Source organism: Microtus pennsylvanicus, chromosome 2 (assembly GCF_037038515.1).
Source record: "Microtus pennsylvanicus isolate mMicPen1 chromosome 2, mMicPen1.hap1, whole genome shotgun sequence".
NCBI classification, from domain to species: domain Eukaryota; kingdom Metazoa; phylum Chordata; class Mammalia; order Rodentia; family Cricetidae; genus Microtus; species Microtus pennsylvanicus.
In genome coordinates, this window is record NC_134580.1 from 153091286 (window position 1) to 153354540 (window position 263255).

Sequence of the window (263255 nt, forward strand, 5' to 3'; positions counted from 1 at the left end):
ATCTGAAGTTCAGAAATGTGCTCGAGACAGACATCAAATGCACACATCTACGGTACTCAAATCATATTTATTCTCTCTCTTTCTCATGTTTGTGTGTGTGAGTGTGTGTGTTATATACCACACACACACACTCTCTCTCTCTCTCTCTCTCTCTCTCTCTCTCTCTCTCTCTCTCTCTCTCTAACACACAAACCCCAGGAAGACAGAGGCACAAGTGCCCAGAGGCGACCAGTAGTGGAATGTAAGGACCAGATGCTGACGTAACGAGGTGCACAACTTGGCCCAGTTTGTCCTCCTTCACAAGTACCAGCCCATCAGGGATACTCCAGGATCCACGGCTTGGGACCACAGGCTTCCCAGGAATCTGAGTTGAGCTCCAAGGCATCCTCCAGCACCGTCGTGCTCGGTCCTCACAGAAAGGAAACTCAGGACTGGCTGGAAGGGCAAGGGTACTTAGAAGCTCTCCTTGTTCCCACCCTGTTCCCTCCTCCTGTCCCTCCCTCCCAGCCTTTGCTTCTTAGAGCAGCTGTCCCTGACCTAGGAAAAAACTGGAGTCTGATCTGCATGCCTAGGGGCTGGGATGGGGGCCTCATTTACTTCATCAGGTCCAGAGCAAAGAGGCAGCAGGAGAAACAGGGCCTCAGGATGCCATGACTCCAATTCCCTTCCACCCTCTCGCCCCATCTCCACTCTTGGGTGGCTCCTGGGAAGAATAAGGGTGGGGAAATGGGGGTGGACAGGACATCCTCTTGGCAGGACATAGGACGACAGGCCGGAGGTTCCCAGACCCTGCAGGGCCATAGGGGAAAAGGTCACTGGGGCCTAGGGCTCACTAGTACTAGTGCCTCAACAGCCAGACCAGGGCACTGAGAGTGAGAGAATAGAGTGCCAAAGAGATACCCCAGCTACTGAAGTGCCTCTGGACTCCAGTCAGTTAAGGTGTGGAATTTCCCACACACACCCAGAGAAAATACAATCACTGACATACCCAGGCACCACCTCTGAGAGTGGCATCACAAATGTGTGGGAGAAACCAGGGCCCAGCTGGCCATGTCTACCTAACTGGATTTACATCAAGTTCTTTCTGTTCCAAGCAAGCCCACTGCCCTTGGAGGGTCAGCCAAGTACAATCCAGGGGGGGGAGGGAATGAAAGCCCTAGGGACCTTTTTTATGCACTTGCCTCAGGGGCTAAAACTGGCTACTGTAGTTTGAAACCTAGGCTAGGAGAGAGTGGTCCTTGGAGGAGCTAGAGGATGTCAGACAGAAAGTTTGCTTCACTACACGGGGCCTGCCAGGACTTGTAAGAGCCCCTATTTCCCTACTAGGACCTGAGAGAACTAACTTCCCTACCACCACTCATGAAAGCCCCATTCCCATCCCTTAACAGGATCTGTGAGAGTTCCCCTCCCATATCAGAGTCCATGGAAGTTCCTCTAGGCTATTAGCCTCCTTCATGCTTGGCATAGTACCCACTGGCTGTCTGTGTGCCTGACTTAACTCTGAGAAGGAAATGGCACCTGTGAACACTTCGACACAGAGCTCAAGTCTGGATTTGCCTGTTCCCCTTCCTAAGAGGGTCACAATGAAACCCAGTGTCTCTGCTCCTAGGGGTCCATGTATGAGACATGCTCTATAAGTGGTAATGATGGTTCTGTGTTTAAGAGTACTGGTTGTTATTGGGTGGTGGTGGCGGCTCACGCCTTTAATCCCAGCACTCGGGAGGCATAGGCAGGTGGATCTCTGTGAGTTCGAGACCAGCCTGGTCTACAAGAGCTAGTTCCAAGACAGACTCCAAAGCTACAGAGAGAAACCTGTCTTGAAAAAAACCCAAAACACCAAAACCAAACAAACAAAGAGAAAGAGTACGAGTTGTGAGCTAGGCAAAAGTGATGCAGACCTTTAATCCCAGCACTCAGGAGGCAGAGAGGGGTGGATCTCTGTGAGTTTGAGGCTAGCCTGGTTTACAGAGTTAGTTCCAGGACAGCCAAGGATACACAATAAAACCCTGTCTCAAAAAAGCCAAAACCAAAACAAATAAACAGAAAACCAGAAGAAGAAGCACTGGTTTGCCCTTCCAGAGGACCAAGGTTCAATTTTCAGCACCTACATGGTAGCTCACAACTGTCTATAACTTCAGTCACAAAGGATCCAAAGCCCTCTTCTAGTCTCTAGAGCACTGTATGAATGTGATGCATAGAGATGCAGGCAGACAAAACACTCAGATACATAAAATAAATTTTTTATAAATTTTTATTATCTTATTTTAATTTATTTATTTATTTATTTTTTCCAAGACAGGGTTTCTCTGTGCAACAATCCTAACTGTCCTGGAACTAGCTCTTGTAGACCAGGCAGGCCTCGAACTCACAGAGGTCCATCTCCTTCTGCCTCCTGAGTGCTGGGATTAAAGGCTTGTGCCACCACTGCCTCATAAAATAATTTTTAAAAATTTAACAACAACAAAGACAGGTGGTAGTGGCACATACCTGTAATCCCAGTCCTTAGGGGGCAGAGGCTAATGGATCCCTGAGTTCAAGGCTAGCCTGGTCTACAGAGTGAGTTTCAGGACAGCTAGGGCTACACAGAGAGATCCTGTCTCTCATATATATATATATATATATCTTTTATTTATTTACTTATTTTATATGTATGTGTCTGAGTATATGTGAGGACATTATATGCGTACAGGAGTCCATGAAGCTTAGAAAAAGGCATTGGATCCTCTGGACAGTTTTGAGCCACCATGTAGGTGCTTGGAAGTGAACCTAGATCCTCTACAAAAGCAATAAGCACTCTTAACTACTGAGGCATTTCTCCAGCCCCACCTCCAATTTTAACATCTTTTCAAATTTAATCTCTATAAAAAAAATCTAATTTGTACTTATGATAGTCACCCATATTAAGCACAGTACAAATGAATTTTAACAAATTCATGACCATGTCCATTGTCATAGACTGCCACAATTCTAGCATTTTATGTGAACAGAATCATGCCTTTTGTATGGTGGTGGTATGTGGGGGGGTGGAGGTGGGGATGGTGGTAGTGGTGCGTGTACATGTGTGTGTTGCTTTGAGTAGTACTAGGAATTAAATCTAAGATCTTGTGCCCAGTAGGCAAGTGCTCTACCACCGAGCTACATCCTAAACCCTCTTATTATTTGTTTGACCTAGTTGACTAAACTGTACTTAAATTCACATGGTCGCCAAAGCAGATCTTGAACTTTAATCCTTTTGCCTTAGCCTCTAGAGGAGTTGGAACAACAGACCCATGACGTCGGCCTTGTCTCCATACGTGGCTCTATGCATGGCTGTTTTTTACTTAGCATAACATCTTTGAGATGCTTTCATTCCCATTGTACAGAAGCATCCAGCTTGTTTATTGGTCACCAGTGGATGGATACTTGGGTTTCCTAGTTTTGAGACATTATGATTCATACTATGAACATCTGAGGACAAGTCTGTATAAACATGTTTAATTTCTTTCCAATAGACTCTTTGGAACAGAAGCTGGGTGTGTTGCTCAGTGGTAGACTGCTTGCCTAGCCCGTTCTAGGTTCTGGCTTCAATACCCAGCTCTGCAAAACAACAAAAACAAAGTGAAAAAGAAAACAGTTGTTCTGTATTTTTTTCTAAATTTTTTACATATTTGTTTTTGGTGTCCAATATCAATTGCAGACCCCTAAAGGTGGAGATCTCACTTCTGTTGCTCGTTGTCTTAATCTGGTTTCTGTTTCTGTGATAAAATACTTACCAAAATCAACTTGGGAAGGAAAGTTTATTTCCCCATAGAGTTTATAGTCCATCATGAAGGGAACTCAGGGTAGGAACTCAAGGCAGGAACCTGGAGCAAAGGAACTAGAGCAGAGGTTGTGGAGGAACGCTGCTTCCTGGTTTGCTCACTCTTTTTTTTTTTTTTTTTGGACAGGGTTTCTCTTTGTAGCCCTGGCTGTCCTAGAACTTAGAACTCACTCTGTGGACCAAACTGACCTTGAACTCAGACTTCCCAAATCTTGGGATTAAAGATGTGCATGCTGCCACTGCCACCATAACCACGCCAACACCAAATTTTTTTTTTTTTAAAGAGTATCTCACTATGCAGTCCCTACTAGACTCAAACTTGCTAGGCTGACCAGGCTGACTTCAAACTAACAGAGATTCTCTTACCTCTGCCTCCCAAGCATTGGGGGAAAGATGTGCATTGCCATACCCAGTTCACTATGCTTTCTCATAGAACCCAAGACCACCTGCCCAAGAAGTGGCATTGCCTACAGTAGGTTGGCCTCTTTCAAATCAACCATTAATCAAGAAAATGCCCTACAGCTGGGCGGTGGTGGCACATGCCTTTAATCCCAGCACTCGGGAGGCAGAGGCAGGCGGATCTCTGTTAGTTTGAGACCGACCTGGTCTACAAGAAGCTAGTTCTAGGACAGGCTCCAAAGCCACAAACCCTGTCTCGAAAAACAAACAAACAAAAAAATAAATAAATAAAACAAAAAAAAGGAAAAGAAAATAATTTTATGGTTGGGGTCATCACAACAAGAGGAACTGTATTGAAGAGTCACAGAATTAGGAAGGTTGAGAACCACTGCCTCAGAGCCTGATGTCACCAAAATAAACACATTATAACCCAATATAAATAAATTGTATTCTCAGCTTTGGATGCATTCTTCCAAACGTTTTGAACCTGAGGTTTGTTAAATCAGACCACTTTGCACGTACAGAGAAGGAAGGTCAATTACCTTTGTGCATTACAGTGAAGTCTGGTATCTTCAGTGGTGGCTTCCTTTCAAACTCTGCCTTGAGTTTGCATGTCTGCAAATCTCACTTATCTTCCTACCTCCATCTCAGGTCTCCATAATCCACTGATCTTATTCTCGCACCTACAAAAAAACCCAGCTTCTATCAGCCTTGGGGCTCTCCAGGTTCAGTCCCTGAAGATTATTCCTACAGCCAGGCTCAGTTTCTGTTCTCTGTAGTCTTCTTTGGGGTCCAAACTTCACTTGGGCCTTTATTTGCAAACATCTGCTGGTGTCTAGTGCATGCCTGTAATTCTCATTAGGGAAGTAGAAGCAGAAAGATTCCTAGTTAAATGTCATCTTTGGCTGCATATTAAGTTTGAGGCAACCTGGACTACGTAAAACCTGTAATTAGCCAGGTGGTGGCGCCCGCCTTTTAATCCCAGCACTCGGGAGGCAGAGGCAGGTGGATCTCTGTGAGTTCGGGGCCAGCCTGGTCTACAAGAGCTAGTTCCAGGACAGACTCCAAAACTACAGAGAAACCCTGTCTCGAAAAACCAAAAAAAAAAAACAACAACAAACAAACAAACAAAAAACAAACAAACCTGTAACTAATCAATAATTAAAATATCGGCTGGATAAGCTGTTCTGAGGGTGGTGAAGGTGGAAGTGAAGAGGGCAGAGAATGAGGCCCCAGATCACTATCACCAGGGGCAAAGAAATGACCACAAAACGAGCTACCTTCATTTGCCCTGATGATGTCCAGGGCTGAAACCCAGCTAGGCAGAAAAGGAAGTCTACCCTGGCATCTGATGCTTGTACGAGAGACCCTTGCTGCCCTGCTGGCACTACCCCCACCCAGGTCCACAGGCCCTGCCTGGGACTTTCCAAGGGCAGAGCCAATGACCTAGTCTTTGCTAGGGCAGTTAGGGCACCCAGGCATTTCCTGCGAAGCCTCCCTTCCTTTGCTCCCTACCTCCCACGCTGGGGGGTTTCCATAAGGTCAAAGCCTGCTGTTTTCGCTTGAGAGAGGAATCAATTATTTGACCCACTGCTGCCCCTACAGGAACCCTGATGATGGGAATGGGACAGGGATGGCAGGCAGATCCTCCATTTCCCTGGTCCTCATACCTGGATACACGTGGCAACTGCCAGGAGCCTGGCACAGAGGGTAGCTCCAGAGCTGTACTCCAAGCCTGCGTGCAAAGTTACTTGCCTTGGGGAGGGTGGACTCAGGGCCTGGGTGGGATGCCACCTTCTTCCTGCGGCCTTATTCTAGTGCTTCAAAGGCTTCTTGAGGCTTTGTGGTCACTCTGGGCTCCTGGGCAGCTGGAGCGGCTGGGCAGGCACATGCAGCCTCAGAGTTTTTTGTTTGTTTTGTTTTTTTTTCAAGTCAAGGTTTTCTCTGTGTAGCTTTGGCTATCCTGGAATTCACTCTGTAGACCAGGCTGGCCTCGAACTCACAGAGCTCCACTTGCCTCTGCCTCCCAAATGCTGGGATTAAAGGTATGCACCAGCCACCATCACTTGTCTGCAGCCTCAGTTTTGACTCAGCTCAGGGCAGCTTCAAAGTGGTGAGGGTTAGACAGTTTTGTGGTTTGTGCTTATCCCCAGAGCTAGGGTGGTGGACATCAGAACGTCTCCTCTGCTCCTTTGCCCTCTCTGCCTCACTGCCTTCCCTGAAAGGGTCCAGACACTTTCCTGCCCCACAGATCCTGTCTTGAACCAGGTGCCTCTTGGGGCGTGTGATATGTACAGGTGTGGGTGGCCAGAACTTGGAAGTCCCAATTACAGGAGCCTCAGGAATCAAGGTGTGGGTACCTCTTTTCCTCTCTTTTGTCCCTTCTGTTCTGTTCCTTTTCTGTTCTCCTTCCCATAGTGGGTAGGTCCCAGAGGAGAGAGGAAGAAAGGGGACAGAGAGGGGCCAGTTTGTCTAGGTTTGCCCTGGGATTCTGGCCTTTACCATTCAGGCTGTAGTGGGTTGGACCCCACTACAGTTCCCTGGTCTGGATGGATGCAGTGGAGTGAGCTGTAGCCCTGGTGCAGCTGTCCTAGACTGGGGCCAATGCTGAGAACAGAGAGTGCCTGGGGGATGGGGCAATTTCCAGAATCCCCTGGGATCAGCTCTGGGACAGTTGCCATTTTTAATCTGTGCAAGTGACTTAGAAGGAGCCGCGAGGGCCATAACCTAGATCGGCTCAAAGTAAGCTGGGTAGGTGAACCCCTCCCCCAACCATGAGCCAGAGTGCAGTAGAGGCCCTGGTCACAGTCTTTTTTCTATCATGTAGGACATAGATGTGGGTCTGGGATGGTTCTGCCTGTCTAAGGCTTGTCCACAGTTCAAGGCTCTGGATTGGCTCTCTTCTCCCCGTTGGAACTCAGATGGCTATAAGGCCATACACTTCCCAGATTGGGGTTACCCTTGAACTCATAGTCCTGGATGCTTAGGCCTCAGTGAAGCCAACTTACAGAGTACCATCCAGGGAGATTGAGTTACAGGCCCAAGGGAGGAAGGCACAAGGCAGGCAACTTAGCCAGGAAGCCGTTTACTTCTGCCTGGCTCCAGCCCAGACGTCACTCTTAGGAATCACTCTGAAGCACTTTCATACTTTTCATACTTTTCAATGACTTCCCCGGGCAAGGGGGACTACACAGCTGCCTGACTTCAGTCTCCCTTTCAAGCCCCAGTCCCCCACTTCCTGTCCCTGGGCTCTCCGGTTGTGACAAGCTTAGTGAGTGGAAGGTGACAGGGTGCGGAGCAGGGTCCTTAGGTCAAGCCTTGGTTTCCATGAGCTTAACATGAACTATCCCTTCTGTAGCACCTTATAGAGCCCCACCACTCTTCAGTTTTCCTATGGTTCCTTTGAAGAAGCCAGGAAAGGAGCCAGAGAGATGGCTCATCGGTTAAGAGCACTACCTGCTCTTCCAAAGGTCCTGAGTTCAATTCCTGGCAACCACATGGTGGCTCACAACCATCTGTAATGAGATCTGGTGTACATGCAGGCAGAACACTGTATATATAATTAGTAAACAAATTAAAAAAAAAAGAAGTCAAGGGGGCTGGAGAGATGGCTCAGTGGTTAAGAGCATTGCCTGCTCTTCCAAAGGTTCTGAGTTCAATTCTCAGCAACCACATGGTGGCTCACAACCATCTGTAATGAGGTCTGGTGCCCTCTTCTGGCCTGCAGACATACACACAGACAGAATATTGTATACATAATAAATAAATATTTAAAAAAAAAGAAGTCAAGAAAAATGTGGATAACCTCTTCACTGTAGGGATCTTGGTACCCGCTCATGGATTTGAGCCTCTTTTTTTTTTTTTTTTTGTGGTTTTTCGAGACAGGGTTTCTCTGTGGCTTTGGAGCCTGTCCTGGAACTAGCTCTTGTAGACCAGGCTGGTCTCAAACTCACAGAGATCCTCCTGCCTCTGCCTCCCGAGTGCTGGGATTAAAGGCGTGCGCCACCACTGCCCGGTGGATTTGAGCCTCTTTTATGGGACCCTTTTGACTGGATTCTTTTCCAACATCTATTACTGGTTTTCAGGTCCCCACTGGTCAAATAACTAAGAGTCAGTGAAGTGCCCCAGGCTGGTGAGATGGCTCAGCTGGTAAAGGTGCTTGCTAATAATCCTGATGGCCTGAGTTTAATCCCTGGGTCCCACGTGGTGAAAGAGAACTGACTCTCATAAATTGTCTTTTAACCTATTCTCTCTCTCTCTCTCTCTCTCTCTCTCTCTCTCTCTCTCTCTCTCCCCAGCTTTATTGCCTCCCTTTCCCAAGACCCAGGGCTGATGATCTAAGTCCAGACCATAGTTTCTATCTGATCACCAGGAAGGTATCACAGGGTCTACAGGGGAAGGATCCCTATGGGCTTCTGACTGGCAGGGCTTCTGCTGCTGTTCTTGTCAAAGGTCATGACAGTGTCCATGAAATCTATACCCACAGGATAGACACCGTAAAAGTCTAGAGCTGCCCTAGGTGGTGTAGAGCTTTCATGTACAAATTCTTTTCCAGAGTGGGAAAGACTCACTAGTTCAGAAGGACTTCTACCTGGCGGTGGTGACGCACGCCTTTAATCCCAGCACTCGGGAGGCAGAGGCAGGTGGATCTCTGTGAATTTGAGGCCAGCCTGGTCTACAAGAGCTAGTTCCAGGACAGGCTCAAAAGCTACAAGGAAACCCTGTCTCAAAAACCAAAAAACAAAATAAAAACAAACAAACAAAAAAGAAGAAAGGGTCCTTGGAAAACAATGTCCCTGTACACATTGTAGCCACATTTGCAGAGGGGAAAGCTCTAGAAGACTCTTGGGGACAACGGGGTGAAAGACCCCCGGAGTTGGGAGACTCTCACTCAAGTCTTAGGATAACACGACCCCCCAAGAACTCACAAGAGACAGTCCTTGCTGTAATCACATGAGGTTTATTGACAGGAGCCAGCGCCCTGGGGCCGAGACTCATATCCCATGCAGGGGTAGAGGAGTTTGACCCCAAGTAGCTGGGAGAAGGAGTGTTTAAGGGAAGAAACCACAACCCAAAGGGGGTAGGGAGGGCGTCATAGGAAGATTCCAAAAATACCAGTGATACTCACAAGGGGGTAACTCCCCATTTCTCAAGATTGTTCTCAAGATTATAATCTAACTTTGTGGTCAGCCAGTTCCTGGAACAAAATCACTGAACAGGCTACCCAGGACAGTTTTACACAGCTTGCCCCAGCAGCAGTGAAGCTTATCATACGTTGCCAAGAAAAGCAAGCTACGGGCTGGAGAGATGGCTCAGTGGTTAAGAGCATTGCCTGCTCTTCCAAAGGTCCTGAGTTCGATTCCCAGCGACCACATGGTGGCTCACAACCATCTGTAATGAGATCTGGTGCCCTCTTCTGGCCTTCAGGCATACACGCAGACAGAACATTGTATACATAATAAATAAATAACTAAATAAATGAAAAGCAAGCTACTGTGTACACTAAACTTATTTCTGTAAACAGAAATAACAAAATAAGAGGCTGTAGTTATGGCTCAATGTTCTGCTTGCTTACTGTGCAGAAAACTCTTAGTTTGCTTCCCACTGCATAAGAAGAGTATGGTGGTACACAGCTGTAATCATAATCCCAGCACTTGGGAAGCAGAAGCGGAGCTATGAAAACTTCAGCTGGTCTGGACCAGTCTGTGAAACATGAAATTCTATCAAAAGAAAAAAGGGGTTGGGATAGGGTTAAATATTGGTTAACAATATTTTTTTTAATATTTATTTATTTATTTATTATGTATACAATATTCTGTGTGTATGTCTGCAGGCCAGAAGAGGGCACCAGACCTCATTACAGATGGTTGTGAGCCACCATGTGGTTGCCGGGAATTGAACTCAGGACCTTTGGAAGAGCAGGCAATGCTCTTAACCACTGAGCCATCTCTCCAGCCCCCTTGGTTAACAATATTAAAACTCACTTTATATAAAACCCTGGATATTTCCATAGTAGAATAGCTAAAGTCTTTGCTTTGAGATTTATAAGCCCGGAGTGAAACTGCCCCCTAACCACACAACGACCCTTCAAATTGTATCTGAGAACCCAGAGACCAACCATGGCTTGAATCCCATGGAGAGACTGCTCACTCTCACAGTTTGTAGAAAGGGTACAAATTGCCCAGGGTACCCTGACTACATCTGATCCCACCCTGAGATCTGTGGGAAGCAGCATGGTCATTCTCCTCACTACTGTCAAGGCTCTGACACTGGCCTGTTCCCACTGGCCCACTCCCTCAGGTCAGGTAATACAGGGGGTGTCAGCAGCAGTACTGAGCAAGAATTAGTATGTCTTCCCTTCAGTCTCTGGTGGGGTTTAGGCTCTCATTTCTTCCTCTTCATTGTAAGATATGTTGCTCAAAAGGTGTCCAATGTGGCTATAGGGTTTCACTGTGACTGAAGGTTCAGAAGGGATAATTTGTGGCTTTATCACCCCAAGATGGGTGTTAGAGCCCTCTGGGGAGGGACAACACACCAGATCCTTCATCCTGGGCCAGGCAGAGACAATGGAGCAGCTCTTCAAAGAGCCAGGAAGGAGAGGGTTCCCCACCCACCCCACTGTCCTTCAGGGTGCTGGATAATTGATTCTCTGTGACTCCAGATGTTCAGCAGCTGTCTTGACCATTTCCGCCCCTTCTCTTGACCCCTTATCCGCCAGGAAGAGTCCCCTCCTGTCCTTGGGCTCCAAACCACCCCCACCTTCCCTGCACCCCATTTCCTGAGCAGAGGCGTTTGTATAAAGTCAGCTTCTTTTCCTGAAGGCAGCTTCAACTTTCCCAAAGCCAGGGTGCTGCCATGGTCAGCTAGTGCTGAGCTAAATAACCTCTTCCAAGGGGCTCTGATCCTGGCTCCAGCCCTTCTGGCCTCTGGGACTGGTTTTCTCTCTTTCCTTTCCTTCTCCAAGGGTAGCTTTTCAGACTCAACAGCATAAATCAAGAGCCTCTAGGGAGGTGAACAGAACTGGCCAGAGAGGAAACAGTGCCTCAGTGGGGGAAGGGGGACATCCTGGACTAGCAAGACCCAGTGGTGGTGGGGGGTGGGGGCATGGTGCATACTCAGAGGTCTCCTTCGAAGGAATGAGTGACAAGGATTCTTCCACAAACTGATAAGCAGGGACACAGAGTCCGGTCCCCCATCCCCCACCCTGTTACACTGCTGTAAACAGAGGGAGCTGAAGGCAAAAGGATTCTGCTTGCTGCTGCTGCTGCTGTTGCTACTGCTGCAGTGGGTCCAGTGGGGGTGACGGTGGGGGTTCTTCAGCAGAGGACAACTTCAATTTTGTCACATGCTTCCTTCTCTGAACAGAGTTGGTAGTTCTGGGACAGTTGGGCTCCTGTGAACTGGTGGGATCAAGGACCAGGCCAGACACACACTACTGCCTGGAAACCCTTGGGATTAGTGGCTCCAGTCCACTGACCTCTGCCTCCCAAATCTGGTCTCTGGATCTCCCTATATCTTCCTTCTCTTTACAGGGGCAAGCTAAGGGCATTTGGTCTTTGAAAGTCTCAGAGCAGATCAAGCTGAGAGACTGCGTTCAGGATTAAACAAGAGGCAGCATTTCCATGTGCCATGCATACAGCCTTTCAGGATACTGCCAGTGCCCCTGAGGCTACTCTACCTGCAGAGTCTGCAGCTTCCAAGTTCTCCAAGAGCCTTCTTTGCCAGTCGCTTGTACCTGGGTTGAAGAGGAAGGGACATTTGTTCTCTCTTCTGCTATGGAAGTCGCTACTGTATCTCATACAAAATGAAACTGATGCCTTGCTCCTCAAGGCAGGTAACATCAGCTTATAAAAAATTTCTAGAGAGTGAATGCCCATCCTCCCTAAAGTTTCTACCTTCATCCCTAACCTTCTTTCTTTCCCTACAGGGCCAGAGGTGGACATTTCAGGACTGTAAGAACCATGAATATCTTCAGGATACTGTCAATCCCTTGACCAAAGGTGAGGTATACCCCAGGACCTAAGGAAAGGAGACTGAAGAACCTGAACCTGACCAGTGAGCAGAAAAACCCAACTGGAACAAAACCGGACAGTCAGGAGAATCTGGGACTTGGAGCTGGATGCATATGCATCTGGGGCAGAATTGCCAGATTTAGAAAAACAAACCTAAAAACAGGACATGTCATTAAAAAGAACTTCAGAACCTGTGATTGTGGCATGTGCCCTTAATCCTAGCACTCACAGGCAGGCGAATTTCTGAGTTTGAGGCCAGCCTGATCTATAGAATAAGTTTCAGGACAGTCAAGGCTACACAGAGAATCTTTTGTCTTGAAAACAAAACATGAAAAAAACTTTAGATAACTTTAAAACACAGGTATCTTGGGCTGGAGAGATGGCTCAGTGGTTAAGAGCATTGGTTGCTCTTCCAAAGAACCTGAGTTCAATTCCCAGCACCCACATGGCAGCTCACAACTGTCTGTAACTCCTGTTCCAGGGTATCTGATGCCTTCACAGATCTGCAGGCAAAACGCCAAAGTATACAAAATAAAAATGGATAAATAATAAAAAAGATAAAAGCGGGAACCCTGTGTTAGGATGGGGTGCTTAATTGTAAAAAAACAAAAACCACAGATATCTTTTGATTTTACATGCTGATAGATACACCATAAGTTGCAAGTATTCTTTTTTCTTTTCTTTTCTTTTTTTTTTTTTTTTTTTTTTTCGAGACAGGGCTTCTCTGTAGTTTTGGAGCCTGTCCTGGAACTCCCTTTGTAGACCAGGCTGGCCTCGAACTCACAGAGATCCGTCTGCCTCTGCCTCCCGAGTGCTGGGATTACAGGCGTGCCCCACCACCTCCCAGCTTTCTTTTTTCTTTTCTTTCTTTCTTTCTTTTTTTTTTTTTTAAGGGAAGTGGTGGCAAGGGTCTCCTTGTATGCTCCTGGCTGACCTGGAACTTTCAGCAATATTGTCTCACTCTCCTAAGTCCGAGGATATAGGTGAGCACCACTGTGTGAGTTAGAGGGTTTCTCTGTAGCTTTGGAGCCTGTCCTGGAACTAGCTCTTGTAGACCAGGCTGGCCTCGAACTCATAGAAATCTGCTTGCCTCTGCCTCTGCCTCTGAGGGCTGTGATTAAATATGAGCCCCAGTTTTGTTTTGTTTTTCAAGCCTGGGTTTCTCTGTGTAGCCCTGGCTGTTCTGGAATTCAGTATACTAGGGTGGCCTTGAATCTAGAGATTTATCTGCCTCTGTCTCCCTAGTTCTAGGATTAAAGATGTGTGCCACCATATCAAGCTTATAAAACAAAAAGTTTTATTAAAAAATAATTTACTTAAGGGCCGACATGAAGGCTCCTAAGGTACAGGTGCTTGCTGCTAAATTTGACACTCTGAGTTCAATCCCCAGGACATAGATGGTAGAAAAAGGGCACCAATGTCCATGAATTGTCTGATGATGGAGTAACATGTGCATGCCCCAAAACATACAAACACACAATAAATACATTTTTAAAAATGTGTTTAATGCATCTAATATACTGAGCACCATGGTGTTGTCCAGCCTATTTTAAGTATACTTGGAACACTTATATGAGCCAATATCTGGGCAAAATCATTGAACAGAAAGTCTACTTTTACAAAGAAGTGTTGACTACCTCATGTATTTTAGTAAATACTGTCCTGAAAGTAATGTCATGGGGACCACAGCTAGAACCCCAGCACTCACATCCGAGACAGGAGGACTATGACTTGAAGCTAGTTGGAATTACACATTGAGACCCTATCTCAAAAACACACACAAACACAGACACGCCCACACCCACAGAGAGAGAGACACATACAATTTTGTTGTTTAAATTGAACTTTGAGAGGATATTAGGCATTTTATCTGTGTTTGGCATAGGGATGGGAATTTTATTGATAGTCCTGCTCCTCTGTTTTATGAACAACGACATTCCTCAGCTGAATCCTGAAGCTATGGAGTTGCCTTGGGCGGTCAGTGCCTTAATTCAAAAGTAGAACAGGAGAGCAAAGAATGGTCGCTTAGGCCGAAAAACCACTGTTCTTAAAAGCCTGAGGTCTCTCAAGGAGTCCTGGCTTCTGGGCTCAGAGGATCTGACTGAATTTCTGTGCTTTTTGCATTTGTCCGCTAAGAGTTCCTGAGCACTGCGGTATGCTCTCCCCAGCTCAATCTGACCCTCAGGTGGGTTGGCCACCTTCAGTGCAGGAGAAAAAGGGGAACTCACCCACAAGAACCCTCTAGAAAAGAGGAAGGCACAGTTTGTGGGTTGGTTCAAGTGGGAGAGAGATGCTCAACCTGGGGTTGAAAAAGAGGAACCACAGCTAGGCAGGACCCACCTGGAGGTGATGGCTGCCGTTGGCCCAATGAAAGGAGGATTCAGAAAAGGTGTGTGTGGTGAGTGTGTGTATGTGTGTGTGTGTATGAGTGTGTGTGTGAGTGTGTGGATGAGTGTCTGAGTGTGTGTATGTGTGAGTGTGTATGTATGTGTGTATTTGTGTGAGTGTGTGTGTATGTATGTATGTGTGTGTTTATATGAGTGCGTGTATGTGTGTGTATGTATGTGTGTATGTGTGTGTGTGTATGAGTGTGTGTGTGTGAGTGTGTGGATGAGTGTCTGAGTGTGTGTATGTGTGAGTGTGTATGTATGTGTGTATTTGTGTGAGTGTGTGTGTATGAGTGTGTGTGTATGTATGTATGTGTGTGTTTATATGAGTGCGTGTATGTGTGTGTATGTATGTGTGTATGTGTGTGTGTGTATGAGTGTGTGTGTGAGTGTGTGTGTGTGTGTGAGTGAGTGTATGTGTGTTGTGGGAAGATGTTCCTAGTCCACCCTCAGCTCCTTCCAGGGAAGGTTAAGTGTGGAGCTGCAGGCGTAAGACTATGAGAAAACACACCTAACTCCAATGGCAGCTCTGTTCTAACCTAGATATTTGCAGGGAAATGTAAACCAACGAACCCCAAGGTCTAAGGAGGGGTTAAGAGTGTGTTACCCACGAGAAGTTTGGCCCAGGTGTGGGAAATCCCTTTTGCTTAATTCTCTCTTCCCCTCAAAAGGAAGAAGTCAAGGCTGTTCATTTCTAGCCTTTTTGGTTTCCTATCTTCAGTGGAGGAGGCGGGAGAAGCTAAAGGTGCTAGAAACATGGTAGGCAGCTCCTGTGAGGTCTTAAGGTTTTGTCCCAGGGTGTGGAACAGAACCTGAGATACACCAAGCCTTAAAACCCTTTATGAGCCCATTACCCGAGTGTCACTTTCCCCAGCAACAATGACTCACAAAACTGAGAGTGATACAGATTTCCCTTAGCCCTGGAAGGCACAGGTCACAATGGCCATTAGGGCTAACAAAGAGGAGTAATGCCAACAGAAAGCCGTGCTTGGCGCCTGCTCCCGCAGCCGCCGGCTGGCCCCGGCCTGCGTCTCCTGCTGCTATTTCACTACCTGGACTGGGCCTTCTGGCCTTGGGGCTAGCAGGAACAGGGCAGAGCTTCACTGCCCATGTGTGTCATCTGCTTTGTGAAGGCACTAGTGCACGTGTTCAAGATCTACTTGACAGCGAACTACACTTACAATTTCCGCGGCTGGCCGGTGGACTTCCGCTGGGATGACGTGCATGCCTCCGGCTCTGGCAGCAGCCATCGAGCCTTGACATGTGCTGCAGCTGCAGCAGGTGTGTGGCTGCTACATGATGCAGCACTGGGCGCGGACACACTCACAAGGTCTCCACGTGGGGCTCGGAGCCAAGCACAGTGCCTCCTTCAGCAGATCCGTGAGCTGCCCAGCCAACTCGCCAGCTATGCGCTGGCCCATTCCCTGGGCCGCTGGCTTGTATACCCTGGATCTATGTTTTTGATGACGCGCGCGCTATTGCCTCTACTGCAGCAGGGCCAAGAACGTCTAGTGGAGCGCTACGGTGGGCGGCGTGCCAAGCTGGTGGCTTGCGATGGCAATGAGATTGACACGATGTTCATGGATCGTCGCAAGCATCCAGGCAGCCATGGCCGTGGCCTGCGACTGGTTATATGTTGTGAAGGCAATGCTGGCTTCTATGAGATGGGCTGTCTGTCCGCACCTCTGGAGGCTGGATACTCAGTGTTAGGTTGGAACCACCCTGGTTTCGGGGGCAGCACAGGAGCACCTTTTCCTCAACATGATGCAAATGCAATGGATGTGGTCATCAAGTATGCATTGCACCGCCTGAACTTCCCGCCAGCATATGTCGTGGTTTATGGCTGGTCTATTGGAGGCTTCACAGCCACCTGGGCCACTATGACTTACCCAGAACTGGGTGCACTGGTGTTGGATGCCACCTTTGATGATCTGGTGCCACTAGCGCTGAAGGTCATGCCCCACAGTTGGAAGGGGTTGGTGGTACGCACTGTAAGGGAGCACTTCAATCTCAATGTTGCTGAGCAGTTATGCTGCTACCCAGGCCCAGTTCTGTTGCTCAGACGCACCCAAGATGATGTTGTCAGCACCTCGAACCATGTAGCTACTCTGCCATCCTGTCCAGGGGAGGGCGATGTGGAAGGTAACCGTGGCAATGAGCTGCTCTTGCGCCTGCTACAGCACCGATACCCGTCTGTGATGGCCCGCGAGGGCAGCACGGTGGTAACCCGTTGGCTGCGCACCAGCAACTTGGCTCAAGAAGCTGCATTCTACGCGCGCTACCGCGTTGATGAGGAGTGGTGCTTGGCAATGCTGCGTTCTTATCGTGAGCGCCGCCAGGAGGAGATGGATGATGCTGAGGCCTGGGGGCCACACGGACCTACTTTCCCCTGGCTTGTGGGTCAAGACCTGAGTGCCCGGCGGCGCCGGCAGCTTGCACTGTTCCTAGCACGCAAGCACCTCAAAAACTTGGAGGCAACACACTGCAGCCCACTGGAGCCTGAGGACTTTCAATTGCCCTGGGGACTGTAGCTATTGTTTATGGGACTCACGCATTTGGGCAGTTTACACCTTTCAGCTCCCATCAACTGTTCCTCTCCTTACACCCCTACAGAAAAGCTGGCCCGACTGGGGATTTTGGTGTCTGAGAGAGTGGGCAAGTATATATTGGACTGTACTTGTCTTCACTTTTTTTCTGTTCTCTGCCACTTCTCTCCTTTCTCTTCCTCCCACACATGAATGCCTGTGTCTGGTTCTTGAAGGAATGTAAAGGTGAAATCTGACCCAATTTTTGGTAATGTGATGTCTGATAGTGGGAGGCCAGGGAGGCTGTGGGGCTACAGGAGGTGCCTTTCACATGGCTTGGACTGCAGGGTAGCTCCTGAGAAGAGGACACCAACCAAATATTCAAGTAGTTCCTAGTGAAAGGAAAATACTAGCTGGGCGGTGGTGGCACACGCCTTTAATCCCAGCACTCAAGAGACAGAGGCAGGCAGATCCCTGTGAGTTTCAGGGCCAGTCCGCTCTACAGAATGAGTTCCAGGACAGCTGAAGATAAACAGAAAAACCCTATTTGTAAAAGCGAAAGAGAGAGAGAGAGAGGGAGAGAGAGAGAGAGAGAGAGAAAAGAAAAAAGAAAGGAGAGTACCAGCCACTACTGACACTTGTAGGACCTCCTTGCTAGCAGATCTCAGCAGTTACAGTGCCCCCTTCTCATTTCCCTTCTATGAAGAGAGATCCATAGAGGGGCCATAGACTCAGAGTAATAGCCCACAGGGTAGCCTGGATCCCAGAGATCCTGAATGATTGCTTGTTACTTGGGCCAGACCTGGGTTAGGTCTGGGCCTTGTTCATGGCTCAAGAATGAAAAGCAGCCAGGGCCGGGCGGTGGTGGCGCACGCCTTTAATCCCAGCACTCGGGAGGCAGAGGCAGGTGGATCTCTGTGAGTTCGAGACCAGCCTGGTCTACAGAGCTAGTTCCAGGACAGGCTCCAAAGCCACAGAGAAACCCTGTCTCGAAAAACCAAAAAAAAAAAAAAAAAAAAAAAAAAAAAAAAAAAAAAAAAAAGCAGCCAGGCGGTGGTGGCGCATGCCTTTAATCCCAGTATTTCAGTATTTGGGAAGTAGAGGCAGGCGGATCTCTGAGTTTGAGACCAGCCTGGTTTACAAGAGCTAGTTCCAGGATAGGCTCCAAAGCAACACAGAGAAACCCTGTCTCGAAAAACAAAACAAAACCAAAACAAACAAACAAAAAAGAATGAAAAGGAAAAGATGGGCATGGTGGTACATGCCTTTAATCCCAGCATTTGGGAGATGGGCAGATGGATCTCTGTGAGTTTGAGGACAGCCTGTTCTATGGAGGGAGTTCCAGGACAGCGTTATACAGAAAAACCTTGTCTCAACCTCCTCCGACCCCCACAAAACAAAACAAACAAACAAACAAACAAAACCCTGCAAAACAGAGCAAGTCTTCAGCTCACCACCATCTGTCCTGTACTCATTATATGGAGTAGAGACTGCTGACTGTTCATGCCATTTCCAGCCCTGTGGACAGGTGCCGACCAGGCTGGGTTAATCAAGACAGTAAATGGAGAAGATATATTAATGGATATCCCTGAACAGGATACTGTCATAATCAGTGAAGCACCCAGTCCTGTGCAAGAAGACACCTGTAGGGAGAAGAGCCAGAGAAGGGAGGGACAATGGGAAGCTTCCAGGAACTTCCAGAAAGCTGCTCACAGGGAAGTTCAACTTTGTAGGAGACTCAGTTCTGGAAGGGGGTGAGGATATCATTTAAGGACCTTTCTTCCAGGAAACTAAAGGCCAAAAGAAACCGTGAGAGTAGACAGCTGCCCAGTGGTCAAAGCTCCCTCATCTGAAGTTGGAGGAACTTTCTCCTGTTAGTGTTGACACACTAACACCACAAGAACGTCAAAACTCTGGAGGGATCTTTGGAAAATTACTTTAGCCTCAGTTTGCTCACCTGAAAACTGGGAGGAGGCGCCAGCGCTGTGAAAAGAGAGAAAACACTTGGGTACGTGCACAGGACTGGGCTTCAGTTACTGGGAGGGTCCACCGGCCCCTGCCTTGTTCGGGGCTCTGTGAACTCTTCCAGTACCAGACGCCTCCGTCTGGAGAGAGCGGCGCCTGCAGGGCAAGAGGATGAATCGCGTTTTCTCTATTTTTACTGCAACCCCCAGACAATAAAAATGTCTTCATAAAGAGGCTGCAAATACAACTTAATTCGTAGAGTGCTTGCTTAGCATGCATGCATTAAGTTCTGGATTCTCGATCCCCCAGTACGGTGTAAATCGGCTGTGATAGCTCACTCCTGTAATCCTAGCACTAGGGTCGTTAACTTCAAGGTCATCTTTGTCCACGTAGTCAGCTGTCTCAAAAATCAAAATCAAAACTAAAAGAAATTCTCGGAGGCAGGGAGAGGTTGACTGCGGGCTGGGGGGTGAACAGGCCTGAATTTGACCCGCCGAGGTGCTCGGTTGAGGGGCTCGTGGGTAGGCGAGGACATGATGGGGTGAAGCGCACTGTGGAAAAAAAAAACGAACCGTCCCTCGAGCTTCGGCTGCTCTGGCCTTTTTACCCAGGAATCTCACTGGCTAAACCAGCCTGGAAGAATTACTTCCCGCTTCGCCGTAGTTTGGAGCTCTAAAATTGAATGATTAGTCTCACGTAAGGCCAGAGAACGTTCTCATTGGACACCACTTGAGCGAGGGCCGGGAAGAAGGCGGGGCCCAAGCCCAAGCGGAAGTAAGGCGGCGCGGCGCTGATTACGTAATACTACTGCGGCCCGACAGTTCCACGGGCTCGCGTGTACGCGGCTGCCTGGTTCCAGTACTCAGACCTTGGCTCCTGCAGGGCTTACGATCCTCGCTCCGACGCCAGCTACGGTGCAGCTGTCACCCGAATATGGACTCCGCCAGCCAAGGTACCAGCAGAAGGGCATGGGCTGCGTCGCATTCCGGCAGTCGCGGCTCGGCCCCTCGGTCCTCTCAGCCTCTGCGGGTCCGATTCACGGCCTCTCTTAGGCCGACAGGCCCTTGACCTCAAGGCTCCTGGTGGTCGTGGTGTGGGTTCTGTCTTGCCACGGCGCCTGAGCCTCCCCTGGGATCGCCCTGTAGCGGCCTTTATCGGCGCCCTGCCGGTTCCTAGCGTTTGCTAACTCCAGACATTCTCCCTGTGCCTCCCGCTACTTGCGGCCCTCTATCTTTCGCCGGGCCCCTGGGAATACCCCATCTGGTGTTGGACTCTAGCCGAGGTGTTGTGGGCGGCTCTCTACAGGGAAGGGGCGGTGCAACCATCCTTGTGTTTAGAGCAGCGCCCCTTGGGTGGTAACGCCACTGTTACTTACTTAAGAGGTTGCCTCATGGGAGAAGGGTAGAGTGAGTCAGGACACACCCAGAACATATCTGTTGCCAAAACAGACACTGAGAAGTGTGGCTCAGGCTCAGACTAAAATCTTAAGATGATGGTATACAAGTGGGGGTGCTTACTCACGCTTACATTAGCCAAACTCAAAAAGCTTTTCTCCAGTTTAACCTGCACCGACACATTACCTAAGCATTAGAATATTTTTGTTGTTGTTGTTGTTTTGTTCTTTGAGACAGTTTCTTTGTGTTCCTTTGGTTGTCCTGGAAGTCGCTCTGTAGACCATGCTGGCCTCAAACTTAGAGATCCACCTGCCTCTGCATTCCAAATTGCTGGGATTAAAGGTGAATCTCCTTTCCCCGACTCCCAGGCAGAAATTCTGGGTTCTTATACAAGCTGGACACTCTGGATGTTTTCCTACTTTGATGGGTGTTTGCAAATTCATTGAGCTTTGGGCATTCTCATGGAGTTTTCTTTCCAAGGAGCCTCAGTTAGTCTAAATCTTTTCCAGCTTTGTCCTGATTTCTGCTTATTCCAGGCAGCTGCCCTTGTCTCAAGAGTTTTCTTTGCAACCTTTCTCCCCTGAGAATCTTCTTTGCAGCTAAGTTTCACTTGTCTCTGAGGGACTTTCAGCTTTTATTGTTGATTCTGGCAGGGAGGGCCTTAGTAAATCTAGTTAGTTTCAAGGATTTCCTGAAGCTTTTGAGTTGTTTGCCTTCCTGCTGAAGGAGCTTTCCCTGCAGGATGGAGTCTTTGCATTTCAGAGGAAATAATTTACACAACGGTGGTAAAAACCTTTCCCTAGTTGGTATGAGAGTGAGGTTCTAGCCTGGCACCAGGATGAAAAGGAAAACAAAGAGATGAGGGGGGAGAGGAAGAGAGCACAAATTTGAAACCACTGGCATCCTCAATAGATAGTAAACACAACCATTTCCCAGCCAGGTTCTCATGAAACTTGGTTCCTTTGTGTGCTGGCTAGTTTCCATGTCAACCTGACACAAGTTAAGAGTCATGTGAGAAGACATGTTTTTTTGTTTGTTTTTCCAGACAGGGTTTCTCTGTGTAGCCCTGACTGTCCTGGCTCTAGCTCTGTAACCAGGTTAGCCTCAATCTAAAATCAAAATATTTATTTTTATCTTAGGTTTGTATTTTGTCTGTGTATGTCTGTATACCTTGTGTGCCTGCTGCCTGTGGAGGTCAGAAGAGGACATTGGACCCTTGGGAACTGAAGTGACAGGTGGTTGTGAGCTACTGTGTGGGTGCTAGGAATTGAACTAAAGTCTTTGGAAGAGCAACAAGTGCTCTTAGCCACTGAGCAATCTCTCCTGTTCCACAAATAAATAAAATTTCATAAGCTACTTGCATGAAACAAAGTCAGTTACTTAAAAAAAAAAAAAGAGTTGGGCCATGGTGGCACACTCCTTTAATCCCAGTACTAGGAAGACAGAGGCAGGTGGATCTTTGAGGCCAGTCTGATCTCCAGAGTGAGATCCCAGACAGACAGCCAGAGCTACTTTAGAAAAACTTTGTCTCGAAAAAACAAACAAAACCTTTAAAAAAAGATGTTACCGCTGAGTAGAACATGTAGTTTTTTAATGTTTTCAATTTATACTTAGTAGATTTTAGAATTTGTGTAGTTGACAAACTTATGTGTGATTAAGGATATTTTTCTTTCTAGTCTGTGCTTTTGACCAGGCTGGCCTTTAACTCACAGAGGTTTGCCTGCCTCTGCCCTCTGGGTGCTAGGATTATAGATGTGAGGCCACCATGCTCGAAAAGAATGGCTTGCTTTATGTGGTCCCTTCCAAGATATTTGTGCAAATAGGAAGATGTGCTGATGTGAAGTAAAGATGGTGACTGCAAGAATTTGAAGAATTAGTATTAGAGGTGTGTGGAAGAATGTACTTTTTCCTATCTTTGTACATATGGCAGTCTCCTGTTTGTGAGAGGATCAAGGATGGAATTAAAGGTGATTTTTATTTTGCCGATTCCTTCCTGGGGCTGGATGACAAGCATGTATTCCATGCATGTAACCTTTAGGCTTCCCTGAGTTGAATGGAAAGTAATAATGCTATATTTACTTTCTTCACTCAAAAAAAAAAACCAAAATTCAAAGATTTATTAGATTGGACTGCTTTCTTTGAAGTAGGGTTTCCTGCTGTAGAAGGTAGTATTTCACAAGGGAAACGAGAACTATGGTTTGGCTGCCTTAGCTAGTGTTTCTTGTACTCCAACAGTGCAGGTGGTATTGGGTTTGCATCTCAAGTGCCCAAGAAGTAGCTGTTCTGCATCCAATCCTCAGATCATCTTATGCTTTTAGAGGTATTTCTAGTTTCCATTGTTCTCCTGCCTTTTTTGGCCACCTATTTCCTTCTATTCTTGCATTTTTCCTAGTAGAGTAACAACTTGACACTTCTTGACTTCAATTTTTGTCTCTGACAGATATCAACCTGAATTCTCCTAACAAAGGTGTGCTGTCTGATTTCATGACTGATGTCCCTGTCGACCCAGGTGTGGCCCCCCGGACCCCAGCTGTAGAGGGCCTGACAGAGGTGGAGGAAGAAGAGCTCCGGGCTGAGCTTGCTAAGGTGCCTTGGTTTTATTTCCTGTTCTGGGGTAATCATGAATCCTTTTGGGTTGTACTGAAAGTAGAACAATTTATTCTGTGACCTGTATTGCTGGGGTGTTACCTGTTCTCTGTCTTCTGGGTTATCTCTTTGTATGTGCCTAGTTCTAAAGTGTGGACTTGAATCACCTGTTAGAGGAGACAGGGCCTGATCTCATTTCACCACCTCTGTCTGTCTGGAAATACTAGGTGCTCTGTGAAGACGATGTCTACACAATAATGTCTCCAAGTATACTGTTTGCAGATACTCACACTTGAAAGTCATTTCTAAGACCTCATGAATCTGTATCCACTGGCTCTTTTTAGTTTTAGTTTGTTTGAGATTGGTCTCAATTCATAACCCTCTCTTCTAAGTGCTGGGATCATGGGCAAGTGGCACCATATTTACTTTTGTTTCTTTTTCTTTTTTTTTTTTCAAGACAGTTTTCTATTTAACAGCTCTGACTGTACTGTGACTCACTCTGTAGACCATGCTGGCCTCAAACTCACTCACAGAGTTCTGATAGCCTCTCCATCCGAGTACTGGGATTAAAGGTATGCGTCACCAACACCCAGCTCATTTTCCTTTTTATTATCTTTTTGATAAGGGGTCTCATCCCCTAAGCAGGGTCAAGGATGATTTGTTTCCTGGGACTATAGGACTGCACCATCATGCTTGACTGAAAAATTCGTTTTCAGTATAGCTGTTTATACTGGGACTAAAAATATTGGGAACACATTCTGTTGTGGGAAAGCTTCAAAGTTTTCTTTACAGAAGTTACTTTTCTTTTAAAAGTTCAGAGCTTGGCGGTGGTGGCGCACACCTTTAATCCCAGCACTTGGGAGGCAGAGGCAGGTGGATCTCTGTGAGTTCGAGACCAGCCTGGTCTACAGAGCTAGTGCCAGGACAGGCTCCAAAAGCCACAGAGAAACCCTGTCTTGAAAAACCAAAAAAAAAAAAAAAAAGTTCAGGTTCTTCTTATTAAGACTCTTTCTTGCTGGGAAGTGGTGGCACATGCCTATAATCCCCAGCACTTGAGAGGCAGAGACAGGTGGATCTCTACATTGAGTTCTGAAGGCCAGGGCTACACAGAGAAACCTTGTCTTCAAACAAAAGAGAGAGCGCAGAGAGAGCACACGCTCTGATAGGGCTCTTTTGGTTGTCTTGAGACTTAGGGAAAATGGGAAGAGTGGTTGGCAGTCCTGGAGAACAACTGACTAGCAGTTGGGTGCTGATGCCTGTTAAAGGCAGACGAGCTGCCATTGGGGATGCTTTTTTTTTTTTAAACTGTTTCTGTAAGTGAAAACTTCTAAGAAAGTCTCATTATAACATGGGTAAGGATGTTTAATGGTCACTTCCTGTAGTAGTCATAGCCTCTTATGTCAACTACTTTTTTTTTTTCTTGTGGTGCTGGGATTCTAATTCGGCCTCATATACACAAGGCAAGCACTCTACCAACTGAGCTATATCCCCAGCCCTGCTTCTTTTACAGGTGGAAGAAGAAATTGTCACTCTGCGCCAGGTCCTGGCAGCCAAAGAGAGGCACTGTGGAGAGCTGAAAAGGAGGCTGGGCCTTTCTCCTTTAGGGGAGCTGAAGCAGAACCTGTCTAGGAGCTGGCATGATGTGCAGGTCTCTACTGCGTAGGTACCACTCCCACTGTGGCACAGTGGGGATGTTCCTTTGGCTAAGGAAGTGCCTCTCTTTCTTGTGGATGGAGTGTATGAGTGCTGGGGAATGAGACGCTCTACAACAGTCAGTATTAAATGAGACTGCTGGGAATAGGTGACCAGAAGACTTGAGTTCTTAGGGACTGTGCCTGTGTTTACTCAGAGGGTGAAATCTGCATGTGTTTGAAAAGGAGCATGGAATTAGCTAGGTGTCCAAGTAGAAAATGTTTCCCCGGGTCCAAATTCTTCAGAGCACCAATGAAGTCCTTAGACATGGGTACCAGTCTCACATGTCACTGAGCTATCAGAATCTGGTGAGAGTTTACCATGTTTATGTCCATGTTTCTCCTGTTACAGCATTGCTTTGTGGACGTCTCCAGAAGCTTTTTACTAAAGAAGCAAACATTTACACTTTGTAAATTTCACCTCTAGAAATCCCGTTTCTGTAGTAGGGTATTGAGGACTTTGGGTCCGGTCTTGTACCTGTCAGGCAGGCAGGGACCATGGGCTGTGCCCTTCCCAGGAGCCTTTTGCTCTTAAACGACCAGGTGCTCCTGTGTTGTGATTGGAAGAGGGCATGCTCATCTCTGTCTTATAGAGTCCTAGCTAGCCCTGGGTCTACACACAGGTGTGGTAGTGGCTCTAGACTGTTTGGGTGGGCTGCACAGCAGGAGTCTTCTGTCTTCTTGGAGTCTTACATGCAGCCTGAAGCCTGGGTTGGAATCGTTCCAGATATTCATCACAGACTTTCTGTTTCTAGCTATGTGAAAACGTCTGAGAAACTTGGAGAGTGGAATGAGAAAGTGACCCAGTCTGACCTGTGAGTGCCCATGCTGTCAGTGTCCTTCCTCTCTCTTCTCTCGGTCTTGCTGGGACAGGGAAGCTGTGCACCCTTGGCACAAACTGTCTTTCAGTGCTTGCTGGCTATTGTTCTCTTCCCAACTTAATAATTAAAGGATGTTTTAAACACCTGAAGGATAGAGTACAGTAGTTAAGAAATCTACTCAGTCACCAGACCATGCTTAAAATTCTCTGCCTGCTTATATGAGGTTCCTGACGTGAGTGGGCACTGTCTTTGAATATCAAATAAACCCTGACTTGTGGCATTGACATGGTGATTGATGTCATTTGACCTGTTGGTGGTGGTAGATTTTTGTGCTTGTCTTCCTGCGCTCTACCCCAGAGTCACCTCCAGCTGTTGGTGTGTGAGAGACTCTTGGATGGGAGTAATGGCGTCACATGTTGGCAGGTTCAAGAAGTTCTGTGGTCTGGAGGAGCTGCACTGTCAGCCTCATAAAATATCAGGAGAGCATAAGTTATTTGAGGAGGGCCCTTGTATGTCTGTCAAAGTTCAGTTTAGTGACGTCTGTTGTTTGGGGATCCTTAATCTAGGTAATGATGTCATCTACCCGTGTACTAGTCTGATTATAATATCTTTGCTGGATCGATGCATAATTTAATCAGACTTCAAGAGATGGTTTCTGGCAGGATTTGACTGCCAGAGAATAGTTTCCTTTTAGAAGGAAATGATGACATGGTTACTTTAACACTTAGGGGAGAAATCTTTCCATGTTTGACCTGAAGGAAATTCTGATGAGCTTATCTTAAAGGTGTCTGGGGACCTCCTTAGTTTCCTGTGTATGAAGGGCCTTAAGGTCTGGTGTCATATGGGAAGCAATCAGGTATAGAAAGCTCTGGTTTTCTTTGGTTCAACATTAGCTTTCCTATGGGTACTGACAATTATCTTTAGGACTGAACCGGACAGTTTGCTGGAATCATATATTCCCTAGGTGGAGACACTGTCATCTGTTTTGCTAGAGACCTAGACAGGCAGACAGGCTCATAATGCAGATTCAATGTGAAGGTAGTCTTGTGAGAAATGTATGTTCGAAAAATTGCCTGACATAGAGTTGTCTGGTATGCCATCTCAAAGAACTCAAAACAAATACATGGGATTCTATATCTCCCAGAGAAATCTATGGTTTTGTGTGGAAGTGTAGTTTATGAAACATCCATTCCAACTTCCTCTGGCAGAGGCTTTCTGGGGTTTTGCCCCATCTTTTCGGGGGAGAGCTGTCAGCAGTGATTCCTAAGATGGAGGCATTCTGCGTTGAGAAATCAGGGTAATGGGAATAGGACTAAAGATGCCACTTCTTCTTATTCTCTGCTTGGTTAGTGCCTATCTTTTTTTTTTAAACAGACTTGATTCAATTTTTATTTTCTTGTATAAAAACCCTTATCTTATGACCACAGCTGGAGCCTGGGTCCTCTGAACAGAGACTCTGGTGTGGGTTTTCACAAGATGGTCAGTGAATTCCTGATAAGGAGACTTGGTGAACACAGTCTCTTTCCAGAGGTCACGGGTCATCAAAGGTGGCCTTGGCAAAGTTGCCCAGGGTGGCAGTGCAGCCCCTGGCTGATGTGTACCGGCCATCAGCAGTAGCATCTTGGGCACAGGAACAGAGACTGTGACAGTGCCTCTGGGGGCAGGGATGAGGTGCACAAACAGAGCCACAGCAGCCTGTCACTTTGCATGGAACAGTGTGGGACTTGCCAATCTTGTTCCCCCAGTAGCCTCTTCACACAGGGACAACGGAAAGCTTGGTCAAGATGGCCCCTCGGATGGCACTGGCTACCTCCTTGGAACACTTAACACTGAGACCAACATGACCGTTGTAATCCCCAGTAGCAACAAAAGCCTTGAACCTGGTCTGCTGGGCTGCCCTAGTCTGCTTCTGCCCTGGCATGATCTTCAGAACCTCATCCTTTAGGGATGCTCCCAGAAAAAAAAATCAATAATCTCCGATTCCTTAATGGGCAGGGAGAAGAGGTAGATCTCCTCTACGGACTTGATCTTCATGTCTTTTTTTTTTTTTTTTTAAAAAGGCTTTCTTTTTTTTTTAATATTTATTTATTATGTATACAATATTCTGTCTGTGTGTATGCCTGATGGCCAGAAGAGGGCACCAGACCCCATTACAGATGGTTGTGAGCCACCATGTGGTTGCTGGGAATTGAACTCAGGACCTTTGGAAGAGTGGGCCATGCTCTTAACCTCTGAGCCATCTCTCCAGCCCCCCGATCTTCATGTCTTTAACCAGGCCGCCCAGCTTGGTGACGGGGATCCACTCCTTGTCTTCGGCTGTTACCTCTGCAAGCCCTGCGCCTCGGCCTCAGCCTCAGCCTCAACCACAACCACTGTTGAATCCTCCTAATCCTGGGCCCCTGGGTCCTCCGGGTCCTCCCGGTCCTCCCAGTCCTCCCATTGCACCGGCGTCATCTGCCATTTGGTGTTTTCCAGAAGAAGAAGCTAGTGCCTACCTTGACCAGAATTTAGGAACTGGATTGCTGGCAGGCTTGACTCTGCCTAACATTTTCACAGAGGAAGGTCATATATACAAGCTTCCTGACCTTCTTGACCCATGTGTTTGTATTTTCCTTTTAGCCAGTAGCATGCTGGAGGACTGGAACAACATGGGGCTCATTAGGCATGAGTGTCTGCCCCTCTGTATATAGCCATGGGAAAGTTGTACTGCACTTACACAGCATAGTCATTTGTGTATAAGGACAGGCTCCAAAACCACAGAGAAACCCTGTCTCGAATAAACCAAAAAAAAAAAAAAAAGGAGCATCCATATTCTGAGGGCCATGAAACTTTATTGCTTTCTTTTTATAGGTATAGTGTACCACTTAACTGTGTAGTTACTAGTTGGTTCATGTTTTACTTTGAGTTCTTTGGGCTACAGTTAGTGTCAATCAGGGTAAGTTGACAGAGAAGCCCCTGCTTCTAATTTTGCAGTCTAACAAGGTTGCCCAGGTGCGAATATTATGAGAATTAGTTACTGTGGACAGGGAATGGTATCCTCTGGTAAGCCTAAGAAAATGAGGTTAGCCTCAAAAGGAAGACTCTGAAAGGGCAGGGAAAGTACATCCACAATTGCTGACAGACACATGCCTGTTCTAGGTTCTTCTTCGTCGTCGTCTTCCTCCTCCTCCTCCTCCACCTTCTTCATTTTAGTCTTTTTGTTTGTTCTGTTTTTTTTTTTTGGTTTTTCGAGACAGGGTTTCTCTGTAGCTTTGGAGCCTGTCCTGGAACTCCCTTGGTAGACCAGGCTGGCCTCGAACTCACAGAGATCCGCCTGTCTCTGCCTCCCAAGTGCTGGGATTACAGGCGTGCGCCACCACCGCCCGGCTCTGTTTGTTCTGTTTTTTGAGACAGGGTTTCTCTGTGTAGCTCTGGTTGTCCTGGAACTTACTCTGTAGACCAACCAAACTGGCTTCAAGCTCACAGAAATCCACCTGCCTCTGCTTCTTTGAGTGCTGGGATTAAAGGTTTGCCCTCCATCACCCAGCTTGTTCTGGGTTCTTTTTTTTTTTTTTTCAAAGGTTTATTTATTGTGTATAGGGTGCTCTGCCTATTGCATGTATGCTTGCATGCCACAAGAGGGCATCAGCTCTCATTATAGGTGGTTTTGAGCTATCATATGGTTGCTAGGAATTGAACTCAGGACCTCTGGAAGGGCAGTTAACCTCTTAACCTCAGCCATCTCTCCAACCCTCTATGTTGTTCTAAGACAGTGGTTTCTAACCTTCCTAATGTTGGTGACCCCCAACCATAAAATTATTTTTGTTGCTACTTCATACCTGTAATTTTGCTACTGTTCTGAATCATAATGTGTAGTAATATGAGCGGTGGGGCTGCGTCCCCAAACACCCCAGCCGCCTGCCCTGCCCGGCTAGCTTTACCCGAAATAATTACACACAAACTGGATTCTTTTAATCACTGCTTGGCCCTTAGCTCTAGCCCTTACTGGCTAATTCTGATATCCCAATCAACCCATCTCTAACAATCTGTGAGCACCGGTCTTACCGGGAAGATTCTAGTTCAGGGCTTCATCGCGTGTGTCTGCCCAGGAGCCTGGAGCATGGTGTCTCTCTGAGGCGTCTGCTCCGGAGAGCAGAGCTGTGGAGTCTCTGCCTAATTATCTGATATGCAGAATATCTGATATGCAGAATATCTGGTACAAGACTCCTATGAAAAGGCCCTCCAAAAGTAGTCTTGAACCAAAGGTTGAGAACCAGCGTTCTAAGAGGTCTAAGTCTCAAGCAGCACAGTACAGTGCTCTCTAGTTGTCTGTCTCTGCTTTCTAGCTATCACTTTCTGAGCTTAGCTTCCCCAATATGCATGACATGTAATGATTCCCAGATTGCCAAGGAGTAGGTTTGTCTGGGTAGTTTGCCTGCAGCGATGGATCTGGGTGATGACCTTATGACATGCCCTCCTTCCCTCCCTCTTCCTTCCTCTTTTGCCTCCTTTTTTGAAATAAGGTTTTGCTATGCAGTTTAGTCTGGCTTCAGACTTTTCATTGTTCTTTAGCCTCCCAAATGCCGGGATTATAGGCTGTGCTATCATGACTGACTGACTGGAGTATGTTTGTGTTTCTCTCTTTCTCTCTGCCTCTGCCTTTTTTCTGCTGCTCCCCCCCTTTCTAGGTTGTAGTTACTTTGAATTTTGTAGCGGTGTAAATGAATGTAGACAGACTGTAATAATATATACAGCTTTAATGGGGAAATAGACTTACAGAACCACAGGTCCCTGCGGAGAACAGGAAAGCAGAAGAGGCGGTTGGGAGCACGTCCACAATCTTTATAAGTAAAAAATATCCTCGGGGGACCCTGCTAGCAAGTTGATTGGCTGGGTCTCTCCTACAGAATTTATATTTCTGCAAATAAATGCTGCAGTCCTTAATCACCTTGAACTTGATGTTTTAAAGAAACACTTTGTTTTCAGTGAAGTATACTTACAGAAATCTTACTTCTCACTTCCCTGGCTTTGGTAGGAAAGTGCTATGGAACTTGGGTTTGTGTAGGCTCAGGAGGAGGCTGCAGGGCCTTTGTGGGTCATCAGTCCTGTCTTTAACCTATGGGTTGGCAGGTGCTCTTACCAGACCTTCTATAGGAGTTAGGGCCCGGAAGGGTTTGGAAAGCCAGTTACTGATACCCTAACTTCAAACTTTGCCAGGTATGTTGGAGAGAAGTTCTTTAGGTAGCTATGGTGATACTGAGCAGCCTCACGAGTCTTGATCTACTCCTGGCTCAGCTTCAAGTTCCCCAGCTCCATTCAATGGGGAGCTATGACCTAAAGGTTTTTGAATGAGGCATTTGGTTATTTGGTTATGGTCTTTGTTTCTGAGACTGCTGTGTCTTTTATGTGGTAGCAGAGCCAACAGGGAAGCAATATTCTTTTAGGGGGAGGCGTTGAGACAGGGTTTCTCTGTAGCTTTGGAGCCTGTTCTGGAACTTGCTCTGCAGGGGAAGCAAGATTCTTATGATGAACTCCTTAGTATCTCTGACCATAATGACATTCATCCCATTGGGTTAAGGCTGTAGAGCCGTGTCTCAGTGCGATGTGTGTATATGTGAATAAGCAACATAGGGAATGGGGGGAGATGGGACTGGTGGTCTTTGCTGCGGGCCACGGCTGCCCGTGCACAGTAGAGGGAGCATGAGCAAGGGATGTTCACATTCTGGAAGGATATTGTGTAGAAAGTGCTGGAAATCAGAGGGCTCTTCAGTGTATGAAGGCACTGCACAGGTGCTAACCCAAACTGGGGACATCCTTCATGAATGCTCTTCAGCTTGTGCCTTCTTTTCTCAGAAGACTATTTATGTGGGAATTGGAAGGGGAAACTTTGAGCTTGAATTGGCTTGATCAGAAGCTGAGAACTTTGTTTGCTGCTGCAGTATTGCCTGCCCGAAGTGCTGCCAGGGCCAGCATGTCTGTGCTCTGTTTTCTTTGTGGCCGGCAGTTTTTGGCTCCCTGAGCAGTCAGAAGTACCATAAGAAAACAAGAGAATGGCAAAGTCTCAGATCAGGTTTAGATAAACTGGAAGTTGAGGAACTGGAGTAGATCATCACTGTAGAGGCCCAGGGAGCATGGCCCCCACCACCCAGTGAGTGTTTACCCTGGTTTTCCCATGGGTGTTCTCTACACACTTGGTTTCTTTGGTGATGAACCATTGCTGCCCTTGCTTTGTATGTAGTTAATCTAAGTGGTGTGTCTTTTTCCCAGCTACAAGAAGACTCAAGAAACCCTTTCACAGGCAGGACAGAAGACATCTGCTGCCTTGTCTACCATGGGCTCTGCCATCAGTAGGAAGCTTGGAGACATGAGGTAAGCAGTTTCAAGTGGAAACCTGTTTCAAGTCAAGGGTTCAGACACATAACATAGGGACCCCCATGATAACCTGCCAATCTACCTATAGACTTTTGTTTGTGGGAATTCCTCTGACTTCCGTTGTTTGTCTTTGGCAGTTTATTTATTCCTTGGGGAAAGAAAGGTCACTAGTCTTTTTTTCCCTGTAGCTCTTTTGCAAAGTAGTGATGTGGCCTTGGAATCATGATGGAATGGGGTGTCTGTTAGGGCAGGTGACATGTTGTCCTTAGGATCAGTTTGGGACTTCTTGAACGATGAGGTGCTATGTCTAGTGGTGGGTAGTTGCTGGTTATACCACTGGTATCCTGGCCAACTCCCAGGAACTACCATCCTGTTCTTCCTGAAAAATAGGTTGCTTGCTCGTTTAAGGAGTTCTCACTCTGTGTGTGTGTGTGTCTGTTAGCATTTTTGTTGTCCTTTTGAGATAGTTCCTCACTCTGCAATCCAAGCTGGTCTTGAACTCATGGTAATTCTACTCCATCAGCTTTCCAAATGTGGGGATTATAGGTATGAGGTACTCTGAGCTCTTACTCCTTTTTTAGTGTGTTCAGAGCATTCTCGGTAGATACCTGATAGGGTGTTAGTGTTCATGGAAGTGGCTCTTGAGCCATCTTTTTTTCTTTCTTTGAGATAGAATCTCACAGTGTATACTTATCTGGCCTTGAACTCACTCTTGTGGATCAGACTGGTCTCAAACCCACAGAGATCCACCTGCCTCTATCTCCTAAGTATTGTACTGAAGTATTGGATACCATGTCTAACCTGTTTAGGCATCTTTTTGTTTTTTTTGTTTGTTTTTTGTTTTTTGGAGACAGGGTTTCTCTGTGTAGTCCTGGCTGTCCTGGAACTTGCTCTGTAGACCAGGCTGGTCTTAAAAGTTGTGGAGAGCCGCCTGCCTCTGCCTCTGAATTGCTGGAATTAAAAGCTATGTTTAGCTATCTTGATTGAGCTGTTTTTTTATATGGTCTGCCTTTCTTTGGGAGCATAAATCATGATCCTGTGTTATTTCTTCTCCTTGTTGGAAAAGAAATAAAGTTTCTATTTTCTTTTCAGAGAACTGGGATTTGCTATTGACCCCGTGGTATGTAGCCTTAGGACTATGGCAGGCAGTTAGCAGTGCTCCTGTGGCAGTAATACTGGCATAGCATTGTCTGGTCTCACTGTTCTGGCTTGTGTGGACCAACCACAGTGATCAGGAGGGTTTTCAGAACAAGGTCAGTGAAGCTGGTTCTCTCCAGTTGGGTGGTGGTGTTGTTTTCACAGTGCCCAAAGGGCTTCCTGTTTACTGTGTGTCTTCCCCTGTGGAAGAGAACATATTTGTTGGTGTTCGTATTAGTGTTATGAACTCTGATCTCTCTGGTCCATAGCACAGTTCCATCATCTCACAAATAATCACAGTGGTTTCTGAGGCCCGGGCTTATCATGCTAATAGTTTCTTGAGAATGCCCATTGGCCTCAGGAAACTAATATCATGAGTTTAGGAGGAGCAGATGGATGTCTCTGTCCATGGTGGACCAGTCCTAGAGCCATTGAAGCTCCAGGCACCTCTGATATACCCTCCACTTGAGATGGGAAACTGGAAGTAGGAAGTAGGCTTGATGATCCTACTTAAATCTACAGAGTGATGAGTGTGTTCTTCAGTGGCTCCTTCTGTGTTGGGAGTAGCCTCTGCTCAAGACCACTCATAGAGTCCAGCAGTGTAGAGGGGGAGGAGTTGCCAGCTATGTTCTACCTGGTAAGCAGCGGCCCTTGGACTTGCATGTTCTAGGTTGGCCTTTGTGATGCAGCCTAGAACCTTAGTGCTTAGCCTCTAGTATGTTCTAGGTCATCTTATGGTGCTTGGGTTCCTGTTTAGCTTTCAGAGAATGCAAGGTGCTCTGTGGACATGAAGTGTTGACCCAGCCTGGCTGGCTCACTGTGTCATATCTCAAGTCTTTACTCACTGGGCTACTTATGTCTCAGGTATTTTCTTTAGACCTCTCTTTGCTCTCTGTCCTTTAACCTGTAATTGTATTATTATACATGTAACAGTGCTCAGAAATACAGTGTCATGAACCACATGGTTGCCAGATTTCTTATTTGCTTTTTGTGGAGTCAGGATGGAGCTATGTATTCTGCTGTTCCTATCAGTTTAAGCACTAAAGAGGCATCCACAGAGTGTCTTCTCACATGCTAACCCTACTTAACCTTCCAGATTTTGAACAGAGGGACATAGGGCTTCTGTTGGGGGTCTTGTATGGTATTGGCCTCCCTTGCTTAATAATGCTGTCTTTCTTCTTTTCTCCTGCTGCTATCTTTCAGGGCTCATTCGTTCTCACACTCCTTTAGGTAAGGTGACGTTGGACATGACCTATGGACACACCTGTATTAGGGCAAGGTGGACTCCGGTAGGCCTATGGGAGGCTTTGCTGGGTGAAAGTAGGAAAGCCAGTACAGTGGAAGCCCCCTTTGCCTCAGGATGGTACCAGTAGGCAGCTACTTGCTCATAAGGCATGGTCTATATGACTATCCCCTATGAGCGCCTCATCTGGACCTGACTGGACTGCATATTTCTGGGTCAGTAAAAGTGACTGACCTAACGTTAGTGGTAAATGTCCATACCTAAGTTTATGCCTGAGAATAAGCATTTGCACATTGGAGGAAATACCAACCCTGCACCTTGTGTTCTCAATCCTGTTATGTGCAGGCTGGACTTGAATTCAGAGATTTGCCTGCCTCTGCCTTCCTAGTGGTAGGACTAAAGGTATGCCCTGCCAGTTTCAGTTTTCCTGTTTTAATGCTCTTCCTGATCAGTGCCACACTGCTCAGCAAAGCCAGCATTAGAAACCCTTGGAGCTGGAAGAGAGGGTCAGTAGCTCACTCTGGTGCTGGGAGAGTCTTGCCTCTTCTTATATATGATCTAAGCTGGCAAGTGTGGGCTGGTCTGGCGCCACAGGCTAATTCTTGCTTCCTTCTCTGCTTTCACCATGCTTCCAAGCAGCAGCTACTCCATCCGCCACTCGATAAGTATGCCGACCATGAGGTAATGTATTCCTGCTTCCATTTCTCCAGAAATGTCTCTGGGTGGGGGTGGGCAGCAATACCAGTCATACCTTGTACTTCTTTGTCCCCCGCAATCCATGTGTCTTCATTTTCCTGGCAGCTTCCTCTCAGCTAAAGACTGTCTGTTGGCTGGCAAGGAAGAGCTCATGGGAAGGAAACTTCTTTTGAGGCCTCCAGAGGAGAACCATTTTGTGAACCTTTGACCCAGACTTAGCTTTGCAGGCTCTAGCTCTGGGTGCCTGTGGTTTCAGCAGGGAGGGTTAGCAAGGCTGGCACATGGATCTCTGGAGATCTCATTCTCAGCCCAGCAGGACCATCTCTAGTATAATCTGTTGCTTCCCACCTGTTTGACCAAGCATAGTGCCTCAGCAAAGTCCATCCTTGTTAGGAAAATTGTTGTGTCTTAGTGTGTGAAGACCTTTCTCCTCTGTCTTCCTACCCTCTATTATTCCAAAAGTGTGATTTTTCCTTTTATGTGATTTGTCTGAAGATATACTTGAAGGACTCCATGACTTCTCATCCCAACACAAAAAAGAAAAGGAAGAAAAAAAAACAGATGATAATATGACCAAGAGGTGGTTTTCTTAGGTTGATGCTTACTTGCACTCTGGGTGTGTTGATTCCAGTGATTTCCTAAAATGTGGGAACTGACTGCATGATTTATGATAATGGGGACACCCAAGAATGTCTTTTATTTTTTCAGTGCTTGAGGACCCCACTGAGCTGCATCTGAGCTTAATCAGGACTGTCTGCTTAGATTAGAGCAGGGATCCTGCACACTGTAGTCAGGGGTTTACAGTACTCTTAAATGTAAATGTACGGTTGGGACATCTGGACCCAACCGTAAAACACTCAAAATTACCCGGTGTAGAGTCTGCAGGGTGACTGCTCCTTTCTGTTGTGTCCCATTTTCATGAGGAGAGTTTAGAAGTTGGGCATAGTCCTAGCCCTAGGTCCTTCAACTTGAGGAGGGTGAGGTAACAAAACACCTTTTCACGCCATTATCTCCCTTATCTCTTTAAAGGAACTCTGCAACCTTCAAGTCTTTTGAAGACCGAGTAGGGACCATAAAGGTAACTATTCCTGGGCTGTCTGTTTTCTTGAAGCATGGGTGTGATCTACTGAATCAACTTCTTTATTACTGAGGACTGTTATTACAGGAACTCCTGTAGAGGTCTTTTGTACCTTTCATGTTGTTCCTGCAATAATAACATACTACAGAACTTGGGTAAAGTCTCTGGATACAAAACAGTGTGTTTTTGTTTGTTTCTGATTTTTTAATTTTGAGACAGGGTCTCATTGTATAACAGTCCTGGCTGGCCTGGAATTTAGTATGTAGACTAGGCTGGTCTTGAACTCAGTTCACCTGCCACTGCCTCCTGAGTTCTAGGATTATAATTGTAGCCATCAAACCCAGCTAAAACTTATTCATCAGTGCCTCTGTGGTCATGCCCATCTTTTTCTTTGCCTTGCCATCTCCTAATCTGTTCTTCATCTCTATAATTTTATCCTTTCAAGAATGTCTCTTAGGTTGTAGAGATGACTCCTCAGTGGGTAAAACACTTGCAGCACAAGAGTGATAACTCAAATTCAGTTCTCTCTTGTAAAATGTATTTGGGGGAGGGTGTGTATGTATGCCTTGGCATACACGTGGAGGTCAGAAGCAAACCTGTCTCTCCTTTTACTCAGGTGGTCAGGCTCAGTGGCAAGAAACTTTACCTGCTGAGGCCATTCTTGATGGCCCAATAACTGGAAACCTAGATCCCTAACATGAAAATTCAGATAGGTGTGGTAACCCACCTATAATCCCACAAAATTCTGGAATTAGTGCCAGGGTGTCTTTAGAACAAGCTACCTAGCTAGATTAGCTAAGTCACTCAACTCAGGGTTCATTGAGATAATCTGCTTCAGTAAATAATATGAAGAAAAATATCTAATATCAACCTTTTGTGTCCATATGCACTCATATATACTATGTACACAAAAGCAGAATGTTTTATCCCAGCAGCTGGGAGGCAGGAGCAGGCAAATCTCTGTGAATTCTAGGCCAGACTGGTCTACATAGAAAATTCCAGGACATATTTTGATATAAAATATACCCTGTCTCAAAAAAAATGTGTTTTGCTTGTAAGTGTGTATATGTACTTTATACATGCCTGGTCTTGTGGAGGTCAGAGAAAGGCAGTTGTGGGCCGCTATGTGGGTGTTGGGAACTGAACCTGAATCAATCAGCCATCTCTCCAGCTCCTTCCCCCAGATACATGTTTCTTAGTATACAGAATGTAATCAATCTAGTGGAACCACACAGTATGAATGTTTTTTTCTAAACACCACAATGTATAATTCTTAGGAAACCCATACAGACTGTTGTATGTCATTGACTCATTTCTTTTCATTGCTGACTAGTGTTCATGTTGCATAAACCTGTGTAGAGAGTTGAACATGGTCCCTGGACCTATTCTGTTTTCTGTTGTGTCTTAGGTTTACTTTCTCTGTTTTTTCTATAGTCTAAGGTTGTGGGTAGCAGAGAGAATGGCAGCGATAACCTCCCTTCCTCACCTGGAAGTGGTGACCAGCCATTACCGGATCATGCCCCTTTCTAAGCTCGTCCTAGCTTATCATCCACAGAATACAGAAGCACACCCTCATCATCACAGCTGCAACTCTGCATGACAGAGCAACCGGCCAGGGCCAGTGAAGAGCTGGTTTTGAAGACAGTCATACCCATCTACGTGCAGATGTGGCTGCTGCCTTGGCATGAATTAGAGAACAGTCTTGTGTATAAATATTTTACACTGAAGTTCATAGATGAAGCAGATCACTGCGCTGTCCTTCCCAGGGCCACAGGAAGTGGACAGGGGCCCACGTTCTTTTTGGCAGTCTCACCAGGATGCTGAGGGAAGAGTTGTCAGGAGTATTGCCTGCCCTCCTCCCCATAGCTCAGAAGATCATACTGCATCATTTGAGAAATGAGAGAGTTCTCTTATTTTCTGAGGCCCCAGAAAGGAAACATAAGCAACCGCTTCATTCTTAGAGAACAACCTGGCTGTGACAGAAGCAGATCCACTATTTTTTAAATGTGATGGACTTTTCAAAAATTAAATAGAAAAAAGTGAGGCAAAACAACTTTAGCCTCATTATTGAATATTTCTTTGCATTCAAGCCTTACATTGCCTTATGCTTTATTTGTTTATAGTCTTTTATATCCCTATAAATGAGTTATGGGTACTATGGGTTATGGGTACTATGTAGAGTTTTATCTCTGTCCCATCTCATACTCTGCCAGTACCAGTTAGTACATTTTATTTCTCTAACACTTTCTCCTGGTATACAAAACTTGGTTCTTTTGAAGAATGATATTTCCCAGTAGCTTTCCAGTCTGGCCCACAAGGCTCTTGTGCTGTGGGTCAGGAGGGCAGAGAGAAGGAAAAAAGCCTCAGTCTCTGGCATTTTAATGGCATGTACCCTGCATAGTGTTGCTCTGCTGACAGCGAGCAGGGCTCTGGTCCGTAGTACCTGCCTGCCTGCCCGCCTATGACACAAAGAATAAATGAGAGGCAGAACCCACCCTGCAGGTCACCTAGGGGATGTGGTTTTCATTCAGCCAGAACTCTGCTGTCATCTTTTCTCAGGAGCTACAAAGATTTCTTTCTAAGTTTCCTTCTCCTGCCTCCAATTGCCACATTATACATCCTCTCAACGCCAGGGCCCTAGCTGTTGGGAGGCATGGTCTGGAGGGAGGGGCAGCACTATGCCTTAGTGGCTCTTAGCAGGGCAAAGACTTTGTTGTGTGTATATCTCTACACTCCTGAGGTGAGGTGGGGTCTTTCCATTTTCGTGTCTGGTTTGATATGGTGTGATGTATCCTTTGATTATGAAGTACCTTGGTTTCTTCGGATACCCTTAGAGTACTATACCATACAAAACAAGGAAAGGTGAGGAACTGGGGAGTTGAAGAAGAGACATTGTGATGTCTTTTCTTCCAGGGTTAAAACAGTTGTGTGAAGAGGCGACAGGAGTGCAGGTCAATGATGTATCTTCCTTCAGGAATAACAGGAAACTTGTCAATAAAGCATTCCTTTGGAGGAAAATCCACATCCATTAGTTTGGTGTATCTTTTAGGATAATGACAAAAGAGTTGGGGAGTAAATGCACATGATTCCTTGCTTTGAACGGGGGCAAGCAGGAGACACTCATGTACAAATTACAAGTCTTTGGTGTGCATATAAACGGAGCGAATTGTGTAGAAGCTGCATCTCTGAATGAGACCAGGGATGCATGCCAGGCATACAGTTAAGGGGGCTTGCAGTTCTTCATCAAGACTGGCTCCACTGAAGGGGCCTTTTTGTTCCTGTGATCGTCTAGCGTTTTTGCTGGCTTTTGCTGTGAGTCTCCGTCATCCTCAGGAGCTCACCTGGCACAAGTGGGCATTGGGAAGACCAGCATTCTTTAGCCCTACTAAGAGAAGACTGTCACTCCATGGCACAACCACTCTTAAGAGGTATGATCCTGTTTCTGCAGGTGCAGGGTCATGTGAAATGATGAGTGATTTCCTCCTAAGTGCTTAGTGAACAGGGTAAATTGGAATTGTTGGCCTGATCAGGAGAACTGAGTGGTATGGTCAGTGAGTGGCTCTCACACTGAGCAAGTTCAGACAGCAGGGTAGCAACTGGATCTGAACTAGAAATTCAGTATTTGCCCTGGGTTATATTGGAAGACAATTCAGTGCACTCCAATCATTAAGCAGATACCTTAAATTAATCAGTGGATAAGAGACTGCTTGCCAGGCAGGCTTTGTGGGTACATGATTGTGTTCATGGACCCAATTCTCAAGAATTGTACTTCTTGAGGAAGATGTGTTCCTGCGAGTAACTTTGGCTCTAATAAAATGAGGTGTGATGAAGGTCTTTTGAGAGTATGGTGTCCTGGAATGAGTGGGATAGGTAGAACCAGGGCACATTTGAGGGGCTCGTACTAGCAGAGAACAGCCATATTTGAAGACTCAGCTTGAGGGTAGGGTGCCTTAGTTAAATGAAGGGATAAGATAAAGCCCTTAGCATCAAAGGCAAATATGAAAACCCCCTCAAAAAGAATTTTTTTTCTTTTTTTGGAGACAGGGTTTTTCTGTGTTGTTTTGGTGCCTGTTCTTGGAACTTACTCTGTAGACTAGATTGACCTTGAACTCAGAGACCTACCTGCCTCTGCCTCCTGAGTGCTGGAGTTAAAGGCATGCACCACCACTGCATGCCTTTAACCCCAAATTCTTAACTACTGCCCATATTTGTCAGATAACTTCCTGTCAAATGCTCTCTTAAAGGTTGGCTAGCTAGCTTGGCATAGTGGTGCACACCTTCAGTCCCAACACTGAGGAGGCAGATAGTCGGATATCTATAGCAGGCTTTCTTGGACTCCCAGCCTTTAAATCATGACACAGAGGTTAATTATGAATGCTCTGCCTTATTTAAGCTTATTTCTAGTTACTTTTTTTAAAAAAAATTTAAATTAGCCCATTTCTATTAATGTATATGCTGCCCCAAGACTCATTTACCTCATATATATACTTACTGTCCATCCTGCTTTCCTGCTTCCTCCTGTCTGTCTACCCAACTGACTGGCTGGCTCCCCTTTTCTCTCTGCCCACCTGTCCCTCTTCTGCCTAGTTATGGCCATTCTGCTTTTTATTAGACCAACCGTGTGCCTTACGCCTGCAAGTTGAAACAGCAATACATCTTTACATAGTTAAATACTCTTTCACAACAGATGTCTGTGAGCTTAAGGCCAGTCTGGTCTATGAAAAGTTCCAAAATAGCCAGGGCCACACAGAGAAACCTTGTCTTCAAAAACAAACAAAACAGGGCCTGGAGAGATGGCTCAGAGGTTAAGAGCACTGACTGCTCTTCCAGAGGTCCTGAGTTCAATTCCCAGCAACCCACATGGTGGCTCACAACCATCTGTAATGAGATCTGGCGCCCTCTTCTGGCCTGCAGGCACACATGGAGGCTGAACACTGTACATAATAAATAAATAAATATAAAAACAAAACAAAACAGACAAGAATAAAAACAAAAAAGATTGGCTCATTTAATTGTGAAGTTGTAATTTTCTTAACATCATGCTTTTGCAGTCGACTGAAGAGCTGTCACAGTTATGTGTGTGTGTTTTGTAGCCATTTTTTTCCCTGTAAGTATTTTATATATGTTTTTTTTTCTTTTCTTTTCTCTTTTTTTGGTTTTCAAGACAAGGTTTCACTGTGTAGTCCTGGCTGTCCTGGAACTTATTATGTAGACCAGGCTAACTTCAAACTCGGAGATCCGCCTGCCTCTGAGTGCTGGGATTAAAGGTATACGGCACCACCACCCAGCTATTTTGTATGCACTTTAATGGCTATATTCCATTTGAATGTGCTTACTTGTACAGTTGGGTTGCAATTTTCCATTTTCACTATTACAATAATTTTTTTCTTTTCCATTTTTCTTTTTCGAGGCTGTTTGTGTTGCTCTGGCTGTCCTGGAACCCACTTTGTAGACCAGGTTGGCCTTCAACTCACAGAGATCTGCCTGCTGCTGTCTCCTAATTAAAGGTATGGGATTTTTTCCATTTTCACTATTAGTTATGACACTGTTACAAACATCTTAGCACATAAAACTTTTGTATTTGGAGATATTAGAAAATCCTAGCTCTGGAGGGACTCACCTAAGGATCCCAACGTGGACAGCTTTATAGCTTCAGTCTTCAGTCGGTTCCAGGTCCATTTTGCTATTTCTTCCAATTATGGAATCTTTTTTTAAAAAATTTATGTATATTGGTGCTTTGCCTGCATGCATGTCTATGTGAGGATGTCAGATCCACTGAAACTGGAGTTACAGACAGCTGTAAACTACCATGTGGGTGCAGGGAATTGAACCCAGGTCCTTTGGAAGAGTGGCCAGGGCCCTTAACCTCTAAGCCATCACTCCAGCCCCCAACTGTGGAATCTTTTCACTCATGTTCTCCCTCTCAAATGGTCTCATTACATAGCTTCAACCTCAAAATTCAAGAGCCTTCTCTGTCTGCTGGGATGGCAGGCTTGTGCTAGTACACCTGGCTTTCCTTCCCTTGTGTCAAATAGATTTCGTGAGCGTTTTTTTGTTACTTGCTTGATGTTGCACAACTTACTGAGTTTCTTGAGCTGTCTGCTCCTGACAGTCTGAGACTGGAAAATGTGCCAATTTGAGTTCAGCTGGAGTGAAGAAAGGTAGAAGATGAAGGGAGAAGTAAGTGCATTATGGGTGCCTTGAGTGACATTTGCTTTGATTTTGAAAGCTGACTTATGGTCACGTTAGTGGCACCTTGTTCATAACTGACAACTCTAATTGTACTTAAGGTCTGCTCAGCAAGAGGGAAATCATGCCTGATACTGGAAACCTAGCCAACTCCCGGGATCACTTTACTAAAACAGCATAATCCCTAATCATATCCTAAATATGTATCCTTATACCCACAGATATGTGTAGTTTTCACCCTTCATCAAAAAAAACCTCTTTCCACAGGTGGAGATCATTACAGAAAACTGCGACTAATCAAAATGCAGAGTTATAGTCCAGTCCCGACTGATAAATCTACAACACAACTCCTGCACTTAAGGCTTAGGGATTGTTGTGGAAGAGGGGAAGGAGAGATTGTAAGAACTAGGGGAACAGAAAGTTTGCTGTAAGATTGTGTTTCCTAGAAATGTCAGAGAAGCTACATCCATGAAGTCTAACCAACATGGCTGCCTAACTGGCTTGAACAAGGACAACAGGAATTCTCAGAGCTGGAGAAAGTCTTCCTGAGGAAAGAGCATAGCACTTGGTTATCCCATACCAAATAGCCTTGAAAACATACTATTAACAGGTTGTATTCATATATCTAGGAATTATGTATGTAACAACAAGAGGCCATGAATTTGAAAGAGAGAGGGGGAGAGGAAGAAGGGAGGGGAGGGTGTGTGGAAACACGAGAGGGTTGGGAAGGGGGAATTGATGTAATTATCTAAAAAAATTGTAATTAAAAATGGTAGGTAAGAATGAAAATGAAAGAGTAGTAGGTTTTTTGGGATAAGGTTTCTCTGTGTAACGGCCCTGTCTTGGAACTCGCTTTATAGACCAGGCTGGCCTCAAACTCTGAGATCCGTCTGCCTCTACTTCCCGTGTGCTGGAACTAAAGGAGTACCCCACTATGCCCAGCTAAACAATAGGAGTATTACAGGGGGTAATTGGCAGGAGTGACTAGGTTTCTCCGTAGTAAATCAACAGGTTGAAGAAGGGTTGTACGGGAGAGCAGGAAGGAAAGTCCTTATCTTGTTCAGCACATGACTGCAGGTGATTTCCTAGAGGATGGTTAAGTAATGGCGGTTGGTTTTTCAGTGACTGGGGAGACAAGCAGAAGCGTTCTTTCTGGGTGGTCTCCAGAGATGAACAAAATCGTTAGTCCCTTAGCAGTGGCTAGAGATGAAGATGGTCTCCCTCTCCCCACCATCTCCGTCTCTAAATTTTGGTAAGGATTAGTAAATTTTTTTGAGGCTTAAGTGAAGCACTGAGCAAACTCAACTGCAAGACGGGTGCATTAACTCGGTGGAGTGCAGCCTCTCGGCTTTCCAGGGCATTTTGAGTCACTTCTTGTGCCCTCACGCCTAGATCCTGTTCCTGCGCGGTGGCGGGGGCTGTGGCATCCGGCTTCCCTTAGTAGCTGCGGGCTCCGCCCACCACCGTGACCTTCCCCGCAGACCCTCCCGTAGGGCTCGGCACACCGACTCAGCTGAGCCCCCGCGCGGCACTGTCACGTTGGCCCCGCCCACTCTGCGTGGCGCGCCTGGCGCCTGCGCAGCCGCCTGTGACCGGCCGAGCACACGTCCTTCCGGGGGCGCAAGTACCAGTTCGTGAGCGTGCGCGTTCTCGCCGCCGCCGGTGCCGCTTCCGCCGTCCTCTGCCGCTGCTGCCGCTGTCGCCGCCCCGGATCCTCAGGCCGAGCAGTGGGACGGCCGGCTGCCCAGCAGCACCGCGGTAGGGAGTACGGAACCGCGGAACCGGTGGACAGGCGGGCGGGCCGACAGGTGAGCTCACTGCCGGGTGGCCCTCAAATTAGGTGGGGCGGCGGGAGCCGGGTGTAGGAGATAGGAGCGGGGTGACGGCGCCGCTGAACGAGGTGAAGGCTGCTTTCAGCCGGAAATGGCGGCCGGCCTTCGGTCGGGCTGGGTCCCGGGCGCCGCTAGGCCCCACTCGGCCCCACTCGACCTTGCACACGGCGGGGCTGCGCGGGGACGAGGCTTTCCAGGCTAACCCGGTCCACACGCGCCGCCGCCTCCGCGGCACCCGGGACGCGGAAACTCTGCTGTAGGGAGGCGGGCAGTGGAGGCTCCGAGGCTTGTTCACAGCCCTGGGGCTCGGAAGATTGGCTTATAGTTGTTAATTCCAAAAGCATTTACCTGTAAAAAACATATTTTATGTGCTTAACAACGGCATTTTAAGAGGCGCTTTTGTGTAATGCTGTTAAGCGAGACTTATTAAAGACTCATCCGTTTAGGCTCCAACTTGCGTTATGTGACTGGATTAAAAACTTGTTTTTCCTTGTGCCTAGATGATTTCTCCGAACTCTATTTTAAATGTATCTTCCGAAAAAGACTGCAAAGTAGCTTTGCTTTCAGATTGGACTTAAGGAAAATTGGGTCGCCGTTTGTTTGATTTGCAGCTGATCATACTTTTAGACACCATATCTGAATTGCTAGTGAGTTGTCTGTTTCAAAAAAACAAAACAAAACACTACTTAATATCAGAAAGAATTATATTGACCTATTTATTGTCATGGTTACCTAAAAGCAGAACTAACGGTTGTAGGATTTTTTTTTCATTTACTTGCTTTTTAAAAAAAAAAAGAAAGAAAAGAAACAGTGGTCTGTTTGGTGACATTAAAAGCCAGCACTTAGGTGCTTCTGGACAGTTTCTAACTTATTAGGACTCCGTTACCTGTCTCAGTGTTTTATTTGGGGGGGGGGCGGTGCTTTGAGGCTGGGTTTCTCTGTGTAGAGTTGGCTGTCCTGGAACTCGCTCTGTAGACTAAGCTGGCCTTGAACTCTGCCTGCCTCTGACTCCTGAGTGCTGGTACTAAAGGCCTGTGCCACCACTGCCTGGCCTTCATCCGCGTTTTTATGCTTGGGTTGGCCTTGTTTATGTGGGCTCTGAATACAGACCCTTTTGGGAAGAGGTGGCACATCACTCCTTGGAGAGTGAGTTCCCCACCTCACACTTTCCTTGCTCCAGCAGCCTCCTTGCTAGTCTGTGAAGAAATTTACATGCTCAGTCCTTGATTCTTTCTTGAACATTCACTTTCTGTTCTGTGAGACATTCTTAGATTCTACTACTTATAATTTCAGCTCTGCTACTTCCCATTTTCTCCCTTCCTTAATTTTCACACAGCACTTGCCTCTTGCTTAATGTAATAACGTATTTAACGTTTTTTTCTAGGTAAGGTTTTGTTTTTTAGAGAAGTCACATAGTAAGCCCAATAAGTATTTATTGAATGAATGCAAATAAACTCAGTAGGCTTCTCACCAGGAGGTCAGTCAGTAGAGACACTAGAGGCACTGGGTTCCTGGAAGAGTACTGGGGAATTTGTATTCTCAAGGACAGACCCACCAACTTTCCCCTGCCCATTGAAAACAGTACAGTCAGTTAATAGGGTATTAGAAAGGTGCTTAGGACTTTACTGTAAATTTGTTGCAAGTTTTGATCAGTGATTATTTGAAAGTTAAAAGCTTTTTTAAAGTCAAATATGCCCCACTGGTTAAAAAGTAAAAGAGCTCTTAGAAAATTTGTCTTTGGTTACTTGTCTGTTGGGACTTGAGGTTACAGTAAGATGAAGGATGAAGTCATCCGATTCTTATTTCTTTTGAAGGAATGTTTTGTTTTTGTGAACTGGATCTTACTACATAGCTCTAGCTAGCCTGCAGCTTGTGATCCTCCTGCTTCAGCCTGGCAGAGGACTTAAATCATAGGCATTTACTATCATACCCGTGCAAAAGAGTGAGCAGCTACTGGTACCCTCAGTTGGAAGCCCATTATCTGGGGTGTTATGACAACCCAGGAGAATTATTTGTGACTGACAGACCCTGGAGTCCTAAGGCCTTTGCTTCCTGTCCATCTAAGCGTAGAAGAATATCTAGATTTCTCTGTGTTCTTGAACAGTTCTGTTAGTGTGTGGTTCAGTGTTGGATACAGGTTGCACAGTTCTGGCCACTTTTATCCAAGGGCGCATTGGAGAGCATGATGCTTCTGGGCATAGTTGTTGGTCCACCCTGACAACCTGCTATGCTCAAGATGTAACTTAATAAACGTCAACGGAATTCAAGGCTTCTCAGCCAGATTCTTCCCTTCGTTGACCGATAGCTTAAAGTGTCCCATATCTGTCAGTGCTGTGTCTTTAGGGCCCAGGTGCACGATGCTCATGGGTGTTTGGTGAATAAATAACTAAAATGCAGCAAAGCTGGGGCCTTTTTTGTTTGTTTGTTTGTTTTTGGCTTTTTTTTGAGACAGGGATTCCCTGTAGCTTTGGAGCCTGTCCTAAAACTAGCTCTTGTAGACCAGGCTGATCTCAAACTCACAGAGATCTGCTTGCCTCTGCCTCCCAAGTGCTGAAATTGGGATTAAAGGCTTGCACCACCTCTGCCTGGCTGAAGCTGGGGCTTATTGCTTCTGAAAGCAGAGCGTGAGGTAAGCATGAAGTGTGGGATTTGAAGCTTGTAATACTATGGGCAAACTGTATCAGCAAATGAAAGCAGTTTTTCTCTTGTAAAGAAACAAACTCCTGAAATTTTCAGGAACTGATTAGGGAACTGTTTGTATGGAAATGGAGTACAGGCATCAGTCCACAAGTGAGGAGCCTGGTGTTCCTGGGTTATAAAACATTTAAAAATGTAGTCTTCAGGGCTGAGGATGCAGATCAGAGGAGAGTGGTTGTCAAGCATGTGCCAGGCCCTAGATTTGAGCTCTACACCTCAAAGAAAAAGTAAAAAGTTGCATTCTTAAAAATGAGGCTTATTATTCTTGTACTGTATAGAATCTGAGTGATGCATTCAAGGCCAGTGGCCTTTTGTCAGTCAAGCTTCCTACTCTTGCTGTCCTTCCTCCCTCTTCTCCGAATCAGCAGAATGTGCTGGGTTACCCTTCCTGAAAGAGGACAAGGCTAGAGCTTGCAGCACCAGGGTTGCTTCTGTCTCTGAGGCTCTGTACTCTATGAAAAGAGGGAGATGGTTTCCACCTCACCTGCCTTTTGAAGCAGAGGAAGGATAAGTAGGATATTTTCCTGATGACTTCCTAAATAGAAGTGCCAAAGATTCTAAAAATGGTAATAGCCTTATTTTGTGAAAATGTCTACCCCTAAAACATCCTTAATCGGGCTACTGTGCCAGGCCAACTCCGATGAAGGCAACCCTGACGAGGATTAGCAGTTAGTCTGTTAATTGGCAACTAAACAGGAAGATTTAAGGATTAGATTACTCAACAACCTTCGGTGTGGATTTTGCCTCCTGACACTTTGCATTAACTTTGAGTGTATTTATTAATGAAAAGTGTGTGTTCTTCATTCATGACATTTAATAGGTATTTTTGTTTTTTTAGTGTGTGTGTTGTGTAGGTATGTGGTTTAGTGTGTGTGTTGTGTAGGTATGTGGTTTTGGTGTGTGCACCCTCCTGTGCACACAGAGGTCAGAACAGAATATTGGGTGTCTTCCTCTGGGTATTACTTATTGCCTTGAGTCAGGGCCTCTCAGTGATCCAGAAGCTCCTTCAGTTGTCTGGCTAGTGAATTTATAGGATATGTTTGATTCTGCTCCCAGTGATCCAGAAGCTCCTTCAGTTGTCTGGCTAGTGAATTTATAGGATATGTTTGATTCTGCTCCCAGTACTGGGGTTACAGGTACACAAAACTGTGCGTTTTAAAGTGGGTCCTGGGATTCAAATATGACTTCATCTTTGCAGAGCAAATGCTCTTACCCACTGAGCCATCCCAGTCCTCAGTATAAGTTTTTACAAAATAATGGCTTCAAAATTTTGAGTTTCTCAAACATTGATATTTTATATCAAAATTATCGATTATAGAAATGAAATGATCTCATTCTTTAAAGAAGTAGAAAGAGGCCAGTTTTGGAAGAAAATTGAAAGTTCCATGACCAGTTTTCTCTCTACTGATTTGTATGCAGTTTTATTTCATTTCATAATTACACTGCATCTTTCTTTTTTGTTCTTTGAGACAAAGTTTCTCTGCAGCTTTGGAACCTGTCCTGGAACTCACTCTGTAGAATATGCTGGCCTCGAACTCACAGAGATCTGCCTGTCTCTGCCTTCCAAGTGCTGGAATTAAAGGCGTGTGCCACCACTGCCCTACTACCCTACATTTTTCCCAAGTAACATTTAGTTAGTGGCAGAGAACTTTGTTGTTTATTTCTAGACATTTTTTAAATTTGGGCGTGGGTTTGAGACAGGGTTTCTCTGTGTAGGCCGGCTGTCCTGGAACTCACTGAGATCCTCCTGCTTCTGCCTCCCCAAGTGTTGGAATTTCAGGCATGTGCCTCCTCCATCCCCCTCCACCAGCTATTTTTAGACAGTTTAAACCCAACTAATATTCTTAGGTTTTTGTGATGTATTATGTTATGTTACTCATTATCCTGAATTGTTGGTGATGTTGTCAGCTTAATTGCCAAACATTGAGATTGCACGCACGTGCACACACACACATATCATGGTATTCTACAGTATAAACTGTACTGAGGTTTTTTTTTTTTTATGTGTGTTCTAAGGAATGCTTGCCTATTAGCTATAAGGTTACAGTCCTGGTGAGTCAGAGGATTGGAATGAGGAATCAGGTGTGTCCCGTCAGGCTAACTCGGGAAAGAAGTGTGGCCATCTTAGAAATCTTCCTTAGATGGTTGCTCTTTTCATCAAGTTGAATGCGTTCAGTGAAGAGCAGAATCAGATACCTTATGGTATTGTTGATACGAGTCACCCTTAACAGGTGGTAGTCAAGTGCCTAGAAGACCCCTCATCTCATTCTGCTGAGTGAAAGTGAGGTGGAGGGTGTGGGCAGAAGTGGCCTGAGTTTTCTTAAGGAGAAAGTGCTGTTGCCTCCCTTTATTTTCTCTCTTTATAGGAAGGAAGTAGCAGGACTGTTGAGTTTCTTTGTTAAGTAGAAGTGCATTTTATTGTAGCTTTTCTTAGACAAATTCTGTGTTAGAATTTAAACGTTTTTTTTTTAACATATTACCAATTTTTATTTTCTTCTGGTATTTGTGTCTTCTCTGTGTTTGCAATGCCTTGGGTTGCCTTTTGTCCATCTCATTAAGCACCCTTGAGATTTGTTTAGATATGCCTCATAAGGGAAATGAATTTTCTTAAAACCTTTTAGCTACTCTTACAGCCCTCCCTGCATGGGAAATCTTTTATAGAACAAAACCAGAAGACATGAGCCGAGCCGAAGGTGGCTTAAATTCCTAGGAGGTATCAGAAATTTATCACCCATGGTCTTCATTGTATTAGAACTGTGAGTTTGACAAGCCAAGAAGCATTTTATACAAACTATCTTAGTAATTTTAATTATGTGTATGGGTGGTTTGCCTGTATGTACATCTATGCATTGCTTTGTGTGCCTGGCGGTGAGGCTACAAAGGATGTTGGATTAACTGGAGTTACATACATCTGCGAGCCACTGTGTGAGTGCTGGGAACCCAAAGCCACCTTTCCAGACAGTTCTAAGTTACCCACCAATAATTCTTCTTCCTTCCTTCCTTCCTTCCTTCCTTCCTTCCTTCCTTCCTTTCTTTCTTTCTTTCTTTCTTTCTTTCTTTCGTGTGTGAGAGAGAGACAGAGACAGGGTCTTGTGTTTCCCAAACTGGTTTTAAACTTGCTATGTAGCCTGAGGATGACTCGTCCTACCTCCTCCACTTCCAGTAGATGTATCTGACTGTGTGATGGAAATTCTTATCCTGTCTATTGGTATGTTTTTGTTTTAATTAATTTATTTTTTAATTAAATCACCCTGAGCATGGTGTGGTAGCGCATGAGCCTTCACTCCCCAGCACTTGGGAGGTAGAGGCAGGTGGATCTTCGTGAGTTCAAGGCTAGTATGGTTTGATTTACAAAGTGAGTTCCAGGGCAGCTAGAGCTACACAGAGAAACCCTGTCTTGGAAAAAAACAAACATAATCACCCTGAATGGGTATTTTTTGTCTGCAAATACAACAGTTCTTTTCCCCTTCCTAAAACCTCTAAATTAGATTATTAGGTTAAACAGCCAAACTAAACAGCAACACCTTCTGTAATAAGGATTTGGGAGTCTGAAGCACAAGGATTGTGAGTTCAAAACTGGGCTGGATAGTGAGCCTGACTTAAAAAAAATTATAAATTAGTTATATAGTGGAGTACTTTTATTGTGTAAATCACAGTTGCAAAAGTGAAGCTGGCTCCAAAAGTTGTGTATGAGGTTCTGTCTCACTTTCTCTTGATTCTTCTTGTTGGCTTTGCTTCTAAACTGGTTACAAGAGATTAATCACATTTTTGGCATCCCATCAAGACAGAGTAACCTCTTAGGTGAAAAGAATCACTATCTCTTTCTCAGAAACTCGGAGCTGATCTTCCTCCTCCCACAGAACATGAGGATCATGGATGACGTAAAGGCAGCTATGTCACTGGAAAGCCTGCCCTGCCGGGGTGATCACTAATGAGCTCCCTGCATGACTTGCAGACAGCTCTCCACTGGTATGTTTTCAAAGTAAAAAAACATGCAGTCCTTTCTGTGGATGTCATTAAAAGTGACATCAGATGGGCCTTAGTGACTCACACCTTTAGTCCCAGCACTTGGGGGCCAGCCTGGTCTACAGAGTGAGTTCCGGCATGGCCAGGGCGGTTAACCAGAGAGAAACCCTGTCTTGAACCCCACCTCACCCCTTCAAAAAAAAAAAAAGTGAAACATGTTATAGTCCAAGAACGTACTATGTTAAACAACTATCCATAGATGTCAAAGCTTAAAATAGCACATTTAAATATCTGATGTTGGTTCGTTACACTAAAGATACAATGAGCAAGAAAATGTGGTTATTTCCATATACTATCTCAAACATATTAATGGCACAGTCGTATGAATAATTCTGAAGTTTTAGTGTTAATTTGATAGTGCTTCTCATGATTTACTGCATAGATGAAACCCAGTTAGTGTAGTATCGCCTGCCTCCCTCTCTCTCTCTCTCTCTCTCTCTCTCTCTCTCTCTCTCTCTCTCTCTCTCTCTTTCTCTCTCTCTGTTGAGGCATGGTCTCTGTGTAATTCTGGATGTCTTTGAATTCATTATGTAGACAGGCTGTAATTTTATTCTTTTAATTAATAAGTAATTACATAGTTTTATCCCTTTTATTTCCTCCAGTCTCCCCCTCCTTGTCGTCTTGTTCCTTCTTGAATTTGCAGCATCTTTTTCTTTAATTGTTGTTACACATACATATAAAAATATAAATACAATCAACTCAGTCTGTTTCATGTTACTTGCACATATATGATTTCAGGACTTTGTATTGGATAACCAGTTAGGGGAATTCATCCCAGGGGAAGACTATTTCTCCCTGTCTCAGTGTTCCATAGATGTCTGCCCCATGAGATCTCCCTCTTCCAAGTTAGCATGTCTTTTAGTGCTGTGTTTGTTCAGGTCTTGTTAAGGCGACCATATTGTTGAGGTATCATTGGTAAAGAAGGTTGCCTGTCATTTCTAGGAGATAAACTCACATAGCAGATTTCTGGTCTTCTGTCTCTTGCAGTCTTTCTGCTCCCTTTCCCAAGATGTTCCTGGTGTCTTAGGCTCCAGGGTTGTGTTGTAGGTTATCAGCTGGACTGGATACCCCATGATCAGTTTTTTGTTCTTTGCATTTTGACCAGTTGTGGATTTTTGGTGTTTGGTTTTGTTTTTATTTTCAATTGGTTTTCTCTAATGGTCTTTGTCTGGTAAAAATGAATATTATTTTTTGAGACAGGGTATATTATAGCCCAGGCTTGCCTTGATTTCTTAGTCTTGCTGCCTCTGCTGTCCACTGTTGGGATTACAAAGTATATACCACCATGTATGTTTGTCCTATATATAATAGCTCTTTCTTTTTTGCATATATTATTTTTTACTGATATTTATTGAGCTCTATATTTTTCTCTGCTCCCCTCCCTGCCTCTCCCTTCCCCCTTTCAATCCTCCCTTAGGGTCCCCATGCTCCCAATTTATTCAGGAGATCTTGTCTTTTTCTACTTTCTACTTCCCATGTAGATTAGATCTATCTAAGTCTCTCTTAGTGTCCTCATTGTTGTCTAAGTTCTCTGGGATTGTGGTTTGTAGGCTGGCTTTCTTTGCTTTATGTTTAAAAACCACCTATGAGTGAGTACATGTGATAATTGTCTTTCTGTGTCTGGGTTACCTCACTCAAAATAATGTTTTCTAGCTTCATCCATTTTCCTGCAATATTCAAGCTGTCATTTTTTTTTTCTGCTGTGTAGTACTCCATTGTGTAAATGTACCATATTTTCCTTATCCATTCTTTGGTCAAGGGGCATTTAGGTTGTTTCCAGGTTCTGGCTATGACAAACAATGCTGCTATGAACATAGTTGAGCACATGTCCTTGTGGCATGATTCAGCATCCTTTGGGTATATACCCAGAAGTGGTATTACTGGGTCTTGAGGAAGGTTGTTTCCTAATTTCCTGAGAAATCGCCACACTGACATCCAAAGGGGTTGTACCAGCTTGCATTCCCACCAGCAATGCAGAAGTGTTCCCTTTTCCCCACAACCTCTCCAACATAAGTTGTCATCAGTGTTTTTGATCTTGGCCATTCTTACAGGTGTAAGAAGGAATCTCAGAGTTGTTTTGATTTGCATTTTTTGATGACTAAGGATATTGAACATTTTCTTAAGTGTCTTTCAGCCATTTTAGATTCCTCTGTTGAGAGTTCTCTCTTTAGGTCTGTACTCTTTTTTTTTTTTTTTTTTTGGATTATGTGATCTTTTGGTGTCCAATTTCTTGAGTTCTTTGTATATTTTGGAGATATGGGGTTAGTGAAGATCTTTTCCCATCCTGTAGGCTGACGTTTTGTCTTGTTGACCATGTCCTTTGCTTTACAGAAGCTTTTCAGTTTCAGGAGGTCCCATTTATTAATTGTTTCTCTCAGTGTCTGTGCTACTACTGGGGTTATATTTAGGAAGTGGTTCCCTGTGTCATTGTGTTCAAGTGTACTTCCCACTTTCTCTTCTATGAGGTTCAGTGTGGCTGGCTTTATGTTGAAGTCTTTGATCCATTTGGACTTGAGTTTTGTGCATGGTGATAGATACGGGTCTATTTTCATTCTTCTACATGTTGATACCCAGTTATGCCAGCACCACTTGTTAAATATGCTTTCTTTTTTCCATTTGATATTTTTTGCTTCTTTATCAAAGATCAGGTGTTCAAAGGTATGTGGATTAATATCTGGGTCTTCTATTTGGTTCCATTTGTCCTCCAGTCTGTTCTTATGCCAATACCAGGCTGTTTTCAATACTGTAGCTCTGTAGTAGAGTTTGAAGTCAGGGATTGTGATGCCTCCAGAAGTTCCTTTATTGTACAGGATTGTTTTGGCTATCCTGTTTTTTTTGTTTTTCCATATGAAGTTGAGTACCGTTCTTTTGAGGTCTTTGAAGAATTTTGCTGAGCATTGCATAGATTTGATAAGATTGCCTCTTTTATTGTTTGTTTTGTTTTGTTTTTGTTTTTCGAGACAGGGTTTCTCTGTGTGGCTTTGGAGCCTGTCCTGGAACTAGCTCTTGCAGACCAGGCTGGCCTCGAATTTACGGAGATCCACCTGCCTCTGCCTCCTGAGTGCCGGGATTAAAGGTGTGCACTACCACTGCCTGTCCTATAATAGCTCTTTTTAATAAGTAGTATCTTTTTTAGATGTTCTAAGGGTCCACCAGGGAAATTAGTTGGAGAGAAATAAAAAGACTTAATTTAAAATTTTTTGAGAAGATGGCTCAGCAGTTAAGAACACTTCTAAGACCCAGTTTTTTTTAAGAGTACATGCTTTTCATTAACAGAAATGTATTTTACCTTCCTTTTATATTTGAATGTGCAATTTCCCTCATCATTTCTCTAATTATTGTTGGATCTATTGGAAATCTTACCCTTTTACCCCTTTAAGGTACTTAGTTTCCAGTGAACACAAAGAAGGAAGCAGTTATAAATAGCCTGACATATTAGCAGTTTGTAGCTTGGAAAATCTATGAATCCCAACTGCTGGAAGCAGGTGTTTTCTTGTAGTAAAATCTGTCAGTATGGCACAAAACATAACATACTTGCTAGTTGTCTTAGCTACCTTTAGTCTCTGTGCACTAAAGAACTGGAAGCAAATATTTATCTTTGTTTTGCTGTGCCTGAGAACTTTTTGTTCGCGCAGGTTTCCCTTAGCTTCAACTTTAGATCTCCCATCCCATGCTGGGAAACCTAGACTCAGTCTTTGTATTGCAGGGAGGGGTGGGTTAGACAGGATCTCACTATATAGCTTAAAACTTTTGATCATCTGAGACCAGCCTGGTCCACAAGAGCTAGTTCCAGGACAGGCTCCAAATCCACAGAGAAACCCTGTCTCAAAAAAACAAAAAACAAAAACTTTTGATCATCATGCTTCAGCCTCCCAAGTATTAGGATTATAGGTATGGGTCCCCAAGCCCAGCAATGGAGGAATCTCTTTTCAAAAGCATATACCTGAGGCTTCTAGCTGTACTATTTAATCTACAATGTCATTCAGTTTAAAAAAATGATGAGGTCATCACAGATTTGTTTGGCCGGTATTGTATGTCTTAAGCTTCAGCATGTTTTGGAATCTGCCCCATTAAGTCCGTTATGCAGTGGGAACTAGACCATCATCAGGGTGAATGGATCATTCAGTTGACAATATTCTAGAATGAATGAGCATTTGCAGTGCTCTGAACATGTGTCAAAAATGTTTAAATAGATGTTGTAGTCTATATACTGTTCTAATAGAATTTTTGGAATTCTACAGCTTTAGCATCCCTTCAGGACATTACAGTATATACTGCCGTGTTTACCATCAGAAGTGTTTTTATAAGTCTATATGTTATTTGTAGTTACAGATTTGAATGTTGCATATCTTAGTTTTCTTTTCTGTTGCTGTGCTAAAACACCCTAGCAGAAGCAATTTAAGAGAGAAGGGGTTTAGTTAGCACACAATTTGAGGTTACAGTCCATCATTTTTTTTAAATCATGGTGGTAGGAACGTGAAGCAGCTAGTCACATTATATGCACAGTTAAGAGTAGAACACATGAATTAATGCATACTGGTGTTCAGTTCATTTTTTCTTTTACACAGCCCAGATCCATGCCTTAAGGAATGATTCTTGTTTTCCTGTAGACAGGTAGGTTCTTAATTTTGTGACCAATCACAACGCACATATTGCTTGAAAGATGCTGGGTTTTTTTTTGTTTGATATTCTTTGGGGGAAGGTAGAGACAGTATTGATGTTTGCTACAATTACATACTTGAAATATGCTGATCATACTGTGTTCTAAGTTATTGGCTCCCTTACACTCTCATTGCCAGCTGATACTCAAGTGTTAACAACGTGGATTTTAGTTTAAAAGTCCCTCCAGAAACATCATTGTATTTTAGTCTTACTGGTTGATTGGTTGATTGATTGATTGATTGATTATTGTTGTTGTTTTTTGTTTCCAGACAGGGTTTCTCTGTGTAGCTCTGGCTGTCCTGGATCTCACTCTGTAGACTAGGCTGGCCTTGAACTCATAGAGATCCACTTGCCTCTGCCTCCCGAGTGCTGGGATTAAAAGTATGCACCATTACCACCCAGCTAGTGATTTCATTTTTAGCAAAGCTTTTCTTCTACAATATGAGCCAAATGTTATAATATGAATAATAAAAACCCGGAGACAGATATTGGGGTTCAAACCGAAAGATCAGAGAAGCAAAGCAGCCAACCACTAGAGAGCTCTTACCTTTACAAAGTCTTCAGACTGAAAAAGAGAGCGATTTCCTATTTCATCCTGAGATTAAAGGTGTGCACCACCACTGCCTAGTCTGTGTGGCTGACTAGTGTGATACAAATGAGATATTTCCTCTTTTTTGTCTAAAATAACTAATATAAGAAAGACTATATATAATAAGTACTATAACTCTGTATAATATATACAGGCAATAAATATATTAACATCTAGTCCATATGCATTTGACAAATTCATTGAAAGTACTCTATTATCTGTCCTATCGTGGTGAGTCCAAAGTCTTGTACCTAATTTACTTTCTATCCTAATTTGCTTTCTGCATCTGGTAAACAAGAAAAACTATAACTGTCTAGTCTTCAACTCCCTCAGAGACCCAAGAAGGAAATAACATTAACTGAGTAAGCAGGATGTTTGAGCAAGCGACTTCCAAAAATTGTGAGAAATGACAGAAAGCTGCCTGCCTGGACAGTCACCCAAAGTTCCTCTGCAATGTTGGCCATCCATCTTTGGCCTACAGGCCTAGAATATCTGACAGACTTTTCTATGAAGCAGAGGTTTTGAAGCACTGTCCTACCTTGTCTGGGCAAGGTTTAGGAGTCACTCTGTTTTGTGTCCTGCTTGTCCAATTAGGACCTGCCATACTTTCCCTGGGGCTGAGCGGAAGGATGGTTAGTGTTGAACACACACACACACACCACCAACCAGGGAAAAACACATACATCATTTAATTGCATCCAGCCGGAATTTAAATAGGGCTGAGATAGGGGTGGGAATCTTGGGATGTGTTGAGGCAGAGTAAGGAATAAGGGCCAATGATATTTTGCCACATTAGCTGTGGCTGGGCAAAGGCAGGTTTAGGTCGTACTTTGCTGAGTCACTCATATGGAAGTCATGGCCAAAGACAGGTCTCCAAACTCTGGGATCAGGAAGTTATACTGAGCCTCACGCCCAGGCCTTATGAGGCCCAACACTGGTCTACAGAGTTTGTTCCAGGACCTAAATGGCTGCACAGAGAAACCCTGTCTTGAAAGACCAAATAAAATACCTGTTTGCTTGTCATTTTCTTTTTCTTTCTTTCTTTTTTTTTAATTTAAGTAGGGTTTCTCTACATAGCTGTGGTTGTCCTGGAACTCACTCTGTAGAACAGGCTGATCTTGAACTCACAGAGATCTGCCTGCTGAGTGTTAGGATTAAAGATATGTGCCACCACTTTTGGCTTAACTTTTATTTTGGTTTTTTTTTAAATTTTTTTTTTCATAGCGGACAATGAGGAAGAATAGGAACTCAAGAACAATCGCAGTGGGTTTTTGATCCTACTGCACGTACTGGCTTTGGGGGAGCCTAGGCAGTTTGGATGCTCACCTTAGGAGACCTAGATAGAGGTGGGCGGTCCTTGGGCTTCCCACAGGTCAGGGAACCCTGATTGCTCTTCGAGCAGATGAGGGAGGGTGACTTGATCGGGGGAGGGGGAGGGAAATGGGAGGCGGTAGCGGGGAGGAGGCAGAAATCCTTAATAAATAAATAAATTTTAAAAAATTAACTTTTATTTTGAAATGAGGTCTTGTGGCATTGTCCCTGTTGACCTCAAACCTGTGGTCTTCTCGCAGTAACTGTGGTGGGTGTGTAGTCGGTCTCTGTTTACTTTCCTTTGCTGTTATCCCTCTTCCTGCTTCTCAGCCTCAAGTCACAGTTGAAATTACTTGGCCTGAGTGAGAGGAAACGTGGGTAGCACAACAAACCTGCAGAGGAGTTTATTAAGGGGGAGGTTACAGGCCTGGTGAGGTTGGGGGGGAAGCTGAAAAATGGCACCTAGCACATGCCTACAGGGGATGCTGTGGCTACAGCTGCATCATACATAGATGACAACCATGCCGCCTGTGGGCCATGCCTGAGGGCTTGTCCACACACATGGCCCTGGAACCTGGAAGTGTCAGCCATATTGTGCCTGAAATAATAGTAGTTTAAAATTGGTCATATTGCATTAGTAGTCATTTTTTATAGATATAAACCCATTTTGTTTATCTGCTTACTGTTGATATATTTCCAAGGTTTAAATATTAAGTGTGCTTGGGGATCAGTGTTTGTAGCAGTAGAATTGCTGAATCATGGAAAGTACATGCTTAACTTTTGGGGGACATGGTTTGAGACACGGTTTCTCTGTATAGCTCCAACTGTCCTGGAACTTGCTCTACACACCAGGCTGGCTGCAAACTCACAGATCTACCTGCCTCTGCCTCCCAAGTGCTGTGATTAAGGGTGTGCACTACCATGTCTAGCACATGTTTAATTTTTTTTAAATATGTTACTTAACTTTATGTGTTGCCGTGAAGGTATCATCTCCTGGAACTGGAGATACAGACAGTTTGAGCTGCATGTGGGTGCTGGAAATTGAACTCGGATCCTTTGGAAGAACAACCAGTGTTCTTAACCACTGAGCCATCTTGCAAGCCCCCATGTTTAATTTTTTAAGATACCGCCAATCTATGTTCTAAAGTGGTTGCACATTTTACATTTCCAACAACATGTAAAGAAATTCATACTGCTTGCATTGGGCAAACGTCCTACCTGTTTAGCTGGTCCTGTAAAATATTATACTTAGAATTTGTGCCATTGAAGCATCACAGTGCAACACATTTCTTGACTGTGTGGTGATGCTGGTGTAAATAAACTTACTGCACATCTCTCACAAGAAAATGGAACACACGTAATTGTATACAGTACATAATACTTGATAATAGCAGTAATTGACTGTTACTGGCTCATATATTTTTAGACTATATTTTTATTGTTGTCTTATAGTATTCCTACATAGGTCCAGCAAGATGGCTTAGTAGGTAGAGAGTTATATGGCACAACAGGTCTAACGACTTGAGTTTGATGTGTCTGTGATGTTCTCATGGTGCTGACACAGTTCTCACTTCACAGTGAATAAACTGGCTAAGACTTTCTAGTGGGTGTGTATTGCTATTTTTCCTGGTTCTATTTTTAATTATCCCCACTAAGACTGGCTGCTTTGGCTTGGCTCAGAGCTAAACCAAAGCACTTTGTACATGCTAAGCATCCTTGATTCAGAAATTCAGAGCATCAAGGAAGAAAGGAGTGGAGGACAGTGGAACGTAAGAAGGAATATCGAAGAAGGATACCCAGTCTTGGACTATAACAGTCTTTATTATAGAAGTGATATTAATAATCCTATATCTACTAATGATTAATTTTTCTATGCTCCTATCCCTTTGTTTCTGCTTCTTTTGAGTCCTTTGTTATAAAACTATTATTATATAGGCAAGTTGGCATATGCCTGTAACCCCAATACTTTAAAGGCTAAAGCAGGAGTCTGAGCACAAAGCTAGCTTGGACTACACCATCTTTACAACTTTTAGTTTACAGTGTTGCTCAGTTTTAGAATTGAAGCAAAACACAGTCTCCCATTACAAAATGGGACCTCATGAAACTAAAAAGCTTCTTTATGGCAAAGGGCACTATCAAAAAGACAAAATGGCAGCCTACAGAATGAAAAAAGATTTTCACCAACCCTGCATTTGACGGAGGGCTGGTATCTAAAAGATATAAAGAACTCAAGAAATTAGACATCAAAATACCAGATAATCCTATTTAAAATATGGGGTATAGATCTAAACAGAGAATTCTCAATAGAAGAATCTCAAATGGCCGAAAGTCACTTAAGGAAATGTTAAACATCCTTAGCCATGGGGGAATTCAAATCAGTGGTTCTGAGACTCCATCTTACATCTGTCAGAATGGCCAAAATCAGAAACACAAATGACAGTTCATGCTGTTGGATATGGAGCAAGGGGAACATTTGTACAGCCATGATAGAAATCTGTATGGTTTCTCAGAAAATTGGGACTTGATCTACCTTGATCCAGCTATCTCACTACTGGACATACACCTAAAGGACACTCCTTCATACCTCAAGGACACTGGCTCAGCTATGTTCATAGCAGCTTTTTTCATAATAGACAAAGTGGAAACAACCTAGATGTCCCTCAAGTGAAGAATGGATAAAGAAAATGTGGTGCATTTACCTGATAGAGTTATTACTCAGCTGTTATGATAACATAATTTCATTCCTTTGACAAGGTTTTTATTACAAATTAAATTTTATTAACACATAAAGCTCTTTAGATATTTTTTTTCTCACCCTTTGCCAATTTCAGTCAATTTGGTTTTTCCATTTATTCGCCTTTCTGATTTCTTGGCAGGAAGTTAGTCAGGGTAGGAGTCAGAGGGGATGGAGAACACCAGGAGAGCATGGCCCCCTGAATCAACTAAACAGGGCTCAAATGGGTTCCCAGAGTCTGAAATGGCAAGGACAGGCCTGCATGGGTCCACACCAGGTTCTGTGTGTGTTATGGCTGCTAGCTTGGTATTTTTGGGCTATTCCTAACAGTGGAGCGGGTGTATCTATGACTCTTTTGTGATGTTCCTAACAGTGGAGCGGGTGTATCTATGACTCTTTCGCGTGCTCTTGAGATTCTTTTCCTCCTAATGCCTCCAAAAACATACTTTGAAAGATTCCCAGGATGGAGAAAAGGCTCATTTGTTGAAATTGAGTTCCCAGCAGCTATGCTGGGTGTTTAACAACCATCTGTAACTCCAGCTTTAAGGGATCCACTGCCTCTAGTGTCCACAGAACCTACCTGTTCTCGGGGCACTTATCTATACATAGATGCACACATACATAAGTAAAAATATTTTATTTTTATTTATTTTTTTCTTATTTATTTATTTATTTATTTATTTATTTATTTATTATGTATACAATGTTCTGTCTGTGTGTATGCCTGCTGGCCAGAAGAAGACACCAGACCTATTTACAGATGGTTGTGAGCCACCGTGTGGTTGCTGGGAATTGAACTCAGGACCTTTGGAAGAGCAGGCACTGCTCTTAACCTCTGAGCCATCTCTCCAGCCCCAATTAAAAATACTTTAATGCATAGGGTGAACTTCTGATTGGTTCCAAGCAAGATACTTGTGTCTCTTGAGTATTTCCTTATTCACCTTCCTGAGAGCCATCTCATATTCTATCTAGTGTGCAGTTTCTCTCTAATCTGAGTTTTTATGAAAGCTTCAGAACTTCATTGCATAAGCCTGAGAGTAAGTAAATCACAAGTTGGTCTTCTACGTGTTCAGACTGGCTTCAGGAACCGGGGATCAAGAATCCAGAGTCTCATGAATGTGGGCACCCACACACAAATATTAAAAAGTCAACTTTTGTTAATTTCTCGATTTTTTTCTTTCTTCTTTGTTATTTAGTTTAAACCCAAACACTGCAAAAGTAAGAAGGACTATTTTATTTGGGATCTCAAGAATGGCAGTTCAGGAAACATTGATGTAGATGATTGTTTGTTTGGTTTTTTTCGAGACAGGGTTTCTCTGTGTAGCTTTGGAGCCTGTCCTGGAACCATCACTACCTGGCTGATGTTGATGATTCTTAACCAGTGTTCTGGCGATAGGTGGAAGTGTTCATGTGAAACACTATTGATTTATTACATGGCAAAAACCACTGGGCTGTGATGTGCACCTTGTTTTGTTTTTTGAGACAGGGTTTCTCTGTGTGACAGTCCTGTCCTGTAGACCAGGCTGGCCTTGACCTCGCTGAGATCTGCCTGCCTCTGCCTCCCAAGTGTTGGGATTGAAGGTCTGCACCACCACTGCCTGTCTGCGTGGTACACGCCTTTCATCCCAGTACTTGGGAGGCAAAGGCAGGCGATCTCAGAGTTCCAGGACAGTCAGGGGTACACAGAGAAACCACATCTCAAAGCCAGGCGGTGTTGGCACACAGCTTTAATCCCGGGATTTGGGAGGCAGGTGGATTTCTGTGAGTTTGAGGCCTGCTTGGTCTACAGAGAGACTTCCAGGATAGACTCTAAAGCTAAACAGAGAAACTGTGTCTAGAAAAAAAACAAAACAAACCGTTCTCTGGGCACACTTCGGAAATTGAGAACAGGGCTGGAGAGATGGCTCAGTGGTTAAGAGCACTGTCTGCTCTTCCAGAGGTCCTGAGTTCAATTCCCAGCAACCACATGGTGGCTCCAAACCATCTGTAATGAGATCTGGCGCCCTCCTCTGGGTGTGGGTATACATGGAGGCAGAAAGTTGTATACATAATAAATAAATAAATCTTTATAAAAAAAATGAAATTGAGAACAGATACAGGGGTCGTTTTGTCAATAAAAGAAGTAATTAGTGAAAACAGAAATGGCCAAGTAGCTTCTAAAGGTGTATTTCAGGGCCCAGTTTCTTCACCACAGAGACCTGGGTTCCAGGGTTTGCTTTGAGTAGCTGCTGAAGGGCTTCTGAAAAGCTCATTAACTGTTTTTTTATCATGAGCAATCTTCCCCCGCTTTGACTTTTATTTTTATTTAATTTACATTTTTTCACTTATTTTACCTACTGACCAGTTTCCCCTTCCTCCTCTCTGTCTTGTTCCCTCCCCTACCTCCCATCTATCCCCCTCCCAGTCCACTCCTCCTCTGTCCGTCTTTTGTTCATATTATATTGGTTCCTTCCATTTCTTTAAGGTTTTGTTGTGGGTTTTTAAAGATGGGGGTCTTGGGCTGGAGAGATGGCTCAGTGGTTAAGAGCATTGCCTGCTCTTCCAAAGGTCCTGAGTTCAATTTTCAGCAACCACATGGTGGCTCACAATCATCTGTAATGGGGTCTGGTGCCCTCTTCTGGCCTGCAGGCATACATACAGATAGACTATTGTATACATAACAAATAAATAAATATTTAAAAAAAATAAAAAAATAACATAAGGATAGGCCTCAAATTAGATCCTTTTGCCTCAGCCTTCCCAATAGCTGGGGTCACAGGCATGTACTAGCACATCCAGCATAATTTTTTGCTTTTTTCTTTAATAACCTTTGTAGCTATATACCTCTTTGCTCTGTGTGTGTGGGTGTAGGTGTGCTTGCAATTTTGATTGGTGCCTAGTGTGCATGCATACTAGGAAAGTCATCTGCCACTAAGCTGCATCAGCCCAGCCCCCTTTTGCATTTTGCTATAGTGATTGGGATTATAATATTTAACACATACTCAGTTTTCAGAAACTCACCCCACATATTTATTTGTGAGGTAGAAGAGGGACACACCTTCCACAGCACACTTAGGAGATCAGAGGGTAACTTAGGAGTTATTTTCCTCTTCTACCATGTGAGTTTTGTCAGGATGACAGCGGTGCCTTTATCCACTGAGTATCTTGCTGACCGGTTTTCAATTTTTCTTCATATTTTCCTTTATCTTCTTTTGTAGATTAATCTAACATGGCTGACCAGAGGCAGCGCTCACTCTCTACCTCCGGGGAATCATTATATCATGTTCTTGGGCTAGACAAGAATGCAACCTCAGATGACATTAAAAAGTCCTACCGGTAAGCAGCTGTGTTTTAAGGAAAAATACAAATCCTCATCTGCTTTCTTGTATACTTTCCCCAAGAACCATAACATACATTTTTCTTGACAGACTTTTTTTTTCTTCATCTTTCCCCAGGACAGGTTTCTCTGTGTAGCCCTGGCTAGATCAGGCTAGCCTTGAACTCAGATATCTGCCTGCCTCTGCCTCCCGAGTGCTGGGATCAAAGTGTTTAATCCTAACACTTGGGAGGCAAAGGCAAAAAGGGTATCTGTGGGGTTTTTTTGTTTTGTTTTGTTTGTTTGGTTTGGTTTGGTTTTGGTTTTACGAGACAGAGTTCCTCTGTAGCTTTGGAGCCTGTCCTGTAGACAGGCTGGCCTGAACTCACAGAGGTCCGTCCGCCCGCGTCTGCCTCCCGAGTGCTGGGATTAAAGGCCACCATGCCCAGCAAGGTCTCTTTTTTCCTATCCTGTTGTGACTGACTAGATTTGAAGAATGTAGCTTTTAGGTACAATATTACACGGTAACCTAAAGGGGTCAGGGGGCTCTCCACCTCAGGTATTCCTGTGGTCGTCTACTTGTGTTGGACTAGAATGCCATCACTGTTTATCAGATATGCAGTTAGCTGATCAGGACACCAGGGGTTAACAGTAGGATTTCCCTTTGAAAGTTAGAAGTCTGTGCTATAAGCTGTGCCCCTACCCTAGTACCTCAGGACTCCCTTGTGCATGAATCCTAGTGGGGGGAGGCTTACCCCAAAGCAATTACAGAGACTTCTTTTCATTCTAATGAATTTTCAGCTCTGGAAAGCTGAAAATTGAAATGCTAAAGGGTAAGCATCTCTTCCCCTGGACTCTGATGGATGAATGTGAGACCAAGGTAGAGCCAGGAAATGGTTTTGGTTACAGGAAGCTGGCCCTGAAATACCACCCTGACAAGAACCCTGATAACCCAGAGGCTGCAGACAAGTTTAAGGAGATTAACAACGCCCACGCCATCCTGACAGATGCCACGAAAAGAAACATATATGACAAGTACGGCTCGCTGGGGCTCTATGTGGCCGAGCAATTTGGGGAAGAGAACGTCAACACCTACTTCGTACTCTCCAGCTGGTGGGCCAAGGTGAGGATGGGGCAGCAGTCAGTGTGAGCTGCTACCCTGAAGGCATTGAAAACTCTAGTGCTTAGTAGGACTGCAGGCACCGAAAGATCTGTGTCTCCTTTCTCTTGACACGGTTTCTGGTCGAGCTGTCCTGCGTGTGCTGTGCAACTGTCAGCCATGTACAAAGTCAGAGTGACCTATGCCGTAACCCTTAGGTTTAGGAAGCCTGATTTTGACTTTTAGTGGTTAGTCTTCAATATTTATAGTTTTAGAGAGAAATCCATTGTAGAGGGGAATTTAAGAGGGAGAGAGCTATGCCATTTGGGTAGGTATGGAAATCAGCTACATACCAGCAGACAAACTGCATTACAGAAAGTTGGGAGTAAGACTTCAGAGAAAGAGTAAGAAAGCCCAAAGTACCAGAGAAAGCATACTTGGGTTCTGGCCAACATCTGAATTAAAGAGAGAGGGGGGAGGGACACAAAAGGGAAAGTTAAACCTTTTTGAGTTCAGAAAGGCAGGCAGATTCAATAGAACTTCATGGCGGCCTGTGCTCAGTCCCCTCTTTACAAATTACTTATTATTCTATTTTTCCTGCCTTCTCCCTGCAAGTTCACTCTGTCTACACCTTCTCCTGAAAGCTAGATACCTTAGCATTAGCTGTCTATTCTGCAGTTCTTGTCCTGTTTTCTCTGTGGGGTTCTTGTGTTATGGCCTCTGGGCCTTTGAGGCTGTACAGTGCTGGTTTTCTCTTTCCCAGGCCCTGTTTGTTGTCTGTGGCCTCCTCACCTGCTGCTACTGCTGCTGCTGTTTGTGCTGTTGCTTTAACTGCTGCTGTGGGAAATGCAAGCCCAAGGCACCTGAGGGTGAAGAGACAGAGTTCTACGTATCGCCTGAAGACCTGGAGGCCCAGCTGCAGTCTGATGAGAGGGGTGAGTGCCCATCCCTGGACCTTGTGAGTGTGGGGTGGAGTCAGCACTGGCCCTGAACGGTATCAACTGTCTTGTCAAACAGGAGGGCACTGACACTGTGCCGAGAGTGTTTGTGGTGGCATCTGGGACTGTTGAGGTGTGAACGTGGACACTTGAGGTAAAGCAGGTGCAGGGAGCTGTTCCTGCCCGTGAACTCTGGTAGCCGTAGATCTGAGGGACCAAAGGTGGGGAGGGTGACAGGCAGGTGGGGAGGGCCGGGGGCTGGTGTGACCTGAGGAAAGTGTGTTGGGTGGAGGTCTGCAAGTAGCCTCTCCCGAGTGTCTGTCCAGGTGGTCGAATGATGTGATGTAAGGACCATGTCGGTGGGCACGCAATGCGGCTGCTGCCCTTGTGCGATGAGGCTGCCTGCTTACTTTTCAGAGGCTACAGACACACCGATTGTCATACAGCCAGCATCTGCCACAGAGACCACCCAGCTGACGGCTGACTCCCACCCCAGCTACCACACCGACGGGTTCAACTAAATTCAGGAGAGGCTGTGATTAGAGGACGAATCAGCACCTGGCCACTGCAACCTTAGAATCATGAACTGTAGTCACTGAGATGGGGAGGCAACCGTCAACCTGACCTGCTGTGGCTTGTCAGGGCTCCTCCCACCTCCTCTAAGCCCACCCATCTGTCAATCCTTGATACACGAAGTGCGTAGCATGCAGTATTTAAAGCAGTGTAGCTACGGTCTTCTTCTGTTTTATCCTTTTGTTTAATAGCATGTATGGGTTATGTTCAGTGTCTGTGTTGTGGATGCGCTGCAGCTGGGCTGAATTAACTGGATGGCAGTGCTGTCTTGGGTTTTCAGCCAAGTGGGTCCAGTGAGGTTCAGCTGTCTCCTTGTGCTTACAGGAGTCAGGTAGGCACCTGGAGCTACATCTTCATGTTGGCCTCTGTGTCCTGTGACATGGTCTAGTTCATGGCTCTGATCTCATTCTCAAGGCTGCAGACAGGGTTCTGATTTCACCTGTGAAGGAGGGAGCTGGGCCCCATCCTCCCGGCAGCTCCAGCACCTGTCGTTTGCCCAATGTTCCTGTTAGATCTGCTGTGGAGAGCGCAGGTATGCCCTTCTGAAAGGGAGAGCACACGCTGTAGTGTGTCTGTCTTGGGTCTCCTGGCCTTGTGGACTGAAATCCTGTCTTGGAGGCAGGTCCCTTGCTGGTGTGTGGGAAATCATTTGTCTCTGTTCTGCACCTTTCCAGGTCAAAAGCTGGATTGACGAGGCCACGGCCTCCTTTCCTCATTCCTGGGTCATCTTCCACATTCCTTCAAGCCAACCTTGTTAATTTTTATTTTTTATTTTTTGGGGGGACTTTAAGAACCACAAATGGTAGCACCTGCCACTTAGCCATAGTCAGAAAGTCTTTGAGTCCAGTTGTGGGTGGCATATAGCTGCTTATAAAGAGTGAGTGCCCAGGATCAGAACCTCTTCCCTGTGCTTGCCCGAGCTCCATCCATCCCACTTGCCTTCGCTTCCACCTGTCGTCATCAATGCCTCCGGCAGTGCTGGAGTGTTGGGTTCCTGGTGCCCCTGACTCGGAAGGGTTGACTTTTAGGGAAGCTTTGGTGACAGTTACTGGACCTGGGATGCCAGCTGCAAGCCACAGAATTACTTTGTGAACTTTTCTCCAGTCAGTATTTCAGTCTTGGTCACAGGTACCATGGTGGGCAGAGTTGGAAAATGTGGTTACCAGGGATTCCGAACAGTTAGCTGGATTAGCTGTGCCAGACTTCAGTGAGCCAGGTTCCTCCAGAACCTTCTGCTGGCTGCTACTGACCGTCTGCATTTCCAGTACAGAGGAAGGAGAAAGCTCATGTGGTGGCCCAGACAAACCACCATGTGTTTCCAAAGCCACCATCCACCTCCTGGCCCCTGCTCACCAGGGCCTTCAGGGATCAGATCAGGTTGACAGGAAGTTGCAAGAGGTAGCATTGTGAGGGCAAACTTGGCAGTGATTGAGGGTGCCTATCCAGGTCCTGGGAGAGAGACATTGATGCCAGGGTTCCCAGCTGACCCTACAGGGGAACTACATGAGCCAGAAGCTGGCTTCAAAGTCCTACTATGAGTTTGTAAGTTTGTTTTATTCTTTATAGGATTTTAGGGATATTCATTATCATACTGAGTTAGAAATAATTTGTAAACATCAGACCTATGGCTACATGTAGTGGGACTTGCCTGTAATCCCAGCACTAGGGAGGCTGAGGTAGAAAGACCTTGAGTTGCAGGCCAGTCTGGGCTTTATACAGTAAGACCCCTACTCAAATAAATTTAGTAGAAGGATGAGAAATTAGCGGGGTGGTGGTGGCGCACCTTTAATCCCAGCACTCCAGAAGCGGAGGCAGGCGGATCTCTGAGTTCCAGGCCAGCCTGGTCTACAGAATGAATTTCAGGACAGCTAGGACTGTTACACAGAGAAAGCCTGTCTCAAAAAACCAAACAAAAACTGAGGATTCATTGCTGGGTCTATTGTTGGAACAAAGGAAGAAGAGGCCACTGGGCAATCTGGGGTGCTGGTCCCATCATCACCCTAGTGTTGGTGCCCTTTTACCATGATGGCCAGGAACCAGGTTATGAGTAGAAAGCTGCAGTCTGGTAGCACGTCCTCCTGCCTCGGCTCTGTGGCCCTTTCTCTTACATCCCAGTGAGCCAGGTGCTGTTGGGTGAGAACACAGAGGTCGAACCTGGTATCTTTTTGGATTTGTAAAGCTAAGTAAATCATGTTGAACTTAAAACCATCAATACGTGCAACAGTTTCAAGGTGATAATAGTGATTCCAAGGCCACTGAACTCCCTGACCTATCCCTGAACGCAGACTCCCTTGCAGGGTTTTGCTGAGTTGATCTAAAGTCTCCTTGATTTCATTTGCCCCGACCTAAGCATAACTGGTGAGTCTTAGGATCAGCCTGACTATTCCTGACCAAATACTATTAAATGTAAAGAAGTTCATCCAGTGCAGTGGATTCCCCTTAAGAACCAGAAGCCGACCACTTCTGACACTGGGGACCCATCTCACAAGGCTAGAGTAGATTTCTGTTTGTGCCCAATGATGTGGTCTTTCCTAGTCTTCCTTTTGACTATGTTTTTAAATTACTTTAGATAATTCTGTGCAATGTTTATAACCTTTCCTAGTCTTCTGATGTTCAGTTAACACAGCCAGCACCCAATGGGGGACCTGTTAGGAAAAAAAATCAGTGCTTAATGTGGTTAGCAGGAAACTTTCCCAAAATTGTTGGTTACTGGGCTTGTTCCTGAATCATAAAGCCAAGTCTCTTCTCAGATGTTCAGGTGCCAGGTTTTACTAATCCCAGTGCCCCTTGTCCTGCTGACCCATGACTTTTATTCCAGGTAAATCTTGTGCAAAGAAGCTGCCGTTGTTGCAGCTGGTAGTCTCCATCATTCAAGCTGTCCCTGGAGAGTCTAGGTGCTGTGGTACAGAGAACTGGTGGGCCATGACCATCTTCCTTGGCTTTCCGTGCACCTTTTATTGAAGGGTAGCTGTGAACAGTGTAAAACATGTCTGATCTCATTCTTTTCCCAGGGTTTTGAGCTGTGAACCCATGTGTCCCAGCACTGGCCTGTTCCTTTTATTTTGGTTCAGTTTCCTCCTACGGAAATAGCAAAAGCTACATCTTTACTATCCTCACAAGCACAGTATGTGTTGTCACATGCTGTGAGTGTGGGCTGTGGTGTGTGTTGGTGTGTGTACATATGTGTATATGTATATATCATGCAGCAGGCCTGTCATGCTGCTGTTTGGTGGCAAAGCAACAAGTACAATAAAAGTCGGCTCCAAAACAGCCTGTGGTTTCTTAAAGTGTTGGGCAGGGGTAGGGTCTCTTGGCAAAACACCAAAGGAAACCCTAAACTTACTATGTACATACAGGTACATGTACTTGAATGCACTGCACTGCATAGGCCCTGGCCAGCATTTGGCTTCAGCTGTGTATGTTGGTCACAAGGGTGACCATACCAAATATATCCCTTGGGACCATGCCAAGCTCACCCGATCATCGAATATATGAGGTCTAGCACACAACTAGAAGCTTTCCTCTCTTGAAACACTAAAACCAATTTATGAGCACCTGTTGAAATCAGTAATCAAGGTGCACGCAGAGGACAGCCTGGGAAGGGGCTTTCTGTGTCCAGTGCCCCATAGGCTGTGCTGCTGGGAGATAGTTTTCTAGGGAAGTGTCTTATGCTAAGTTGGAGGAAGAAATTTTAATTTAAAGACAATTTTTAAGAGCTGAATGTAAGTGCATGGAAAGCCTGTACCAGTTTTACCCATTTACTGAAGTCCGGATAGAGCAGAGCACAAACTGCTGTCGGCCCAGGCTACCTGACTTTGGTGTGCCTCCAGGGGCCAAGCTGAAAGCTGTGGTGGTTCTGCATGGTGACCTGTCTAAATGTTGACCTAAAATAAATGTTTTCACTGAAGACCAGATGTGTGTCTTATTAGTGATTCCTGCCTAATTCTGTTCATGAATTTGGCATTGAAATGGCACCTGGTGTTAGCCCCTGCTGGGTCCCCTGTGGGCTGAGGCCTCATTTCCACTTTTCTGATCTAGCTGTGAATACCCCTCCTCAGTTCTGACACCTCATTTCTAAATGCTTTGTCCAGAATAAAGAAAAGAACTTGTTAGTCCCGCATGCCTTTAATCCCTGCTAAGGCAGCTGGATTTTGTACACATATGTATATTGGTTTGATTTGTTCTCCAGAACCAATCATCCTGGTTGGACTTGGGTAGAACCCTCCTAGGAAGGACCTGATTTCTACCCAGGTTCTCAGTATTCCTAAATTCTTCCTCTGGGAAAACCTGGCTGGAAAGAATAATCTATCTTCAGTTTTCTAGCATAAAGTGCAGGAGAGCCTGGAGACATGGGATAGGGTCTACTTACCATGTTACAGAGAAGGTGCTCCTGACCTCTGCTTTGGTCCTCTCACTAGTGCCTGGCTGCCCCTTGAACAAACCACTCACCTTATCTCCCCACCATTAAGATCACCTCTACTCAGCAACTTCCTGTCCCCAGCTTGTTACAAGTTGGAAAAAGGCACACACCAAACTTGAATAGGGTTTTTGGGGGAGCCTGTCTTAGGTTCCTAGCCTACCTGTCACAGCCCATATCAAGTAGCTGTCAGTATGCACTTGTCTGTCATCTCATTGGGATAGAGTCATCATGACAGCAAGATGCCTAGCAGTTTCCAGAGAAGCTTATCTTACCCTCTAGAGTCTAGTAGCAGCAAGGTGGGGCCAGACATGAGACTCTGGTTTTGAGAACCTGAGGCTCTTACCATCTTTAAGCTGGGTTTTCTTCCATGGCTCAGTCCTTGCCATAGCTGCCCACACCCACTAGTTTCTTCTGGTAATGTAAATGTTGGGAGGAAATGGTCACAGAGGCTGCCTCCTATATAGACACTCAGAATCTTAGGTCGCCCTGTCTCTGGGTCCAAGTCAGGTGGGTATCGAGCTGTGTGGTTCATTTAGAGACTCTACTTATCCCCATCAGGCAATGAATGAACTTCAATCGTAAGGAAAGCAGGATGCAGGGATAAGAATACCTTGTCTCTCGGACAGAAGCTGGACCCCATTCTCAACTTCTTACGGTTTCTATTGCTGTGCAGAGACCATGACCACAGCAACTCATAAAGGAAACCATTTAATTGAGGCTGGCTTACAGTTCAGAGGTTTAGTCCCTTATCATCATGGCGGGAAACATGGCAATGTGCAGGCAGACACGGTGTTGGAGAAGATGCTGAGAGTTCTACATCTTGTTCTGCAGGCAACAGAACTGTGTACTGGGCGTGGCTTGAGCATATATGAGACCTCAAAGTCCACCCCCACAATGACACTTTCCAAGGCCACACCTAATATTGCCACTCCCTGTGGGCTAAGCATTCAAACACATGAATCTATGGGGGTTAAACCTAATCTACTACAAACACCTTGGGGAGACTGCCTCAGCGGAGCCCACCCAGAATACATTCTGCTACACCTTCATTTTTCTAAAGCTTTATTTATTTTGCAAACTGAGTATCATTGGTAACATTTTTACATTCAAATAAGTTAATGTGTTATCTCTGCAATCTGGATAGAAATGAGAGTAGCTCCAACTGGGAACTAACCCACAGAGGCTGTCTCTTCCTCATCACTGCCATCAGGAACTGCATCTGTTCCAAAGTAGCGATCACCAAAATTCCCTGCAAAAAGAAATGGCCTTGTGTGACTGGGTCCTCCTAGATCATCAGCCGTGCCCCTGGACTATGACAGCCTCACCAATGCCTGGGATGATACGGAAAAGGTCATTGACACGCTTGTCCACAGCTGTGGTGATAATCCTCACACGTGGAAACGCATAGGCCACAGAGTGCACACCCATCTCTGCCATGAGCAGGGATAGCAAGAAGATCTTGTCTTCGGGCACATCATGGTCCTGTATAGCATGGGAACAGGGTAAGTTCCAACACCAAGGGAACCACCTGCAGCCCATCCAGGTCCACTTACCAGGAGCACACGTACAGCCATCATGGCTGCGGCTCCTGTGGATACTGTGCAGTCCATCAGGATCACGTGGTCATCACTAATATCCTTGGGAAGTCTTAGGTAGTGGAGCTGTAAATGTTCGTAAAGTCAGAGTAGGGCCCCACTCTCCCCATGGGCTGGGCATCACTGTAACACCCTTCCCAGCCCTCCCTGGCTGGACACCTCAGGCTCCCCTGTGAGCTGGTTGGTCTGGATGAGGATAGTGCCGATGCGCACATCCTTGCACACGGCACGCAGCGCAGGCTCCATGGTTTCCCCTGCTCGCAGAATGGACACGCCGGTGATCTAGCAGGGAATAGAGGCTGACTGGGCTGCAAGCAAGATGCTTCAGCCTACAGCCTCCTACCCCAGCAGCTACTGCCCTTACCTGCTTTCCAGCATAGCATTTCCCCACGTAGTCCTGCCCCTGTGGGGTTTGTACAGTGCAGTCCTACATAGGGAGGTGGGGTATCTATGAACAGTCAGAGCTGAGCAAACCCCCCCCCCATCGTAAGCCCACCAGGATGGCCGGACACCTTCCACCCATTCTCCCACAAACCCACACCTGGAAGGGTAGGAAGGACAGTGCATGTTCAATAAGCAGCCGCATCAATCTTTTGGAATAGAAAATGAATTCATCCCGGCTAGTCTCCTTGTCCCTGATGGTGGAATAAGGAAGCTTTAGAACAGGATGGACCAGAACCTGGGAGGGGGAGGAGGACGACGACAGAATTGGAGGTAGCACTCCATAGGTGGGCCTTTACCTGATGATGGTGTGCATGCCTCGTACCTGTGGTGTACTCTTGAGGACACTCAGTGTCTGGGGAAGGGGATGGCACTGGTGGGCTGAGGCCAACGCAGCCCTAGAGATACAAATTGATTGGAATATTTTATCCAAAAGTCCCTTTCTAACCCAGAGGACAGACATCTGAACATCACTGTGGGGATGGGCATGTGCAAGGTGGGAGCTGTCTGCTGGCTATGGCTGACCCAAGAAAAATGCCTTGTCTCCTAAAATGCCAGGCAAAAGTGAGAATGCTCAATTCTGAACATGGAACACACTCTCAGTGAGGCGAATGCTGGGGGGCTGAGGCATGAGGTGTCCCCTCCTAGACTCGGATAAAGTAGAGAGGTCAGACATAGGGAAGAAAGGAGCTTACTGTGGGAACAGATTTCAGCCTCCAAATGGACAGCTTGTCCCCCAACTTCTCCTGGGAGCAACATGTAAGCTGTAGGGCCAAGCTCCACTCAGATCCATCCCCCAAGTAGTGTGCAGTCCCTCGGGAGGGAGGGCAAAGCAAGGAGGGCTCAGTGCCAAAGGCTACCCCACCCAAAACCCAAGCCTGGAGAGGGAAGGGCCAAGGACTTGTCAGAGGCAGGAGGGCAGGCTGGTTAGGGGGAAAGGTACAAACAGTGATCTTGGAAGGGAGGGGTCACTGAAGTACAAAGTGCAGGAGCAGTGCAGGGCGTGGGCAGCACACAGCGCGGCACAATCAGAGCTTGCTCTGCTCACATATCCCAACGCAGCTTCCTCTGCTCGCCAGGTGAAGAGCGTGTTCAGGGAGGGAACAAGGCAGGAAACAGGTTTACAAAGAGGAAAAGAACAGAGAGAAGAACACTTAGTGGGAGATCAGCCAAGTCCCTGCAGAAGGTAGCCTGTGGGCCACCAGCTGGCTGAAGACTTGAGGCAGGAGGCTGGCAGCTGTCTTGGCACTGACATCCTTGGTGCCTGAGGGGAGAGCACCACCTACACCCAGACGTTTTTCCCTTCTGCTCACCAGTAACTTCCCGGAGTTGGAGGAGACCAAGGGGGTCAGCCACCACTTCCTTGGCTGACCAAAAAAACGGAAAGTGGAGCTGGCTGTGCCTGGAGATTTTTCTCAGAATTGAGGCTTTGTAAGGGCCCTGGCACAGGTCTGTGGCACCCTGGTCTTGGTGAGGCCAAGTGGAGACTCATGCAAGGACAGGAAGCAGGGCTGTTTAGAAGGTTCTGGAGGCATTTCCAACAGTGGCTTAGAACTTCTGGGGCATCCAGTGGGACACAGTGGCTCAACGGGCTCTTCCCAACTCTGAGGAAAGCCTGGAGGAAGGGTAGGTCCCTGGTGCTACCTATGACTCTTGCCTGGGCTTTGATCAGCAGTGGATGATAACGGCGTAACAGCCTATCCCAGCTTCATGCTGCAATTGCTCCTTCTGCCTGAGTTGTGCTACAGCTTGAAGACTAAGCTAGGATAGGGCAGGGCCTAGGTGGAGAAGGCAGAGCCAAACCCTCACTCCCCACTCCCCAGGGAGAGTCAAGGGAGCCTATGGCCCATTGTACGGTTCATTTTACAAGATACATCAGCCTAGATGCAGAGCCAGGCTTTACGGTCGCAGAGACATGTCAGGGTGGTCCCTGTCTTGGATCACGAATGGCAGTGCTGTTCCAGGAGAACAGCTTTGTTCTCTGTGGATGGACCCCAAGTTAGGCTGTATGGGGAAAGAGCCTCCATGACACATCTGGCCAGGACAGGTAAAACATAACCCTGAGAAAGGCCAGGCAGTGGTGGCATATGCCTTTAATTTCAGCATTCCAGAGGCAGAAGCAGGTGGATCTTGAGTTTGAGGCCAGCCTGGTCTAAAGTGAATTCCAGGACTACATAGAGAAACCCCATCTTGAGAAAACAAAACAATCCCCCACCACCACCACCAAAAAACCAAAACCAAACAAACAGAAAAAACCTGGGGAAAAGTCCTTAATTTCTTTGTACCTTAGTGTTCTTATCTGCCAGCAGGGGAGCAGCAGCAAGGCTGCTTACCACTCTACCCCTGTGATATGGACTGACTGACTGCTTGGCTAGGTGACAGCCGACCCGGAGTTCTATGAAGATGTTGGAAATGCCTCCAAATCTGCAGAGAGTTGTGGAGTCTTACCTGACGCTGAGTTCACGCTGTGGCAGCAACGCAGGGAGACACAAGGGAACGGGTGATGCATCAGTGACCAGGGCAAGCAGCCAGGCTACCCCTAACCCCAGTGACAGACATCCACAGCCCCACGTGGAAATAGCAAACTACAGGAGGAGGCAGGCTCCTAAGGACCTCTGAAGTGGGGACAGGCTGGGCTGCAGCAGTAGTGCCAAGGCAGAACTAGTGCCAGACACCGCAGCACAGCTATGAACCACCTAATGTCGGCCCCGTAGCGGGAAAATGGGACTCAGTGCTGAAGCCTATAATCCTAGACTAGTGGTCCACCCTTGTTACTCTCAGGGCTGGCAGGGACAGGAGTGCACCCTTTCATGCATGGCCAAATCCCCTTGCCTATCACAGAGGGCTGGGCCATTTAAATAAGCTTAGGAAGCAGGCTCAGAACCTGTAGGGGACAGTGGATGTGTGGGGTGGAGTGCGCAGGCTGCTGTGAGGGGGAGACAGTAGAGAGACAGGGACTTGGGTTTTATCAGGCTGACTCACCTCTTCCAGCTGGCTGTGAACGTGCTGCACAATCAGGTCAATGGCTACTGTGTTCCCGCTCCCTGGAGGGGGAGAAAGAGGATAACTTAGAAGCCTGCTGGCCCTTCTGCCCTGCTGGCAGGAAGACAAGGCAGGCAGGCTCACCTCTGGGCACTACAATATCTGCCAGGCGCATGGTGGGCTGGATATACTGATCGAAGGCAGGCTTGACAAACTTGTTGTACTGCTTAATGACGCCCTCAATATCCCGACCTCGTTCGCTGATGTCCCGGCGTAGCCGCCGTACCAGTCGGATATCAGAATCTGTGTCTACAAAGATCTTCATGTCTAGGAGCTGGGTGGGGACAACAGGCCAGTGCACAGGGCTGAGGCAAGCATCAAATAGAAGAGGAGCCACAGAGCCAGAGTGGCAACATGATCACCTCATGGTCTATGGGCTGTGATCACTGGGGTCAGCTGCTACAGGACACCCACTGGCCTAACCATTAGTATAAGTAAGAGGCACTCATAGGAAGTGTGCATTAGGACGCATGTGGGTGTGAGGTACAGATGGAGACAACTGACAAGTCAGGCAGAATTGGGACTTGGCAGGATGATGGACATATGACTCATTATACCTCCCATGAACACCGGAGAAGTGGGGCTTTGAGAGTTCAGGGTATGGCCTCCTCCGGTCAGCATGTGATAGGTAATCCCTGAAGGAGCCATGTGGAGATTGGGGCTGCCATGTGGAGATGGTAAGAGTCCTCTTGGCCTGGGCCAGGGTCTTGCAGCAAAGTCCCTCAAACTCACTGGCTTTAAGTCCTTGTTTGTTCCTCAACAAGGAAGAATCTCAAGAGCAGGGGAAATAGAAGCAGAGCTCTCAACATCCCATATTCAAGGGAACTATGGTCCCCAGAAGCCACGTCTTCCTACAGTGGTCAGTTAGCTAATGGTACAGAGCAGTTGTGAATGTCTAGGAGACACCAGGAGGGTTCATCTAGAAGCATCTGATTGGGAGCAATCTGTTCAGAGAGCACAGAGCATGGAAGCCGTGGGGATGGGGCAGGGTGTTTAAAAGAACTGTGTTTCTGGGGATGCCTGTGGGGTGGGTGCTCCCAGCAAGCTCTCACCTCCAGCAGTGTCTTGTCAGCAAAGGCCATGATGCCCTCAAAGATGATGACATTTGCACCATATAGTGTTTTCTGCAAAGGAACCCAGGGAGTTTCAATGTTCAGCTCAGGCCCCTGCAGCCTCTGGAAGAGCCCCAAGACCATGGGCCTACCCAGTCCTTTTTCCGGCTATGGGTGGTGAAGTCATAGATGGGTATTTGGACGCTCCTGCCCTGCTTTAGTTTCTTGAGGGTCGAAATGATGAGGTCAAAATCGAAGGCATCAGGGTGGTCAAAGTTGAAGTTGTTGCAGGCAGCCTGTTCCTGCTGCTGCTGTGTCAGAACCTAGGGGAGCATGATGAAGCCCTATGACCAAAGGCCTACGTTTGTAGGGGTGAAGGAGGTACTCTGGGGAGATGAGCAGGGCCTCACCTTATAGAAGGAGTCCATGGACAGCAGGACCACCCAGGGCACATCTAGTGCTTCAATGATCATCCTGGCTACGGTGGTCTTCCCAGATGCACTGCCACCTCCCAAGCCTGTAGGTGGAAGGTTACCTTGCCATTAGTTGCACTGGGCTGACCATGTAGACTGACCCCCAAGGTGCCTTACCACACTGCTATTACCAATGGCAAAGGCCTCCTTGGACTGTGTGCCATGTTCATTGTACCATGGTGGCCGCCCGGCTGTGTAGATGGTGCGTTTGCTCGTGCGAAGCAGGGGTGGCTCTGACTTGCACTGGCTGGTGGTACGCTTCCGGGGCGAGCGCCCGGTACCCACTGGTGGGAGGAGTCTGTCCAAGGACCCTGCGTTGCTGCTGTGAAGACGAATGTGCTCAGCCTCAGTCAACAGTCATCAATCTCCCTGGTCATGCCCAACAGGGACAGGTACAATATGGGCTCAACTGGGGAGAGTGTGCCCAAGAAACGTACCTGTAGCTGGTCCAAGGAGTTAATGGGGCCACAAAACCTTAGACTGTTCACACAGCAAGGACAAGGGACAACAATGAGTGACAAGAGGGCATAAGAAGGTATACACATCTCTGAGTCACAATCCTATCCCTCTGTGGACTACGGTGGGTAGGGCCTCATGCCCAGGAAATGAATACCCAAGGGAAGAGAAGATCCCATTAAGGACTGTGCCCCTTTCCCTAACATAGTCCAGTCACTGCTGCCCTGGAGGATGGTTGTTGCCCCAGGAGGTGAGAGTACAATGTACTGGCCACATACCAGTGACAAGTTATATGTTCTAGGGATTTCTCTGGTCTGGCACGCCCTGGTCTGGCACCCCGTCAAGGAAAGTAGGAAAGGAAGAAGGGAGGCTAGAAGACCTATGAAGAACCCACTTTTCAGTATGACTCCTTCTGTGCTCCAAACCAGACAACGTCCAGCAGCCTGTAAATGCCACCTGTGTGGCCGATGTGTGTATGTGCACACACGTATGCACGTTATGTGGTGGTGGTTTGAGATGGTGACCCAAGACAGAGAAGGAAAGACTAACCAAGAGTGCAAGAGGGAAATGCAACCCGAAGAAGGTTAGAGCAGATCTGTAGCTTTGTACATAGCCTACCACTCATGCTAGGTGAGCACTCAGAACCCTGCTGATACCGCAGTTAGTCTGCCTTTCTCGATGGTGCCATTTCCAGCCATGGCCTTCACATCTGAGAATGAGCAGTGGTGGGCTGAATAAAAAGGGCCCCCAGAGTCCCATAGGGAGTGAAACTATGTGGAGGTGTAGCCTTGTTGGAGAAAGTATGTCACTGGGTCCCTGGAGGTGGGCTTTGAGGTTTCAGAAGTTCAATCCAGGCCTACTGGCTCACTCTCTTCCCGCTGCCTGTGGATCCAGATGTAGAACTCTCAGCTACTTCTCCAGCACCATGTCTGCCCCCATGTTTCCTGCCGTGATGATAACGAACTAAATCTCTGAACTCCAAGCAAGCTCCGATTAAAAGTTTTCTTTTACGAGAGTTGCTGTGGTCATGGTGTCTCTTCACAGCAGAAGAAACCCTGAGACAAGGAGCGTCTGCAGAGGCTCAATGTGCTACATCACCTTTCTATTACTTGCCGCTTTCCCTGAGGTACAGCCTGATGCAGAAGTGCTAAGAGAAGGCTAGAAAGATGACTCAGCAGTTAAGAGCACTGACTACTCTTCAAGAGGACCCAGGTTCAATTCCCAGCACCCACATGGCAGCTCACAACTGTCTGTAACTCTAGTTCCAGGGGACCTGACGCCCTCACACAGATACACATGCAGGTAAAACACCAGTGCACATAAAATAAAAATAAATCTTAAAAAAAAAATTACTTAATTTGCCGGGCGGTGGTGGCGCACGCCTTTAATTCCAGCACTCGGGAGGCAGAGGCAGGCGGATCTCTGTGAGTTTGAGGCTAGCCTGGTCTACAAGAGCTAGTTCCAGGACAAGAACCAAAAGCTAAGGAGAAACCCTGTCTCAAAAATCAAAAAAAAAAATTAATTAATTTTAAAAAGTGCTAAGAGAACAAGACATATGCTTAACAGAGGCACTTTCTGGCCAACTGCCTGAAAGGAAATCTGGGTAGGTCACATGATCCCAGCCTCAGCTTTCAAACTTCTCAAGAGGCTCTCGGGTAAGTGGCTTTGCCTGGCATGCTGTGTCTTACCCATGTGGGGTCAAATTGAAATGGCCACTGATGATACACAGTAGTGTTTGGTGGGTAGGGGGGCTGCCTATAGAAATGGCAGGTGGACGTGCCTGTCTAGCTCCTTGTGCGATGCCTCCTACAGTGGCTGGTAAAGTCTGGAGTACCGCAAGAGAAAGAACACCGTATGGAATACCAGGTAAACCTGAGGTGAATGAGGTAGATTGGCAGGTCCAGAGGGGAACAAGTATCCTGGCTAATGTACCAGGGTGTGGCCCTAGACAGTTTCTTTCTACCTCTGGGATGGCCCAGTTTGGGGACAGTGAGCATCATAGAAAGAACCCATCTGTATCCAACCAGGAAAACACACTGCACACATCCTTGGGGGCAGAGACAGTAGGCCTGCTTGTTTCTATACCATCCATCCATACCAGATCTCAGAGAATGAGCACAGGGAATAATTAGTCAGTCTGTTAAGTTCAGCCTCACCTCCACTGCTCTGGAGACAAGTGCAGGAGCTGAGAGCATGGAGCCAGGCATAAACAACACATCTGAATACGGAGACCTGAGTCTGCCAGACAGGGGTCTTAGGGACAGATAGCATGTGAGGGACACAGGTCACGAAGGGGCATCACCTGCATCCTAACTCCGGCCTGCCTGAATGTCTCAGTCAGAAAGGGACACAACTGTAAACCCAAACAATGAGGTCCCCAGATCCCAGACAGAGGGTAACTGGTTGCTCACTTGAACATACTAATCCATCCACGTAAACAAACGGATCTGTGAAGCTTATCTACTGGGCTGTCCTTTCCAGTGGGCAAGAGCTGGGGGGCCCCGCTAGAGGAAAGAACAGAGATTCCCTAGGGTTCCAGACTGAGTCTTGCCTTGGTCCCTAGGGGCAACATGACCACAGCACGCAGAGTAGCTCTGGGAGGCCACAGTAAACAAAAATCAAATTCAGGTCCTCTGTCTCCCCACTGGGCCTCCTCCACCTACCCCAGGGAGCTGTCCTCAGCTTTTGGGAGGAAACTACTCCAAGGCAGAGCATCTGACTTGCAAGAGGGCCAAACAATCTGATAAAACTAGCACTGCCTGCCTGTAGGCTGTGCCCTGGGCATCACTGGTAAACACAAGGACACACAAAGTCAAGATATTCAGACAGAAATTGAGCAAAGGATGTAACAGGTGGGGGTTGCTTTCCTGGTCTCCCTGATTTTCAGAGTACCAGCTTCCTTGGGGAAATTTAAGTTCCCTCATGAAGATCCCTTCCAAGGCTTGTGCTGCTGATGGGCAGAGTGCCCAGGTGCAAGCAGATCATTGAGAACTTGGCCAGAAATCTGCCTCATGCTACATCTGTACCTAGCCCAGCCCCCTTGTCCTCCTCAAAGCTAATACCTGTCTCCTGGAGCCAGAGATAAGGCATCACCCCAGTTCTCACAAAAGGGAAAGTAGTACAACATACTTCATCTCTTATCCACAGACAGACAAAGGGGTTTCTGGCCTCAACAACAGTTCATTTGTACCAACAGAATTAAGAGACACAGCGAATGCAAGACGCTACCACAACCACAACCCCAAGCCAGCCACATCTGCAGCCCTGAGCTCTGTTCAGCTCCCAGGAGTACCTGCTGGCTGGTTTGTTTTCAGATATCCATGGGCATGCATCACACAAGTCAGGAGTGGTCAGTAGCAATGGGAAGCAGGGTTCTCATCAGCAGGGACTCTGCTGCAACTCACCTGCCTTCTGCTCCAAGAGTCCAGCACCCTGAGATCCTGAGGCCAGGGTAAACTGGGGGGCTGCTCATTGCCAAGGACGCAGGTAGGTACAGAGGGCTCAGAGGTGGGTGTCCCTGGACAGTGGGGTGGCCCAAGTATGTGTGGTCTAGGTGCTAGCAGTGAGAGTATCACTCCCTCTTAGAACTACTGTCGTCCCCAAGGACAGCTTGGGCTTTCTGGCCACCTGAACTAGTCCTCCATGGGTAGAATCACTCCTATGGACGGCACAGCAGAAGAGCTAGGTGGTATTGGACCCCTACCTAGGCTGGCAGCAGTAGCTTACTATATACAAGGGGTGGGGCACAGCAGCTAGGTAGGCCCAGGAGCCCTACTGCACTAAGGGAACACAATGTTAGTCTCAGAGGCCAAGGCCACATGTATAAGAGGATCATCCTGTTAGGGCTCATGTACCAGATATTAATAGTACTGAGTTTGGCCTGCACAATCCCCAGGCCAGTTGGTGTGAAGTGTATTTCAGTGTTAGCCAGTACACTCATTGGCTACTTGTGAAGGCCCACTGTATTCTAGTACCTTTCCCCCAAATTTTCTGGAAGAAATACGGTTGTGCCCCGAATGCACAAACAGGGAGACAAGGAAATCTGAGGCCCCTCCAGACCAGGATGAATGTCAGTGCTGAGTTGGTTGCCTCTCCCATGGCCTCAAGGTGCCTCCTACAATGATAAACAAATCTGAAACTCTACCCTAGCACACCCAAGAATAACTGTGCCATCCCCCACCTTACAGAGGCTCCAGCAAGTCCTATGGTCACCCAGGCCTCATCAGTCAGCAGGGAAACTGGCACCTTCATGCCCACAGCATAGAGAGAAAGGAAAGATTTGGTCCCAGCCTCAGCTGAAATCTTTACTGACTTAAGATCTAGTCAGAGAAGCTCTGCTGGTCTTGGAGTTCTCTTCCAGAGGTGGGTTGGCCTTACTGCAACCTCATCCTACCCAGCTGGTCTCTAGCACAAAGACGGTCTGGCAGGTATTCAGGAAAAAGGAAGTTTCCAAGTGGACTTCACACACCTGAAAAGGAGCCACTCTGGGAGCACCTTGGCAGAGCTCTTCCCACTATCTAGGTAATTCATGGCTAAGTCTACATCCCTACTAGACACCTGGAGCAGGACTGGAGCCTATGTATGTTTACATGTATGTGTACGTGTTTAGAGTTGGTCCCTCCGCCTCCACTCTCAGGTGGTTGGCTGGATATGGCCTAGGATTGCTCTGGGAGGCTGACGTTGTTCTGGGCAGGGATGCAGAGTGAAGGGGTCCTAGGGAATCCGTTCACAAGTTTGGCTGGCTGATCACAACAGAGAATCCTGTCATGTTCTTTGAGTACCCCATCAGGTGAGGATCACGGAATATAAAAACAGGCCACAGGTCTATGGGAAGCTAACACTGTGCTCAGAAAGGGAAGGACTAATTCCAGGTTTGTTACTGTTCTAACAGAATAGATCCTACTTATTGATTCACTAGCCTTGGCCCCAGAACATCAGACCCTGACCCCTGAACTTCATCTTAACCTAGGATATACCAGGCTATCTGGCTAATAACTCTGGCCCCTGAGGTTTCCTCCTTTTAGGCCTCTACTTTAGGTCTCAGGGTTGTCTGAGGTAGGAAGTAGTGTTGGAAGCTGCTACTCAGTCTTCACTTCCCCCTGCTACCCACGAGGTGACAGCTCTGTCAACTATGGCTCAGATGCCACCACTCACCAGGGAGTTGCTGTAGTCCTCTATCCTTATCAAGGAAATAGGGGTTACTGAGGACCTCATTGATAAGGAACCTGCATATGAAAACACCATGGAAATAGAGCTGCCTTATAATTTGCACTCCCAGGGGCTGGAGAGATGGCTCAGTGATTAAGAGCACTGGCTGTTCTTCCAGAGGTCCTGAGTTCAATTCCCAGCAACCACACGCTGGCCCACAACCATCTGTACTGAAAGCCCTCTTCAGGCAGAACACTGTATACATACTAAGTAAATTTTGGGGGAGGGGAGTAATTTGAAATCCGCCTTCCTTTAAAAAAAAAGTAATTTGCATTCTCCTATGTAAGAGAAACCAGAATCAAATGTCTACAGCGGGGTCTGCAGAGAGGAAGGCTCATCACTGACCACCAAAGGACTAAGAAAGGTCTCAAGGTTCCTCTGCCATCACTAGATCTATAATCAAGCTACCCCTTTTGGTGCTTCTATGGAAGGCCTGCAAGAGGCAGGGAATGGCTCAGAGATAGTCACCAAGGCCAGAATCACAAGATTGAGGCAGGACTGGGAGATTAGAGGCTTCCACGGCCCACTTGCCACACCGTAAGTAAGCCTTCACTCACACACCTCCACCTGCATCCCAAGACTCTGGGTGGACACCATTAGCTTCCCTCCACTCTATAATCTCAGCCCAATATCCATTTTTCCAAGGCAGTCTGTAGCTTCTCAGTGTTTCCTCAGGAACCCTCGGAGGATGTGGCCATGACCTCTTTGCTTCTGGTTATATCGAGACATTCTGAACTACAAAGTATCACAAACTCAGCCTTGTTAGACCAAACCAAGTCTTTCGGGCTACCAGTTAGAATGCCTTGGAGTGTGTGAACTAGCCGGGATTGGCCTTTTCCACCTTCAGCACCTGCCGACCCGAAGTCGTCCGGGATCACAATTCCCTAAGCGGTGCTCCTAGGTTCTAGAGCCGGAACAGACCGAAAGTGGTGCCACGCGCAGTTCCAAGCGCGGTCACCACCCCCTGGCGGCGGTGGCCTGGAGTTACTACTCGTGATGATCAGGCCGAGCCCTCTCCATGCTCCTGAAAGCCTCGAAAGGGCCCCCAAACATCACCACCCCATCCTACATTTCACAATTACGGCTGGCCGCCAGGTGGGTGTGGGCCGGTGAGATCAAATTCGAGGAACTCAGAAGGTCGAGCACGCCCACCAGCCACCTGAGAGCCTAGAGTCAAGTGCGCAAACGCTAGGGACAGAAATCCAGGCCACACCGGTCAAACAGGTTTCCACTCTCCGCGCCTCCAAAAGCTAAGGGCTCAGGCCAATTCCGTCTTCCGTCCTGCTGGGGCCCTCCAGGCCACCTGCCACCTCCCTCTTCCCAGGCAGAGGGTTGCCGACACATGGCCCAGGAGGCCCCAAGGCTCCGAGAACTGGCAAAACCTATCCAGGAACCGCGCGGCTGTGGACACCGAGCTGCCTATCTGCGGAGATACGGCGGAACCACCCGGGCTTTAAGAAGGGATGCAAGCCGGTGCGCTGACCCCTCCCAAGAGGCGAGCGCGGCCCCTGCCTTATCCAAGCCTGCGCCTACCGGTCCTCACACGCGGTTTCAGTTTGCTCGGCTGGGCGGCCAGGCACGTCTGGGGCCACAGCAGATTGTAGGGGCGAAGGGGCAGCGTCCGCGGAGGCCGGCGGCGCAGCCATGGCGTCCCGAACCTGGCGGAGGCCAGGGAAGCGCGCAGGAAGTCTGGCACGCTACGGACTACGAACCCCACAAGGCCATGCGGCAAGCCTAGGGAAGGGCCCGGGCTTCAACACAAACTCAGCCGCACAAAAGCCCTAGAAAAAAAAAAAATCAATAAACATTTATTTGATACAGTAATTTTAATACATACAGTTGACGGCCCACCACCGCACCACTCTGGGCCAGGGGATGAGGATGGGGACAGATGATCACAAGGCGGGCAGGACCTAAGCTCACCTCAAAACATCTTGCAAATAAAACACTTTGTAGATAGAATATATATGCATGTATATCTATGGTTACAAGTGATAGCCAGAAATGCACTTGTGTAATGAGAATTGCATTAAAACCAAACCAAGGAACCCAAAGTTTAGGAGGCGCTGCAGTCAGGTATGAGGGGTGACCTGGGAAACCAGGCCTCCAGGGCAAAGGGCCTGGGTTCCACCCAGCAGGGGAACACAGGAACAACTCTCCACTCAGAACCACCATAGGGACAGGAAGGCCCAAAGTCCCCAGGAGGCACCAACATCTGCCTGTATAGGAACATAAAGTGCACCCTGGTTCTGTATGAAATGTCTGCCCTTGGCACTTTTCTGTTTTTTGTTTTTTTTAGGGCAGGGCAAGCACTGAGCCAGAGGTAGATCTGTAGAGACCCTGACTTTTGCATTTTGCCAAGGACCGAGGGTTTGTTTGGGCCTCTAAGTCCAAGTCCATCATCTCCTGGAGATCTGCCACGATGGTCCCCTCTTACTGAGGGTCTGTGTAGGCTGGTGGTTATCTTTAGGCAAGAGTAGGGAGGTGGGCAAACTGATGAACCCTGCCCAGGGAGGGCCTTACCACCTTGGAAGAGAGCTTTATGGACTAGCTTGCCAAAACCCCTTACCAGCCACCACCAGCTGGTACCTATCCAACTGCCATGTGACAGCTGCCCCCAAATCCACCTCAAAGACAAAGGAGTTAAAGTGCTAAACATCAAGTTACCAGAACCCCGAGTCCCACATCAAAGCCTATATCTGGGCTTTGAGGCATGTCCTGGAAAACAGCCCCCAGCAAACCCAGGTACCTGAGAGGCTGGGGTGGATGGTCACACCCCACGGAAGTGTTGTGAAAGTGCACTTGGGCCCCGTTCCCTTCCACAATTGCACACCACCACCCGGAAGTCCCAGCCTACCTATTTACCCACCTCTGTGGCCACCCTCTCATCATGGCAAAGGTGTGTAGGAACTGAAGAGTCCATTAGACAACCCAGCACATAATGCCCCAGCTGCCCAGAGTCAGAGCCTTCCTAGACATGAGTGTACAAGGATTCCATCCCAAAGCTCCTTGGCACCCCTCCCCTGAGGTTAAGGGGCAGGTGCCAGTTAGTACTATAGCTCAGCTCTACCTTCGGCACCAGGAAACCCTTAGCACCAAAACATAAAAATTTTGAGTTTTGTATAAAAAAAAATTAAAAAAGGTTGCTACTTGTCACAGCAACAAGACTGGCATCAACAACATCCAGGAGACACACGCGGGCAAATATCAAAATTCACATCATCCAGGATCAGAAACACAGGCCTCAGCCCAACCCTATCCACACTGGAAAAAGCCTGTTCTCACCCCTCCAGCCTTCTTCTGGTGTGGCTCACAGAGTGGTGGGGCAGAGTCAGAAAGTAGAACCAAGGAGGCCAGATCTCTCTTCCAGGCCTTGCCCAACCTGCAGACCCTGTTATCCTCAGGGCCCCTAAAGGGGTGGGGTCCAGCCTAGAGCTGAGACCCCATCTTTCACTATCCTTCAGTTTCTGTATCAAATGACTGACACTAGATACTGAGGGCAGATAAAGCAGGGGAAAAAAAAAGAGGGCTTCCACAGAACTGGGCTTATGGGCCCACCCAACATGGCAGACATTAACAGTCTCTCATAGGCGCTCTTGGGCTAGAGGCTTCTTCTGGCCAGCCTCCGCTTCCCATTGCTGTGGCCCCAAGGAGGAATCCCTTAGAGTGCCAACAAGATCAGAACTAGAAGCTGGAGGTGGAGCATTCTAGTCCTTTGCTCTCAGGTTGGTAGCTACTGGTCTGGGCCTCCCTGAAGGTAGAACATACAAAGTTCTTTCCTTGCCTGGAAGGCTACATACTCCACCATGACAACGCCAGTCAGTGGGGTGAGGCCTGACACACAGCAGGGATGACAGAGCAGGGGAGCAGGCCCAGAGAGGTAGAAAACATAAGCAAGGGGTCATAAGTGGACGCGAGAGGACAGATGGGTACCCGGGTGGCTGTCAGGGCAGCATGGCAGTAGCTAGACAGGGTCTGTCCTGGGAGGTAGCTGGGAGTACTGGAGATCCAGTGTCGGGTGAATCTGAGGCCTAAGTGGTGGCAGCCAAGCTGCTCAGGTGCCTCATCAGCCCACAATTATGGGTCACCAGGAATGTCTGGGCCTTGAGGAAGTCAGAGTGGGGACCCTACTGGGCCAGAGGGAGGTGGAGATAGGGGCCATTTGGCCATTCAAGCACACTTCATGCCCCATGGCGTCAAGGTTCTAGATTCTGCCAGGTCCAAGAATGTCCTTGTAGGGACGGCTGGGGCATCCCAGCCTATTGCACTTTTGCTGCTGCCCCTGGCACTCCCGGAGAGCCCCACCTAGCCATGTGAAGTAGCCTAAACAGGGGGAAGGACCACTTTCAGGGAGATCAGAGTGGTTTGCCAACCCTCTGGACAGATGGGGGTGTGTGTGGAGGTGGAGGACAAGTCTGGAACTGGCTCCCCTAATTTGGACAAAGCTGGGCATGGTGGCTAGGCCCTGTGCACTGGGCTCACTTTTCAGGTGCCTTCCCAACTCCAGTCTTCTTCCCAGTGGAGCCTCGGGCCCCCCTGTCTCTGCCTCCTGGGGGCCAGTCATCCCTGTTAGGTGGCAGTTTAGATGCTGGCTCCTCAGAGGACCGTTCCTTGGGCTTGCGGCCCCGCTTCTTTCCTCCGGACAGACTTTTCTTCTTCTCTTTTCTAGGCATCAAGGAATCCTGGCTCCTGGGTTTAGGAGGTGGGTCAGCTGAGGTCCGAAACCAGTTCTAGGGAGAGAAAACTTGCAATCAAGACTAGGGACCTTGATCCAAAGCTACAGAACTCTTTTTTTCCATTAACTTTTTTCAAAGATTTATTTATTAAGTATACAGTGTTCTGTCTGCATATATTCCTGAATGCTAGAAAAGGGCACCACATCTCATTATATAGATGGTCGTGAATCACCATATGGTTTCTGGAAATTGAACTCAGAACCTCTGTAAGAACTGCCAGTGTTCTTAACCTCTGAGCTGTCTCTCCTGCCCTAAATTTTTTTCATTATTATTATTTTATTGTTGTGTGTATGTCTGCATGTGGGTATGGAGGCCAGGGAGCTGGAGCTACAGACAGTTATTAGCCTCTTGACATGTGTGCTGGGAAACACTCTGGTCCTCTGGAAGAGCCAGAAGTACTACTCTTAACTACTAACACATTTTTCCAATCCATTTAAATTATTTTTTGGTCAGGCATGCAACTACTAGAAGTGGCTCAAGACTGGGTTTCCCCTGCCTTGGGAGACTCCCCTCAGTGGCTAGGTACCAAGATAGGGCATTTTGCTTTTTCTTTTTTCTTCAAGATTTATCACTCCATGCTCTTGACACTTCAGGGGAAGTGAACTGTATTTTGAGAGGACACCAGATTTCTCAGGGTACACCATCTGAGAATGATGTGGGAGGGTCTTCTATTTTGAGTTGATTTCATTGTTTGATAGGACAGAAAATTAGGTAGGCGGAATAAACAGAACAGAATGCTGGGAAGAAGTGAGGCAATCGCCATGTCTCTCCTCTCTGGTCAGATGCGATGGAGCCAGCTGCCAGGTCAGACATGCTGAATCTTTCCCGGTAAGACACCACCTCGTGGTGCTACTCACATTATTAGAAATGGGTTAATCAAGATGTGAGAATTAGCCGATAAGAGGCTAGAACTAATGGGCCAGGCAGTGTTTAAAAGAATACAGTTTCCATGTTATTATTTCCGGGGCTAAGCTAGCTATGCGGGAGCCGGGCAGGACGAAAAGCAAGCCTGCCCACACCTCCTTTCTACTGAGCCACCTGTTCTCTACAGCCCACCCCCAAGGCCAGTCTCCAGGACTAAAAGCCCAGAGGATAACTTTCATACCTCTGCATGAGTCTTTAGGATGTGGTACTTGACACCGCTCTCAGAGCTGAACTCTTTGGGACATAGCAGGCAGCGGTACTTCCCCACCAGATGGTCCCCCTGCAATGCACAGTGGTCCAGTACCCAACCTTCCGAAGATTCAAAGCACCCACATCTGGTCCAAGCCCTTATCCTATTGCTAAAAGGTTAGGACTGGGGTCAGCTAGAGAGAAGCTCTACTGTCTTCTTGGATGTGTGTCAATGGTGGGTTTAGGGACTGAAACACTACCCTGTAATAGGATTATTAAACCACAAGAGTAGGAAATAAGAGGAGGATGGGATGAGTCCTTTGGTGAATGTCCTCATCTCAAGTCAAGTGTGCCTTCTGTTCAGGTCAGGATGAACACTTAAACCATATAAAGAGATTTCAGTGTTGGATTTGGAACCAAACAACTAAAGTAGGAAACAGAGAGGGATTCTGGGCCCTCTGTTGAGGACCTTCTCGTCTCAAGCACGAGAGCATTTGCAGCGGACAGGGTAAGGATCTGACACCTATAGAGGTAAACGCTCAGTGCCCCACCCACCTGTTGGGGTAACCCCAGGACTGACCTTGCTGCAGCTGGCAAGATGGGCCTTGAGGCCGGACACACTGGAGTAGATGGCTTCACAGCACTGCAGGCAGGAGACAGCTGTGGAAGGAGCCCTCCCACAACTCTACACAAGGGGCATCCCACCCTCAACTCCAGAGTACTATGGGGCTTCTCTGGGGGCAGGTCCCTGAAGTCCTGGATTTTGGGCAGGGTAAGTAGATGGGTCCTCAGGCTGAAGTCCCTTTTGTTGACATGGTATCTATCTATGTGAATACTCTACAGAAACCCAGGGTCAGAGATAGGCTGGTCACATTAAATATGGTTACTTCCCAATAGGACACTCACTGTCTTAACCTCTACTGTAGCCTGAAGGGTCAAACCTAAGTCCTCTATCCTGGAGCCCCAACGCCCACTCCCACTATATGCTGGTCCCAGCTTACATCATTGGGACAGTTCACATGGCCTTTCTCCTTGACTTCATTCTTCCATGCCTCCAGCAGCTGGGGGTTAAGTGTAGGGAGGCCTGGCCGAGTGTAGTTGAGCTGCAAAGCCAGGCACAGCACCAGGTAAGCTTCAGGCTGAGGCACATGTTGCTCTGACACAATGCATGTGCTTCTGCAGCAGGCTCATTGCCCCTTCACAGATGGGGTTAGATGGCCAAGGTCACAAGAACATGGCTGCCACAGGGGAATCAAATGAGGCCTGTTCTGGTCAGAGACCAAGAAGTTGGGGGAGCAATTAGGGAATGACCAAGGGCCAAGATCCTGCCCATCCCTTAGGTGGGCCACTCACCCGTGCAGTCTCAGGCACGAGGTCATCCTTCATGCGCCGTTTGGTCCAGTCACGGGCCAGCTCATCCTCTGCAATCTCCTGTAGATGGAACACGGCAACCTGGGCCGACGTGCGACGGATGCGACCACTTGGGGTCCGTTCTACTCCAAGCAGGTCCCCAGACTCAGGGATTTTGTCTGTGGGCTCCTCAGGGGGCTAGAGAGCAAGGACACACAGAGGCCGGTCTAAGTCATGGAGAAGGAAGACATCTAGAGACCAGGAATTAGAGTTGGCATGAGTTGTAGGCCATTCGTGGTCTCTGCAGGTACTGGGGGACCCAGGATACATGCCAGTGGTGGGAGATATAGACACACACACACAAAAAAAACAAGACCCTGGGGCACCAGGCTGCCATCCTTCCTCCCGGGAAACACAAGACCAAAGGCAAGGATTACATCTATCAGAGAGCACATGAACTCACAAACACACGCATGACACAACACAGGCCATTAGAGCAAAGGACACGGCAGATTATAGGCCACTCACCGGGGCTGTGTGCTCTGAACGTACATGATAGTCATGGCCAGCCTTGGATCGGTAAGTCTTGCCACAGTGGGAACAGGGGAAGGAGGGACTGTCTACCTCACATGGTGGCTTCCCACAGCGCCGCTGATGGTACTGATAACCCATGAGGCTGGAGAAGGCAGCTCCGCAGCCCTGGGAATCCAGGTCAGAAACCAGGTAAGTAATCATCCAGGTTCCCAAGTCCTGAACTCCCACACATGGGCCAACACAGACCTCTTGGGGGCAGCGTAGCCGTCCCATCTGCTTCAGCACCTTTCGAAGCCTCTCTCGTTCCTCCTGTTCTCCCCCTTCAGAGGCCTCAGCATCAGTGGGCTGGAGACAGAGCAAGCCTCAGACCTGATGCCAGCCAGGAGTTAGGGCCACAGATCCAAAATCAAGCATAGAGGAGCAGCAGTGGAATGAGAGGTCAGCAGTCAGGGCTGGACAGGGAGCGGGGGTCAGGCAGTGTACCTTGGCACTGTGTTCAGCCATGGTGTGGTAGTTGAGGCCAGCCTTGGACTTGAACTGTTTCCGGCAGTGCTGGCATTTGAGAGCTTCCTGCAACTGTGGACAGGGCCTAACTATGAGAAACCCATCAAGGTCAGGGCATCTTCCCTCCCAGTACCCTGGGGGGTGGCGGTGGGTGCAGGAAGCTTACCTTATGACATACTTCCATGTGCTTTTTGAGCCCCACGAGGGTCTTCCGGGTAACCACATTGCAGGTAGGGCAGACGGCCTCCCCCCGTTCATGGATGGCTCGCTGCCACTGCTCCTCAGGGCCACCTGTGAGGCAGGGCCAGGCCTCAGGCTTGTGGGGCTCCTGAGTGCCCTGGACTCCAGGGGCAGCCCCCATGCCTTTGCTACAGGATCCAGCCCACCATGGAGACCTGTCCTGGGTCCTGCCAGGCAGCCCCCACCTGGGGCTGGGTGGGCCACAGGAGCTGGTGCCTCCTTGCTGACAGTGACAGGGGTGGCCAGCACCTTCTTCCGCACTTCCTCGGAGCCTGATCCTTCTTGTTTCTTGGAGCGATGAACTCGGGCCTTGTCTTCAGCTTTGGCCAGGCCTGTGTGCACACACAATGTGGATAAGACATACAGGCTAAATACTGATAAACTCAGTACAGAGGTCTCCAGCTGGCTGGGGTCTCACCTTTGAGCCCAAAGGTCCCTGAGATAGATGGCTGCTCCCCTGTAAATTTCTTGGGTGTTTTCTGTTTCCTTCCTGACTCAGGGGAGAGAAAATGAGTGCCAAGATTCTGGTCACCGACCTACTGAAAGCCAGAGCCCACCACGGCAAGCCTCCCAGAGCTCTTATCTTACTGTGCTTTGTGCGCTCGGGGTCCTCCTCTGGGGGGGACGCTGGGTCTGCAGGCCGCAGCGCCTCTTTGCCCACCAAGGGCTTGCTTCCTGGCAGTAGGGAGCTGTTGTTGGGATCTGTACTCAGCTGGAAAGTCACATTCTGGCCCATGGTGGATGGGCCATACTGTCCATTCTCTGACCTTGCCTGCTTGGGCAGGATGGGGCAGGTGTCCAAACTGTCTGCAGCCCTGCAAGTGGCAGGTAAGGTGAGGTCCAGGCGAATCCAGGGGCCCTCTCACCCCCCAGGCACATCTGACAACTTACCACCCCAAATGACTTCCTGTACCTTTTCTTATTGCTGTTCTTGCCTGTAGCACGAGGTGTTTTGTTCTCAGATTTGGTCAGCAATACCATTTTGCAGGGTGGTGTGTGTCTGCTGATGGCAATAGGCCTGCTGACCGGCACTGGCTTGCTGACCACAATGGGCCTGCTGACTGGTACTGGCTTGGTGAGTGGTACAGGTTTTGTAACTGTCACAAGTTTGGTAACCGGCATGTGTTTGGTGAGTGGCACAGGTTTGGTGATTGGGATGGGCTTGGTGACTGGCACAGGCCTAGAGACTGGCATGGGCCTACTGACTGTGACAGGCTTGGTGACTGGCATAGGCCTGCTGACTGTGACTGGCTTACTGATGCCAATGGGTTTGCTGACTCCCACAGGTTTGCTCACTCCGATGGGCTTGCTGACCCCAACAGGCCGGTTGATGGTGACCGGCCGGCTGACTGGGCCAGGCTTGGGGGCAGGCAGGGGATGGTCCATGTGATTCCAAATCCGGTGCTTCTCCAGCTGGGTCTTGGAGGTGAATGCGGCCTCGCAGAAGGGGCAAGGGAAGGCCAGCCTATCTGAGATAGCACCCTGGGCAGGGAGGGCAGGTGTGGGATGGGGCCCCGGGGGCCTCTGCCCAGATGCACTCCCAGGCCTCCTCTTCCCCGACCCAGAGCCCCTTACCCCTTGGCACCGCTGATAGTGGTACTTGAGCCCGTAGATGCTGGGGAACTCTAGCCAGCACCCTGAGTTTGGACACTTCACCCTTGAGTGTGCCTTGAATTCATCTTTCCACTGGTTCATTAGGGAGAGCTGGAGAGAGGAAAAGGTCAAGCTGGTGACCTGTAGCTATCCAGGCTCAAAGCTCCCCCAAACCAAATGAGCTCTTTAACCTCAAGAGCAGACCAAGAGTCAGACCTATGCCATGGACTAGTTAACATAGCCCACTGGGATCTTGTAACAGTCAGATTCAAGGGCCCTTGGCCACATGCTGAGACAACCTGGCACAGGATGTGTAGGGGGCAGAGAAGGGCAGGGCAGTGGCCTTCACAGGCTGAATAGTATGCTCCCACCCCCATCCCCACCCTCACGGAGCTCACAGGAATATCTCGGAGAGCTTGGTTCTCAGCTTTCGGTCTCCCTTTTTTCTTCCCTTCAGTCCTGTCATTGGCTGGGTTTCCGGGATCAAAGCAGAGTGAGGCCTGGCTAGGCACTGTGTGTCCACTGTGTACCACCGGCATACCTACAGCACAAGAGACAGCAAAGTTTAGTGGCTGTGTAACACCAGCAACTCCCAAGGGGCAGCAAGCCCTGTCCGAGTCTTGACTTACTTACACCAAGGCCCAGGGGCTATAGTTAACCCAGGCCAAGAGCCTAAGCCTCCGGCTAACAATCTCCACTCCATAAAGGTCCTCAGGATACCCAAGGAGGTAGCCTACTTTACCACCTGCTATCTGTATCCTCTAGAATTGATTTCTGCCCTAGCTCCTCACCCAGCTTTGGTGGGTCCTGCAACATGGGAAGCTGGACCTCCTTCCGGCTGCCACCCTTTCCAGATCCACTTTTGCTGGACCCTTGAAGCTGGCGGCCTCCTCCAACACAGAAGGATTCAGTCATTTCTGTAAAGCAAGCGCACAGACCTATGAGCTGAATGGGCCCAACCCAGGACTTTACTGGGGCCATCCTAGATGCCCACACAGGGACTCTAGCCCTGGCCTTCTCTATATGTCACATCAAAAAGCAAGTACTGGGGGCGTCTAACTAAGGGAAGGGGTTTGCGCAGACAAGGTCTCTCCAGATAACTCAGAAGGCATGAGCGCTGTGCTGTGGAAAGAGTCGAGACTCTCACTATTTTGGATACACTCGCCGCACCCTCATCTAGACACAGTGCCATACTGTGTTCAGAAAGGGCCTATGCGATAGGAGGGAGGCTAATAATATCCCTCTCGGGGGACAATCAACACCAGTAATGGTTGCTGGCTCAAAAGCAGCCATGCCATGATGCCTTATGGACACCTTCTCCTCAGCGCCCTGGACCCTGCCCATTCAGACATCATGTGATACTAACGTACCCAGATGGGCACCCTAGAAGACCTCTATGGACACAGAAGCAGCCAACGTGAGTGTTGAAGGCCCGCTTCCCCACCATGTGCAACCCATCTCTCTGGTGGGCAAAGTTAAGACTCACTGGAGCTCCATTTTGGTCTCCATGCTTGCTGAGCCATCCCTACCTGCCTGTCTTCTCAGCCTTCTGTGTAGTCAGGGCTCCTCCACCCAGATGATGGCACTGGTTCTGATCCTAAGCCACCACAGGCCAGCAGGCCACCATTTCCTGCTGTTCTCAACATCTAAGTTCCTTGCCTAGGAACCCACTTCAGCTAAACGAGTTATGGCCAATACTGGCCCAAGCTCCAGAGCCTGCCAGGCTGAAGTCACAGAACATGCCTGCGGGGTGAGGGGGTGGGAGGCATCTCACACCCCCTACCCCCGCTCAGATGTCCCAACCCTGGAACATCTCAAACCCTGAAAACTGAGGTGGGGGAGCTCAGCATAGCCATGTGGAGGCCTCTGGGAGGCACCCAAAGCCACAGAAGGGGGCGGTACCAAAGAGCAAGGTTCAAGCAGGTGAGCCCTCTCCTGACAGTTTTTGATTAACTCAAATCAGAGGGGATGTATAGGGGCTGCTATATCTAGGAGCGCTCAGGTTAGAGGTCAGGACAGTCATTGTCCACTGCCAAGGACAACACCCCATCCTGGGCCTAGGTAGGAGGGAAGGGAGGGTCTTAAATCAACCAAAGTTCTCTGAGTGTCCTCGTTTTGTAGCTTCAGAAGGAAACGACTCATTCAGAATCCTAATAACATTTAAGGCCAAGGGTAAAGGGCGTGCTGCACCCTTCCAGTCCTTCAGTGCCTGAGCAGAGATCAGAGTTAGGGGTGAGGCACGGTGGCCAGAGAAGGAAAAAAAAAATCCCTCCACCACCTGGGGTCCCCAGGTTCTCGCTTGTAGCCTGCAGGGAATGGGGTGCCGCCGCGGACTCAGGCCACTCGCCTAGCCTGGCGAGCGCTGCCAAGAGGAGCACCTGAAGGCCCGTGGCCACCCACCTGTCACCTGAGGCCGGACACGGACGGCAGCCTGGCCCGGAAGCGCCAACCGCGGGGGGGCGAAGGCAGTGAACCAAAATGGCGACTTTTTCTGGAGAAGGAGGAGGCGGGAGGACGGCGCCGGCGCGGGGAGCGGGGCGCGGCGCGGGTCCGGGCGCGGCAGGGAGGCGGGCTGGGCACACAGCTGGTGCGGGGCGCAGGGTGGCGCCGGGGCCGCGGTGGGGCGAGCAGGGCCGGCGCTTACCTGCAGCGCCCAACGGGTGCGGCCGGGCCAGGCCGGAGCCGGAGCCGAAGCCGGGGCCGGGGCCGGGGCGCGGGGCGCGGGCGCGGGCGCGGGGTCCGGGCGGCGCACACTGCGCGCCGTGCTGCGCACATGCGCGCTCCCGCCCCTCCCACCTTTGACAGTTTTACTGCGGGGGGGGGGGAGGGAGGGGGCGAACTCTCGCGGTATTCACGAGGCAGCCGCTGCGGGGAAGGGGCCAGTGGGGCCTGCCTGATCCTGCACAGCTTAGGCTGTGAGCTCAGAAGCTTTGGTGGTACTTGTCTCCAGGACCAAGAGGCCTGCCACGCGTGCCTAGGGCAAGAGTCGCTTTGTTGACAATCCGGTAAACTGAGGCATGTCAGGAACTCTCTGGTTGCACTAGTTGAAGTCGGTCTATGAAGGAAGGTTGCTCTTATAAGACCTCCATAGACTGTCAGGCTGTGCCCCAGCCTCTATCTGTCTCTGTGGCCACCTTAGTAATCTACACACTGTAAAATCATTGGGCTTTATTGGGATTACTGGCTATTGAATCAACTCCCATCATTATAACGGTGGTCCTAGAACAATGGCCAATACCTAGCTTCTCTGGCCCAGAGTCTGGGCTGCGAGTGTGAGATCTGGGAGTAATGACGCTCCAACCCACAGGATATGTTTATAAATAAATAAATCAGAGAGAAATAAATTCTCCTTTGGCAGACTGGGGAAGGGAAGCTCTAATAAGAGATGAGCTATCACTTGTTCACAGCCTCCATCTCCTAGTGAGGAACTTAGCATTCAGGACGGAAGAGAGGAAAACTGGGCTTTTATTTGGTAACCACAATACCTTTGCTCTGGTTCCATCTGTTTTTTTTTTTTTTTTTTTTTTTTTTGAAACAGTGTCTCCCTGTGTAGCCCCTGGCTAGCCTGGAACTCACTTTGTAAACAAGGCTTGCATCAAATTCAAAGATCTGCCTGCTACTGCCTCCTGCATGCTGGGATTAAAGGCACTTGCCATCTCTTGCCATTTCACCAGGGTGCAGAGTGTTGATGGGGTCAGCGTGCAGACTGAGGTACATTCAAGGTCATCAGCTTTCCCTGTATAAATCTGAGTGTTCACAAGTGTGATATGCCAGTACTCACAGATTAGTATGTGTCTAAGTGACCATGTGTGTCAGGTGGCAGTCTTGTGTAGGCATCATAATGCCATGGTATATCTGCATGTCTCCTAGGTAAAGCTGATGCTCCCCTGTGTTTAGTATTCAGGGCACTAGATGTCAGGGTGTGTGGGGTGTGTATAATATATCCAGGCTATGAACATCCATGTGTAACTACGTGTCAGGATTTAAAGGGCTGATTTTTAAACATTTGTGTGTGTGTGTGTGCGCGCACACGCACAGAGGCCAGAAGAGGACATCAGATACCCTGAAGTTGGAGTTACAGGCAATTGTGAGCTGCCTGAAGCAGGTGCTGGGAACTCAACCACTGCAAGAGCAGCAAGTGCTTTTAACCACTGTGTTATCTCTCCAGTCCCAGCTCGCTGTAACTGACTTTTGTGTGTATCTAGGTGCCAAGTCATTCTGTAACATAGTGTGCTTATGTGCACCATGTGGTATACTATGTCTTGTGTGTTTGTGTTAGTGGGGGATTATGCATTAGTATCTGTGTCCTTGGGTAATTATATCTGTGCATATGGGAATGTTATAAATCTTTGTAGGTATCATTGTTTCTGACCAAATATGCAAATGTGAACCAGGCGGTGGTGGCATGTGCCTTTAATCCCAGCACTCGGGAGGCAGAGACCAGCCTGGACTACAGACCTAGTGCCAGAACAGGCTCCAAAGCTGCACAGAGAAACACTGTCTCGAAAAACAAACAAAAAAAGATGGAAGTGTGTTTGTATGTATTCAGGCATGTCTGCGAGCTGTGGTGTCACTGTGTTTGTGGCTCATGCCTCTGTGTTCCTATTGTCATGTCTGATGTGTGCTTCATGTGTTATGTATGTCAGGGCTGTCAGGCCTGGCTGAAAAGTGAGCCCCAACAGATGACAGTGTTAAATTCCTAAACCTGTAGTGATATTTTATATGGGGGGGGGGAGTCTTTTTAGATATGACTGAAGTTCTTGAGATCTGTCTGGATTACCCAAGTGGACCCTAAATTTAAAGGGGATATGTAAGAGTCTGAAGAGAGTGATCACAGAAATAGATTAGTGATGCAGCTTGAGCCCAGGAATACCAGACAAATACAATAGATAAGGATTCTTCTCTACTTTTAGAGGACCTCTGTTTCTGTGCTGGGAATCAAACCTAGGCCTGGGTCACAAACCATGTCCAAGCTTCACTCCCAGACCATGAACCAACATGAACCCACTGTTACATCAGCTCCAGAGAGCCTCATTCCATGTACCCAGGCTGTCCCCAACTGGGGTAACATCCACCTCTATGCTAAGAGGTGTCCTGGAGTTACCGGGTAGGTCTCCAGAATGTAACACTACTGCCCTCTAGTGGTTCTATCTGTAGGTATTGTCCTAGACACCCCTTTGCGCCTCAGAGATCCAACACCTGGTGGCATTTCAGAAACAGATTTATTTCTGATTTTTTTTTTTGGTCATAGTATAAAAAGGTGACCAAAAAACCAAAGAAGACAGGACAGGAGCATAGGGTAGAAAAGACAGAGGAGAGAGAAAGGGGGCCGAGAAGAGAGAGAGAGAGAGAGAGAGAGAGAGAGAGAGAGAGAGAGAGAGAGAGAGAGAGAGCGCTCTCTGGTTGCAGGAACAAGGACTGGGGAATTCTAAAAGCAGGCAGACACAACAAGGTGGCCCTCCTATGGGTGGAAGGCATACAGGATGGGAGATGCCAGGTCAGTGGCCTAAATTAACAATAATGAGCAACCTTGAATTGAGGCCAGCTTCTGGCACACAGAGGGGACTGGAGGCCAAGCGTCAACTGTCCCTGAGATTTTAGGGTCCCTGGGAGAGTTAGCAGATGGCAGATTGAGAGGGAGCTGCCAGGGACATCCTTGCTATCCCTCTTCCCTGGCAGCACTACCGCCCAAATACCCAAGGAAGAGTTGTTCAGGTGTCTAGTGACACCTGAGAGGAACAGCCCTCCATAATTTTCTTGGAAAAATTATACAGGTTTTCTTGGGAAAGCTGTAGAGAGGTGTGCGTGTATGTACACATGTTTCTTCAAGGTGGTCTCTAAGAGCCAGAGAATAGGGAAGATGCTTAAAAGCAAGACTTCTTCAAAGGTAAGGTTGAGAACATTGCTGAACTGGTGGGCTATGCATGGAGCCACCTGTACAGCACTGGAATCTATGCTGTACCACATACTGACTTTGGAGCTTGAGCATCTTGGACCCCTCTCAACTTCAGTTCTCATGAGTGGATAGGATATGCTGAAGTCTCATAGTCACTGAGTGACACACATGGCATCATACCTAGCTGGGCTGATGACCATCACTGTGGACAACAGGTTGGGCCTGCTGTACTCTGAGAGGGTTAGGGAAGGAATACACCTGAAAAGAGAGTCAAGAAAACTTGTCCTGCTGTGTGGCTGACCTGGACGTGCCTGGGGAAAACACAGAATTGAAACACTTAAGGGGAGGACTCAGGACTCAGAGGATGGGGGATGGTCACATGTTGGAGGGAGCATAAATAAAACAGACTCCCTGGGAGTCTGGGGACATTCAAACCCCACGCTTGCTCCAGGCAGCTGCCCTGTTTGCTGCCAGCAGCACCAGGGGGTGGACCTGGGCTTGGATCCCAGAAGAAGGGTCTTCAAGCAGGCAGCAAGCACCCACCCAGCCAGAGGACAGAACCTATAGCGCCTCTCCAGAAGAACCTGGAGCTGGCAATCCTGTCCCCTCCCTGTTCACTGGGCTAAGTTTAGCCACTAGGGTATCTTGCAGGATCCAATGGGGCTGTAGGGCCAGCTCTGCCTCATCCTTGGCTGTGGGCTCTGGTCACAGTGTTGGGGTCTGGGGTCCAAGACTAGGCAGCAGCTAGGACATGTTTCCAAAGGAAGCTGTGGGATGGATAGGAGGGAGAGTTGGATTTCTGGTAACACCCCAGGATGGTCCTTACCAGATGCCCCCAGCCACCCTTCTATGGTCAGAATAGTTATCCTACACCCTCAGCCTAGTTCCTTCCCCTCACCTTGGCTGAGCAGCTGCAGGCTCCGCCCCTCCTCGCGCACTTGCAGGTGGAGCACCTGCTGTAGCACCTCCTGCCTCTGGGCCTCTTGGGTCAACCCCATTCTCTGCAGTTTATCTGCATTCAGTCGAAGCAGAGCTCGGCCTAGGGAGAAAGAAGGAAGAAGGCAGTGAGGCAAACAGAAGCTAGGCAGATAGGCCACTTGATAGACTCTCCATCAAGATAAAACAAAACACCGAAGACTAAGAAAGCAGAGCAGATATTCAGGGGTTCTTAAGGGGAGAAAGGCAGAGAGAAAAACAAGACTGATCAAAAGATAGAGGCCAATCAAAGAAGCATTAAAAACAGAGCAGAGAGAGTGGGAGAGGCAGAGAGACACACACACAACAGAGACACAGAAAAGGGGCTGATTCAGAGGATACAGGTGGAGACAAAGCAGACCAAGTGAGGTGGAGGCTCTCTCTCTCTCAAGCACCCTGGTCCTCCCTAACCCATGACCCACCATACCAGTGATGGCATGCTGGGAGAATGCCTCGACATAGACGAGGTAGTTGTGAGGACAATGCTTCTTGAGCCACTTGCAAACATCCTGCTGGCTCCACAAGACCACTGGCCTCGTCAGGCCACCCAGGGAAGGGCTTGTATGGTACAAGCCATAGTGATCAGAGTATAGCCGGGCCTGCAGGTGGGGAGGAAAGGTCAGCAGAATGAAGATGATCAAAATTGAGAGCAAGGGCTAAGATTAGGTGAGGTAGGTAGGTACCTGGGGGATCTCTGAGCCCGGCTGTTGAAGGAGCTTGATTGGCCTGCTGCTGGATGCCCTCTGGCTACGGGAGTCATGCCAGGTGAGGCTGGTGCCTGGTGTCCGAGGCAGGTGGCAGGGTATGTTCTCAGCCGACACTGTGTGCTCTAGGAGGGTCTGGCAGAAGCTGAAATGGGCAGTGGCTGTATGCAGGGATTCCTAGTCAGAGTGGTCAGGGGTAGGCTCCTCTCCTGTGAGCCATCTTCCTGACAAGTAAATCTTTTCTCTACCAACGAGTGGGTAATTCCTCTGGGGGAATCTCAAGCCCCTGAGGTGGAAGAAAATGTGCAAGAGTTGTCTTCAAGACTTCTTTCAGAAGATGAAGTGGACACGCCTTTACCTTTATCAGCTGATAGCTCACTCTGCCTCTAAGGGTGCTTCGATTAGAGGATGCACTTCCCAAGCCAGGGGAGCCATCATCAGGGTTGCCCTGACTTGCTTCCTTGTCTTGCTTAGGCTGACACATAAGCCTCCCACACGTCATTCAGGACCAGGGTGTATACACACATTTTGTCTTCAACAGTCACTAACTATGACTCATGGGGAAAGTTCCTGACAACAGGAACTTGCCAGACACATACTTGATTTCTCTTCCGTGTGGCTCCTGCAGGGCCTACCCCAGAACAACGAGTGTGAATGCCAGCTGGGACTAGACTGGTCAGCACAGAGGTACTGAGGATCTTCTTCCCCACTAATTCATTGCACTTGTTAATGAGTTTTAGAGTCATTTATAGGAATTACTACTGACATGAGTCTGGGGACGACCAGTGTCTGGATCCCTGAGGCTTGCCCAGGTCTTGGTGCACAGAAAGCACCCATAAACACTTTATATGGACAGATGACTCTATGTGGTAACTGCAAGCCAATAGAAGAAAGAAGGCGGGCTTAAGAAGAGTGTGGCCACCACTCTGAGGTAGCCTGTAGTACTGTAAGACTTATTCTAAGGGAGCAAAGTCCAGGGAATAATAGGCTTTGTAGTCTGAGGGTTTTCAGGGCCTTCCCTGGACTAGGGCTAGAATGCATCTCATAAGGGAAACCAGTCTAACGTCTTAGCCACAGCCAGTCGCACCTGCCAGGGCTGCCCAGGCCCCGCCTCTTTCCTCTCTGCCCTGGGTCAGGGTCTGTTTTCCCCAATATCAACCTCTGAATTATATGCCTCTCCGCCCCAACGTTAGGGTTTGGGGAGGGTTTTCTCTGTGTGAAGTAAAGGGTGATCAGAGCGTGGTGTCAGCTTTGTGAAGAAGCTCCTGCCAGTCATCCCCACCCCAAGCCAAGGCCTGAGACTGACCGCCGCCCTTCTGCCCCCGTAATGCTGGACAAAGACTTTCCCGTGGTGGCCGCCCCCGTAAACCCTCTGAGTCCAGCCCCAGTGTTCTTCTTGGGCCCCGTACCCCTCCCGCTCCCACCCAACCGCCCACTATATTCCTGCTCCTGGGTGCATCCCAGCTCACCGTCCACATCCGGGCGCTCCCCGAAGCCTGTACGCACAGCCCCGGCGCGAGCTCGCGGGGGGCTCAGCTTTGACCTCAGCTCGGTGAACATGGAGCCCGCCAGTACGCGGCTCGGGTACACGCCCCTCGCAGAGTACTAGGCGGCCAGTGCGGCCGATGGGCAACGCGCACCGCGTCCCCACCCGCCGGAGCCGGCCGAGCCCGAGCCGGTCTCTGCGGCCCGGGAGTCTGCGCGGCAAAGCACCTGCCGCCCAGCCCTGGGCGCAAGGCGCGCTCCGGGAGCTCGGAGGTGTATCGGCGGCGCGCGGGGCTGCGAATGCTGAGGGTGTCCGCCAGGGCAAAAGGCGTCCTTGCGCACCTGGGTACGACTCCGCGGACAAGCCTCTTCTGCAGTGTACTGGAGGGTCTTTGTAGTTGGCAAGCGAGGAACTGTCGGTCCCCTCGGTGTGGTAACGGTGGGGGCCCTCACCACACCTGTGGCCTCGTACTTACCGTGTTCAGCCAAGGACCGGATCAATCTCTCCCCAACACCCGTGTGTCCTTATTCATCCCTTTCAAAAATTTTATGAACGTTTTGCCCGAATGTATACGTCTGTGCACCATGCACAAACCTGGTGCCCAGAAGCATACATAGGTTCCCTGACACTGGGGTTATGGTCAGCTGTGAGCTGCCATGTGGGTGAACCCTCTGCCAAAAAAATTAAAATAAAATAAAAAAGAGAAGTGCTCTTAATCACTGAGCTGTATCTCCAGCCCCATTTGCTCATTCTTTACTGGAGCATTCTCTTTTCTTAGACCCACTTCCCAGAGACACTAGCTGACTCGCCTGCGGGCCACTTTGCTTTGAACCCCAAGCGGTACTACGCCTCTCTGTTGAGCCCCTGAATCAGGCTCAGTTCCCAGGGGTTCAGTGTTCGGAGTCAATCCTGTTCCTAAGAACTTGAGGCAAGAATGGTTGAGTTAGCACTTCACTAAAAGGCATTTGACGCAGAAGTCTGGTTGCCTGGTCCAGCATAGAGTGTAGGCCATAGCAACTTGCAGTTTTTTCTGTCTGCCCCTAGAGCCTGATGCTCTCCCCAGGTGTGGGTGGTGTAAGAAAAGTAGGGCAAAGAGGCAGATTCTATCTCAACAGGTTGAGACTGCTTTCTTTATTCAAACACTGAGGGGCCCCAACCAGGAAGTTACAGCTATTTTTGGGATTTAACTGGGGGCAGGGTTGTTTTCCAAACCCCTGGCAAATTGCTTCTGCAGGTAGAGCCCACTGTCCCTGGATCTAGGCAATTCTTTATAGCTTGGGGTTATTGCCCAGAACAGTCTGACCTGAGGCTATTATTACCCAACAGGAGAGACTGACATTGTCTTGCAGGTAGAGTTGCACAGAGGCAGAAAATATCTGTGTAGAGTACAGTGGTGCGCGTCCACTCAGGTCACTGGGCACACAATCACTCCCAAGCTTGTGACGCCGGCCCGCAGTCTCTCGACGGTTGGTGGCCCCACAGTACAGCCAGACAAGTCGGAGTCCTGGTTATGTTCGCTCAATCAGTCTTCTAAGGCCAGGCGGGTTCGTGGTTAAGCCTGCACTGGGACGTTCCTGAGCACTTGTGTTAAATGTTGGGCTCAGGCCGCGTTCCATTCCTGGCACTGCAACAGAACGCATGACCCTCCCGCTTGCCTACGCGGCCCTCAGCGCTGATAGTTAGTGCCTTGCGCGCTCGCGCGCACGCGTGCTCGTCTTCCCACAGCAAACCCACCCGACCGCCACGACCGGAAATGCCTTGCAAACCCACATCTTTGACTTCCGCTGAGGCTCTGAGTGGGCGGGGCTTGTCGCGCTCTCACTCTCTACTTCCGGGGCGCGGGAGACGTAGTGCTTGCATCTCTTCCAGCTGCGACACCGGGAGGATTCTGTGCCTTTTGCCGCGTACCTGCTCCTTGGCTCAACAACACCACCATGAACAAGAAGAAAAAGCCTTTCCTGGGCATGCCCGCGCCCCTCGGCTACGTACCTGGGCTGGGCCGGGGGTAAGGCAATGGGCGGAACTTGTACCAGGACGGGTGGCAGCTCGCTTTAGGCCTATTGAGAACTATACTAGTGACCACTAGGGCTACGGAGAGAGACCGCATCTCAAAACAAAACAAACAACAACAACAACAAAAAGGTGTCTGGGAGCCGGGCGGTGGTGGCGCACGCCTTTAATCCCAGCACTCGGGAGGCAGAGGCAGGCGGATCTTTGTGAGTTTGAGACCAGCCTGGTCTACAGAGCTAGTTCCAGGACAGGCTCCAAAGCTACAGAGAAACCCTGTCTCGAAAAAACCAAAAAAAAAAAAAAAAAAAAAAAAAAAAAAAAAAGTGCCTGGGAGGCAGGGCGCAGTGGGGGAGGTGGGGGTATTTAGTATCTTTGAGTTAGAGACCAGTCTGATCTACTTAGCAATTCCCAAGATAGCTAGGTCTACCTTGCGAGTTCCCAGACAGCCAGGGTTACTTAAAGAAACCTTGTCTCAAAACAAAAACAAGATTAACGTTCATCGCCACATAGTCCGGTATAATGCCTGCCAGACACAGTGGCCTTTTTTGTCAGAATAAGCGGGTCCATGAGGTCTAACTGCCACCCTGAGATGTGACTCATATTTCAGGGATTACGCAGGGGTTTGAGCCTCAGTGTTTTGGTGTTTGAAGTAATATGCATGAAGCAAGTTGGCTGTAAGGAGCACTTAGTCTGCTGTGTATAGTAGGAGAGTGCTACCCCTTTATTCCTAAGCATCTTTTTCCTTTAGGACGTGTGGCCATAGGTCACCTGTTAAAATTCTCATCTCTTGGGACCGGGATGGCCTATGCCTACCAACCAAAGGGCATTGGGTGAATGAATAGCCTACTCCTTTATGCATTTGATTAGACGCAAGTCTCTCTTGGTTATAGTATTTAGATCACACCCATCGTCAGGTGACCTGAATTCACTAGAAGTGGTTTGTTGTTTGTATAAATAAGCACACAAAGAGGAACAGAAATCAAGAGATACTCAGCAGTGTAGCATTTTAGTCAGGTTTACAAAGAGGATTTTGAAGTGTCAGATTTGGGAGAAGTAAAGAAAAGTGGAATTTGTGCCATGGGGGTGGTGGTGCATGTCTTTAATCCCAGCACTTGGGAGCCAGAGGCCAGCCTGGTCTACAGAGCAAGTTCGAGGATAGTCAAGGATATACAGAGAAACCCTGTCTCAAAAAACAAACAGAAAGTCGAATAAAAAGTCAAGTATGTAGCTGGTGAGATTGCTCAGTGGGTAAAGGCTCTGTCAAGCCTGAGTTTGATCCCCAGAATCCACATGGTAAAAGGGGCGAACTGATTCTCTGATGTTGTCTTCTGACCTCTACACACGTGCCAGGTCACACACACTAAATAAATAAATAACAAAAAGTTTTAAAAGGCAGCTGGAGGTGTAGCCAGGTGTACCATGCCACAGCCTTGGGTTGATTCCAGCGCCTTGCTCAACATCTTTAATAAAGATAGAAGGGAGTAGACTGAGGTGGCTCAGCAGTTAGAGCACTTGCTACTTTTGTAGAGGACTTGAGTTCCATTGCCAGCACCCGCATTACGTGACTCACAGCTTGTAACTCCAGTTCCAAAGGCTCTGGTAACTTCTGACTTCCACAGGCACCTGCATGCATGTGGTGTATATAAACACACAGTTCACACACATACACATAAGTAAAAATAAATTCAAGAGGAAAAGATCAGTTTCAGTGAGGCCAGAAAAGAAAGGAATCCAGAATAGCGGGGTTGACCGCAAGAAGAACGGAGCTGGAGGCTACGGGAACCTTAGCGTTAGGATAGAGCTCCCATAGTTTATCAGCTACTTTTTATTTTTAATCTTTGTTTGGTTTTGGTTTTTCAAGAAAGGGCTTCTTTATGTACCCTTGGCTGTCCTGGAACTTGCTCTATAGATCAAGCTGTCCTCGAACTCACAGAGATCTGCCTGCCTCTGCCTCCCAAGTGCTGATATTAAAGGTGTGCACCACTACCTGGCTGCGCTATATTGAGGGTTGAAGCGGAGTAGATTGGGGGCAGGGATGTTAAACGGATTTCTGGCTGTGGCAGGAGTTGTGGTCTTGAGCAATTTGGGTATGCACAGGATGGAGAGAACTCAAAAGGGAGAAAGATGATTGTGTAGTGTCTCTTACGGAATGGCTGTTAATGGCTGATCATCCTGGAACAGCTGCAGAGTGCATAAAAGGAAACTCAGTTTGGGCCTGGATGAAAGTGGAGAGGTCGTGCTCAACAGGCAATTGGAAATGCGAGGTCAGAACTGGAGAGGAGGGACTTCTGAAGGCCTGGGCAGTGATGTGGAGGAGAAATGGAGACACCTTGGGGTGAAGGAAGCTTTCTCTCACCTACTCATTGTCGGTTAAAAGCAAACAAAGAAGACCAGTATTGGATAAGCACTTCCTTAGTACTAGAATCTTTGGAGGCTCCCAGAAGCGTGAGAAGTGACGTCACTAAACAGTGATCAGAAGGAAGCATAGGATCAGGTCACTCAAATAATGATGTCTTTGGGCTCCCTTCAGTGCCACTGGCTTCACCACTCGGTCAGATATTGGGCCTGCCCGGGATGCAAACGATCCTGTGGATGATCGCCATGCCCCACCAGGGAAGAGAACTGTGGGGGACCAGATGAAGAAAAACCAGGCAGCTGACGATGATGATGAGGATCTGAATGATACCAACTATGATGAGGTGATTTTTTTTTTGAATGGCTTTTAAAGCTTCCTTCCTTCCTTCCTTCCTTCCTTCCTTCCTTCCTTCCTTCCTTCGTTTTCTGAGATGATTTATTTGTGTAGCCTCGGCTGACCTAGAACTATCTCTGTAGCCCAGTCTGGTCTTGAACTCACAGAGGTCTATCTGCTTCTACTTCCTGAGTGCTAGCATCACCACCTGTCTGTTTCTGTTATCTTTAAGTTATATGTATGACATTGTGTCTGTGTACATGATTGCATGTGCCTGAACCTTCTGACCTGGGTGCCAGGAACTGAATTAGGATCCTCTGATAGAATAGCGTGTTTGTTTTCCCCCTCCCCGCGTTTCTCGAGATGAGTTTCTCTGTGTAACAGCAAAGGGAGTAGGTAAACCAAATTCAAGGTGTATGAAAAACTCTTATGGAGACCCAATACCTTGTAAGCGAATTAAAGACTATAACTTTTGTTTATTGTTTCCAGACAGGGTTTCTCTGTGTAACTGTCCTGGCTGTCCTGGAACTCGCTTTGTAGACCAGGTTGGCTTCAAACTCAGAGATCCGCCAGCCGCTGCCTCTCAAGTGCTGAGATTAAAGCCATGTGCCACTGTGCCCAGCAGCAGTATATATTCTTAACTGCTGATCTGTTGCTCTAATTCCCAAAGAAATAGTTTAAATTTTTTTAGAATATCTTTTATTTATTATTTGACAACTGCACATGTGTATACAATCTATTTCAATAACTGCTCCGGAGCCACCCCAGCCTAGTGCTTCTCAACAGGTCTCCCTCCCATTTTTGTGTTCTCTCTTTTTTTTGGTAACACGTGACGTCCAGTTAGTGCTTCCTGTTGGAAGACTGGCTGATCTTGCTAGCTTTATCTTGTGCAGGTAGCAACAGGTGCAGTGTCTGTGCTACACCTAGAGGACAGCATTTCACAGCATCCTCCCCATCCCCTGCTCCTAAATTCTTCCTAATTAATGTCCTTCCGTGCTCTCAGGGGAATGATGTAGACGTCCTGTTTTAGGTATGAGCACTTACTGCTTACTGCAGTTTTTTCTTTGCACGTTGACCATTTGTTAGTTTCTTCATTAACTGTTATCCACTGCCGGAAGATTTTATGGTAAAGGTTGAGAGCAGCACTGATGTATGGTGTGAACATAAGTAGAAGGCAGTTTATATATCCATTAGAAAAGCAGTAGAGGTAGGCTCCTCCCTGGGGCCTGTGACCTCCCAAGCCGTAGGCTTTTCTGCAGGTTTACAGACCCAGGCATGAATTTATTCCAGTAGAGCAGGCCTCAAGCATTTGACTCTATTGCAACCATGGGTACATCTTGCTTGGAGGGCCAATATTATAGCTTTCAAAGTTAACTTCTGGGTAATGCTATTAATGACATTTCTCCCTCAGTGGCCTGCATAGCCCCTTCAGGCACTATGAAATCTAGTCAGCGGAAGGAAGTTTCAGGTTCCAATTTGACTGGAATTTTCTTTTTTTTTTTTTTTTTTTTGGTTTTTTGAGACAGGGTTTCTCTGTGGTTTTGGAGCCTGTCCTGGAACTAGCTCTTGTAGACCAGGCTGGTCTCGAACTCACAGAGATCCGCCTGCCTCTGCCTCCCGAGTGCTGGGATTAAAGGCGTGCGCCACCACCGCCCGGCTTTGACTGGAATTTTCTATGTGTTGCATAGAACCACATGGTGGCTTAGAACCATCTGTAATGAGGTCTGGTGCCCTCTTCTGGCCTGCAGGCATATACACAGACAGAATATTGTATACATAATAAATAAATATTAAAAAAATAAAAATGCTTTTAAAAAAATTTATGGTCTTCATTTGAGAGGCAGAGGCAGGTGGATCTCTGAGTTCGAGGCCAGCCTGGTCTACTGAGCAAGTTCCAGGACAGCCAGGGTTACCCAGAGAAACCCTGTCTTGAAAAAATAAACAAAAATTACAGTCCTTTAATTAGCTTACTAAGTAGTGGGTTTCTACTAGACTTTTTCACACACCTTTACTTTTTGGTTAACCAACCCCCTACACCTCCTCTCCCTTTTCCCCACACCCACATTCCCAATTAAATCTTTAAATTCTAATATTCTCTGTGTTCATATTGTATTTAAATACTTTACACATATAAATACAACTTTAAAAGTTCCACAATCAGCCAGGTGGTAGTGGTGCATGCCTTTAATCCCAGCACTCGGGAGGCAGAGGCAAAATCTCTGTGAGTTTGAGGCTAGCCTGGTCTCAAGAGCTAGTTCGAGGACAGGCTCCAAAGCTACAGAGAAACCCTGTCTCACTCTCCTCCCCCCAAAAGTTCTACAACTTTTAAAAACTCCCAACGCTCTTAATTGTGAGTTCTGTAAAATCAAAAACAAGTTATGTATTTTTTTTTAAATTCCAAGAAAGACACAGATTACAGTAAAACAAAAGCCCAGCAGCGTATACCCATTTTCTGTAGTTCAGTATCCAGCATCTGGGATCACTCTTGATCTTCTGGGCTCTACAAGGCTTGGGCAGTTCCACCTCTCCAGTTTACCAGGTGTGGCACACATAGCTTGTCTAGTTGGCTCAGGCTGGCTCTACGTCACACCTGCCACTATGCTTGGTGGTCGTCTCTCCTGGCATTTTCTTCTTCAGGGTTCCTGACCCTATCACATAGTGCATTTCGTGCCAACAAAACCAATACCATCTTACACATTACCAGGTTTGGCTGTCAGCCTGAGATGCAGCCTTAGCTCCCTCTGGATCACAGTTTCTGAGTGTTGACAATACTTCCCAGAAGATCTCGCCTTGGTGATGCTGGTAACAACTGATTTTCTTCAGGCCCAGCTGATGAGCATCTATTGACCCAGTGAAAATAGAAAGACCTTCACAGAATAATACATTATATACTGTGAACATTCTTTATAGGGTCCTTGTTTTCCTCTGGGCTCCAATGTCTGCATTTCTCTCAGCACTGTTCGTCTCCCACATTAAGCTTTGAGCGTTAATGACTTTTCCAGCCCGAAGTCCCACACATTTCTATAATCTTTCACCTAAACAACATGATCAGGTCCATTGCAGCAACAGCTCTGCTTTTTTTAAAAGATTTTTTTTTTTATGCATTTAATGTATATGAGTGCTCTATTTGTATGTATGCCTGCATGACAGGAAATCCCATTATAGATGGTTGTGAGCCACCATGTGGTTGTTGTGAATTGAATCAGGACCTCTAGAAGAGCAGCCAGTGCTCTTAACTGCTGAGCCATCTCTTCAGGCTACACCCCCTACTTTTCTAAAATGTCTGTCTGTCTGTCTGTCTGTCTGTCTGTCTATCTATCTATCTATCTATCTATCTATCTATCTATCGTGTGCACAGTGTTCTGCTTGCATGTATGCCTGCAGGCCAGAAGAGGGCACCAGATCTCATTATAGTTGGTTGTGAGCTGCCATGTGTTTGCTGGGAGTTGAACTTAGGATCTCTGAGCCATCTCTCCAGTCCCCCATACCTATTTCTCATCTAGTTTGCTTTCTGTTGCTGTGATGAACACCATGACCAAAAGTAACATGAGGAAAGGTTTTATTTTATTTTTGTTTTGTGGGACAGGGTTTCTCTGTGTAGCCCTGGCTATCCTAGAATTCACTCTGTAGACCAGGCTGGCCTAGAACTCAGAGATATACCTGCTTCTGCCTCCCAAGTGCTGGGATCAAAGGCATGGGCCTCCAGGCTGAGCAGGAAAGGTTTTATTTGGCTTATACTTCCATGTAACAATCCGTTATTGGGGGAAATCAAGGCAGTACTCACTGACTTTTTCACCTAGCATTTTGTATAGCCCATGCCCATCTGCTTAGGAATGACGAGGTCCACAGCAGTGGGGCTCTCCTTATCAATTAGTAACTAAGAAAACGCCTTAGCTGGGCTTGGTGCGCACCTTTGTGAGTTCAAGGCCAGCTGATCTACACAGCAAGTTCTAGGCCAGCAAGGTAATGATTCCCTGGCTCACAAAGAAAAAAGAAAATGCCTTACAGACCAGTCTGATTCTTCAGTTAGGTTTCGTCTATGGTGACTCTAGGTTTGTGTTGACAACTGACTCTAACCATGACAGCCATGCCTGGGGTAAATTGAATATTCAAAGTGGTTTTTTTTTTTTTTTTGGTTTTTTTGAGACAGGGTTTCTCTGTGGTTTTGGAGGCTGTCCTGGAACTAGCTCTTGTAGACCAGGCTGGTTTCGAACTCACAGAGATCCACCTGCCTGTGCTGGGATTAAAGGCGTGCGCCACCACCGCCCGGCCTTCAAAGTGTTATTTTTAATTTGCATTTTCCTGATGGCTAACGATCCTGAACACTTTTTTTTTTTTTTTTAAAGAGGATGCAGGATCTGTCTCACAATAACCACATTCACACAGGGTAGCCTGAAACCCAGGAGGCTAACTCCATACTCAAAGCACCAATCCTGCCTCAGCCTCTGGGGCCGCTAGGATTATATTACAGGTGTGTGCCACTGCACACAACCTAGTGTTTATTAGCTATATGTATGTCTTTATTTTGAGAATCTTTGTTCTGTTCCATAGGCCTCTTTTCTTTCCTTTCCTTTTCTTTTCTTTTCCTTTCTTTCTTTCTTTCTTTTTTATTTTTCAAGACAGGGTTTCTCTGTGTAGCTTTGGAGCCTGTCCCAGAACTTGCTCTGTAGACCAGGCTAACCTCAAACTCAGAGAACTCTGCCTCCCTCTGCGTCCCGAGTGCTGGAATTAAAGGCCTGCACCACTACCACCTGGCCATAGACCTTCTTTAGACCTTTTGACAGGGGTTTTCCTGCCTTTCTGTCTGTCTCTCTTTCTTTGTTTTTATTTTATTTTATTTATTTATTTATTTATTTATTTATTTATTTATTTATTTATTTATTTATTTTTGGGGACAAGGTTTTTCTGTGTAGCTTTGGAGCCTGTCTTGGAACTCAACTTTGTAGACCATGCTGGCATCAAACTCACAGAGATCCATCTGCTTCTGCCTCCCAGGTGCTGAGATTAAAGGTGTATTCCACTACAGCCTGGCTGGGTTGTTTTCTTGATGTTTAGTTTCTTGGATTCTTTGTATATTCTTCCTCTCTGTAGGCCCTCTCTCTCTTTTTTTTTTAGTATTTATTTATTTATTATGTATGCAATATTCTGTCTGTATGTATGCCTGCAGGCCAGAAGAGGGCACCAGACCCCATTACAGATGGTTGTGAGCCACCATGTGGTTGCTGGGAATTGAACTCAGGACCTTTGGAAGAGCAGGCAATGCTCTTAACCTCTGAGCCATCTCTCCAGCCCTGTAGGCCATCTTTTGTAGAAGGAGTTTTTTGTCCCTCCAGCCGTTCCTTATTAATTATAAATAATTAAAAAGAGACTTATTAATTATAAATGTTCGGTCAATAGCTTAGGCTTGTTACTAACCAGCAGCACTTACATCTTAAATTAATCCATATTTTTGTCTATGTTCTACCATGTGGCTCAGTACCTTATCTTAGTATGGCATGTTCATGTCCTGTTTCCTCTGCATCTCCTGGCGACTCTGTCTTCTTCTGTGCTCTCTTTTTGTCTTAAGCCCCACCTAACTTTTTTTTGCCTAGCTGTTGACCAGTCAGCTCTTTATTAGCCAGTGAGAGTCTACCAAAAAATTGTTCCACAACACTCTCTTCATTTTATTGACATTATTTTTTGCTGTGTAATAGCTTTCTAATTTCATGAGGTTCCATTTGTTGATTATTGGCCTTAATTCGTGAACAAATGGAGTCCTAGTCAGAAAATCCTTACTCCTATCTAGTCAAATATACTTTTTCCTTTAGTAACATTTCAGGCCATATGTTAAGGTTCTTGATCCATTTAGAATTGATTTTTTTTTTTTTTTGCAGGCTGAAAGATAAGGATTTAGTTTTGTTCTTCTACATGAAGTCCAGTTCTACTATAACATTTGTTTAAGATCTCCTTTTCACAGTGTGATTTTGGCATCTTTGTAAAAAATCAGGTATCTGTGTGTACTGATAGGAAATTGAGACCACTCATATTCAGAATTCTTGCTGAATTAAAGGTGGAGCACACCTTTAATTCTAGCTCTCAGGAGGCAGAAACAGGTAGATCTCTGTGAGTTCAAGGCTAGCCTATTCTGCAGCGTGAGTTCTAGGACAGTCAAGGCTACACAGAGAGACCCCGTCTCAAAAAAGCAAAAATAAATAAATACAAAATAAAAATGTTCAAAGTCGCCGGGCGGTGGTGGCGCACGCCTTTAATCCCAGCACTCGGGAGGCAGAGGCAGGCGGATCTCTGTGAGTTCGAGACCATCCTGGTCTACAGAGCTAGTTCCAGGACAGGCTCCAAAGCCACAGAGAAACCCTGTCTCGAAAAACCAAAAGAAAAAACCAAAAAAAAAAAAAAAAAAAAAGAAAAACCAAAAAAAAAAATATTCAAAGTCCTTATAAGTGGTGTGTATGGATTCCTGTCATTTTGTTGATTTTTGTAGTATGTTTGTTTTTTCTTCCTGCTTTCTTGCTTAACTATAAATAACAAAAAGTTTATTCTTTCTTGTGGCCTCATGGGCAATCTAACTGGGCAATGTACAAACAAAAACAAAACCACCATGAGACAGAAATGCAGATTAAATCAGAAAATAAGAAGTAAAAAGAATACTTATAATACTTGTAGAAGGCATTGTTGGCATAGCCGTGCTTTTAATTGAAAGGTTAAGTTCTGGACGAAATTAGCTTTAACTTCCACAGGAAGGAGCTAACCAGCTTCCACAAGAAGGAGGGCTCATGTTCATTTTCCATCTTTAGCAATATGAGAGAGAGAGAGCAGAAAAAACACAAAACTCTGCACTACTTTTGTCTCTTTTGTAAGGTTCAGAACACTACATGTTGGTGTTTTTCCTGGATGTTCCTCTGTAACAGGAGGAGGAGAGGGCCCCTTGTTCTATTCCAGCTGCCCAGCTGGCTTACACCCGAAATAACCACACAGAAACTGTATTAATTAAATCACTGCCTGGCCTATTATCTCTAGCCTCTTATTGGCTAACTCACATCTTGATTTAACCCATTTCTAATAATCTGTGTTCACCACAAGGTCGTGGCCTACTGGGAAAGATTCAGCATGTCTGACCTGGCAGCTCCATAGTCTTCTCCGCCTACCTAAGTTCTGCCCTAACCAATGAAAGCAACACACAAACAGAAGGACTTCCTCAGTGTAGATGCTGATGCTCACTTTATTGTTGAATTTTGTTGCTTGGTACAGGCAACTGAGATTTTTTTTTTATTATGTATACAACATAATAAAAGATTTTCTTTATTATGTATACAACATTCTGCCTCCATGTATGCCTGCAGGCCAGAAGAGGGTGCCAGATCTCATTACAGATGGTTGTGAGCCCATGTGGTTGCTGGGAATTGAACTCGGTCCTCTGGAAGAACAGTCAATGCTTTTAACCACTGAGCCATCTCTCCAGCCCGGCAACTGAGATCTTTCAAAGGACTTTTTTCTTCAAGACAGGGTTTTGCTGTAGTTGTCAAGCCTGTTCCGCCTGGCTGGGTGGTGGTGGCGCACGCCTTTAATCCCAGCACTCGGGAGGCAGAGGCAGGCGGATCTCTGAGTTCGAGACCAGCCTGGTCTACAAGAGCTAGTTCCAGGACAGGCTCCAAAAACCACAGAGAAACCCTGTCTCGAAAAACCAAAAAAAAAAGAAAAAAAAGAAAGAGATCCGCCTGCCTCTGCTGGGATTAAAGGTATGAGCCACCACCACCCAGGTTCAAGAGTTTTTTTTCTAAGTGTCTAAGGAACATCTTTCCTTTGAGAAAAAAAAATGTTTTGTAGAATGTTAATTTTGAAATAATTTTAAACTTGCAGGAACTTGGAAAAATAGTATCGTAAAATTTAGGAAAGGAGCTAAAGAGATGGCCCAGGAGTTTAGAGGACTTGCTGTTCTCCAGAGGACATCAGTTTTCTCACACTGCTTGTAATTCCATTTCCAGGGGATCCAGTGTTTTCTTCTGCCCTCTGTGGTTGTCTGCACACATAGTCCTGCAAACGTGTGTGCAGACATTATACACACACACACAGACACGTAAATAAAAATAAAATAAGGCAGTTGTTGTGATGTATGCCTTTAATCCCTGTATTTAGGAGGCAGGGGCAGGTGGGTGTCTGTGAATTTGAGGCCAGCCTGGTCTACATAATGTATCCCAGGCCTGTCAGGGATGCGTAGTGAGATCCTGTCTCAAGATAAATAAAATAAAATATCGAGAATAAATTAAAAAATTACTAGGCATTCTGGCCTGTGCCTTTAATTCCTGCACTTAGAAGGCAAAGGCAGGTGAACCTTTTATGGTTTCAAGACTAGTCTGTTCTACAAGTTTCAGGCCAGCCAGAGCTACATAGTGAGACCCTGTCTTCAGAAAAAAAAAATTCTTCTATGCTCACTCAGTTTTGTTGCATCTTACACAATTTTAGTAAATTATAGAAACCTTTTAATTAATATTGGCACTATATTAACTACAGATTTTATTTCAGTTTTACAATATTTCTATAAATATATTTTCTGTCATAGAACCTGGTCTAGGATTTCCCAATGTATTTTGTCTTTTTTGTGCTGGTTAATTTTAACTGTCAGTTGACATAATCTGGAATCACCCGGAAGAGAGTCTCAATAAGGAAATGCTCAGGAACAGGCTGGCCTGTGGGCATGCCTGTTGGGGTTTGTCTTGATTATTGTTTGAGGTGGGCAAACACACCCTGAATGTAGGTGGTACCATTCCATGGGCTGAGCCCTGAATTGTATAAGGGTGAAGAAAGCTACCTGAGCGGAAGCAAGTGAGGGTGTGTTTATTTTTTGCCCTTGACTGTGGATGTATGTGGTCAGCTCTCTCAAAGCCTCTCCTGCCATGATTTTCCTGCAGTGATGGACTGTAACCTGGGGTCCAAAGTCAGATAAACCCTTTCTTCCTTAACTTGTTTTTTTGTTTTTGTTTGTTTGTTTTGGTTTTTGTTTCACCACAGTGTTATGTGTTGTGTAGCCTTGGCTGTCCTAGAACTTATTCTATAGACCATGCTGTCTTTGAACTGGAGATCTACCTGTGTCTGCCTCTGCCTCTGCCTCTCAAGTGCTGGGATTAAAGGTGTGTGCTTCCACTGCCCAGCTCCTAAATTATTATTATTTTTTTAATATTTATTTATTTATTATGTTTACAATATTCTGTGTGTATGCCTGCAGGCCAGAAGAGGGCGCCAGACCTCTTTACAGATGGTTGTGAGCCACCATGTGGTTGCTGGGAATTGAACTCAGGACCTTTGGAAGAGCAGGCAATGCTCTTAACCACTGAGCCATCTCTCCAGCCCCTCCTAAATTATTTTTTAGCCAGGGCATTTTATCACAGCAACAGAAAAGAGCTATAATGTTTAGTTTCTTCCAGCTGGAATAGCTCCTCTGGATATGAGCATTCTGCTTTCTGTGCTGGTGGGAAAGCTGACCCTTTATTTGTGTTGTTTGGTTCTTAGTTTAATGGCTATGCTGGGAGCCTCTTCTCAAGTGGGCCTTACGAGAAAGATGATGAGGAAGCCGATGCTATTTATGCAGCTCTGGATAAGAGGATGGATGAAAGAAGAAAAGAAAGAAGGTATGTTATTTCATACTATGCTTATCCAACTTCGAGACAAAATAAATTTCTTTTTGTTGTATTTTATTTTGGGCTAGGAAGAAAGTTGTAAAACTTGTCTATATGTCTACTTGACTTCAGATGCTACGTGGGCCTTGGTCTGTAACACCTGTTCCTGCATAGCTGGGTATTTTCAGAATAGCCTCAAGGCTTAGACTAAAGCTGCCACAAAGGGAGCAGAATTTTGGGTATTGCTTTGACTATGATCAGGGACAGGGTCTCATTGTGAAGCTTGACTGGCCTAGAGCTCACAGAGCTCTGTCTGCTTCTGCCATCTTAGTGTGTGCACCACCGTGTCCACTTGGGTCACCCTTTTTTGGAGAAGGATGGAGAGGATTAAACCTGGGATCTTTTTTATTATTTTTCCGAGATAAGATCTTACTATGTAACTCTGGATGTTCTGGAACTCTGTGGAGGCCATGCTAACTTTGAACTGAGAGATCCACCTGCCTTTGCCTCCCAAATGCTGGGACTAGAGGTGTGGGCCACTATGCCCACCTTTGGGGGTTTTGTTTGTTTGTTTGTTTTGTTTGATTTTGTTTTTCAGAAACCTGGGATCTTACCTTGTTTGGGCTATGTAGATACTTTCCACCAAACTAACCCATACCTTTTTTTGGTTATTTATTTATTTGGCTTGTTTTGTGGTACTAAGGAATTGAATGTAACACCTCATGTATGGCAGTCAAATTCTTGACACCTGAGCTATATCCTCAGCCTTTTTTTCCCCTTTTCCTCCCCTTTTTTTTTAAAAATGTATTTTTAAAAGTTTTTCTAGACAGAATTTCTCTCTGTAGAACTCAGAGATCCACCTGCTTCTGCCTCCTTAGTGCTGGGATTAAGAGTGTGTGCCACCACTGCCCAGCTCTTTGTTCTTTTTTAAGTATTATTATTTTAAACTTTTGAAAATCTCTCTCAAACATTATTATGTTTAAAACATTGCACTCATTATCTATATGAGTGTTTTGTCTGCATGTGTATCTGTGTAACATGTTCTTGGTACCCTTGAAGGAAAAAAGAAGGTATTGGATCCCCTGGGTCTCAAGTTACAGATAGTTGTGAGTTGCCATGTGGGTGCTGGGAATAGAATCCATTGAAGAGCAGCCAGTGCTCTTCACATTGAGCCTTTTTTTTTTTAAATTTATTTATTTATTTATTATGTATACAATATTCTGTCTGTGTGTATGCCTGCAGCCCAGAAGAGGGCACCAGACCCCATTAAAGATGGTTGTGAGCCACCATGTGGTTGCTGGGAATTGAACTCAGGACCTTTGGAAGAGCAGGCAATGCTCTTAACCTCTGAGCCATCTCTCCAGCCCCCATTGAGCCTTATTTTTTTTTCTTTTGGTTTTTCAAGACAGGGTTTCTCTGTAGCTTTAGAGCCTGTCCTGGAACTAGCTGTTGTAGACCAGGCAGGCATTTTACAGAGATCCGCCTGCCCCTGCCTCCTGAGTGCTGGGATTAAAGGTGTGCGCCACCACCACCCAGCAACATTGAGCCTTTTCTCTAGCCCTTTTTTAGTTTTTTGAGACTGAGTTTCTGTACTCATATCATAAAACTTACTTTGTAGACCAGACTGCCTTTAAACCACTTATATCTTATATATTATATCTTCCTTTAAATTGTGTGTGTGTGTGTGTGTGTGTGTGTGTGTGTGTGTGTGTGAGAGAGACACCCTTGGAGGCTAGAGACTCAAGCTACTTAATATGGGTGCTGGGAACTGAGCTCAAGTTCCCTTTAGAGCAGTATGACCTCTTAACACTAAGTAATTTCTCAGTCCTTTCCTTTCCCTTTCTGTTCTTGAGATGCTGTTTCATTATGTAGTCCAGGTTAACCTTGAATTTATGGAAATCTCTTTCGTTGGCTTGCTGCATTATCAGATTTGTAGGCTATCTTTATTTATATGAATATTTTATATGCATGGATATGTGTGTAGTTGGATTTTTTGTAGGAATTATCTGCTGTGGAATAATCCTTTTGTACACTGAAGAATTGTCATTCATATTGGTTTAATAAAAAGCTGAATAGCCTATAGAGGGGGTGACCAAACTATGGATGCTGGGATGAAGAAGGGCGGAGTCAAAAAAATTACCAGCCAGACACAGAACAGGAGATGAACATGGCATATTAATAAAGGTACCGCCATGTAGCAGAGTGTAAATAAGGAATATGGGTTAACTTAAAATATAAGAGCTAGTTAGTAATAAGCCTGAGCTATTGACCAACCATTTATAATTAATATAAGCCCCAGTGTGTTTGAGTGACTACAGGACAAGAAAACTCTGTCTGCCACCATTGGTTTCCCAGGAATGACATGGAAACTTATTATTAAATATGAAAGATTGGCAGATAGCTTTGACTTGTTTATAACTAGCTCTTATAACTTAAATTAACCCAATTCTATTAATTTACTTTCTGCCTCATGGCTTTTTTATCTCATCTCCACATTGCTCTTCCTGCTTGCTCTGCGTCTCCTGGTGTCTCTGCCTTCTTTCCAGCATCCTTCCAGCCCAGAATTCCTGCCTATCTGTTGGCTGTTTAGCTTTTTATTAAACCAACCAGTGACATATCATCACAGTGTACAAAAAGATTATTCTACAACATTTACCTTTTTTTGTCTAAATTAAAAGGAAAAGTTTTAACTCTAACATTGCAAAACTATATACAATAAGAATCATCAAGTAAGAATTACATTTCCTGCTCTGCATTCCATGTGCTAGGATTAAAGGCCTGTTCCATGTGCCCAGTAGAAACCATACTTTGAGCCTGCCATAGTGGAACATACTTTTAATCCCAGTACTTGGGAAGCAGAGGCAGGCAGATGCCTAAGTTCAAGTCCAGCTTCCTCTACAGCAAGAGTTCTAGGACAACCAGGGCTGGCTACACAGAGAAACCATGTCTTGAAAAAAAAAATAAACCATACTTTGAACTTTTGCTTTTTTTGGAACTAGTAATATGGATAAGATAGTTAATAGGTTTTCTGTACCCCAGTAGTAGGTTTCTCTGTCAATGCAATAAGCCAGATCAAGCCAAATTGGAAAAGAAAAGGAACAGGTTTATTTGAGCAGAGCAACTCCTGGGTGAGTCCTCCAGTCCCAGAAATGGGGCCAGAGAAGTCACACACCTGAACTAGAGCAGGGAGCTTATCTAGCCTGTAGGTGAGCTGGGTTCGTGCCCAAGTGTGGTCAAAAGCTGGAGTGTTTGGGTGGGGATTTAGGCTGCTGGTGCCTTCAGGGGAGGAGCTGCCATAGCCGCCAAGAATTTGGAATTGGCCTTTTTGGTCCTTGGTTCAGAGATTATCTGAGAAGGTGCAGTTTGGAGGGAAGGAGGGGGGAGGGAGGGAGAGAGACAGGCAGAGAGACAGGGATGGGACTATCTGGATTCAGCAGGAGTGAGCTGAAGGTTCCAGCTGAACAATAGTCTCTTGAGTTTTTGGACAGTGATATTGTTGCTATAGCTTCTCGTCAGCAAGGTAACCAATGGGAGGAAACAACTGTTAATTTAAGTCTACCAAATGAGAGTAAAGACCATTACCTAAATCTTTTCAAATTAATAAGCAAGTTTTATTTTCTGTCAGACAAGCCTATCTCCCTAAAGTAGGATTTGAAAATATAGCATCAAATGCAGGAAAGGATAGGGTTTATATTGTCTAAAAAACTACAAGAATAAAGGGTTTTTAAGGGTCAGGGGGCAGTTTCAGAGGAATTTTGGTTACATAGGAACTTGGCTGAACATTTTAAAATTAATTTGGTAGAACATCTTATTGGTATATTCAATGTGTGAGTCAAACTCCGTAGTGTGGAGGAGAGCATGTCAAATTCCAGAAACAGGTTAAAGCATGATCAACTTGAATTTTGCAGCAGACAGAAATGAGCTTGTTCTGACCTTAAAACAAAATGACTTCCATCCTTAAGATGGAGTTAGGCTGGTCCATCACAGCTGACACTGTGGAGTACAATGTTGAAGTGTAGATCAGGTGTGCTGTTTAACGGAATAAAATATGTTTTTCTTTATAATGGATTTTTATTTCTTTTTTTCTGGACACACAGTCTCTGCATAGCCCTGGCTGTCCTGGAATCATGCATCATTATATAAATACATAGACCAGGCTAGCCTTGAACTCACAGAGATTTGCCTATTTCTGCCTCCCAGTGTTGAGATTAAGGATGTGTGCCATCATACCTGACTCTAATGGATTTATTTTTATATAAACATATTATCACTCAAGGAACATCTAGGAAAGTAAAATATCTGATTTCTCTAGTTTCTGTTTTCATTTGGTAAATAATTGAACGATTAGATTTCTGATTATATCTACAGTTGCCTAAAATATATTCTAGGTAATTATTAAGTGTGTGGAATTGTTTTTGGTTGCATAATAAAGATAGACAACAAGACAACTTTATTTTGCATTGGGCATCCAATTTTTTTAAAAATTTTTTTAAAGACATTCATTTTGTATGTATGACTGCTTTGTCTGCATGTCTGTATGTGTACTGAGTGCATGCCTAGTGCCCATGGTTGTCAGAAAAGAGTATTGGATCTGTAGGTGAGCTCTGGAGCTTCAGAGGGACAGCTCTGGAGGGAAAGGTATTCTGATTTGTTTGGAAATCAGGCTATACCTGGAGCTGCAATAGTATAACTCTGGGGGCTGGATAAGGCATCCTGATATATTGTGAAGTCAGGCTACACCTGAAACTGGGGTGCAGTGGGGTGTGGTCTCCCGGCAGGATGTAGTACTCCTGCTTCTGTCCCAGAGAGCTGTTACAGCCGAACTGTGTACGGTTCCTGTCCTAACAGAGCTATCTGTTTCTTCTGCTCCACTTTGGTCCAGGATACTGCTTCTGCTTCACCTTCACTCCGTTAAAGGGAAGCTGCTGCAGAAATGTTGCATCTCCTCTGGTTCTGGCAAAAAGTTTTTCTGCTCAACTCTCCAGAGTTTCCTAGCAGCAGATGTAACTGTTTCTTTTGGTTTTTATGCTCAGCTCCTCTAAGGGAGGTTCTTTTCTGCACGTGTGAAAGAAGATCTTCTTTCACTCTTTTAAGAAAGAGATTTGGGAAGGAGGAGTCCAGGAGAGGGGCTGTCTCTGCCAGGGTAGTAAAGGACAGCCAGCAGCTGAGCAGGCAGAGGGGCTTCTGTAGGGCTTCTTAGGGACGGAGTTTTCCCAGGGAGAAGATTTTCTGCTCAGAGATTGGCTGGTTTTCCTGTTCAGGGATTAGTTAGTTTGTTCAGGGCAGAATTGGCTGTGGTTTCAGGGTCAAACTGTGTTTCTTTCACTGACTAGCTTTTTGGCTCTATTTTCAGGGCTAAGGTGTAATTCTTTCCCTGGCTCTCCTTCTAGGGCCAAAGTGGTTTCAGAGTCAGGGTGTGTTTCTTACGTTCTGGGTTCAGAGCTAAAAGTGTTTCTTTCACTGGCTCAGGTTTCAGGTCCAGGGCATGTTTATTTCACTGGTTCTGGGTTCAGGGTCAGGGTGCTAGGTTTTGTGCTCAGGGATTGATTGGGTTTTTTTGACTGACCCTTTTATCCTGCAGGATCTCTTAGAACTGGAGCTGTGGATAGCCGTGCCTTCTCTACAAGAACAAGCGCTCTAAGCCTGTATCTAATACTTCTCCAAACCCTACATCTAATATTTCTAATGCAGGCACATTTTTTTTTTCTAGAGAGCAAAGGGAGAAAGAAGAGATTGAAAAATACCGAATGGAACGTCCCAAAATCCAGCAGCAATTTTCAGATCTTAAGGTGAGTAGATGGGTTGGCACTCTGGTCCTCAGGCCCTCATCTCAGCACAGATCTCAAGGTGGGCAGACAGGTTGGCACTCTGGTCCTCAGGCCCTCATCTCAGCAGTGGAGGCCAAACTGCTCTGCTGTTGCTACACTGTTGAACCTTTACTAACTCTGCTCTATACTTAGAGGATTAATTGCTTAGGGGAGGTTTGTGCTTCAGTGTATTTGATTATCTGTCCTATGTTTTAAAAAGCAAAGCTACTTTTTTTTTTTAAGATTCATTGTTTATTTTATGTATGAGTGCCCTTATCTTCATATATGCTTTTGTGCCAGAAGAGGGCACCAGATCTCATTACAAATGGTTGTGAGCCACCATGTGGTGCTGGGAATTGAACTCAGGACCTCTGGAAGAGCAGCCAGTGCTCTTAACCTCTGAGCCATCTCTCCAGCCCCTCATTTTTTTTTTCAAATGGGAAACCATCTCTACATCAGTCATTCTAAGGAACAATAGGCCAGAGCCTTGAAGAAGACAGTTATGAAGTTCTGTAGATGACTAACATTTGGGTTCTGCATATTTCCAGAGGAAGTTGGCAGAGGTCACAGAAGAAGAGTGGCTGAGCATCCCAGAAGTTGGCGATGCCAGAAACAAACGCCAACGGAATCCGCGCTATGAGAAGCTGACCCCTGTTCCTGACAGTTTCTTTGCCAAACATTTACAGACTGGAGAGAACCACACCTCTGTGGATCCTCGACAAACTGTGAGTATCTGAACGGGCAAATGGGGCTTCTTTAGTCTGAAAAGGGTGCAGTGAGAGGTTGGATGTTGAATGCTTCTGTAGCTGTGATGTGGAAGAGTCTGCATAACTGTACCTATTAGGACATGGGGAGTACGGGGCAGTGTTTTAAGGCGGTGGAATCCTCAGCATGACAGTGCAAGTCAGTGTTTTTTTTATTCTCCTTAGCAATTTGGAGGTCTGAACACACCCTATCCGGGTGGCCTGAACACGCCGTACCCTGGCGGAATGACACCAGGGTTGATGACACCTGGTACAGGGGAGCTGGATATGAGGAAGATTGGCCAAGCGAGAAATACCCTGATGGACATGAGGCTTAGCCAGGTGAGAATTTGTCATGTATATTTTCTTAAAAATGGTACTGAAAGGAGGAGAAAGGAACAAATTTAGGGGATGTAGCTTAGTTGGTAGATCACTTGTCTCTGACATCAAGGCCCTTCATTTGATCCCCATCATAAACAAAACAAAACATTCAACAAATTAAAAACAGATATATGTAAAAAAATTTTTTAAAAAGATTTATTTATTATGTATACAGTGTTCTCCCTGCACGTATGCCTACAGGTCAGAAGAGGGCACCAGATCTCATTATTTATAGATGGTTGTGAGCCACCATGTGGTTGCTGTTGAACTCAGGACCTCTGGAAGAAGAGCCAGTGCTCTTAACCTCTGAGCTATCTCTCCAGCCCCCGTAAAGTTTATTCTTTATGTTTTGTCATGAAATGATACTCTGCCCTTGTCATAGTGTAGATGAGATTCTGTTCGCAGGTGAGTACAGGGCATGTGCACTTAGCACAGCAAATAAAAGGCCAGAACCAGGCGCTGGTGGCACATGCCTTTAATCCCAGCACTCGGGAGGCAAAGTCAGGAGAATCTCTGAGTTTGAGGCCAGTCTGGTCTACAAGAGCTAGTTCCAGGATAGGCTCCAAAGCAACAGAGAAACCCCGGTGGCTCTGTAAAAAACAAACAAACAAAAAAAACAAGCAGATGAATAAGTAAAAGGCCAGCCCTGTGTGGCATGCTAGTCTGTCCCTTGGAGGTATGAGGCCATCATACCTCCCAACAACGTCACATACTCTATTGATAAAGCTTACTGTCCTTTTTTAAGCACTGGGAATGAATCCAGGCTCCTACACTTGCTAGACAAGTGTTCTATCACTGAACTAAATTCCTAACCTTTTGTTATTGTATTTTGGAAAACTTATAATAGAAAGTATTTTACAATAAAAAACCAATAGCTGCTGGGCATGGTGGTGTATACCTTTAATCTCAGCACTTGGGAAGTAGAGGCAGATGGATCTCGGTGAGTTTGAGGCCAGCCTATGCTACAAAGCAAGTTTCTGGACAGTCAGGTTGTTTGGTGGTGGCACAGGCCTTTAATCCTGGCACTCGGGAGTCAGGCAGGTGGATCTCTCTGAGTTTGAGGCTAGCCTGGTCTACAGAGTGAGTTCCAGGACAGTTAAGGCTATGCGTTTTTTAATATATTATACACACACACACACACACACACTTTTAACATGAATGCTGGGTATTTTAATTTAGGCCCTCATGTTTACTATTAGCCAGACAGCTCACAAAATCTCCAGGCCTTTTCTACTCTTTTTTTTTTTCCTAAATCAGGCTCTTACTTTTTGACTGACCTCCTGGATATGTAGACCAGCGCTCTGGAGCTTTATCTAATTATTCTTTATCAATAAAAACTCGGGAGTCAAATATTGGGGTAAGAATGTTGAATGACCAGAGAAGCAGGGGAGAAACAGCTAGTGACCTTCTGACCTTCACCCTCTCTCCCTCCCTCCCATTATTTGATCCAAAAAGGCTGAGACTTTCTCTGAGCCCTACCCTACTGTTTCCTGTATGTCTCTCTATCTGTCCTCCAAAACCTAGTACCTAGCTCTGCTCTCTGATTCAAAGCAAACTTTATTGGAACACTCAAGAGCATCAGAATGTAGTCAAAATATCCTACAGCAGTGCTCTACCTGCCTCTGCCTCCTGTTTGCCGATTTTAAAGCAGCATGCCCTTGCTGGCTGTTTTTAGGTTGTGGTTTTTGTTTTTAGACAGGGTTGCCCTGTCTTAAAACTCACTCTGTCGACCAGGCTGACCTCTCAAACTTACAGAGATCCGCCTGCCTCTGCCTCCCGAGTGCTGGGATTAAAGGCGTGCACCACCACCGCCCGGCTTTTTAGTTTTTAATGTTGGATTGATACTCAATAAGTTGTGAAGGCCGTGAGCTCACTGTGTAGCGAGGTGGGCTTTGAACTTTGCCTCTTCCTGCCTCAGCCTTCTAAGTAGTTGGATTATAGGCTTCTGCTACCTGGCTTATCTTGGCAGTTTAAAAAACTCACATTTGGGCTGGAGAGATGGCTCAGCGGTTAAGAGCATTGCCTGCTCTTCCAAAGGTCCTGAGTTCAATTCCCGGCAACCACATGGTGGCTCACAACCATCTGTAATGAGGTCTGGTGCCCTCTTCTGGCCTGCAGACATACACGCAGAAAGAATATAATAAATAAATAAATAAATAAAGTTAAAAAAAATAAAAAACTCACATTTATAATAGTAGAATGAACTGCTGTATTGAAATTAAAATATTGTAATTACCAACCTTTAACTTAAAATTTCTTGGTTTAAGTCAGTTTTGGAATGTAGATAGGATTTTTCTTTGGGCTGCCAGCTTGGAAAAGAATGACACAGAGACTTGTGAATTACAAAAGCTTGGCCTTGACTTAGGTTTGTTCTAACTAGCTCTTATAACTCACATTAACTGTGTCTTAGTCTGCGTTCTTGACTCTGTGCAGCCCATCTGCTTCCTCTGCGCCTGGCTGGCGACTTCACCTTTCTTCTTCTGAGACCCCTCTGTCCCCAGAAGTCCTGCCAACCTGCCCCGCTCTTCCATTCTGCTCTTTAAACCAGTCAGAAGGCACTTTGGCAAAGACACATCACAGCATATAGAAATATTATTCCACAACATTGGAAAGACAATTTTTTTAAAATATTTATTTATTTATTATGTATACAATATTCTGTCTGCGTGTATGTCTGCAGGCCAGAAGAGGGCACCAGACCTCATTACAGATGGTTGTGAGCCACCATGTGGTTACCAGGAATTGAACTCAGGACCTTTGGAAGAGCAGGCAATGCTCTTAACCACGGAGCCATCTCTCCAGCCCCCGACAATTTTTTTAATATATGTTCACTTGAGTATTTTTTCCCTGGAACTTTTGGGTTCTCTTTCTGTCTTTGTTGCTTTTCTGTTTTTTCTGTTGATGTGATAAAAGACCATGACCAAGGTCACCTATAACCTATAACCTATAAAAGAAAGCATTTCATTTGGTTTGTGATTTCAGAGTACATAGCACACTTTCTTTTGGACCACCAACAAGCTCTCAAATCATGATGTGGAAACTGGTTATTGGTTCTGAATGCTTGGCCTTATCTTAGCTCAGTTTTAATCTATTTTTTTTTAATCTACATTTTGCCTCAGGACTTTACCTTTCTTTTATTCTGCATATCTTACTTTCCTGTTTGTTCTGTGTCCTTCTGTCTGGCAGCTGCCTGGCTTCTAGACCCAGGCATGTCCCTCTTTCTCCCTCATTCTCTCCTCCTCTTTTTTTTTTTTTTAAAATATTTATTTATTTATTATGTTAACAGCATTCTCCCTGCATGTATGATGTGTGCCTGTAGCCCAGGAGAGGGCACCAGATCTCATTATAGAGGGTTGGGAGCCATCGTGTGGTTGCTGGGAATTGAACTCAGGACCTCTGGAAGAGCAGCCAGTGTTCTTAACCTCTGAGCCATCTCGCCAGCCCCTCCTCTTCTCCCTTGAACCTAGATTTCTCCTACTTATTTTCTCTGCCTGTCAACCTTGCATATCCCTCTGTTCAGCTTTTTATTAGCCCAATCAGGTGCTTTAGGCAGGCAAGGTAAAACAGCAACACACCTTTACATAATTAAATAAATGCAGCATAAACAGATGCAGCACATTTGCATAGTTAAAGTGATATTCCACAAGAGTGTAAGAGTCCATGGTGGAGTGAAGGAAGAGCTGAGAGCTCAGGTTTTGATCCACAACCACCTGCCAGAGAGAGGGGCGCACTGAGAATGGCACAAGTTTTTTTTTTTCTCCCGAGACAGGGTTTCTCTGTTATGTAACTTTGGCTGTCCTGGAACTCACTGTGTAGACCAGATTGGCTTCTAACTCACAGATCTGCCTGCCTCTGCCTCCCAAGATTAAAGGTATGTGCCGTCACTGCCCGGCTGGCACAAATCTTTTGAAACCTCAAAGCCTACCTCCAGTGAGCGTCCTATCCCCTAATTCTTTCCAAATAGTTTCACCAACTGGGGACCAAATATTCACACATGGGCCTATGGGAGCCATTTTTCCCTCAACTCTATCCCTACCCCCAATATCAATTCTTGTAGAAGATTTCTACACTTTCTCTGTAGAAGACATTTTCCTAATCACCAACTGTTGTCTGAGTTACAGTAAGGTGATTTTCCTCCTGACTCTTTTTTTCTTGGGTAGATTTGTTAGGAGGGTCTCCAGGGCCCTTGGTAATTCATTCTTTGTTTTAGACATTGCTGGTCATGTCTAACTGATTCTCACCTTTACCTATCTTGTAGGTATCTGATTCAGTGAGTGGGCAAACTGTTGTGGACCCCAAAGGCTATCTGACGGATCTAAATTCCATGATCCCAACCCACGGAGGGGACATCAAGTGAGTATATTGCAGAATTGGTAGGTTGAAATGGGAACTCGAATTGCCTAGTATGTTGTGGAGTTTTAGAAAAAAGAATATACAGTCAAAATATGACATGGATCTTCTGACAAATGTAGAAATATATTTGTACTTATTTACTGTATGTGTTAACTATTTTACAAATAGTAAGGTCAGTGCTTATGGTGAGCTAGAAAGCAGCTTGTATTTGTCTCATTTTTCCTGTCTGACATTCAGGCCTCAGTTTGTTTGCTCAGGGCCAACAGAGCTCTTTTGGATTTTGCATTTTCAGAATGTTTTCCTTAGCAGTTTATGCCTTGTGTATGAAGGAGGTGCCTTCTCCCTGATTCTTGTCCTATCTCTGGTCGTGTGACCTGATGTGCCTTCTCATTCTTACAGTGACATTAAGAAGGCACGGCTACTTCTCAAATCTGTTCGAGAAACAAACCCTCATCATCCACCAGCTTGGATTGCATCAGCTCGCCTGGAAGAAGTCACTGGAAAGCTACAAGTGGCTCGGAACCTTATTATGAAGGGGACAGAGATGTGCCCCAAGGTGAAGCCTATAGCACATTGCTCTTGACAGAAAACCCTCTGTGTTCTGCCAGGCATGGTACCTACATGGAGAAATGGAGCCGGAGCAAGGTTATCAGTAGAGGGAAAGGAGTTTCTTGCTTGCTTTTATATGGAGCAGAGACTGACCCACCATTATAATGGCAGGGTAAGCTGCACTGAAAGGGAAGAACTAGGTAGCTTGTCATAACAAAAGAAAGTGCTGACTGCTCTTCTAGAGGACCTTAGCTTGATTTCCAGAAGCTACGATGGCTGCTCACAACTGTCTGTAACTCCATTTCAGAGGATCTGATGCCCTCTTCTAGGTATCTGGGGGCCCCAGAGGTAGTACTCACTTCTCCCTTGTGGTTTCTAGGCTGTTTTTACTGAGTTTTTTACTTTTTATTTTTCCCCAGAGTGAAGATGTATGGCTAGAAGCAGCCAGGCTGCAGCCTGGGGACACAGCCAAGGCTGTGGTGGCACAAGCTGTCCGTCATCTCCCACAGTCTGTCAGGATTTACATTCGAGCAGCAGAGCTAGAAACTGACATTCGAGCAAAGAAGCGTGTTCTTCGGAAAGGTAAGCCTTCCTGGCAGGTGTTCTTACTTTCTGATGCTTTGTTCTCTTGGAGAGCAGCTTTGCTCCTCTGCTCAGGCTTTCTGTGAGAGTAGTTAAGAAGCTGGTGATGTTGTCTAGGCCTTTTCCTGGACTGGTCCCTCTGCCCTTGAACCTTCTGTAAGGAAGGGACTCTGGTGGGGAGTTCTCACCCTGGTTGGAGGCCACATCCCTGCTTTATAAAGTGTGAGTCACTGTCATCCCGATTTTCCTTATTCGCAGTACAGGGACAGCTTGAATTCCAGCCTGCTTCTATGGCTCCCCTCTGACATGATCTAAGGTGTTTCTGCAGGGTAGTGTACCCCTTGGTGTAGGTCTGAGGTCACTGATGGTCACATCTGAGTACAGGGTCGTTGAATTCCTTCCTGCACTGATTGGACTGCACCTCCTGCTACCCATCCATCCTCAGCTAAAATACAGTTTTGCCTTCGTTTTTTAAAAAGAAAATTAAAGATTGCTAGGCAATGGTGGCACATGCCTTTAATCCCAGCACTCAGGAGTTAGAGGCAGGCGGATTTCTGTGTGTTCGAGGCCAGTCTAGCAAGGTCCAGGAAAGCCAGGGCTACACAGAGAAACCCTGTCTCAGAAACCAAAAAAACAGAAGAATTTGTGTGTGTGTGTACATATGTATACTAGAGTCCCAGAGGCTAGAAAAGTGTCCATCAAATCCCCTGGAGTGGCGTTACATTCGAGAACAACCCTACAGGGTACTGGGAACTGAAATGGGTCCTCTGGATGAGGAGCAAGTAATCTTCTTTGCGTCATCTCAGAGAAGTTACAGCATTTGTAGGCAGTTTGTGAATTGCTTGTTACTCTAATTCATAAAAGTAGTGCTGTTGTTCCCTGTACCAGATCTTGTCATAAATGCTGCTTTTGAACTTGGCTTCAGAACAGAAGCTGGTATCCAGAGTAAGCACTTTACCTGGATGAGTGATCTCCGGCTGGTAGTTTTACTGGGATTAAAAGCGTGCATCACCTCTGATGCTCCCCATTCTGTACTTAACATGTTTATCTAAAATGTGCAGACATTTTTTTCTTTCTATTTGTGGCTTTAGAAAATTATATAGTGTGTATGTGTGGTCTATGTATGTGTGTGTACCACAGTGTACATGTGGAAGTTAGAGGACAACTTGCATGAGTTGGTTCTCTCTTAATTATTCATCCCAGGGATTGAGCTCGAGCTTTCAGACTCGGTGGCAGGTACCTTTACCTGCTGAGCAGCCCTTTTGTGGGTTTTTGAGACAGGGTCTCATTGTGTTCGCTAGCTAGCTGACGCCTTGAACTTAAGGCTGTCCTCTCCTCTGCCTTCTGAGTGCTGAGATTACAGGAGTGCACTGCTGCACTGGGTTTGTGGACACAGGTGGTTTCCCCCTGCAACATCTAGAAGAATATTTCACAGGACTGTCTTACTGTAGAGGTAGTTTGCATGGTCAGTGTGCATTAAGGTTCTTGAAAGAGGCAGATTAATTCTGTAGGCTCCATGCTCTGCAATCATGCTTCTTTTGTAAATTGGAAGGTAGATCTGGAAGCTCTGTTAGAATCAAGTGAATGTTTTGTTTTGTTTTTTAAAATAAAATATGTGTATAAGTGTTTTGCCCACATTTACATCTCTGTATCGTATGCGTGCCTGGTTCCCACAGAGGCCAGAAGAAGATGATCTTCTGGGACTGGAGTTAGAGAAGGTTGTCAGTCACCACGTGGGTGCTGGGAATCAAAACCCGGTCCCCCCAAAGAGCAGCCAATGCCCTTCATCGCTGAGACATCTTTCTAGCTCAAAGATTTATTTATTTATTTACTTTTACTGCATCTCTGGCCTCTGAGGTACTGCATGCGCCACATGAGGAGAGCCTCAGATGCCCCTAGAACTGGAGTTCACAGACAGTTATGAGCCACCAAAATCTCTATTCTCTACAAGAGCAGCAAGTGCTCTTAACTACTGAGCCAGTTTCCAGCCCTTAATTTTTGTTTTTTGTTTTTTCCCCCTCAAGACAGGATTTCTCTGTAGCTTTGGAACCTGCCCTGGAACTTGCTCTGTGGACCAGGCTGGCCTCAAACTCCCAGAGATTTTCAGAGTGCTGGAATTAAAGGCAGGTGCTACCACTGCCTCACAATTTTTGCTTTTTGAGACAGTCTTACTACATAGCACTGGTAATTGTGATATAGACCAGGTTGGTCTTGAACTCATAGAGATCCTCTCTGCTTCTCAAGTGCTGGAATTAAAGTTATGCACTACCATAACTAGCTTTTCCCCCCTTTGTATGTGTAAGCAGAGCGTGCTCTCTCTCTCTCTTTCACTCTCTCCCTCTGCTCTCCATTGTGAGGTGAGATTGAGCAGTGACTGAAAGGCCTGTGTGGAATTCTCTGTAGATTTCAGTTGCCATCTGGAACAGAGGTAGGTACCCCCTCTCAGTCATTGGAAGTGATATTGATGATGTTCTTTCCAGTATTTTTCTTTTCTTTTCTTTTCTTTTCTTTTCTTTTCTTTTCTTTTCTTTTCTTTTTTTTCTCCAAGACAGGGCTTCTCTGTATAACAGCCCTGACTGTCCTAGAACTCACTCTGTAGACCAGGCTGGCCTCAAACTCACAGAGATCCACCTGCCTCTGCCTCTTGAGTGCTGGGATTAAAGGCGTGTGCCACCACTGCCCGGCTACCAGTATTAGTCTAAGGAGAATTTACTTACATTAAGATTTAGTTACTCTTGATTTTTAGTAAGTGCTTGATTCATTACTGTTTTTTTTTTTACTATGTTCTGCCTGTAAGTCTGCCTACAGGCCAGAAGAGGGCACCAGATCTCATTACAAAGGGTTGTGGTTGAACTCAGGACCTCTGGAAGAGCAGCCAGTGCTCTTAACAGCTGAGCCATCTCTCCAGATCCCCCCCCCCCCCCCCACACACACACTTTTGGAATAATGAGCTGCTCTCTAGTATTAATGATGCTTATTTACTTAAGATTTAAGGGTTTTGTTTTTGTTTTTATTTTATTAATCCAGGATCTCGTGTACTGGTCAAGCGCTTCGCTACTGAGCTATAGCCATCCCCAATTTTTAACATTTTAAATATTTTTAAAAGAGACATTGTCTCATTTAGCCAGGTTAACCCCAATCCTGTTATTGGGTTTAATCTAGGAATCTTCCTGTCTCAGCTTCCCAAATACCTAGGTCTATGGGTGTTCATCACTGCACCTGGCTCATGTTCTCTTTTTAGCATTGGTCATGAACTCCTAGGTTCATGTTTGAACACATCACAGAGTGTGTGTGTTTGTGCATGTGTGTGTGTGGTGATGGGATGGTGGTGTTGATTCCGGGGTTTCATACATGCCAAGAAAGAGCTTTATCCGTGAGCTACGCTGCAGCTTTTGTTTGTTTGTTTGTTTTGTATTTTCGAGACAGGATTTCTCTGTGGCTTTGGAGCCTGTCCTGGAACTAGCGCTTGTAGACCTGGCTGTCCTTGAACTCACAGAGATCAGCTTGCCTCTGCTCCTGAGTGCTGGGATTAAAGTAGTATGCCACCACCGCCCGGCTCCACTGCAGTTTTATACAGTGGTCTTCATCCACAGTTTCACTTGTTTCAATTTCCGACATTCATACACAACATGAAAACTAATAGACAATTGTGGAAGTAAGCAGGGTATGGGGACATATCCCATCCTGTGAAAGGTAGAGACAGGAGGATTAGGAGCTCAAAGTCTTCCTTCACTACGTAAAGACATCCTTAATTATATAGCAAATACTGGAGCTTGGAGGAGTAAGTCACAAACCAAAAACTTGCAGACTGCCGAGATAAGTCATTCACAAGTTTAAGTCACAATATATTCTAGGAATATGGAGAAACTTCTGCCACCTGCCAAGAACCTGGACTGCCTCTGTGGGCTGTCCATGCTACCTCTCATGCCGCTTGCCAGTGAATGCGTCATCGTCTTAGTTATCTAATGATGAAACATCTCTCTCACGCACACACACACACGTCTTAGTTACCTAATGATGACACATCACACACACACACGTGTCTTAGTTATCTAATGATGAAACATCTCACACACAAACACACACACGTGTCTTAGTTATCTAATGATGAAACATCTCACACGCACACACACACACGTCCTAGTTACCTAATGATGACACATCACACACACACACACACACGTCTTAGTTATCTAATGATGACACATCACACACACACACACACGTCTTAGTTATCTAATGATGAAACATCTCTCTCACACGCACACACACGTCTTAGTTATCTAATGATGAAACATCTCTCTCACACGCACACACACGTCTTAGTTATCTAATGATGACACATCATACACACACACACGTCTTAGTTATCTAATGATGACACATCACACACACAAACACGCACACACACACACACACGTGTCTTAGTTATCTAATGATGACACATCTCAACACACGCACACACACACACACACACGTCTTAGTTATCTAATGATGACACATCACACACACACACACAAACACACACACACACGTCCTAGTTATCTAATGATGAAACATCTCACACACACACAAACACATACACACACGTCTTAGTTATCTAATGATGAAACATCTCACACACACACACAAACACACACACACGTCCTAGTTATCTAATGATGAAACATCTCTCACACACACACACACACACACACACACACGAGTTTGGTGCTCATGGAGTATTCCATCATCGTTCTGTAGGAGTTCCTTCCAGAGTTTGCTTATGACTTTTTTTTTTTAAGTTTCAGGTATTCTTAAGGGAAAATATAATCAGTAGGTCTTTTTGATACTGGTTATTTAAAATATATTTTTAGTAAGCCATACATGGATTTTAGGTTTACAGTTTGATGTCTTACTGAGTATGTGCCCATGTAACCCATGTAACATTGCCCTCAATCTAGACAACTTAAGTCTCTCCCTGTATATAGCCTGTTTTCTTGTTCATCTTATTCTCAAATTTCAGTGGAGCTGTATACTATCAATGTGACAAGTCCTGTTGATACAACTTCAAAGACCTTCGACTGTTTCTTCTTTCTGGCTTTATGTCTACGTCAACATCAAAGGGCTGACCAAACGGACATGTTTGCAGCTTTTGATTATCACTGTGGGGGGCGGTCTTACCCAACTGGCAGCGTCATCCTGACACCAGTCTCTTATTTGACCGTTCCTAGCCCTGGAGCACGTTCCAAACTCTGTCCGATTGTGGAAAGCTGCTGTTGAGCTTGAGGAGCCTGAAGACGCTAGGATCATGTTGAGCCGAGCAGTGGAGTGCTGTCCCACTAGTGTGGAGGTGAGTCTGCTATATGTATGCTGCTTTCTTAAGCTACTGTTCCTGGCATTAGAGGGCATTATGAAACCCAGAATGGTATTCTATATAGTAGTTGCTAAGTAAGGTAGCGGGTGGCTTCAATTAGTCATGCTACAGGTAAAAGTGCATTGCATGTGGTGGGTGTGAAATACAAGTGGTGCACAGTACACGTTGGTGCACAGTGTATGTGGTAGATGGACAAGACTGAGTCTCTTTTTGCTCGTCCCTCATAGCTATAGAGAACTGTGTTGGGCACTACTCAGGCACGTGCACACATTCACACTCAAACTAAAATATTCTGCACATTTTAGGGGTGGAATGTTGCAGTCAGTAGTTTTGGGGCATAAGAATTCCAGAGGGCTAAGCATCATCACACAACTGTCTGTGAACCCATCTGGCTCACTGTTTTTGTTTTTTTTTAAAGATTTGTCTATCTATCTATTATGCAGTGTTCTACCTGCACATCCATTTGTCCGTCCATCCATCCATCCATCCATCCATCCATCCATCCATCCATCCATCCATCCATCTATCTATCTATCTATCTATCTATCTATCTATCTATCTATCATGCAGTGTTCTACCTGCATACCAGAAGAGGACACCAGATCTCATTATAGATGGTTGTGAACTACCATGTGGTTTCTGGAAATTGAATTTAGGCCCTCTGGAAGAGCAGCCAGTGCTCTTAACCTCTGAGCCGATTCTCCAATCCCCGCCCTCCATTCTGCTCACCTTTTACCCTAGCACCTGCTGTCAAGTCTGGCACACTGCACATTTAAACAGTGCTTAGAACCTCTGATGTAGAGTTCCATCAACTTTCTGTGGTCAAAAAGCACAGCTGAACAGTTGATGTAGTGAAGGGGGCTCCTGTGAATAATTTCAGGCTCTGTTTATGCTTGAGAACTTTCAGAAAGCACTTTGTAGAAGTGCTGTGGGCCAGTGAGACTGGCTGGCCATCCAGCCCGGAAGATGCCACTTGGTGCCACCAGCCTTCAACACACTTCTCCCTTTTTTCTCCCTTTTTTGTGTAGCTTTGGCTTGCTTTGGCAAGGCTGGAAACTTATGAAAATGCTCGTAAGGTCTTAAATAAAGCACGTGAGAACATTCCTACAGACCGGCACATCTGGATCACAGCTGCCAAGCTGGAGGAGGCCAATGGGAACACTCAGATGGTGGAGAAGATCATTGACCGCGCCATCACTTCCCTGCGGGCCAACGGTGTAGAGATCAATCGGGAACAGTGGATCCAAGTAAGCTGTTGCTCAGTGTTCTTCTAAATACATAGTTAGGCTTTGGTGTTGCATACCTGTACCAGCACCCAGGAAACTAAGGCAGGAGGATTACAAGTTTAAGGACAGCCTGGCTAGGCTATATAGCAGGACTCTATCTTGAATGAGTGATAAGTAAATATTTTTCCTTTTTTTTTTTTGGTTTTTGAGACGGGGTTTCTCTGTAGCTTTTGGAGCCTGTCCTGGAACTAGCTCTTGTAGACCAGGCTGGACTTGATTTTTTCCATTTTTATTTTATGTATATAGATGGTTAACTGCGTGCATATCTGTGCTCCAAAAGAGGAACTGGAGTTAATGACAGTTCTAAGCTGCTGTGTAGGTGCTGGGAATTGAACTCAGATTCAGTGTTCTAAACCACTGACTCTCAGATGATTTTTGTGTTGAGGTCTCATATAAGATATAGGCTGGCCGGATGGTTGTGGCACACACCTTTAATCCCAGTAGTCAGGAAGCAGAGACAGTAAGATCTACACCGTAAGATCCTGCCAGATTTCTCCTTTTAAGGCAAGAGTGTGGACAGAACACTGCAGATTGAAAGGGCTGTGGTGCATGTATATTTTATATCCAGCAAACATATCTATAATATCTTATTACTACTATACCCAGAGAGGAGGCAGAGAGGGGGAGAATCTTCAAAAGGTCAGAAGCTAGCTGCCCTGGAGCACACAGTACGGTATAGCTGTAGCTGGTTTTGAACACTCAGTCTTCTGCCTCAGCTTCCTAAGTGCTGTTTTGTTTTTAGCAAAATCTCAATTGTTTGATTTTACCATATGATTCTGGAGCCAGATGCTGGGGTGAAAGCCTGCTAGCTTAGAGAGGCAGAGAAAGCACCCTGCTGACCTCCCTCCTCTACTGATGTGATAGAAAAGACCTCTCCTATGCTGTCTCAAGCAAAACTCCAACTCGGTGTCCCTCCCTTCTACTTCCTGTGTGTCTTCCTCTCCATCCTTCTGACTCCCTCTTACTCTCTGTGGCTTTTTTCTTGATCACTTCCTGTCAACTGGTTGCTTGCTCCACCTTGTTATCGGCTCCTGCGATGGCCCTTGTAGGAAGTGTTTGTTCTCTTAGCTTAGCCTAAGCAGTGTGGTTCTGACACGCCAAGCACTTTTTCATTTCTTTCAGTTGTTGTTGTTGGTGTGTATATTAAAGATTTATCTATTTGAAATACTTAGATGCCAGAGGAAGACATTGGGTTTCCTGCTCTAGCATTGGGGGACAGGGGACTTTTTAGATAGGATTTTTCTGTGTAGTTCTGACTATCCTGGAACTCACTCTGTAGACCAGGCTGGCCTCCAACTCAGAGAACTGCCTGCCTCTGCCTCCAGAGTGCTGAGGTTAAAGGCGTGCACTATCATGTCTGGTCACGACCAACTTTTTTGTTTATTTTTTTAATTTTGCTTTTCGAGTTTGTTTTGGGTTTCTGTATGTAACAGACTTGACTATCCTGGAACTTGTTCTGTAGATCAGGCTGGCCTCGAACTCACAGAGATTTACCTGTCTCTGCCTCCCAAGTGCTGGAATTAAACATGTATATCATCATCGCCCAGCTCATGCCAGATTTTTATGTGGGTGCGTGGCAGGAATGTGAACTCAGGCACTCATACTTGTACAACACTCTTAACCCAGTCCCTCAGTAAGCTTCTTTGGAAAGTTTTTGTTCACTGTGTCTAAAGATATCACCTCCCCTGCTGAAAGGAGGCATTATTATGGGACTTAGATGTACTATTAATTTTAAAATTAGAGTCTCTTTTTTAATTACATCTGTTATGAGTGTCCACAGTGGGTATGGGGAAGTCATTGGACAGCTTGCGAGGGTTGGTTCTGTTTCTACCATGTGAGTCTTGGGGATTGAACTCGGAGTGTCAAGCTTGGTGGCGTGTATCTTTACCGCTGAGTCATTTCACCAGTCCTAGAATTTAATTTTGACAGTTTGTTAAATTATAGTTAACATTATAGGGCTGTGTATAAAGCTCATTTTACAATATTTATCTATCATATGGGAGGCCTAGAGTTGAATCTCCAGTATTACACATGCACAGGAAATTCTATAAAATTCATCTTTTATCTGTGTGTGGTGCCGGGGATTGAATGCAGGCATCATGTATGTTAGAAAAGTTCTACCACTAAAGACTATAGGTGAGCCCTGTCTGAAACAGTATACAGGACTCAAAAAGAATCGGCATTAAATATAAAAACTAGATGAATAAAACTCTAGAGATCATAGGACTTAGATTCTTGTTTTTAAAGACAGGGTCTATATAGCCCAGACCAGTCTGGAACTTGCCATATAGCCCAGCTGTCCGGGGAACTCAAGATTCTTTTGCCCTAGCCTCCCAAGTGCTAGGACTGTTGGCGTTGTATTGCCCTGCCTAGCTTGGGTTAACGATTTCAACTCTTCTTTGATGGATGAGTATTGAAACAGTCTAAGCAAAAAATAGCTATTTGTTTGCTTGTTTAGACAGGAGCTCTGCTAGCCTGGAATTTGCTGTGTACACCAGTCAGTTCTTCAGTTTAGAGTTCTGTTTGCCTCTGCTTTCTGAGTGCTGGTATTAAAACTGTGAACCACCATGCTCAGCTACATGACTGTATATTATATGATTCTATTGGTATTCATTTCCCAGCCAGGTGTGTGGGTGAGGCCTTTAATCAGAGCACCTGGGAGACATAGGCAGCTGGATCTCTCTCCATTTGATGCCAGCCTGGTCTTCAGAGCGAGTTTCAGGACAGCCAGGGTTACACAAAGAAACCCTATCTTGTAAAGCCCAAAGAATTTTTTACCAAAAAGATTAGAGGTAAAATAGAAAAGGAAATCTGTAGAGAAAAAAATGATTACTTAGAGGTTAGGGAGTTAATGGCTAATAAATTTTTTAATGTTTATTTTTTATCATGTATATATGACCAAGACAACATATAGAAGGAAGTGTTTAATTGGGGCTTAAGTTACAGGGAAATAGGAGTCTATTATCATCATGGTGGGGAGCGTGGCGGGGGGAGGGGATGATGACGGAACAGCTGAGAGTTTTCATCTATAAGCAGGAGACATTGAGAGTATGCTGGGGATGACAGGAGGCTTCTGAAACCTCAACTTTTCTTCCAGTGGCACACCTTTTCTGAAAAGACCATGCATCTTAATTCTTCCCAATCAACCACCAACTGGAGACCAAGTAGTCAAGTATATGAGCCTGTGGGGGCCATTCTCATTTAGACCAGTATATGCACATGAGTGCATGCTCTCTCAGGGGCCAAACACTGGGTCTCCTGCACATGAAGTGTTTTATATATATATAGTTGCTGGAAATTGAATTTGGCTCTAGAAGTGCAATACATGCTCTTAACCACTGATCCAAACCCTGAGAGCTAATGATTATCCTTGCCCCGTTGAGTGGTCTTAACACCCTTATGAAGAATCAGTTGATAATAAATGTTGAAGATGTATTTGGGAACTCTTAGTTCTGTTCTGTTGGTCTGTATGCGTCTTTAGGAAATGTGAGGCCTGCATTCACTCATTATTTTTCTAGTGTTGGAGAGCAAGCCAGGCTCCTGTGTATACTGGGCAAACATTCTACCGTTGATCTACAACCCTATCCCCTGCATTAATCTTTTCTCATTTGGTGTAATTTGTAGGTGGACTTTTTCCTCCCACGAGCCAGCTCCTAGATAATCACACAGAGACTTCTTATTAATTATAAATGCATGGCTGATAGCTTAGGCTTGTTTTTAACTAGTTCTTCTGGCTTAAATTAACCCATTTCTCTTAATTTACTTGCTGCCACGTGGCTCATGGATTGTTACCTCATCTTGTACACATCCTGCTTCCTCTGTGCTTGGCTGGTAACGTTGCCCTGCTTCATCCCAGTGAGCTCTCTCCCTGTCTGCAGGTCTCACCTTGTTAGTTGTTTTTACTCTTTTGGTTCTTGGTTCGTTGGTGGCCCACCACCCAGCTCCCAAATAAATACACATAGATATGAATGCCTTGCCTTAACGGCTTATTTCTAGCCAGCTTTTCTTTTTTCTTTTTAAAGATTGATTTATTATGTATAAGGTATTCTGCCTGCATGTATGCTTGCAGGCCAGAAGAGGGCACCACATCTCTTTACACTGTTTTTTGAGTCACCATGTGGTTGTAGGGAATTGAACTCAGGATCTCTTGAAGAGCAACCAATGTTCTTGAAAAGCCCTCTTTCCAGCCCATAGCCAGCTTTTCTTAACATAAATTATTCCGTCTACCTTTGGCCTCTGGGCTTTTATCTTTATTCTTTATACCTTTCTTTACTTCTTACTCCGTGGCTTGCTGTGTAGCTGGATGGCTGGGCCCTTCTTGATCCTTGATCCTTTCTCTCCAGATTTCTCCTCCTATTTATTTTGTCTGTCTGCCAGCCCCACCTGTTCTTTCTTCTGCCTTGCTATTGGCTGTTTAGCTCTTTATTAGACCACTCAGAAGTTTTCAACAGGTAAAAGTAACACAGCTTCACCGAGTTAAACAAATGGAGCATAAAAGAATGCAGCACATCATTGTATCATTAAACAAATGTTCCACAGCGTAAGCAACTGTAGCATATCTTTAACTAATATTCCGCAGCCCCACCTAACCTCTTCCTGCCTAGCTATTGATTGTTGTTGGAGTCTGCTTGTTTGTTCCCAGCTGCCCAGACTCGAAATAACCACACAGAAACAGAAAGTGTATTAATTAAATCACTGCTTGGCCTATTAGCTCTGGTGTCTTATTGGCTAGCTCTTACATCTTAATTTAACCCATTTCTATTAATCTGTGTATTGCCAAGTGGCTGTGGCTTACTGGCAAGGTTCCATCCAGAGTCTGTCTCTGGCGGGCCTACATGGCTTCTCCTGACTCTGCCTTCTTTTTCCCAGGATTCAGTTTAATTTTCCCTGCCTAGCTCTGTTCCCTTATAGCTCTGCTATAGGCCCAAAGCAGTTTCTTTATTAATCAGTGGTAATCACAGCATACAGAGTGAAATCCCACATCTCCTCCCCTTTTCTGTCTAAATAAAAAGGAAGGTTTTAACTTTAACATAGTAAAATTACATATAACAAAGCAGGTATCAAGCAAGAAACATAATTACAATATTTATATCCACTTTATCTTTTATCATAACTAAGGAAAACTATATATCTATTCTTCAACTTTATCAAAGACTCCAGAAGGGTATAATATTACCTAAGTTTACAGGAAGTGCATTGTAAGCAACTTCCAAAACTCTAGAATGAACAGAGACATCTCACTGCCTGGACAGTCACCCAAAGGTCTTCTGTACCATTGGGCACACATCTGCAGCCTACAGGTACATAGTATCCATCAGACTTTTCCATGAATCAGGAAATTTGAAGATCTGTTCTGCATTGTAATGGCAAAGTCCATCGGTTGCTTTCTTCTGTGTCCTGCAGAATATCTGGAAGACTCTTTCATGAAGCAGGAACACTAAAGGACCATCACACCTTTAGGCAAGTTCAGCAATCATTTCTCTGTGGGTCCTGCAAGTTCAGTTCATATAGCATACCATCAAGCAGTCTAGGCAAGAACAGTTTCTTGCCCAAATGGCTAACAAACTCCATAAGGAGCCTCTTCAATGCCCATCTTCCTCTTGAAGTAATTGGTGCTGCCAGAAGCAGATGAGTCTAATTGTCATGAAAAGTCCTAAGTTCTTAAACATTTTAAATGCCATATTCTGTAGTCTTTGAAAGGTTTGAAGAATGCCTATCCATCTGAAATACATCTCTGTGTATCTACAAAATCTTAACTAACAACACTACAAGTTTGACTATTATAGATGATTATCTATTAACCTATATTTCTTAATTATACATTACATTTTTAAATGAGCTGTACACACAATACTTTAATCAAAATCAGGAATACATATACACAGTATAGCAAAATTGACCTTAATTTTCTATCAATAAAGCAAGATCTATACCAATGCAAAATATCCATCTCTATAGCATATTTACCTTTAAATGTAAACAAACATTTATAAACAATTATTTAGGGAATTTAGGCGTACCTCTCCAAACTGCTTCCTGCTGTTTATTGGGTGAAGTAATTTTTAGGGGTGTTTACAGCAACCTTTTGGGGAGTCTTGGTCCATCAAATCACATTATTTGGGAAGGATCAGGTTCTCATCCTCTGTGGAAACAAAAGTAGAACCTCTTTTCCAAAGCAACATAACCTTAGACTCAAAATTCTGAAAGTCAAGAGACCTTTAAAGTACATACATTGGTTACTTAGCTCCTTCACAGTCAAAAAATTCAAAGACAACACAAAATATACATAATCCAGACTCTGTGTATTGTTATAATAGGAGCGGTGGCGGGGCTGCGTCCCCAACACCCCAGCCGCCTGCTCGGCTAGCTTATGCCCGAAATAACAACACACAAACTATATTCATTTAATCTCTGCTTGGCCCATTTCTATCTAGCCTCTTCTCAGCTAACTCTCGCACCTGGACTAGCCCATATCTGATCATCTGTGTCGCACCGCTCTTACCGGGAAGATTCTAGCCTATGTCCATCCTGGGTCGGATCTCTTGTGTGCATCTACCCGGGAGCAGGGAGCATGGCGTCTCTCTGAGGCATCTGCTCCTGAGAGGAGAGCTGTCGAGTCTGACCTCACTTCCTCTTCCTCCCAGCATTTTGTTCTGTTTACTCCACCTACCTATGCTCTAACCAATAAAATGGGCCAAGGCAGTTCCTTTATTAGCCAATGACCTTCCTCCATCAGTGTATATTCTATCTTTTTTTTTAAAAGATTTATTTATATATTATGTGCACAGTGTTCAGCCTCCATGTATGCCTGCAGGCCAGAAGAAGGCACCAGATCTCATTACAGATGGTTGTAAGCCACCATGTGGGGGCTGGGAATTGAACTCAGGACCTCTGGAAGAGCAGTCAGTGCTCTTAACCTCTGAGCCATCTCTCCTGCCCCTGTATATTCCATCTTTATGTGGCTTGTTTTTACTCTATTACTTTTTAATATTTATTTTATTATCTTTACTCCTTTAATCTATGACTGTCTGTACTCTGTCTCCTTAAAGACTTTGTTTTATTTTTTTTTAAACCATTTACTTCCTTTTATGACTCTCATACTCTTTATCTTTTCTTTCCCAAGCCTACATACATTTTTAAAATATATTGTGACCCATTTAGAGGTCTTTTATGTCTGAATTTGTCCTTATTGTGTATCAGTAATTATTTTCTTTCTTTTTTTTTTTGCTTTTTCGAGACAGGGTTTCTCTGCGGTTTTGGAGCCTGTCCTAGAACTAGCTCTTGTAGACCAGGCTGGTCTCGAACTCACAGAGATCCGCCTGCCTCTGCCTCCCAAGTGCTGGGATTAAAGGCGTGCGCCACCACCGCCCGGCTCAGTAATTATTTTCTGACCAGAAGTGCTTCTTAAAATGCTAAGCCCTTCTGCCGGGCAGTGGCACACACCTTTAATCCCAGCACTCATGAGGCAGAGACAGGTGGATCTCTGTGAGTTTGAGGCCAGCCTGGTCTACAATAGCTAGTTCCAGGACTGACTCCAAAGCAACATAGAGAAACCCTGTCTCAAAAACAAAAAACAAACAAACAAAAATAACAGAAAATGCTAAGCCCTTCTTATGAACTAACGACACCATTGCTAGGGGAAATACAGCACTACCTGCTTACCCCACCCAGTCCAGCATGGCGGAGCTGTTTGCTGACTCTGAGAGCCATGCTCACAGCCCCATTTTCAGACACACAGACAATCTATGTTGCCATTAAGCAAGTTGTAGCACTGTGTTCACAATCCCCATTTAAATGCTCCATAGCTGGACCTCCAGAGTCAAGAGTTCACTCTGGCAGCACAGCCCAGAAAGCCAGCATTTCAAAACCTTGGCCTTTTTTCTGCTACCGCTGAACCAGGAAAACTGCTCTTAAAGGAGCCGCAGCATGCCGCCAGCAAGTAAAGCCCATTCAGGAGAATAAATGTGGCTAAACTTTATTTTTTAGTGTCTAGTATTTCTTTCCAAGCTCTCTAAGGTTGTAAATGGATTTTAGTTGGCCACGTGGGCACCAATTTGTCGGAAGGAGGCTGGCTGATTGTTCGTTTCCCAGCTGCCCAGCCCCAAGTAACCACATAGAAACTGCATTAATTAAATCACTGCTTGGTCTACTATCTTCTTATTGGCTAACTCTTACGTATTAATTTAACCCAACGCCATTAATCTGTGCATCACCATGAGATCGTATCTTACCAGCAAAGTTTCAGCACGTTTATCTCCAGCAGTGGCTCCATGGCTTCTTCCTGACTGCCTTTCTTTCTCCTAGCATTCTGTTTTCCCCGCCTATCTACGTTCTGCCCTATCAACAGGCCAAGGAAGTTTCTTTTTCTTTTTTTTCTAAGCAAAGGTGATGGTTACAAGGCAGTTTCTTTATTCACCAATGGTATTCACAGCATACAGAGGGGAATCCCACATCACCTTTCCTTTCCTCTCCCTTCTCCCCTCTCTCCTTTCCTTTTCTTTTCTTTCCTTTCCTTTACTTTCCTTTCTTTTCTTTTTCTTTTCTTTTCCTTTCCTTAATGCTTCAGGGAGGGATAAAGTTCCTGTCTTTCCTTGCTTATTTCTTATCTTGTTCCCCCTAGGTCAGAGCCTGTAGTGTACCTTGACCATTTCATTGGTTTGTGTGTCCCTCCCTGCACATGTTGCTGTGGACGGCTTATTAGTAGCTTTTCCATTTGCTTCAAAAGTATATTTGCGTATATGGGCATATTGTAAGGTGAATTCCATAAGGTGGGATTTCTGGTGCATACATTGTTTTGATAGAGGAAGTAAAATTGCCTTCTATAGAGGTCAGTGTATAGTCCTCAGCTTTCAATCCATGCCCTCCTTTAAAGAGCAAGTGACTTGGGGGCTGGAGAGATGGCTCAGTGGTTAAGAGCATTGCCTGCTCTTCCAAAGGTCATGAGTTCAATTCCCAGCAACCACATGGTGGCTCACAACCATCTGTAATGAGGTCTGGTGCCCTCTTCTGGCCTGTAAGCATACATACAGACAGAATATTTTATACATAATAAATAAATAAATATTAAAAAAAAAGAGCGGCTCAGCCCACTTGCTGTTGCTGATCTTAAAATGGCACTGAAAACAGTTTAGCATCTTACAGACAAGAATAGCTTAGAGTTTCTTTTTAGATATTTAAATTTGTAATATTTTGGTTTCTGGTAAACTGTAAATGCCCTGTAACATTTGTCTGTTGGGTCAGTTGTTTGATTCCTAACCTATTACCAGGATACTTTATTATCCCCAACTTTCAGTAACATATTCCTGTGCCTCATAATGTAGAACCTTTTTTAAAAAAGATGTTTGGATACAGATATGGCTTCTTCTATGTGTCCCAAATCTGCTGTCCTAAAATTGGAAATACCGTGCTACATGTTGGCCTGCCCAGTGGACTGCTCCTGTGAGTGGTCATCTATTGTGACCCTCCCCCGCCCAGGTTTTCCTCTAATCTCCCTTGCAGCATCCCTACCAACACTACTTCTTGTCTAGGTCAGCGTGTTCCTCCTCTTTTTGCTAATTTAAGTTGTGAGTTCTAGTCCTAAGAGTACAGATACTTTTGAACTTTTGCTTCCACTCCTTTCAAAGTTTCTTTAATGTAAGGTGTATGCCTTGCTACAGCCTCATTTTAGTATGTGTAGGTGCACACGCTACAGTGTAAGAAATCAGATGACAGCCTTTGGATCTCTCCTCCTGGGGATTGCTTTCAGGGTATCAGACTTTTACCCCAAATGCCTTTACTGTCTTATCAGCTCTACACTTAAATTAATTTTTCCTGTAGTTTCAGGGATTGAACTCAGAGCCTTGAGTACTCTAGGCAAGTCAGTGCTGTATCCCTGGAATATTACATAATCTCCAGCCCACTTTTCATTAATTTTGAGATAAGGTCTTAGTCAGTATTTCAGGTTAGCTTTGAACTGTGGTCTTTATGCTTCTTCTACCTTACAAGTAGCTGATATGACAAATGTGTACCATCACACTTGCCTTTTTATTTTGAAATAAAAATAATTTCAGATACCCAGGAATGCTGCAAAACCTATTTTTAGATGGTCTTTAGTGTCAGAGCTTATTATAAGTTCTTTATGCAGCAGAATCTTGCTCAAAATGTACTGGATGAATAAGTGTGGTTTGATTCAGTCAAACCGTATTTATTGAGCATGTCAATGCGGGGACATGAGGGCAGCAACATCAGTGAATAGAACGGCATGGTAGATAAACTGTTCAGGGTTGCCAGGCTTTGTGCCCAAGGCAGCAGGTCTTTTCATCAGAAATAACAGTCACTTTAACAGAAAATCCAAACAAGATTTCTGTGCTTCTCTTTCAGGATGCTGAAGAATGTGACAGGGCAGGGAGTGTGGCCACGTGCCAGGCAGTTATGCGCGCTGTGATTGGTATCGGGATCGAGGAGGAAGATCGCAAACACACCTGGATGGAAGATGCTGACAGCGTAAGCTCACCTGCTTGCTTCCCAGTCTGTAGTCTTGCCAGGAGTAGTGACCCCTTAAATGAGTCAGGTTGCTTTCTATATCTTGAGACAGGTTGACCTTAGAGACTTCCTTATTTCTGGGACTTCAGACACGTGTATTACATTTAGCTCTGATACACTTACTTTAGGTGGGGTTGCAGTCATAAGGGCAGCAGACTTTTATAAGCCCGGTTTAAGTTTTTGAGTGCTTACTAAATGGAGAAAGCAGCTACTACAAATATGTGCCTGTTGGCAGCTATGTGTAGCAATAGTACAACTTTGTTAGTTAGGTGGCAGACAACCTTTATGGAATCAGGTTTATTTCAGGAACATCTAAATAGAATTGCTGCCTCTTAGAGATTATTTCCTCAGAATAGTTTCCCAAAGAGAAAACCATAAAGCTAGATGATAAACATGTTTAAGATACTAAAACAGGGTGTGCACCTTAATCCCAGTACTCAGGAGGCAGAGGCAGGTGAATCTCTGAATTAAAGACTGGTCTGTTCTACAGAGTGAGTTCAGGACAATCAGGGCGTCTCAAAAACAAAAAAGGTTTGTTTTTGTTTTGTGTTTGTGTTGTGGATGTGTGCATCATCCCACTGCATAAGACGTAGAGGCCATAGAACCACCTGTAGAAGTCAGTTCTCCTTCTATCACATGGGTCCTGGGGATCAAACTCGGGTCATTAGACCCTGGCATTAGATGCTCTTTCTTACCCTTGGAATTGACCCCTAGTGTCCTATTAGTAAAATTAAACAGTAACAATGAAAACAAAACTATGTTTTCTTTAGACGCTTGCAGGATCATAGCCTCAGGTCAGCCCGAGAACAGACCTTAACAGGGCTTCATTCTGTTTTTGTTTTATGAATCTCCTTTTTATTATTTATTTATTTGGTTGATTGGTTATGTGGTGCTAGGGTGGAACCAGGGGCCTGCGTATATTGGGTAACTGCTCTACCATTAAGCTACATCTCCTACCTAAATCTGAATTTTGAGTACTAGAAGCCAGTGGTTTTACAAGAATATATTTTGACCTGGCTGTCTGTTTTATTTGCTTGTGGCTTGTTTGAGGTTTGTCTTTGGTAGTGTAGGATGTCAGGTCTTCCTTTGTACAGAGTTCTGATGGTGATGTATATATACAGAGGTATAGGTGCTTGTTCACTCTGATCAGCTGTTCCAGGTGGCTGCTGTTAGGATTTTCTTGTATTTTCACTGTTGTTTCCTTTGTGATTAACAAGCATTTTTGAGAAAGCATTTTAAAATTATGTTGTTATCCTCCAGGCATCAACTTACTAGTTTGAGGATCTGTTAATAATGGTTGGTTTTGTTTTTTAATTTGTTTGTTTATTTATTTGTTAGCTTTTGACAGTCTCACTATATAGCACAGACTGACTTCAAACTGACAAGAATCCTTCCTTAGTCTCCCAAGTGCAAAGTTTACAGACGAAAGAGCATCCAAGCCAAAGTAATGAACACTGTTTTCCACTGATATGGTTGTTTCTAGGGTATATGCCAAGTGATTTTCTGTTTTGATTTGGCTTTTGGCTTTTTAAAACATATTCATATATATGTATATGAATATATGAGTGGTTTGGCTTCATGTGAACCACATGTGTGTCTGGTACTCACAGAGGCCAGAAGAGGGCATCAGATTCTCTGGAATTAGAGAAGGTTGTGCAGAGTCCTCTGGAAAGGCAGCCAGTGCTTCTAACTGCTAAGCTAAGTTTTCAGTCCCCACTTTTATTCTTTTAAGATAACATCTGGGGCTGGAGAGATGGCTCAGCGGTTAAGAGCATTGCCTGCTCTTCCAAAGGTCCTGAGTTCAATTCCTAGCAACCACATGGTGGCTGACAACCATCTGTAATGAGGTCTGGACAGAATATTGTATGCATAATAAATAAATAAATATTTTAAAAAAAAGATAACATCTGTTGTAGACAAGTCTGGTCTTATACTTCTTGGGTAGCTGAGGATGATCCTCTTACTTTACCTCCCACGTACTAGAAGTATAGGTGTGAACCAATATGCCTAGTTTATGTGGTGCTAGAGATTGAACCCAAGACCTTGTAAATGGCTGGCCGTGAAGCATTCTGCCAGTGGAGGAGCACCATCCCCAGTCTTTGCTTTTGGTTTTCTGAGAAAAGATTTTTCTGTGTAGCCTAGGGTGGTTTTAAACTTGTGATCCTCTTTCCTCGGCCTCCCGCTCAGCTCATAAGTTTTTAGTTTGCTTACTATTTTTGCTACCAAGGATTAGACCCAGAGTCTAGTGCATGTTAGGTGAGTGTTGTACCACAGACCTAGATCCCCAGCCCTTAAAAATCTTCTGTGAGTTGAAACTACTTAGTAATGAAGAGCGTTCCTGTTCACCTGGGTAGGCCAGTGCTTCGTCTTTCTCTGCAGACTGGTGTGACATTGTGACACAGAGCTCAGGTACAAGCTAGTTTACTCTTTGACTCTGAAGGTAGGTCAAAGGGTTTCATCATATTGTAACTGGAAGTATCACTCGGTGGTAGAGCATATGCCTAGCATACGCAAAGCATTAGATTCAACTTGCAGTACTAAAATACATACGTAAACTATATACATATAGAAAACATAAACACATGCTCTCTGTGTTGAGTGAAAATTTCTTTGTATCTAAAGGAGCCTAGCACTTCCACAACTTCTTTATTCTAAACACAGAATTACGAGCTTTGCATCTCTCTCCTTTACTGCCTTTGTTAGACACCTCTGAAGATAACAAAAATGTGGGAAGGCCAAGAATGATTTTAGTTTGTTTGATGTAGCCTAGGGTAGCCTGAGCTCAGAATCCTCTTCAGCTTTCTGTGCTTCTGGAGGGCTGGGGTTTCAGGCATGCAGTGTCATGCCCAGCTTTTCTCATTTTTTATTGTCACTTAACCACATTTACTCAGTAACTATAGCTGTTTTCTTTTTCATGCAAGAATGAGAAGTAATGCTTCTAGTGTGCTTAGAAACAGGGGTCCTCTCCTAGTGCTCTTCTTTGGGCCCTGCACACCGTTACTTGATGCTGTAGGCAGTTAAACCAGTAGAGGTTCTAAAAATCTTTGCAGCTGACCTCATTGTTTTGGTCAGCAGCCACACAGAAGGTTTTTCCTGTCTAGAGTCTGAGCCCTCTAGATATTCATGGTCAGGATATAACCCTTCTTGAGTTCTCTGGTGGTCGAGTCAGAATCAGGCTATGTGATATAGGAAGGATTGGGTCTGATCAAAATCTGGGCATACTTGTGTTCCTCCCACACCTGTTTCTACATACATTGTGGGTCTTGGACACTTCCAGGCTCATTGGCATCTCTCTCTGTGAAGATACCTGACCATCTGAGGAGATGTGGGTGACCAGTTAACTTCCCTGTGGTGTATATGCAGCTGTGAGTACAGCTCTACCTGGGATGTTTTACTGTGTAGGTCTGTCTGGCCTGGAACTCACTGTGTAGGCCCGACTGGCCTCAGACTCGCAGAGATCCTTCTGCCTCAGCCTTCCAAGTACTGGAATTAAAGGTGTGTACCACCGGGGGCTGGAGAGATGGCTCAGAGGTTAAGAGCATTGCCTGCTTTTCCAGACGTCCTGAGTTCAATGCCCAGCAACCACATGGTGGCTCACAACCATCTGTAATGAGGTCTGGTGCCCTCCTCTGGCCTGCACCACAGATAGAATATTGTATACATAATAAATAAATAAATATTAAAAAAAAATGTGTGTACCACCACACCCAGCTCCACTCAGGCAATTTTGTCATTTACAGTTGTAATAGTTTGTCCCTAGTGGCCATTACATTAACTTGACCCCAGGTTCATACTCCTTTTTGTTGTTGTTGTTGTTGTTTGTTTGTTTTTCCAAGATGATTTCTCTGTGTATCCCTGGCTGTTCTGGAACTCCCTCTGTTCAGGCTGGCCTCAAACTCAGAAATATACCTGCTTCTGCCTCCTGAGTACTGTCTGCAGAACATAGAAGGAGATCTTAGTCTTCTGTGAACCTAAAAACAGGTGTCTGAACCTGCCCAGTTTGTTGTTGGGTCTCATGGTCACCATGAAGATCAGTTAAACTAGTTCTCACCGGAGCTGTCACTACATTTGGCAACTGCCTTTGTTATTTGATGTTACCTATCACTAAAAAATGTTTGAATGTGTGTGTGTGCGTGTGTACATGCTACAGCGTGTATGCAAAAGTCAGAAGACAGCTTGCATGGGACTTGATTATTTCTTTCTACTATGTGAATCCTGTAAATTAAACTCAGCTGTCAGGCTTGGTGCTATGTCCCTTAACCTGAGCCATCCTGCTGATCCATTACCTATCACTTCTTTTTCTATTTTGTTTTATTTTATTTTATGTGTATTGGTATTTTGCTTGCATGTGTGCACTGTGTGTGTATTTAGTGCTCTAGGGGACTAGAAGTGCTGGATCCCATGGGACTGGAGTAACAGACAGCTGTTGTGAGCCACCATGCGGGTGTTGGCAGTCACACTCTTGGGTCTTCTGGAAGGACAACTAGTACTCTTAACTGCTGAGCCATTTCTCCAGCCCCTACCTGTCACTTTATGTATATGAATGTTGAGGGTTTTTTAAGACTTATATTTAGTTTTGCACATGTATATATATGTGTATGTGTGTGTGTGTGTGCATTTGCTGTGTGTCTGCAGATACCTGCAGAGGCCAGAGGAGGGTGTCATATGCCCTAGAGTTGGAGTTTTGGGTGAACTACCTGATTTGAGTGCTGGGAACCAAATTTGGATCCTCTGTAAGAATAGCAAATGCTCTTAACCACTGAGTAATCTCCCCAACCCCTAAAATCACTTGAATATAAAACAAAAACCAAACAAACAAAAAATCCTAGAGAATCCAGACCTGATGGTACCAGAGCTATTCAGAAAGCTGAGATTGCAGATTGGTTACCAAATAACAGATAGAAAGGGCAAGGATTCCAGGACAGGCTCTAAAGCCACAGAGAAACCCTGTCTCGAAAAACCAAAAAAAAAAAAAAAAAAAAAAAAAAGAAAGGGCAAGGAGTGTAGCTGGGTGGCAGAACGCTTGTTTACCATTACAAGGCCCTGGTGTTGGAGGATGGGGTGAGGGTGGGGAAACTTAAAGGAAGCAGAGCCTAGTGGTATCTGCTGTGATTTTACTAGATTGGTGGGCTTCTCATCCTCTTTATGTTGATTTGTCTTGTACAGGTTTTGAATGGCTTAAACTTTTTAATGGAAAATACATAGTAGTCTTAATAAAAAGCAGCATGCAAGGAGGGCTGGAGAAATGGCTCAGAGGTTCAGATCACTGATTGTTCTAATTCCTGTCTGTAATAAGATCTGGTGCCATCTTCTGGACTTATATATAGGCAGAACACTATAAATAAAAAATAATTTTTAAAAAGAGCAAATAAAACTCAATGAGGAGATTATTTATAAAGTAGTGTGCAATGATGCACACGCGCACATGCACACTCTTGCCTTAACTGTAGCCTGACATATGCATATTTGTGTGCATTTGTTATCTTGCAGGTAGCAACTGGTACTCCTCTTACCAGCTCTTCTTGCATGCCAGGGGACCAGAAGGGTGTCTGTGTCCCCACTCTCTTGTGTTCTTGTCTTAGATTGTAGTTTAATTAGATCAGGGCCAGTGCACATTTGTTACTTGAGGTCATTAACTTATCATCTGCCCCATGCAGTTCTACACTGCTTTCCTCATAGTGTCTCTTTTCTAGTGTGTGGCTCACAATGCCCTGGAATGTGCACGAGCCATCTATGCCTATGCCCTACAAGTCTTCCCCAGCAAGAAGAGTGTGTGGTTACGAGCTGCATACTTTGAGAAGAACCATGGTACCAGGTATGTAGTCAGTTTCCACTTTCTATCTGCATGGTACTGGATTCAAACCTCGCTTTCCTGAAGATCAACCAGTGACAGTTTTGGGTCTGTCCCTCTGTGATCATGAACAAGTTACAGTGAGAGGAGATACTTTTGTGGCCCTTGGGACTCTGGAACCGTCTCATTCTTTATAGCCCTTCTGTGATTTGATTATCACTTTGATAGTTGAGAAACGAAGGCATGAAGGAAGCCTGTCCTTTACTAGTGCCGCGTGGGTCTAGGAGTGTCCAGTGCAGGCTGTCGGTGCTTGGGCACTGTCTTCAGCAGTGGGCGGGACAGTGTCAGGGCCCATGCGGTCTGTTTTTCATTTAAGCTGCACTGGCTTTCTGGGGTTTGGCTGGTTTTTGTACACAGAAGGAGGTCCCTGACAATTTTCTTTAATTGTACTCTTTAATTGGAAAAACCTTTGGGTCTGCCTTATTGGCTGTAAATGCTGATTAAATTAGGCATTGCAGTTTCTTGTTTTAAATATGTAACTCCCTGGGGTATTTGGACTCATGTTCCTGAGCACCCTATAGCATTCTCTTTTGGGTCCTCAGCTCTTCCCTGTGTTGGGTGGGCATGGACCTTACTGGTTCACCCACATTGCAGCTGGGACTTTGAGCCCTTGTTTCTTTTCTGGTGTTAGTTAATGTTAGTTTCTACAGGGCCTCTTCCTACCCTGCCAGCTGGCTGGTATTTCAGAGTTAACTCCTTAGGGAACTTGAGAACTTTCTGAAATGATCCTGATGACTCACCTTGTAGAATGTCACTTGGTTCAGTCTTAAGTGCTGATTTGCATGGGATTCTATCATGTCAGGTGTGGGTTGAGACCTCATGACTCATGCCCAAAATGTACACTGCTATTTACTCAAGTGTTTTAATGGTCAGTTTTCTCCTACTAACCTGTTTTTTCTTTGCTGCTAACTTACACACTGATAAAGTCATCAATATTTGGGCCCAGGGCTGTGGGAAACTTAGTGTTGCTTCTGTAGGCACTTTCTGTGTGATAGTTTTGTGTGTTCTTTCACATGAGGCCCATGGGGGTCATCAGTGAAGGTGTTATGACCAAGAGGTGGTGGACCATAGATAATCCAGAGATTTCATACCCAGTATCCAAGGCTGACAAGTATTCTTTCTCAATAGTGTTCTAAAATCACTCTCAATAAGACCTCTTTTTGAGGGGAGGGAGGGGTTATGGGTGTCAGGGACCTTAATCTTTATCAGCGAATCCAGGGTGTCCTCTGTGCTTCAAGATAAAAGGGCCTTCGCTGTCCCCAGACTGCCGTGTTATCACTGCCCCCAGGATACATGACTGTAAAAGGCTCTGCTGTTTAAACAATGCTCTGCTTTATAGAGCCCACTTCAGTAGTTGATTTTCGATTTTTTTATGGGAAAGAAAGATTTCCCCACACTCTCCCCATTGTAAAATCTCATAAATCATTAATAGTATCGAACTTTGGAGTGGTAACTGTCTTTTTAGCATCTTGATGGCTGTATGCTCTCATTTATGGCCTTGACCCTAGTGACTGTGGCCTCTGTTTTGCAGGGAGTCTCTGGAAGCACTCTTGCAGAGGGCTGTGGCCCACTGCCCCAAGGCAGAGGTGCTGTGGCTCATGGGTGCCAAATCGAAGTGGCTGGCGGGGGATGTGCCTGCAGCAAGGAGCATTTTGGCCCTGGCCTTCCAGGTAGGTGAAGGATGCCTGTGCTGGGAGGGGCCATGAACATAGCTCTGTTTTGGTCCTTCTGTGGCCCTAGAACTTACCCTGTGCATATTCCTTGGGATATACCATGGTCTGGTCTAGAGACCCTGGATTGTTCGGGTGCCTCGTCTATGGAGCCAAAGCATGAGGAACAACCCAACCAGCAACACTGACCTCTTAGTCCCTTTTACTTCCTATGACTATAGGCCAGGTAGTCCAGGGTACAAGACTTACTTTAGTAAGCTGCCTGGGTGCTTTAGTGCCTTTGTGAGACTGGAGCCCTATTAAAACAGCTACACTTACTTGGCCTAACTAGGCCTAGCTGTATAACACATATAGTGTGTGTGTGGCAGTGATGGTGACAAATGTGTGTGTGTGTGTGTGCGTGTGCGTGTGTGCGTGTGTGTAAGCTAGAGGTCAACCTAGGGTGTCTTCCTATTTCACTTTGCACTTTTCTTTTCCTAGACAGGGTTTCTCTGTGTCCTGGCCATCCTGTATCTCACTCTGTTGACCGACTGGTCTAGAACACACAGAGATCCACCTGCCTCTGCCTCCTGAGTGCCACTTGGCCCACCTTATCTCTTTTTAAGGACAGGATCTTTCAATGAACCTGGAGTTTAGAGCTCACCATGGATACCAGCTGTGTTTAGATTTCATCTGTCTACACTCCCCAGTACTGGAGTTACAGATATGCATTGCCATGCCTGGCTTTTGTCTGGGCGCCCAGTGAGCACTTTTTCCACTGAGCCATTTCCCTAGTCTACATGTAGCATTTAACAAAGCATTTTTACCACAAAAAATCCTAATATTTTATGATAACGTGTTAAATTCTTTTTGCTGGGTTACAGTGCTATAATAAATGTCAGTCTGGTATCATAGCCCAGGGCAACAGTAAAATTTGACCCAGAAGCGCTACCTCGGGTCCATCTTTTGCTCCAGCTGTCACCTGGAGAGACACAGGAACAAGGGGTGGTGCTGTGTGGGATAATCAGTTTTCTCCTCTAGTTGTGTGCTAGAATTCTAGGGTGGTTCTCTTTTCACATAACCATAGACACCTTGGCCGTGTTGCAGAAATATTTAAGGAGGCTAGGTACAAGTTTTGAGGACACCACTTTTATGTCCCCTGAACTCTGAGTTTGTGTAGCTTGGTATATGCCTGTGGGAGCCTTTGCACAGCATTATCTGTATCTTGATCTACCCTGACCACATGGGCATGCTGGTATGGCTAGCTGAGGGGAAGGGATGAAGTTAGATATACAGGCCCTGACACAAAGATGTGAGTGATCTACTCGGGGTTTGGGAGGATTCTAGAGGGGTGGCTCTTCAATGCTGGCATCGTTGCTTCATCTCCGTACAATATAAAAGCAGATGTGTTTTTTCCTTTATTTCCCAGGTAAGCTTACTGAGGTCTACATTCCCTAGCTTGCACCGGGAACGCACTAGTCCTGCATCAGGGCGAGGCCCAGCTTAGTTCCCACTGCTGTTCCTGATTAAGTGTGATCTAGCCCTGGTGATGCAGCTGTGCTTGTTCTCCAGGCCAATCCCAACAGTGAAGAGATTTGGCTGGCGGCTGTGAAGCTGGAGTCAGAGAACAATGAATACGAGAGAGCCCGGAGGCTGTTGGCCAAAGCACGGAGCAGCGCACCCACTGCCCGAGTGAGTGGTGACTGGTGGGTGGGGCATGGTTGGCAGGGTTGGCAGGGTGCCTCTTGGCTCATCCATTGCATTGGGAAGGAGTGAGATGAGTAGGGCATGTTATTGGGCTTTACAATGCATTTCTTCAGCCGGGCGGTGGTGGCATATACCTTTAATCCCAGCACTCGGGAGGCAGGGGCAGGTGGAGCTCTGTAAATTCGAGGCCAACCTGGTGTACAAAGCAAGTTCCAGGACAGCCAGGGCGACATAGAGAGACTCTGTCTCAAACAGACGTGTGTGAAAGATGTCTGTGACTTCAAGTGTGTGATGGAAAGGTCGTTAGCATCCAGATAAATGGTGGGAAAACTCTTGTGTGATGGTGCTGGTCTGCTCTGCAGGTGTTCATGAAGTCTGTGAAGCTGGAGTGGGTGCTGGGGAACATCACTGCTGCGCAGGAGCTGTGCGAGGAGGCGCTGAGGCACTACGAGGACTTCCCCAAGTTGTGGATGATGAAGGGGCAGATTGAGGAGCAGGGAGAACTGATGGAGAAGGCCCGGGAGGCCTATAATCAGGGGGTGAGCCTCTGTGAAATGGTGGCACACACTTTTAATTCCAGTACTCAGGAGGCAGAGGCAGACAGATCTTTGTGAATTCTATTCCAGCCTGTTCTACAGAGTGAGTTCCAGGACAGCCAGGACTACACAGAGAAACCCTGTCTGGGGCAGGGTGGGGGTGTCTTAGGGAACTCAGCATTGGTCAATTCCCCACACTTTTGAACAAAGTGGAAGGACCAGTCTATGATAGAACTTTGTGCTTGGGACTGAACCTTTCTCCTTCATTTTTCTACAAAGCTGCACACCCTATATTTGGGATGTATGGGATTTGGTACATCAAAAGTAGTATAACATACATTTGATGTATGCTTGTGTATGTAGCATGGCCACATACATGCAAGTACGCATCCTGTATACACGTGTGCATGACACATGTCTACAGACATTCTTTGTGTACATGTACATAATACACACAGTAAACTGCTACACACCGCAGTGCACACAACAGAGCCATGTCTGTAAACCCATGTCAAGAGTATGTCTAACAGCCTCAAAAGCGTTCTTGAAAACTTACCTCAGTTCTCACAATTTCATGGATGCTTTCTGAACTCCTATTTTGCTGTATTTTTTGGTCACAGCTGAAGAAATGTCCTCACTCTACACCACTGTGGCTGTTACTTTCCCGGCTAGAGGAAAAAATTGGACAGCTGACTCGTGCTAGGGCCATTTTGGAAAAGTCTCGTCTAAAAAACCCAAAGAATCCTGGGCTATGGTGAGTCCTTGGTAATTGGCTCACCTTCCACGTTCAGCCCAGGCTCCTGGGCACAGCAGTAAGTGACAGCCTCTGTGAGGAGTCACAGTGCCTGCCTTGGGAGAGCTGGGTCAGGATGGGGAGTGGGCTTCTCGTGAAGGACTCTCAGATGTCAGGAACGAAACTGAGAAAGTGGATTGTAGAAGAGGTAACATAGGCAAGACTTTGAGGAACATGAAGACACTCACCAGAGGGAGCAGAGTGTGGTGGTGAGCACCTGTAATCTTGGTACCAGGGAGGCTGAAACAGAAGGGTGGTGAGTTATGCCAGCTTGGGCCACGTTGTGTTACAGGTAATGCCTGCAGAGTCCAGCTAGGGGTTAGGCTGGAATGAGAGAGAACACTGCTGAGCAGGAGTAGTTCTTAGGTCTGGGCTTGTTCTGATATCTTCACTTATATCTGGGTCCCCAGACCTGTGGGGTCTGGGATCTCAGATGGGGCTGCTGCCTTGGTACTAGGCTGTGGGCACCAGTGCTGCCATATCTGCGCAGTATGGAATTCCAGCCTCCTTCCAGTTCAGTGCAGGAGGACTTGCTGAGTAAGCCTGGCAATCTGAACTTGATCCATGGAGGCCATTGAGGCAGTGGTGGGAGCAGTTTCCAAAAGTGATCCTCTGACTTCCACATGTGTGTGGTGGCACATATACACGTGCATGACAACAATAATAAAGTAAAAAATGTAAAAGCCTTTAAAAGGGTATTTGGCAGAAGGCCAGCTGGAGTAGTGGTTGTGCTGTGATAGATGGGGCTGGGACATCCCTGGGCTGTCTTCCTAGGTTGGAGTCAGTGCGACTGGAGTACCGTGCAGGGCTGAAGAACATTGCCAACACGCTCATGGCCAAGGCACTGCAGGAGTGCCCCAATTCTGGTAAGGGCTTCTGGCTCTCTGGCGTAGCACAGAGGAAATCTGTGGGATGAGATTGATTGACTCTCAATGACTCCTTTAAGATGCAGTCTGTGTGTCCCATTTTAGTCTAGCTTCACTGATTCGGTTATAAAGAACTTCAGACCACATCCTCAGTCTCAATATGGGAGAGTTTGATTTCATGTTCTGAAGCACCATCATTTTTTTCTTAACCAAATTTAACTTCTATTTATTATTTTACTTACATGTGGTATATAAGAATGTAGCTGGGTAGTGGTAGTGCACGCCTTTAATCCCAGCATTCAGGAGGCAAAGGCAGATGGATCTCTGAGTTTGAGGCCAGTCTGGTCTACAGAGCAAGTTCCAGGACAACCAGAGATACACAGAGAAACTGTGTCTCACGGGGGTCGGGGGCGGGGAGGGGGAGAAAAATAAAGAAATGTATATGTCACTTGAAAAAAATTGGAATTTTAAAAGGATATAAAGATTGCCTCCAACCTAATATTCAGGAATTTCTTTTCTTAGTGTTTGAAGTATTTCTTTGTTATTATACAGAATTGAATTAAAGTTCTAGTAGGTATTTGATACCTTTTTGGGGGATGGGGGACAAGGTTTTATGTAGCCTGGAGTGGTCTCAGACTCACTATGTAATAAAGGCTGGCACTGAATTCTTTACTCTTCTGACTCCACTTCCCAAGTATTAAATTACAAGCCTGTGCCACCATGCCTGGCTACAGTTTTTTTGTTGTGGTGCTGATAGTGGTAGCTTTTTTGTTTTGTTTTTGCTTTTTTTGCTCGACTCTTACTTTGTAGCGTGTAGGTTGGCTTCTAAATCATGATCATCCTACTTGAGCTCTTGGCTTCTCAAGTGCTGGGATTACAGGCACGTGTCACAAGCCTAGTTATCATCTCTGCGTGCGTGTGTATGTGTGTGTGCGTGCGAGTGTGTGCTTGCGTGCGTGTGCGGGTGTGTGTTTCAAGGCAGGGAGTTTGCCGTTGCCTGTTGCCTGCTCGCTGACTGAGTGAGAGTGAAAACTTGCAGCTGCCATACAGAGCACTGTCCAGTCTGCTCTGGCAAGGCCGCTGCAATTCAGGAGGTTGCTGGGTAGGTTGAGGCCCTTGTGGCTGCCTTCCGGACACCCCTTTTAAGGCAGCCTGAGATCCGGGAGGGTGCATTTCTATGGTAGAAGGGCAAAATTCTGCTTCTGAATTTCAGGTATCCTGTGGTCTGAAGCTGTTTTCCTTGAGGCAAGGCCCCAGAGAAAGACCAAGAGTGTGGATGCCCTGAAGAAATGTGAACATGACCCCCATGTGCTTTTAGCTGTGGCTAAGTAAGTAGTAGTTCTTTGGGGGTTGCTTATCCTTGGGGGGTCCTGGTGTAGTTTTGCCAGCATCTTTATCTGGCCATGCTGACTTTGCAGAGTGAGCTGCTTGGGCCTCAGCTGCCAGAACTCCTGCTTCAGTCTTCTGGGCAGCATCTTCTTGAGGTGTTGAGGGACTGTCTAAACACCTGTCTGGTTACCTGTCTTCTCAGGCTTTTTCTCAGCCCCAGGCTTCTGGTGGGAACTGTTCTCTTTGTTTCAGTACCAGATGGGGCCTGGATTATATGCTGGACAGATTTGTTGATATTCCAACTAGAATTTAAGTATTAAGCAAAACCCCTTTGAAGGGGCTTCAGCCAAGAAGTTTTTACTTTCCTTGTGTTAGCAGAACTCAGACCCTTTCAGCTGGTCCTGGGAATAACCCTGGCTATAATCCATCGTCTTGTTTAGCCATGGATCATCTGTGATCTCCTGTTACCTCCCAGCACAGGATTGTGCCAGTGGTGGTGATGAAGGCAGAGCCTTAGAACCAGTTTGGTTCTGTTTGAGTGGCACTGAATACCCAGGGTCTGGTGCAACTGCCTTCACAATCCTGCTGGGCACCTTTGTTATCTGTGGCCCTAGCAGATGAGGGAGGCTTTAGACCCAGCCTTCCTAGCCTGGGCTTCCTTTTCCCAGTGTAACTTCTATATGCCCTCAGACAGAACAGCCATAAACTTCACAAAGGCTTTGTTAAAGTAAATAAGTCACTCCTTGCTGTTCCCAAGGTGATGATCCATGTGCCCGTTATCTTGAGTTTATGCTCTTTAAATCACAGTTTATCTAACACCAAGCAATTAAGAGCACTACATGGCTTAAAAAACAATCAAGTTATCAGCATGAAATTACCCCATTTGGTACGTGAGCACAGCTCAAACAGCTGCCTACAGTGGAAAGGTTAGTTGTTCTCCAGCTGCCTCAGTAAGGGAGGGAAGGTGAATCAAGCCCAAGTCCTCGACTGCAAAAGGCTTCTCCACAGCATGCTGGGCCATCTTTTCCATTGTTGTCTGCTGTCCTGTACTAACTACCAGCTGGGGAAGGGAGCCATGGAGACCCTGGTTTGGGTCCTGTCCTGTCCCTTTCCTTTTTCTTTTCCCTTTTCCCCTTTTCCCTTTCCCTTTTCCCCTTTCCCCTTCTCCTTCCCCTTCCCCTTCTCCTTTCCTTTCCTTTCTCTCTTCTGTCTTCCTTCTTAAATTTTGTGTTTGTTTTTTTTTGTTTTGTTTTTGTTTTTGAGATAAGGTTTTTTTTTGGTAGCCCTGGTTACCCTAGAATTCTCCCTGTAGACCAGGCTGGCCTCAGACTCAGAGATCTCCCTGCCTCTGCCTTCCAAGTGCTGTGTGTGATTAAAGACGTGTGCCCCCACACCCCAGAGCTGACCTTTGGGACCCATCTTTGTGTTTGTGTTTGCTCATGCTGCTACAAGGGACTGGACAAGGCAGGATACTCCAGGGTTTGTATGTTGTTGAAGAACAGTCTGAAATTTCAGGTTTTTATAATCAGTCTTAATGTTTGTTAAAGTTAGTTTCATATTTATTTGACCCAGAAAAAATATTAGGTTTAAGAAGTTGAGATGTTATTGTGTGTAAATGTTATAAAAAGCAGTGGGGAGCCGGGCAATGGTAGCACATGCCTTTAATCCCAGCACTCGGGAGGCAGAGGCAGGCGGATCTCTGTGAGTTTGAGACCAGCCTGGTCTACAGAGTGAGTTCCAGGACAGGCTCCAGAGCCACAGAGAAACCCTGTCTCGAAAAACCAAAAAAAAAAAAAAAAAAAAAAAGCAGTGGGGGTCAGTGAAGGACCTGGAGTGATCTCCAGGTATTCCTGGACCATGGCTCAGGCCTTCTGTAACACATGCCTGGGCTTGCGGATCTCACTAGGAACTAGATGCAGCTGACTCCCAATCCCAGCAGGCACTATCCTTATCCCATAACAGGCTGTTCTGGAGTGAACGAAAGATCACTAAGGCACGGGAGTGGTTCCACCGCACTGTGAAGATTGACTCAGATCTGGGGGATGCCTGGGCCTTCTTCTACAAATTTGAACTGCAGCATGGCACTGAGGTGAGGCTACCCTAGGATACCAGTGTGCAGTGATATCCTGCCTGTTCCCTTAGACATTAGAAAGCTCTGTCCAGACCATGGGGAAGGGGAATAGAAAGTGGCCAGGACCAGCAGCTCGTTCCCAGTTGAGGTTTGTTGAAGCCATGCTCATAAGGCAAGGGTGTCCAGGATGTCCTGGGTCTCTCACTGGAAGTAGTAGCCAGACCATGTCGAGTCCAGGAAGTACCTAGCTCAGAGATGATGCGCCTACGGTTCTGACACAGTTCGGCACACAGGTGCATGGACTTGGATGCCATGTTCCCCAAGAGGAGGGGATAGCTTGAAATCTGCTGGGGCCAGATCTGCAAGGGGACAGACAGGCAAGGCTCAGTGTGTACCTAACCCTACCTAAAGTACCCTTTGGTCTCTCCAGGAGCAACAGGAAGAGGTGAGGAAGCGCTGTGAGAATGCAGAGCCCCGGCATGGAGAACTGTGGTGTGCTGTGTCCAAGGATATCACCAACTGGCAGAGAAAGATTGGGGAAATACTAGTGCTGGTAGCCGCCCGTATTAAAAACACCTTTTGATGGGGTGGAGGACAGGGCCCTTTGGGGCAGCACATGGACAATGGACACAAACCCTATACTGTGTATCTTTCATTCATTAAAGATTTTTATAGAGTTATGTTGAGGCTAGGGTGTCTTTTTCTTTTTCTTCTGTTTGGTCTTTCGCTCCTATTCCCTTGAGTGGTGGTCATGGCCAGTCTGGTTTGGATATAGCCTCCTGCAAGTGCTTTTATGCTCCAGAAGAAGCATACTTGGGGTACCAAGGGCTTGCTGAGATAAGGACTTGGGAATACAGGTTGTATATAGAATGGGGGCTCTGTCATGGGTCTATGGCACAGAGGCTGAAGGTCACGTGGGGACCAAGCTGTACAAGAAGGAAAGGCTTAGAGAAGCTCCTATGTTTTGTAGGCATCTTTGCTTGCCTTGGGAGGTATGAGCTCACTGGCTTAGGGAAGTACCTCCTGTTCCTGTCCTGAGGAATATCTAGAATTCCTTGGATATTTCTACAGAGAGATCCATGGGGTTCCCTATGGTTAGGGACCATATCCAGTGGTTCCTTTACAGTTGGAAGGGAAAGGACCTGACTACAACATCAGGCTGTTGGGCTGCTGGTGGTTTCTGCTCCTTCTGACTGTTCCCAACTCCCAAACTGAGGGCATTGAAGCAGTTACCGAAGAAGATGCTTGGGTAATGTTTCCTGTAGGGTTGTGGAAAGGTGAGCCTGTAATGTCCTGGTTACTTTTCCTCTCTGTGCAAATGAAGGGTTTTTGTTGTAGTTGTTGCAGCTGCTGAGGTGATCAGCAACTCTTTGTGTATTGATGTAGGATGTCCTTCTGTACACTCTGAATATGTGTTGATTTTATTGGTTGATGAATAAAGCTGTTTTGGCCTATGGAAGGACAGAATATAACTAGGAGGAGAAAGCCAGCAGCTGCCGGAGAAGATGCCAGAGCACCGGTAAGCCATGGGCCACATGCGATACAAAGATTAATAGAAATTGATTAATTTAATTGTAAGAACTGGCCAGTAATAAGCCTGAACCCTCAGCCAAACAATTATAATTAATATTATGCCTCTAAGTGATTATTTTATAAGTGGCTGCAGGACAGTAGAAAAGTCTCTGGCTATAGTGTATCACATTTATTTATTGGGGTGCCTGTATGCCACAGCATACTTGTGGAGGTCAGAGGACAACCTACAGGAGTCTTTTCTTCTATTATGTTGGCCCCTGAGGCCAAACTCAGGTTGTCAAGGCTTTGCAGCAAGTGCCTTAGCCTGCTGGACCATCTCACCAGCCCACACCATTGCTTTCCTTCATCTGGAAGTTGAACTTTGCTGAGCAGGAGATTAACTGTGTTCCAGAGGCTGCTGTGCTAGGACAAAAGCAAAACAGCAACCCTGGGACTGGGCCTCCTACTCCTGGATGACCCCAAGGTCTAGAAGGATGAAGTGGGGCCAGCAGTAGAATTTGGGAAGTCCCAAGTTCCAGGCCTGCTGGAACAGGTCTGTCTGGATATGAACTGGGGACTAGTTGCTGGCCTGCCTATCAGGAGAGACTATTGCTCTCTGCCCATTGAGACAGCGCGGGGGTCTCAATGGGACTGGAGACTCAATCCCAGACCCAGAGCAGCCCTGGATCTGCTGCAGCAGGTAGCTGCTCTGCCCCAGAGTCAGGTTAATTGAAGTGACTGGAGAGAGGGTGGGGAGGGGCTAGGGGCAGGGCTGACTTACTGGACTTTCCTTCCCTCCTTTCTTGCTCCCTCCCTTTGTTGCTGGAGGAGCCAACTTCAAACACCTCTCCACCTGCCCCCCCACCCCCACCCCGGCTCTCACCAGGGAGGCCCCATCAGCCGATAGAGGACCTGGTGTGACTGCCAGTTGCCTGTTTCATTGTCAGCCCAAAGACCCAGAGGACCCCAGGATCATGTGTGTGGCCTGCTAGAGGGAATAAGAGAAAGCCATCCTGAGAGGCCTATGGTGAGCAGCTGGGGCCTGGGGGAGAGGGCTGGCCTGGGCCAAGAGTCTGGGCATGGGCACAACCCAGGGGAGGCTGTTTCCCTGTGCCTCATAGGAACCCCCAGATGTTTATGACAGTTCCAAGTAAAATGACCATTGTTAGTGCTTTTGTCTTGGCCTTCCTACACCCCTTTCTCCTCATACCGGGTTAAGCCTGAGTTATAGGATCTCCCTAGCAGCCAGCCTGTCCCTTGTTGATGCTAGATGTCTTTCTAGGAGTCTCACTGGCCAAATTGGCTCTTGTTCTTAGTGTAGTTTGATGGGCTGTTTTCAGCACCCCTCCATTGGCCATGGTTTCAGATGACTTTCAAGAGGGTGCTACTATATTTGTTCTTCAGTGTTGGTGCTGGTATCCTAGGCAGAAGCCCTCACCCCCACCCACCTCTATGTGGGAGCTTGTGGTGTGTTCAGTTCAGCTTTCCTGCCAGGGCTGGGAAGCCGAGTCCTGTCATTTCGCTGGGCTCACAAAATTAATTTTCTAGCCCAAGTAGGCTGGAGGCCTAGAGGCAGGTTTAGAAACTGCTCCATTTGGAGGAGCTGCCTCCCTAATGTCACCAGTCCTTTCCCGTTTGGGGTGGGACTTTGCTTCTTCTGCTGTCTCCAGTACTTCCTCCCGCCTTCCCCTTCCAGTGGGGGTCTTGGAGCTCTGAACCATTGTTTCTGCCCTAGTTGTTTTGGTTTGGTTTGGTTTGGTTTGGTTTGGTTTGGGGTTAGTGGAGGGGCAGGGTTGGTTCCTGTGGCTGGTTGTAGCAGAACCATCGAAGAAGAGATTGGAGTTCCCATACTGCATGAGATCAAAGTGGCTCCACCCCCAGATCAGGGGTGAGGTCATCCTGGTGAGGCTGTACTCACTTCTTGCTGTATCCCTTCTGATCCCACTCCCTGTACAAGGCCAGTCAGTGAGCCTTTGTGCATCCACGGTACTTAGGTGCTAACTTTTCTGCCTTTCCAATGTAGACTATAGTGCCACCCCTTGTCTGTGGCACCTGTTCTCTGTCTCCTTCCTAGTCCTTCAGGGGTTCAATGAAAGTTTTCCCTGTGCCCCAATACACACGCCACAAATGTTCACAGAACGTGGCACTATTTAGTGTTTACGTCTCTTTTCTCTTCCCCAGGACTGCCAGGGTTTATCATAAGCCGTAGCTAGAGTCTGATGAAATTTTTGATCCTACCATCTCACAGATGAGGGGACACCCTTGTGGTGACTCCAAGTGTCTATGGAGCCACTGCTTGTGCTGGAAGCTTAGGTTCTCAACCCTACCTGGTGTCCCCTCCAGGTGCCCCTCAAGCCCACTCTCTACGTACTACCAATGCTGCTGGCATTTCTTGAGTCGGCTCTGGTCTGGGCCGGGTCCCAGTCCTGCAGTGTCCAGGAGGTACTCCGGCACTACCAGGCTGTCATCTTCCAGGACTTGCAGGCTGCCATGCAATGGGCTGGGACGAGAGCCCAGCATACAGAGCCTGGGTCCCGGCACCACCACCTGACTGGAGCTGGTGGAGGTCAGGGACAGCCAGGGGCCTCCTGTGATGCCCAGAAGGTATGGAGAGGTACCCCCACCTACACCTATCTGTACACCTACACCTTCCTCAGGCCCCATCCCCACTCCCGTCCTGCCTTTCCTCCCTTTCCGTCTCAGGAGCATAGCATCCTACTGTCGATTGAGTCCCTGGGTCAGACCCTTCTTGGGAGCGTGGCTGGAGTTCCCCACAATGCATTAGAGAAAGCGGCATGGACAGTAGCGGTGCGCACCAAGGCAGTGATGCACAGACACTGCCGGACATCCAGCAGGGTATGTGTCCTCAACTGCCCTTCCACTAAGGACTGCCATACCAATGTCCCGAGGCTTTGGGCTCGAGTAACTCGCTTCCCTCGGGGCTGAGTACAGGTTGTGAGATAAAGGCAAGGGTTCAGGATCTGTATGCACTCACAGCTGGTCCCCACTACCAGATCCTGCAGCCCAAGAGGCGTCCAGAACAGCAGCGTCCCAGCCGGAGGAGGTTCCTGCTACGTGCCCTGCACGCTGTCGCCACCTGCTGGGAGAAGCTCTTTTCGCTGAGTGCCATGGCCACCAGAGAATTCTAGCGCTGCCCCTGTCCTTACGCCCACATCTCACGGAAGACTGGAAGCAAGCTTTGGTTCATGTTTTGACAGTGCTCCCCCCCCTTCAGCTCATACTGCCTGCACTCAAAGGCCCAGGATGTGGAGAAGAGACCACACTCCTTCATGGCTATTCTTCCACATACCCAGTGAGGCCCCAATAAATGGAGTAAGTGGTGTGGCGTGATTCTTCTACCTTTGCCTGACTGGTTATTGGCCCTGGACCACCCAGGGATTGTGGCAATAGTTGTACCTCCCAGCGTCATACAGCAGAGGGTGTGGGTGGGCCGTTGGACCTGTCCTCACGTAGTGTCCAAGGCAGGGAAGCCCCAACCCCCCCCCCCACACACAACTTGGTTAGGGGTTTTAAAACGTCATGCATCCGTCCTGCCCAACACTGGACCGGAGGAGAGGGTGGAAATGGAGAGGAGGGGAAGGCTGAGCTTGGTGGATTTAGAGCAAAACAACCGGATAAAGGAAACAGGACTTAGAGGAAGCCAGCCTTGCTGCCCTGGCCACAAACTAGACCAGGCCATTTCCTGCTGCCCCTGGGGGATGGGCAGAATGGGGTGGGGGACAACTCCACAGGCTGCCCCAGACTTGTCTGTTGAACTGACTAGGCTGACCCCACTACCTACATAAGCCTAAGTGGAATGGTTCTAGCCCTGAACAGAAAGAGGCAATGTCCCTCAGGCTCCTTGCCTCATCATAGTATCTTGCTCTGTGTCTGTCAAACAGGCAAACAAGAGGCCGAAAAGACAGTGGTAGGGCAATCTACAAGAGCAAGAAATAGCCCTGAAGTTCTTCATGTCTCCATTGGTGCACATGTGGTCTGCCCAGTGGGACCTTTTGTTTCTTTCCACAGTTGAAGAAGCTGAGACATGGAAAGGGTGTAGGACCTTCGTTGATCACACAGAAGAGTTGGGATCAGCTTTGGACCCAGAGTGTGGTGTGTAGGAGAGAAATAGAGCTTTCTGGATATCAGTATGCATTTAAATAATTTGATTCAGATCTCTAATGGTCTCACAAGCCGCCTTGGAGCACATTTTGGTTCTGCTCCATGGGGTAGAAGAAGTACCAGTGTGGAAAAGTACAAGGTAGGGCTTGCCAGAGAGCTCCTAAGTACACATACCTTCAGCAAAACCAGTGGAGGAGGGGCGGATGACTGTGGGCCTGGGCATGCTGGGGTATAGCCAATGTCCCAGTAGAGAAAAAGGCCCAATTTTGTTGAAATGTAAGCCATAGGCAGCAGAACTTGACTAAAGAGTGGAGTCTGGAGAAAGTAACAATCCAGGCACTGAGCTGGAAGAGGGCAATATGGACAGCCCTCCATGGAGATATCCATGTACCCATTTTGCAGGGCTACCTGTACTTATACTTGTCCCAACTTTAGATCCTATTGGGAAATCCCTTGAGTCGTAGTGAGCATCCTACAGCCATCTTGCTGTCCAGTTCCACTGTTCAGAGCAGTCAGACTGGGGAGGTAAGGAACAGGGTGTCCTGACTCCCACCTTCCTCTCTTCAAATGAGGAAAAACCCAACAAGCCACGGTCTCCTGGGACTGGAGGTGAAGTAGACGCCTCGAGAGTTTCGGGGAATAAATGTTGATGCCTAAACCCTGTGCCAGACTGCACGTTTAAAGACCACCTGAATTCTGTGCCCATGGCTCCTGGACACATCAGCCTGTGGTTATCAACACACTGGAATGACTGTCCTCCTGCAGGATGAGGACAGGTACAGATTCAGGATCAGAGCTGAGGGACAACCAGAATGTTACTGAGACCCTAGGTCCTTTACTCTCAGCCCAGGGACCTAAGTGGAGGAGGCTCCCTGGAACTTCTTTGTAGTTGAGGGTAGGGCATCATCCTCCACATGCACACCTAACGTGGCCCAGCGCAGAAACTGCCCCACAGTTGCTGGCTGCTGACAGCTAGAAAGACCTTGGAGATACTGAGGCTGAGACGTGGAGCTGGAGACTACTGGTGCTGTCCAACCCCACACAAGCTTTCTCAGGGCTTGACTTTTCAGGGAGGTGGGGTGTGAGGATTACAGATGGGACCCCCCAAGGCACTGGCCAGGCCTGTGCAATTTCCTGCAGCCCAGGAAACAGGCCTCCATATGTAACCCTGGAAGACAGAGACTGGCAGGCTTTGAAGGGAGTCTGGGTACCACGGCCTCCCACGACTAGGAGCCTTTGAAAGAACATCTGGAACTTGGGCAACAGCTATGGATGACAAGCTAGTCCTTTGGTTTGCAAATCCCAAAGTTAATCTTGACTTTGCTACTTGTGTGTTAACAACCCCGCTCCACCTCCCATGATGCAGCAGGGAGTGAGGGCTGCAGCCTCTTCTGTGTTGGGACAGCACTTCCTATCCTGCCACCTACCACACTAGCATAGGAGTGTGGGTGAGCTGAATAAAGGGAGCAGTAAGAACGGGCATGTCTGTCTTGTGCCCTATGAGTGCAGAGCCACCGTGAAGCATGCAGAGCTCTGAACTTAGCTGCAGTCCTAAAGTTGGGCTCGCTTTGGCAGCACACACACTAAAACTGGAGTGCTACAGAGATCAGCATGGCCGCTGTACAAGGATGGTGCACAGATTTGTGAAACATTCCATATTTTTTTTCTCGTTACCAGCTCCTTGAATGGGAGACAATAAGTAGACCCGGGCTTGGCTCAAGTTCATCATCCTTAGGCCAATCCATTGGTAGGTATCACACCACCATTGTGAAATCCTGTGGTACATGTAAAGGAAGGTTCAGCTAAACAAAATAAAAACAAAAATAAAAAACAATTGGGCTCCTACAGGGATTGGGTAGCACTATAGTCAGGGCTGTGGAGGAGAAGGAGATATCTCCCTGGCCTGCAGACTCCCTGGCCTTGTGGGCTTGTGGGTACTTGGCCCTTGCAAGACCTGCAGGTGTGCAAGAAGGCTGCTTCAGCTGTAGCTAACTGGAAACAAACAAGGCCCTCTACTCCAGGAAGCACACATTACTGGGGCAGGGGTTGGGGGGGGAGTGAGGCAGGTGTTGAGGCCCATTGTCCCTGCCAGTAGCCTTCAGGATCCTGGGGGTGGGGAGAAAGGGACAGTCCCCATCCTGCCCTCTCCTCGGGAAAATTTAGCTTTGTAAACAGAAACACCCACATACACCACACACCCTACTCCACTAGGATCTGGAATAACTAGCAAAGAGGTAACACCTGCTATGGGAAGTGAGTCCTTGTTTGGGTGGAAATGGGAAGGGTCAGGCTCTTGGCAGCAGTGCCGTGCCTGCTGTGGGGGAAGTGGGACATCCTGGGGTACCAGCTCCTGGGTCTCTTGCTGTGTAGATGGGATTTCTGCTGCTTGTCTGTTTGATGCACCCTGTGCTCAGTGGTGCACTGGGTAGCATTCCAGTCCAGTTATTAGTTTGTGGCTCCGAGAGAGAGAGGCAGCCAGGGCTCCCAGGTGAGCAGGCTCTGTCCTTGGACTGCCCCTGGCGCCCCCTACCCGGCACAAGGCCAGGGGTCAGGGCTGCAGAGCAAGATAAGCCCAGTTTCCTGCACTTACTCCCAGAGCTGTGACTCCCAACACTTCCTGTTTTCTGGAGGGCAGACAGGGGTGTGGGAGATTGGGCAAGGTGGTGGGGGCTGGGGTCATGAGACAGAGGGTGGGGCTGTGGGGGAGGGGCCATAGGAGATGGGATGAAGTCATAGAGGGGAGGGCTTGAATACTGGGTGAAGTAGCGGAGTGAGAGCAGATTCTTGGGAGATTGGGTAAAGTTGTAGCGGCCAGGGTTATAGGAGGCATGTCCCTAGAGGCAACGGTGGGAGGTTGAGTTGTGGGTGGGCACAAAGCGGAGCTGTGGGCAGCCAAACCCAAAAGAAGTAGTGAAGTCATGAGCTGGGGTTCTGGGAAACCTGTGAAGTCTTAGGGAAAGGATCCCTGAGAATGGGAACCAAGGGGCCAGAAGAGCACTATGGACCTGGTATGCACTTAGGCCTTTCCTGATCCTCAGAGACAATAACCCTCTACGAACACTTTTCCCTCCTTGGTGAATTCCCTTCCTAACCTGGAGCACAAGTTTTGTAGGCTTGGTAGTGGTTGACCAAGCCCTGCATAATCTTAGTTTGGAACCAGGCATGGTGGTACATGCACTGAAATACTTGGGAGACAGAAGTGGCAGATCTCCGTAAGTTCGAGGCCAGCTTGGTCTACACAGGATGTTCCAAAACAGCCAGGGTGACAGAGAGACCCTATCTCTAAATAAATAAAAATAAATAATAAACAAACACATGAACATTTCTAAAAAGAAAAAACAAACAAAAAAAGAATATGGCTGTGGTTCTTAACCTATGGTTCAAATATTGTCATTAGAAATATAAATTCAAGAAATCTTAATGACAAACTAATAGAAGTTTGTGACATGGTCTCTCTTAAAATATATTGTTTTTACTTTTCTTGTAATAACTAAAACCTCAAAAAGTGAATCCAAGGGCTGGAGAGCTGATTCATTGGTTAAGAGCACTTACTGCTTTTCCAGAGGACCCAAGTTTGATTCCAAACACTCACATAGGTGGCTCATAACTGCCTGTTACTCCAGCTCCAGGGACTGGCCTCTGTGAACACCCACATAGATGTAGTATATTCTCATTCTCTCTCTCTCTCTCTCTCTCTCTCTCTCTCTCTCTCTCTCTCTCTCTCACACACACACACACACACACACACACACACACACACCACGGGATGGGCATGGTGATGCACACCTTTAATCCCAGCACTCAGGAAGCAGAGATAGATCACTAAGTTTGAGGCTGCCACTCTACATAGCCAGTTCCAGGCTAGCCAGGGATACATAGTTTCAAAGCAAACAAACAAAAACCCTCGACCCCAAAGACTATTAATACCCATTACCAGTATCTATAACTATTAGGTAATTAAGATGTATTTAAGATAAAGTTTCTAATTTTCAATTTGAAATATAATTATCTTATTGAAAAGAAAGTGTTTTCTAAATTTGTAATTATAACAATAGTTATAATGAGACATTAAAGAACCACCAAGTAAAGAAAAAGAGATATAAAGTTATAGGTATGAAATATACTTTTGGAGCCAGGCAATGGTGGCGCACGCCTTTAATCCCAGCACTTGGGAGGCAGAGGCAGGCGGATCTCTGTGAGTTCGAGACCAGGCTGGTCTACAGAGCTAGTTCCAGGACAGGCTCCAAAGCCACAGAGAAACCCTGTCTCGAAAACAAAAAAAAAAAAAAACAAAAACAAAAGCAAAAAAAAAAAAAACAAAAAAAAAAAAGAAAGAAAAAAAAAGAAATATACTTTTGGTAAAAGATGACTAAAGAGAAAGAACATTGCTTTCAGATGTGAAAGGATTTCATATGGTGAGGTAAAGATGGTTTCAAATTGAAGATAGACAAGAACAAAAACCGACTTGGGGTCTAGAGAGATGGCTCAGTGGTTAAGAATGCATAGTGATCTTGTAGAAGATCAGAGTTCAATCCCCAGAGCCCACACTGTAAGTCAAACTCCAGGAGGAGCTGATGCCCCTGGGTTAGGTATCTACAGTCATGTGTGCACACCTGCCCCCAGCATGTATACAAAATTAAAAATAAGGGGGCTGGAGAAATGGCTCAGAGGTTAAGAGCATTGCCTGCTCTTCCAAAGGTCCTGAGTTCAATTCCCAGCAACCACATGGCGGCTCACAACCATCTGTAATGAGGTCTGGCGCCCCCTTCTGGCCTGCAGACATACAGACAGAACATTGTATACATAAGAAATAAATATTTAAAAAAAAATTAAAAATAAATAAAAATGACTTGCTTAGAAAAACAAAGATGTTGTTTTATACTTTTATTAAACACAACATTAAAAACCTGTGATTAGATTTTATTTTTATATGTTTTAAATTTTTTTTCCCATTGGTTCTGGCTTTCACTTGCTGAATATCCCCTGAATTAACAATAGGGAAAATTCCATTTAAAATAATTATTCCTGTGCTGGAGAAATGGCTCAATGATTAAGAGAGAATATTGCTCTTGTGGAGGATCTGAGTTCAACCTCATGAATACCTGCCCACACATACATATGCACATGTGTGTGCATACACTCATGCACAACACACACAAATCTTTAAAGGAAGAATTATTTCCAACACCCACATAGCAGCTTACAACCATCTGTAACTAGTTCCAGGAGATCCAACACCCTCTGGCTTCCAAGGGTACCAAGCATACATATGGTGCACAGACATACATGTAAGCAAAATACCTATTCACATTAAAATAAATTTACAGAGTGAGTCCTTAGATAAGGGGACTATTGTGTATAGCGTATCTGATGGCCTTAAGTTTTAGCCCCAGTACCCACATGGTGGAAGGAGAGAACTGACTTGTACGGGTTGTCCTCTGAGCTCCACACATACCCCATGGCATGTGCATGCCCACACACTTATACACTCGCACACAAATAAAATGTAATTCTGAAAAAGAATAGGGGGTGAAGAGATGACTCGGTGTAAGAGCTCTTGGTTTTGTTTTGCTTGTTTTATTTTTTGTTTTTGTTTGAGATAGGATTTCTCTGTGTAACAGCCCTGACCTAAAGTGCTCGGTATAGAACAGGCTGTCCTTGAACTCACAAAGATCTGCCCACCTCTGCCTCCTGAGTTTGGGATTAAAAGCTTGCATCATCAGCCACCACCTCCAGGCAAGAGCCCTTGTTTTTGCAGAGGACTCAGGGACAATTCCCAGTGCCCACGTCGTGTGGTGGTACTGTCTTTAAGTACAGATTCCTTGGGTCGAGTGCCCTCTTCTGGCCTTCATGGGCACTGCATGCAGGTGGCACACATACTTGTAGACAAAACACTCAAAAATATTTGTTTAATTTTATTTTACATGTATGAGTAATTGCTTGTTTGTTTGAGATGGGGTTTCTCTGTGTAGCCTTGGGTGTACTAGAAATCGCTGTATAGACCAGGCTGGCCTCGAACTCACAGAGATCCACCTGCCTCTATTCCTGAGTATGGGGATTAAAGGCATGTGCCACCAACTGCGGCGGACTTCTTGACCGGTGACGGAAGAACGACCACCACACCAGGATTCAACTCAGATCACGCTTTACTGGAGTGCCCTTGATTGATGGGGGCATGGAACGAGGGGGCAGGAAAACGAGGGACAGGGAGCAAAGGGGCAGGGAGCACAGGGGAGAGGCAGCAGGAAGCGAAGGGGAGCAGGAAGCGAAGGGAGGAGAGAGCAGGAAGCGAAGGGAAGGGGGTGCACTTAGGCAGCCGCTTAAATAGGGAAATGGCACACGGGTCGCCCTGTGATTGGCTGCCACCAACAGCTGACACCAGACCGCATCGGGATAGGCTCAAGAATCCACATCCACCACGCATGCGGGAAGCGGGGACACGCAGCTCTCAGTGGAATAGCCAAATATGGAGTTGTTTAATACCAACAAGACAGAATGTCGGCGCCATCTTGTAATGGCGATCCTGTCCGGCTCACTACAGTTCCCCCTTATTGTTTGTAAGCAATGAGCGCAGGACTAACGTCATCCAATCTGACCCCCACCTCATGATGTGTTGGTCGATCGAGGATGGAAGATATTTTCCATGGACACACCTTCCCCTGTGCAATGGGTATTCGAGAAACCCCGGGGGTGCAAAGGCTGTGTCGCAGGAACCTACAACCACACACCTTCCCAAGTGCAATGGATCGACAGATCCCATGGGGTGCAAAGGCTGTGCAGAAGGAGCCTACATCCGCACACCTACCCAAGTGCAATGGATCAACAGATCCCATGGGGTGCAAAGGCTGTGCAGGATGGAAGCTCTAAGCGTCTCTTAGTGCTAACAACCATATCTGGGGGAAGGAGCCACACTCCATGGTAGCTAATGCCTGAGAGATTATAACTTTATTCCCATATAGCCTTATCCCTATTGGTCTGGGCTCGAAGGCAGCAAACCAACCACAGGCACAACACACAGCCACCCAGGCAGCTTGCCAAAAAAACATGCCCACGCAACTGAAAGCACAGGGACCCTTTCTCTGTAAAGTTACGTGCTACTCCTAAAAGGTAAGAATCTGGGGAGAACTGTGGCATCATGCCGAACAGGCATCGCCTTTGGGAAGGCTGACAGGATTCCCCTTCAGTGCTCCGCCTTCCACTGGATCCACGTCATCAGGGATGTCTGCAGGAACTTTCTCCAGAGACTCAGCCTCATCCTTAGGAACTTCCTTGATCATGCGTGTCAGCCGGCTCGGAACCCAAAGCGGAGCCTCTTGGCCCTGTGGAAAAACACATACAGCTCCCCTGGATCTTGCCAACACAAGATCCGGTCCATACCATTTGTTCTCCAATACATCTTTCCACTTCACATATTCCTTTTGTTCCATAGGGCCTGCTGCATGCTTTTCAGCTGCTGCAGCACCCGACTCATTCAGGTTTAAAAAATTGAGTGTGAAGAGAGCAAGGGAGATTCTTTCCCTGGGGGAAGCGGATTCAGCTATTCCCCCTTTTTGTTTTTGTAGAATTTCTTTAATATTTCTGTTGGCTCTCTCCACAATACCTTGTCCTTGTGGATTGTATGGAAGACCCGTAATGTGGGTCACTTGGAGCTGTGCACAAAAGGCACGAAATCCATGGGAGGTATATGCTGGGCCATTGTCTGTCTTCAGGCGTAGGGGTTTTCCCCAGGCAGCCCAGGCCTCCAGGCAATGTGTTTTTACATGAGTTACCTTTTCTCCCGCTAGGGGCGTGGCATGAATAATGCCCGAAAAGGTATCCACTGATACATGTAAATATTTTAATTTGCCAAAATCAGGCAGATGGGTAACATCCATTTGCCACAACGCGTTAGGTTGCAGCCCTCTAGGGTTGACCCCAACATTAGGGGGGTATAAAAAGGTCACACATGAAGAACAGGCTTTAACTATTTCTCTGGCTATCTGTCTGGAAATATGAAATTTTTTTCTAAGGGTATTGGCAGGCACATGCCAAAGCTTATGAAAATCTCGTGCTAATTCTACAGGGTCCGAGACGACCAAAGCTATGGACCGGGTAAGGCAGTCAGCCAAATCATTGGCCTCAGACATGGGTCCTGGAAGCAAAGTATGAGCCCGAATATGTCCAATGAAAAAAGGATTATCTCTTTGTAAAATGCATGCTTGAATTTGACACAAAATATTGGAAACTGTACTTGAATTTCTAACAAAGGCAGCCACCTCCAATGAGGCAACAGCATTCACCACATATTTAGAATCTGAAAATAAATTGAAGGGTTTTGAAAATCTTTTAAAAACTTCCAGCACGGTCATACATTCCGTGACTTGTGGGGAATCAGGTCGAAAGTCAAGCAAAATGGGATCCCTACCTTGAATTACTATGGCACCTTTGCCAGTTTTGGAGACATCAGTAAAAATAGTCAAGGCCATATTAATGGGCTTTTTAAAGGTAACCTTAGGAAAATACACTAAGTTCCTTTCCACAAAATTTAATAGGGGATGTCTTGGATAATGATTATCAATAAGGTTAGGAAAAGCGCAAACCAAAACAGCCCATTCATTTACTGTAGCTGCCAATGTCTCCACCTGTCCCTTGGTATAGGGAATAATCAATTTATCTGGCATGGTAGCAAAAGATGTTAAACAATGTTTTATCCCCAATACCGCTTGAGAAGCAACCAACTCGGGATAATATTGAATGGTTTTGGTACCTGAAGAATTACCATGGATCCACCACAAGGGGCCATCTTGCCATAGCACTCCAGTAGGGTAATGTGCAGTTTTTAAGATGCATAAGAATATGGGCAAATCAGGATCTACTCGGCACAATTGTGCCTTAGTCATTGCTTTCTCCACCTGTTTTAAAGCCTTTTCAGCCAAGGGGGTCAAAGTTCTGTTCGAATTAACATTTGGATCACCTTCCAAAATAGAAAACAAGGGCAACAACTTTGCCCGGGGGATGTTTAAATACCCCCTAATCCAATTAATATCCCCCAATAATTGTTGAAAATCATTAAGTGTCCTCAAATGATGGGTGCGAATGGAAATCTTGAGGGGTCACCGTCAAAGGGGATATAACTGCCCCCAGAAATTTTATAGCAGTAGTCTGTTGGATCTTATCTGGTGCCAAGACCAGGCCCCAACATGTAGAAAAATGAAATTAGATCTACATCCATTTCCATGTACAAAACTTAAGTTTAAATGAGCCAAAGGCCTTAGCATATAAAAATTATGTTGAACCTCACAGAGAAAAAATTTTTTGAAGCACACTTTGCCACATCTCAAACACAGCCTCAGTGGCATAAACATTTGGAGAAACCATAAATCTCCTGAATTGAGAACCTTTTGTATAACAAGGCTATATAGTGGGAAAAGATCTTTACTTATTATAAACCCATTTTAAAAATATATGAAGAACTCAGGAAATTAGTTATTAAAAATTTTAATCCAAAAAATATTTGTTACAGACCTAAACTGAAAACTCTCAGACTAACTTAAAAAATGACTGAGACACTTAAAAAATGCTCAAACATAACATCCTTTATCCATCAGAGAAATGCAAACCAAAACTCTGAGATTTTACCTTATCCTTGTAAAAATGACCAAGATTAAAAATTATTGCTAACAATTTATGTTTAAGAAAATGTGGTTAAAGAAAAAACTCCATTGCTGGAAGTGCAAACTGACAGTCATCTTTGGATCATACATTTTATTGAAAAACCTGAATAAACCAGACTCTCCCAGCAGGAAGAGAAGAACCAAAAATCCAGGACTAGCGTGTACAGCGACCTTGCATCAGGAGCTAGCTGAAGACAAAACCAGACTGCAATTCTGATAATGATCCCAAGAAACAGTGAGTTTCCTCCTTGTGATTATCAGCTTGCTGTGTTTTAGGAACTAACAGATTACGACCTTGGGAGTGGTCCCAAGGCAACCACCTGTGGATTTTTTGGAATTTATGACCCTTTTGGACCACTGGGCAGTGGCCTCTTTTTCAAAAATTCTTTTTCCTGGTACTCAGGGTTGAACTCCTCCCCCGCCAACCAAGGCCGCATGCGCGACCTCAGCAAGGATGGTCTCCCGCGAGCCATGCGGGGGCCCGCGCCATCCCAAGACCCAAGTGAGAGTTTCCCCAGCATTGGGAGTCTCCCACTATGTCTATTTTTTAAAATTAGGCAAATATCTACCTCAAAACTTAGCAATATTCCTTTTGGGCCTAAATACAAAGTTGTTTAACCACAAGAACATGCGCTCAGCCGCTCAGCCTTGCTTGGAGGCTTGGCTGAGCAGAGCGGCTGGGCCCGACCGTTTAAGCTGGTGAGCCTTTCCACGGTTGCGCTGCACTTCTATGCCCTGAGGCCCACGCTGGGAGTGGCCTAGCGTTCTAGCCTGTCTGTCCTCAAGGCAGGTCCTGTGTTTGCAGCTTTGCAGACCCTCCATGCTGCTTGACCTTGGAGCCTCAGCGGTTCACATTTTATCAAATCTGGAGGCCTCGGTAACTCGAACCAGAGGAATATAATTTCCTTTCTTAGCATATCTTGTTTAGCGGCCAGATCTCTACCAAGCCTATCATAGGATGACACATTAAGATTACCAGAGGCGGCTTTCTCCAGCTCTTCCTCCTCCTGAGGGTCTAACTCCTCCTCAGACCGATCCAGGCCCGCAAACTCCTCGAGCACTGGATAGAGGGGACCTCCCCTCTTCTCATTAGCCTCTCTTTTAGAGAGGATTGTATCAGGATCCTTTTCTTTTACCTTTTTTCTTTCAGGCCTTTCCAAGTTTCCTCCCTTTGAATCTGAAAAACCGTTCTTGTGTTTAATCCGGGCCTTTCGCCCCTCTCTCGGAACGTCCACGTTGTTTCCCGCTCTGAGGTTGCGGCCTGATTTACGGCAGTGAAACCAGAGAAAGCAGGCTAGTACTAACACCACAAACGCCATGAACACGAGACCAAACATCCAAGAACCCACTCCCGCAAACAGCATACTTGGGGAGACTGAAATCAGCATACTGGGAGAAACTTACCGACGTCGCCACTCCGCGTGTTGAGTTCAGAATCCTCTTCGGCCCTTCGCCTGGCGACCGAAGTTCCCGGGATTTCGGCACCAGTTGCGGCGGACTTCTTGACCGGTGACGGAAGAACGACCACCACACCAGGATTCAACTCAGATCACGCTTTACTGGAGTGCCCTTGATTGATGGGGGCATGGAACGAGGGGGCAGGAAAACGAGGGACAGGGAGCAAAGGGGCAGGGAGCACAGGGGAGAGGCAGCAGGAAGCGAAGGGGAGCAGGAAGCGAAGGGAGGAGAGAGCAGGAAGCGAAGGGAAGGGGGTGCACTTAGGCAGCCGCTTAAATAGGGAAATGGCACACGGGTCGCCCTGTGATTGGCTGCCACCAACAGCTGACACCAGACCGCATCGGGATAGGCTCAAGAATCCACATCCACCACGCATGCGGGAAGCGGGGACACGCAGCTCTCAGTGGAATAGCCAAATATGGAGTTGTTTAATACCAACAAGACAGAATGTCGGCGCCATCTTGTAATGGCGATCCTGTCCGGCTCACTACAACCAACCACCCAGCAAAACAAATCTTTTAAAGCAATTAGTAATTTAAAAATAGGCAAATTCAGCTGGGCAGTGGTGGTGCATGCCTTTAATCCCAGCACTCAGGAGGCAGAGGCAGGTGGATCTCTGTGGGTTTAAGGGCAGCTGATCTACAAAAGTGAGTTCTAAGATCACTAAGACAAGCCAAGACTGTTACACAGAGAAACTTTGTCTTGAAAAACATAATAATAATAAATAGTAGTAATAGGCAAATTCAGAAGATAGAAAAGATTTTTATTGTTTCTTGGGGAAAGTAATGGGTTTCTCTGGAGATGATGAAAAAAACCTCTGAAGTTACATAGTAATGTTTCCCAACTCTGAGAATATCACACTGAAGGTCTTGTGTAGGACAGAACAAAGGGCTTTCTAGTTGCCATTCTTCCAAGTGAGAGAGCAGAAGGCAAGTGGGGCCCTATTTGAAACAAATTCAAGTTGGAGCAAATCCTGGGCAGAGCAGAAACTAGTAGACATTAAGTGATTAGGTTTTCTAGAGTGCATTTTGTTGGGAGCAGGGGAGATCTGAACCCTAAGTAGGCATGCCCACCTGTCTGCCTGCCCCATCTTGGCCTGGTTGGGGCAGGAGTCTTTGTGTGATATGTGACTGACTGTTGGTTTCCTCAAGAATATTCGAAGTGAAGATTGTATATGCTGGGGAAACCTTTACCTGTTCTCAGACCCATTTCTCTGCTGGGGATTACTTCACATGTTGCCCAGGCTACTCTAGGAACAGACTGTTCAAGGGCTAAAAAGGGCGGGTGATGGAGGCTTAGACCTTTTGGGCAAGAGGCCGATAGGATGAAGAGTTAGGAGTATGGCTTAGTCTGTAGGTCTACCTGGGAGGGTGGGGATTCAACCTCGGGGGGTGAGAAAGGTTTTCTCAGGTAGGATGACAGGAACCTCACCCCCATACACAGCCCAGCACTGATCCACGGCTGTCTTTGGTGGTATCATCCTCTACCCATTTCCTTTTCTGAGCTTGCTAAGGGGCATTTTCTGTCCTTTGGAACTTGTAAGTTTGAACCTGGACCCTTGGTAGCCTTGTTCCATGACAGATGGGAAAAAGGCTTTTAGGGAGCACCCTGCGCTATCTTCTCTCCACGGAGACAGTGGGACCACACCAGCACCCTTTGGACCTCCACCCTCCTAACCAAGGAAAGAGGATCCTCTGCAGGAATAAAAGTATAGAACCTAGAACTGGGGAAATGCCCTGGACCTAGGAACATTGCTTTGGTCTGCCTGCTCTGGGCTGTCCTGTACTTCTTGGTGTGTCCATAGGTTGATGGGAAAATGCCTCACTCCAAGTAGATAAACACTTGGGGACTGCTTTCCTGGATTCAGGCAGCAGGACTGGTCAGGTCCATTGTATTTCTCTGCATGGAACTTGTCTAATTTTGTCCCTTTTATGTGTCTTTGTCCTCTGTCACTGCATGCTGTCTATAGAGGATAAGACCCCAAGTGCAGCTCCCCTCACACCGTTATTTGAGGTATGTAATTCATACTTGTCAATGTAGAGGTGATACTACTTTGCTTTAGAGGCAGAATACACCTTGTGTACCCATCCTAAACGTGCTGAGAAGCTGGATCCCTATGCATGGACCCAGACGAACTTCTAGCCCCCAGGCTTGTTGCTGCTAAGTTATAAATGGCCATCCTCGTGGAAAGCCATATAGTTGGTTACAGCTTCATAGTCATGCTAGGCCCTTCACACTTCATGTGGAACCAGCTGACATTGCAGGGCTCATGGGAATGCAGATAGGACAGGTCTCTCCTCCAAGAGTGGGAGCTCCTGACTAAGAAGATTTACTAGAAATGAAATATTTATGTGTGTGTGCAGGGCCACCTCCAGGGTGCATATGCTTGTCCAGTAAAGGACTTTCAAAAGGAGATGGTCTAGAAAGAGGCCCCCCCCCCAGCCTCCCGAAAGGAGACCAAGCACAGCTAATGCGATGAAACTCAAGCCAGGAGGCTTAAGGTCTAAGGTTTGAGCACTAAACCTATGTCTGAGTCAGCTGCTCCCTGGGGGAGCAGAGCCAGAGTAGCATGGTGTTGCCCCTCTTAGGAAATAAGAATCTTTCTGAGATCTGGTAACGTATCTGTATAACCCTGCAGTTCTGCCCAAGTGAAGAATGCTGCCCTCGGCAGTGCTCAGGCTTATAGAAGAAAAATGGGATGCAAGCTGGGGGCTGATGATATCTGAGAGCACAGCTGGAAGGATAGAGGGCAGCTGTGTGGCTCACCTGGAAGCCAAATAATCTCTGTGGTCAATATTTATGGGAAACACTGCTGTTCCTGATGCACGGATGCTAGTGCTCACGGAAACCCTTTGAAAGAAAAAAGTTTAATTAAAAATTAAATATAGTGTATTATATATGAATATATATATATAAAGGCAAAGTAAAAAATACAGTCTCATTCTAGAAAATACATGACAGAAAAGAATTAGATGGTTCAAAAACTTAACCCTGACAGAGGCAGCTAGCACATCCAGGGCCTGGGCTTCCTAGGGAAGGCACACCGCACAGGAACTCCCAGAAGGAGGCATACGAATGACAGAAGTGGTGCCCTTAGGCCACCAGCTCTATAGACTGCTGCATAGCCTAACATACATCTGCGAAAGGAAAGGAGCAGGCAGAGCCCTGCCGTTTGGCCACATGCTGAAGCGCTGGAAGGCAGGGGCAGTGCCTAGCCTGAGATACAGGCACTATAATAGACTGCGCTGCTGGCATCAGACAGCGCAGAGATGAGGCTACTCTCCTCTGGACACGACATGGCGCGTGGACCCAGTTTGGCCAACGCCACGTGGTAGGGAAGAGTAGTGGCATCCGGTCGAGTCCGGCTGCAGTTGAGATACTGGTCGAATTCGGTGAGGTCTACATCAGCCCAAAGGTCGGCGGTAGGCTCCAGTTGCTCTGTTCCCTCAAGAGGTGCGGCCTCAGGTGGTGGTGACAGAGGACTGGGGTACGGGCCTGGCGTGCCAAGGGTGCCATAGTAGAGGCCCGCGAGCGGCGCAGCAGGCGGCACAGTCCTGAGCGCCTCAGCCAAGGGCGCCCCGTAGCAGAAGCTCGGGTCCCGTGCTAGGTCGGGGGCATAGGGTGCCCGGAAAGCCCTCACAGCACAGTCCTCGGGTGCCAAAGGCGGTGGGAAAAAGGAGGCCTCGCCAGGCTCCAGGCCGTCCAGAGGCGAGCGCTCGGGCGTGGGTAGCCCCAAGCCATCGAACTCTGCGCCCAGCGTGGGCAGCTCGCGGAAGGAACGCGCTGAGCCTGGAGCTGCAGGGAAGGGCTCGGGCGGCGCAGTCGGCTGCACGAGGCCCGGGAGCAAGAGGCCAGGCTCCAGCCTCCGGGCCTTGCGTGCCTGTTTCTTGCGGCGAGGCCGGTACTTGTAGTTGGGATGGTCGCGCAAGTGCTGCACACGCAACCGTTCGGCCTCTTCCACGAAGGGCCGCTTCTCCGCTGTGTTCAGCTCCTTCCACGCTTTGCCTGTGGGCAGCAGGAGCCTGTTAGTGGACCGCCGTCGGGCGCACGACCAGCCGATCCCGCGTGCGCCCTGGGCGCGCGGCGCAAAAATGGCATCGAACCCTGCGCCCGGCCCTGGAGCCCCAGATCCCGACCCCCTCCCAAGAGCCCCCTTCCTTCACCTCCCCTCTCTGCGCTCTCAGCTCTCACCCAGCATCTTGCTCAGCACTGCGTTGTGCAGATCCGGGTTTTGTTGTGCCAGTCGCTTGCGCTCATCCTTCGCCCACACCATGAAAGCGTTCATGGGCCGCCGGATGCGCAGCTCGTCGGCCGTTTGGCGCTCTCCGCGGCCGAAGCCATAGCGCCCTGTCTCGGGGCTGCGCGGTGGGCTCCGCGGAAGGCTGGACGGCGAGGAGGGCTCGGCGGGCGAGACGTTGGTGACAGGGAGGCCGCGCGGTTCAGCAGCGGCCCCGAGTCCGGGGGCCCATGCACAGTCGCGGCGGGAGGGCGGGTCGTCCTGTGCGCCGTAGCCGGGCGGCGATCTCTGCATTCCAGCTGGGCAAGGCCTGGGCAGAACGCAGCGCGGGAGCGCAGAAGACAGTGGCGGGCACTGTGAGGCCAAGTTCGGAGGGCTGACGAACGTCGGATGGAGACGGTGGGGACGTGGTAGCTTGGTGCCAGGAAGGCATCCCAGATATAGAGACATCGGGCCAATCCGCAGCAGAGCGGGCGGGCCGGGGCGGGGCTGCCCCCTCTGCGGTGGCTCCCTTTTTTCTTCCCGGCAGGATCCAGCCGAGGCCTCCCCAGCGCAAAGTCCCCCGCCCCAAATGTCTCTGAAGAAGAGACCCCCGAGTAGGAGAGGGCTGCTGGTGTGGGCTGAGGCTCTAAAGAAGGGGTTCTTCAGGGTTGTCAACTTTCAGAGCGGAGCTGCCACCCCACCCACAGAGACAGACCCCCGGGCAGAAATGAGGGGAGGGGGCAGCGGCATTATATTGGATGAAGGAAGATTTATTTTAGCACCAAGTTCTTGGGAGGTCACTTTCATCGTGCACCTCGGAAAAGGGGATGGGATTTTGGAGATGCTCTTTCCTCTTCCTGTCTGTTGACCCTCCCAGATGCTGAGCTCAGTCGGGTAGTTCGAATGCCTCTCCCAAGTTCTGCCCTTGAGGCTGGGGAAAAAGTGAGCCTTTTCTTCCTTCTTCCATACCCAAACTCTGGGACAAGGCAAAACCTGGCCCTGGCCCACAAGGGAAAGGTAGGTGCAGGGCACAGTCAGTCCCTGCTCCTGTGTGTGGGCTGCTGTAGCTGGTTTCCTTACCTAGGCCAGACAGCTGTCCCAGGAAGAGATAGGGACCTGGGCAGGTGAGACAGAGAAAAATTGGGTGTTTTCCAAAAGAACCCTCATTCATTTTCTTTTTCTGTCTGTCCAGCCACTCCACCAGGAAGGGTTCTGGGCTCCAGAAACTGATGGCTTTCTTCTGAGAGCCGCCTCTTGTCCATTGCCAAGCGTAAACTTTGTAGAGGAAAATCCAAAGTTTTTGACAGCTGTCGGTGACAAGTGCTCTGGACACCCTGCAGCCTTCCCTATCATGTCACGATACTCCATCTTGCACACTGAAAGAGTGAGCCTGTGTGGTTTCTAGGACTGTTCAATGGGTCCTACAGAACCCTGTGCTGTTCCTAAGTAGTCCCTTTCTGAGCACTCTTGCCATGGGGAGAGTCCCAGAGCTCCCTCCAGTCCTTCAGACTAAGGGATGGTAAATATCACTACCTGATATTTTGTCAAGTAGATATGGGATAAAGATTCCATTATAGGCACTGCACCTGCTGCAGGGGCATGAATTTTGAGCAGGGTGGATCTACTGGGGCAACTCAGTACTTTCTCAGAGGGCAGGCAGAGGTGTGGACACCAAGGTGAAAATGCTTGCAGGCCCTTGCCAGTGGTCAGCTCCCTTTCGGCAGGTGTGTGTGGATGGGTAGACTGAACAGGTGGTTCAGGACGGTGGTGAGTGAGGACATGAAGAGCTATGTGAAGATTATTTATTTATTTATTATATTATGTGTATAGTATTCCTTCCACGTGTGCCTGCAAGCCAGAAGGGGGCGTCAGGTCTCATTATAGATGGCTGTAAACCACCATGTGGTTGCTGGGAATTGAACTCAGGACCTCTGGAAGAGCAGTCAGTGCTCTTAACCTCTGAGCCATCTCTCCAGCCCCTATGTGAAGATTTTCATTTTGAGAATGGGCACAAAAAACTAGAGGTGGAGGTTGGAGCACGGGTCAGTGGTAGAGTGCTTGCCCAGCAAGCAAAAGGTCCTAGGTTCCATCTTCAGTACCACAAACAAACTAAATTACTCCCATTGGTTTTTGTCAGAAATTACCCTGACTCCATAGCTATGGATACAGGCTAGGGTTCCCAGAGCCTGGCTCGGCCAGGACAGTAGCTACTTTGAGATGATGTTCACTAGGGCTCCAGAAAAGGATCCCCAGATTCTTTTGCTGCGCCCTCACATACTGGGCTGGGCTTGGAGTTCTGTGATAGCTCAGAACGAGCCTCCTGTTCTGAACAGAGTATCCAGCATAACCTCATTGTTCCACCTCTCCTGTCGCTAGCCAATGACCCTCCTCATAGCCAAGCTGTGGCTCAGATGTCAGCCTGTCATATCCTGTAAGCTGGGCTGGGCAGAAGCCTGCGGGGTGCTCCCTTTTCTCTGTAGGGTCAGGCTACCCTCCCTGCCCACTGCTTGGCAGTGGTGATGCTGGCCGCTCTCACCCTCTATCCAGATGGGACAACAATGGGGGAGGTGACTCCAGTCTGCCAGCAGGGTGGCCCTGACCCTGGAGCCCCAGGGATGGAGGGACTCCCCAAGGCTGTAGAGGGCTGCTGTGGGTGTGGCCAGCTATGCTAGGAGAGGGACATTCCATGTGAATGTCTGTGTGTCTGTGTGTGGTCTACATGTGTGTCTGTCAGGTTCCCAGGGTGTGGGATGAGGTAGACCTTAGTCCTAGAGACTGTCCAAGTCCTTGGGAGTCAGGCATGATAGACTCTCCTATAAGCAAATAGGAACTCAGGAGTTGAGGACAGGAAATCCTACTCATGAAAAAATGTTCTCAGTACCCAGGGAAGGGACCCCCCAAAAGACCTCTTTGTTAGATGAACTGCAGCCCTAGATCTGGCCAAAGAGAGAAGGGAAAATCTGCTGTCGGAACTCCACTTGGCTTACATGGGCACTTACCCATGATAGGAGCTTGTCTATAGAACATCGGAATGGTAGGGCAAATCTTTTCTGCTAGTGCGGGGCTGGTTTGGGTGTCAAGTGGACCCTAGCCCCCTTCCTTTCCGCCTCCATCTATTCTCCTTCGTCAGACTCCCTGGACCCCAGGCTTCCGTGAGGCCTGAAAAGGATGCTGGATAGTTCCCCTTAGTGCCTATGGTGGGGGATTGGCTTGGCTGTGTTCCGCCTGGGGGTGGTGAGACCTCCCAAGCACTGCCTGGGCACAGACCTCCCAGGCTCCCACCAGACAGCTCTGGCTGCTGTACAGCCGTGAGGCTGGGACCAATTACATAGTCCTGTAGGGCTTGGACCCTCCCACTCCCAAAGGGTGGGGTGGGGTCCCTGTCTGAGGGTAACAGAGGTCCAGGTGGATGTCTGTTTTTTGCAGTTAGCCTTCCAGTCTGGACCCTTCTGACATACGACTCTCGGCCCCAAACCTTGCTGGTCTCCCAGTCTCTGGTGGCTGGAGCTAGGGGAATATGAAGATAGGGCCAGGCAGCCTTTGCTGCTCTCCTGGGATCAGAGACTTTAGCAGAGTCTCGATGACTTAGAACATTAGGCATATGTGACTCTCAGGCAGGGATCGGTCTGGTTTAGATGAACTAGGCCTTAGCCTAATAGATCCTTCTACTCCGTGTTCCCAGTTTTGGAAGGCATTGTGTTAGGTTTCTGACATCTTTCTTTTGGGAAAGGACTTCTTTAGGAGACAGGCTGCCTTGGTTTCATGGGTACATGCAGCATGCAACATGAATATGTGTATGAGTGGGGATAGAAGTACTTTAAAATGTTGTTTTCTTGGTCAAGTTCACAGGTTCAGTTCCCAAGCATACGGAGCCAGAATCCCACTCAGAACATAGTGGGAGGGGGAGTGTTGGACTGGTGGAAGGGTAGCATGTAGGGCACCAGTGGTGGTGCACACCTTTAATCATAGCACTTGGGAGGCAGCGGCAGGCAGATCTCTATGAGTATGAGGCAGTCTGGTCTACAGAGAGTTTCAGGACAGCCAAGGCTACACAGAGAAACCTTGTCTCAAAAAGCAAGCAAGCAAAACAAAACAAACAAAAAGATTGAAGCTCATTGTGTTATGTAGTGATGACTTGGTTCTCATTCATTCTGTGCCCTTTGAGCAGCAGGACTGGGTAGGAACAGTATGCATGGGAGAAGCAAATGCAACTTATTACTGCAGGGCCAATATGGATAATGGCAGACCAGAGTGCTATGGACATGCAACAGAGTGGCTTCTGTGGGTGGGCCAGGGATCAGACATGTTTTGAAGGCTGTCCCAGAGTTTCAGAGTTATTATACTGTGGTGGGTATTATCACAGGCACTGTCCACTTTGAGAGTCGCTGGGTGAGAGACTGGGTGAGCCATATTAGAGAAGGCTGAGGTTGCTGGGCAACGTTTTGGAGTGTTCTGGTCCTGGATGACTGCAAGGCCAATTTGTGTCCTCCAAAGTAGTCGCCTGCTGTCTACGGCCTCGGCGGCAGCGGCAGTGCTGCTCTGGCTCTGCAGGGGCTCCATGGGAACCTGGCTGGGGAGCTAGGCTACTCATGGGTTTCCGTGGCGACAACAGGGCGGAGCCAGGAAACAGCCGCTCAGGAAGGAAGGCTGGCCTTCAGGCCAGAGAGAACCCACCGGGCTGAGGAGGCGCCAGACATTCTGTCCAGTTTCCCCAACCCCTGCTGGCCGGTGCTCTCGCCCATTCCGTTGGCCTCACCCTCGTCCCGCCCCCACACCTCAGAACTGCGGAGTCTTTACATAAATAGTAACTTTTATTCTCAGCTCTGTGCATGGCCTGGGTTTGTGGATGTTGCTGTCTCTGTTTTCATGAATGCTTCGGTACCCTTTGTGGTCTTTGCCTATAAGGTGGGCTAAATGCAGACATACTCGGGTCTCTTGAGGCTTCTGGAAGGTAGTACCCATTCTGAATGCCCTGCCATGTTGGTCTGCCCCTTCCTTGCTTTGACCGACTGGGAAATAAAGATAAAGAGAGACCAAGGCAGAGAAAGAACACACCTATCTCCTCTTCCTCCCTCCCTATTCTTTTCCCTCTCTTCAGGTCATTTTTCTTCTTTTTTAAAAATGTTGCTAACTGGGCCAGGCACGGTGGTGTATGCCTTAAATCCCAGCACTTGTGAGGCAGAGGTAGGTGGGTCTCTGTGAGTTTAAGGCCTGCCATGAGTTCCAGGACAGCCAGGACTAAGTAGAGAGACTCTGTCTCAAAAATAAACAAAAATGTTGCTAGTTATGGTGGCATTGGAACTCACTATGTATCTCAGGCTGGTTTCTGTTTTCTGAGTTTCAGGGTTTTACCTGTAGAAATTACACCCAGCTTTGTATGCTTCCCCCACCCCTTTCCTGGCTGGTGACAAATGGCTTTGGTGGGAACCCGCTGTTTAGGGACAGAATTCATTGGGGTCGGGGTTATTGAGTCCCCTTCTGACTCCAGTCTGCCTTCCGAGGTAGGAAAATTGGTAGCTCCAATTCTTACTGTGACATATGTTTCCATTCTGGTGTGGAAAGGTTAAAAATCAATAAATCACAAATAAGTCCTGTTGTTCCTTTTGGAGACTACAGCACCCGGTATTCCCAGGCGGTCTCCCATCCAAGTACTAACCAGGCCCGACCCTGCTTAGCTTCTGAGATCGGGCGCATTCAGGGTGGTATGGCCGTAGACGGAGGCATAATGGGAGTGCTAGGTATGAGAAAGGGCTATGTCAGTATCTACACCCTGTTTTTTCATGAGTGGTTTTTGAGCCCACACCTGAAAGAAACGTGAAGAAACCATACAAGAAGCATGCTACCCAGATGGGGAGCTGTTTAAAGTCACTGCGGGGGTGGGGGGAGGGAGGGATGAAGCATGAGAGTTGAGGATCAAGAGGCCCAGTGCAGCCTGGAAGGATCTTGATTTTTCCTTTGAATGTGACTTTGGAAGAGCTTTCAGTGACTTGGCATCCCACAAAGCTGAGCTCGGCTTTGCTCCTGCAGGGGCTTGGCTGTGGCTGACTTTGTCCAGGCTGGTCTCTGCAGGATGGCAGGCAGGCCAGGCAGGCAGGCAGGCAGGCAGGCTGCCTTACAGTTCCACAGGTTTGCTGCCTCTGAGTCAGACCTCCATGCTTCATCCACTGTCTCTGACCTTGTGGCTGCCTGGGGCTCCTTAGGGTAGAAGGGTGGAGTGGCCGCCAGGCTGGCGGGCTGGCAGGGCAGGGGGGCGGCATTTCTGGGAATTGTGTGGGGGAAGCACATTCACATTGTTAGAGCAAGCCTGCAGCTAGGGCCTCAATGGCCTCTAGGGGATGCCTCCTGCCTCCCTAGCCCTGCCTCTGGTGGGGGAGGAGGGGGACAAAGCTGGACCCTGGCCAGGCTGTGGGCTGGCGGGGGACTTTCCAAACAGACATTTCCATGAGCCCATGGCTCTTCCCATTCTGTAGACTAGGAGACTGAGGCTCCGAGAGCTGGCATCTACGCAGACAAAGGCAACACTCATGTGCCCAGCCTCCACCTCCTATCCCCAAATGACCAGAGACTCGGATCTGTTTCTAGTCACTGCCCTGTCTGATCACAGAAGCCAGTGTCCAAGGAGGGCCTAAGGTGGGACTGGCGATGGTTATAGCCCTGTGGTGGAGACCTGTGACCCCCCAAATGGGCCGGAGGGCCCCGAGACCTTCATGCAGGGGAGCGATTACTTTATGGTGGCAGGATTAGGACCTCCTGGGGCTTAGGATGCCTCCCAGTCTGTGATGATGGGGAAACAAGGGGCTCCGTGTGAGCTTGGCAGTGTGAGTCTTCCCACCCACCACCGCCCTACCTTGGCCAGAGGGGAAGCATTCAGGCCACCACTGGGGTCAGGGCCAGCTCTGGGCAGACTGGGATTGGGGGTAGGGATCACAAATAGAAAAATAAATGGCTTGAGCTTCCGCTGTTTCCTGAACTGAGGAAGGGGGATGGGCAGGCTTTGGGCCAAAGGTGCAGTTGGCTTGGTGGGGCAGAGCCTGGGGATGTCCCATGATCCCACCCCATTAGGGCATTGTCTGCCCTTTTCAGACCTTCGAGCTGGAATATCTCCTCCTCAGGAACCCTAGAGTAGGGCAATGTTGCTCACTGAGGGCTCCTGAGGTTGGAGAGCCACTGCAGGAAGGAACAGGTTTTTAAGGAAAATTGGGTGTATCCCAGGAAGGTTGGGTGCAAAAGCCAAATGATGAACCGCGAAGAAGTCTCACCTAGGTGTTCTGGGAACTTGGAAAAGCCCTCGGTGGTAGATAGGATGGGAGGGTAAGCAAGGCTATCTCCCAGAAGCAGGCAGGTGTGTCCCTCTCCATCACCTTCAGAGGGTTAGGGTAGAGGACAACACCATGTTGGAATGAACACCTGTTGGTATTCAGATGGTCTTTGGTGGGGAGGTTTCACTGAAGATTAAAACTCCCAAAGTCAGCAAGGGGTGTGTGTGTGTGTGTGTGTGTGTGTGTGTGTATACTGATGTTGTGGGAGGTTCTCTGAGCAAGGGCCAGAAGGTTGGATTTGAAGCTCCTGTAGGGTCTGGTGTTAGCGTTTTTTGTTTGTTTGTTTTTGAGACAAGGTCTCTCATGTAGCCCTGGCTGCCCTCAAACTGGATATGTATCTGAGGATGACTTTGAACTTCTGATCTTCCTGCCTCTGCCTGTCAAGTTCTGGGAGTACAGGCTGGGTTACAGTACAGTACCTGTGATGCCTGGTTTGATGCAGTACTGCAGGTTGAACCCAGGGTTTCCTCTGTGCTAAGCAAACACTACCAACTGAGCTAATACCCAGATCAGGGAATGAAGTTTTCTAAGGCCGAGATGTGGAAATATCTAGCTGGTCAGTGCCAGCCCCACAAGTGAGGACCCCTAAGGAATGAATACATCTTTGATCTGGCTTTTTTTTTTATTTTTTTATTTTTATTTTGTTATCATAGCTCCCCTGCTGGTGATCCTCTGGACTTTCCTCTAAAAGAAGCCACTGTCTGAGCAGGTTTGTGGGTTGCTTCTGCCACCTACAGGCTGCTGTTTTTCACAATGGGATGACTACTAGGAGGTGGACAATCCCTTCAGCCAAACAGCATGGTTGAAGGCCATGTGACTCCTTTATTCCCTGTGCTATGGTGGGGTCCTGCAAGCATCAACTCGATGATAAAACACAGGGTTCCCTTTCTCAGAACTTATTTGGTTGGGTTTGGCTTAGAGCAAGGGCCCAGTGCCAGTAAAGGGCAGAATCAGAGTTGGAATGGAAGCTGCAGAGCTGTATTTATCCATCACTGCACCCTGGAAAAGCTTTGTTTGTTTGTTTCAAGACAGGGTCTCATTACGTAGCCCTGGTTGTCCTGGAACTCACTATTTAGACCAGGTTGGCCTCGAACTCACAGAGATCTGCCTGCCTCTGCCTCACAGGTGCTGGGATTAAAAGTGAGCACTGCCATGCCCAGATCTCTTTATTTATTGTCATAGTGCCAGGGCCTTGTGTGCGTAGCCAGGGTTCTACCTCTGAGCTACTTCCCAGCCCTTGCCTGTTGTTTTGATCTGCATCTCCCTAATGGCTAACGAGGTTGAGTGCCTTTCACATGCTTGCTGGTGTGTACGCTTTCTTTGGGAACATGTCTGTTCAAATCCTAGTGCTGTGGGACAGGGTGCTGAAGATGTCATAACTGATTAAATGGTCAGCCCAGGCCATCTGTCAATTCCGTTTGCACCCTGGCCTCGTGGTCACTACGGGTACAATTCAGACACCTGTCTTTTGGCACCACAGAAGAGGAACAGGATACCTCTTTTCCTTGCCTGGGCATGGCTGTGATGTTCCTGCGACACTGACTCACTGTCTGATTGCCCTGCTCTGTTCTCAGTGTATAATGTGAATGGGATGATCCTGATCACAGCCTCTGTCATTCTTACTTCACAGGTTGGGAGACGAGCAGAACCTGGGATATACATCCTGTGAGGTTGACTTCAGAGGCTGGATTCTTGCCCAAGAAGCCTTTTCAGAGAGTTGGGGGTCCACACAGCCCAGTGTGAGCAGCATCTGCGCAGAAGCAAGAACGACCTAAAATTGGCTTGGCAACGATTGGAGTGTGTCAAGTCCAACCGGGCGTAGGTTGAGCTGAGAGGTCCCAACGCCACGGAGGCGGAGGCGACCGGACTCGACCAGCGGAGGAGCACAGCTTCGCTAGCAAGCGGCTCAGAAAGGGTTTTGTTCAACACCGCAGCGCAGTGGGTTATCTTTACTCCTCCCCTCAAGCTCCACCCTCTCCCCAGCTTTCAGAGGGTGTGTGTGTGGGGGGGGGGGACGTAAGGAGGAACTATCTTTTCCAGTGGGTCGCGCGCCACGCGCCACGCAGTCGTCTGGGAGTTGTAGTCCCGGGGGCGGAGACTTTTTTTTTTTTTTATTGTGTTGCACGCGGCCGCCAGGGGAGGTTTGGACCGCGCATCTAGGCGGCGGCGGCGGCGGCGGCGGCCGAGGTCGGGCCGGGCGGCTCAACTGGCGCAACCCGCCGCCACCGAGGTGGTGATGGGCAAGGAGGAGGAGATTGCGCGGATCGCCCGGAGGTTGGACAAGATGGTGACCAGGAAGAGCGCGGTGAGGGGCGCGGGCCGCCAGGACCCTGGGGCCCCCGCTCCGCGGAGACCCACCGAACCCACCCACGGGGAGAATGATACTCAGACCAGTCGAGACCCCTGCCCCGGGCCCGCCCTCTACCTTGTCCTGGGACTGCTGCTTCACACTGGACTTCAAGTTGACTTGAGAGCCGCCCACTGGCCCCATCGCCCAGCGGTGGTCGCGTGCGTTCTTAGTCCAGCCGTTGTCTCCCATGTCTGCCCCCACCCTACAGAACCAGGTTTCTCTAATACTCCCCACCCCCAACCCCGTTTAGGCCTCAGGCAGCAGTAAGCCGGTGTGGGAGACAGTAGATTCCAAAATGAACCTGTATCCTTGAGACCCTTGTAGACCAACTCTGCCCCTCGTCTTGCCCCGAGGCACTGTGGGCTTGGCAGTCTAGCCCGCCTTTCGGTCGACCCTGGCCACTCTTGTAACCTTTCAGGAGCATCCTTAGAGGATGATGGCACTTGCATCTTTTCTTCCGTGGGTGGGAAGGGACCAGGAGGTAGCCTTAAGGCTAAGTATGACCCGCCCATCCGCGGCACCAATCCCCAGGGCAGCCCAGATGGTGGCTGAGTCATGTCTGTAGAGCCTCCCCAGGTCTGTACTTGGAGTGGAGGGCTGCAGGACAGATTTTGGGGATGCCCCCAAAAGGATTGCCTTGGGTTCCTGTTGTTCAGGGTTGGAGGGCTGGAGTCCACTCTGCAATCACCTGCACTGCAGAGGCTTGCTGGTGCTTCTTTCCTCTAAGGGTGTTAAACCTAAACGACAGCAAGAGTGGAAAGTCACAGACAGGACTGTACAGTGGAGAAGGGAAATGACAGAGGTTCCAGGAGGTTGCAGCAACCTGAGAGGCTGATTGGTGTACTGGTGTACAGTCTCGGAAGCAGGATCCGCTTTAGGGCCATGAAACATTAGCCCCAGACCCTCCCATTGCCTCTAGTATGGAAGGTTTGAATGAGCTCATAGTGGCAACCTGGAGGATAGCAAGCACAACAGTGTTGGGTGTTGGAAGAGTCTGTCTCGGTTGTAGGAAGGAGGAATAAAGCTTTGTAGTGCCAGGGAGAAGAGCAGTCTTAGGCAGAATGAGGGTTTTAAGGTAGGAAGAGGAGGAGCCTTCAAGGTGCAGCCTGTCTGTAGATACTGAAGAATAGAGCTTGGTAGGGGAAGAAAACCAGGCTTGTCTGTTAAAATATTTGGAAGTGCTGCACTGACGGATGGGCACTTTGAGGAGGCTGCTCTGCCACTATGGCACAGATGGACTATGGCTAAGGAACCTGAGTTATATCTCTGAGTGTCCTTCCAGGAACTGGGGCATATTTTTTTTTCTCTAGTAGTTTGCTCTGTGACCTGATGTGGTTACCATGAGGTCTGGAGGTCACCACAGATGCAGGGTGAGAAACCACCCGATCTTTGAGGAGAGCACTGTTAAGCTGTTTGCTGTTTGCCTCAATTTCTTTCCTAGTGATGTACGGCCATATGCGCAGTGCTCTGATCTTCTCAAGGTAGAGGAGTGGCTTCCTTCTGACATACAAATTTTCTCTCATGATCAGGAAGAGGTGGGATTGTTTAATGCCCTTTATGAAGGCCGTTTTCCCTTCCAGGAGGGAGCCATGGATTTGCTGCGGGAGCTGAAGGGCATGCCTGTTACATTACACCTGCTCCAGGTAAGCTCTTCCAGTCCTGGACTAGGATGGTTCCAGAGACAGCAATTCCAAGAACAGGGCTCCTTATATGACTCCCACAAGGCTTAGCTGGCACAAACAACTGTTCTAAGGAGAGGGTTTCTGATTCTTTCTGGTGATCAGGGAGGTGGGAGGGGGTGCTCGGGAGAGGTGTCCTTCTGCCCCTGCCCATTCCCTAGCCCTTCCCTGTGGGAGCCAAGAGCCCCTACCACCTCTGACCCTGGACACTTGTCTTGCAGTCCACCCGTGTTGGGATGTCTGTCAATGCCCTGCGGAAGCAGAGCTCGGATGAGGAGCTCATTGCGTTGGCCAAGTCCCTCATCAAGTCCTGGAAGAAGCTCTTGGGTGCGGGTCAGAATGTAAAGGGTGTCTCGTGTTGCTCAGTACGGTATAGAGTGCCAGCCCTGCCGCACTTACTCAGGCTGTCTGGTTGTGGGATACAAAACAGGCCAGAAAGTGCCCATCCCTGGGCTGGAAGTGAATGAGCACGATGGCTGTTATCTGCTGTGGTGGGGAGGGGATGGCCTGGGAGGGTGTATGCCGAGGAGGAGGTTTTCAAACTGCAGGAGGTCAACAGAAAAGTTAGGATATTCCAGATGAAGGAGGAGGAGGTGGGGCCGCTACCTATCTATGCAAGAGGTGAGCTAGGCAGACAGCAACTATTTGTGGGGACAGTGAATAACTGGTCTGCAGAGATGGCAGCCATTCTTGGGCTTTGTCTACAAAGCTCTCTGAGACAACTCAGGATCTGCCCCTCCTTACAGTCGTCACATGGCCATTGAGAGGCTAGCAGTGTAAGTTTATCCTGGTCCATAGTTCAGGCTTTGGGCAAGGCCCTGCCCATGTTGTCAGAAGAAGCCTTTTATGAGGCATATGCAGGTTCAACCTGAAGAATCCCACAGCAGCTTGCTTGAGTGAGGCTTAAGGAAGGTGGGTCCTGAAGAGGCTGGTGGGCTTGCTGGGGACTGGGAGGAAGGTCAGGTGGCCTCCTGGTACTTTGCTTGTCTAATGGCTTTAAGCAGTGGGGATAATGGCCAGGTTGAGGCTGGGCTAGCACCTGGCTGCCTGATCCTGACCAGACTATACCATTTGTTTTCTGATAATGGCAGATGTTTCTGATGGCAAGACCAGGGATCAAGGGAAGGGCACGCCTCTGCCCACATCGTCCTCAAAGGATGCCTCAGGGACTGCGGATCTCAGGTAGCATATCTGAAGGCAGGTATATACATTTCTGCCTCTTGCCTCAGTTTCCTCAGTGGGAAAAGAAGGCTGATGTCCATTTGCCTGGACATCATTCCCCTGAGGGAGAGGCCCTCTCCAGGACACCATTTATAAGGTTAGCCAGCCTCATGCTGGATACTGTCCCACCCACTGAAGATGTCTGGCTGTGTCTGCCTGGCTGTCAGTGTCATTGAGACCTTCAGTAAGGAGGGGCTACCCAACAGGAGCTGGCCTGGCCCCAGGCTCCCTTTCCTGCTTCTATCTTTTTGCTGCTCAGCAGGATTGGTGAATGGGTCCCTCATGCAAATGCTATTGGAGCTACAGGTGGGCACAGCCCATATCTCCACATTCAAGCGTTGCCACACCACTGCCTTAAAGGTGGTCAGGGCAGACCTGTTACCATGGAGACGAGGGGCATTGCTAGTCACAGGCCATGGATGACAGGCTGCTTTGATCAGATGGTAGCAGTGGCCAGGCCACAACAGCCTATGCTCTGAGCTCTAGCCTAGCAGTCCAGATATAATATTATGTCCTGAGCTCATTAGCACGCCTGTACAGATGATTTTGCTCCAAAAAGCCCCCTGATGCTGCTGGTTTCCAGAGGAGAGGGCCTGGTGGGTATAGCATGACTGTTGGACAAGCCTTTCACTGAGCCCAGACCTGAGATCCTTGCCCAATTTCATTTTTGTTTTGGGGTTACCTGTGACATTAAGACTTGACTTTGGGTGACTCTCCACCTCATCTTTACTCCAGGCAACCGGAAGTATCTGCCTTATTCTGCCATTAGCAGACAGGTGTTCACAGCATGGCCCATGTCCTGGGTTTCTTGGGAAGCAGACACTCTGGAGCTAGCAAGAATATCTCAGCCCAGTTTGACCAGAGAGCACTGCTCAGACACGGATTGTTGAAGGCTCTGGCATCCATTTGGGGAGTGATCTGTGATCCACTGTGGACCTTCTAGCCAATGCTCTTCTCTGACAAGGGCGGAGCACACAAGCATTCTAGGCTGAACTAAGGATGGACCTAGCTGGGGGTCTGTCAGGATAGAGCAAATGGGCTTTGGGGGTCAGCATGGCATCCGCATTTGCTTTTCTGGGGATTATCACACAGAGAGGGCACTAGGTAGCCAACAGTGGTGTCCAACAGCTGCTGGACGCACAACTTGGCTTAACAAGCTTAGTCTAAGCCCAGCTGGCTTTGTCTCTCTAGCTGCAAGAAGCCAGACCCACCTAGGACCTCATCCACTCCGAGGATCACCACATTTCCCCCAGTACCCATTACCTGCGATGCTGTACGAAACAAATGCCGTGAAATGTTGACTTTGGCCCTGCAAACGGACCGTAAGTATTGCAAGCTCTGGATTTTGACACTTCTCCAGATTCACAGGGTGGCCTGGACCTCCGCCTGCTTTACAGGTTGCTGCCTGAGAGCTAACACTTTCTCTCTTGTTTGAGACAAGGTTTCTCTGTGTAACAGCTCTGGCTATCCTGGAAATTGTTTTGTAGACCAGGCTGGCCTTGAATTCACAGAGATCCACCTGCCTCTGCCTTCTGAGTGCTGGGATAAAAGGCATGCACCACCACTGCCTGGCAACAGCTCTTCTCTTTAGCCCACTATGACTTAGGGAGGAGGTGGGGTTTTGGAGTCATCAGAACACCTGTATCTTGGGGGTCTCCCAGGAATGCAAGTGCCTTCTAGAGCTCTGTGCAAGCAGAGGGGTGGCAGGTGCAAAAAGCCAGTGTGTGGGGGGACTAATGAGGGTTCCCTTTTGCAGATGACCATGAGGCCGTCGGTGTAGACTGTGAGCATCTGTCAGCTCAGATCGAGGAGTATATCCTTTGTACAGTGTATACAAGGTCCAAGACTTCTGGTAGAATCTGTAGGCCAGTGAGTTGTGCTTCTCCAGTAGTTGTTAGACACCATTGGCAGATTATCCAGCGCTCTCTTGGGGTGGTCCCCTAACTTTACCTGGGCCATAGATGAATAAGGGGCTATGACTACTTAATATATAGATCTGGGCCTCAAACAGGAACAACACTATAGCCCTTCAGTTCCCCACAGGGCTTGAGTGGGCAGACTCATGACTCCAAGGAGGGGATGGAGCTCAGAAACCTCAGATGCATCCTTAAATACCCTTACGCATCTTCCTGGACGTGGGAAACACAGACATGAAGTACAAGAACCGTGTGCGGAGCCGAATCTCCAACCTGAAAGATGCCAAGAACCCTGGCCTGCGGCGGAACGTGCTGTGTGGTGCCATTACACCCCAGCAGATAGCCGTGATGACATCAGAGGTGAGCCCCAGTGGAAGGGCTGGGGCAGGCTGTTTGTATAGAGCTGCAGGCTGAGCACTTGGCCCCTTTATCAGGAGATGGCCAGTGATGAGCTGAAGGAGATCCGTAAGGCCATGACCAAGGAGGCCATCCGTGAACATCAGATGGCCCGTACAGGTGGCACACAGACCGACCTGTTCACCTGCAGCAAGTGCAGGAAGAAGAACTGCACCTACACGCAGGTTGGGGTCCACTCTATCTCCCTTGGCTGGGACCTCAGGGCACACCAATCCTCTCCATGGATACCACCTTTGTCCCTACTTCTCCTGGTCTGGGGCTCTGTGCTAGGGCTAAGTGGCTTGGCCCTGCCCAGCTTGGAGAGACAGGAGTGTAGTCTTCTGTTTGGCAGTGGCTGTGGGACCTTCAGACCCTGCTATGGAGGTGGAGGCTTAAATATTTTGGGGAGACCATGTGGATTCCAGGACATACTGGGGACTTGGGAAGCTGCCATCATCTGTAACAGGGCATGAGGGGCAGAGCAGCTCAGTCTCCACTACCTGTAAGGACTAAGCCCTGTCATAGAAGGTTTTCTCTTCCGTCTCCCAGATGACCAGGGCCACTGGCATCTCTGCTGATCCTTTCAATATATAGACCCTCCTTTGGGAATTCTGTACTTAGCCAACACTCTGGACTCTACTGAGCCCAGTTGTTCAGGCCCACAAAGATCTCTGTTGTGGTGATCCACCTTTTCCATAGACTTATGGAGGTTTTAGAAGGTTGAGGTCACTGGGAAGTTTCAAATCAAGTCATCAGTAGAGATCGGGGATTCAGCCACCCACCTTACAGGTACAGACTCGCAGCTCGGATGAGCCCATGACCACTTATGTTGTCTGCAACGAGTGTGGGAACCGCTGGAAGGTAGGTAGGTGGGCCCAGAATGCTCACCTCCAGTCCTGTCTCAGAATATATTGGACCTGAACTAGGAACCAGGGCCCACTGTACCAATAGCCTCCTGGGAGTCTCTGGGGAGGAGCCCCATGCCTGTCCATCCTGTTACTGCCCTGGGGGGTGGTGTGTGTCATGTGGGGCCTTGGCCAGACACTTCCCTACCTTCCTGCAGTTCTGCTGAACCCTTGTACGTACTGCTGTGTTGTAGTCCTGGCCATGGCTAGCATTGCCCCCTCCTGCAATGTTCTTGGACACAGCTTCTCTGGAGATCCCCAGAAGGTGGCATGCCCTGTCCCAGCCTGCCTGCCTGGTGTGCACCTTTCTGCCCTTTGTCCCTCATTATTAAATGTTTTCTTTTGCCTTCCTCTGGCCTTGCTCCTGGTAGGGGCTAAACACTGGCTCCAGCTGGGTCTGTCCTTCCATTGCTCCCTGGGCTCAGACAACACTTGAGCTAAGCTGCCTTGGGCAGTGTAGGCAAGAACATGTGTGATTCTAGGATACTGGTGGTCTGCTCATCTGTGTCCCACCATGCTGACTATGTGGGACTTGTTAGAACAGGACCTTGCCCAGTGTTCACCCATCCTCACCAGACATGGCAGCCCAAGGACCTGGTACCCTCTCAGGATGTTTTGCTCCATCCTTCACCCTGCTCACCACATGGGGGAGGATGGTCTCTGGGCTGAGGTCAATTCTAGCTTCAAATTGCTGAAACTTCCAGCAACTTGAAGGACCAACGTAGTGGGTGCTTTGCTTTATTGGACCCATAAGATGAAGATGACATTGTACCCAGCTACCTTGAGGAGGCCAAGCCTCTAGGAAGACATCTCACCAAGTACACAAGGGTTTGGGATAATCTGCAGTTGCATCTTAAGCCTTTGTGGAGCACTGACCCACTTAAGAGTTGAGGCCAGTTCCTAGAGCTATACCTTGGGCAGGGCCCAGAAGAGTCTGGTGGATGATCCTCTTCTCTGACCTCCTACCCCAATTGTGGGATAAATGGAAACTTGCTTTTAAAGGGTCAAGAATACTATATCATGTTTTTGGCATGTGCAGGAGTACAGATGAATGTGAAAGCTTTCTTTTTTCTTTTGATAAAATGTACAATAAGGACATGTTTCCAATTTTAAAGTTCATTAACATATAAAATATAAATGGGCTCTTCTTTTGAGCCTGACTCTGAGGTCCTACATCTGGTTCTGCGGAATAAACAGTCTTGCTACAAACCTGTTGGCACAGAGGTTGTTCTCTATGAGAACATCTCCTGGGCACGTGACTGGAGGGTCTGAGGCACCATCTCGGAGAACCCCCAGCTGGAACAGGCTAGGGCAGAGCAGAACATTGCAGTTGCCACTGGGACTGAGTCTATATCCAGCCAGATGGGGCAGGGTTAGCCCCTAGTCTGCCCACAGGAGCAGGGCATCTGTTTGGCAAGCACCTAGGCCTCAGAGGAGGACTGTGGGGCCCCCTGGAGTAGCAGAGAGCGGTAGGCGGGGGAGGTGAGGAAGCGAGGATAGGAGTCCCGGTGCATGAGGGTGTAGATCTGCAGCTGCGCATCATCAAACGTGTGTGGTGATGGCTCTTGCATCTTCCTATTGATGCCTTCTCGCACACGGGAGTCCAGGCTCACCTGTGTGGCAGGCACCAAGGTCAGGAGGTGGGGCGGGGCCCTTCCCAGGCCACCCTCACTTATCCCTGCATCTGGCGCACCTCCTTGGGGGACAGGATGGACACGTAGTCCTCATAGATAAGTCGCGCCTTCTCGTCCACCACATGTTGGTTGGCCTCTGCTTTCAGCTCCTCACAGGCCAGCCAGAAGAGCATGTTCTCTTCGCTGTATTCTGTGCGCAGGAATGCCCGGAATACACTGCGGCCCGTGGGGCTATGCATTAACTTGTCAAAGGACTGTGCCCAGCTCTGTACTTCCTCAGGACTTGGTGGAGTGCTGCAGGTATTAGGGCCGGGCCATGTCAGAACTGAGACGTGCACACAAACACACACACACGCATGCACACACTGTGGTGGCTGTACTCACCAAACTTCACAGCTGGGGAGGGGTTGCAACTTGCTTTCCCGAGAAGCCTGCCACGCTCGCTGCCGTTCTTGATTCCTAGTGGCAAATGAAAGTGGCACTACCTTATGCAGTTGGGTTCTCCACACACCACTCTGGCACGTGGTTGCCTAGCACCAGTAAGTCTGTTGCAAGGAAGGAAGCTCCTAGTGTGAACCTTCTTCACATCCTCTTGTTCCCCCACTGAGGCCTCTTTCCTGGTCAGCAGCTGGACTGTTCTGGTTCCTGGTATCACTCTCTCTCTTTGGACTGCTGGGTAGAACCATACTCCTTAGCCTAGTTCCAGATCATTCTAGAGATCACTGAAAAGTCTGCACTTAAGGCCTAATATCAGCAATATGACTCGTTGGCTAATGTAGGGTAAGAGCCCCTCCAATGTGTCTGTACCTGTCTGATCCTGGATCCTGAACACTGCCTCCAAGGGAAACTTCTTGTCAGTATGTGCTCAGTTGGCACAACGAGCATCTCATTCCCACACTTGTGAAGACAATTCAGTTCCCACCAGGCCTGGCTTCTCAGCAACAATACAGCTCAAGCTTCCAGTGAGCCCTACCCATTCATATTTCACTCCTTGAATCTTGCTTATACGTAGTGCTGGGTGGCTTGCTGTTCAATAGAACCCTCAGTCTGTGTAGGGTCAGATTGCTATAATGTAGGAAACTTCTGCTGTCTCTCCTACTCCTGCCATCAGACACCCCCAAACCTTAAATACTTTTCTGTCTTCTCAAATGTGTCTTCTACTGCACATAGTCTGGGGTCTGGGCAGCTCTTAGTGGTATAAACAGGTTTTGGGTAAGAGCATGGACACCATATGCATGCCACTTGCTTGGCTCTTGAATGTAATACCCCAGCATACTAGGTTTAAAGGACACACGAAGGGGCTGGAGGAATTCTCAGTGTTAAGAGCGCTCGTTCTTCCACAGACCAAATGCTGGCTCTCGACCATTTGTAACTCCAGTTCCAACACCTTCTGGCCTTTTCAGGTTCCAGATATGCCACAGAGACATAATCAGGCAAAATACTCAGACACATAAAATTTAAGAGCCATATAAAGTCCCTTAGAGGATCTGGGCACTACTATCAGCCAACAAGGCTCAGCAATCTCTAGACAGGGCAATGCTGTGGCTGGGGCACCTGCCTAAAGCTAGTTTCTTGGAAGCCTCTGGAGGGTCTAGGGAGCAGGACTGGGTCTGAACCCTAAAAGCCACCTCATCCCACCCCTTCATGCTTCTGTACCTCTCCCATGAGCTGCTCCCCAGGTCCACATACCCGTTTGGTGCTTTATGAACCATGTACCCCTGCCCAAATGCCCTGGGGTCTTCCCAGTGCAAGCTGCACCCTCAAGTTCACATACCAGGAGCAACTGCAGCAGCAGCACCAGCATAAACAGCAGGGGTTGCGACTGGGGGGTCCTGAAGGGGCTGCATCATGGCTGGACATCAATGGGGGCCTGTCTGCCTCCTCTGGTCCTGTGTGCTGAGGAAGAGGGGGTTGCCTCAACCTCCACTCCAGAATTCACTGGACCCTATGTCTCTGCCCACCTGCCCAATGGACTGTGTACCCAAGGTCATGACATTTTGGACCTCAGGTGTCCAGGAACCCAATTAAAGGTGGGGAGTGCCTACCTGTTTCTCAGCCTCATGTGGGGTGGGCATGGGTGGGTGGAGGGGGTTGCCAGGTTCTGTGGTGCCAGCTCTGGATCTTCAGTGCAGTCTGGGAGTCTGCTGGATCTGAGAAGAACATTGGATTTCTGACTGAGGTCTGTGATCTGGACCTACCTTGTAACTCTGCACCCCACCTCAGGGAGAGGTCCCTCAGAGGGAGCTTGGTCAGAGCTCTGCCTTAGCCTTCTACCCCAAGCCTGCATGCTTACCCCATATAGAGGTGCCGGAGATGGGGATACTGCAGTTGGGCCTCCCATAAATGGCTCTAAGACACCCCCATCTGCTCAGTCCCTGAGAAGCCGGAAGCCTGGGTTCCTCTTTCTTGGCTTCCGGCTCCTGGCCCCTCCCAAGAGGACTGGAGCTACAAGCTGGTATGGAGGTAGGTAGAGATGCTACTCAGATGACTGCAGAGGGCTAGGTCTGAGCATTGAGTACTTGAGTGGGCCTCAGAACGACTTCCCGAAAGTGAGGAATGGGGTGGAGGGGGGGTATGCCCCATGAGGTGTGTACTCAGGTAACAAGGTTCTTTGGCCCTCGGCTGCCCCAGACACTCCCATTTAGGATGCAGAAGCGGGGAGTGCTAACTATGGTAGCTGGAGTGGCAGCGTGGGAGGACCAGCTGCATAGTGAGAGCCTTGGGCTCTTCAATGGGTTTTCACAGGGTTTATCATTCTTGATGTTTGGACCACACTTTCACGGGGGGGGGGGGGGGGGGGGAGGTCTAGGAACCTCTCAGGCCACTGAAAGCTGACTTCAAATTCCAGTGTCCCCAGGAGAAACATAAGCTAAAGCATCCAATTAGCATGCTGGCAGCGGTTTTGAATGCCTCCTCTCTCCCCAGCCTGTGCCCATTTCTGTCCAAGATGGAGGCCATCCAGGTTTTAAGATCTCTGCTCTGTCCACCTTCCTCTTGTCAGCCTGGGGCTCACATTACTTTTGACGAGATTCACCCTCCTGTAGCCCCTCATCCAGCAGAGGTCCTTTAATCCTGTTCTTCCTCAGCTCTGTCCACTGAGGGTGTAGCCTCACCACCTGACTTGACTTCTGAGATGATGGGTTCCCAAGTCTCCCAGCATGCAAACCAGGACACAGAAGTAGCTTGGGCTGTACTTCCCTGGGGCTGAGCTTCTAGGGAAAGGAAGGGGTATGGTAGCCTGAAGTCTCTAGGCTCTCCAGAGTTGTCCTTCATACCCTCACCCTGAAGACCACCCTGCAGCCGATGCTCCATCTCCAGTCAGCAGACTGGACAGGGAACAGACTAGGGTGTGGGGCCTGGATGCTGGGGTCCACTGGGGGCAGAGACGGGTGCCTGCCCTTTTCCCCAGCTGCAGGTTCTGGTCCTGGCTCCTTGTACCCATCAATGGTCAGTAGTCAAGGGTGCTCTTGACTACTGCCTCCCTTCTTTCTGGGGAAGGGGAGCCCAGACTCTGAATTAGGGTTTTCCTGCCCTACCTGCGAATATTGGTCCCTCCCCAAGCCTCCCAGGCGTTGGCCCCCCAAGTCTATGCAGAGAGACCAGATGCAGCAAATCTGGTGTCTGAGGACAGAAGCTCCCTGGGGAATGGCTGCCGCGTTGCTCCACAGAAGAAAAAAGAACGTCCAAGTCTGCCCAGTCCCTCCCCCTAGTCCCCCCTCCCCGCTTAAGAAAATGGGGCAATCCCAGAAAAAAAAAGTCATAACCTTTTTTTTGGGGGGGGGCTAACGGGTTCCATTCCCACTTCCATCCCACACTGTCATTGTCCTACCTGTACCTCCATGGCAGGCCAGCCCTCTCTCACCATGGCGAACCCTGCTGCCCAAGCCCACCTGAGGAGTGGTAGGCCCCCACCCAGTTCCTGCTTTCTGCTGGTGGGGTCATCTGGAGGGTTTGTCTCTTCTTCGCGGTCCCTCTCGCAGTCTCTGAAGCCCCCACCCCTTTCTTAAGGAATTCGCCATGGCGCCCCACTCACCAGCGACCTAAAGGCGGATGGGGGCGGGAGGGCCAGGTTCGGTCTGGGCCCCACCCTGGCTGCCGAAGGGGCGTGCTCTAAAGCAGCAGGGACTTAAGTCAGACAGCAAGATGTACTCCTGGGTATTCGCGAGGTAGGAAGGCGCACAGAACCCCGCTCGGGTGGGGCCGGGGAGTGCAACATTCACCCCTAAGGCTTTCCAGGCCGAGTGGCTAGAGGACCTGACTCGAAGGGTGGGTAAGGTGGTGGATCGGGTGTCTTGTCTGGCCCCTCCCCACTAGGCTAGCGGGCGGGAGACACGGAAACCTGGGTTCTTCCGGCCCCCACCTCTAGCAATTACTTCTCAAAGCTCCGAGCTGAAGAAAAAGGGGAACCTTGCTGCGGCTCTCCCTCCCCCACGCGCAGGGAGTGGGCTCCGGTCCCACCGCGACCCAGGTCCACGTGGACCGGTTGCTGAAGTCCGGGCACAGCCTGCATTTACACCGCCGGGGCCCGTCCGCGGTCCAGCGCCGCACTCACCGCTGAGTCCCAGAGTCACGCCGCCCGCGCGCTCCGAAGTCCTGCTGGTCGCCGGGGAGGGGGCGCAGGCGTAGTGCGCAGGCGCCTCCGCGGTACTTCCCCAAAGAGAGGGGCCGGGACTTCCTCGAGCCCCAGCGCCTGCTCGCCCGCAGTGCCCCGCCCCGCGCCCGCTCCCGCGCCCCACCCGCGCTGGCGTGTCGTCCCGCGGTAGCGTGGCATGGTGACCCTGACACGATTGAGTCGGCGCTCCGTCTGGTTAACTGGGTTTTCCCAGTCTTTCCTTTATGTGATACAGTGTGGGGAACCAGAGTTGAGCCCCCTGTGTTCCTTGGCTCGTCTGAATTTAGAAGAGACCTTTGGGAGGGACTGGCCTGTGGTACTGCCCTGTCCGGCCAACCCCTTCGCATTTCTGAGTCTGGTCTGTGTCACCCTGCTATGGAACTTTCCCAGAAAAAGGGAGGTTCAGGAACTATATAGCTTGGTGGGCACTGTGGATGCAGGTTCTTATATCAAATTACCCTGAAAGTTTCTGGGGCCTGGTTGAGTTCCTGTTGACCCCTCAAACTGCTCCAAGATAGCCTTTTCCACAAATGGTCTTGCTCTTTGGCCAACTCTTATGATTGGGTACAGATTTGAATTAGATCATTATCCCAGCATGCTCTGGGTTATGGTCCAGGGACCCTGACCCTGCTTTAGACTTGGTCTGTAGGGTGTACGTGGTTGCTTGGGCCATGTGGTTCCTGCTCTTCTTAGCACTGGAACACAGCCTGATCAGTTCAGGCTTTGGGATCTTGCTAACAAAAATGCATTTCAATTGTACAGGTTGTATGTGCTCAACACACAAGTCAGAGGTACAAAGCAAATACTTCACAAGATCCCTTCAGGCAGTGGGGCAGAGGCAGACAGACTTAACCTGGAGCTGACTGCAGTGGACCAGAATGGGAGACACACAAGAAAGGGATGGGCTGAGAGGTGAGGAGGGCAGGTTATGGTCATGATGTGCAGGGAGCCTGGATGAAGAGAGAATAGTTGAGAGCCTGGGGCTACCAGGCTTCCTGCAATACTGTGTGGGACTTGATGAAATGACCACAGAGCCCTTTGACTGCCAAACTGATGGATTCCAAAGCAAGGTAGAGGCTAGGAGCCCATCTGGACAGTAGTAGCTGCTTCAGATAATAGTCCTGAGAGGTGGGCACAGCTCAGAACAGGGAGGCCCAGTAGACATGGGTCGATAGCAGGTGCAGACACCAAAGCTAATTCTGAAGCATGTGGTGTGGGCCACTGGCCATGGGTAGAAATCAGTGCATTCTACATGTCTGCTCACTTGCTCTCTGCCTCCCTGCATCTGCTCACCACTCAGTTAACATCTAAATCCAGGAAGGAGAACAGGAGCTTCTGAGCAAGCAATGCCAGTGGGGTTGGAACTTTAACCCAATAAACTCTTTTCCAGAGCAGGAACCCTAGCTACTCACAAGCCTCACAGGTGCCATAGGCTTTGTATCCCTGAAGGATTTCCTTCAGACAGAGGGGTCCTATGCCACCTTCCTTAGCCTTCTTGGTAAACCCAAGAAACCCTCACTGATGTGGAGATCAAGTGGCGGTATTTGTTCTCCCTCTGCTCTGAAGTGCTTATATGAATCATTCACTGTGTGGGACACTGCAGCGGCCCTAGGCATCTCTGTGACCACCAATGAAGAAATGCAGGGTCAGAAAAATGATGAAATAATGGCATAGCTTTACTAAATAGATGAAGTTTTTCTAGGCACTTAGCAAATCTCCAAGAGACAAGTCCTGGGGTCCAGACTCCAAGGAGCTTGCCCAGAGGAGCCCAGCACAGGCTATCATCTGGTGTGACTGTCATTAGAGGGCTGTATCTGGGTGTGTTTGACCTTCATTCCTGGATGAAGAGACTATTTTCCCTGCCCACACTCATGTCCAAACCTACCATTTACTGCTCTGCCATCCTTACCACTGCCCGAAACCCCCTCCCCTCCTCCTGAGAACTGCTGCTGATTTGTGGGCGCTGCCATCTGGGTTTGGATCAAGGCTCAGGGCAGCAACAGGCCAGAAAGTGAGAAGGGTCATGTGCAGGGGAGAAGACCAGCTGAGGAAACAGAGCCCCGGGAACTGGCCCTCAGTGAGCGGACCACAGTTTTGATCTCTTTTTCCTCCTTCCCTTCTGTTCTCTGTTTCATACAGAGCCAGTGGGAGCTTCCATGCAGGGACAGGGAGCTGTCTACCTCCTTACAGCTCCCACCTCTCTTCAACCTGCTGGGTAGAGGCTGGGATGGAGGACAAGGCCAAGGGGCCAAGGCACCACAGGTTCTGCAAAGAGCCCATGCTATGGAGAAGAGGAAGAAGAGCTGCTCAGAAACCAGGGGCTTTTCAGAGTCTAGTGATCGGAATGGGATGGGTGGCTTCCTTCCTGTGTTCTATGTTTGGTGGACAAGTGGGCACAGCAGGCTGTTTCTGATGAAAAGGAGGCTGTGGGTGAGCTTTCTGTCCACCATCCAGGGACCTTGGCGAGGAGCGCCCCATTCACAATCTGTTGGTCCTCTGGGCATAACTAACTGGACTCTCCAAAGGCCAGCTTTGGCTTTGCCGTCATTCTCCCTCCCCGAATGCCACCCCAGCCCTCAGGTGGAATGATCCAACTTTGAAGACAGCCCTGATTTCTGGGGGTGCTGGTGTCAAGGCAGGCTCACCCATATCCTTTCCCACATTGGTACCTCCCCTCCCCACTACCTCTATGGTCCTGAAGGGCACCGGTTGCCTGATGGGGGCAGGCGATTGGGAGATAGGATTATCTTAACGTCTCCTTACTTTGGAGAGCCATCACTGTGACTGTGGCTGTGGGAGGTGGCATCTAAGCTTGCCCTTCCCTCCGGGAGTCCAGGGGGAAAAGAAGGGAAAGACCCGAGAACCCTCGATGAGAACTTTATGTTTGAGGGTGGGGAGCCCTTGTAATCCTGGGGCTCTGTAGGCCAGGGTCACCGTCATCGCGGGAAGATGCTGCCATCTACCGCCTCTTCCAGGATTGTCTCAACACGCCTCCGCTGCGGAGAAAGGGGCTGGTGTCAGTGTGTGGCGAGGCACGGGGGCCCTCTCACCCGTCTCCGGGTTTGCCCGCACCTCCTGTCGGTCCAGAGGATCGGGGATTTTCGTGGGCTTCAGTTGGGGTGGTAGGAACAGTTCCAGCCGAATGGCGGCGCGCGCTGAGCCCTGCTTCTGGATCAGGAGAGCGATTTCCTCTGCCTGGGAATTAAGCTTACTGAGCAACCCTGGCGAGCGGGCCAGAGACTACCCGCCACCCGCCTCCTCCTGCCAGCTCGGTGGGCTCTACTTTGAGGACGCCCCCGGGAGGCCCTTTGCATACCCGCATTCGCGTGTAGCGCAACCTCAGGGCGCGGACTCGGCCGCGGGCCTCTGCGGCCTTGAGGACGCCCAGAAGCCGATTCTGACGCTCAGCGGGTAGTTCGGATGCCTGCGTCCAGGTGCGCGGGTCGGGCATGGAGTAGGGTGTGTCCACAGACTCGCGTGGAAAGATGGAGGCGGACGCGCCTGCGTCGTCGAGCAGGTCTCCAAAGAGCAGGTGGCGGCGGCGCTCTTTGGGGGGCATGGCCGCCAGCCTCTCCTGACTCAAGGCCCAGCCTGGCTTCGGGGGCTCTGTTGCCCTCGGGGTCTTCCTGCGTTTCTCACCAGCTCCAGCTACTGGTGTACTCTTTTTGGCCCGCTCCCTGGTACCCTTTACTCCTGGGGATGGCATGCTTCAGTCTGTAGAAGAAAAGGGGGAACACTATGGCTCCAACTGTGTTCCTGTGAAACTCCTTGTAGCTTTCTTACTCAGATCCCTAACTGGTAGCCGACCCTGTGCATATCTGCGGTAAGGTGTGACTTCTAATCCTCTCCAGTTTTAGAAGCATACCCAATTTAGGGCTGTAAAATCAGACGGATGGTCCTGCATGCCACTGGTGTTCCACAGCCGCATCACTATGGTTAATGGGTCATTCAGCGTCCCCTAACTCTGGAGCTCTGCAGTTGGCCTGGCCCTGTGCCTCCGTCCCTGGTCTTTGGTTGGGGGTAAGGTTAAGGGTATGGCCTTTCATGACTTCTTGGACAGAGGACCCCATCCTGAGAGTGTGTCTACACATCTCTGCTTGAGTGTGTATATGAATGTGTGGTATTGCAGGTAGGTAGGTATATGTGTGTTCGGATCTGTGTGTAAGGATACTACACATTTATACATAGAGAAGTTCAACCTCTGTCCTTCTGGCCCGTGGGTAGAGATGTGGGGAGCAGTACCCAGGGAAGAGATGACAAAGGAGGAATGGCTCAAAGTGGGAAAAGGAAACCAAGCCTAGCAACCGTCCCTGACCCAGCAGCAGTTCCTGACTTCCTGTAGGTGAGAGGTAGAGACATAGTTGTGTGCTCTCCCCTAAATTTTCTAACCCCTTGCCCACCTACCAACTCAGCATCCAGGCCTCCCCACCCCAAGTCCTCACACCCCCATACTTTCTGCCTTTTCCGTGGGAAAACACTTCAGTTTTGAGTCTCTGGGTTTGTTGACTATGTTGCTTAGCAACCTGGAGCCCCACCCTCCCAGCCTGGCAGTGCCGGTGCACCACTATGCAAGCATTAAGGTACAGGAATTGGGGCTGTGTGTGTGTGTGTTGTGTTCTGTCCCAGGTCCTCTTCCATGGTCCCTTCGAAGTCACTGCGAGTTTTTCACACATGGGTCTCAGATTCACTGTCCTGGTCTTGGGGGCTGGCTTCTGACTCCTTGGAGCTAGCTTTCTGGGCAGAGCTCCTACAGATATTTTTGTGATTAAGGCCCACCTTAAATCCATGTGGGAACTCAGAACCCCCTTTCACCAATTCTGGGGTAAGTTTGGGATCTCAGGGGTCTAGAGGTCTACCAAGATGAGACTTGAGTTTTGCTAAACCCTAACCCTGTTTAACCTTAGATGGCAGGTCTTCAAGTTCTATAATCTAATGAGCACTCATTAATTTAGTGATTTTAAAAATAACTAGTTCAATTTTTCTAACTAGTTCAATTTTTAAATAACTTTTATTATAAAGAAACTTGCAAATAAAAAAAATCACTTTCTTGGGGCTGGAGAGATGGCTCAGAGGATAAGAGAACTGACTGCTCTTCCAGAGGTCCTGAGTTCAATTCCCAGAAACCACATGATGGCTGACAACCATCTGTAATGAGACCTGGTGCCCTCTTCTGGCTTGCAGACATACATGCAGGCAGAACACTGTATACATAATAAATAAATAAATAAATAAATAAATAAATAAATAAATAAATAAATCATAAAAAAATCACATGCCAAAATTAGCAAGACCCCACATCTATACATCCCAATGAACTTCTATACAGTTAAAACAGCCTTTTGTATTGAAAACTGTGTAGCTTCACATTGGATTTTACTCTTTCAGTATCAAATACATTTTTGTGCACTTACCCACCACCCAACCCCAAAATACCTTTGACTAAGTTAGAACTAGAAAAACAATTAGCAGGCTGGAGAGATGGCTCAGTGGTTAAGAGCGTTGCCTGCTCTTCCAAAGGTCCTGAGTTCAGTTCCCAGCAACCACATGGTGGCTCACAACCATCTGTAATGAGGTCTGGTGCCCTCTTCTGGCCTTCAGGCATATACACAGACAGAACATTGTGTACATAATAAATGAATATTTTTTTTAAAAAAAGGAAAAACAATTAGCTTTTTATCCTCTTTCATAACTTGTGTTCTTACCTGCATTAAATTCTTCTTCATCTCCTAATATTTAGTCTTTCTTTTTCTCTTTTCTACATATTGTACTACAACCATATATACATCTGTTTATACACACACCTTATTGCCTAAATTCTACATATGAGGTAGCATTCTCTTTAAAGTTGAAAAAGAGACAAGGTATTCATTCCCCCTTTCTTATTTGATATAGTGCTCAAAATCTTAGCTATAGGAATTAGACAAGGGAAAGATATAAAATAGGAAAGGGATAAGTCAAACTATCTCTAATTGCAGATAGCACAATTCTTTAAACACCCTATTGAGTCTCCTGGAAAACTATTGGACATTATAAACACAATGAAGGATACAAAATCCATTAACAAAAGCAAGCAAGCAAGCAAGCAAACAAACAAACAAAACCCAGTAGGGGCTAGAGAGATGGCTCAGTAGTTAAGAGCACTTACTGCTCTTTCAGAGGAACTGGAAACTTGGGTTCAATTCCCAGAACCCACATGGCAGCTTACAACCATTTATAATTCCAGCTCCAGGGGATCTGACACCCTCTTCTGGCCTCAGTGGATACCATGCATGTACCTGGTGCACAGGCACACATGTAGGCAAACTGTAGACAGAAGTTTCTGTCCCACCTGGTCCTGCAGCTGTTCAGTCCCAAAGAACCACACATATACATAATGAATAAATAAATAAATAATTATTTAAAGAAACAAACTAGTCTATTGGCTCTTACAACTTACATTAACCCATAATTCTTATCTATGTTTAGCCACATGACTTGGTAGCTGTTCTCAGTGCATCCTTTTCATCTTGCTTCCTCTGTATCTGGATGGCAACTGTAGACTGAGCCTTTCCTATTCCCAGAATTCTCTTACTCTGGTTGCCCTGCCTATACTTCCTTCCTAGCTACTGGCCAATCAGCAATTTATTAAACCAATACAGTTGACAAATCTTTATAGGGTACAAAAGCATTATTTCTCAGCAGCAAACTACCCATATACATAAGAAAACAATTTTAAAAAACAAAGTACATCAAGAAAACAAAACAAAACAACAACAAAAACCAAAGCATTTATACCACCAGTGGATTCTCAGAGAAAGAAATCAAAAGAAATATTCCATTCAAAATAACTTTAAAAAACAATATTTAGGAATATATTTAATCAAATCAGTGAGAGACTTCAACAACAAAAACTTCAAGAGTTTGAAAAAGTGAGTTGGAGAAATGTCTCAGGTTAAGAACACTGCTCTTCTGGAGGACTTGGGTTCAATTTCTAGCATCCGCTGGTTAGTGGTGGCGGCGGTGGCAGTGTATGCCTTTAATAGCAGCGCTTGGTAATAGCAGCACTCGGGAGGCAGAGGCAGGCAGATCTCTGTAAGCTCAAGACCAGTCTGGTCTACAAGAGCTAGTTCCAGGACAGGCTCCAAAGCTACAGAGAAACCCTGTCTTGAAAAACCAAAACAACAAAAACAATAAAAAGATACTAGATTATGGAAAGACATTTCTTGCCCCTGGATTGGTAGAATTAATATTGTGAACATGGTTATAATACCAAAATTAATTTACAGATTTAATGTGATACCCATTAAAATTCTCATATATTTCACAGGTTTAGAAAAACAGCAATATAAGAATTCATGTGGGACCACAAAAGGCATGAATCGCCAAAGCAATCCTAAGGCATAAGAACATTGCAGGCTGGGCGGTGGTGATGCACACCTTTAATTCCAGCACTCTGGAGGCAGAACCAGATGGATCTCTAGGTTTGAGGTCAGCCTGGTCTACAGGGTGAGTTCCAAGATAGTCAAGGCTACACAAAGAAACCTTCTCTCAGAAAACAAAAATTGGGTGGTGATGGTGCTCCCCAGCACTTGGGAGGCAGAGGCCGGCAGATCTCGGTGAACTCAAGGTCAATCTGGACTACAGAGCGAGTTCCAGACAGACTCCAAAGCTACACAGAGAAACTCTGATGGAGGAAGGTCATTGGTTAAAATAAAAGAAGCTGCTTGGCTCTCATTGGTTAGGAGATAGGTGGGAGGAGTAAACAGAACAGAATGCCGGGAGGAAGAGGAAGTGAGGTCAGACTCGACAGCTCTCCTCTCCGGAGCAGACACCTCAGAGAGAGAGACGCCATGCTACCTGCTCCAGGGAAGACGCACACCATGCCCCAGCTCCGACCCAGGATGGACTTAAGGCTAGAATCTTCCCGGTAAGACCGGTGCTCACAGATTATTAGAGATGGGTTGATCGGGATGTGAGAATTAGCCTAGAAGAGGCTAGATAGGAATGGGCCAAAGCAGTGTTTAAATGAATACAGTGTCCGTGTAATTATTTCGGGGCATAAGCTAGCCGGGCAGGCAGCTGGGGGTTGGGGACGCAGCCCTGCCGCTGCGCCCATATTACTACAAAACTCTGTCTCAAAAAAAAAAAAGAAAAAAAATCCACCCAACCAACCAAAAATAAAGCAACAAGAACATTATAGGTAGTATTATAATACCTGACTTCAAATTATGGTGATAAGTGTTGGAGCCCACAAGACTATACAGTAAATGCACAGCTGACAGATTTATAAAGGTAGACCCACAAGTGGATGGACAACTTATGGGGAACCCCTTTTGCAGAGTTGTGGGAACATTTGTTTGGGTTAAGGCTTCACCCCAGCCTCCAAAAAGTCTGGAATATTTGGGTGGAACTTTTCATCCCAAGCTCCCTCCTCTGTGAGTTGCCTTAGTCCAGCATCCACCTCTGAGAAAAGCCCACCAAATGGTGACCCCTACCCAGAGAGACTCAAGCCACTCCCACAGGCTATTTAAACTGCCCCTCAGAGAATGAACACACACACACACACACACACACACACACACACACACACACACACACACACACACACAGAGAGAGAGAGAGAGAGAGAAAGAGAGAGAGAGAGAGAGAGAGATTGATTTTACATCCCAATAAGCCTCTCGGCCGAAGCAATAATCAAATCAGACCAAATCAAACCATATTAGGAAATGCCCAGGTTTAACAGATGCCAGTGCTCCCAAGTGGCCAGAAAAGGGAGATCGGAAAGACCACAGAGAGGGGGAAGGAAGACAGGAAAGACTAAGCGTTCATTCTCTGGTGGGCAGTTTAAATAGCCTGCAGGAGTGGTCTTGAGTCTCTCTGGAGGGGCCACCATTTGGCTTTCTTGAAAGTGGAGTCTGGACTAGGCAACTCCCAGAGGAGGGGGCCTGGAGTGGAACCCTCCACCCAAACATTCCAGACTCCCTGGACACATGGATGCCAGGGACTGGGGTGAAGCCCCAAACCAAACAAGAGGACCTGAAATGAGAAAATCTGCTCACTTAAGTTTTGACAAAGGAGGCAAAGACATTCATTGGAAAGAGATTAGACTATAACACCTGGAGCTGGCAAAGCTGCAGGAGAATGAAAAGATTCTCATCTTTCGCCTTGTACAAAAGTCAATTAAAAATGGATTAAAGACCTTAATCTAAAACTTGAAACTTTTAGAAGAAGAAGACATAGAAGATATTGGGGTAGGCAAGAACTTTTTAAGTAAAACAACAGCATAAGACCTTAGCTTAAGTATCAACAGATGGGATGACGTGAAAGTAAAGTTTCTGTATAAGCCAGGCAGTGGTGGCACTCTCCTGTAATCCTGCCACTCAGGAGCCAGAGGCAGGTGGATCTCTGTGAGTTCAAGGCCAGCCTGATCTACAGAACGAGTTCCATAAAACCCTGTATCGAAAAACCAAAAAACCAAAACCAAAACCAAAAAAAACCAACAAAAAAAGCAACAAAACAAAACAAAAAGTTCCTGTACAGAAAAGGAAAAACAAAACAACAAATAGCCAAGAATGGAAGAAAATCAAGTGGCTGATATCCAGAGTTAGTGAAAAATTACAGCTGGACTGTGATGGCTCATGCCTTTAATCCCAGCAGAGGGGGGCTGATCTCTTACAGAACAAGTTCCAGGACAGCCAGGACTATATAGAGAAACCCTGTCTTCAAAAAATAAAAACAAAACAAAGGCAGAAATTAAACACCAAAGAGACAAAACTATCAATCAACAAATGGGCAAATGAAGAAGCACAAACGTTTAATAACTACTTTAAAAAGTGTTGAATATTCTTATTCATCATTGGAATGCAAATTTAAACTACTACTTCTGTAATGATCTGTCCTGTCCCTTTAAGAGACAAGCCACGCCCACTCCTTCCCCTGTCCACCAAGGCAAGCTGATCTTCAGCTTCCAGCCTGAGTCCCTTCTCTTTCCGTCTCTCTCTTGAAGAGGCAGCTTCTGTCTCTCCCCACTTCTCCCCACTTCTTCCCTCCCCCTTCTCTGTTTCTCTCCATCTCTCTGCCTCTCTCTCTACTCTTCCCCCTTCTGCCCTTCCCTTCCATAACCCACTAAATAAATATCCAACTTCACTCTGCATGGCATGCCTGTCCACCTCTGTCTCTCACCTACCACACGGCTTCCTGCCTGGGACCAGCTGCTTTTGGAGATCTGTGGTGTGGTCTTGTGGCGTGTCTATCCATCTCAGTCTTTCACTCACCATGTGGCTCCCTGCCTGGGACCCGCTGCCTACCGCCACTTCAGGGACCTGTGGTGTGGTCTCATGGCTCGCTGCCCACTGGGGATCTGCAGTGTTTTACTTAAATAATTTACAAGCCTGGGGAAGTCAGTGTGCAGAGAGAGAGAGAGAAAGAGAAAGGAAGATGGTGTATCCAGCTTTTAAAAGCTGCCTATTGCATGCGCACAGGGGGTTGACGTGGCTGTGTCATACACAGATGATGGGTCTCACGCATGCGAGCAAGGGCTTAACTGAGTCATACGTGGATGATGTAATCCATGCCACATCCCTTTACATCCCCTTTACATCCCTGGGGGCCATGAGGCACTTCTGCCTGAGGGCTTGTCTGCACCTGCATGACCCCTAGAATCTGGAAGTATCAGCCTTATTGTGGCTGAAATCATTACTGCTTCACCCAGTCAGAATGGTTATCGTCAATCAATCTGACAACAGATGTTGGAGGGAATGTGGAGAGAAAGGAACCCTTATTCAGTGTTGGTGAGAGGCAAATTAATACAGCCATTGTGGGAATCTGGAGATTTTTCAAAAAATTGAAATTAGAACTACTGTATGACTTAGTTATTTCACCTCTGGGCAGAAAACTCCATACTCTACTCATAGAGATATTTGTACTTCCATATTTATTGTTGCTTTATTCACTATATTAAAGATTTGGAATCAAACTAGTTGTGTATCAACAGATAAATGGATATTGAAAAATTTCTCTGTATATATAAAATGAAATACTCTTCACCTTAAAGAAATATAGTTGCAGACGAAACAGCCATACACAAAACATTTCCACAGAATTTGTGGGAAAAATCTATAAACTTAAATGTATAATTAAATTAAGTGAGCTCCCCCAAGCTCAGAAAGAAAAAGCCTTATGCAATTCAATAATTTTTGTTTAAGATAGGGTTTCTTTGTGTAATAAATAGCTCTAGGTGTCCTAGAACTTGCTTTGTAGACCAGACCTCGAACTCAAAGAGATCTGCATGCCTCTGCCTCCTGAGTGCTGGGATTAAAGGAGTGTACTGCTATGTCTGGTATAGTTCAACTCTTAATTCTATAATTTACTCATATTAATCACTTTGTTTATATGATCATCCCACATCAATTATTAAATCTATAATCTGTTAATGAGTGTGATATTTCCAGTGCCTGTGCTTATGTCTCCCTTTGAAGCGCCATTAATAAAAACTCAGAGAGAGAAATTGGGGTTCAACATGAAGACCTGCAAAGCAACAGCCACTGGCTCTTACCTCAGCCTCAGTCTGAAAATGGCGATCCTGCCTCCAGGAATCTCAGAATGAGACTGGGTCTGAGAGCTGTCTCCTCCTGTTTTATAATCCTCTCTAGGGCTGGGATTAAAGGTACATGTTGTGGCCTGGTGTGTAAGGCTGCCCAGTGGGGCTGTTTTACTTTCCCGATCCCCAGGTAAGCTTTATTTATTAAAATATAATTGAAATGCCACACATTCCCCTTTTTTGTCTAAAATAAAAGAAGGCTATAACTAATATAAGAAAAACTATATAAAATAAGTACAATAACTATATACAATATATACAAGCAATAAATACATCAACAATGTTTAGCACACTTGCATTTGACAAATTCAGAGAAAATACTCCATATCTATCCTATCTTTTTTTTAAAGATTTATTTATGTATTATGTATACAACATTTTGCCTCCATGTATGCCCCCACACCAGAGGAGAGTGCCAGATCTCATTACAGATGGTTGTGAGCCACCATGTGGTTGCTGGGAATTGAACTCAGGACCTCTGGAAGAGCAGTCAGTACTCTTAACCACTGAGCCATCTCTCCAGTCCCCATATCTATCCTATCTTGGTGAGTCCAAATTTTTGTACCTAATTTACTTTCTATTATAACTTCCATTAATATCCAAAATTATTTTTTTGTGTCTCTCAACCTTATATACTTTACATTTCTTTAGTGAATTTCTTTTCTGAGACTCGTAAGCAAGGGAGACTATAACTATCTAATCTTCAGCTACCTCAGAGACCCGAGAAGGAAATAATATTAACTGAGTAAGCAGGAAGTGCAAGCAAGTGACGTCTAAAAAATGTGAGAAATGACAGAAGCAGCTGGCTGCCTGGACAGTCACCTAAAGTTCCTCTGCAACATTGGGGCATCCATCTTCAGCCTACAGCCCTAGCTTATTCAAAAGACTTTTTTATAAAGCAGGATATTTTGTGTCCTGCTTGTCTAATTAGGCAGTCGAGGCAGGGGCATTTTCTTGCCCAGTGACTTACTTTTGCTACAAAGAAAGTAAACTCCTTGTCTCCAGAGTTTCTTCAATGTCTCTTATCTTCTCTGAAGTAGATTGTTGCTGCCAGGAGCAGATGTGTCTCATTGTCATAAAAAAGAAGAACCTAGGTTATTAAAACATCTTAAATGCCATATTCTGCATATCTCTGAAGTGTCTGAAGATAACTTGTCTATCTAAAATATATCTTTTTTTTTGACCTTGGAAACTTGCCTAATGTGGCTACAAGTTTGTTTATACTAGGAGATTAACTACTAGCCTGCATTTCCTTATTATCCTAAATAGTTGGTAATAATAGTTTTCAAGAACTAGAAATTTTCATTACATTGTTAAAGCTGTATAGGTGTAATACTTGAACAAGATTAGAAATGTTTGTACAGTATGTTTTAACAAAATTAATGTCAATTTTTATCAATATACAAAATTTGTATACAATATATAAAAGTCCCATCTAATGTAAAACATTTAAAACTAATGGTTGCTTTTTAAAAGTAGATTCAATAATTTACCTTTTTATCTTATCATATTTATATCCTCCATTTTTTTCTTTTCAGAGTAGATTCAATAATCTACCCTTTTATCTTAATATCTATAATATCCATAATCCATTGAATGATCAAAAACCACCCATCCTACCTCTTGGGAATATGGGCATCGTATTCTTAAATTTATTTCCTGCTGTTTGGGGATGACATTATCTTTAGGGGATCCTGAAAGAAAAAATCTGGGTTAGTTGTCAAGTCCTGGGAGAGGTAGCTATATCATTTTTTGTCCAGTCTATGTATAACGGAAAAATGCAGGGCTTGTCTCAAGTTCTAGCTAGGGTAGTCTGAGGCTGGATCATCTTGGCTAGCCACCTTGAAATTGCTCTGAGCAGTCTGTAGTTCAAAGCTGACCTTTAAGTGGTGCTATCAGCTGAATGGGATCATATGAGACAGGTGGAGTCAATGTTGTTGGGCCCCATTTTTTTCCTGGAGACTTCAAAGGAAGAGAGGACTTCTTTCTCTCTGTCCTTCTGGCCTTATGCATTCAACCCATCTTGTGCTTTATTTTACCTGATATAGGGTTCCAATTCCTAAGAATTGAACATCTGCCTCCTGAAGAGGCCAATTTGGATGCCATGATTCTGAAGTAGTAATAGTCACATTTGCACCTGTGACTTATAATCCTTCCATTATAATTTATTTATTTGTACTCTTACCTTTGGTCTTTGGTCATTTATAGAAGTCTACCAAAATATACATTTTCATTTTCTGTTGGAATTTTTTGATTCATCCTCCATGGTTAGTCTATCATTCAGAGCAGTATGTTTTTTTAAAATAAATGACATTGGATTTTCTAATTTTTCTGTGGAGGCATGTCCTCCACAGTGACTGGGAATGACTGGACCATGTTTGACCTGGGGGCCTGTGAGAGGCTCCTCAAAGAGTTTCCCAATGGTAACACTAGGCTGGTCTCAAACTCACAGATAATCTGCCTGCTTCCTCCTCTCCAGTGCTGGGATTTAAGGCATCCAGATCACCACCCCCTTTTATTAACAATTCACATTTTATTAATAATTAACAACTTCAATTAACATAAAACCAGTTGGAGTACCAAATATGTTTGTCTTGAAACACTTCCTCCCTTCATAAGATTAGTATGGAAAGGGTGTCCAGCGAGAAACAGACTGATGCCAGCAAATTAACAATAGGGACTAAAGGCAAACAAAAAAACTGAGTGGTTGGAAATCAAAATGCTTTCAAAGCAAACACAATGGATAATTCAGATAGTAGTATACAGTGCCTTCTTATAGAACAGAATTTCTCCTGCTTCCTGTGTGGTCCTACCCCACACTGCTGTGTGATATTTTGTTTGTTTTCTGACAAACAGCGCTATGATAACAATAATTTGACAGACAAAATTCACTCCATATCAATAGGTTATGAAATCTTACAAACTGGTACTGAGAGATTATCTGAAAGGATTCATACTGGTGAAATTGGCAATCAAAATCTGTTAAAAAGTTATGACAAGATAGCAGATATAACATCCCTCCAGGAAAGCAACCTACATGCCACCCAAATGATTTCTTAGGATGAGAAGATATTATTAATGAAAACTTTTAAAAACTTGGAATCACATGTGCAGAATGAGAACCAGAAATTAATTGATTTGATGAAATCATTAAAAATATTCAGAAGTCAAGAGATTCAGACTTTATAAAAGACAGTGATAAAAAGATTTGAATTGGCCAGATGGTGGTGGTGCACGCCTTTAATCCCAGCACTTGGGAAGCAAGGCAGGTGGATCTCTGTGAGTTTGAGGCCAACCTGACCTACAAGAGCTAGTTCTAGGACAGGCTCCAAAGCCACAGAGAAACCCTGTCTCGAAAAAAAAAATATTTGAATCGATTGAAGAACTTTTCAGAACTGATAAACAAGGAGAGGAGGTACAGGCAAAAGAGAATAGTAAAGATTTAGTATCACCAATACCTCTCAAAATCAGAGATGATTTACCAAGAGTTTCAGCTACTTATCCTGTTATTACCTCTGGAAAATCAGCAAATATTTAATACCCAAAAGGATATATAGAATGTTAATGGGAGCCTATATGTATGAAAGATCAAAAAGATATTAATCAAGCAGTAATATCTTATGGCATGCATTCATCATATGTGAGGGAGTTGGTAAAGACATGGGCTTCAAGAAATAAGGTCAGTTCACATGATTGGCATCAACTAGTCTCAGTTGCATTAGACCATGGTCCACAGCTTCAGTGGAAGAGTTTTTGGAGGGAGTAAGCTAAGGCCCTTGACCACCAAAGTAGAATCAGAGGTTCTGAGGCCTTCCATAATCAAATTCTTGGTGAGGATCCTTATGCTGATCCAGATATTTAAGCTATACACAATGAACACATCTTGTCCATATGCCCTACAGCAGCCTTGAATGCTTGGGACAAGATTCAAGAATCAGGAAAAATAATTGGATCTTATACAAAGGTTATATAAGGCCCAAGAGAATCATTTAGTGACTTTTTGCAAAGATTAACTAAAGCTGTACAAATAGGGGCAGCAGATCCAGAAGTGAGATGAGTACTCATTGTCTTTCTTGCTTTTAAAAATGCTAACTTAGAATGCAAAAAGGTGCTTGGGCCCTTAAGGGTCAGATCATCACCAATGAACAAATGGATCTTACACACAGCCAATATTCAGTCCCTTGACTATAACACTGACGTTTGGATAGAAGTGATTTCCAAAATATGAAGAGACATTAAAATACCAAACGCTTTAATTGTGGTAGAATAGGCCATCTGAGAAGGAATTGTAGACAGGGCATTCCTAGAAATAATGTTTCTTATGGGTATCACCCAAATAGAAGGCCCAAACTTTCTGTGTTATACAGAAGATACAGCAAAGGCCAACACTGAACCAGTGAGTGTAGAGCAAAAAAAGAAAAACAAGGTTCCAACCCAGCCAAGACCACATATTGAGACCCTGTCTCAACAACAACAATGGGAAAGGCAACCTGATTTTATATTAACTATTTCTAAATTATTTTGTGCACTTAACTAGAAGGCCTAGGCAACAAAACAAAACATAAATGGACAGCGTGCTTAACTGGAATTTAAAAATCATTAAATAAAAAGAAATTACAAAATTGGCCATATACAAAAATTAATAGGACCTCTAAAAACTAATCTAAGTTAAAAGTAAATGTTAAAAGTAAATAGGAAATTGCGGGGCATGGTAGAGCATGTCTTTAATCCGAACCCTGGGGATGGCAGAGGCAGGCTGATCTCTATGAGTCTGTGGCCTGCCTGATCCACATAGGCATTCTAGGCCAGTCAAAGCTACATGGTGAGAATTTGTCTCAAAAAAGGAATTACTTTTAAAATAATTTTAATTGTTATGTCAAAAGTAAAGGTAAGTTCTGAGAACAACACCTTTCTGTTAAGCACCTTTTTCTGACCTTACTACTTCCTCCTTTGTCTCCTAAGAGGGAAAAATTTACATAAAAGGAAAAATTATTATGTGTATGTAGAGAGAAAAAATTATATTAAAAATTCCTATTTGTGCTAGGCACAGTGGCACAAACCTTTATCCCCAGTACTCAGGAGGCAGAGTACACAGGTAGATCTCTGTGAGTTCAGGGTCAGCCTGATCTACATAGTGAGTTCCAGGCCAGCCAGGGCTACCTAGTAAGACCCTGTCAAAATAAAAATAAAAATAAAAATTCTGGGGACTGGAGAGGTGGCTGAGAGCGTACAAGCATAAACTTTTTTTTTTGTGAGGAACTGAGTGTGGTTCCCAGTATCCAGGTGGAGTGATTTGCAACTGTTTGTAACTCCAGTTCTAGGGAAAGGTGATGCCTCCGGCCTTGAGAGCACTCGTACCCACGTGTACACACCCCCACACAGACATAAGCATAGACACTGATTAAATTAATTAAAAATCATCCCATTTGTGGGGTTGGAGAGATGTTGTATTGCAGCCCCGAGAACCAGCTTCCAGGCTGACACAGGACTCGAAGGGAAAGTTCACAGCGCAGCACAAACTGAGACTTAGGAAAGAAGACACTCAGACCCATTCTGATGGATTCTTTCTTTATTCCCTCATGTTCAGCACAGCACAAACTGAGACTTAGGAAAGAAGACACTCACACCCATTCTGATGGATTCTTTCTTTATTTCCTCATGTTGTCCTTTCATGATGCTCCCGATTCCTTTGTTCGCCACAGCTTAATTCCCAGCAAAACCTTTCAGGCAATACACAGCAGTCACACAAAAGGTCACCTTCCATTTCTTTTTTTATGTATGTATTTATTTATTATGTATACAATAGTCTATCTGTATGTATGCCTGAAGGCCAGAAGAGGGCACCAGACCTCATTACAGATGGTTGTGAGCCACCATGTGGTTGCTGGGAATTGAACTCAGGACCTTTGGAAGAGCAGGGAATGCTCTTAACCGCTGAGCCATCTCTCCAGCCCCGCCTTCTATTTCTTAAGTAAATGATTAAAATCAGAGTCATCCTGACAACGCACACGCAATATACCTAAATAACTTGTCACAGAGCAAAGAATTTTTTTAATTAACGAACTCTTTCATTCACAGCCTGCAAATTGCGATAGTCAAGAAAAAAATCAGCCGGGCGGTGGTGGCGCACGCCTTTAATCCCAGCACTCGGGAGGCAGAGGCAGGAGGATCTCTGTGAGTTCGAGGCCAGCCTGGTCTACAAGAGCTAGTTCCAGGACAGGCTCCAAAACCACAGAGAAACCCTGTCTCGAAAAACAAAAAAAAAAAAGAAGAAAAAAATCAACTATTTTGTTACCTATTTAAAGAGGTAATCTTATAAGGAACTTTAAAGGAGTTATAAACTTAAACTACTCGGGGGTTTAAGAAAAATAAGGAAATTGTGTACTATATCCTACACTTCTGAGTGTATGAAACATTTTGAACTAACGTTCTGTGATCAGAAGTTGTAAAAACTTTCTTAACTCAGAGAGTGTTGTGTTTACAGAGAAAGGTGTGTCGTAAATTCTTTAGTTGGGGTTCAGAGTAATAGAAGTCTTTTAGTCTTAGCTCAACCGTACTTTCCAAGTCATAGTGACACTTTAAATCTCAAAATGTATGTTCTGTCCTGCGTGTAACTTAAGACCATAAAAAAAAAAACTCGTTACTCTTTCTCGGGGCTATAAAGTCAAATTATTTTCAGTAGCCCTGACCAGTAGAATATCTTTCCCTGTGGTGTCTCTGAACAAAAGCCATTTTTGTTTCTAGACCTTGGCTAATTGTTCCCTGTCACCTGTGCAATTTCAGGACCCAACATTTTTTTAAAATATTTATTTATTTGTTTATTATGTGTACAGTATTCTTCCTGCAGGCCTCATTACAGATGGTTGTGAGCCACCATGTGGTTGCTGGGAATTGAACTCAGGACCTTTGGAAGAGCAGGCAATGCTCTTAACCGCTGAGCCATCTCTCCAGCCCCCAGGACCCAACATTTTTATACATAAAAAACAGTTGGCTAAACTTTGAGTCTTCAGGTAACATGCCCATATCATAAAACTGAGGTTAGGAATTTGTGCAGAGAGTTAATCATTCTCCTGGGTTATCAGCCAGACCTAGCAAGGAAACTTCATGCAATTAGGTTGCTTTACACTTTTAACACTGGCTCAGCAAATCAGACAGTTTAGCTATGTCCTTATAAACAAGATTGCTTTTCTGTGAATAGTTTATCTTAAAAACCATTAGCAAGGCATTTGGTCTAATCTAAAGCTATTTTGAATCTTTATATCATCTAATAATGCACAGATATCTTGGTGGCTGGGGAAATATAACTGTTCCTAATGTCAACCTCAGCTGTGATCTAGAGCAGCTCCTAGGGAGAACTTATAAGCCCTTACTGTGTAGCATTTCTTTGCATTCATTTTTATTAATCAAAACTCTGTATAAGCTAACATTATTAATATCAATTAGATAATACAGTTTAAGGATGAATAATCTCCTTGATAATCCACTGTAATAATATTTTGTTTGTAATCTAACAAATAAAGCTTCCCTGAAGATCAGAGAAGCACAGCAGCCAATCACTAGAGAGTTCTTACTTCTACCAATCCTCAGACTGAATGGGCGATCCCATCTCTATGAAACCTCAGACTGAATGCTGTCTCTATGAAACCTCAGACTACTTGCTCAGACTGAATCCATCTCTATGAATCTTTGGACTGCCTCTGAGCTCCTGTCTCCTCCCACCTTATATTCCTTTCTCTTCCCAGCCATATCACCGCTATCTCCACCTTCCAATTGCTGGGATTAAAGGCATGTGATTCCAAGTGCTGGGATCACCTTTGTGTAAGCTCTGTTTTTCTTTTAGACAAATTCAGTCCTACGTAACCCAGGGTGGCCTTGAACTCACAGAGATCTGTCTGCCTCTGTCTCTTGAGTGTTGGGATTAAAGGAGTGTGCCACCACTGCCTGGCTTCTATGGCTAACAAGTGGCTTAGCTCTGTACTCTGATCTGTAGGCAAGCTTTATTTGTTAGGTTACAAGCAAAATATAACTATAATCCACAGATAAAAATGCCCAGTAGGTCCGGATGTAATCCTGAGATGAACACACCATGATGTAGGAACATTTGCACAGCACATGTGAAGTTACAGATGGAAGCAGAAGATATTTTTGAGTCTGTTTCCTCTTGGCCTTGCCTAATGAGGTTTTCCCATCAGAGAGTTTTCCTCCTGGTGGGCTGAAGCCTTGAATATTAATTACAATCTGCTGTTTCTAAGACATGGCTCATGGTATGGCTGCTTTTCCAGAAGACTCAGGTTTGGTTCCCAGCATCCACATGTCATCTCACAAGAGTCTGCCAACTCCAGTTCCAAGGAATCCAATGCCCTCGTCTGGCCTCTGTGATTATATTTCATTTTAAAAAATTATATTTCCTTCCCCTTCTGTCTTTGTCTCTCCCTGTGTGTCTGTCTATCTGTCTCTGTCTCTCTCTGTATGCCAGTTGTATTTGGGTGACCCTGGAGACCAGAAAAGGGTGTTGGAATCCCTGGAACTGGAGGCTCAGTCAGATATAAACTGCTTTCTGTGGGTGCTGGGGACTGGTCCTCTGCAAAAGCAAATGCTCTTAAGCCCGGAACCATCACCTCAGCTCCTTTATTTTCTCTTTGAGAAGCTATTTTTTCGCTTTACCCTCCTGCTTATGCTTATGTTTAAATATCTTTATTATTTTGATTAGTCCTAAAATTCTTTTCAGTGTCAAAGCCAGTGCTCCTGGTTTGGTCTTAGCTGAGCTCACTAAGAGTCCAGGGAAACTCCTCAGGCTGCTAAAACTGACAACGTGGAGCTGTGTCTCTGTCTCCTCACCACTATCATTTTGGAAACTCATACTGAGTTTCATCTTAAAGTATTGTTAGTGAGTGTGCCAGACTGTCAGTGACTGATCTATCCGGATAAAGCATGGTTTGTATATTACTTTGGTTTGCTTTGTTTCTGTTTTTTCTAGCCAGAGACACACTTAATGTGTCTGATAGAAATAAGTGTCACTGATAGAAATCCTGGACTCTTCTATAACCCATTCTTGGTTCAGGTGGAACAATACATGTCTTTTCCAGAGGATATCATCAGAAGGGCTGATACCCTAGATATCCTAAGCCACTCTTGCCTAAAAGAGAGCAGCCTGAGACACAGAGGGAGAGGTACTTCTTGAGAGCAACACCTTAGGAATGGCCCTTTCTATGTTCTCTCAATCTGAAGTCATCTCTCTCTCTCTCTCTTTCTCTCTCTCTCTCTTTCTATCTAATTTTAGTAATATATTCATTGTCTTAGAGTTGCTATTACTGTGAAGAGACATGATGACCAATGTAGCTTACAAAAGAAAACATTTAACTGGGAGCTTGCTTACAATTTCAGAGGATTAGTTGATGTCCATCACGGCAGGGAGTGTGGTGGTAGGCAGGCATCTGATGAAGCTGTAACTGAGAGCAAACATCTCATCTGCAATTGCAGGCACAGAGAGCAAGACTGGGTCTGGCTTGGATTTTTGAAACCTCCACTCCCAGTGAGACTCCTCCTCTAACAAGGCTATACCTTCCAATTCTAAACAACCCATCAACTGGGAACCAGACGTTCAAATATATGAACCTATTGGGTGGCATTCTTATCAAAACCACCACATTTATCATGGTGTTTGATCACCCCCCTCTAGCATGTCCCTAATCCTAGAAAGACTTGTTCCAGCTGGTTCCTAGAGACCATTTCATCCGCTGTTTTGTTTAGCCCATAGCTTCTTCTCTCTCTCTTCAAGTGATGGTGAGGTGGATTCCTTTTTCTTGGGGAAGAGAAACCCATGGTTTGTGTTGTAGAATATTATTTTAATATGTGTTACATTTGTTTATGCTATGGAGCATTTGTTTTAATGATACAAAGATATGGAGCATTCTTTTATGTTGCATTTGTTTAACTCTGTGAAACTGTGTTACTTTGTTTGTCTAAAACCCTTGATTGGTTTAATAAAGAGCTGAACAGCCAATCACAAGGCAGGAGAAAGGATAGGCAGGACTGACAGGCAAAGAGAATAAATAGGAGGGGAAATCTGGGTGGAGCGATGAAGAAGCAAGAAAAGGAGGAGAGAGGTCGCCAGGGGCCAGCCACCCAGCTACACAGCAAGACATGGAGTAAGAGGAAGGGTATATAGAACAGAGAAAGATAAAAGCCCAGAGGCAAAAGATAGATGGAATAATATAAGAAAAGCTTTCTAGAATTAAGCCAAGCTAAGGCAGGGTATTCTTAAAAAAAAAGAATAAGCCTTCATGTGATTTATTTGGAAGCTGGATAGTGGGCCCCACAAAGAGTAAAGAGTCAAAAGAGTTAAAAAAAAAAAGAAACCCAACAACTACATTTTGGTGTATGAACACTGAGTTCTTAAATTTCCATATGTCCTGAGAAAACACACACACACACACACACACACACACACACACACACACACACACACACACCAAAAAACAAACAAACAAACAAACCAAAAAACCAAAAAATGGATATGGCTTCTTTAAGAAGTTCTGCTGTATAGAAATGACCTTTTTTTATGTTAAATAGAAACAAAAAACTAAAAAAACGCCTGCCACAGTGCAAAGCACTGGCATTCCAGAGGTTTGGGTTTTAAATACAGTTCCAGGTCAAATGAGCCTTCAACTATGGCCAAGAGCTTTAGGCTTGGTTTTCACAGGTGGAGCCAGGCAATAGAGCAGCCCGGAGGACCCAGCTGTAGTTTAACTGTTTAAACTTTGCTCACAGGGTCAAAATTGCTAAAAGATACACAGTAAAAGAGGTCCAGACAGAAAAACCTCTAAACAGGTTTCAGTGGGTTTTACATGTGCACACGCTTAAGGAAGAAAAGAAAAGAGTATGGAAGAAAGAAAGAAAGAAAGAAAGAAAGAAAGAAAGGGACAGCTAAGAAATATTAAAAGTAAAGTCTTTAAAGAGAGAGTAAAAGTAATATAAAAGAAAAAAGTTACCTAAGCTGGAAAATACACAGGGAGTCTGGATCCTGTATGATCTTGAATTTTTTGAATGCTAATAAATAAACAGTTCCCAAGAGACATGGGATTTAAAGACCGACGGATGAAATAAACCAGCCTAGATTTTAAGAATGCCTTAACTTTAAAATGGAAGTAATAAAATGCATTTGTAAAATGCAGCTTAAAAGATGCGTTTTATTGGACAAATGGTTTTGCTTTTGATCTCACAGGAAACAAGAGGCTGTGGATTTGTTCCAGGTTGATACGGATCAGGTTTGATCAAGGGAGACCTCCAGAAACTTGACAGATGATATATATCAACAAAGATTACTGCTGGTCCTCCCAGAACTTGGTCATTATCTCAGTTTTCTCAGGAACTCCTAAAGATGCATTGCCCACAACAATAGGAAGCAGTCTAGAGAAAACAACAAAACAGCGCCCACATTCCCAATAAACAGTGTGAGTGGCTGTTGGTTATTTGGTGGGTTATGAATGTTTGTTATTATCTAGGAGAATATAGCATATTGATACAAATTTAAAGTTATTTTTGTTACACTGTATATATGCTTCTACCTTTTTAAAGGTATTGTACCTATACAGTTCATTTAAAAATGTAAGGTAAAATTCCAGTTTTTGAAAGCTATTATTATAAAGTATTTAGGATAATTAAAAAATATATGTTAGCAGTTAGTCATCTATGATAATCAAATTTTTAGATATGTTAGGCATGTTTTTCAAGATCATACAGAGATTTATTTTAGATAGATAAATGGTCTTCAAACACTTCAAAAAACCTATAGACTACGGTGTTTAAAATGTTTTGCTAACTTAGGACTTGTCACAACAAGACATATCTTCTTTAGGCAGCACCAATTTACTTCATAAAAGGATGATGGGCTTCAAAGAAACTCTACATGGAGAGTTTGCTTTCACTGTGGCAAAGCTAGCCATTTGGGCAAGAAACTGCTTCTGCCTTGACTGCTTGACTGCTATATAAATTGGACATGCAGGACCCACAGGAAAGTGACTGCTGAACCTTGCCAAAACATGGTGAAACAGTCCTTCAGAGTTCCTGCTTCATGGAAGAGTCTACCAGACATTCTGCAGGACAGAGAGGAAATTGACTGATGTATTTTGTCAATACAAAGTGTGATAATCCTTCAAATTTCCTGCTTCACTAAAAAGTCTTCTGGATATTCTATGCCTGTAGGCTGGAGATGGATGCCTCAACATTGCAGAGGAACTTTGGGTGACTGTCAAAGACAGCAAGATATTTTTGTTGTTAGGTAATATTAATTCCTACTGGGGTCTTTAATGGAGTTAAAGACTAAATAATTAGAGTTATAGCATTACTTAGTTACAATAGGAAGTAAATTAGGTGTAAAACTTTGGAATCACTAAGATTAGATAATGGAACATTTTCTCTGAATTTGCTAAATACAAATGGACTGAATATTGTAACTTTTACTTGATAACTGTTTTGTTGTATGTAGTTTTACTATGTTAAAGCTAAAACTTCATTTTTATTTAGAAAAAAGGGGGGAAATGTAGAATATTATCTTAAGATATATTACATTTGTTTATGCTGTGGAATATTTGTTTTAATGATACAAAGATGTGTAGCATTCTTTTATATTGCATTTGTTTAACTCTGTGAAGCTGTGTTACTTTGCCTATCTAAAACATCTGATAGATCTAATAAAGAGTTGAACGGCCAATAGCAAGGCAGGAGAAAGGATAGGTGGGACTGGCAGGCAGAGAGGATAAATAGGAGGAGAAATCTAGGAGGAGGGATCAAGAAGCAAGAAAAAGAAAGAGAGGAGGACATCAGGGGCCAGCTACAGAAATAGAGAAAAATAAAAGCCCAGAGGCAAAAGATAGATGGAATAATTTAAGAAAAACTGGCTAGAAACAAGCTAAGCTAAGGCTGGGAATTCATAAAAAAGAATAAACCTCTATGTGATTTATTTGGGAGCTGGACGATGAGCTCCTCAAAGAGTAAACAGTCAAAAGGGTTTTTTAAAAAGGCTACAGTTTGTTATCTTTACCAACAACAAAAATTCTGGATAGTCTAGCGATAAAGCTGTTGCCATTGTCATGTTTCAGTGTGAACCACATTGAAAGGGCCTAGATTTTTTCTCTCTGTTGATAACCACACCAATTCTTCCCACGTTAGCATCCTCAGTCACCACACACAGGTTAGCAATGCCAAATTCAATAAAGTCAGTTATCTTGCTGGCCTTCAAATCAGACTGAATGGTATCATTCAACTTGATGAGGGGGTCAAGGTAACAAGTGGTTCAAGCATCATGGGTCACCAGATTTGGAATTCCTTTGGTGCCCACAAAGATCTTTCTTACTTTGAAAAACTTGCCCTTTGCCTCCTCAGCTGTAATATGATGAACAGCAAAGTGCCCCTTGGTGTCATAGATCAGATAGAAGTTCTCTCAAGTCTTGTCAATGCTGATGATATCTAGGAGCTCAGTAGGGTAGGTTATATCAGTCCTGACTTTGCCATCAATCTTAATTATGTTTTCTTCTTGGCAAAACTGGCCTTTGGGCAAGGAACTGCCCATGCCTTGACCACTGACAAAATGTACAGTGTCCAGACTGGACAAGCAGGATACAAGAAAAAAGACTGCAAACCTTGCCAAAACAGGGTAAGACAGTTTTGAAAAAAAATTTCCTCCTCTGAAAATGGTCTGTCAATTACTGTAGGCCTTAGCCAAATGTTGGTTGCCCCAACATTGCAAATGAGACTTTGGGTCATTGCCCAGGTAGCCAGTTGTCTCTGTCATCTACTGCACATTTTGGAAGCTGCTTGGTTTCACTTCCTGCCTGCTCAAGTAATATCTCCCTTCTCAGGCCTTCGATGGGGTTGAAGATTAGATAGTCATAGTTACTTTCCTCTTGTGATTTAGTCAAGCCATTCTAATACAAGACTTAGACTTCTTACGATAGAATAATTGTTGAAACATTTAGCATATGTTCCTTGCTTAATATTGTTTATGCTAGTTATAATTCTATTTTTATACTTACTATCTACTCTTATTGTTTGTAATTCTGTATTGGGTTTGGAACTCTCTTATTTAAAAGGAGGTGATGGGAAACCTCCTTCAGCCAGAGGTTGAGAGGCTGGATCAGGTTGAGGCATGGCTTTGGGATACCAAAAGGCTGTAGTCCTGCCTGCTTGCCCTTTTCTACCTAAGCTCCAAACCTTGATGTTGTACCCCCATTCCTGTTCCACGAGTTTTCCCTTTTAATAAAGAAAAACCTTAGAATACCGTATTTGGAATTAGCTTGGGATTATTTGACTTGTGTTCTCCTCATTTTGATGCATGTCTACTTGCATGCCACCATGTCTATATAGTGAATTTCAGGACAACCAGAACTATATAGTCTTGTTCTGAACCTTGCCTAGATGTTTCTGATACCCATGTACAGTTTTTGGTGGCTTCAACAGTGAACTGTATGCTTGAGCTGTGTTGTTGTTTGAGTTGCCTGGATCTTCAGTAATACTCTCATGTGACATTTCTACTGCAGACCCCTTTGTCTCACTTATGTTCTGTATCATCCTGCTTCTTCCCTTCTGAAAAGCCCATTTGTCCTTGCTGAGTTCCTGTTTGGGCTCAAGATGCTAGAGCTATTTCCTCTGTACCACTGGTGCCCATTTTGGCCATCTCACCTATCAGATGACCAAGTTATTCTTCTGCCTGAGACAACATGTGATCACGTGGACTCTGAGCCACATTCTGTTGTCCACACTTACAGATATATGCTGAGACCAGAGCTCAGTTTTACCTGACAGTTTTAGCTGAGTCATAGTTGAGGCTATGAGGTTGATCCAAGGACTCCTGGAACTGAGGACAGTGGCAAGGAAGGCTTCTTAGAATAGGCAGGACTGGAGCTAGTTTGGGTGTGGGATCCATGCAGTGGGGCAAGACAAAGCACACAGGAGCTAACTCAAGACCATGAGAGGAAGGGATATTCTGTGGCTCTGTTCTTCCTATACTTACAATGCTTACAGCATCCTCTTTCCAAATCTGGAGGCTGGACTGGAAGGCAGGTGAAGGCCATTTGGAAAATAGGCTCTGTAGAGGTGCAGAGACAGCTTGGTTGAGAACTCTGAGGTTGTTTGAAGAAGATGCTTCAGGAGTCTGAGCCTGTTTGAGTTCCTACCCCCTCACACTTTTGAGATCAGGGTGCTAACTTGGTCTGGGATCGAAGGAAGGAGGGAGGAAAAAGGAGGAAGGAAGGAAGAGAAACTGAGAGACAGAGAGACACAGAGAGGGACGGAGACAGAGAATGCATTCCTGTGTGCTCCATATCTAAGGGCCTTAATCTGTGCCTGCCTGTTCCCACCCTAGCTCACATTCTCTTTGTATATTTTTTCCCTTTGTGTCTGCATGCACCTTTTGGGTTTGAATATGTGATCTTTGTGTGCGTCTCTGGGCACATATCACTTGTGTGTCTGCATTTATACTATGCCTGTCTGGGCATCTCCGTATGTGTTCTGTTTATTTGCAGGAATGTGTCCTCGTGTGTTTCCTTGAATATCCATGTGTTTCTGAGTCTCAGCTGCAGAGACAAGTCCTTGGAGACAGTTTGGGATGCTGAGTCCTGGGGCGTCTGTCTGCTTTGGCCTTTTCTGGTTGGACAGGTATCCTAGCAACACTTCTGTGAGTTGCCTAGCAACCAGGTCCCCATCCTTGGTGAAGGAGCAGGGTCTGGCTGTATGTGGGAGGTCTGGCTTTCATTCAGCACAGACAGGAAAAACAAGCCTATGATTTGATGATGGCTAGAAACTCAGCATATGGTCCCTAGCCCACATGACCTTGACTTATGGCTTTTATCTCAGCAGACTGTGACCCCTGTTCTGGCAAGGAACATAGTCCCTAGAAGCTTGCCAGCTCTGTGTATATCAAGATTCATGTCTGGGGCTCAGTTGTGGTGTTGGCTTCAAGTGACCAGCAGATCTGACTTCCTCTTGTTCCTGCTATATCGACAGGCAGTTTCAGACCTCAGAGGTGTGATGAGGGCAATGTGGGTGGCAATGGCCACGTGTAATGGGGGTTCATGAGCTCAATTTTGTCTTGGGCTTGGTATACATTAGGTATAAGCAGCACACAAGCAAGACAGGACTGGTCCTCAGTCCAGACAACCTCTTGTTTACTGGAGAATTAGTTGGGTCAGGATGCTGTCTATTGCTTCAGTGCTCTTCCACACTGGACATCTGACTGAGGACAGCTTTAGGCAGGAAAGCCAGCAAAATCTGGTCTGGGATAGTCTGTACAAAACAACATTTATGCTGGGTGGTAGTGGTGGTGCACATCTTTACTCCCAGCTCTTGGGAGGCAGAAGCAGGCAGATCTCTGAGTTCTCAGCTAGCCTGGTTTACGAAGTAAGTTCCAGGACAGCCAGGGCTACATGGAGAAAGCCTGTTTCAGAAAACCAAAACCAAACAAAAAACCAAACCAACCAACCAGCCAACCAAACAAAAAACCAGCCACACACACACACACACACACACACACACACACACACATTTACGTGCACACACACGTATGCACACACACACAAAACAAAACAACATTTGTGTGTGTTGGAGCCTCACATCTGCTTCTCTGTGTACATCTCTGAGTGTGTCGTTGTGTCTAAGGCTGTGTGTGTATGTGTGTCCGAGTTCCTGTTCATGTCTTTATTTTTGTGTTTATAGATGTCCCCATTGTGTCTCAGCTCCTGAGTGTGTCTGCCTTGGGTGGGTGGGTCCATCACTTCATGTGTGCTGTAATCTTTTGTCTGTTTCTACCTGGTCTGGAGTTTTGGAAGCTCTGGTCTGGTGATCTTCCCTTTCTTGGCTGCCTTCTCCAACCTGCACAGCCCCTCCCTCTCTCAGCCGCAGCCTCGGCCCCTCCCCCTCCTTCTGGCTGCCGCACTGGCTGCTGCATCTAGTCAATATCTTATCTTCGGAGCAGGAGCTAGGAGCAAGGAGCCATTCGCAGCCTGAGCAGATCCCATGCTGGAGGGAGAAGCTTTGCTCAGTACACTGTGCTCCCGTCTTCTTCCTGCCTTCCTGCGTTTCTGACAAGCATTAGGGTCTGTTTTGGCCCCGCTTTTGAAGAGGTCGTGTGTGCTGTTGGAGGTAAGAGGGACTCCGGACTGGGGACTGGGGGCTGGGAGGAGGCTATGTGAAATGCCTGAGCCCTAGGCATTTCTGGCTAAATCCCCTGTCTTTTGTGCTCCAGTGTGCTTTTGGATAGTTTGGGTATTTTTGTTTTCAGATGGCTGTGTGCTCCTGAGTCTCTGTGGGTGTACATGCGTGCTTGTGTATCTACGTCCACGTAGCTTCTATATGAGTCTGTAACCCTAACATGAATTAACCTTGTGGCTACATGTATGTGCTCCCATAACTCTGTGTGTGTCATCCTGTGCCCATGTGCATGCCTTTGTCCTTGTATCTACGTGTGTGCCTAGTGTTTGTGGATGTCCATGGAGGTGTTCCATGTGCCTGTTAGGCTGGTTGTGCTGTATTCTAGGGCCTCAGTGGACTGTGTCTAGCACCGTGGTCACTTGTTTCTGTACCCTGTTCCAGGAACTATACTGAGTGACTTTGCAGGGTGGCAGCATGGAGTCCCTCTTCCCTGCCCCATTCTGGGAGGTCTTGTATGGCAGCCACTTTCAAGGCAACCTGTCTCTCCTAAATGAGACTGTACCCCACCACCTGCTGCTCAATTCTAGCCACAGCGCCTTCCTGCCCCTTGGACTCAAGGTCACCATCGTGGGGCTCTACTTGGCTGTGTGCATCGGGGGGCTGCTGGGGAACTGCCTCGTCATGTATGTCATCCTCAGGTAGGCTGGGCCCCACTAATTTGTGGAGGGGGAACCTGAGGCAGGAGGCTGTCCTGGATTAATCTGAGCAAGTATGGATTTTTTGCTTGCTCCATCAGATTTCTTTCCTCGCTGTTCAGGGGGTAGGATCAACCCTGATGTTCAACTCCTGTTCTGCCCCCATCTGTCCCAGACTAGGTGTCACCACCTGGAGGCTCGGAGCTGCAGAGAAGTCTGTGCCATGCTGTCTGTGTGAATGACCTCATGGCTACACAGGATCCTAGGATTTCTCAAAGAGAGGCAGAGGGGCTGGTGCTGGGCCTGAAGCCCTTGTTCTTTGGCTCTTGGGATCCCTGTTCATGGTGGATGGTTTTGTCTGAGCCCACCCTCTATTGGTGCTCAGAAATGGGAAAATTTGGAGGATTAAAAAGAAGGCAGCCGTACTGGGTGACTGAGGCAGGCCACAGCAAGGGACATAGGGCAGCATAGATACAGCTCTGTGGACAAGAAGGCTACACAAGGGGTGTGCCATGGGTAAATGTGACGTGGCGATGATGGTCTCTGGGTTTTATTTCCAGCTGGGAGGGCATTGAGGAGGACTGGAAACAGCAGGTGAGGACTTGAATGCCAGTCTGGGGACACCAAATTTTTTGAGCATTGGGAAGACATGGGAAGTACTTTAATAGTATATAACTAGAGCCAGGTTCTTCACTGATAGATTTCCTCTTTCACAAAGAGGTGGCTCTGAAGAAAGACGTTATGGGCCCCTTGGTGCTATCAGTGTTGGTGGAGGCAGGGCAAGAACAGCGTCAATACTCTGCCTCATCACCATCCTCTTAGTATTTCTGAACAAACCCTGTTCACCATTGGCCTTGTTTTCTCTATTTGGGAAAGGTGGATCATATAGCCATATGTATGTGCAAGTGCACACACGTGTGTATGTATGTGATGTGTGATTAGACAGTGAAGTAAGAAAAGCCTTCCCAGTATTAACTTCCAGTAGGGGACCCTTGTGGGAAACTGCTATGACTCACGTGTCTCTTCATGGATAGACGATGTGTCTGTGGCAAGAAGTGCAGCAACCTGGGGCAGTTTGTGAGCCGTGTCCACCCCCTTGTCATCAACTCTCTTGTTCTTTCCTACATTTCTCCTTTGTATTTGGGACATTAAAACTCTTGGAGCCATTTACGGCATTAGAGTAGACAAGGAAGGCCATCGTATGCACTAGCATCTCCAGAGAACTATTCTCAGGAGCTGTTGTGCCCACACGGGCTCAGGAAATAGCACACAGTATGTTTGAATTGGGTGTATGCCAGGAGTCGGAAAAGCCTGGTCTAAGGCCCGTTCTGCGTTTTAGCAGTTCTTATGAAAGCTACTTAGCTCCTCTGAGCCTCAGTTCCCTTCCCCTTACAGTAGGGATCAAAATAGCATTTTTGTAAACCTCAAATGAGATAAAATCTATGTGAGGAGCTTGCCTTGGATATATACCATTATTATTGACATTGTTATTTATTGTGATTAAGGTCTCTGGGCTTAATTGCTAAGAAACAGAACTTAATCCCAGGTTCCCCAATAGCAGCTAAACTGACAAGGACTCCTGTCATCTTTAGTGTTATCACTACCATACCACCATCACAACTGTAACCACTGCCATACCACCATCACAACTGTAACCACTGCCATACCACCATCACAACTGTAACCACTACCATACCACCATCACAACTGTAACCACTACCATACCACCATCGCAACTGTAACAACCATACCACCATCACAACTGTAACCACTACCATACCACCATCACAACTGTAACCACTACCATACCACCATCACAACTGTAACCACTACCATACCACCATCACAACTGTAACCACTACCATACCACCATCACAACTGTAACAACCATACCACCATCACAACTGTAACAACCATACCACCATCACAACTGTAACCACTACCATACCACCATCACAACTGTAACCACTGCCATACCACCATCACAACTGTAACCACTGCCATACCACCATCACAACTGTAACCACTACCATACCACCATCACAACTGTAACCACTACCATACCACCATCACTACTGTAACCACTACCATACCACCATCACAACTGTAACCACTACCATACCACCATCACTACTGTAACAACCATACCACCATCGCAACTGTAACAACCATACCACCATCACAACTGTAACCACTACCATACCACCATCACAACTGTAACCACTGCCATACCACCATCACAACTGTAACCACTACCATACCACCATCACTACTGTAACCACTACCATACCACCATCGCAACTGTAACCACTACCATACCACCATCACAACTGTAACCACTGCCATACCACCATCACAACTGTAACCACTACCATACCACCATCACTACTGTAACCACTACCATACCACCATCACAACTGTAACAACCATACCACCATCACAACTGTAACCACTGCCATACCACCATCACAACTGTAACCACTACCATACCACCATCACAACTGTAACCACTACCATACCACCATCACTACTGTAACAACCATACCACCATCACTACTGTAACAACCATACCACCATCACAACTGTAACAACCATACCACCATCACAACTGTAACCACTACCATACCACCATCACAACTGTAACCACTGCCATACCACCATCACAACTGTAACCACTGCCATACCACCATCACTACTGTAACCACTACCATACCACCATCACAACTGTAACCACTACCATACCACCATCACTACTGTAACAACCATACCACCATCACAACTGTAACAACCATACCACCATCACAACTGTAACCACTACCATACCACCATCAAAACTGTAACCACTACCATACCACCATCACAACTGTAACCACTACCATACCACCATCACTACTGTAACCACTACCATACCACCATCGCAACTGTAACCACTACCATACCACCATCACAACTGTAACCACTGCCATACCACCATCACAACTGTAACCACTACCATACCACCATCACTACTGTAACCACTACCATACCACCATCACAACTGTAACAACCATACCACCATCACAACTGTAACCACTGCCATACCACCATCACAACTGTAACCACTACCATACCACCATCACTACTGTAACCACTACCATACCACCATCACAACTGTAACAACCATACCACCATCACAACTGTAACCACTGCCATACCACCATCACAACTGTAACCACTACCATACCACCATCACTACTGTAACAACCATACCACCATCACAACTGTAACAACCATACCACCATCACAACTGTAACAACCATACCACCATCACAACTGTAACCACTGCCATACCACCATCACAACTGTAACCACTACCATACCACCATCACTACTGTAACCACTACCATACCACCATCACAACTGTAACCACTACCATACCACCATCACTACTGTAACAACCATACCACCATCACAACTGTAACAACCATACCACCATCACAACTGTAACCACTACCATACCACCATCACAACTGTAACCACTACCATACCACCATCACAACTGTAACCACTACCATACCACCATCACAACTGTAACCACTACCATACCACCATCACAACTGTAACCACTACCATACCACCATCACAACTGTAACCACTACCATACCACCATCGCAACTGTAACCACTACCATACCACCATCACAACTGTAACCACTACCATACCACCATCGCAACTGTAACAACCATACCACCATCACAACTGTAACAACCATACCACCATCACAACTGTAACCACTACCATACCACCATCACTACTGTAACCACTACCATACCACCATCACTACTGTAACCACTGCCATACCACCATCGCAACTGTAACCACTACCATACCACCATCACAACTGTAACCACTACCATACCACCATCACAACTGTAACCACTACCATACCACCATCACAACTGTAACCACTACCATACCACCATCACAACTGTAACCACTACCATACCACCATCACAACTGTAACCACTACCATACCACCATCACTACTGTAACCACTGCCATACCACCATCGCAACTGTAACCACTGCCATCATTTTTATCACCATTAGCCCTATAACTACCCTTCCCTACCACTGTTGTAAACATTAATTCATTCCATTAATATTTATTACTTACAATGTTCCAGGTACTTGAATACAATCAAACCTAATTAGTATCTCTCCTGTTCTTGTCACCATTTCCCGTTTCCTTTTTTAGAATTTAAAAATTGCTGCATTTATTTATATGTATGTGTGTGTCTGTCCGGATGTGTAGGTCAGATGAAGGAGTTGGTCTTCTCCTTCTACCACATGTGTCCTGGAGATGAACTCAGATTGTAGGAATCAGCAATAAGTGCCTTTACTGACAGCCATGTGGCTGGCCCACCATTTCCCGTTTTCATTGCTAGACAACATGGTGCTCTTGAAAGACCTTTGGTGAACTTTCCAGGTGGTGCCCTGGAAAACCTCTGAGAGGAATGTTAAGAGGGACTCAGGAGAGAAGACAGAATCTTTCTCTCTTGATTCCTTCCACAAAGCTCACATTCAGGTTAGACATGTACTCAAGTGCTTGCTCCTCCATGCCCTAAAATTTCCAGGATAGTCCTTTCTTTAAGATTTGAAACCTTTTTGTAGATGTCAAGATCACATGAGGAGCTTGTTTTGTTTGTCCCAGGCTTAGTGGACCTTGGGTGTAGTGCATGATCTGCCATTTAACAAGCTTGCTTTGAGACTTTGAAGTTGAGAGATTCAAAGATGGTGATCCTCATGGTGGCCCTTTTGCTGCCAAGTCTGACCAAAGTGGCCAAGTGAAATATTTCTTCTCCCTGTCCTCCACAGGCATACCAAGATGAAGACAGCTACCAACATTTATATATTTAATCTGGCACTGGCTGATACCCTGGTCTTGCTGACACTGCCCTTCCAGGGCACAGATATCCTATTGGGCTTCTGGCCATTTGGGAATGCACTATGCAAGACTGTCATTGCTATTGATTACTACAACATGTTCACCAGCACTTTCACCCTGACCGCCATGAGTGTAGACCGCTACGTGGCCATCTGCCACCCAATTCGTGCTCTTGATGTTCGGACGTCCAGCAAAGCCCAGGCTGTTAATGTGGCCATATGGGCCCTGGCCTCTGTGGTTGGTGTTCCTGTTGCCGTCATGGGCTCAGCACAAGTGGAGGATGAAGGTCAGTGGATGGTCCTCCTCTCTGACCAGTTCCCCATAGTTCTTGGTGGCCCTTCTGACCCCATTTCTCTTCCGCAGAGATCGAATGCCTGGTGGAGATCCCTGCCCCTCAGGACTACTGGGGCCCTGTGTTTGCCATCTGCATCTTCCTTTTTTCCTTCATCATCCCTGTGCTGATCATCTCTGTCTGCTACAGCCTCATGATTCGGCGGCTCCGGGGCGTCCGTCTGCTTTCAGGCTCTCGAGAGAAGGACCGGAACCTGCGTCGTATCACACGGCTGGTGCTGGTGGTGGTGGCTGTGTTTGTGGGCTGCTGGACACCTGTTCAAGTCTTTGTGCTGGTACAAGGACTGGGTGTTCAGCCAGGCAGTGAGACTGCAGTAGCCATCCTGCGTTTCTGCACAGCCCTGGGCTATGTCAACAGCTGTCTCAACCCCATTCTCTATGCTTTCCTGGATGAGAACTTCAAGGCTTGCTTTAGAAAGTTCTGTTGTGCTTCAGCCTTGCACCGGGAGATGCAGGTTTCTGATCGTGTGCGCAGCATTGCCAAAGATGTGGGCTTTGCTTGCAAGACTTCTGAGACAGTACCACGGCCGGCATGACTAGGCGTGGACCTGCCCATGGTGCCTGTCAGCCCGCAGAGCCCATCTACACCCAACACGGAACTTACACAGGTCACTGCTCTCTAGGTTGACCCTGAGCCTTGAGCATCTGGGGCCTTGAATGGCCTTTTTTTTTTGCTCAGGGTGCTTAGAAACCTAGAGGAAGACCTTATAACACCATGGGACAGGTCAAAGTGTCAAGGTGGCCTCTATGACTTCTGTCAGAATAGGCTCCCCACTCTGGTGTGAGACCAGAGAGGACCAAAGGACGCTGTACGGAAATATCTAGAACACAGTGGACATGCCTGGAGAACCTACATAGGTATTCATGCTTCACGTGACTCTTCTCTGGCCTCTCCCTGCTGCCCTGGCTCTGGGTGAGCTCAGCCTGAGGTATTTCAGTGACCATGCAGTCATACGCTGTATGCTATTGCCCCCAGCCTTTAAGTATTTCCGTAGGACCACTGAAAATACTTGGTGTTGCCTGGTGCTGCAGTGGACAGCATTTGTTTATTTAAAAAAAATTGAGACTGGCCCTAAGCTTGGAGCTGCCTTGGATCACTTTCTGGTTCTGGCTCCACTGATTCAGCCAGATTACCTGGGGTGGGTGGGCACCAGTGGTTTCTTGGATGGCTGCTCTTTGAAGATTTTTTCCCATACTGTAACATAAGTCTGTGAAGGGGACTTGGCACTGCCTCTGTCTCTGCCACTTCCTGTTCTATCTGATTGTGACTCCAACATGGGGCACTTTTCCAGCAAGAGTCCAATGGGGGACATCACCCAGAACTTCCCTATGACCCTTCCTCTCCAAAAGCTTTGTGAACTCTTTTACCACAGACGGCTTGGCAATCCCTACTTCTAGGTGTGTGGCAAGTCACCAGGAGAAAGTTGCCGTGTGGCCTCTGTAGGCTGCACACAACGTGGAGGCAGCATGTACAGGTCTTAGCTGCTCCCCACAGCCTCCCTCAGCTCTCTGGAAGTCTCTCTTTTGACAGCAGAGGTCAGCAGCTGTACTGCTAGAAGCATACTTGTAGCCTGGAAAGGGTCTGGATGTGTTCTGTCCTGAACCTACAGCAACCACCTGCTTCATTTATAGGCCTGAGGGCATATTTGAGTAAGGCCTGAGCTTGCTGCCAAATTCAAAGTTGGCATCAATTGAAGAGTTGATGTGAGAACTGAAGCCCTAAAATGACTCATTTGAGACAATCTGCGAGGACCATCAGAGTTTTGCAGACATTGGAAGAAGAGTCTATACCTTGGAGACCTACTTGATGGTTCAGAGAATAAGAGGTTTTGTAGATGCTCTTTTTGTGGATCAGCTACCAAAATGCTAGCAACCTCAGATAAACTTTGGTCTTCTGCTGAAACCTTGGTTAGGTGACTTCACACATGCAGAGCCTGGGCTAGTTCCTGTCTCAGAGAGACCTTGGCCTTAACGGTCTTAATGGGGAGGCCAGGACTCTTTCTGTGACATTTGAGAGGGAACTATTCATTATGCTGTTTTCTTGCCAAGGTTTAAACTTTGTGAATTTGTACATCTTCGCATATTTAAGCATGCAACAAGTGTCATTTCCATGCATGTAGCCAGCCCTGAGCCTGCCTCTGGAATTATGGAGGAGTGCCATAAATAAACACCTAACCACTGACCTGTGCTGTCCACAGAATAATGTTGCTGACTCTAGATATGTAAGAGTAACTTCCTGGGAGTTCACCTGTATTGAGAGGGGCTGTAGGACCAGGCCAGTGGATTCTTAAGCCTGTTCTGCCCTTGATTATGGGAGGGAAACTAGACCCTGAGTTGCAGAGGCTACTGCCTTCCCTTCTCCCAAAACAATGACAACTCTTTTCCCTATCCTCAGGGGCAGATGTTTTCCTTCTAGGTCTACAGGCTTTTCTTTGCCTCAATTTGAACAGGATCCTATGTACAAAAGTCCTTGCTTCCAGTACAGGGCTGGTGGGTTAAGGACTGGTTTTATACAAGTTCTAATGACTGAAACTGTCAGCTTGGGCTTTTGTAGTGTACCAGCTTATAAGCAATAGACATTTATTTCTCACGGGACTGAAAGCTACAGTCCATGAAGGGATGGTGGGCTGGATTCCATGAGAGTGTGTTCTCACTGTATCCTTACTTTTTAGAAAGATGACTTGAGAGCTGCACATATCCCATTAATAGTGATAATGAAGTCATGGAGCTCCAACCTCACGACCTACAGCAGAGTCACCTCTTAACACCACCACATTGGGAGATAGGACTTCAAAATGTGAATATGTGTGTGTGTGTGTGTGTGTGTGTGTGTGTGTGTGTGCAGGCACACAAATAGTTTTTGTTGTTGTTGGTTTTTCAAGACAGGGTTTCTCTGTGTAACATCCCTAGCTGTCCTAGAACTCCCTCTGTAGATCAGGCTGGCCTCAAACTCACAGAGATCCACTGCCTCCCAAGTGTTGACATTCAAGGCATACACCACCATGCACAACTCACAAAGAATTCTTTTTTTTTTAAGATTTATTTATTATGTATACAGTGTTCTGCCTGCTTGTATGCTTGCATATCAGAAGAGGGCACCAGACTCATTACAGATGGTTGTGGGCCACTATGTGGTTACTGGGAATTGAACTCAGGACCTTTAGAAGAGCAGCCAGTGCTCTTAACCTCTGAGCTATCTCTCCAGCCCCTCACAAAGAGTTCTTAACAAACACACTGGTTTCAAACAGAAATTCAGCATCAAGGAAAAAAATTCCTTTCCTGATGAAGTTATAGTCCCTAGGAGATTGCATGTTCCTGACGTGACTTTGGCCATCAGAGAAGATGAATGTGCCTTCCCCATTCTGCTCACTCCTGTTTCTGTTTACCTCTGAGCTTGCTTAAGTCTAGTTTCTCTGAATCTGAGTCTCATTGTCTGTGCAAAGGGAACCTCACAGTCTGCGTCTTAGGGTTATGTGAAGGGCAGGTAGGCCTCAAGGAGTCTCAGAAAAGTCAGGGTTCATCAGCTGCTTTGGACTCTTTCCACCAGAGGGCACTGTGGCTACATTGTAGTCCAGCCAAGTTCCTTGACCAGCTGTGAGAGAAACAACAGTGAGATCATTGGGACCAGAAGCCAGACAGAGTGTGGGGATTTGACAGAGTAAGCCCCTTTCCAGACTTCCAAGGGGTCCAGGGAGAAGGACAAAGCTAGTTCCAACAGATTCTTAGTAAGAAGGAATCCTTGTTCTTTCTGGCTAGCTCTGGGGAGCCACTGGGAAAGGAGGCTTTCCTCTTTGCTGGGCTGTGTGTGGGGACAAAAGTCTGTATAAATACCACTTGGTAAATGATTTTGCCACCAGAACATTGAAGGTGACAAGGGTTTGGAGTCTTCTGTGGAGATGCCCTGTTGTGGTGAGCTCTAGCAAACCGGAGTCAGCTGAGTGCCTATCCCCAAGGGTGCCTCCCTCTTTCACAGCCAAGTTCACTCACCAGTGTGTTCCCCTCCTGTTTTTCACATGTGTGACTAGGAGAAGAACTGGTCACATTGTCTTCCCAGGTCAGGGGGAAGAGGAAGGTGTGCTTCCGGTAGGGAACAGATGTAGCAGCAGCCAGCAACAGGAAAGCTCAAATGGAGGTCCTACTACTCTCTACCTTTACTGAAACAAACAGACAGAAATTGGTGGAGAAGATAGTTTTATTTCCTGTGTTTGAGGAAATGGAGTAGAGACCATATGCCCCATAGAAAAGTATTCCTAATTTTTGGAGGTCATATGGTCTCTGGGGTTTCTATGGGGCAGTGGGTAGAAAATTTTCTTACTTAAAAAGTACTTTCTTGCCTGTGGAAGTTTCCTCAAGGGCTGAGACTTGCTCTGACTTTTCTCTCAAATTTTTCATCTCCAGAGACATCTTGCATCCCTATTAGCATACTAATAGGTAAAGGACAGTTATCCCCAGGAAATTGGAGCACCAATTGTAAAGGATTAGTTTGCAAATGATAACTAACCCAGAAAGGTGAATGGGAGGGGGCAGTGTTTACTTTGATATCAATACTCAGATGAGGAAAGTTATTGCTTCCTGAGACGCATCTCTCCTTTATAAATTTATTTTTATTTTCTCTATAATTTTTAGTCTGTTCTGTTACAGTGCAGGTATACCTGAGCACATGTGCATACATGTTGCCTGTTTCTCTAAGTGGGAAAATAGAGACTTCACTCCAGGCACACGCAAGCAACTCCGAGTTAACTTCACTACAGAAATAGAACTCCATTTTCTTAAGAAAGCTTCCTGAAGGAAGCTGAGAAAGATTGCTTATAAAGCCAGCGAGCAGGGTGGCCCTTTTGTGAGTGGAGGTTCTGAGCTGACCACAAGTCTCTACTAAGTCAGGATCCTGCTGCTCAGGAAGACACTATATGCAAATGGACCAGTCTTGTGAGCTCAGGGCCAGGAGGGCAGGTCTTTTTGGGTAGGGACTTCTGCTGGTCCTTGGGTCCTGGTTATTCATCAATTTGTAGGAATAAAGCTATAAGCAGAGTTGACAGCTGGCTTCCCCTGGATATGGAGACTGATAGGACCAGAATTATGTGGACCTATGTCTGTCATAGGAGTTTCCTGGGGCTGGAGAGATGGTTTAGAGGTTAAGAGCACTGATTGCTCTTTCAGAGGACCCAGGTTCAATTCTCAGCATCCACATGGCAGCTCACAACTGTCTGTAACTCCAGTTCCAGGGGATCTGACAACCTCACACCAATGCACATAAAATAAAAAATAAAAGAAAAAAAGAGTTTCCTCTGTACATAGAGGTTGAGAGTCCTTAGGGAACTCTGGGAGGAGACTTCCTTGTCAGGGTTTCAGGCCAGAAGTTCTTTGGGGCAGAAGTGGGGAGTGTTAGGAATATTTCCTAACGTGAGCTCTCTGCCGACACAAAATTCCCAATCAAGCCAAATCAAAACAAGCCAAATTAAGAAATATCCATGTTTAATGGGAGTTCTGCACTCTCAGGTGGCCCCGAGGGGTAACAGGGAGGCTGAGAAAAGAGACCACGTGTTCCTCTTTTGGGAGTTCATTTAAATACTCTGTGGGAGTGGTCCTGAGGATCTGGCCTGCTGGGATTTGGAGTCCAGACCAATATAACTCTTGGCTGGGATAGATGTGAGGGGCTGGGGCCCAACGCTCCCAACTTAACAGGGAGCAGGGATCTTTTCAGGATTCTTTTAAAGGGACTGAGTGGGACAGGGAGACCAGAGTTTAAGGTGACTGAAAGGATAAAAAAAGAAAGGCGAAATGGGTACCTTTCAGTGGTCTCTGCCAGGGTATGCCACTAAGCAAACCTGCCACTCACAATAGAGGCCGAGAAGGAAAGAGTGAAAGACCATGTTGGAGTGGAGGCGTGAGAGAGGCAGAGAAACGGGAAAGAGATGAGAGGAAGGGAGGCAAGAGAAGTAAGAGAGCGAGCTGTGCTTGGGGGGCACTTTTAAGGGGTGTATTTGTTGCATAGCCTATGTGGAAAGGCGTCTGGTGACAGATAATGATGTCACTTAACTTCTCTGGCACTGCTGTCCTGGCAGAAACTAGCAGTGACATCAGTTCTGAGTCATGAGGCTGTGGGCAGCTTCAAGTCCAACAAAAAGGAGGCAAGGGTCTCAGGTCACCTGAGCAGTAAAACAAAGCTCCTGGCTGTGTGCCCCCCATCCCCATGTGTGCTTGTGTAGGCAACCAGTCCCTGCTCTTAACCTGGCTTTTAAGCTTCTAGTGTGATTTAGTGCTAATTCAAAGAAGCATATTGCTCCCACTGGGCCTCAGCACTTACTCTCCCTGCTAGGATTGTTTAATTAATGTAAGTGCTTACTGTCTTCCCACCCTCCTCTACCTAGAGAGGCTCCTAAAGAAGAAAGGTGGGAGGGAATGAGCATAGCCAGGGGGTGGAGGTGGGTGGAGGTGGGTGGGGGGTGGGAGTGGTGGAGGGTATCTCCGACCCACCCTGGCCCAGAGCCTCTGACCAGGGAATGGTCAGAGGCTGGGGGTTGTTCTCACCTTTACCTAGTCCCGAGTTTCCAGGGTTTCACCTTTTCACTGAGGCACTGAGGAGAGTTTCGCTGCACCTGGCCTAAGGGAATGCCTCTGGGAAATCTTTATGTACACTAAAGGTTAGTCAGCTTAGCTGGCGTAGAGTCAGGTGTAGAGGTGGAGGGTTGCATCCTATTTCTAGTTGGGGGCAGTTGTCGGGGCAGTGCTGTGGACAGCACTGGCAAGGTGGTCAGGGAATGGGTAGGTATCTTCAAGTCTCTGGCTCGCCAAGGGTACCTGTGCATGTAGACATGCAGGTGGGTACTATTAGAAATAAATTCAGTCACAAAGAAAGAGACCATTACTTTAAAGTCTCTGGACAAAGCAAAACTTTATTTTTTTTTATGGGGGAAAAAACTACACATAGTCAGGTGATTATTAATACCTAGAATATAGAAAGAACTTCAGAAATTAAACACCCCGAAATTAAAATGATCCAATCAGTAAATGGGCTGATGAACCACATAGATATAAAACTTTATTCTTGATGAAGAGATGTGCTTGGAAGACTGAACACACCAAGACAGGACATGCACTTGGTTTTTATTCTAATTTAGGTGGTGACTGTGTTTTTTTCCCCCCATTGGTTGGGGTCTGACCACATAGTCTTAATGGACTGGCTAGTCTTAAAGAATTGACCCAGGAAGCTAAGAAAGGGAAAATGACTCACGAAGGGGAAGAAAAGTCATTGCTCCAGGCTATCAATTTCCTGGACTGCAGCAGGGGGCCTTTGTACAAATAAAGGTTTTACTGTGTGTGTGTGTGTGTGTGTGTGTGTGTGTGTGTGTGTGTGTATGTGTATGTGTGTGTGTGTGAGTTAAAAACATTTGCATTAAAATCTTTTTTTTTTTTTTGCTCCACAGCAACGTTTATTGAGAAAGGCTACTGTTTGCACATGGTGCATGTGAACTCACACATATAATCTTAAAAAGCTTAAAAATAAATGAATGAATAGATATATGTATATATTTATGTTTAAAAAAGTAGATCTCGGGCTGGAGAGATGGCTCAGTGGTTAAGAGCACTAGCTGCTCTTCCAGAGGCCTTGAGTTCAATTCCCAGCAACCACATGGTGGCTCACAACCATCTGTAATGAGATCTGGCGCCCTCTTCTGGCGTGTGGGCATACATGGAGGCAGAATGTTGTATACACAATAAATAAATAAATCTTTAAAAAAAAAAGTAGATCTCAGTGTCCTTCAGTAGGAAAGCAGAAATTGGTTTAATCATAGCATCCTAGAACTCTAGAAGGGTTTTGTAGGAGTGGGATGACAGCTCCTGAGTCCATCTCCCAAGTGAAGCAATTCAGTCTGACCTGGGGCCAAGTGTGTCCAGTTGAATCAAAAGAGTACTTCTGTGGATCCTCAGCCAAGGAAAGGACAGGCACCTGGGCAATTCCCTAGGTACACTTGTTTGGGTAAGGCACCAGTGTATATGTGATCCAAGAGCATTTGTAGCCTCAGCCCAGGCTTCAAGACTTCCATTCACTGAACCAGGGCAGTGCTGGCGATCTAAAGGCAACGGACACAGAAAAGATACTAAATCGTGCGTCAGAGACGTTACTTTTTTTTTTTATTGAGAGAAGGAAGAAAAAAAAACAAGTTTCCATCTCCTCCCAGCCTCCCATTTCCCTCCCCCTCCTCCCACCCTTCTCCCCCTCCTCCCACCCTTCTCCCCATCCTCCCACTCCTCTCCCCCTCCCTCTCCAGTCCAAAGAGCAGTCAGGGTTCCCTGCCCTGTGGTAAGTCCTAGGTCCTCCCCCCTCTGTCCATATCTAGGAAGGTGAACATCCAAACTGGCTAGGCTCCCACAAAACCAGCACATTGCGTAGGATCAAAACCCCGTGCCATTGTCCTTGGCTTCTCATCAGCCCTCATTATTCGCCATGTTCAGAGAGTCCAGTTTTAACCCATGCTTTTTCAGTCACAGTCCAGCTGGCCTTGGTGAGCTCCCAGTAGATCAGCTCCACTGTCTCCGTGGGTGGGTGCACCCCTCATGGTCCCGACTTCTTTGCTCATGTTCTCCCTCCTTCTGCTCCTCATTGGGACCTTGGGAGCTCAGTCCAGTGCTCAGAGACGTTACTTAAATAAGCAGCATCAGAGGCTGCTCAGTCATAGAGAAACATATCCTACGGCTCAACCAGTTCACAATAAACACAGTTCAACTTTTATTTATGGCACAGCTGCTAATTGCACTGCAAACATTTTTCATCAAGCAATTACTGTTTACTAGTTTGCCAATCAGCTCATTATCAAGCTACCTCTCTCATTCCTGCTTCCCTACTGCTTTGACTCCACTGCAGCTGTCCTCCAGGATTGGCCCAGGCTGCCCTGTTGGGTTTTCCTAACCAAGAATCTTCTCTGGTTCTCAAGTCTTACAGTCCTGAGTATCCTTGCTTCCCTTCCCCTGTACTCTCTATCCCATTCCCCATCCATTGCTCTACAAGAAGGGAATTTCATGAAGCAAGCTTGTGACCTCATGGTCATATCTCTTTACATCTTCATTCACTGTTCAAGTCTCTTCAATGTCCCTGTAGCAGACTGGCTTCAAGGTTTGCTACTGTTAGCCATGGCTATGTCTTTTTTGTGAGCTTCTTCATTTTGGTTAATGTGGTTAATGGGGCCTTTAATCCCATCACTCGGGAGGCAGAGGCAGGTGGATCTCTGAGTTTGAGACCAGCCTGGCCTACAGAGCAAATTCCAGAACAGCCAAGCTTTAGGCAGGAAACTATCAAAAATAGAGGTTGGTGAAGATGTAATTGAAAGATCTCTGAGTTCTAGGTCAGCCTGGTCTATAGAGATTCAGGATAGCAAGCTTAGGCAGTGAAGGAAACTATGAAAAACAGAGAGCTGGCAAAGACGTAAGTAAGCAGCAGAATTTGGCAGCTTTGGCCACATGCTTCTGGAGTTAAGGATGGAAGAAAGGGACTATGGAATTTGCCTCTGAGACTGTGGAAAGCCAGTGAGGCCAGGCATGTGCCAGAGGTGTCCTAAATGGAGGCCTAGACAGGCCATTGTGAGAAGCTGTGAAGTTGAAGCCTGGATTGCCTTGGAGACCCAAGATGTTGGAGACGCCAGAGTCATGGGATACCTGCTGAGGAAAGCTGCTAACAGGGAGTGGAACCAGTCCAAGAAAGAGAAGTGTATTTCAGTGAGCAAAATTGAAAGGAATTGGAACGTTTTGACATCAGACATGGAGATGCAGAGTTTGGAGTCTGCCCAGCTGGTTTTTTATTCTATTTATTTATTTAGAAAGAAACAAGGTTTCTCTGTAGCTTTGGAGCCTGTCCTGGAATTAGCTCTTGTAGACCAGGCTGGCCTCAAACTCAGAGCTCAGAGATCTGCCTGCCTCTGCCTTCTGAGTGCTGGGATTAAAGACATGTGCCACTGCCACCCAGCTGCCCAGCTGGTTTTTAGTCTTGCTTTGGTCTAGTATTTCCTCACTATGCTCCTTTTCCTACATTTTGGAATGATAAATATATCCTGTGCCATTATATATTGGAAGTATGCGATCTGCTTTTTGATTTTGATTTTACAGGGGATTATAGTTAAGGCATCACAGGAATCCCAGAAGAGAATTTGAACTTTAGGCTTTTAAATAAGTTTGAGACTGTTATAGACTATGGGTCCTTAGAAGTTGGATTGAATGCATGTTTGTGTTATGATATGACTTCAAGACTTTGGGGGCTAGGGAGTAGGATGTGGTGGTTTGAAAGAAAATGGGCACGAAAGGGAGGGAGTGGCACTGTTAGGAGGTGTGGCCCTGGTGGAGTAGGTGTGGTCTTGTTGGAGGAAGTTTGTCACTGTGGAGGCAGGCTTTGAGGTCTCATACATGCTCAAACCATGCCCAGTTTTCCTGTGAATGAAGGTGTAAGAACTCTCAGCTCCTGCTCCAGCACCATGTCTACCTGCATGCTGCCTTGCTTCCTGCAATGATGATAATGAGCTAGACCTCTGAACTGGAAGCAGTTTACTTTTTACTACAATTAGTGTTTTTCTTTATAGGAGTTCTGTGGTCATGGTGTCTCTTCACAGCAACAGAAACTCTAAGACAGTTAAACAATGATAATTATTGAAACTAAAGTAATTTGGTTTCCAGAACTACAGAAGCTCATTTTTCTAGATTCTTGCCTTCCTGCCCTATTGAATCTCAGCAATACGGACTATGAGAGATGTTTATTCATCACCTGACAATGATTTTTAGTGGCAGTGTGTGAATGAGCACACATATCTGTGCATGCATGAGTTTAGGTTAGTGTACAGGCACATGCATGTATATTAGCTGTGAATGTATATACATATGTATGCAAATAAATTGCACACAAAGATATGAGCAGGCAGTGTATGTATACAATTATGTGTGTGATTATGTATATGTATATGATTATGTATATGTAGGTGTTCATTCATGTGTACCCATGTGTATATTTATTACATGGTGTTGCAATATATGGACATATATGTACACATGTATGCTTGTATATACTATAAACATGTTTGCATATTAATTGTGCACATGTATCCAATAGTGTGTGTTGTTCACTCATATGCGTGCATATGTATGATATGTTGACATGGATATGTACACATGCAAATTTACACATATGTAGACATGATTGTATATGTGTGATGTATATATGAATGCATATATGTGAACAAATACATGTGCCTACAAATATTTATGCAGGTATGAGATATGTGAGTGGTAATATAACTACATGCATGTATATACTTGTCTGTACATATGTACGATATGTATTAGTGGAATGTATGTGATACATGTGTCATATATGTATGTGGTATATGTGTATGAGTAGTTGAGTGTGTGGCCTAACAGCAAAGTTTCAGCACATCTGTCTCCAGCAGCAGCTCCATGGCCTCTGTCTGACTCTGCCCTTCTTTTTCCCAGCATTCAGTTTAGTTTTCCCCACCTAGCTCTGTTCCCCTATAGCTCTGCTATAGGCCCAAAGAAGTTCCTTTATTAACTAATGGTAATCACAGCATACAGAGGAACATTCCACATCAACATGGTGATACACAGATTAATGGAGATGGTTTAGGATATAAGAGCTAGCTAAAAATATGCTTAAGCTATTGGTAAACAGTATTGCAAATAATACAGAGTCTGTGTGATTATTTTGGGTCTGGACAGCTGGGAACGAAGGAACAGCCTCTGCCAACAGAGGGACCTGATGGAAATCTCTAATTTAGGATCTCTTTCCACCCAATATTTGACTGTGGGTCTTTGCATCTGTTCCCATCAGCTGCCAGAGGAAGCCTCTCTGATGATAATTGTAACCTGGTTTCTTATAGAACCCAGGACCATTAGCCTAGGGGTAGCACCATTCACAATGGGCTGGTCCCTTCTCCAACAACCACTAATTAAGAAAATGCCCTACAGAATTCCTATAGTTCTATCTTATGGAGACATTTTCTCAATTGAGGTTCCCTTCTCTCAAATGACTCTAGTACGTATGCCAACACAATGACTTCATATTGCAGAAGAAAGGTAAAAAGCCATCACACAGAGGCAGGTGTTTAGATCATGATTTGCTAAACAGCATCAGAACCTGGAGCTGAGAGACACAATGAGGCACAAAGGGCACACATTCAGGGGTGCCCTGAAAGGGCTCTTGCAGGAAGGATGCTTGAGTTGAGACCTCTCTTGAGATAGCAGAATAAGGATTGTGGCTCAGGCCATCATGCGCAAAGGCCTGTGGAAGCAAGGACTCCAAACACCCTAGTCTAGGGGCAGGATTTGCCTGCCTTTTTGTTTTGTTTTTGAGACAGGGCTTCTCTTTGTAGCTCTGGCTGTCCTGGAACTCTGTAGAACAGGCTGGCCCCGGATTCAGAGATCTGTCTGCCTCTCCTTCCTGAATGCTGGGATTAAAGGTGTGTGCTACTATCTCCTTGCTTAAAATTTGCCTTCTTTAAGGAAGCCCTCGTGGCTGGAAGAGGAAGACTTATAGAGGTTTGATAGTTCCAGACTTGAGAAGAAGGTGATCAGCAGGTTTGCTGGATTCCATGGTGGTTGCTGATGGGTAGGTGTATTTGCGATAGAGGACTGCTGGTCAGGGCTTGCCTAAGGGGCTCTCCTGTGCATGAAGAGTACTAGCCTTGAAGCTCCCAAGCACCCTCAGCCTGTCTACCTAAAAGGGAAGTAATGGTACAAACATACTTAGTAGTACATACGTGCTGCACACACTAGCACACGGATGTGAAGACAGACACATGCTCACCAACTACTCCATCTGACAGTTCTGCCTCTGCAGTTTGGAATCTGCCTTTCTCTCCATCTGTGGGTTCCTGCTGTGAAACTGTGGAGTCTAATGGACACGAATGCACTCTCTGGAGACAGAAAGCCTGGAGTCCAATTATGATTCTTCTCTGGCAACAGCTGTCTCATCGTTGCCCTGGGTTTAGCTCCAGTTTGCTGGAGTGATAAGGAGATAGTGATACCCTGGGTGTATGCAGAGTGGAAGTTGCTGTGTGGTGACTGTTCTAGTTTCCTTTCTGTTGCTGTGTTTCTGACCAAAAACCACTTAGGGAAGGAAAAAAATTATTTGTTTTATACTTTAAAGTCACATTCCACCATTGTGGGAAGTTAGGGCAGAACTCAAGAAGGAGCTTGAAATAGAAACCATGGAGGGAGGCTGCTTGCCAGCTCACAGGCTCATGCTCAGCTAGCTTTCTTAGGTAACCTTGGCTACTTTCACATGGAATGATGCCACCTACAGTGGGCTAGGACTGCCAGCATCAATTAACAATCAGTACAATCTCTTAAAGACATGCCCACAGACCAACCTGACAAAGACAGTTATTCAACTGGGACTTTTTTCCAGGTGAATCTAGACTGTGCCAAATTGACAGTTAATGCTAACTAGAGCTGCTGTGTCCATGTAGTGTTAGTCTAATAAGGCCTGGAGTCTGAGAACAGGGTTGAGGGGCTCGGTGTCGTGTGTGTGTGCACATGCCAATTAGATTTTTTTTGTTACTATGACAAAATTGCAATAAGAATAACTTAAAAGAGGAAAGGTTTATTTTGTATCATGGTTCTTGTTCCTGTAGGCCCAACATTGAACTCAGTTTTCATGATGGAGAGCATGTGATGAACAGAGCAACTCACATTATGATAGGTAGGAAAGATCCAGCAACAAGACATGCTTTTACAGGCATGGCTCCAGGGACCTACTTTTCCCAACTCGGCCCCACATTCCACAGTTCCATCACAATTCCATAGACTGTTCAGATTTTAAATTCATTCATTAACTAATTTGTTAATGAAGGCAGAACCCTCATGATCCCATTTCCCTCAAAGCCCTACTTCTGAACACTGTGTGTATCAAGGACCCAGCTTTTAGTATAGGAGCTTTTAGGAGCACACTTCATGTCTGAGCCCCAACAGCAATAGGTCGGTCATCCTCTGAAGTTGGTAGTGTTAGGCTCAGGCTCACGCAGGATTTGTCTGTGGTATCATTTCAAGGTCACAATTCATTGCTGCCCTCCCCAGGGCCAAGCCTGTGGTGGTTTGGGCCACACAGACTTGGATGTGTCCAACAGGCTTCTATGAGGACTTTGGTCATATGAGGTCAGGTGACTGGGCAGAAACTTCCTCTAGGGTCACAGGGCCTTATCCAAGCACAGTGAGGTCCCACAAATCACAGTAGGGTCCCTGCAGTAGCTAGTTCCTGGTAGGGCAGCTCTGACTTCTTAGTTAGCTGGGGTATCCAGAAGAAGGGGCCTCTGACAGTTGTAGTAGGGTTCTTACTCATCTGTGTTCTCACCCCAGGGTTTGTAGCCACAAGCTTTAGCATCACACACACAAATAAACAAGGTTATGATTGTGTTGTGCCCTAGGAAGCTCAGAGAACACTAAATAACACATGTGCAAAAGTTTCTAGGAAGAAAGTGTCCAAAAGACAGTTCCTGATTCTGAAGACAGGGTCATGGGGTGATGGTTTTGCCATTTCAAGCACAGATTCTGGCTTAGATAGTGATGACTCTTAGAATGAGGTTCAAGGGCCTTGCGGATGGCTGGGGATAGGAAGTAAGTAGGGAACCCTGCATCTCATCATGTGTATGCTTTTTGATGGCCCTGAGATGCCAGTAACTCACATAACAAATGTGGGTGAGAACTCCACAGAAGTAGGGGGACTCTGTGTATCATTGTCATGCAGATTCATGTCCTGTTATTCCAGAAGCACTGAGATACCCTAGGGAAACACTGATGAACGTAATTCAGGGTTCTGGGGACCTGTTCCACTTCTGGTGGGATGATTCTGTGGTCCTCATGGAACCCATGGGCAGAAGCTAGTGGCAAAGTAATTGGCACAGTGGACCTGTCTCCACCCAGACACAGAGGAAGCAAGATGAGAATGTCTCACTGATAAAAGGTACCAAGCCACGTGGCTAACACAGACAAGAATTATGGGTTGAGATATGAGTTAGTTAATAAGAAGCCTGAGCTAATAGGCCAGCCAGTTTACAATTAATGTAGGTAGGCCTCTGTGTGTTTCTTTGGGTTGAATGGCTGCAGGACTGGATGGGACAAAAACCTCTGTCAACCTATCCTGATCCTGAGCCTTTCCTCTTCCCAGAATTCTCCTATTCTGGTTGTCCCGCCTATGCTTCCTGCCTGGCTACTGGCCAATCAGTGTTTTATTAAACTGATACAAGTGACACATCTTTACACGATACAAACCATTGTCCCACAGCACTACCCACCTTTTTTTCTTTTCAAAACAAGAGCTCTGAATCTAATCTTTCTTTAGCTTTTTTTCTGACCATTATCCATAACAACTTGTAACCAATACTCTAAACAAAGATAAACATCCATTATCCATTTTTTTTAGGAATGTGGGCATAGTTTTCTAGGCTATTTCCTGCTGATTGTGGGTGCTGATAATCTTATGTGGACATATTAACCTGTATTTTAAATTATACATTACATATTTATTTTTGAGACAAGGTTTCTCTGCAGCGTTGGAGCCTTCCCTGGAACTAGCTCTTGTAGACCAGATTGGCCTTGAACTCACAGAGATCTGTCTGCCTCTGCCTCCCAAGTGTTGGGATTAAAGACGTGCGCCACCACCACTGGGTTTACATTACATTTTTAAATGATCTCCACAAATACAACATCTTAATCAATAGCAGAAATATACATATAACAAAATTGACCTTAAATCTGTATCAATAAACCAAAATCCATATCAATGCAAAGTCCATCTCTATAGCATATCCCCCTTTAAATGTAAACAAACATTTATAAACAATATTAGGGAATTTGGGTGTAGTTCTCTCCAAACTGCTTCCTGCTTTTTGTTGGGTAAAGTAATTTTAAGGGTTTGCAGAGACTTTTCAGGGGCTCTTGTTTCATTGAACCACATTAGTCTGGAAGGAACCCACAGGTTCTTATCCTCTGTGGAAAAAAAAGTAGAACCTCTTTTCCAAAACAAGTTATCCTTAGACCCAAATTTTGAAGTCAAGATACTTTTAAAATATACATGTTGGTTTAGCTTAGCTGCCTGTACAATGAAATGTCTCTCTGTACATAGCTCATTCACAGTCAAAATATTAAAAAACACACACAATAACATACACAATCCAGACTCTCAGTATATGTTTCATCTTTACGTGGTTTATTTTTCTTTAATTCTTTAATCTATGACTATCTGTATTTTGCCTCTTTAAAGACTTTATTTTTTCTATACTCTTTTTCTTCTCTCTCAAGTCTACATACATTTATTCAACACTGTGACCTATTTAGAGGTCTTTTCCATCTGAATTTTTCTTTATTGTGTATCTGTAATACTTTTCTGACCAGCACCACTTCTTAAAATGCTAAGCAACATGGCTAAGACTAAGGCTGCTTTGCCTTTTGGCTCCACCCAGTCCAACATGGCAGAGTTCTGTTTAGTGCTTTCTCTGTGAGCCATGCTCACAGCCCCATTTTCAGGCACACAGCAGGTCTATGTTGCCATCAAGAAAGTTGTAACATTCTGCTCACAAACCCCACTTAAATACTCAAACCCCTGAGTGGTTATTTGGGAAGCAATTGGAGAAACAGAGCTGATCACAGTCCCAACAAAAAACTCTGCCTACACAACACATCTGCAATACACATATGCATGCATGTATGTACATAAATATGTACATTATATATAGTCTATACATGTGCACATAGGCATATATAAGGTCTCACATATACTACTCATGTGATATGAGATATATATGTGATAGACTATATATAACCACTCAGAGACTTATCATTAATTATAAATGCTCAACTGATATCTCAAGCTTATTACTAACTAGCTCTTGCAACTTTAAATTAACCCATTTCTATTCATCTATGTGCTTCCCAGAGGTTCATGGCTTTTGCCTCTCCTGTATGTCCTGCTTCCTTTCCATCTGATGGCAACTACTCTGGCTCTGCCCTCCTTCTTCCCAACATTCTCTCTGTCCTAAAAATCCTGCCTAGCCACCAGTCAATCATCTTTTTATTAACAATAAAAGCAAAACATATTTACACTGTACAAAGATTGTTGCACAGCATTGGTGTGTGAGCATACATGCATGTATATGTAAATTACACACACATATACATGTGTATAGGCATACTTTGTGCATGTGTGCTTATTATTTTTGATGTAGTTGTGATAAAAATACCTGTCAGAAACAACTTGAGGGAAGAAGGGATTATTTTGGGTCATCATTTTAGAGGGTTCAGTCTTTCATGGCAGTGTGGATGTGGGGGAGGTATAGATCAGCTTACATCATGGTGTGCTAGGAAGCAAAAAAAGAGAATACCATTGTTCTCTGACTTTCTCCTTTTATTTTTTAATTTAGTCCAATATGCTATCCCATGCAATGACGCATATCACATTCAAGGCATGCATTCCCCCTCAAGTAACCCTCTGGAAACATCTTCATAGAAATATACCAAAGTGTGCCTCAGTTTTTAAGTGATTCTAAACCAATCACATTGATAATGAAGATTAACCATCACAACATGTATATAAGCTCTCTCTCTCTCTCTCTCTCTCTCTCTCTCTCTCTCTCTCTGTGTGTGTGTGTATGTGTGTGTGTGTGTGTGTGTGTGTGTGTGTTTGGTGGGTATAGGATGCTATATGGAGATCCCTGAACTTGAGGTTCCAAACATTTCTAACTAGGACTTATCAGTGCTGTAACCACTTGGATACCTTTATAGGATGTGGCTTGCAGGTCAGAACATTAGCTACAATTTCTCTCTATGGGCTCCATCCCTAGATGCTATCAGAGGGCATGCACATCGAGAGTTCCTGGAACTTTAGATAATACCATGGCCTAGTGCTTGCTTTGAGTCTCCAATGCCAGGTGTGGCTGGAGTTACCCCAGGATCAGCTCCTGGCACCTTGGTACAGAGACTTGGAAGGAGTATCTTTCCTTTTTTGTTGTTGTTGTTTTTGGTTTTAGAACAGATCTTATATAGCCCAGGCTAGCCTCAAATATACTGTATAATTGAGGATGAACTTGAATTTCTGATCTTTCAGTTTCTACCTTCCTCGTTCTTGGATTACAAATGTGCACCACTATACCCAGTCTTACGAGATGTTGGGAACTGAATCCAAGAGTTTGTTAGGCCAATACTTTACCAACTGCGCTATATCCCAGCCTATCTCTTGACATGGCCAGGTTGATTGCTGTTGCCCTCTTACCTTAACCTGCAACTGCCAAGATCTCAGGGTTTATTCAGGTTCTCCCCTGCGCTATGCATCCATTTGTCTTGACTTCTATGGGACTCAGTCTTTGCTAACAAGCAGACTTAGCCGGCCCAGCTTGCCATGGCAACCGCCCACAGCTTGCTCTCTGTCCGGCTGCCTGGCTGCTTTATCTCTGAGGCCATCTGTTCTGGCAACACAATTCCAAAGCCACTTAAACAGAGCCTGGAGCAGGGCAGCTCTAAGCTCATACGAGTGTGCATGCACTAGCACATAGATGCAGTATGATCCCTGCAGGGTGGAAGGTAGTGTCAGTGGGGATCCCAGCAGCTGCTCACTTCTCCTGCTGCTCTTGAGTAGGTTTCTGAGAAGTTCTTATGAATGTGTGCGAGTCCACATATCTGTCTGATTCACCCCTTTTTTCTCTGTTCCTATACTTTTCTCTGTCCACGAGTCCACCTAGTTTTGATCATTATCCCAGGTCTTTTGCTTCCTTTCTTGCCATGTCTTCTGTTTGTTCATCTCCCTTGCAGCCACGGATAAAAGCATTTCCTTGACTTTCTTCCCCTCTCGTTTTCCCAGCAATGCCAGTTGTTCTTTACTTTCTTTTCTCTTTATGTCCTGGTAAGGTCTTAAGGGGCTGCTTCTGGGACAAGGAGTCAGGGTCTGTCCCATGTTCCATAGTCTGATTTTAAGCATATCTGTCTCTTCCTTTCCTCCCCAGCCTCAGTGTGGCTAGTCATGGAGATTTAAGAACACTGAGTTTGGCTTCCCAGGGTCTGCTCAAGCCCAGGGTAGAGTTTGTTTAGCTCATACCTAGGCTTCTTGCTCTGAGCCCAAATGAACTGTCCACTGAATTTGCTTTCCCTTCCAGCCACATAGCCTTATGTCCCTCTGTGTGTTTAGTTAATAACCCTCATTTTCCCCTAGGAGATTATGGATAAGCACTATATCCTAGGCCAATAGGTTCCTTTTCATCTACTTGGGTGCCTGAGTGCAGCTGAATTGGAAGCCTTGTGAAGTTGCTTCTCCCTGCAAGTCACTCTGAGTCCCACAGTACCCTATTCTAGCTTGGCCCAAGAGATAGACAGGAAGAGACATGAAGTCTCTTCCTGGAACTGATTCCTTGAGGTCTAATTTAGATAGTTCATGCTACAAGGAAATGTTTCTTCCCTGCTGTGGCATCAAGGGTGGTTCCCTTCCCCTCACTTCCAGTAATGCTTTCTATTGGCTGGCCTTGGGTCTGGGCTGCTATAAAAATCTGCTGTTAAGATGCTCACAGGTCTAGGGCCCTGAATCTCGATCCCTTGGAAACCTGAAGGCTACTGATTGGAGTCTCCCAGTGGCTTCTGCACTGCAGACCAATATTCTCAGAGTACTGGCTGGCAGCCACCCAGCTGACCTTCCTTGTCTCTGCCAGTCCTTCAGAATAGCTTTCCCCAGGCTCTGTTCTCCTTTGTCAGAGCAGCAGGCTTGCTGATGTGTGGATGGAGTCCTGGCTCTGGAAGTCTGAGACCTTAGGAGGATCAAGCTGGAACTTAGGCATGGTAGACATCTTGGCTCTTATGTCCCGACTGTGAAGAGGATATGGGAGCTCTAAGGTTCTGGATCATGGTAGAACTGTGGAGAAGCCCAGGGGACAGATAAGAGGGACTCTGGAATGTGTGCTAGGGGTACCTTCTTAGAGTCAGACATAACTATTACAGGTGATGTCAGAGCCTTCTCCTTTGGTTAGTTGCAGTTCCTACTTATAGTTGAGAGTCCAGGGAAGGCAGATGTTGTAGCTGGCCAGAGTCCAGAGTAAAGCTGGGGTAACAGCTGATGTCAACAACCAGAGCTGTGTTTTAAACATAGGACTGTGACCTGGGCAAATAAATGCTCCTAAACTCTCTTGGGATCTGACATAGTGTTGGCAAGTAAGGCTCACCTTTAGCTGCTGTGCTCGAGAGCCTCCTAAGTCAGCCAATTTTCAGAGTTATGGTTGATTTGTCTTGGCAATTCAAAACATACCCAAGTTTTCAGCCTGGAGTCTATTAAAAGGAAGCAGCACCCCAGAAGTGTCTCCTTGATTTCTACTAATGTCCTCCAGGGTAGGTGTTCCAGTCAGGTGGAGCAAATGGGACTAGATAACTCAGGCATGAGGGATCATGGTGCAGGAGGGGCTGCTGGGCTAGGGAGATGGGAAGGGGGAAAGTGACCGTGGTTATTTGTAATCAAGCAGTGGCGATATGTTCTGGTCCTGTATATTGGTCCTTGGCCTTCCTTTGATTCATAAGGAACCTGAATTACAGAGACATTGATAACCTGTTCAAGATCACTTCATCTAAGAAAATATGAAACCATGACTAGGGGCAGACAGAAGGAGGTGGCCTGACTGTCCATCGCAGTACCTGTAGCCACCACTTTCCCCTATTCCCAGTTCAAGCTCTGCTTCAATTCCCTGTTAGCAGCTAATTCCCATTAGCTGCTCCTGCTCCCCACTCTCCCCAATTTACTTTTGCTCTTCATTCCCTTTCTGTTCCCTAGACCCCTAATTCTGATTCCTCTCTTTTCCCCACTTCTTATCCCTCATTTCTCCTCAGCTCTCATTTTCTCTTTTCTTCCTTGTCCTACCCCCCCTATATCCCAATTTCTACTCTGCTCCCCACTGTTCCCCACCTTCTTCTCTCTCCACTCACCTCACCCCCCCACTTCTTCCCTGACTCCAATTTCCTTCCTGTCCTGTCTCCACGCTCTCTATTCTCCCCTGGCCCTACTTCTCCTTCTTTTATCCTTCCTGGCACTTCAGCAAGCTTCACTCTTCCTCACTCACTCTCTTCTCTGAGTGACACAACATACCTTTGTTTACAGACCCATCCCTCCTCTAGGCTCAGACCTGTAGCTTATGCGTAGCTTGTCATCAGCCCCCTGTGAGTAACACACATTTAGATATCCATAGAAAGCCATAAATTTCTGCCATGTTAAATCCATGGCACCACCCAGAAACCCTAGGATCCCAAGTGGCCTTATCTTAACCTTAGTACCCTAGAGCCCCTATCATCCTGGCCCTTTGCCCCGAGCATCCACCAACTTGAGTGGGATCATTCATTACCTCCTGCCTCCCTGAACCACTCCTGCCTGCCCATTGCCTGCCCATTTTCCTTTACTTTGGATGTGGGCATTAAGTTTGCTTGAAGTTCCAGGGTGTGATGGGCAGTCTCAGTCTGCTTCTGCCCCCAGAGCCCTCTTGCTTCACCCTCTTTATAGATAGTGTCCCTGAATAGAAGTGACCAGATTGGTCTTAGCCATAAACTAGGAGAGAAGAGCTTAGGGATGTCACTCTGGTGTCTACCTGGGTAGTTGCTTCCTCAGTGTTGGGGAGCCTAGAGAGTACCGGTTGTGTACTAGAGAGCCCGAGTGGATCATTCCAACGTGGGATATTCTGTACACAGGGTAATGTAGAGGACTCATTCCCGAAAAGGCCTGCTCTTCTTCCCATTTGCTGACTTGTTCCCTCCAGGCTGCAGGCTTGATCTAGTCTGACAGCCCAATTCTAGCCACATCTCCTCCCTGGCTGTTGGTCTTTAGTATAGGGAGGGGCTATCTTGGCCTCTCCTACTCCCCTGCTCTGGCCCTGCAGGCGGGGTCCATTGTCTGGGCCTGAAGCCCATTGTGTGTGGAAGGGCGCCTCATTGGCAGGCAGCCGGCATCAATTTGTGATTATGTGCTCTCTGTCTTGATTGGCTGGTTGTGGTCTGTGCTCTCAGGGTTCTGGGACACAGAAGTTTGTGCAGCAACTTTTTCCAGCATGAAGTGACTTGTATCCAGGCTCTAGAGAAGAGGTTCATCCATCTGGCCAGGATGACACTCTGCGGGAGCTTCCTGGGTGCGTACCATCCCCAGTCCCTTGTACCCCTTTCCAGGCTGTTCATAGTTCTGCCAGGATGCCCTGCCAGTCCTCAGTGCTCTTTTCTGGGCAGCTGAGAAAGTGATAGACATGCAGTCCTCTTGAATGCCAGCCAGGGACCCTGGGGACATCTTGGGGAGCTTTCAGCAGAAGTGCTGACAGCACAGACCTGTGAAAGCCACACAGCTTACCCATGGTTGGAAGTGGGGTGAATGGTGGGTAGAGGGTCTTCCTTTACTTAAGTTTCTCTTTAGGTCTGCTGGCTGGCCAAGTGAGGGAGAGGTATTAGCAGCCCAGGAGGAGGGAAAGTGGTGGTGGAGTGTGACTTCTTACGTCTTTGTGTGAGTGGTGACATCTATACCGGTCTTCTTGTGTTTTCTTCTGCTAGGCACATCCTAATCGCACTCACAATTTCAGTGCATGAGTGTGTATGTGTGTGTGTGTGAGTCTCATAAACTGGTTGTCAAATGTTTGCGGGTGTGAGACGAACACACAAAGTCAGCCTGGAGTACGGGTAAAGTGGCTCCCAGTTTTGTTTGCTCCATCTGCCAGGGCCTGCCTGGGGCAGCGCCCCCCAGCCCTCAGCTGTTCTATACAATATTAATGCTGACCATCTCGGCTGCACACACAACGCCCTAATTGTCGCCGGCAGCATTAAGGCAGGCGCCCATCTGCGGGAAGCTTTCAGAAGGAAACAAGAAAACCTCACCCCCAGCTGGTCACTGGAGAAGGTGGTGCCAATTACAGATGCAGAAAGTTTAGAACAAAATTACTTGAAAGAGTTTTTATGAAGCAAATGAATTGACACTTGGAATGTCTGTGTGCAGATTTGCACAAGTAATTACACCTTATTTGAAATGATCCTACCAGTTAAGCAACAATTAAGTCTGCTCTCCCGGTGCACACAAAGCACTTTCCGAGTGAGCCTGCAGCAGTCACAGTTTAGCTTTTTAAATCTCCCCTTTTCTTCCTGGGAGAAGTCCATGGACACACCTACCAGTAGAAAATGTTTACCTGTCGATCTTCCCAAACTTAAGAAGGCACGTGCAACCTGCTTGCAGACTTTTATGAAATAAAGTTTAAGATGCAGTGTGCGATTGAAAAAAATGTTTCATGATTCTTAAAATTTCTGACAAAATTTAACCCTATGTAACGAAGAAAAGGTTTTAGATTATACCTTGATGTTGTCACGAGCAGGAACGGTTTGCGTTAGGAGTAGACTTTTGGAATTGCTTAGCTTTTCCAGTAGCTCTGGCCACTGGGGATCTAGTGCGTACACCAGGCTTTGGCGAGGGAACAAAGGACAGCTCCGTGGGTGGGGGGTGGGGGCGCTGTCCAGAGTGCTGATCAGCCCGCGGCACGCCTCCACTTTCATTCACTTTATTTCAGGGCCGAAAAGAAGGTAATCAAACCCAAGACTTGTTGGCGAAATTCTCCACGCTGCTTCTTTTCTTGGACTACCCGTCCCAATACCTTGTTCTTCCAACACTGCCAGACAAAGATCTTGAACCTTTACTCCTCAAAACAACTTGAAAACCCTCTACAACCCTAACTTACCAGCTGGACTGCCAGCACTGGGCTCTGACTGGCTACTGATCTGAGATTTCCTTGCATATTCAAAGTGCAGCCCCAGGCAGCGTCTGGAGCACATTCTTCTCTACTGAGCTAAAACTCTTGAAACTTATGGCTGCTCAAAGGGGATAGGTGATGTTAGCAAACCGAGATTTGAGCAAAAACACTTTCTATTCCCTCAGAAAATAATGAAGCTCCACAAGGACTCTTTGTTGCACACATTGGCTTTCCCCTTTGTCTTCTCTGTTTTGTGTTGTTTCTTAAGTTTGACTATCACATATCTGAATTAAATGGCTTTCTTGGAGTCTTCAATACTACTGGGTAGTAAGGTTAATTCCACATGGGCCCTCCCTTCTATCCCACCTTCCCTTTGGAACAATGGCATATAGTGCCACCCTGAGCCTGCATTCTGCCGATAAGACTTTAATAGAATTTCTGAATGCCAAAGGTTTGGGATGTAAAATATCCGGCTCTGACAGTGTGTTCAGAGGAGATAGAGGTGGCTTTTCAGGAGGGCTCTCAGCTGAATGTGTCCTTTTATGCTAATGGGTATGAGTTCATGAAAAAATAGGAAAATGGTAGGCAATCACTGTAGGAGTCTCAAATGTTCTCCCTGGGCTAATAAATATTTCATCTTGTTTGACCACTGCGGGCTTGCATTTGTTTCCTTTTTGCTTGATCTAAAGAGAAGCCCTGCATGCATTTTGTATTTTATTTGTATGTATAAGAAATAACATATTTACTTGATTTTTGGAATGAAGCTCTCTGGTTTGTGTATAATACATAGAGAATGAACTACATGTTAAAAAGGATTGTTCGTGAAAGAGAGGCTTCTGCTCACATTCCCCAAGGTCCTTACAACCTGCTTCCTTGAGAAAGCTAATATTCTTACTCTGTCTTATTCACACTTCTGGTGGCCCAAGCTTATGATAATCAAGCAGATCACTGTGTTCTGCACAACTTGCCAGGACACAATATTTGTTTTCTATTAAAACCTGAAAAAAACTTCTGATCTGTGCATGTACTGTTGTCTTCTCAGGGTCTCAATCTAGTTTTTATTCTTGTGTTTCTCAGTGCAATTTCCAATGCTGTGTTTCTGATTTATCAGTGCAAGAAAGAGTTTTGGGGGAACAAACAAGAGCACCCTGGATGTCTCTTGAGGTTGCTCCTGTCTTTATCCCCAAATGCGAGAAAAACTAAGAACTGACAGATTAGGAAGTTGACAGTCTGTTTGTATTCTTAGGGTGTGTGTTCCAGGGGCTTCTCCTCTCGGTGATTTTAGGGTAGCTCCATGCAGAGAGTGAATTTATATT

General features: G+C 46.5%; 13 protein-coding genes, 1 non-coding gene and 2 pseudogenes across 59 annotated transcripts; 8 read left to right on the top strand and 8 right to left on the bottom strand.

Moving 5' to 3' along the window:
- Positions 1 to 15706: 15706 nt before the first annotated feature.
- Abhd16b (abhydrolase domain containing 16B) lies at positions 15707 to 17285 on the top strand. Its single transcript, XM_075963405.1, has one exon. It carries the CDS (start codon positions 15707 to 15709, stop codon positions 17126 to 17128), a length of 1422 nt encoding a protein of 473 aa, XP_075819520.1. The 3' UTR covers positions 17129 to 17285.
- Positions 17286 to 19862: 2577 nt separating this feature from the next.
- On the top strand, positions 19863 to 39106 carry Tpd52l2 (TPD52 like 2). 8 transcript variants are annotated; one of them, XM_075963411.1, is made up of 9 exons: positions 19867 to 20039; positions 22922 to 23067; positions 24578 to 24726; positions 25514 to 25573; positions 31826 to 31927; positions 34271 to 34297; positions 34950 to 34991; positions 36036 to 36084; positions 38998 to 39106. In XM_075963411.1, exons 1-9 carry the CDS (start codon positions 20021 to 20023, stop codon positions 39001 to 39003), a joined length of 600 nt encoding a protein of 199 aa, XP_075819526.1. In that variant the 5' UTR covers positions 19867 to 20020; the 3' UTR covers positions 39004 to 39106. The 8 variants fall into 8 exon arrangements, with proteins under 8 accessions (XP_075819523.1, XP_075819525.1, XP_075819528.1 ...); XM_075963406.1 differs by having other exon boundaries at positions 19868 to 20039; positions 37519 to 39106; XM_075963408.1 differs by lacking the exon at positions 25514 to 25573 and having other exon boundaries at positions 19863 to 20039; positions 37519 to 39106.
- A 4765-nt stretch (positions 39107 to 43871) lies between these two features.
- Positions 43872 to 69299, top strand: Dnajc5 (DnaJ heat shock protein family (Hsp40) member C5). 8 transcript variants are annotated; one of them, XR_012909755.1, is made up of 8 exons: positions 43950 to 44081; positions 50632 to 50771; positions 55397 to 55442; positions 63322 to 63439; positions 64329 to 64542; positions 65282 to 65453; positions 65536 to 65610; positions 65874 to 69299. XR_012909755.1 is itself a non-coding variant. In XM_075963416.1 (7 exons), exons 4-7 carry the CDS (start codon positions 63333 to 63335, stop codon positions 65975 to 65977), a joined length of 597 nt encoding a protein of 198 aa, XP_075819531.1. In that variant the 5' UTR covers positions 43926 to 44081; positions 50632 to 50771; positions 55397 to 55442; positions 63322 to 63332; the 3' UTR covers positions 65978 to 69299. The 8 variants fall into 8 exon arrangements, 4 of the variants coding, with proteins under 4 accessions (XP_075819530.1, XP_075819533.1, XP_075819531.1 ...); XM_075963416.1 differs by lacking the exon at positions 65536 to 65610 and having other exon boundaries at positions 43926 to 44081; XR_012909756.1 differs by lacking the exon at positions 50632 to 50771 and having other exon boundaries at positions 43938 to 44081.
- A 2195-nt stretch (positions 69300 to 71494) lies between these two features.
- Positions 71495 to 84413, bottom strand: Uckl1 (uridine-cytidine kinase 1 like 1). Of its 7 annotated transcripts, none has more exons than XM_075963426.1 (15): positions 84250 to 84413; positions 77184 to 77374; positions 76990 to 77096; positions 76732 to 76902; positions 76580 to 76651; positions 75612 to 75801; positions 75468 to 75529; positions 73534 to 73553; positions 72811 to 72883; positions 72586 to 72723; positions 72409 to 72471; positions 72204 to 72326; positions 72003 to 72110; positions 71775 to 71931; positions 71495 to 71698 (listed from the first exon to the last, which is right to left on the bottom strand). In XM_075963426.1, exons 1-15 carry the CDS (start codon positions 84360 to 84362, stop codon positions 71619 to 71621), a joined length of 1668 nt encoding a protein of 555 aa, XP_075819541.1. In that variant the 5' UTR covers positions 84363 to 84413; the 3' UTR covers positions 71495 to 71618. The 7 variants fall into 7 exon arrangements, with proteins under 7 accessions (XP_075819541.1, XP_075819542.1, XP_075819543.1 ...); XM_075963427.1 differs by lacking the exon at positions 73534 to 73553 and adding an exon at positions 74934 to 74950; XM_075963428.1 differs by having other exon boundaries at positions 72586 to 72679; positions 72785 to 72883; positions 84250 to 84412.
- An 89-nt stretch (positions 84414 to 84502) lies between these two features.
- Positions 84503 to 95568, bottom strand: Znf512b (zinc finger protein 512B). Of its 7 annotated transcripts, none has more exons than XM_075963424.1 (17): positions 95187 to 95563; positions 93578 to 93703; positions 93185 to 93327; positions 92769 to 92897; positions 92107 to 92675; positions 91782 to 92008; positions 91612 to 91683; positions 91379 to 91525; positions 91120 to 91244; positions 90933 to 91025; positions 90696 to 90794; positions 90444 to 90614; positions 89919 to 90113; positions 89567 to 89668; positions 89146 to 89208; positions 88558 to 88656; positions 84503 to 87446 (listed from the first exon to the last, which is right to left on the bottom strand). In XM_075963424.1, the coding sequence occupies exons 2-17, from the start codon at positions 93699 to 93701 to the stop codon at positions 87195 to 87197; spliced, it is 2610 nt and encodes an 869-aa protein (XP_075819539.1). In that variant the 5' UTR covers positions 93702 to 93703; positions 95187 to 95563; the 3' UTR covers positions 84503 to 87194. The 7 variants fall into 7 exon arrangements, 6 of the variants coding, with proteins under 6 accessions (XP_075819539.1, XP_075819538.1, XP_075819535.1 ...); XM_075963423.1 differs by having other exon boundaries at positions 91349 to 91525; XR_012909758.1 differs by having other exon boundaries at positions 89567 to 89833; positions 92107 to 92897; positions 95187 to 95565.
- A 2422-nt stretch (positions 95569 to 97990) lies between these two features.
- Samd10 (sterile alpha motif domain containing 10) lies at positions 97991 to 102065 on the bottom strand. The gene is made up of 5 exons (XM_075963433.1): positions 101831 to 102065; positions 100341 to 100522; positions 100085 to 100256; positions 99581 to 99721; positions 97991 to 99449 (listed from the first exon to the last, which is right to left on the bottom strand). The coding sequence occupies exons 1-5, from the start codon at positions 101919 to 101921 to the stop codon at positions 99427 to 99429; spliced, it is 609 nt and encodes a 202-aa protein (XP_075819548.1). The 5' UTR covers positions 101922 to 102065; the 3' UTR covers positions 97991 to 99426.
- A 1603-nt stretch (positions 102066 to 103668) lies between these two features.
- Prpf6 (pre-mRNA processing factor 6) lies at positions 103669 to 161214 on the top strand. The gene is made up of 21 exons (XM_075963434.1): positions 103669 to 103852; positions 106388 to 106556; positions 116048 to 116166; positions 121865 to 121943; positions 122510 to 122686; positions 122891 to 123046; positions 127344 to 127438; positions 127838 to 127994; positions 128407 to 128569; positions 133783 to 133901; positions 134954 to 135172; positions 145571 to 145693; positions 151426 to 151547; positions 153115 to 153253; positions 154805 to 154924; positions 155302 to 155478; positions 156096 to 156229; positions 157043 to 157134; positions 158348 to 158462; positions 160426 to 160552; positions 160965 to 161214. The coding sequence occupies exons 1-21, from the start codon at positions 103782 to 103784 to the stop codon at positions 161115 to 161117; spliced, it is 2826 nt and encodes a 941-aa protein (XP_075819549.1). The 5' UTR covers positions 103669 to 103781; the 3' UTR covers positions 161118 to 161214.
- Positions 161215 to 161987: 773 nt separating this feature from the next.
- On the top strand, positions 161988 to 165195 carry C2H20orf204 (chromosome 2 C20orf204 homolog). The gene is made up of 4 exons (XM_075962928.1): positions 161988 to 162053; positions 164390 to 164650; positions 164750 to 164902; positions 165061 to 165195. The coding sequence occupies exons 1-4, from the start codon at positions 161988 to 161990 to the stop codon at positions 165193 to 165195; spliced, it is 615 nt and encodes a 204-aa protein (XP_075819043.1).
- Positions 165196 to 167727: 2532 nt separating this feature from the next.
- Positions 167728 to 167831, top strand: LOC142845265 (U6 spliceosomal RNA). The gene has a single exon (XR_012909834.1). It is a non-coding gene; the product is annotated as a U6 spliceosomal RNA (small nuclear RNA).
- Positions 167832 to 180127: 12296 nt separating this feature from the next.
- Sox18 (SRY-box transcription factor 18) lies at positions 180128 to 181938 on the bottom strand. The gene is made up of 2 exons (XM_075963436.1): positions 181471 to 181938; positions 180128 to 181284 (listed from the first exon to the last, which is right to left on the bottom strand). The coding sequence occupies exons 1-2, from the start codon at positions 181808 to 181810 to the stop codon at positions 180491 to 180493; spliced, it is 1134 nt and encodes a 377-aa protein (XP_075819551.1). The 5' UTR covers positions 181811 to 181938; the 3' UTR covers positions 180128 to 180490.
- Positions 181939 to 187105: 5167 nt separating this feature from the next.
- LOC142845343 (5S ribosomal RNA) lies at positions 187106 to 187214 on the bottom strand (annotated as a pseudogene).
- Positions 187215 to 190926: 3712 nt separating this feature from the next.
- Tcea2 (transcription elongation factor A2) lies at positions 190927 to 197634 on the top strand. 7 transcript variants are annotated; one of them, XM_075963439.1, is made up of 10 exons: positions 190927 to 191122; positions 192748 to 192810; positions 193068 to 193194; positions 193938 to 194028; positions 195259 to 195389; positions 195824 to 195880; positions 196189 to 196343; positions 196418 to 196564; positions 197169 to 197240; positions 197443 to 197634. In XM_075963439.1, exons 1-10 carry the CDS (start codon positions 191054 to 191056, stop codon positions 197449 to 197451), a joined length of 921 nt encoding a protein of 306 aa, XP_075819554.1. In that variant the 5' UTR covers positions 190927 to 191053; the 3' UTR covers positions 197452 to 197634. The 7 variants fall into 7 exon arrangements, with proteins under 7 accessions (XP_075819554.1, XP_075819552.1, XP_075819558.1 ...); XM_075963440.1 differs by adding an exon at positions 192609 to 192648 and having other exon boundaries at positions 190931 to 191122; positions 197169 to 197634; XM_075963437.1 differs by having other exon boundaries at positions 197169 to 197634.
- Positions 197635 to 198278: 644 nt separating this feature from the next.
- Rgs19 (regulator of G protein signaling 19) lies at positions 198279 to 203606 on the bottom strand. Of its 13 annotated transcripts, none has more exons than XM_075963445.1 (6): positions 203471 to 203606; positions 200964 to 201068; positions 200693 to 200814; positions 199303 to 199377; positions 198978 to 199212; positions 198279 to 198897 (listed from the first exon to the last, which is right to left on the bottom strand). In XM_075963445.1, the coding sequence occupies exons 2-6, from the start codon at positions 200991 to 200993 to the stop codon at positions 198706 to 198708; spliced, it is 654 nt and encodes a 217-aa protein (XP_075819560.1). In that variant the 5' UTR covers positions 200994 to 201068; positions 203471 to 203606; the 3' UTR covers positions 198279 to 198705. The 13 variants fall into 13 exon arrangements, with proteins under 13 accessions (XP_075819560.1, XP_075819566.1, XP_075819562.1 ...); XM_075963451.1 differs by lacking the exon at positions 203471 to 203606 and adding an exon at positions 203326 to 203463; XM_075963447.1 differs by lacking the exon at positions 203471 to 203606 and adding an exon at positions 203279 to 203406.
- A 2709-nt stretch (positions 203607 to 206315) lies between these two features.
- Lkaaear1 (LKAAEAR motif containing 1) lies at positions 206316 to 207236 on the bottom strand. Its single transcript, XM_075963969.1, has 3 exons — positions 206847 to 207236; positions 206603 to 206725; positions 206316 to 206526 (listed from the first exon to the last, which is right to left on the bottom strand). Exons 1-3 carry the CDS (start codon positions 207234 to 207236, stop codon positions 206467 to 206469), a joined length of 573 nt encoding a protein of 190 aa, XP_075820084.1. The 3' UTR covers positions 206316 to 206466.
- Positions 207237 to 224838: 17602 nt separating this feature from the next.
- LOC142844460 (small ribosomal subunit protein eS4-like) lies at positions 224839 to 228678 on the bottom strand (annotated as a pseudogene).
- Positions 228679 to 231638: 2960 nt separating this feature from the next.
- On the top strand, positions 231639 to 240407 carry Oprl1 (opioid related nociceptin receptor 1). 2 transcript variants are annotated; one of them, XM_075963458.1, is made up of 4 exons: positions 231639 to 232244; positions 232695 to 232951; positions 237805 to 238160; positions 238238 to 240407. In XM_075963458.1, exons 2-4 carry the CDS (start codon positions 232728 to 232730, stop codon positions 238759 to 238761), a joined length of 1104 nt encoding a protein of 367 aa, XP_075819573.1. In that variant the 5' UTR covers positions 231639 to 232244; positions 232695 to 232727; the 3' UTR covers positions 238762 to 240407. The 2 variants fall into 2 exon arrangements, with proteins under 2 accessions (XP_075819573.1, XP_075819574.1); XM_075963459.1 differs by lacking the exon at positions 232695 to 232951 and having other exon boundaries at positions 232047 to 232244.
- The last annotated feature ends 22848 nt before the right edge of the window (positions 240408 to 263255 follow it).

What these genes read in the sequence shown, in the direction of transcription:
- Prpf6 (XM_075963434.1), top strand. Translation starts at nt 103,782, where the DNA reads ATGAACAAGAAGAAAAAGCCTTTCCTGGGCATGCCCGCGCCCCTCGGC. An exon ending in GTACCTGGGCTGGGCCGGGG is followed by an intron (nt 103,853 to 106,387) that starts GTAAGGCAATGG and finishes GGCTCCCTTCAG; the next exon opens with TGCCACTGGCTTCACCACTC. An exon ending in CCAAAGAATCCTGGGCTATG is followed by an intron (nt 156,230 to 157,042) that starts GTGAGTCCTTGG and finishes CTGTCTTCCTAG; the next exon opens with GTTGGAGTCAGTGCGACTGG.
- C2H20orf204 (XM_075962928.1), top strand. Translation starts at nt 161,988, where the DNA reads ATGGAAGGACAGAATATAACTAGGAGGAGAAAGCCAGCAGCTGCCGGA. An exon ending in CCTCCTGTGATGCCCAGAAG is followed by an intron (nt 164,651 to 164,749) that starts GTATGGAGAGGT and finishes TTTCCGTCTCAG; the next exon opens with GAGCATAGCATCCTACTGTC. An exon ending in ACTGCCGGACATCCAGCAGG is followed by an intron (nt 164,903 to 165,060) that starts GTATGTGTCCTC and finishes CCCCACTACCAG; the next exon opens with ATCCTGCAGCCCAAGAGGCG.
- Samd10 (XM_075963433.1), bottom strand. Translation starts at nt 101,921, where the DNA reads ATGTTCACCGAGCTGAGGTCAAAGCTGAGCCCCCCGCGAGCTCGCGCC. An exon ending in GGAGCGCCCGGATGTGGACG is followed by an intron (nt 100,523 to 101,830) that starts GTGAGCTGGGAT and finishes CCCTGCATACAG; the next exon opens with CCACTGCCCATTTCAGCTTC. An exon ending in CCTGCAGCTGCTCAGCCAAG is followed by an intron (nt 99,450 to 99,580) that starts GTGAGGGGAAGG and finishes TCCATCCCACAG; the next exon opens with CTTCCTTTGGAAACATGTCC.
- Sox18 (XM_075963436.1), bottom strand. Translation starts at nt 181,810, where the DNA reads ATGCAGAGATCGCCGCCCGGCTACGGCGCACAGGACGACCCGCCCTCC. An exon ending in AGTGCTGAGCAAGATGCTGG is followed by an intron (nt 181,285 to 181,470) that starts GTGAGAGCTGAG and finishes TGCTGCCCACAG; the next exon opens with GCAAAGCGTGGAAGGAGCTG.
- Lkaaear1 (XM_075963969.1), bottom strand. Translation starts at nt 207,236, where the DNA reads ATGCCATCCCCAGGAGTAAAGGGTACCAGGGAGCGGGCCAAAAAGAGT. An exon ending in TGCGCTACACGCGAATGCGG is followed by an intron (nt 206,726 to 206,846) that starts GTATGCAAAGGG and finishes CTTAATTCCCAG; the next exon opens with GCAGAGGAAATCGCTCTCCT. An exon ending in ATCCTCTGGACCGACAGGAG is followed by an intron (nt 206,527 to 206,602) that starts GTGCGGGCAAAC and finishes CTTTCTCCGCAG; the next exon opens with CGGAGGCGTGTTGAGACAAT.
- Tcea2 (XM_075963437.1), top strand. Translation starts at nt 191,054, where the DNA reads ATGGGCAAGGAGGAGGAGATTGCGCGGATCGCCCGGAGGTTGGACAAG. An exon ending in TGGTGACCAGGAAGAGCGCG is followed by an intron (nt 191,123 to 192,747) that starts GTGAGGGGCGCG and finishes TTTCCCTTCCAG; the next exon opens with GAGGGAGCCATGGATTTGCT. An exon ending in TGCGGGTCAGAATGTAAAGG is followed by an intron (nt 193,195 to 193,937) that starts GTGTCTCGTGTT and finishes TGATAATGGCAG; the next exon opens with ATGTTTCTGATGGCAAGACC.
- Uckl1 (XM_075963426.1), bottom strand. Translation starts at nt 84,362, where the DNA reads ATGGCTGCGCCGCCGGCCTCCGCGGACGCTGCCCCTTCGCCCCTACAA. An exon ending in AGCTCACAGGGGAGCCTGAG is followed by an intron (nt 72,111 to 72,203) that starts GTGTCCAGCCAG and finishes GAACATTTACAG; the next exon opens with CTCCACTACCTAAGACTTCC. An exon ending in CCGTATCATCCCAGGCATTG is followed by an intron (nt 71,699 to 71,774) that starts GTGAGGCTGTCA and finishes TTCTTTTTGCAG; the next exon opens with GGAATTTTGGTGATCGCTAC.
- Oprl1 (XM_075963458.1), top strand. Translation starts at nt 232,728, where the DNA reads ATGGAGTCCCTCTTCCCTGCCCCATTCTGGGAGGTCTTGTATGGCAGC. An exon ending in GTCATGTATGTCATCCTCAG is followed by an intron (nt 232,952 to 237,804) that starts GTAGGCTGGGCC and finishes TGTCCTCCACAG; the next exon opens with GCATACCAAGATGAAGACAG. An exon ending in AGCACAAGTGGAGGATGAAG is followed by an intron (nt 238,161 to 238,237) that starts GTCAGTGGATGG and finishes TCTCTTCCGCAG; the next exon opens with AGATCGAATGCCTGGTGGAG.
- Abhd16b (XM_075963405.1), top strand. Translation starts at nt 15,707, where the DNA reads ATGTGTGTCATCTGCTTTGTGAAGGCACTAGTGCACGTGTTCAAGATC.
- Rgs19 (XM_075963445.1), bottom strand. Translation starts at nt 200,993, where the DNA reads ATGCCCACCCCACATGAGGCTGAGAAACAG. An exon ending in TGCTGCTGCAGTTGCTCCTG is followed by an intron (nt 199,378 to 200,692) that starts GTATGTGAACTT and finishes ATTTGCCACTAG; the next exon opens with GAATCAAGAACGGCAGCGAG. An exon ending in CCATCCTGTCCCCCAAGGAG is followed by an intron (nt 198,898 to 198,977) that starts GTGCGCCAGATG and finishes CCTGCCACACAG; the next exon opens with GTGAGCCTGGACTCCCGTGT.
- Dnajc5 (XM_075963415.1), top strand. Translation starts at nt 63,333, where the DNA reads ATGGCTGACCAGAGGCAGCGCTCACTCTCTACCTCCGGGGAATCATTA. An exon ending in TCTCCAGCTGGTGGGCCAAG is followed by an intron (nt 64,543 to 65,281) that starts GTGAGGATGGGG and finishes TCTCTTTCCCAG; the next exon opens with GCCCTGTTTGTTGTCTGTGG. An exon ending in GCTGCAGTCTGATGAGAGGG is followed by an intron (nt 65,454 to 65,873) that starts GTGAGTGCCCAT and finishes CTTACTTTTCAG; the next exon opens with AGGCTACAGACACACCGATT.
- Tpd52l2 (XM_075963406.1), top strand. An exon ending in AAAGTGACCCAGTCTGACCT is followed by an intron (nt 25,574 to 31,825) that starts GTGAGTGCCCAT and finishes TCTTTTTCCCAG; the next exon opens with CTACAAGAAGACTCAAGAAA. An exon ending in ACCGAGTAGGGACCATAAAG is followed by an intron (nt 36,085 to 37,518) that starts GTAACTATTCCT and finishes TTTTTTCTATAG; the next exon opens with TCTAAGGTTGTGGGTAGCAG.
- Znf512b (XM_075963420.1), bottom strand. Translation starts at nt 93,701, where the DNA reads ATGACTGAATCCTTCTGTGTTGGAGGAGGCCGCCAGCTTCAAGGGTCC. An exon ending in AGGGACCTTTGGGCTCAAAG is followed by an intron (nt 91,526 to 91,611) that starts GTGAGACCCCAG and finishes GTGTGCACACAG; the next exon opens with GCCTGGCCAAAGCTGAAGAC. An exon ending in CCTGGCAGGACCCAGGACAG is followed by an intron (nt 91,245 to 91,348) that starts GTCTCCATGGTG and finishes CCTGCCTCACAG; the next exon opens with GTGGCCCTGAGGAGCAGTGG.